The sequence below is a fragment of the Neopsephotus bourkii genome, unplaced genomic scaffold (assembly GCF_033783945.1).
Source record: "Neopsephotus bourkii isolate Nb327-2 ecotype Australia unplaced genomic scaffold, CSIRO-AGI_Nbou_v1 NB_1250, whole genome shotgun sequence".
Taxonomy (NCBI): domain Eukaryota; kingdom Metazoa; phylum Chordata; class Aves; order Psittaciformes; family Psittacidae; genus Neopsephotus; species Neopsephotus bourkii.
This window is the reverse complement of record NW_026901735.1, coordinates 1528160-1775403: the sequence shown is the minus strand read 5'-3', so window position 1 is coordinate 1775403 and position 247244 is coordinate 1528160. Positions and strand designations below refer to the sequence as shown.

The following is a 247244-nucleotide window of genomic DNA, read 5'->3' as shown; positions in this document are numbered from 1 at the left end:
CTTTAGGAGGAGAAATATGTGAGTTGTAAATCTTCTGGTTTAGATTTTTTTTTAAATGACATAGGTTTAAAACTACACAGGTTTCTACATTTTATGATAAAGCCAGTTCAAAGAAGCACATCTTAACCTCTGAGTACCAGACGGGTTGTAGCAGCTTTTAGCTCCTTAAGGATATCCTTCCACATTCTTGGTACAGACCCAATTCTGGAGGTTGGTGTTATTCAGGATGGTGCTACCGGACATACTTAGCTTTCTTTAAACATAAGCTGTCTTGTCCTGACTAGCCATGGACTTAATCACAGCATTAACTGCTCTTCTGAATCAGGCACTAGAGATACACTTAATTCTTCCCACAGTCACAGTATTTTTAGTGCATCACAACCAGTGCTTATCATCAGTAAAATGTGAATGTGTCAGGGAATCATATGACATCCACTGTTATGTGCACTAGAGAGGTATTGTCACCAACTAAGCTTAAGATGGGCAGCTTTTGTAACACTGATTAATGTCGTACAGAAAAGGCAGGAAGTCACCCAGGTTACTTGGCTGGAGGGTAATGCACTTAACACAGTTGGAAATTGTTTTGGAGGATACTATTAGGTTCTTGCCAACATTTGGTGATGCATGCAGCATCCATCACAGTGTGATAGAGTTTATTAAACCTTGTTAGCTCGCCATCCCAACCATGAAAACTGAAGCCAGTGACACTTTAACATGCCTTAGTATCCTTGCTCGTGTATATAAATCAGTATCTTAAACACTTCCTGTGCCACCACGATGGGCTCAGCAGTGTTTAGTGAACAGGAGATGAAGCTCAGTGAATCTGCAGCTGTTTGCAAGGAAGCAGGGTGTCACCTGGACTGCTGCCACTGTGTCTCGAGGTCAAGCCCTCAGAGTTTAAGAGGTGTTCAAGAATAACACATGGGGCTGATCCTAAACCATTGAACTCACCAGGGATATTTTGTTAGTATCAGTGAATTGAAGTGTGGATCACTCAGGCTAGGTGAGTCGGTGTCCTTTGTTTCAGCTGATCCTAACAAAGGCATTTCAGAGGGATGCAAGGTGTAGTTTGGTGTTAAATGAGCACTTAAATACTCTTGCAACTCATTCTGCCACCCTGAACCAAGGGCCTCTGGTAACAGGATTCCAGAGTTGCACAGATTAGATCTGGACCTCAGAAATTACTTTCATTATGCTAAGGTTAAGCTGCCTAAATAGCCCTTGCTAGAGCAGCTACATACTGCAGTGCTTGTATTCCATAACAGTTATGGGCATTATATTGCACTGTATTCCTTTCAAAGCCACAGAGCCAAATCCTAGACTCTGCTTCAAGCCACCAAACTACAAACAAGCGATGACTCAGAAAAATTTATGTATTATATTTTGAGTTATATGTGCCATTTATACAGACACAGTTGTCTTTCATTACTTCCATCAAGTTACAATACCATCTTTGTACTCTCGGTTAAAGTAATGGTAAGAAAGGGAACTCAGGTATTACCATGGACAGAATCTGGGCCTATGATTTTAACAGTGCTGTAAGATGTAGTGAGAGGGATTCCTGAATGAGATTTGTTTCTTCTCCTGCAGGGTCTTTCCCTGTGGTTGCCTCATGGCTGTGCTTTTCTGTGTGTACATTTATGTATATTCATATATAGAATCATAGCATGAGTTGTGTTGAAAGGAGCCTTTAAAGATCATCTAGTCCAATCCCCATATACACAAACACTCAAAGACATGCTTGCACACTTAGATATTTACAGCATTGTGCTGTTAAGTTGTACTTGGAATGAACAATGATTTCAGCTCTGCAGAGAGACTAACACAAAGGTTGTATGACAGTATATGGGCCTTGCCATCCTTGACAATGACCCCTCGGTTACTCAGTGTGCGAGTGAAATCTTTTTGGCTTTAAAATGTATCTATAGTATATGAAAAGATGAGTTCTCCTTGTCTTGGCCATTTTCTCTGCTTTTGACAGAGGACCAGGGGGAGAAAGTAGTGATGAGCATGACCGAACAGATTGCTTTAAGTGTATTTGATTCTCCTTTCATGTATGCAACACAATTCAGTTCCTTTTAAGCAGCAAGGTCATTTGAGTATGTCATGCCACAGGTTTGCCATTTTCCCCTCATTCAGTTTCTTAAATCTTATTGTCAGCCATGTTCCCTTTGACTAGGAGAGCAGCTGCTTGGGGTCTGCTTGTGTGGTTATAATCCCATTAAAAAGCCCTCCATTATGTTGCTAATATATTTATAAAGAAAGTAGTCACCTGGGATTAATGGTTGATTCTTCTCCCTGGACATACAGTACCAAAAGAGAAATATCCCCTATCCCCTGGCTTGTGAGATACAACCAGTTGCATTTGTCATGGTGCCAAACTGGCTGAAATAGATTAGCAATTAATGCAGAACATGCTTTCCTGTGTTTGTAAAGTACTTGTAATCATCACTGACAATCATATTCCCATCATTTCTTCCCTGATAGCGCTGAGATGGCAGATATGCTGGGGCTTTGGGAGATTATGGCCTTTCATGGGAAATATGAAAGGCATTAAAAGAACATCCTGACAGAGCAGGTGAGGAATCTGACAGAAAAGAGCCCTTAACAACCAGTTCAAAAGATAGCAGCTTGTAGGCTTTTTTTCTCAGCCATTTCCAAGCATACAAAGCTAAGGAAGACAAAGTAACTGTTGGGGTTGGGTTTGCAAAGTCACTGGATAGATCTGTGCTGTGATTTATAGATGTGACTGCAACCATAGGGACACATCTGAGGTCAGTTCAGACTGATCAGAGTGAGGTACTGATCAGAACAAAGCAGAGGCCACACAGATTCAGCCAAGGCTGCAAAATCCACCTGGGATGGCTGAGCAAGTGCCCAGGCATTTAACCTGCGGTGAGGTTTGTGCTGCTACTGCCTTTATATAGCTGTCAGCACTTCTTTGGGCTACTTTCAGAGTTGTTGTGATCCTGCTGGATTGCATTAACTCTCTTTGTGCAGCCAAAGTTTACAGGCAGGGTCTTTTTCACTTTGAGCGTCATCTGAGGGCTCACCAGTAGCCTGCTCCTATGTGAGAGGAATCTGACCTGCTTCAAGGAACTTTTTTCTTGGACTTTAGTGAAACCCTATTATAACCCTCAAACTTCTCTCTATCCAGTATGGCCAGCTTCAGAACAAGAGCCTTCTTACAGCTCCAGCCATCTCAGAAGACTATCTTTTCATTGGTTGTCCACCTCAGTTGAACTCATATCTCTTTTTCCTTGCTTCTGTTTTGTAAGTCCATTCTGCTCCTCCTCTTGGCTTCTCTTTAAATATAGAGCATTTGTGTTGTAAAGCATTTTCAAATCCAGAAGTGGGGGATTTAATTAGAAGTGATGTCGTAGAATGAGCTCCACTTGCATTAAACTGTGTTCTGAACAGGAGGCAGAATGACTTGCTGCAGAAGAATGTTTTACCAGTGCCTAGTACAATGACATGGGCTCCTGACCTAAGTAATTCAGGGTTGTGGCTGTCTACTCCTCTGAAGATAAGATGGTCCAGGGAACAGCTAGCCCTGCTCTGGGAAGCAGAGCAGCCCAAGCTAAGGAAAGATCAGCCTGAGACAGGAGATATTTGTTCTTACAAAAGCAACTTCATTGTAAGAGCATCTGAGCTATGTAGACCCCAGTACAAGTCTGTCATATGGAAGCCCATCTCTCACGAGTCTCCATTTCTGATTCCTGCTAACCATGCTTTTCTCCATGCACATTCCTTTACTGCCCTTGTAACTTGGCTGTGTCCTGAAATGCAATGACAAAGCCAGATAGCCTACAGGAGCAAAACATTGCTTCAGTACCTCTATTGTATTATAAACCCTGCTGTGATGTGGAAATTTGTGGTAGAAAAGTGCAGTTTGGTGGACTAAACTAAAACTGTTGTCTATAGCTGGAGCAATGAATTGTAGGGGTACGATGCACGTAGAAGAACAAAGCATTCTGCACCAAGTAGTCATTTCAAAGTGCAGTCTAGCTGCTTTTAACCAAAATGTCTAATGTATAGCTTGCCAGTGGCTTCAGTCTCTCTTTTCATTTCCTCTTAGGGGAAACTGCTCCTTGGAACTGTTCTGGTCTCCTTGCACTGCTATGTTGGCAGTGAAACCCGCAGAGCCAGCTTCAGGAGTCTCCTGCCAAAGGTGTTAGGAAAGAGCTGTTCATGTCAGTGAGCTGGGTAAGTCCCAGGTCCCTAAGTGCAGCACAGTGTGTATGGCTTCAGTTATCACTAACTCAGAAGGTCCCCAGGATGTCCCCAGTCACAGACACAACTCAGAGGAGATTTGAGGCACTCAATTGCACTGCAAGGTCAAACCACTTTTTCTGGCCACCAGGACTTGAGGCAACAGAGAAAGTGTCTTTTACCCAAGCCAGGCACTCTTCAGTCATGGGCTTGAGTGCAGCTTGGTGGAAGCAGGGGAGCCAGCCCAAAGGTCTGTTCAAATGTTTCCATTTCATGTGGCTTGGTATTGTAACATTCTCCTGTGGTTCTAACAAGTTGTGTAAAATTGTGAAGCCAAAGCAGCATTCTTCCTTTAAAGTTTCAAAATGAAGAAAAATGGTTGTGGGGTTGGAAACTTGGGAGAGATGTGCTGTGGTTATCTGCTGGTCCAAGAATAAAATTCCTATGGCTTTGTACAAAAGCATGGAGCAGTTGTCTGTTAAAAAATGAAATTAAGAAATGACTGCAAGTCAGGGCACCTTTTTAGTAGAAGCTGGACAATGTTTAGAGGATTTGAGAGGCCACACATTTCCTTCTCTTATGCCTCTGCAATTCCAGTAAGTGCAAGAAGTGCAAGTCAGAGTTTTTGATGGGACAGACCAGACGAGCAGTGTGTGTATAGCTCACATAGCCTGCAGTGGGGCTCTGAAAGCAGATACACCTTTGACATGGGAAGAGCTGGTCTGTATCTGTCCACACTAGTGTCAACCACATGGGGCCTTTTGGGCCAGGGCAAGTCAGTTGATTACCTTTGCAGCCAGAATATGTTGCAGCATCCTTGAGGGCACCCTAACAGCCACAAAGGCCCTGGGTTAAACTGGCTGAGACCTTAGTGATGAGCCAGGCAGGACATCTCCTAGAAGCAGTTATGTTTTGAGCAGGAAAGGCTCAGTGGCTTCCAATTTCTTTTCCCAGAAGGAAGGGGCCAGAGTCTTTGTGGAATAAAGAAGGTTACACATTAGCTACACATGAACAGGGTGATGCATTTATATAGGGGAACTCCAGGCTCACTATGGGGTTGATAAATGACTCTGAGAATGAGTAAAAATAGTTGGAAAAGCTTTTAAGTTTTGTTTAAATTTAACCATCAAAAGTCAAAACATTAGAGGGTGTTTAGAGAAGTGCCTGAAACTTGGAGACCCTGAGAAGAACCAGAAAGGGAATCAAAGAGCCTGGCAAAAAAACCAAAACAACCCCAAAAAGAGCCCATGAAAAAAAGAAAAAGGCAAGAGAAAGTGAGAGATGAAGATTAAACAAACCCATCTGAATAATCAGCTGAGATCCTGCCCATTGAGATCAACTGGATGAGTACTGGGGCCTCAAGATGTTACTGGGAGGGAGCCAAAAAAGAAGAAATCTGTATATTTTGGGTTGGCTGGAGAAGTCCAAGCCAGTCCAGATTGGGTGGTATCAGTGGAGCCTCCTGCATAGGAAGAGGTACAGTGATGGTGCTGCATGTGGAGGAAGGGAGAAATTATAAAGGCTTCATCCAGTATGATAAAAGTGAATAATGGAGTTGCCAAAGGGAAAGCAGTTCCTGGCAAAGTCTGGAGCATTTATGGGAATCCAAGTAGGAGTTTGGAGTATTAATATTTACTGCAGTGCTGTCAGTTGTCAGTTCTAAGAAATCTCCAGTTCTATCATGACAACCTGTTTTCGTTCCAATGGCCGTAACTCAACCTGCTGTGTGGCTCCCCTGGTTCTCCAGTCACATGTGGTGGCTGATTAACTTGTTCAGTACCAGCTGCTCGGCTTCAGTCTTGCAGATCAATGGTGATTTGGGTGAAGAACAGATTTTGGTGGCTACAGAGCCTCTTGCTGAGCCAGAGTTTCTCTTTCCTCTTAGCTCCCACTAAGAGATTCCTAGTGGTGCCAAGGAAAATAGTGTTAATGTTGAGAAACAAAGACTGTTTGGCTGTTAGGATATTTATTGCACTCATTTGCTTTTTATATAAAAAACATAAAACATGAAAGTGAATTTGTTTTGTTTAGCCTTTGTTTATAATTATTGGTGCGATTACTTCTGTTATCACTGCTGACATTGACCACTGGAACCTCTGGCCAGGGACTGCTTCTTGAATTTAGGGTGCTGAGCAAGATTTCCTTGACTCCAAGATCAAACCCTCAGGCTGAGCGCTAAGAAATTCCTGCAGAGATTTGCATGTGCTTCATTTTACATGCTGGGCCCAGCTGTTGAGCCTGGTGATGGCTAGGAGCCCTCTTTCTCCCCTGCATGGAATTTTCAGGCTGCCAGACCCAGCACAAGGGAAGAGCAGATGTGACCGGCCTGTTCTCCTTTTGCCTCGTGCGGAGCAGGGAGTGAATGGTGCTGCAGCTCCACCCTCCATAGCATGCCAGCACAGCCGAGCCAGTGAAGGCAGCAGGAAGTTGTCTACTCAGAAATCAGCACTAACCCAAAACACATCATCCCACAAAGGACTTGTCCCTTGCCACCTTTTTCTACTTGCCTTGCTTGTGGCTTGGTGCACTTAACACATTGCCCTATGCATGGCCTTGGTCGCAGAGTGCCTGTATGAGCCACTGTCTGGGCCCTGTCAAATCTGAAAGGGCTACTTTTATGTTAAATTTAATGTAATGTTAAAGATGTGTGTCAGTCTTTACAGGGTCAGGAGCTAGTCCTGTTCATGCGTGTTACTCATTGTAGGTCTCTGTTGTGTTATATCCCACATATACAATTTATCCTGGAAAACTGAAGAGCCAGTGGTGCCAAGAAAGCATCAGATAATCTGAAATGCATCTACCTTTATGAGAAGACCATTGTAGAGCTTGTAGAGGAAAGAACTCCAAAAGTGATTCCTCATTTCTCATCTAATGGCTTTAATTAACCTGAACAGTTATGCTCTTGAATTGTGCATACTTCAGGGACCAGGTCAATGGCACTCTTCCTGCTGCTCGGAGAGTAGGAGCATGACAGTTCAGTTATTGCTGTGCATTGTTAATATGGTTGATCTTGGTCCTGCTCCAAGAGAACCACTAAGCAATCATGGAAAATGAAGGGTAACACATTTTTAGAAGGATTCTGGATAATTTTGGCTATAAAACAGGCTGCATAATCTTGGCAAAAAGTGGATGAATTCATTATCTGCAAATAGTGGAAAATATTATAAATGGCAGTAAATGAAATAAATGGGTGTTTCCACTGTAATATGCTATTCTCTGAGCCACCCAGAAAGAATACAGCTTGGTTTACTGGGTGGGTAGTCGTAGATGAAGTGAAAGATCATGTTCTTATGCTCAAATACTTGTTTGGGAGTGAGATATTTTATGCCTTTGTTGCAGAGGGAAATCCATACATCTTACATTTACAAAGCTGTATTTTATGGCCACATATGGATGTTGGAGCAAAGCTGAAGGTCTATATGTGCCATATATCTGTTTGCATTCCTCAGCTAACCTCATTTTCATTTGCTCTACTGCACCTCAAGGGTTTGGAGAACTTGGTGACTCACTCTAATGGAAAGTCACCGACCCTCCTTATTAGAAGAAATTGATCTTCTGTATATTTTGGATTTGTTTATGGGCCTGCACTCTTGCTGTGAACACATGGAATTGAAGTCCTGGCGATTCTTAATAGAAAATAACATTGCCCACTAATGAACAGGATTTGGCTGGATGCTCTTCATTCCCACTTCTTTGGCCTTGAGATATATCATCCTTTTTGAGATTCCCTTCATAACACAATGCCTCTACCCATGTATATCTCTGAGCAGCATTGGTAGGCCTAAGGTTACTCACGTATGAAACTTTTGCTGGGTAAGCAGTTAATTTAGGCAAAATGGATTTCACCATTTGCAGTAATTGTGAAGACAGTGGGCTTTGAGGGAGGCTGCAGTGAAGGCAATGAAAGCCCTGTGCTATATCCACGGAAGGCAGTCATAGGTTCCACATTTTGTCATTCAATTCAGCAGGTGAAGGTTTAACTGCTCATGTCAGAGTGCCCTTGGGAACTCCAATGGTTTGGGTGGGAGCCAACTCCAAGGGAGAATTGGGTGGCTGTGCTCTATCTTTGTTACTAACAGCCAGAGCTTTTATCAAGCAGACCTGTTGTTTTTGTCCTTTTGGCTTGCAGTCAGGTACAAAGGCAGAGTGTCAGGTATTGTAGATTGGAGGGTTGTTTTTCTATATAATTTTAGGTTATTTTTACCTCTTAATCCATCAGGTGGTTACTGTCTGGCTGATACTTCTATATTGCTTAAATAAGGATTACCTCCATACTGCATATATTATATACTTATTAAGAAAGGCATTTCCTCATGTGCTTTGATAAGATCATGGACATTACAACAGCAGCTTAGCCAACCCTTTTCCAAGTAACAAATACTATTCCAATCTACTGTTTTGCAAAGAAAAAATGCATACAAACCCAAACAACTGTCTGCACTCGTGTTTACATCTGGCTCTTTATATATGTACATATACTTTTCTATATGCATATGTATACATAAATTTGTGCGCATGTATATGTGAGTACATATATCTAATTGATTTTAATTAGGTAAGCTTAAGAAGCTCTTGCTGGCTTCAGAGATATTACTGACTCTACTGGTATTTTTACTTCAGGGATAGTTTAAATGTATGGCCACTGCTTGTATAGTTTATGTACTATGTTATGCATGGACAGATCTCTGTTCTCATGCCATGTCTGCTTTTGCAGCCATGCTTCTGCATTTATAAACAGCTGCACTCATAAGCCTGCAAGTACAAATAATTGCATCTAAAGGGGTGAACATTTGTAGCTGGCCTTTTCAAAGAAGTCTAAGGGAGTTAATAGCCAAATCCCATTGAATTTGGTTACCTAATTCCTGTGCTTCTTTGAAAATTCCAGCCTTCATGAACTATTTATCTTAATTAATTAATTCAATCAGCTATCTGTGAACCAAGCAGTGTAGTAGAGACATAACATGATAAACCTAATCAGTTTGAGTTGCACACTAGTTACCTGAAAACTTTGCAATTGAGGCTTTAATGTCTTTATTATTGGTAGCCGTTATCAAGCAGAATCAAAGTGGAACATGTAACAGAATCATTGCTATCCATCCTGATGTTAGTGTGGCTCTCAGGGTCTGAGTTGACTAGTTTGTGTGTTTAGACTTGCTAACAAGGATGGACGATAAACTTCACAGGCTTCCTTCAGGCATCATCTCCACCTTTAGATGCTCCTGGGAGTTCCTTCTTAAGGCTACAGGAGAGAGAGCTCCTATGAAGGTTCCCACGCTGGACAAGCACTGAGCCCTATAGGTGCCACTTTGCAGTCTGTACTTCGGTGGCACCTTAATCCATGGAGAGACGTCTGCACTTGAGGAGTGTTCAAGGGAAAAACAAGCAGCACATGAAGGAAAAAACACAGAATGAAAAGCTTCTGAGTCTTCACATGACCCTGCCCAACACTTCTTTCTATTCCATAAGAGCTTTGCCTTCTTGCATCTTTTCATTTTTCAAATCCATGTTTCAGAAACCTTTGATGTGGGTTTTGTTTTTTAGTTTCTTCTTTGAAAGCCTATTCTGCTCAGTCTGGAAAGCCACAGTTTTAACAGTTCCCCTGTTTGTTCAGAAATAGTATCATTCATATTTGGCATCAGAAGGAAGACTATACTGAAGCCCAAATTTACTCCTATTAAATTAAACCTAATTGAAAAAAGGCAAAGGCATTCATTAACTAGTTAAACAAATGGTATTAAACCTATTTCTTTCTTTATTTAAAAGAAGAAACAAAACAGCTTTAAAGAAATGTAAGTGGAAGAGTAGCTATTAAAACATGTGATGGAAGAAATACACGTTGTTGAAAACTTAACAAGAAACCACAAACACGTATAACAATAAATGAAATGTACCTTCTTGGCCATTTCTCTTCTCTGTTATTGTGTCAGATGTTTCTGATTTGAACAAGAGCTTTCCTTCATGTCCCTGAGCTCCTCCTTCCATTTGACTTTACATTGAAGTCATAAACCTGTTGTCATGGAAACAACTGTGACATCACAGATGTAGCATTAACTTCACCACAGGGCAAAATAAATGAATGGTGATGGCCTGTGAGGAGAGAGAACCTTTGTTTGAACCAAAAGCCAAGCTTATCCTAATGTTGGCCTAGAGCCCAGTTACCCCTGGAGCTTTTAGTGGGATCTCAGCCCTTGTTGTAGGCACAGAACAAACACCGCCTTGTAGCCGAGACCCCCTCTTGGAGCTGATGGTCTCTGTAGACAGGACATGGCACAGAAGAAAGGAAGCATTATCAGCTGTATTTTAAGATTGGAAAACTGAGGAAGAGAGAGGGTAAGCAATTTTACCCCAGGTCACAGAGTGGATTTGAGGCAGAGCCCAGAACTGCGCTCAGATAACTCAGCAGGAGCTGCTGGAGATGCCGAAATGCAGGAGTCAGAGCCTGTTTTTACATATCAGTTCCTGGAAGTCTTGCCCAAGCTCTCTTCAAAACTGAGAAAACATGCAAAAGGCAATTGAGCCTAGGACAAGTTGAAACACTGCTGCAAGCCTTTTAAAACGTTCAGAATGCCTTTGCCCTCTAGGAAAGTTTGTTTTGGGAAGGTATATATCTCCAGAACCACCATGTAGGGTGAAGTCTTTCATGGCAATGCTCCCGTATTCTTCCATAGGGCCAGGATTCCATTCGTGGCTTTTAAAGAGCAACAGCCATCACCTTGAGTTGCTTTCAAATGTAAAGAAGGAGCAGATCTTTTATAAAGCATGAACATAACAGTTGTTATGGCCAACATGACAGAATAAATGGTCTCAGCAGTTCATGAGTTTTGCTTGCGTTATGTTAACGACCTTAAGAACTAAGAGGTTCATCTGAATCTTTGCTTCTGCCGTCATGTGGTGACGTTGGCTGCTTGGCTTATGGTCTTGTGCCTTTGTTACCAGATTGATTACAGTGATGGGCCCACCGTGACACTGCCCTCTGAGATCCCTTACAAATTGTAGGTGGCACAGTGTGTCACAGGTGGCCTGTTTCTGGGAATAGCTACAAGTGGGTTACTCCAAAGTGGCATAAACTCCACTTCCTCCATATTTCCAGGGGGAAATAGCCATTTGGATATTGGCCCACCAGCCTGTCTACCTGCTGTGTTGTAGCTAGCCGAGGTATCAGGTCAGATTCTCCACTGAATTCAGCATGATGACAATGACCCCCACTACATAAGGCAATTTGCCCAGCATCTTACCCCACAGACACACAGTGCCTCCAGCATTATATGGAGTTCCATGGAAGGGTGCCATACCACACCCGTGGATTTGAACTTCTGTTGGCTTTAATGAGAACTGGGTGGCTAAATCCCACGCAACTCTCAAACTGGAGGGGTTAAATCCATTTTGCTTTTGCCTGTTAGTCTGTGGCTGAAGAAAAAAACATGCCATGTGTTTTGAATTGTTTAAACTGATAAGTCTGGCCAGCAATTGAGCGTAAATCATAGTATGAGCACACACCCACAACCTAGCTTGATATACGTCTACATTTCAAAGTGACATAAATGAGTCATGAGAGCAGAGTTTTAATTAAAAGGATTGGAAGTGTCAGAATTTTCTTCAACCTTTTACAGGAAAGACTCACCCCTCCACTACACTTTCATGGGGCAATCGACAACTGTGATTCGTGTAATGGAATTTCAAGGAGAGTTTAGCAGGGTCATTTTGTCATTTGAAAGGTGAAGTTTTATTAAGGTACACAAAATGTATCTTAATCTGGTACTTTTATCTCAGTAATCGTTTTATCATCTGAAGTTATCAATCTTTGTGACTGCAGTAGCCATTATATTAGAAGAGGCTTGTGTAACACATGACAGAAAAATAAAGGCATGTCAAAAAACATGATCAGAATATCACAGTACTTCAGGCCAAACCACGTATTCATTAATCAAGCAAAAGTCTTCATGAAGGTATGTGAATGCAGCAATGAACTGGTGAAAGCTGGAGAGTCATATTTATTTTTGATGTAATAAAATGGTGGCTGGAATAAAATCCTGCTGTTTAAAGTCTAAATTCTCAGTGGAGCCACCTTGTCAAAATAGAATAGTCTGATTTGCCATGTGTCAAGCAGTGAAACGGATCGATCACGAAGCCAAATAAATACAATGAAAACATGATGTTATTAGACAATCTGTAAAAATAAGAAATAGATTCTTGAAAAATTAGTTTACACGTGCAAAACTGAGTAGGTTTTTTGAGTGGTATCCAGAATTCATTTATATTTGGTTTGTGACAATATTTAGTGCCCGCAGTTTACCAGGGAAAATATTTGTCAAGAGCAAATGTTTGAACAGAAATCCAACCAATATGCCATGTCATGTTAATATTCCACATGTAGGAGTTTCAGCTTAAGTGCAGATTACTTATTCATGGACAAAAAGCATCTCTAGAATTAGAATTGTTTATGACAACATTAGAGAGGGAATACTAAGCATCCAGCCTTAAGGCAATACCTGACTGTAAAGACAAGGATGAGTCCTCTGAGGCAATTAAATTACTATATGTTGCAGCAACTGAGACCTTATCAATTCCTTCAGAAGATCTGATGCTGACCACTCTAAGAGACAAGACAAGATGCCAAGCAGATTGGGTCAACTCCTATGGGGCATCTGAACTGTTCTGAAAGGAATCAGTCTGAATGCAAACACTTATCCCAGGGAATTTTGGTCATTACCAGCTTGTGAATATTAAAGGAGAAGTACTGTAAAGAAGTGCTTGTCAGAGATGTATTAAAAATTTGAAAGAAACAAAATGTAAATGTTTAAATGGAGAGACACTGTGATGAATTTATTCACTCACCTATAATTAAGGCTGATTTTTTCCTGCAGCAATGATTCTTTCTTTAACATGCATAATCACTGTACTGTGTAATGCATTTTGTAGGGTGTGGTGATGTTCCTTGTCAGCTGGAAGAGCAGTGCCAGCGTGAGGAGCCACCGAACAGTGTTGGAACTAGCATAGAGCTGCATTTTCCCAACTGCTTGTATGACCTGCAAAACTGAACCATTTCAATGTGAGAATCTGCTTTGTTTGTGTGGGCTTTTGGGAAATGTAGCTTTCTTCTGGAAAGCTGGGCTGGTTGTATACCTGCAGCTCCGTTACCAGCCCTTCAGACCAAACGTCATCTCTATGTCCCCACACTATGTTAGTTTTATTACTAAAGTTAAACAGATATGTCTCAATTTCAGGGATTTTGCCATCAGCTCCTATACAAGCATGTGTGGATTGGACATAAATGAAAACATTGCCAGTTGGATAGAGGAAAGGAGAGTGTGGAAATATTTCTACTTGAATGAGTCCTCTGAGGGAGTTCTACTTGGTTAAGAGCGGTTCTTCCCTGCTCACTTTCCTTTCCTAGTCTTTGCATAGGAACTAGAGGAGTCTCTGTATTTCATCTTTATTGTGTACCAGGGAAAAGGATTCTCTGAACATTTGTGCTATAAAGCTTTTATGGCTTGGAACATCTAATGGCAATATTTGTGAGAGCCAAATCACAGTGAAAGACAAATCAAAGACCTGTCAGAAGAAGGAAACTAATTTCTTGTATGCTCGTGGCTGTGCCAACGTGTATGATGTCCATGAAGTGCACCCCAGAGGTTATAATTTTGTAGGAAAAGCAATGTATTTATGTTGTATCCATCACTGTGCTACGTGTCTTACTATCTAGGACTGTGCCAGTTATAGCAACTGGTACAAGATAGTTATCAGGTATAACTTCAGATCTCAGGTTTGCATCGCCATAAAGAAGCCATTTGTATTTTTGCATGCCATTTTCTGAAGCAGAAGCCAGTATTCCATCCCCAGCTTCTTGCTAGTGCTACGAATTTATCTTAGTTCATCCTGGGGTTATAAGGCCCCACCTAGAAGTCTGGCTTGTAGCCAGCGCTAGAAGGGAGCTGTAGAGCAAACCTCAAGAGCATTCTTGAGGTGTTTGCTTTCCTTTGCAGGCAGAGGGTCAAAGAAAAAATACAGGGGAACCCAAAAGAACACATTGGGGCACCAAAAATTACCCAGGGACTCAATGGCAGCCATTTTCAAAATAAAGATTCTGAGAGGAAGCCATGGGGTTAAAGAAAGGTCTCTCTAAGCCAGACAGAAAGATGGAATCATGGAATGGTTTGGGTTGGAAATGACCTTAAGCTCATCTAGTTCCAAACCCCTGCCATGGGAGGCACACCTTCAAATAGACCAGGTTCCTCAAGGCCCTGTCCAGCCTGGCCTTGAACACTGCCAAGGATGATCTGGTAGAAGACACAGAACAGAGTGGGAAGACTTAAAAGAAGAACACTTTAAAAAGCCTTCTGCAGGTCTTGGATTTCAGGAAGAAACTTCAGGTCCTGTGAATAAGCCTACCTGCATGAGCTGTTTTGCAAAATGACAGAACGAGACAGGACTAAAATGTTTATGGGTTGTGGATTTGCATATAGTTTTAAAGAGTACTTTGGCCTTATCTTGTTTTATAAGCAAAATGGTATCACATTCAAATGCCTTTTGAAATAACTTCATTTCTCCCCGCTTCACCTGCTTTTTTAGCAAAACAAGTTTCACATGGCTTCTGTAATAAACAAATGAGCAAATCAGTGAAGGTAACTATGTTTTGCCTACTGCAAAATGTCTGTTAATTCACTGAATTGTGGATTGGTCAGTTTGGGTTTAAAGACTCTTGAAAGTTTTCAAGAGAAGAAAGGATGTAAGTTGGAAGCAGAATTATTGCTTCTGACTGACAGCCACTTTGGATGTTCTGAATACAAAATTGAAGTAGCTGCATATAGTTTTATTCACAAGTATGGCAATTCTGTATGAAATTCACTCTGCTTTTTCTCTGAAATAGCTTTTATGTGTAGAAGATCTCTAAATGGGTGTTTAGAGAGCCCTGAAAAAGATTTCTTTTCTAGTTTGATACTATATAGAAAAAAGGAATTGGCTAAATTCATAATGAAAAACTTAGAAATAAACCCCACAACACTCAAGCCTTATCCCCAAATAGAAACGTAGACAATGAATTCCACATAAGGACTTTGCAGTTATCATCTTCTTTCATTCTTTTGACAAATGAACAAAGTTCAATTATGGAACAACTTCTATTGCTCCTGAAAGAATTGTCTGTGCAGGCAATAAGTCAGCCTATAATTCAGGTCTTCCCATGAAGAAGAAGGCTTTGTTATGCATTCTCCAAGCTGAGATGAAGAGAATCAGGTGATGGTTCACTCTGTTGACACAGATCCTTGGTCATGTTTAAGGGCTGTCTGTAACCTGATTTACATGAATATAAATCAGGAATTACCTCCAATGAAACACAGGAAGCAAGTGTATAAACAATCAGCCTGCTTTTTTATTCCTACATCAATTTTCTGTCTGTAATGTGGGGGGTATTCATGATTCTTTTCCTCAATGGGTTCTTGATTGCTTGTGCAGAAGGGAAATGCTATGGTGATAATCTTCCAAACAAAGCCTACAGTCATTTCCACTTTTTCTGTTATCATGCTAATGGACTTATTTCATTACTTTATGTAATGAAAAGTTCCCCTGGTTGTTTTAACCATAATTAATGGCAGCATTTCTGGCTTAAAAAACCCACTTCCTTTATATACTTAGCTTTCCATTATTGCCCTTTAGTTAGTTCCATACAATGTTTTACATTCTGGGTAAGTCAATGATTTTTTGTTTAGCAAAAGGTATGCTTAGACCAACGCCCTGAACTCCACAGAGACACCATCCCAAATTAATTCTCCAGGTTGCAGCTGCATGATCTTGCTAAAGAAGTGAGTAATATTTTGACATTTAATATTAAATGAGTTATCTTTGAAAAATGCTTCCCTGCCCCTGGTGTACCTCAGGCAAATGGAAACATGCTTAACGTGCATAATGAAACCTTGGTAATGGAAAAAATGGGGAACTGAGGCAACCTATCAGCATCTAGAATCTGCAGGACATAAAAAACGGATGGTAAAATGATGGTAAGGTTAAGACATAAACTAATCAGATTGATTGCATTTAATTGGAGCCCTCTTAACAATACAGCTGTGATTACTCTTAATCCTCTGCAAGTCTATAAAAAGATTTTTGGCAAGTGTTTGATTGTTTTCACTGCTGAAACTCAGCTTGTGAGATTTCCAGTAGCACTGAGCACACAGCGACTGACTTCAGGGAGAACTCTGCACTCTTCAGTTCCTTTTCTTCCAAAGAGCACTTGCTGGTCATGGAATTCTCTCTTCTTATTTTGGTCACCAAACTGTACCAGTACTTCCAAAATGTGATTTTAAATAAATGAGGAATCTGCTGATGTCACTTCAGGAGTTTTCAGGAATCTTGATTATTCAGGAACAGCCCTGAGATGAGGTCAGGAAGAGTGTGAACTGCATTGCTTATCTGTCAAGAACACACTTTGGTTTAAAAGGCAGAGGTTAAGAGAAAAGTAGAGATCTGAAGTAAGTGTATAATAATTTTTCTGAAATATATAACATCATCACTCCTTGAGGACATTTTGCGTAATTCCCTAATTGTGAGCAATTCAGCTTTCTCAAACCATTGCCAGTGAAGCCTTTATACCATCACATGCCATCATTTGTCTGCATCTGTATCTAGCTTTATCTGCATACATCAATGCTATGTTTCCGGTAAAGAACATTATTGCATATGCATATGCATGACTCAGAAACCTGTGGTCTTTATGTCATTAACAACTCTTAACAGAACTGACTCATCTTTGTTAAAAAAAGTGCCTGTATCAGAATATCTGAACTTTTCATGGGGTCTTAAAAGACGTTAAAGACCCAGTTCTATAAGAGGTTGAGTGCTGAATAGGCTTCAATGGACTCGGCAGGTTGAATGCCCCGTTGTTTGTGGTTGATTGCTGACTGCTATACCACTTCAGGCCATTAGGGAGTTCAGCTTCTCCTCTTCGACTATGCTACCCATTTCTCCCTCAAGTTAATTGATTGCAAATCAATTTGAGGTAATTTAGAGAGCTGTAATGACTTCTCCCCAGATGCTTGTTCAAAGCTGCAAATATTTACTGTTCACCCTAATTGCCTAACAGACAGGCAGCTCATTTAAGGTAGAAAAAGCATCATATAGGCAAATCTTACCATTCTTGCCTGCATGTGCACACTCTTCCAAGTGAAGGACGTTTTCACCAGAGAGGAAGAATAGATGGTGGGAAGCACTATATAGATCATGAAAAGGATAATCACCACCAAATGGGAAGCTGGTTACTCTGTTCCATTTTTAAAAGAAATGAAAAAAGTTTCTCAGGTTCTTAATATTAAGAGAAAATTGCTTTGCTGGGACAGACTTTTATCCAGAATATTTGAAGTAAAGCAAAGGTCCTGTCCCTGTTTGTTATATGAAAATTATGATGTCTGCAATGTAAGTTTAAACAGGGCAAAAAGCCTGACCGAGTGCAAAATTAACAAATTGTGGCCCTTATGGATTATATTAGTCAAGAAATATGAGAATTAAATGGTACAGTGAGTAAACTGCTTGGCTTGCAGGCCTGGAACTGCTCATTTTTAATAACACCAAAGAAATCAGAAATGTTCTGGGGGAAGCAGACCCTTGGTCCTCATGGAGAATAACCTGGAGCGATTCACTGCCCATGTTCTGGCCCACTGGCATGCACATGATGTTGGCTGGGAGAGCTGGAGTCTCTCAATGAGCAGAGGAGAAAGCATTGCATAGGGAAAAGGGCTTGCACTGCTACTGCCTGCCCTGTCCTTCATAGGGATCAACTGCTGTTGGTGTCTCAGACTTTGAGAGCCATTTGGGAATTTCAGATGAATGTGGGAGAATGGAAATATTCCGTCAGACCCCCTGAGAACATTGAGAGCAAACTGGATCACTTAGGGTCTCAAATTAAAATGTGCTTGGCAGTGAACATGAACGTGTGCCCAAGTCTGGAGCCCACAGCTGCTGAATCCTGCTCAAGTACTGCTTCTTTGGTGATCCCTATGAGAAATGAATGAGTTAACAGAAACAAAGTGGGTGCCAGATAAGACTTAGCAGTAAGGAATGTGTATTCTTACGTTACACAGTGCCCAATACACTTCTGATACTATAGCAAGAGAATCAACGTGTCTCTAGTTTATTACAATCAAAATAAAACCAAAATAGTAGAGGATGTTATTTTGCTTCAGTACTGGTCAATATGTAAATGATTTCCATTTTCTTTTCTGATCATATTTATGGGGCCAAGGGTTAAGCAGGATTTAGGGATTCAATTTTATCATAACTAGAGTCTTTTTTCAGTTTGTCCTACCACAAGTTATAGAATCTCTCCCTACTGTGATGGAAGATGGAGTTATTAGGACAGCAACAGTGTGCATAAAAAGAAGTGTGCTTTTACCTTACTACCTAAAGGGAGAGGAGTTCTTCTCAGGGCTAAGGATACGATAATGCACAGTTTAGAAGCAAGGAGAGCATTTGATTCCCTAAGTAACATACCTGGGAAGCAACGCTGTGCCACTGGGAAATGCATCTTGAAACAAAAATCTGGGCTGACTCAAGAGATGAAAATGAAACATTTCATCAATCCTGAGCTGACAGATGCGGTACAAAGCGCTGTAACAGATTTCTTTCGGCTACTTTTTCATTTTGATTTACTTTTAGACTTGTAGAAATCCTAGGGATTCCCACAAGCAGGAATAAATACAGCGGGTCTTGGGTTTGGCCTGTAGGTTCAAGCTTAATAGCAACTGTAATAGTAATAATCTGATGCCAAACCTTGGATCCACTAGAAAAATGTATAGAATCATAAAATCATAGAATAGTTAGGGTTGGAAAGGACCTTAAGATCATTCAGTTCCAACCCCCCTGCCGTGGGCAGGGACACCTCACACTAAACCCTGCCACTCAAGGCTTCGTCCAACCTGGCCTTGAACACCACCAGGGATGGAGCATTCACAACTTCCCTGGGCAACCCATTCCAGTGCCTCACCACCCTCACAGTATAGAACTTCTTCTTTTTTTATATATAATATATAAAAATATATAAAAGTATACTCCTTTTTTTTTTGGTGTGAAAATAGCCTGACTGACCTCTGGGCCTGCTTTGTAATTATCATGGCCAGCTAAAATGTTGCACTGATTAAGGTTCACACTGCTGCAGCAGCACAATCCAGGGGTCATATTCAAGAAACCCCAGTGTTTTCATAGTTGAAACACATCAGTATTAGAGACAATGTGTTTCCTTCCCACCCTAAATGGAAAATTCTGCACACCCCCTTAACATTTCAAATGCCAGTGTTTTAACTGTAGCCTACTTTGTAGACTTTTTAATGGCTACACTTCCATGTTGTGTCTTGTATCAACAGGGTCTCCAGACTCTGTGGTGACTGAAGTCTCAATCCTTTATTCATGTGAGTAATCTGCATTCATGCAAGTAGTCACGTTGACGTAAGTCATAGGATCCAGTGACGCTAAGTAGGTGTTTGTGTTACACGGAGGGTTGTCTGTGGCATGGTCAAGACATGTTGTGGTATGTCTATCATTCAGTCAAGAAAATTCTGTGAGGACTGGCAGTGTTTCAGACTCACCTTTTCAATGATAAATTCCTTCCTCTTGTCTTCACTAAGCTTCTGATGCAATGTTATTATTGGGTGAGTGAGTAATAGCAGCAGTTGATTCAAAAGAATACCAAATCAGAAGTACAAGGTTTTCATTCACCCATTGCTTTGTACATTACTGGTACAGCTAAGCTCGGTTATTCCTTGTTTTTCATCATGCAAAGAGTGGCATATAACTGGAAGGAGAAGGACTAAGTGCTGATGTATGAGAGCTTGTGTAGGAACATCTTCGTTAAGATAAATTTCACCTAAAATTATTGTAGGGATGCTGAAATTGCAAACAAGGGGTTATCAAGAAATATTTCTTGGACATTTTATCTTTTTTTCCTAATGAAAACCCTAATTTATGTAAAATTAGGCTGGATTTGCTTCCCTTTACTACATCATACAGGGTGGAACCAAAGTCCTTCTTTAGCTCTTGAAATCATAAGGTTGCTGCTTTCATATCATCGATTTCTGAGGATATGACATCTTGTATTCATGATGTGTCACAAGCAATATTTCATGTAGAGGTTTATGAATTGATGCTTTTCTTCTTTGTATTTTGTTAACTGAACCAAGCTATCAGGAAATAATTTGATTGAGGAGAAACTGAAGCAGGCACTTTCTGTGCCTCAAAAGAAAATGTGAACCTCCCAAATTACATCCATATTCTGGCATGAAAATGAATATATATTTTGGATCGCAGTATGACAGTAAGCCACTCCAGCCAGTAAGTCAGCTTCACTGGGAGCCCAACTTAAATGCCTCTATGCAAACGCACATAGCATGGGGAATAAATAAGAGGAGCTAGAGACGTGTGCACGCCTGCAGGGCTATGATCTCACTGGCATCAGAGAAACATGGTGGGATGGCTCCTATGATTAGAGTGTTGGAATGGAAGGATACAGGCTCTTCAGGAAGGGCAGGCAGGGAGAGGAGGAGGGGGTATTGCCCCCTATGTCAGTGACTAGCTGGAGTGCACAGAGCTCCACTGAGGATGGATGAGGAGCCAACCAAGAGTTTAAGAGTCAGGATTAAAGGGAGGGCAGGGACAGGGGACATTACAGTGGGGATCTGCTACAGGTCATCCCATCAGGATTACCAACTGGATGAGGCCTTCTATAGACACATAGGAGCAGGCTCACATTCACAAGCTCTGGAGGAATTCAGCTACCCTGATATCAGCTGGATGGACAACACAGCAGGGGCAAGCAATCCAGGAACTTCTGGGAACGCATGAACAATAATTTCCAAGTGGCAGAGGAATCAATGAGGAGAAGTGCTGTGCTGGACCTTGTTCTCATCAACAAGGAGAGGTTAGTGGGGAATGTAAAGCTCAAGGCCAACCTTGGCTGCAGTGACCATGAAATGGTAGAGTTCAGGATCCTCAGGGCAGCGAGGAGAGTGCACAGCAAACTCACTACCCTGGACTTCAGGAGAGCAGACTTTGGCCTCTTCAGGGTTTTGTTTGGTAGGGTACCATGGGATAAATTCCTGGATGGAAAAGGGGCTCAAGAAAGCTGCATAATATTCAAGGGTTACCTGCTTGAAAAATAACCTCTATTTTTAAAACGGGATAAAAGGAAGACTCGGGGAACTAGAGTCTGGTTTGTTACCTCAGTGCCTGGTAAGATCATGGAGCAGATTCTTCTGGAAACTGTGCTAAGGCTCATGGAAAATGAGGCAACTGGTGACAACCGAAATGGATCTTGACTAAGGAAAAGTTGTTCCTGACAGATAAGATGGCCTTCCATGATGGGGATACAGTGTTGGTGGATAAGGTAGTAGCAACTGACATCACCTACCTGGACTTGTGAAAGGCATTTGACACTGTCCTGAACAACATCCTTGTCTCTAAACTGGAGAGGCATGAGCTTGATGGATGGACCTATGTGGTGGGTAAGGATTCGGTTGGATGATCACACTCAGAGATTTGCCATCAATGGCTTGATATCCAAGTGGAAACCAGTGATTAGTGATGTCCCTCAGGCATTGGTGCTGGGACTGTTCCTGTGCAACATCTTTGTCAGCGATGTGGACAGTGGCATTGAGTGCACCCTCAGCAAGCTATTAGCTCATAAAATGTCCAGGCAAGCTATGCCAATGAATGTTACCTCCTTGTGCAGCATGCCTATGGTCAAAGGAAAAGTTATCTGGGTACTGCTGAACAAAACCCAGAGAAACACAGTCACAAGGAGTATGAGTGAACACACTGACAAGCAGTGCACTAGAATGGATGTAGCACTGTAACATGTGAGGCTTAGGGCTTATTTTAACTTTCTCACTCTCATCTCTTGTATGACCTTCAGCCCACCTGCGTTTTCTTCTCCTACTTTGATCAAGAACTATTTGCAGCTGCCTGCTCTGTGATTGTCTCCTCTTTTGGACTGTGACATCTGTTTGAGTTTCCAGGAGCTACTGTCATTTCAATAGTAATCAAAACCTTCAATTATTCTTCTGTCAGATTTCAGCCCTTCAGATTTCAGAAGCCCTTCATAGGTTTCTCATGATAACTTAGGGCCCTAACCCAATGCCAGAAGGGAAGAGTCAAATCAACATAACTGAATCTTCCGGGTTCATTGTGAAGAAGTCTGGACAAGTAGTATTTTATGGTTCATAGGCTCTGAAATCTGCAGTTGCCCTTTGGCCTCCACTTTTATACTGACATATCAAATGAATGGAACTTGGCCTATCTTCTTTTGAAGGATTTGGCTCGCAGTCCTGGCCAAGGATTGTCATAAATTCAGGAAGTTGCTAGTTACTCTCTTTTTCATTTCAGCTGTGTTTCCGGTGCTTGTTGAGACCCGGGAACTGGTCATCACCATGTCTTTGATGCATTTGCTCTCCTACTTCTTCTGTGGAGGAGGTCTCTGTTGTTGATTTCCATTCTGCAAAAGCTGAGGAACAAAGAGGTGGCAGGAGATCATGGAGGAGCTGGATTTTGCATCCAGTCTTTGATAGCTCTGTAGTTCCCAGCCTCTTCTAGCTATGGGTCCAGCAGTCCTTCCTTGGACAAAGCACCCATTGAGGGAACTTGGGCTGAGACAGGACTCGAGGAACTGGCACCATAACGCTTAATCCTGCCTGAGCAAACTGAGAAATGTCATTGTGGGAAAAGTGTTACGAAAGCAATTACTCTGCCTGCTCATTAAGTGCATGTGTGTGGGAAGCTGGTGCAGGCAATGGGGCTGGGTGTGACAGGAGGCCACCAGAAGAGACATGCATGGCCAATGGCAGCAGAGAGGAGGAAAGCAGGTGCAGCCCTAAAGGCTGAGAGACAGGATTCTGAGAGGTAGGCAGCCTTGAAAGGAGTGAGAGGGAAGAGTTAAGATCAAGCAGCATTGGCAGGCAATTCACCCCCAGGGCCAAGCACGCAGCTAAGGAGGTGGGGTGGCACAGATGTGTTTCTTTCTCTTATCTCTCTGCCCCCTACCTTCCATCCCCACCCCATCCACTTACTGTGTGTTACGAGCTGTAAACAAATCTATTTAGGCTGGAAAATATATGTTGTTTTTTTTCTCTCCTAATATTTGGTTGGGTTTTGTTCTTTTTTAATGGTAACAAGGAAGAAAAAAATCATGTGCAGGAACATTTGGCACACTTTAAAATGTCTTTTTTAAAAACATTTTTAATTTGTGGAAAACTCTTCCAGACTAATGAAAGCCATGACTTCCTCGGGGGACTTTCATTAACACCCTTTTACCTTTACTGTACCACTTTATAATATCCTCTCCCCAGAACGTGCAGAATAATGTAGGGCCCTGACCCAAAACCAGTGGGAAGAGTCGTATCAGCTTCAGTGAATTAGGTCCTTGGAGTCCTTTGCACAGCTGCCAACTCACTAAAAAGGGTGTAATATGCAGGCTAATAAGGTACTTAAAAAACATAATGTGAGCATAATTCTCCACTTCATTACGTTGGTTTTACATGCCACTAAAGCCAATAGAGTTACACTGGTGGAAAACCAGGGTCACAGAATGGAGGCTCACTCCCCATGTTAGCCTTTAAAACTGGTTTCAGAGATCAGAGGCACTTAGTCTGTATCGTATACTAACGTTGGTCCTGATCCAAAGCTCAGTGTACTCAACTGGAGTTGTTCCATCAGGCCCTAGGGATATGTATGTCTATGTGCACAGATGTGTATGTCTCTGTGTCAATCTATCTGTGTAATTTATCTATTTTTACCATGCTCAACACTGGAGTGACTAAGAACCTGGGTGACTGAGGTTAAGCAATCTGTAAAGTCCCCCAAGCCTTGATCTAATATAGACTTGCTGATCCTGTAATATAAAAATAAATGTGGGTTAGCCTACGATCTGTGGGACATACACAGTCAAGCATGCAGAACACACAGAAAGAGCAGGGCTGTTTCCCATCCAGTTGGACAGGTTATGCCATTGGCAGGACATAGCAAGCTGCTGCCAAACAGGCATCACCCGTTTCTGAATTCTCAGACTCTGTTTTTATATGCTGCCGATGGATATCGGATGAATTGCTCATTGTAAATCAATAATACTTCGTTTTCAGATTAATGAGGAACTAAAACTGTTTCTAATAAATGTTTAAATGCTTGGCATTTTTTAGAAACCAAACTTTTTATGAGGAATCCTTTCTTTTTCTGTTAGGCAAGAATGGTATAAAAACATTTGGCATAACCTTGTGCATTGATGAAAAGTAGAAGAATAAATGGACTGGCTCTTTATAACTTCAGCTGCATAGAACCATGTTATGCAAGGCAATGGAATCATAACAGTCAGTGCATGAGATGCAGCATTTGTTTCGACAAAAATGAATGCCCTTCAGAAGAGCAATGTTACTGTATCGGTACTAGCACTGTACTGTAGCTGTGGTGTTCTTATTCGGCTACAGATTGTGTATGAAAAAGATCAGGGGAAGCTGCAAGGGGGAGGAAAGTTTTCATAGGGTGCCTGTTTCTGAGCCTGAATTTTACTGATGGAAAAAAAGAAGTGTCAGTTTATGGGGTTTTTTCCCCAGTTTTGTATCAGGAATTCCTTCTGTGAAGTAATGAAAGATGGGGGTGAGAGACGGACTTAAAATGAATGGGGCAGAAACAACTGATTTTTATAAAGAACAAATGTTTTATCCTCCAGAGGATCTGTGTGAAGTGAAACTGTATGTCAGAAGTAGCAAAGCAATCCAGTGGTGAGTAAACTGCAAACCTTTGCTGTTCATCAAACAAAGAAAAGCAATGAAATGTTCTTAGAATTTCCTCTTTACTGTGTGAGGAATGAAAATAGCCCAAAATAATGTGGTGGGCGAACTGTATACACCAGGCAATAAACTAAACTTCCTGTCTCTAACAAAAGGCTGCTCTTTATAAAGTGCCAGCACTTTTAACTGCAAAACACTGGTATCCAATTCTCCTTTAGCTTTTGAAGAATGTCTTCTGAGAAGTTTGTACTTTGGCGTATCAGTTTTGGGGTATTTTGCTTTAGAAACATAAGCTGCTGATAGATGAAGAGCATAAGCTGTACTGTTTGGAGCCCTGGACTGCAAACATTTAGGAGAGCAAACCACTGTCAACCTTTAATTCATCTTGCAGACCCACTGCACAACTGCATTGACATTAATTTATAGATCTTACTCTTTGGAGGCATTTTTGTGGGCTGATTACAGACCTACTCAAGCCCTGGTATTCCATAGTTTGACCTGTATCAGCTTGAAGGTTCTTTTTCCCCTTTCTGATCACACAAATAGTTCATATCTTTCTGTCAATCTGCAGATTGATCATGCAGGCAATCATGGATTATAGTTTCTCATACTGGGAAAAAGCATTATAGCTATTCTATCAGTTGTCCATCAGCTGGTAGGGTGCTTTACTTTAATGGTAGACTGTTTTTTTCCTTAGGAAAATGAGAGTTTATCGTCATTTAGACTTTTAGATTTTTATATATGGGGTTGTACATGTAGTATCCCTTCTGTCAAATGGTGATTCTATTTTCCTGGAATTGTACAGGAGACAGATATATCCCGCTGAAGGCTGAAGTTTGCCTGTTCAAATACTGTTCAAGTAACGATCAAAACGCTATGTCCATCATCTCGCAGTGATGGTTTTGGAGGTGCTGACACCTGTTTTCTGTAGACAGCATGAAAACCAACCATTTTTTGTCACCACAGCATCAGAGGTGACTGCTACATGTGTAGAATCCATGGGGCAATCTAGATTTGCACACAGGCCTAACTGGGATACCCATGAACTTGTCCACGTGTGGGGTTTCAGTTAATCATCCTCAAGAGATGCACTGAGCTCAATTAAACCTTCAGCTGGCAAACACAGAGTTGTCAGGAGCCTCTGGGGAGGGGCAGAGGGCTCAATCAGTGGAGAGTGGCAACACCTGAAGCCAGCAGCAGTTTAAATAGGCACACCCGGAGAAGAGCTTGATTTTCTCTCCTGAAAGAGTTGGTCTTGGAGTTGGTCTTCTATAAGGAGGTTTGCATTATGGTTTAGGAACAAGTTTGGCGCAGGAAAGAGGCCTCTTTGAGGTTAGTAGTCTTCAGCTTGATATTTTATTGAAGGGCTATGTTGCTTTAAGATGCATCTGTGTGAGGGTACAGTTTCCATGGCTGGTATATGTGGAAAATGACCTGTAGGGGAGGGAAACTGAAAGTATGTATGTGTTGTATCTGGAGTTGCTGAGGATTGATTGTCCTATTGGTTTGTGTTTGGGTGGTTTCCCCTGTGTGGTTTGCACTTAAGTAAATGCCTAAAAATCCTGGGGTTATTGGTCATGGGCTGGCTGGAGGGCTGAGCTGCAGAGGCAGACTGGAGTAGACCTGGAGCAGTAGCTGTCAGCAGGCTGAGATCAGCTTGGCCTCTAACTGCAAGGAGTTGGTCTTCTATACTTTCTGTTAAGCTTGGGTTGCTTGCAGTGCACTGCTGAGCTTAGGATGACCTTTGGAGCTGTGGGCTCCCCAGGTCCCTGCCTTCTTAATGGGATCTGTACTCCCCTAAGAGTTATCTTGCGATCACCGTGAGCAGATCTGCAGGACAGGCTGGTGAGACCACTGTGTTGCTACATGGTTGTGCTAGAGCAGTGTACAAGATGAATCCAGGTAAATGGCCTCGGTAAGAATGCTTTAATGTTAATAGGGATTTTGCTCACTTTAAAGGAGATACCTGGGTCTTGTTGCAAAAGGGTGCAGCAGGTGATTTATGAGTGCTTAATTTCCATGTGCTCTAGGACAAAAACCTGTGTTAAATACAGCAGGGCAGTGTGCTCTTCTTATCTGACTTTTTCATTTCCACTTCTTTTTAGTTATTATTCCTTTCTGTTATTGTCTGTAGCTTTCCCATTAAGGGAAGATACCTCTCTGTTCTCTCACCTGTGTCTTTGAGGGATTTAGAGGTGTTTAAACAAGGGGTTATCATCTCTGGTAGGGGGAAGGGGAAGATTCAGAGTTGTGTTTTCCTTCCCATTTTAGAGACTAAGTAGGAGGGTAGAAACTTAGTGGGAGCTGCTGAGTTTGGAGGTGGTGGCAGTGAGAGCATTCTCCTCAACTGATTCCTCTCTCATGTCCTTGGGTCTGCTGTCCAAAGAACTGATGTCTGCTTGGGCCCTTCTATCACAGGCTGCTGGTCCTAAGGGATGCAAGGCTTCAGGTGTCCTGCAGGCCTGCCCTAATCCATTCAGTAGGGGTGGTACCTTAGCAATGCAAAGTCATAAATGAGGGTGCTACTGGCTTGTGAGTTTAGGTGCTTCCTCTGTGCAGTGTTCATCCTCTGAGTAGGTGTGCTGCTGGGTGTGCTTGCAGTGGAGAAAACACCTCGTCTGTGGAGGCAGCACCTCCTGCCCTTGGCTTTGCAGGGAGCAGAGCAGATGTTTGTTTCCTCGCCTCTGTGAAATCCAACGCTTTGAAATTGTGTGGATGGCATATGCAGCTGTGTGCCAAAGAGGGAACGCTTCACTTCCCTATGCAACTGTTTTCCTTCAGACACTATTTAAGGGACTTGATTTTGACCATACACCCATGTTTGTTGGTGCTGGTGAGAGTTACTTGTTACTCAAGCATGCTGAGACAAGGTTCATTTGGGATCCCTTGGTTTAAACAGCAAAAGAGACTATCCAGCAGCATTCCTGCTTGACTGAAATCTTGAGATTCATGTGTTTGGCACAGCGTGCCTTGATGTTAATCTGCTGCTGGAGTATCTATGGGGAAGAACAGCCAAGTGACTGAAGAACATAAGAAATCTTAGTTTGTCTGGCACAGACTAGCCTGCCACCATAAAAGATGAAATTGCAAGAGAGGAGGTAGGAGGAGTCCACTCAGCTGTTTCAGTTTTCAACATGCAGTCTGAGCTGGCTTCCTTTTCATTATCAGGGAAAGCTAAGACAAGTAAAGCTGTGTTGCTATCCTTTAAAACAAGCTAGGTCAGCCATTCAACCTATGGGTCAGTTGTGAAGGGAGTTAATGTGAGTAACGATAAAGAGATAGGGTTAATATAGTTTCCAAGTGCTTCATATTTAAATGTGGCTTCAGGTTTGTTGTGCACAACAGGACAAATATAACGAAGGTGGGGCTGAGCCCAAGAGCTGGATTCCAGCCTGTTTTAGGAAGCCAAAACAAACACTTCAACAAATACAACATTTCACATGGACTTTTATGCTAATTATCTACAGTTTCTGATGCTGGCTTTTAAAAGAAGAGGGGGAAGACAGTGAAACATCCAGAAAGCAAACTGATGGGAATACTGTGGGCTTGATCTTGCTGTGTAAATCATGTCTGACTGTTTGGAAGTTCAAGATAAGGGTTGCCTGGCCTTTCTCACTGGGCTATAATAGCACAGACTTGAAGTTTTAAAAAGTGAAGTGTCAGAATTCACTGTGTGGATGCTAAAGTGAGGATCTGGTTGTCAGGCTTCTCACTAGCCTTCACAACAGGCTAGTTGCTGTGCTGCATGATTTAGAGCGACTCTTTGTGCCTCACTGCTTCCCACTTGTTCTTTGTCTCGAGACTGCCAGCTCTGTAGTATTTATTTGCCTTGTGGTACTGTGGGTATAGTCCCTTCAAATTCACCCTGCATCTGTTTCATCCCTCCCTCTCTGTTACTTAGCTTATCTTTTTCCAATTCTGTGTGTTCTGCTCTTGTATAATGAGCTCTGTCTGTGTGTCCAGGGATTGGCATTCCTGCTTGCTTAGACTGCAAACTCCTTGGAGCAGATTGGTTTGCCCACTACCATTGCTTTATCCCTTGTAATAAACATTATTGCTAATAATGAGAGATGATTGCTACCTCAAATGGCTTTAAAAAAACCCCAACAAACTGTTCTGTAATCCCATACTTTACTGTAGTTGATGACAGCACTTAAAGGTTTAGGAGTTGCATCTTTGAAGCTTTTATAATGCCTCATGCAGCAGGGCTCTGGTCTTTGGAGGCTCAAGGTGCTACTGTTGCACTGCTACTGAAGTGCTTATAAAACAAAAATGTTTGAAGCTACTTTCTATTCTTGATATGTTGTCTCCTAAAAAAAAATCCCCAAACCCTCCCCTCTCGGTTTCTGCTTGGGTTTTGTGGCAGTAAAAGCTCACTGATGTGTGTTGAGCTCTGTAGAGACACTTTAATTACTGTACATCTGAATGGCTGTCACATTAGGAGTTAAAGATCTCTATTTCAAGGAAAGAAGGATTTTTATGTTTCTAATATAAATGAGTATGCTTCAGCCTTTCTACCAAATTCAAACTGCATGGAAGGGTATTTTATAAAAGACTAAGAAGGCAATATAAAATTAAGTAAAGCTGGGTCTGGTGCCTAAAAATATTTGGCAGAATTCCCTGGAAAGCCACATTTGAACATTTTTAATATATATTACAAGGCAGACAAGAATAATTATCTTCTCTTGAAGTTCCCCAAGTGAGAGAAGTGTATTGTAATGCCCTTTGAAAGAAAATAATACGAGTTGCCAAATGATTATGTTGTGGAATTCTTCCTCTCCCCCCGTCTCTTTCACCCCTCTGATTGTATGCAAGAGAGGGAGAATATGGTACAAATGAAGCTGCTGTTCTCGCATTCCTTCTTAAAAGGCAAAACCTAACAGCTTTAGGGAGGTGTACCTGTCAACAGACATGGTAGTCCTGGTGGAAAATAGTTAAGGCAAATCATTCTAAATGCCTAAAGCACAGCACCATTAAAGGTGAGGCAACTCTTAGTTTTATGTTGTGAATTCTTTGGAAAATTCAAGTAATATTACTGTATGTTTTCTCCTCCCTTCTACATGCAGAGTGCAAAACCAGGGATGTACAAGTCTCTTTAGTTTTCCTCCTTGGCTACTATTAAAATGAACAGCGAAGGCTTAGCTGTGGGAGCTGAGACAAAACAGGATTAAGTGAAACTTTAACAACTACTGGTGTTTTAAGCGAACCTTGGTAAATGCAAGCTCCCCATGCAAGTTGTCCCCATGGAAATCCCTATGGAGATAGATGAAGAAAAGGACATCTCTTTAGATGAGAAAGAGAGCTGTCTTAAAACATGGAGATCCTTTTAGAGTCAGTAGAAAGACTCCTAGTGCCAAGTATGATGCTTTTGTTTTCTTTTCACCCTCATTGTGCCTGTTTAATAGACACTTACAAGGAAGGGCAGTTGTGCCAGCATCTTCCTATGGAGCTTATCTTGTCCATCATGGTCTTGGGATAAGGAGTGTAGAGGAAGCCAGAGTAAATGAAATAAGACAAAATTCTTGGATACTCAGTTAGATGCAAACTTCATATTTGATTGTTGTGTGTTCAGGGTCAAATCTATGGTGAATGAGGCAAACCTGACTCCAGATACTGAATTCCTAGAGGGAAAGAGGTGTGGGCTGTAGAAATGAACATGGGGATAAAGGCACTGAGTTAGAGGCCAACTCCTCTACTGCTGTAGGCTGAGTTGCTGTTGTCTTGGATAAGAAATGTTCCTTCTGATTTACACCAGCCAAGAAAGGTCCTGCAGGGTCTTGAGAGAGCCGTAGATATGTGGCCCTGCAAGTGAAGAAAGAAAACCAGGAATACATGGAGGAACAGTGAGAGAGATTTTGGCAGCAGGACTGAAAGTCAGAAACAGGGTGGGAAGCAACACTGTGATGGGAGTGCTGGGGCTGAGCAATCCTACCCTGGGAAATCTGTCTGACTGATGGGCTACAATCTGCCTTAATTACTTATGTTTTTCAGACCACAGGATGGGAAGCGAGACTCCTTATTTCAATGGGGAGGTGGGAAAGCTGAAGAGGAGCGTTTACTTGATTTAGCAGAATCTTTCATATGAAATACATGTGCACTTACATTGTGTACATCTGTTTCAAGGAGTTCAATTCATCAGGTGTTCAGGAGAGGTTGTTTAGGTCTTGGGAGCTGTTGTGTATCTCTTCCCAGTGAGTGTCCTCATGGCTGGCCTCTTGCACGGATAGGGTACTTTGGGAACATCTGCAAAATTGCCTTCTAAACATGTTCTAATTAAATCTGGATGGGACCAGTAAAACTGTGGTTTAATTTTATGGGTAAGCAAATTGATCTTTTTGGAATACTTCTCTGGTGCAGTCAAACATGGTGCTGCGAATGTGTAACTGTCTCCCTCTGGCAGTGCTGACAATGTCCTTAAAGCAGCATGGAGCTCGGCACAGCCTGATCACCATATATTTATCCTCCTTCTTGGGGAGGATTTTGCAGTTGACATCAAGATCAGTTTTGCAGCTGTAGCGCAGCATGTACCACGGTTGTATTCTGAGCACTTATAGCCATATCATCTATTTATGTTTCATCTGGGAAGTTGGCTAAGGCTTGTCATTCATGGTTATATGAGGACTAACTGTCCCTATGCAAAGTACTGTGATTTATGTTGTACCTGGCACTAGAGGCACTGCAACTATGTATTTTTAATTGCAATTATGGACTTGTCTCCATAAGCTTTTAGTGAATTGATTGCTGTAGGCTGTTGGTACTAGGGAAGGTGAGGGATGATGTATGGTGACATAGAGGGAAGGCTTGGTGATTATGACAACTTCATTATTTTCTCTTCCTTTCCTCTCCTGTTCTGTTGGTGGAGTGCAATGTCTCAGAATAGATCTAAAGCATCTACAGTTCATAAATGTTAGGCAAACCTCAGAGAAGCCAAAATGCAGTGCAGGAGAGGCCAGTCCTTCAGGCACTTGGATCCTGCAGAGAATTGGAGGAGGAGGTGGTGCTTTCACCCTATTTCTGCAAGGTAAAGCAGTTGGATGCTTTGCATCCATGCCGAGTCCATGTGTGTAACTCCCATGTACTTCTCTCTGCTCCCAATTCCTTTTGGCATAAAGAAGAGAGATTCTGCAGGCAGCAGAGTGCGGGAGCTCAGCTGCTTCAGCGGTGCCACTACGTCGGCTATTGTACATTTTTTCAAGTCCATTTTCTTAATGTGATGGATCTGAGCTTGAAAAGCAGGACGCCTTGGAACATAAAGTAGATGAAAACAAGCTACAATGAAAGTGAAAAACATATCATTTTACTGCCGATGGAAAATTAGGACCAGATGACATCTCTGAAGCCCTGGGCATTTAATTTACTGGAGTCGGTCACTCCTCTGTGAAACCAGCATCAGTCTGTTCCCTGCACACAGGAGATATCTTTGTTTGTTTCTATTTGATGTAACTGGTTGAAGAAGATAATGAGATGGGTTGTTTTGGTTTTCTTGTTTGCATAAACTTTACATATAAGGGATTTATTTTTCAAGCCATTATGATAGAGTGCCTGTAGTTTACATGGCCAAGAAATTCTGTAGAACAAAGCTATGTAATGAAGTGTTGCTCTGACTCTGGAGATGAGCTTTCTAAATAACCAGGTTAATGCAGCTCAGCAAAGGCCTTTTTTTGTTGTTGTTGTTCTCCTCCCATTTGCATGCATATGAGTTTTATCAGTCATAGCCAGAAAGAAAAGTTGCATTGCAATCTAGCCTACTTGTTCTGTTTGTGTGAAGTAAACACACCTTTTCCTAGGGACTCCTTGCCCAAGACTTTCATTGTGCAGTGCTCACTGACTCAGCACCTCTTTAGTTTGTGGTCATGTCTACATACATATCTCCCAGTTTGTTTGGCTGTCAGTCTAGAAGATGGCAGCATTATAGAATCATAGAATAGTCAGGGTTGGAAAGGACCTTAAGATCATCAAGTTCAAACCCCCCTGCCATGGGCAGGGACACATCACACTAAACCATGGCACCCAAGGCTCTGTCCAGCCTGGCCTTGAACACTGCCAGGGATGGAGCATTCACAGCTCCGTCTTTGTCCTTTGCAAATGAATTCTTTGGTTTTTCAGGCTGACAAATCAGTTGTCCAGATATCAAACTGAACTGCTTATTTTTATGCCGTTTGTTTTCAGACCTGCTCCTACCTGGAAAGCTTGGCTTACAGTCCAAATACCTGTGGCTGAAGAGAATTAATCATGGTCACAAATCGGGTAGTGAGAACCGCCTCCCATATTTACATTTGTGGTATTTTATATGGACCATGTTTTGAGGCATGTTTTTGGTTGTGGTCTTTTAGGGGAGTTAGGGACTCAAGCCATGTTTAAAACATACCTCCAACAGCCTTCAGGAAGGTTTTATGTACTTAAAGGCAAACAAACAAAGCCCCTCACACATGTAACCAGTAATAAGGAATGGAAGCATACTTAGCTATGTAGGAAATAAGAATTCCATGCCATGGGTAGTAAGAACTCTAAAAAAAAAATATCCTAAATTAATACTTTTTTAACTCTTGCCATACATGCTTCAGTAAAAATATTGATTCAGAAATGCTATAATTTTTTATTTGAGGAAGTAATTTTGCTTTGTTTAGTGCTCCTAAGAGGCAAAGCTGAAGTTGGCTTTGATTTCTTAGATATATTGAAAGAAGTCAGTATTGAAATAAGACATTTGGATATTTTGATATTAAGCATTGTCAAAACAGATGCTTCCTACCCTGAAAGAGTAAAGGGTTTTTTTCAGAGAGAAATTTCTTGCTGAGCTGGTTGATGAGTGTTAATAGCAAGTGTTGAGTCTTAGCCTGGTATATTGTCAGATTCTTACCAACGTGGTTGAAATAATCAACTCCGTCATTGTCCAGCCTTGGAAACTGAATTATGGCCAGGCTCTTAGGATGGAGCAGCCTCACATGTATTGGGAACAAGTGATGAAAGGCACACAGTGTGTCACTGGGTGACCTCTTCCTTCACTCTAGTCTGAGTAGTGTGTAGTATTGATGATAGGAACTCCCACTGATAGCACAAAATAAATGCTTTCTCAGTGTCAGTGCAGCTGACTGTTATGTGTGAGCCCTGCCAGTGTGGGCTTTCTGCACTTGCACACAATGGTTAGTGACTACACTGGGCTGAATAGAATCTGACCAGCAGTGTATGCAATAAGCTGGTTATGTGGTCATGGACTCTATATGGAGCTCTCCAAACAGGCAGGCATGTAGGTATTTGTATACTGAGCCCATGGGTACCAAGGAAAGTCAAAGTTCTTCTCTGGAGCAGTTGGAGAAAGAACAGGGTGATGCAGGTGTCCAGGCTGGAAAAGGTGCAGGGAGAGCTCTTCAGCCTTCCTGCTATAACTTGTTCCCAACTGTTCCTGCTGATACAAAGTGTGAGCAAAGTGCACTTGCAGGAAAAAGAATTAAGCCCACTCAGTGCTTGTGTGTTTATAACACCTTTAAATAGAAAAGCCTGAGAACTCTTTCCTTTTGACTTGGTTCTGGGTAAGTTTAATATGGTCCTTGGTAAAGAAAACAAAAGTCTGGAACCCCAAATCTCCAGGAGACTCTGCTCTATTAGGTAACTTGAAAATCTTTAATGATCACACATGCAGATCTGAAGAGATCTCGGGCACGCAGCTGTAGTTTCAGCGCAGTGGCTGTATTTGCCATCTGTCTCTGAGCAAGCAGGGTTTGGCTGGATGCTCTGCTTCATGCAGCTGAATGTTACTTGTTTTGCTCCTCATTGCCTCTGGAGTTTCCAAAGTGATTAATGGAACCTGAGAGAAATAACTCTTTCCCCTTACTGAGAAAGCAGTGTAATGTCATGGCAGTTATTAACTCAGATCAAGTAGGCGGTATTCTGATGCTTACTGTTTCTTTTCTGGGGTGAAGCTTCCATTCAGCCTAAAAATGCAGAGATGTGCTTCTGTGCAGTAGCGTTAGAATTGCTTGTGTGTCTGTTTTAACCCCAAACCCAGGCAGACTTCTCATTGGTGGAAAGGCAGAAAGCAAAGCTGTATCGGTATTCCACTGGCTAATATGTCACTCCTAGAAACCCATTAAACTGTCAGGGAAAAAATCGGCTAATCACTGTGAGTCTCTCTTCAGTCTCCTGTTTTCCAGTGGCTTAAAGGAATGTCTATTGATTTGGGCAATAGAAGAAACTTGGTTTTCATTATAGCCTGTAAACATCTTGGATGGAAAGCTTCAAGAGTGCTGTCATGTCCTACCACATATCTGTACTCTATCTGGCAGCTTTTGAAATAGAGAGATTCATTATGACTGTGTTTACAGTATTCTGTGAAACCAGGGATGACTGGGCAACAGAATGCCAAACCCTCCCTTCTCCTGGGCTCAAGTGTGTTCATAGAGTTTGATGCTTACCCTCTTTCTTACTATGACATGAGTAGAAAGTTGGTTTGTCTTATAATCTTGCTTTTTGTAGGACTATATTAACAAGGGATGAGCTGACAAACTGCTGGCTAGGAAAATTATGGGGTAAATGTTAAGGTCTACATCTGTTTGGTTCTTTTCAGACAGAGGCAGTTACATAGGGGGAAGGTGTATGTGGGGGGTTCTTGCGCTTATTGCCGGGTTTTGAACCAGCTGACACCTTTATAAGGTAGTAATACTTAATCACTGTTTCTCCTTTAAGACTGTAGGTGATAATCTTTCCTTCTCTATGAGATGTATTCTCTTAAAAACTAACCTGCTAACTTGCTTGTAATTTGGAACAAAACCTCAAAATGTTAAAGCAAAAAATCAAGCAGTCTCATTTGATCTAGAGCAAAGGAAAAGTTCACTTGGTGAGTTGTTGAACTGTTAACACATTTCTGATTTTCGGTGATTCGTCTATTTTTGAAGTAAAAAAAGAATTGGGATTCATATTTCTGGAGGAAACATGTCTCCTTACAACCTATTCTTTTCAGAGGGAGAACTGTTTCTGTGAACAGAGCTCTGCTGTTCTCAAAGGACCACCTTCTTGGTGGAAACATTTTCCACAGTAGTACAGACAAGACATGCGCTCTGTGACTTTGTTCCTCCCTTTTCAGTTTACACACATTGCCATGGTGCTCTCACCACAGGAATTTGTCTATAGTTTGCTTTTCACTTTTATCTCCACTCGGGGTGATTATTCCCTATTAGAATGCTCACATCAACAGAACAATTAATTCTCAGTAATTTCCAAGTTGCTTTGCCTTTGTTAGCGAGTGATCTGGTGCAGTAGGAGTGTGCCAGTGATCAAAGCAGGCAGTGCTGAGCCCGTTGAGTCTCTGCTGTGTGTATACCAGTGCTGGGTGGTGGGGATATAGTTTGGACTGAATACATCCCCATGGCTATGGTCCAAAACTGTAGAGAGAAGGTGCCTAGCCTGTGTGCCACTCTAAGCCACACTAAGACAAGCTTGGATGTGGTTTTGGGGGCAGTTAGTGGATTTGCTTCAAAATAGGCTTGTTGCCCTGAATACAAATGCTGAAATATATGCAGATAGATAAAATGAAACACAAAATGCTGAGCCCAGGACAGTTTGGTTCTTACTAATGCAGTCTATGTTGTGTAGACCGAAGGTTAGGGGTGAATATAATGTTTTGTGTATTCTGGAAACCAGACTATAGCTAACTTAAAGTAATCTTGATTTTACTGGTATGTGTGCATCAAATACTTCCTATAAAAACCTAAAAGGAAATCCATTTGTGCTTGTCAGGGATGGGGAATTCTGTTGGTCAGCTGGGCTATCAATGGAACTGTAGATGTTACCTAAGGCTTGGTGAGATACCTTCCATTCAGCATGCTGGGCCATGTTTCCAGTTGGCTGAGAGATAATCAAGCCAGCTCTTTTCCTGTGGGTTTCTAAATCCTCTAAGAGTAATTCCTAAAAAGCCACAATTGCTGGGGCTTCATTGTGCAGACCCACAAGGTGTGTGTTTTCCCTTACAGGGAGCCTACGCTACCAACACATGGGTCTGCTAGTGCCAGTAATGGGTGATTCCACAGCAGATCTCTAGCTGGGTTACTGCTTTCTGTGCCTGTGTGGGGCCATGCTGTGCTTGGGCTCTCTTTTTGTCAAGCAGGAGCAAACTTCTTTCTTATTTTGAGAAGATTTAGGAAACACAGATTGGCAGGTACCAATGGCTCTTCCCTTTCCCGACCTACCTGTTCTTGTGGTTGTGTTTTCTAACCTATTTAAAAACAATGTTTAGGCAATAAAGTGAACCTCTAGCTACATAAACTATTACAGGCTTAAGCTTTCAGAGTTGCATTACTACCTCTGAGTAGTAACAGGTTTTAAACTCAAGTGTGGTGACTGTCCACAGGTGAGCATGACATGAAGACAGAGGTGGTTAGTCCTTGCCTCAAGGCATTTATAGTCTGAAGCTAAAGAAGAAAGGTTGGGGTGATTTCCATGTAAGTAACACAGAGAGCCATCAGACTGGTTAGAATTGCATCCTGAATTTTTTGGCTCTTGGATCCATGGAGTTCATATTGGCCTGTGCTGTTCTGCTTCCTCCAAAATGGCAGAATTGGCGTTTTAAAATGCTTACTTAGGCTACCACATTTTTCTACCACTTTTTGGAGTTGGTGCTGATCAGGTAATGCTCATCTACTGTGCTTCCCTGTAATTCTTCATTGTGTTCTGTAACTGAGGATTCTATTGCCAGCCCTCTCTCCTTCCTTAAACCTAGGGAGCAGGATGTGAGTGCTTTCTTATGCACTGTTCCTTTCTCTGCTGGGCTGAATCAAGAGCTGCAAATTGAGTTCTACCCTTCTGCACCTGTGGAAATGTGGGCTCCTCTTGGTAACCACTGTACACAATAGCATTGACCCATTGAGATTCTCATGCAGCTCTGAGAGTGGAGACCTTGTATGCAGAGAGGAGGGAAAGGGGGTGGAGTGAGAAAAGTGGATTCATGTTCTCACTCAGCAGCAGTCTTGATGGGTGGCCTTGAGCATATCACTTACATCTATCCCTTCTTTCCTGCCCCTCCTTTCCTTCCTTGTGCCTCAGTCTCCCATCTGTAAAATAAGGATGGTCAAGCTTCCTCTCACCCTTTCTCTGGCCTAACCATTCAGGCGGTCAGCTATCCACAAACAGTGCTCTCTGTACAGTGCTACAGCACTGAAATTGATGAGGTCGGCCTTGGTTGCAATCTTAAGGGTTAAATTAATGTGTGTAATGTAACTGTTCAGAAGCAAGAATTTATTGTAGGTTTCTAGGATGGGATTTTCAAAGTTCCTGAATGCTGATGTATCAGGGAGACTGATCAGATTGATCACTTACACCCTAGGAAATGAGTTACTTTTTAATACCTATTCAGGTCCCTGAATCAGTGGTCTGACTTCAGAAGTGCTTAACACTCAGCAGTTTACCATGAATAAAGTAGGCATGAATTTGCGGTGCTCAATATTTGTGCAGTTGTCACAGATACAGAGATGGACTTGCTGTGGATGCATGAGGCTGTGGGGTGCTGGTGGCTCCCTGCATGCTTTCTTTTTTTGTTAAATCACTACTTCAGTTCAAACTGTAACTTGTTCACAGGGACAAAGTACATTTGCTAAGTGACTTGATCCATCAGTAGATTCCAGACTGCCAGATTCATTTGGTGGTCTTGGTTATTGTCCAACGGAAAAGTCACAGAGACCTGGCAGTGTGTCTGTATGCTTTCACACATTGATATTTTGGCATTTCAGCTAACTGTCTGTGTTCACTCCATAGAAATGTGGACCGAGCTGTTGCAAGAGCAAGGGGGTGGTCCCGGCAGGTCAGAGCTTGGGTTAGTGGTAGGGCAGGGTGGGGAAGTTTGGCTTGCAGCTGCCTACACAAAGTTTGACCTCAGATTAACCAGACAGCTTCAGTTTCCAGTGCTGCTGTCCCAAAGTCTCCATGAGCAAAAATAACCAAAGAACAAGAAAAAGAAAATAGAGTTTTTGGACTTCGTACAAAATTGGGAAGAAAAACTTAAAATGAATTATCTTTCTTTGACTCGTACCTGCCGACAGCTGAAAGCAAATGTTGGATATTCCGAGGCTAGTGCCACAAGAGTGCATGCATCTGTCAGTGCTAAACAGGTTAGACAAGATCATGTAGTGATGTTAATCAACAGGTCTCCGTTGAAGCTGTGCCAGTTTACACCAGTTAAGGATACAGTCCCCAAATGTAATAATTTACTATATTATTCTCTTTAAAGTTTGATCTTCTCTTATCTTCTTTCTCTGAAGGCAGAGCTGGTTTTTTATTAGATAATGGATTCATTGGAATTGGGTGTTTTTTATTAAATATTAAAAATGCAACATTTACCTTAGTTGAAAGTTAAAGGCTTCATTTAATCCTGATTGGAAGTGACAGTGAAGAATACATGCTGCTCTTGCCAAATCCCGATACAGTAGGGCAGCAAAGTGTGTTGTGAGTGGTGATGAGCCTCCCTTTTCAGAACTGATCTTACTGAGTTTCTATAATCAAGGACAGGCTTTCAGAAAGGCTCAAATATGGCTTGTTTTTTAGAAACTGCTGAGCATTGAGTGCTAATCTGCCTTTGAAACACTTAGGTTCAATTTCATGCCAAAAGCTTCTGGGTGCCAGGCTCTTAAAATACAGCCTTTGAGTGTCATTTGAAATATGTTTCCACATAAGCAAGTTCTATACATTTGTAGGCAATCTCACTTTTTTTAAACTAGTGTTGTTAAGTGGAGGATGGAAATGGTGTGAATAGCCTTAAAGAGAAGGGAATTACACTAAAACCTCACTCTTTTCTTGCAATGAACTTAGCTGAACTCTTATGACTGTTTTGAAGAAGATCTGAGAAGAAAGCGGCTCTGTTTCATGCTTCATATCTCTGTGAGCTCTCTTTTGTTTAAAATGGTGTAAAAAGTGCCTTGCTGAAGAACTTCCTGGACTTCTCTGAAGGAAGAGGCATGATGTTGATTACTAGGCAATTGAAATACCATTAGGTTTAAGAGCAGTAGGCTGAAGCGTTGTGGATAAGAATTTATGAAGCTTCCAAAATTCCTTTAGTAGAATTGGACACTGATCCCACAGACTGCCTGCTTTAGCCCTGCTGACTTTGTCCATAAGCTATTTAAATAATACTGTGGAAACATATGCAATTAGCCACTATGGATCACACCTGACCTCTCCTCTTAGCTTTGCTCTACCTCCAGATGGTAAAACTTCCGCACCTTCCAACAAATACAATGAATTACATTGGCTTTTTTGTGCATGAAATCTCATTATTTGACAAAATAATTCTGAGCTAGACTGTATCTAATGATACAGCTTAAACACCAAGTTCTGCTTTCTCTAAGTTTCAGGTAAAACTTGCATTGGCTTCAGGACACTGAATTATGTACAAAATGAAAAAGATCTCTCCTTTGCGAATGGATCTCCCCTGATTTAATATTTAGTATTTAAAGAGTGCAGAAGGAGAAATATTAAATTAGAAAAGCTCAACGGTAAAACTCTGAATCTGGTTTCTAGGGACACTTTTTTTTTTTTGCCTGGTGTGGCTGCAGGCATCTCCAAAAGTTCAAAGATATCTTCAGTACTCATTAAGGAGAGTAAGAGTGGAATAAGTGCACTGGTGAAAGACATCTGAGGGGAGTTTGCCATTCCCACAAAGGAAGGATTGAGTTAACTTTGAGGTACCATCTTCCTCTTCCCAGGTGTAGATCCTGGTAAGGTTTCAGTGATCTGGCTGTGACGAGAGGATGGGGTATGACTGCATCCTTTACTCTTCTCCTTCCATAACACCCAGGGATGATCAGTGCTGGACTGTCAGGGAGATGGATTTTGGAGCAGGCTTAGAATGGATGCCCCTGACTTAATACATTGCTGAAATACAGGTCTAGAAACAGGTTTTCAAAACCAGTTTGCACTCAGCTTTGACTCACTTGAAGCCCATACTAAAGCTTCCTTAAACTCATTTCAGCTGATGCTGACTACTTTTAGAGATCCAATCTTTTCTAATTGTGCCAATCTTTAATATTTGTCACTTATGCTTGCATTGAATGGTGTAAATACAACTTGGGGTTAATCCTCTTGTATCTTAATTATTAGTAAATGGAAGAATTGATTTCTGCTCCTCTCCATCTTCTTAATCCTGTCTCCATTTGTGATTATGTGCAACCGTAGTTTTAGGGGATGAAAGGGCAAAGGTGGTGTCAATTTACTTCTCCACAGATGGCAGATGATTTATAAGTTATACTGTCTGGTGTATTTCCACTTTGTAGCTGGCTACGTCAGTGTGCAAAGATGCCTTTCAGGCTTCAGCTGTTGAGCAATAAAGGGAAATAAACAGTCTGTGTTTTAGTTGACATAGAGAAAAGCATTAATTTTTAGAGTACAAGTTAAGATGTTTCTTAATATAGAAAATCACTGTATTAGACTGTGATGTTCAGCTGCTTGGTTTGTATCAACTGAGGCAAAGCTAGAAAAGTCCTGGGTGGAAAACCCAAGATCTGAATAAATTACTCATCCCTACATCTCAGTGTGATGACATAACCTTAGAGTATCTTAAAACAAAGCAAATGATTTTGCTTTCTCCCTCGTTGCTCTTTAACTCAGTAACATCTTCCTTCACATGACTTGTTCCATTATCTTCAGTGTGGCAAGTTTAGCATGAATTTACTCCCTTCAACTTGAGTGGAATGATTAAATCTGCTTCAATAAATCGTTTCAGTATGTTTAGAAGAAAGATCTTCCTCCTCCTATCGTCTTCCCACCCTCCCCTTCCTCACCCACATGTTTTTGATGCAGTTGCTATAATGAACCAGGCTCTGCAAAGCATCCTAAGCCACACCTGGTGCCGGGTGTTTGAACTTAAGTTGGATGTACATTCATATCTCAGCACTTTCCTACATACCTCACGGCATTTGGGTTTATGGGACTTTTGTTCTTCCCTCCATGGAATAGAAATAAGGTCTGAACATGCAGCTTTCTGGGTGAAGGCCCAGGGCCACAAACCATCCAAGTTAATTCAGAAGTATAGTGTTGTAGATGTTACTGCATGTAAAACATGCATTGGGTGAGGCACTAGTTGTCTGTGTAGACCTATGCCTGACCTTTTCCTCTGGAAAGCTCTTTGCAGCACTAAGTAAGTGTCTGACAGGACACACCAAGATTTAAATGACTTTTGAAATCTGAGTTTATTGGCTGTATGTGTACAGGAAGTAAAGGTTTTGAGACAGTCATGTAACACTATAAAATTCCTCCTGATTAGTTATTATGGCTTTAGATATATTGATCCATCTTTCTGCTTCTAATGCAAAGTGCACCTACATTTCTGAAGCTGAAATATTTAGTGGGACTTATTTCAGATAGATATAACTCCTGTAAAGGAAGAATTGGTAGTTAGTAACAGGCTTTTACTATTGTCTTTCTGCCTTTAATGTGCTTGAATGTTGAATCATGCTGAATTATGTACATGTTAAGTGATAAATTATGTAATGCTCCAGTGTGGTGGGAATTAATAGTGGAACAGCCTTAATTTGCTCTTTTGTTTTTTTGGCATAAACCCCATTAAATCTCTCTTATGTCAAGTAGTATTCATAAGAAAGGAGGATGGGTGGTGGTGGGGGGGAAAATGCTCAAGGCCCAGATCTAACAGAGCCTTGCTCCCTTTGGACAGATGGTGAGGGCTGAACCTTCATGAATTTGTTATTGACCTAATTGAAATCACATTTGTGTATTGTTCTGGAGCTATGCTATAGGGATGGGGCTGGCAGGCTGTGGGAGAGGAGTTCCACTGCAAAAATGCAGCACTGTGGAAATCCTCCAGAAAGTTAAGGATTCCAGCACCTTCTGGGCTATTGCTGCTACCCACATGGCCTGCTGCTGACCCAGGGTCAGACATGGGCAGACACCTCACAGCTGCGGTGCTTTGCCTCCCTTTTCCCAGTGGAAATCACTGCAGGGAATGGATTGCCTCAAATAGTGTAGCTGAAGCCTGGGAAAACTGCTTCTGAGCAGTTAGTTTACAAATGGTAAATGAGAGGCAGGTCTTGTAGTTACAATACCCTTTAAATTAAATAAGTAAGGACTAAGTTTGTGCAATATTTCAGTATAAGGGTTGTCCTTTTCTCTAATTGATGAATCATGAAGAGATGTTAATAGTGGGTGGGATAACAGATGGCTTTGAGTCCTAGGGTAGGCTGTGGAGGTGATGCTCTAGGATGTTCCCTTGATTGCACATCTGGGTATGATATGGAAATGTGGTTTAATCTTACATGCTGGCAAAATTCCCAGCAGTGTATAAGGAGCAAGTGCATACATCTATGCTTGTCTTGCTTGGATGCTGAAGGAGTTAGTTTGCACACAAAGTTACAGGGATGTTTTTCCCCATTCACAGTTAATGCTATTTACTTGTGATACCTGTGACTTCTGGCCTTAATCTGAAGAGTGCCCTTTCAAAAATGCCAGTGTTGAATATATTATTTCATCTTGGTTCTGGTGTACATTTGAAGCCAGAGATGAGATTGTGATCATAGTTTCAGGCCTGTGTAACTCAGAGAGGTCAGTGGCTTGGGTTTACTTCCTTCCTTCTCCAGAATGACAGAACAAGTTATTCTGTAAACCCATGAAGTTTAGACTTTGCTTTTAAAACAACTTTGTCTTTTTCTCTAGCTAACTGACTTTTGATCATTAATCTCAGGAATGGGGCTGTCTGAAATTCCTGGCAAAAAAAAAAGAAGTGAGTTTAGGTTTAAAAAACACTAGAGGTACTGGTGTCTCCAATTTCAGAATTCATTGCATTGTTCAGTCCTCTAGAGTGCAAGTGGTATGAATGAGTAAAGAGCAGAGGAAGTAAATTGCCCTTTTATCTCAAGCTGTATCTCAGGGATGAAGAATGCTGGGACTGACTTTTATTTTTCATACAAAACTCCCATATGAAACTTCTTTCATCACATTACATGAAGGTTCTCTTTCCAAAATTGGTAAATAAGAACATGCAAAATAGCTGGGTACGAATGATGAAATTCCAACAGATTGTGTCTTTTCATACTAAGAAGATGCTGTCTTTTTAGTGTATACCTGCACGTGTGCATTTATAGCTGTCAAACCCTTGGTGATGACTGACACTGTAACAAACAGAATAAAAATAGTAGTAATAGTGCAGATTCAGAGACAGAAAGATTTGTCGAAATCAAAGTACTTTTCCTTTTTAAGGAAGTTTAGAGAAGGAATTCTTTACCTAGAAAAAATACTGAGAACTTTGATTTCAAGTTTGTGAGTGTTGGTCCCTTCACACTTTATTTCCTTTTTCCCTTTCTTTCCTTAATTCTTGTCACTCTTTATCCTTTTCTGATCACAACATGGAGACAGAAACAAAGAATAAAATCCAAAGGGCTTTTCAGAGACTCTAATTTTTCACTCTGAAGACAGTTTTCTGAAGGTTGGATGCAAAGTTTTTCCATGTCCTTGCTGGCACGCACAGCTGTATGTACGTACATATTCATGAAGCTAAGACAGCAATGTAGAAGCTCTCTCTGCATCAGAACAATATAGTTATTTCAGCTTGCTTTGCTTAAAAAAAGCAGGAATACCAAAAAGGAAATGGGCATCTAATTTCCAAGTTTAATGACAAGATCATTCTGGGGGCAGATGGAATTATTATCCATTGTCTTTCCAATCAGTCATATTCTCTGCATGCGGATATGTAGGTTGGGAATAAAACCATATCATGTTTTGAATAGAACCACATCCAATATAAAGGTGGAAACTAAGATAAGGGATGGAGATCAAATATCTTATCAATTAATCAAAGTTTATCTTAGGAGTATTTTGAACATCAGATCACTTGCTGAGTAATGTTCATATATGAACTTCAGTTTGTCCATTGCAAGACAGACCTCTTAATGGCTTTTGGACACTTCTATTATAGTCTTAATATATATCTATCTATATATCTTTTGATCCCATTGTAATAGGATGATGCATTAGTCCTGAGGTAGAGCCATGCACCTTATTTCTTAAATGTGCCAGAAGATGCCTGAAAGGTCACAGTTTTAGGCTGTGCATTTGTTAAAAAATGGTAAGGAAAATCTCTGTGTATGACCCTGTGTTGTGGAAGCTCACATCCAAGTGACTGTATTCTTGCCCTATGTTTTATATCCTTCAGTCTTGCTTTGTGTTTAATAGTTATTAGTGACCTGAGGTTGCAGCTGATTCCATGCAGTGCCTATGAAACCTTTGAATATTCTGCATCTTTCCACAAATGCCTTTCCTTTGCCCAGGAGGACCCAATCTGTCCCACAACCCATGGAGGAGCAAGATGTAAGCACCTTTTGACTGCTTAGTTTCTTTTTCTTAACAACACATGCAATGCACAGCATTGATACAACAAACTGGAGAAAAATTAAGCATTTTTTCCATCTGCTACATGATCTGAAAACCTTTCAGGCGACAGATGAGGCTTTGCACTTGGATGGTGATTGGGAAAGAAAGCAGTGAATTGGACTGATGCATATGAAAGTGTGAATAGGTGCAAGGATGCGAGAATAAGGGGCTGGGGGAGTCGTGGGCCTCTAGTACTACTTTGTCCAGGAAGCATTGCAAGAGGGCTCCTGTGCTGGGAAAGCTGCTGAATTTGCTTGCTCTGGGAGCTGAGATGATAGCTATGGAAAGGTGGTGGATGATATAAAACACGGCACACTCAGCAAGAAGTTTAAAGTGGGAGGTGAAATGAGTGTCTGCAAAACTGGCCTTAGGCTCTAGCTAGAAATGAGGGATCTGACTGCTATCCTGAATTTCCTGACAGCTCATCGAAATCCAGAGATACAAGGTGGAGATACCTGGGTAGATTGCTGGTTAGAGCTGACACATGCACGTATTTTGATGTTATTGTGAAAAATATGCAGCTTAACTTACTGTGCTGGTTGTCAAAGTCACAGGCACAGGAGGAGCAGGAGGATTTACTGCGCAACGTGCCTATGTGTTCCTGGAGTGGCACATTCCAGAGTGGATGGTGGTGTTACCGAGCACCAGGGTGTTTCTGAATGTGGCCTGCTGCTCTTTTGACACTCATCTGAAGGCTTGGAAGCTGTCTGTTCTCTCTGTCATGTGGAAAAGTGTGCTTTAGGTTCTGTAAGTGGGACTTTAGATAGCCCTTGGAGACAGATGAATTCGGCTATGGATGGAAAATGTCAATTCAGAAGTTCTCATGGAGGACCCATTTATGTACAGGTGCTGTCACCTGGCTTATTAGTTCTTGGATTTCTAGTATTATTCTCTCTCTAGATATACATACATATATAAAGGAAGAATAATGAATTCCTCAGCTCTATATTACTATTAACTACAGTGATATTTTTTTGGGCAGCTACTGTTCTTAAGTATTATGGATTGTGATGAGTCAAATTTTGGCAGGAACTGCTTAATGCATAGGAGGCTGCCTTAGCATTTGCTATCAGAACCTTTTAGCTCAAATTCCAGCTTTTGTGTGCGTTTCCTTTTATGAGTACAGTAAGTCTATGTGTGTCTGTTCTATTTCCTCTCTCCTTTCTACGTGGCTCTGCCTGCCTTTTGAATGATAATTCATGTTGAGGGTCTTCTGAGGTGGCTTCTCTTGAAGAGAAATGAAACTGGTTACAGGGATGTAGATGAGGGGTCTTGGTGCCACTTGCTCTTGTTACATAAAATACATCAGTCTTTGCAGAGAGTCCCTGCTTGTGGCCAGGTCTGTTGCCTACCAAGTGAGAACTGTGTATATATTGTAAACATAAACGTTCCTTGCTTCTTGCAGCAACTTTCCCATTGGAAATGTCTTAAAAATGGCAATGCAGGTTTCTTAAAGACTAAACATGACTCACCCTCGCAGCATGTGAGGCTATAACAGCTCCATCCAGTGGCTTCTGCTATAATATGAATGCAGGGCTCATGGGGGTTCAAGACCTTGAGGGCTGATAAAGGCATCACCCAGCCGAAGCAAGCAGAATTGATGTAAAAATGAAAGATGTGGTGTTTACATCTTGCAATTAGTTGTGAAGGATCTCTTTTTATACTCTTTGTATCAAAGGGCTTCTACCTCTCTGCATGCAATGAGAGACCATCCCTCTTCAGTGGCTGAAACGTAAATTATGCTTGTTATGAAGATGAATAGAGTGCCTGTATGCAATGGGGTTTTTGAAGGGACAAAATAGCCCAGGTGAACTCACTCATGCAGTAAAGGCCTGCTCTGGAATTCAGGAGAGAATGCTGGAATTGTTCAAGTTATTGATGCTGCCTTTTGGTTGAAAGTTCCAGTTTGATATTGAAAATCCGAGCTTTAATTTCTAAAGCTTAGTTCTAGTCTCTGCACTTTTAAACAAATTATTTTAATCAGGTTGATTTTTTTTAATCTTTATTTATGGGAGTGATGATTTTTTTAAGTTGAAAAATTTAAGATTTCAATTTTTCTTTTCCTGTTCAGGATGGGGAGGAAAAAAAAAAAAACACAAACCCCTTTCAAAATCTCTAAAGTTCTCATGGGTCAGGAGAAAAGTTTCCCACACAGCTCTAGTCAATGGGAGTGTTACCATAAACTTCACTGTGCCTTGGATCAGGCCCTGAGAGCGTATCGGAGGGTTTGTCAGCCTCATTGATTGCACAAACCAGCCTTGTTATGAGGAAACATTTCTGGGCCAGACAGCGTTCTGACATTTGTCTGTAGTTTTCACATTTAGGGGAGATTATTGTCTCCAGAGGGTCATTCTTAATGATTTAAATCTGAGGTAGATCGTTTTTTCTGGCAGCGGGTGTGTAATCTAATCCATATATTGTTGACAATAATTGGCATGAGCATCGAGTTGCTCTATGGATGTGGTCAGTCAGTATTGACTGCAGTGAAACTTGCTGAGTAGGTGGTATAAATTATAAGAGGACCTGGAAAACCAAAGCAAGAAAATAAAAGGGTATTCAAAACAGGGAAATGTGGAAGTAGAAATGCTTTCCACTGGGATTACTCTGGAAGCAAACAGTCTGAGCTTTAGAAAGTTTGCTCTTGTTAATTACACGTTGGATAGCATCACATAGACCATAGAACCGAGCCTATGTAAAACTGTTCCTTTTGCAAAGGGCTGGATGGTGACTTGAGGCAGATCCTCTGAGCAAGGGATGGTGTGTAAACTGTACCACCCAAGGAGCAGCCCCGGGAGGCAGTGTGACTCACAGACATGCTGCTGAGACAAAATTCCCTCCCTGCTTTCCCTTGGCTCTTAAGGCTGCAAAATAGGAAGGTACTGCTGGGATTTTACCATGGTAAAGTGCCTGCAGTGACACAGCTGTACAGATTAGGAGCTGGGAGTGGGGGCGAGATGTTGGAGTCCTGGCTCCTCATCCTCAGGAAGGGGATGTATGAGCAAGTCCAGTTTGTATTGTAGCCTAGTATCAAAAATAACTTATGGAAGCGGGATATTTCTTGAAGCATTTCAACACACTTCTCTTCTTTTTTTTGTAAATGTTGATTGGATTTAAATATGTGCTTAAAAATAAGTGCTCTAATGATTCACCAGAGAAAAATGTTGCTATGAGATGATATTCCCTTGCTTGTGTGTGTGCTCCCAGTTACAGTTCAGCACACTGCATTGAGCTGCTCTGATTTACTACCCTGTCCTATGGCAAAAGGGCTTTTTGCTGACTTCAGATTTGCACACTTACTGCTAATTAGTAAATAGCTTAGATGCTGTTTATTACAACTTGGCACCATCTATCACCATTATTTCTGTATATTAATGTCATGCTTGGTATAAAAACAAGAAAGGTCCCTGTGTGTGAAATGTCCTAGGTAGTAACTTGGAGAAAAATAGAAATCAACAGTGGTGTTTTCCCCAGAGGGGCAAGGTCTAGTCTGATATACATCTGACATGAACTGATTAGCAAGGTATTTTAATAGGAAGAAAGCCAAATTTTAGCCAACAGGTTGAATTTTATTTCAGCCCCAAGAGTTAATTTTGCAAAAAGAAATTAGGCCTCTCATTTCCCATCCCTTGGCAGTTATGTTTCCCCCTTTTCTCTCTATGATTGCATTAATTGTTGACTGAAAGAGACATTCAGCCCATAGGATAATTTCTTCAACATGAGTAGCTTGAAGATTACTGCTCTTTAAACATTCATCTTACTGTAGGTTTAGCATAAGCCTGTGCAGAAGACAATTTCAGAAGGCTCCATTGAAACTAAACTTATAAATAATTAACTGAAATTATTATATTGACATTAAAGCCAACCTCTTAATTTGTTAAAAACATACTTATTTTTATTGGGTTTTAGTTTTAATCAACATGAGCATGTTGAAAGAAGCCTTATCTGCAGTATGTACTGTGGTTTTTAAGCCTTCCACCTGTGGAATCTGCTGTTTCTCATGTGATTTAAAGAACATTTGAATCTGAGAGAAGGTACTTTGGAGTATGGTCATAAATGTGGCATTTATGTATGTACAGAACTTACCTTCATACCAGTGGTAACTCTTTGCTACTTTACTGAGCATGGCTGCATGAGCTATGTAAAGGATTTCAAAAGCCTGCAAGACTTCACAACTACTTTCTTGCTTCTTTTACTGGAGGGCAAGCCTGTAGCTTTGTGCTTGACCCCACTGAAGAGCTGTGTGGTGCTGCTGCTGCTTCACCAGACCATGAAGGAAATCTTGGGTTTTTTTTCCACTGTGATCCCTTTCTTTTCTGGATAAAGAATGTTTCATTCTGTGGTCTCATCCTGGAAGCATGAGCTTATTTTTCTCTCTGTGCTAGCACAACAGCCCATTGGTGGTGGAGGTCTGCTGTCTTCTAAATGGAATAGGTATTCCCCCCACCAACTAGAAGTCTTTCCTCTACTGCTAACACCAGGTAGCCTGATACGCGGTACTAGACAGGAGTGAGGAGGTACATGTGACCCTAACAGTTCCTTAAAAACCAATCTATTTTATACTTTCTTCCTGAAATTTCAATGGTACAATGTCAAAATTTCTCATAGCACACCATAAGTGGTTGATCTGTGGTCAATGCATATTGAAAAGTCCTAAAAGGACTTAAGGATGTTTGGGAGGGACTCTTCATTAGGGACTGTAGTGCCAGGACAAGGGCTAATGTGTTAAAACTTAAACAGGGGAAGTTTAGATTGGATATAAGGAAGAAGTTCTTTCCTGTAAGGGTGGTGAGGCACTGGAATGGATTGCCCAGGGAAGTTGTGAATGCTCCATCCCTGGCAGTGTTGAAGGCCACGTTGGACAGAGCCTTGGGTGATACAGTTTAGTGTGAGGTGTCCCTGCCCATGGCAGGGGGGTTCAAACTTGATGATCCTAAGGCCTTTTCCAACCATAAATATTGTATGATTCAAAACCTGTAAAGAAGATACTCTGAAATTGAATGCTATATATACCCCCAGTATCCACCTATGTTATATTGCTGAGAGATTGCATCCAAATGATGAAGAAAATATTTCCTACTCATCATAGGGAGTAGCTTATAGTGCATAGCTGATAAAATGTCAGCTTGGTTTATCACAGTATATAGCTCTGCTTGCATTGGAAAGTGTAGGAAATTGTGGAAGCTGTTACTAGAGAAAGGAGTTATTGCAAGTAAACAAGTGTAGTTCTTCCCCTACCTAACATAGGTGAAGACTTGGCTAATGCATTCCAGTTGTGAGAATCATAAGGGGAACTCCAGAGACAAGCTTCAAGCTGCACTTAAGACTTGTAGTAATGCATCTATTGAATTGATAAACAGGAAAATTGTGTGCAAGACTGGCTTATTGATATTTCTTCATTATTATTTATTTTTAGGGTAACTTCTTCAAGAAAGAGAAACTGCTCATTTCTAATGGAACATTTCCAGTTTCCTAATATGGCACTGATGCTAAATGTCATCAACATTTGGATTTTATTCACATAACCTTTAGTTAAGTTACAAAATCTAGTGCTTTTGTTATCCACATTTTTAAGTATCAAATTTTGCCTTCTTCTCCACCTTCAAACCTTCCATGGCATCTCAATAGTTTGAATATGTACCTCTTTATACATAGGGTCTTTCAGAAGTATGTGGCATGGTGGACACTACACACTGGGCAGTGTGTCTGATACTTATGCATTTTGTAGATGAGATTTCATCCTCTCTCCCCCTTTGTAGAACATTGCTTCTGGGGGTGAAACTTCCATAGTCCCATCTGTGTTAGTTACAACCAGCTGATACTAGAGTTGGACACCCTGGGCTATGAGAGAAGTGACAAAGCTGCTGTAAGGAAGGAAAAGGAATGGAAAGAATTAAGTTTGTGTTGACTGCGTTGTGGGTATCTCTTAGCATGAGGTATCAGTGGAGAACAATGTTTATTCATTGAGATATAATTGCTTGGAGCTAGATACATTTCTGTCTTCCATGTTGGCTTTCTTTGAATGCCTTCTGTTTAGGTTTTTCTTTCTCATTGCTGTAATTGCAATGTGCTGATGGGGATGAATGGCATCAAAGGTCTGAAGCTTTTGATGTTTCTAATATAAGATGCAAATGTTTAACAGATGAAAATTATTTGCTAATAAGTAAATAAGTACCAAAAGCAGAAGTACAACTAAAAACCCCTGTGTGTAATAGTCACTAAAAATTCAAGTGACTTATTTAAACACTGGGCAGGCCCTTCTTTGGTGTATGTAAATATTTTCAGACAGAGGCATCCTTGTATTGTGGAGTGTAACTGCTAGTTTCATTTGCCTTTAAACCTCACTTGAAGCATTCTTGGGAAGTGTAGAGCCAGTGGATCTTCCTACATAGGTTGGAACTGAGGAACAGAGGCAGGATGGAGCCTTCCAACTGTTGATTCCCATCCACTTGTCTGCTTAGTTTGGGAGACTGTTCCTGACCTGCAGATATGACAGAAACTGCTTGTTCTGTTCAGGCCCCTGTAAATGGCTTGTGCTCATTGCTGAGCTTAATGGGTGCTTCTGCAGGCTGCTGTAATAAATACTGGGCAGCTTAAAACTGTCTACAGTCAGGATTTCAGACTGAAGGGTGAACTTGTCTTGACTTTATCACTAGAAGACCCATCTTGCTGCTAATCACTGCAGCCCAAACAGAGCAAGCCAAAAGAGCTGCTTTTCCATCTTTCATCATGACAGCCTGAATCTTTGCAGTGCTACAGCTGAAATCTGGGAAAGGATGTTGGGCTGGACATGTTATATCTTGACTGGTTTTTGGCTGATCAGTGTTTAGGGGTCGAGGTGCTTTGGCCTTTGGATTTATTCACTTGCACTTTGGAATGACTGAAGTATTAAAACCCTTAAGTGCATTTCTTGTCAAAGACCTCTTAAATCAAACATAGCTTAATGAGTTACTGAAAAGAAACAGTTTCCACTTCTTCCTTAATCTGTCTCCCATGCTCAGTAATTGATGTCTAGTTTCATGAGTCATATTTAAATAGCCTCAGGTTAAATCTCTTGCAGCCTAATCCTGTACATCCTTCCGTAGCCAATGTCCGTGCTGGGAGATGGTGGAAGCTTTGCGTGAGTAAAGACTGCCAGGTGGGTTTCTGCAGGAGCTTGGATTGGTTTTACCTAGAAGGGAAAGTAACTTCAGGAAAAATCAGCATCTGTAGTCTTTGCCTCTTGGGTGACTGAAGAGGTGCCCTGGGTTGATCTGGGGATTCCCGAGGAGTGAGGGGTTCTGTTGTATGGATGCATGGAAGTTTCCAGGCTCTGATGTTAGAACACACAGGAAGCCAGCCAAAAGCCAATTTGAGGCTACTATCCCAAGCACAGATTTCAACAGGGTTAAAACCAGGCATGACAGCCAGAGCTCACTGATCCCTGCAAGTGAATCATAGAATAGTTAGAGTTGGAAAGGACCTTAAGATCATCCAGTTCCAACCCCCCTGCCATGGGCAGGGACACCTCACACTATACCATGTCGCCCAAGGCTCTGTCCAACCTGGCCTTGAACACCGCCAGGGAATGTGGGCTTCCCTGTGTAGGAAGATGGAGATGGGAATGTGTGGGTTATGCTATATTGGTTTCTGTCACTACTGCAAAGAGTCTCTCCTGAGCTGTGAAAGTTATGCTCAGAATCCATTTTTCAATAGACTTAAACAGCCATTCTATTCCGTGATTTCTTTTTGCCCAGTGCTTTGTTATGGAAAAGGAAGAAAAAGCAGGGGAGAGAGGCATCTACTAACCAGAACTTGCAGTTGTTTGGTACAAAGGAAAATGTGACTATTGTGTCGATTTTCATTGCACACCAAGCTTTCAACAATAAAAAGTCATCGCATAAGGGCTGTTTTCATTCTTGTTGCTCCTGAAGAAACAAAATATACTGGAAGAGAAAGGAGCATCCAAATTATCATGAGTACTGTCAATCACTCTATTTAACAAAGAGGAAGAAAGTCATGCCCTTTTGTTTCCCCTTGATTTGTCGTCTCAGTGCTATACAATATTAGAGAGTGTCTTTCCCCTTTTGTTTGTTTGTTATTCTGTTGTCCCTGTGAGGTTTTCTTTCACTCTCAGACCAAATAACATGTGACAGAAGGGAATCACTTGTGCATTTTTACTTCCTTTTTTCTTCCATTTGTGTCTGGAGTAAAGCTTAGCAGATAAATTGGCTCGCCTCTAATGAAAGAGAGGAAGCTGCAAATGGGAATTGCACTAGCCACATGCCATTAGTTACTCCCACAAGTCTTACAGGTGTGACATTAATCAGGTTGTGGGCCATGTTCTTGGAGTCTCAGAGGGATCTGACACCATCTGTGTGGCTCCCTGTTCAGGGTCACTAACTGAGCATGCAGAAAAAGATCCCTTCCTGAAGTGTATCTGCCTTTGAACAGGCCTCTTCCACCCCATGATGGATACTGCAAACAGCCAACACCTGAGGGGCATCGCTTTTCCAGTATTGACACTGATGGATGTGCCCCAAACTAAATTAGCACTTCCTCTTTGCCTGAAACTCTGGCTGACCCATTTCTATATGGGCACCGTGTTTGGAGTGCGGAGTTAGTGTTGCTAGATCCAAGGAAACCAAGCAGGATGTGAATTATCATGGTTAGAAAGTTACCATTTTTCCTACTTTTAATGAGGTTTTTAGTCATCTTTATAAAGAAGCAGCAAATAAAGTTTGGGGCTTGGTCCTCAAGTATGCCCATGATGAGAGAGACTTGGAAAATAAACCCCTTTCAAAAGGTATTACAGTTCTTGGTTGTAAAGCTATTTCTCCATGTTAAATCAGTTATGGTATCAGAGCTGGGGGCAGGCTAAGATTTCCTGCCTGCCTTCTCCTCCCCTGCCCACCATGTGGAACATCAGTTGTAGGGTAGATAAGTACTAAATTATTTGCATTCTTTCTCTTCCTTGCATATTTATCTGTGTAGTCATCCCTTTCCCCTAAATCTGGCTGTCTAGTAGGTGGTGGTTTTAAATCAAGCACCTACATGTCAGGCTCACACTACTTTGTACACAAGGTAGCACAGAGGGTCCATCTTTTGGACAGCGATATTCCCGTCAGTTTCTACCACAGCCAGATTTCTTTTGCCAGTCTTGTGCATCCAGCCACAGGCTGTGCTGCAGAGAGGAAACCATCTTCAAGGTAGTTATGTATATTTTAATTCAAGAATAACTATCTACTTGTTGGATTTCTTCCCTTGGGAAAATTGTCCCTGATACAGATTTTGTTCCAGTCAGGCCTTGCAGTTTCAGTATCTGATAGAGACCTAGTTTCCTTTAGGCTTCTGACTTGGAAACTGTTTCTCTCCCTCCCTTCCACCCCCCCAAGAGATCATGCTTGCTAGACGGGCTTTCCCAAATTCTCACAGCTCTAATCTGGATACCATTTAGTGTGACAGCCTTCTTCCCGGGTTCCCACAGCTGGTTAGTGTTTTGAATTCCAGCCTCGTGAACTCATATCAGGCTACATGGGCTAATGCTCCGAGCACAACCTAGAGCAGATATCTCTGATGACAGAGTAATGGAGAAAACGGTGGTATTTTTTGTGTCTTTAGAAATGCACAGTCATTTGTGGTGTTTTGCAGTCTCTATGGAGAGCAACTGACTGTAATACCCCATAGAGGCATGTAAATGCTAATGGAGGTGAAAATAAAATCATTAAAGCATGTTGTTTGAAAGACCAGTAAAACAACCTGCTGCAATGGGAAAAGTCTGTTAAAAACCCAAGGGTCACAAACATGGCTAAAAATATCACTTAAATAATTACTGTTATCTCCAGCTGAACTCTTACAAAGAGTAATTCCAGGAAAAGTATGTCCTATTCTCTCCTAACATTCAAACTTTACCTTGAATAATGTTTGAAATAAGAGAGCAGCTGTCAAACAGTGCAATGGACATAACCCCCCCATCCAAGCCTGATACGGATGATGCTATTGAATTCAGTGCCTTGGACTTGTTTTGGGAGCAGCCTCTGGTTCAGTGGTGTGCTGTTCCTTCGTTCCCTCCTCTTGCTGATTTGCAGGGACCACCAGCATACTGCGGGAGCTGGGGAGATGTTTGGAACCCCAAACTCGACTCATGCATTTGAGAATCCCATACTCAGTGCTGCCATTAGTTAGACCTACAAGTCTCTGAAAATCCAGCATTTAAAGCACTCCTGAAGTAGTGCCGTCATTGGGAATGTTAGTTGTGAGATACAGCTGAGTAGAGATGTGAAAGAGGAAATAGTGCAAAGCTGGGTAGTTCTGGGTATGAACTGCAGCAACTCTACTCCTCTTAGGAGAGGTCTGACAGTCTGTAACCAGTGTAGAACCTAACCCACCTCCTCCTCACTTTGTGAGTCTTTAGTTGTTTTATCCTTAAATTGAACAACAAACCCCCTCATTTAGGATTAAAAGCAACTATACATCAACATGGAAATGATTGGTGGCACGTGTTGAGAGCAGTGGGTGGAAGACAAGCATTTCGTCTGCAATTGCACTGTTTAGGATACTATTAGGGAGCTGTTTCTCTTAAAATTTATGAGGGTGAAGCTGCGCTCAGGGCACATGAGAAACAGGATTTCACTCCAAAGAGATTTCAAAACACTTGATTGTTTGTTTTTCCTTTGATGTTGACACAACTGCATCCCATGACTTGCCTGTCCTATTCCAGTGAGTAGCAGTTGGGAATTTGAGTGCTGTGTGGATATAAAGTAGCTTTCTCCCATTGGGAGGCTGTAAAGAAGGTAAGTTTCCTAGGAGTCTGTAGATGGATCCCTGTATTTAACATACAAGCTCATTCTGATGGGAGGTCAGATATCCAGGCTGTTGTTCAGTTTGTGGCCATCACCTGGACTAGAGCTTTGCCTGGTGGAAAGTTAGCAGAGATGAAGCTGTGGCTTCATCAAATAAAAGAATTTCAAAGTCTGACCAGGTATACTGAAACTTGAACCACGGAGCAAGCAGATAGAACTTTGTGCCTTAAAATATGCTTATTTTGCTTTGGTTTTGGAGGAAAGTAGAGATTTCCCAATATCATGCCCTTTTGTGTAATCGGGTGGTTAATCTTGAATGTTTCTGCATGTGAGAAACTTGACTTCTACATGAAAGATGAATGTAGCTCTAAAAGGGGTCTGTTACCTACCAAAGGAAAGTAAAGCTTCCTGGTAAGCAGCCTGCTCTACAGTCCTGTTTGGAAACTCATTTGGCTGTTTGCTGTCTATTGAGGGGCATTTTTAGATCCTCATTTCTCTGATACTTCAGAAACCTCATTTCCTTTCAAATGTGGTAGCACTTGACCTTTTCCAGGTGATGCCCATCCTGTTAAAATAGGGCTGTTTGACCTGGATATCCTCTAAAATGTGATACATCTCCTCGGCATTTACATCAGAGAGGAAGAAGGTGACTGATTCTACTGCTGAATTCTAACCAGGAATTATTCAGACCTTTAGGAAACATGGGAGAGCAAATGTTTACTGACCGTGTAATTAGCATGATGATTTGCTCTGTCTATTGGCCCTTAGCACCATATTTCCTGTCTGAGCAGTGGAAAGCAAAAATATTAGTTGCTGTTTTACTAGAGGAACAAGTGTCTTCCAAATGAACAAATGATCTATTACCAGTCTTGCAGACTCTTCCCATGGGAATAGGCATTTTGCTTCTTTTTTTACAGCTAATTTCTTTCATACAGCAGGTTCCCAGACACATCAAATGCCTCGCATGTTAAGCTGTTAGTTAAGATTTATAGTCTCCGTTTGTGTTATCAGAGTGAATTGTACTGCGCCTGGCAGTCAGATTCTTCTCATGGACTTCTGTAAAAACCAAGGAATAAATTAATAAATTGGGGGGTTATATCTAATGTCTTCCTAAAACACAAGATATTCCCAAGTCTCTCCTTCTGTTCAGAAGTTTCTTACATTGCTGTGTGGGCAAGGCTCAAATGAATACTATTTCTTTGCTTGCTGGAAGAATAAACTAGGTGTGCATTGCTGGTGGGTCTTCCATAGGTTTGGAGTGAAGTTCAGTGGTTCTGCATTACTTTTGTGTTAATAGGGCTCAGCTGTAATAGTGAGAGCAAAACAGACTTAGTAGTTTGGAGAAAAAGCACTTCCTATGTTAGGTTTTAGTCTACATTTTCAGCGTACTGTGGCATAGTTGGGAAGATGTTACTGTTTTAATACTAAGCTATGCCACATGAGCCTTCATCTAGTACTTTTTCTTTCCAGTTGTAGATGTCATGGAAACGTCTTTGCAGTAGCATAAGACATAGAGAATAAAAGCAAAATTTGCTGTTTGAAAAGTAAAATGATTCTTTGGAAAGGTGAAAAAAAGCTTTTAATGATTCTTGGAAGCTTTCTTTAAACTGATTTGCTAATTTATATTGAATTTCATGAGGTAGCTTGGAGTTGAATGGAAAGTCATTTCTAACTGTGAGAACCAAGAGCTGCATATTGAGTTGTAAGCAAATAGTAGGTGAACAGGGAGAAAATGGGGAACGGAATCCGTGAGATTTTACAGTTGCTCAAGCTCTTTAGCTGTGTGATAAGACAACAGAAATTAACTTTCTTCCAAAATAAGGGAAGCGAAGCCTGCACTTGTTTTCCTTCACCTGTCCTTCATCTCTCTTCCTTATGCATGTTGAATTCCTTTAACTTCCAATAGATGTGCTTTAAGAGACAAATCCAAAACAACCCCCCAGACTATCTCAGTATTTACAATTTCTGTAAAGAGAAGGGGAGACACTTTCCAACCGGAAATATTTAATTGCACCAACTTTGACCAACAAAAATGGGAGGTAATGCATTTCTTAATTAACAACTTAGCTCTCTTTATATCTGTTTCAAATGAAGGAACTGATATTTCATGTTAATGCCTGCTGTTCAGTCAGCAGCCTTGGTACAGCATCACATCCGCTACTGCTGGGAGATACCTCTGTTCTCTGGAGTGAGACCACAAGATCTATTAGGCCTGATAGTTAACCTCCGGTTTGAGCTGATCCGTTACCAAAACCAAAGTACTGAGACTTTAGCTGCTCATTCACACAGACCCAGTGCTTCCTGACTCTCTTTTTCTTAGTGGAGGTATCATGTTTATTCAATTTCGAAGAATTATACTGTTTATGTAGGTCATGGCTATTACATAGTCAGTTCTACCTATTTATGTATCATTGTTACAGTAAGACTTCCACACTACTTATGCAAAATGCTTAAAATTGTGGCCCAATTACAAATTCACCCTGATGGCTACTAGTATTTATTGCACTTATAAATTCCCTCAGTTTTTACAAACATTTAATCAACATCTTATAAAAGGAAGTAGCGTATCTTTTTTAGTTAGATGTAATTTACAGTGTGCTCACTTTCCCTTTGGTGCTGAGCAGAAGAGTCTGGTTTTCATGGGTTTTATGTTACATTTTACTGTGGTTGAAAGAAAACTACAAAGTTCTGCTTCTGTGCAGTAGTTTTGTTCAGTTACTTTTCATCTCAGAGACCAGATACTGATTAAGTCATATGTCAAAATGTCTCATTCTAGTCATCAGTAGCCATCAATCTGTATCCCAGATCTCATTCCCTGCCTGCACTTCATCCAATTAAGGAATTTCAGCACAAGAGAGGGCTGAAGGGCTGGAGCTTGTATTGGTAGGGCAGTTTATCATCTGCTTTAGACCTGCTGTCTTTTCTTGAATTCCTGCAGCACAACTTGAGGCCCAGATGTGACAAAGCCTTAAAGCACCCACGCAACTCGGATATTGCAAGCACTTGTGTTGGAGTTCACTGTCACCAGTGATGTTACAGCTGATGTAATGCTGTTGCATTGGATATAACAGTGCAGAGTTACATTCACTTAAAATCTGGGATCAGCAGGCAAGGTTAAAATTATACTTTAGTCTTAGATATTGAAAGTCAGCTAACTGCAAAAAAACAAGTAAGAAACAAAAAAATTGGCCACTAATTTCTTTAAGTATAGTGGAATACTAAAAAATAGGACAGTTAAATAGCCTAGGCATGATTTAAGAACAGAAGTAACTCTGCAGCACAAAAGCTGAGAGAAAGAAGTATGCAGACTCATATAGCAGTTATGGTTAAGCAGTATTTATTAGAATATTTGTTTACCTGTGTTCTGAAGAAGGAAAACTTCACATCTCTACTTTCTTATTGCCTGTAACATTTTGCAGCTTGGCTTCATAATGTAAGTGTTGAAGCTCAACAGTTGGGTATGCTTTTTTAAACAGGAACATCAAAATCTGTTTTCTGTAGGCTTGCTGGGCTAAAACCAGGCAAAAGCAGTATTTCTTTGTTGAAATCCCTCCAAAGTAATAGTTTGAAAACACAATAGATAAAAACCATATTACAGTATTCTTCCAAGATATGAGTGCAGGATTTTAAGGGGGGACAGCAATGAAAGGGCAAAAATCTCCATATAACTACCCAAAGGGTGCATTAGCCCTCCCAGTCTGGATTTCTCTCTCATGCTGGGGGGAGTTGCTGTGGAAATTCATATGCAGTGGAGAAGCATTTTTCCTTGCATCTGAGGAGGTACAGCACAGATTAGAGGCCCATTCAAGAGCACCTTCAAGGATAAGCTTATGTTTTATGGAAGTCTGTAGCAAAACCAGAAACCAAGTTTTGAAACCACAGTCGGAGGCTAAATTTCAGTATATCATAATAGGACCTTCAATGAGTGAGCCCTGACTTCCTTGAGTGTTTATACTCGAGTGTTTCACAACGCTTGGCAAGTTTATAATCAACAGTAGAGGAGTGTCTTATGATGCGAGGAATTAGGCAACTCTAATGATACCTGCCATCTCTCCTGGAGGTAATACACTGAGAACAATGCTATGGCTCAAGGTATTGTGACATATAAAGCACTGCTTGTAGTGAGAAGGTGACAGTAAGAGTGAAAAAGGAGAAAGTAATTGAATGGAGAGGAGCAGAAGGGAGAATCTTACTGTATTTCAAGTAGAGGACAGCCAAGGAAAATGAGAACAAGGGCAATATAAAGAGAGGACCTTGAACCACACTCTGAATGTGATAGGTGAATCTCTGGTAGCAGCAGTGTTCTTCCTACATCCTTTATTTCATAATGGTTAGTTGCTGATACAGGAGAGTGGTAGTGTTAGTATGAAATTTCTTTAACTTAGAAATAGTTATAGTGATCACCTTAAATACGGAAATGTGCAAAACATGATTCCACTAGCAGTTTTCCAATGCACACCAGCCCATGTTGGGTTTAACTCTTTATCAGACAAGATAAACCGTGGGAGAGAAAGCAAGGAGCAAACCACTTTGTCTTGTCAGGCAGCTTCTCCAACACATTCACTGGAGTGGGATTCTTTTCCTGCAGCAAACCTACATGTCATGTGTCAAGCTCTTTCCAGAGGGTGGGAACCTTTCTGCCCCCCTCCTTTTCGCTTCTCAAAGAAGTCAAAGACACCCAGTGAGCACTTGTACACATGTAGTTAGTTGGTGGTCTGCCCGCTGGCTTGCACATTGGGCTCTTTCCAGGGGGGTGTGCTTAGCATGTGGTTTCCATCTCGGGAGCTCTCAAAGCCTTCTCACAGTGCCACATGAGCATGCTTTAACAACTTGGGTAGCGTGTGGCTTCTTTCAGGTACTTGGGCTTTGGTAGCCCTCCACTTGCTTAGCTACTGCCCCTGTAAATAAATGTCTATGAAAGGAGCATCAGGCATTTTGATTCCCTATTTGAATGCTTCTATCTCAGCTGTGATAGGTCTGTGTAGCATCTGGTCTGCAGGCTCCTGAGAGTGCTTCTGCACTATTAGGCCTGCAGTGGGGGCTGCTCAGACAGCCCCTTAGTTTCTGCATCTGCTCAGCCTCCTTGATTCTCTTTTTCTTCTTTGAGGTGGTGTGGGTCACTGGAGAAAGGTTTTTCCCTATATGACAACTTGAGAATATCACTTCCATTTTGTCTCTACCACTTTTCCTTCTGTGTGTGGATAGACTAAAACCATGCCTAACCCAATATGGATGAAATATTCACTGAATAGTCATTCATTAGGAGGCATCTTCTACCTTCTTATTATGTAGTGAGATGTGTGATAAATGTTCTTACTTCAGCTTTAATTCTGGAATGGGCACTCAATGGAGAATGGCAGAGGCTAAGAGAAAGGCACTGGTTTGCAGGGCTTCTGATTTCAGTTCTTGACTCTGCCACTGGATGCCTGCTCCTCTCAGGGAATCTCTGCTCTCATCACTCATCTTTAAGACATGAATAATAGTTTTTCTTTTCTCCCATCTGCGGCTGTTCATGTCTGCCTTGACTTGATGCTTGTTTACATGTGTAATGCCTATCACTGCCTGTCCATCATTGCTTGTGATCAAATTAATTACTCTGATACAGTGTTTGTATGGAGAGTGCTTCTTGATGTGAGGATTGACAGCCCTGTAAGTTTAGGCTTTCAGAATCAGAGAAACTTCATGTGCTGCCTGGATGACACAAATTGTTATGGTGTTAGCCAAGATGTCTCTGAGATTTGCTATAGTCTGAAATACTCTTTTTCTTCTTCCCTCCCCCTTCTCAGTTTTGTAGCTACATCATGTTGCCTCTCTCTGGTTTTGTGAATGGAATGTCATGATCTGCATCTGCATAAAGGTCCTTTCATTAGATGCTTCCTCTGTTCTTCAGACATCTAGGGAGGTTAATTTGGGGAAAAAATTCTTTGCAATGCGCGACATTTTCCTTCCATTATACTTCAGCTGTCCCAGATTTATGTGGAAAGATTACACATAGCATCTCACTTATAAGAATATGTACACTCATCATTCACACAGACAAAAATACTACAATATACTCTTTCTGCAGAGGAAGGGCTCTGGCTAGCCAGGGCAAATTACATCATGGGACTAAGCAGCTTGTAGCAAAATCCTGAATTGACATAACTGATTTGCAACACTTCTTATGTGCTTTGCAAACCAACATTACAAGAAGACCAGATGCACCGCTCAAACCACTGCTGCCTTTGCCACTGTCTTTTGCCTTTACCTCTTTTACAGCATTTCTGGTAACATCAACATTTGCAGCCCAAACCTAGAAAGCCTTGTGGGAAATTGTAGCAACTTTTGTCTTTAATTTCTTTCAGCAGCACTTTGCTCATCCTCTTTTTTTTTTTTCCCCCTCCTGTTCCCAACATGTTAACAGATGTAAATATGAATCATATTTCATTCTCAGACTCCTTATAAAAATACGCTCGGAACCAAAGTTTGAGTAATAAAAAATGTTGGATGCATCTCCAAACCACAGCGAAACACCCTATCCCCAAACGAGTCAAGGCTTGGCTTGCACACCTCTGTCTCAAAACGAGAGGAGAAACCTTTGGAATAGCATTGCTGTTTATTTGCATGTCTCTTGCAGACAGGCAGTGCTGATAAAAGGGTGGATGTGTGTAGATGCATGCTTCTGTGTGTGTGTGTTTAGGTGTATGGTTTCCTGTCTCCCTTATCTTCCCTGTCTGTTCTTTATGACTGATCTGTACTGTAGACATTTTTGTGGTTTTGATGGCTAAAATGAGCTGATATTCATTGTTTTTTAGTCAGCCTCCTCCTCCATGCACTTCAAATATGGATCAGAATGAGGCTTTCTGAGCTTGCTTCAACATGAGGGAAGTCAAGATATATTAGTGACCTGGGACTATATTTAGGATACAGCCTCTTCTGTGAGCTAGCATGGTGCTTGAGTTGGGTGTGAAGCTTGTTTGAGTTAATGGAAGGAATCTTGCTGGCTTCAGGCTTGCTGTGATGACCTCTAAGAAAAGATTCCTCGTTTAAGCTCCAAATTATTTGCATTGGTTAATGATCTCAGGATGGATGGGATACATACCACCCTAATAAACTGCAGGAGGCAGTGGGTAGCATGAGTGAGGACACCATTTTGGGAAGAGAGAAAAATACCCAGCTTATGTGGGTGGGAACTGTGCTGTGCATTCATTTGGCCTCAGGGCAGGAGAACAGGACCAACCCACTTTGTTTGGTAGTATAGGCACAGCTATTGATGTTTTCAATTGAAGCTTTGTATTCCGAATGTTCGAGTTCTGGCCTCTACATCCCCTTTTCCATGTTAGCAATACGAACAGCGTGGACACCCACGTTTAAGGGTTTAGAATTGATACTATGAGCTGGCAAGCTTCAGTCTCACCTGCTGAAAATATCAGCTGCTTTGAACAGAAAACTCTAAGAGTGGGCTTAATTAAGCATGGACTGTTTGACTTAACCGGGTTTTGATTGTAATGGGTTATTTTTTCTGGCAACAAGCCAGTATAGCAGAGGTTGTTCATTAAGTGTAAGAGTTCTCTTTCATCCTCCCTCACCAATTCACAAGCATCTTGCTATTGTGTGTGATCCTGTGGCACTAAAAGAGTCTTGCTTTCTCTGTGGACTTTGCATAGACTAAGAGCAAGTGCCTTGTGCCCCCAGAGCTACAGGAATCCAAATCAATAGGGGGAACAAACAGCAGTAATGGGAAGCCTGGAGTGTGTGGAAGCATTTGCGAGGTGAAGAATGGGCTATTCCTGTCATACTTTCTTCTATAACCTAGGCCTCCAGTCTTTTTGTTTAGAAATGAACCTTTAATTGCAATGGGTTTTAATGCAAACTCTTCCAGGAAGAAAATGGTATGACTATCACTTGGCTGTAAATGCTCTTGAGGGATTTCTTGTACGTATATCTTAACCAAGAAAATACTCACACCCCCAACACAACTTCCTCCCCCAAGCTGAAACAACCTCCATAACTCTCTCCCCTGAACTTAGGGGAATGACAAATGGTTTCTGCTTCCTTATGCTCTTTGCGTGGCCAAGACAAAGCCACGTATGCTGTCTCTATCCTTTATAAAAAGACGATCGGCAATGCCTTGCTTCTATGGGGAATTTGCTTCTCCCTTTGCTTGTTTAGGGGTTTAATGTTACTTTGGGGTATTGTGTCTGCACAAAGAAATAAGGAGATAAAGAGTGGTTTTATTCTTCTGAACTTGGTTTTCTAGACACAGGGCCCGGATGTGCAGGCTAGCACTGTGCCCTGTCTGCTTACATAGCAAACTGGAGTAGATTAAACACGTCCTGCTGGTTTTCTTCTCGTATCAAATCATAGTATTCTGGGAATTCCTAGGATATCCCAGGTTTTGTCACAAACTGAGTCATTCGAGGGTATTTTTTTCTGTAACTATAAACATTCCTATAGAAAGAACTGTTGCTAGTGTTTGCCTTGTGTTTACCATGAACAAACAAGCCAGAGGAGCATGTGGTCAGCATGATGAAGAGGATTTGAAGTAAAGAGAAAAGCCAAAATGAGTGCAGACATGATCAAAGCTTTAACATGCATGCTAAAAGCACTTTCCCAGTATTTATGGGAAATCTATTTAGGACCCTGTGTTACTGGCAAAAGTTTTCAGTTCAGAGCGATGCTGAGTATGTCCATATGTTAAATAAGGTGCTAGAAGTGAGGCCATTGTTACTACATTGCTTTTGCTTAGCTAATTTGTGAATGTATGTTGCTGCAAAACTGTTGTAGTTTACTATCTGTGGATTTGATTATTCTTTTTATGCATCACCTTATTAGCATGTGTGAGAGCAGGGGGATTGGGCAGGGAAGAAAGTAAGATAGTTGGGTGTTCTATTTTGACTGTACTTCGCTGGCTGAGCTGAATGGGCTAAAAAACTGGCACGAATGGTACTTACAGGGAAACAGCAATTACTTCTTTGACTGTGAACTGGAAGAAATAGCACCTCAGCAATGTGATTCTTAGTCATCATGTTTTGCAAGACCGTTTTTATAGGGCTTTTGTAACAACTCTGTTTATACCCCGGACTAGCATCTAGTGCTACTCTTACTTTTGCCTATGAATGGCTTGATGTGATGATGAATTGGCTTTCTTCCTCTAAGCAAAAGCTTCTCTTTTGATTCCTTCCCCCCTACATGCTAACTTCAAAATCAGTGGTCTGACTATATAGAGACTAAAGGGTGTCAAAGTCAGGGCTGAACATTCTCCTTTTAGTGCCACCCTACAAGCTGTGCATGAAGCCCTTTTATATGCTCATGGTTACTACATTTCCAGAGCACAGAGTCATCGACTTTTGCAATGAGACAAAGCTTCCTCTGGGACTGGTTTTCTGGATGGTGATGAACTTCTGAAGAACGTACTTCTTCATTAATGGTACAGTCAAGGAGAATTGATTACAGCTTTTTCCTCCATTTTCAAGCTTTTCAGCAGATCTATCTGTATCATAGAATCATGGACTACCAGATTGGAAGGAACCTCAAGGATCATCTGGTCCAACCTTTCTAGGCAAAGCATGACCTAGACTAGATGTCCCAGCACCCTGTCCAGCTGAATCTTACAAGTGTCCAGTGTTGGGAAGTCTTATTGCAATGGCTGATTGTTCCCATTGTGAAGATTTTCCTGTTGTGTCCAGTCAGAATATCCACAACAGCTTGTGCCCATTACCACTTGTCTTTTCCATATGAGGCAATGAGGATAAGGGAAAAGATTGGGAGAAATTCTGAGTGTGGCAGCCAGGCCAATAGTCTCTCTTCTTTCAACCACTCAAGGTGCTGAACAACTTTAAAGCAGATGTTGTAGCCCAATGGTAGGAAGAGTTGACTCTGTGCCCTGGCCTAGTTCTATGCAGGAGGGTGTAGAGCAGAAGATATGGTGATGTATGTTTCCTGTTTTGTCTTTCATCCCCTTTCTATTGCTTCACCAGCAAATTCTGTGGAGTAACAATTATCCAACAAATTCTGTCTTCCATGTATTGAATATTTTTTTCCCCACCATTTAACCTGCCAGAATATCCCACCTTGGGAATAGCAGGAATTGGCCTCTCTGCCCTCCGAAAACTTAATAAAACCTTTGTTCGTTGTACTGGAGATGTTATGCTATTACAGAAAACAACACTGGGTGATGTAACAGAGTTCAGCCCTCGCTGCACTCATGAGACACTGTCTGTGTATACCTTGGGGCAGAATGTAACGTGGTGGAGCCTATTCAAATTTCTGTCTGAAAGATCTTGCTTAGCATCTCTTTGAGGCTCTCATGTCTACACGCCATTGTATGTAAGAGGGATCTCATGGCAGCTGCCTTTCTTTCCAGAGCTGAAACCTTTGATTCTACTTTGTTCGTCAAAGACCGTGGGAGAGGAACTTGGTGTAGTTCATCTGCTTCACATGCCTGAATTCATTCCCTTGAGCATATTTGTTGGTGGCTGATACCTGAGGTCTTCGTGATGCATGAGCAGAAGGCAGTAACGCAGCCAGAATGGACCAGAGGAGCCCTGACATCAAGCCCAACCAGCCTTGATGCTGCTGGTTAGGAGGGGACAGAAGACGGTTCTGTTTCACCTGTGATGGCACCTTCCTTGTGTGCCATGCTGCAGAGACACATTGCAGTTTTCCAGGCAAGCATTCCCATATGCTGGCTGTGAGCATGTATGTATGCCTTACATAGGACCTCCCCAGCTCTACAGCTTTTCCTCTGGAGGCAATGGAAATATCCCGAATACACCAGCCCCCAAGTACCTCACTATGGGACTCAGGGAGACAGGGAACAACACGGTCGGGTCACAATTCAGCACCCTCAGTGGAAGGCCTTTGGGGTTCAATGACCTGTATTTGAGTCCAGTAAAATGGGTGATGGAATTGTAAGTTGTCATTGAAGAGTCTCAGTTAATGTCTTTGTGCCCCTCACTTGAAAGGAGAAATACGCAGAGTTTGGTCAAAATAGTGGTAACCTGTCTTGTAGTGTCAAGGGACACCAGGGAGGTTGGATACTGACCAATGCATTAGAAAAAAGTGACCACAAACCACAGATACTCTCAGCCCCACGGCACACAAGCAAGCTCTCCAAAGAAGGGTTTATTAACACCATACTCTCCTGGATATGAATAAAGTGCACAAGAATTTTGAAGGACTTTAAGTATATTTAGCGTTTTACAGAGTATCGGTCCTCACAAGCTTGCCTGAACACATCCTGATGATGGAGGGTCTTCTCTCTCTGCAGTATCACAGAGTAGTTTAGCAGAGGCACCAAGTGAACAGAGCAGAGACTCCACGGAAATCAGTAAGGTCTGGATAAGGCAGAGAGTTTATTAAGTAGGAAAGGATGCTCTCGTGCTCTGCTTCCTTGTCCTTACTTAAGCACCTGATTCCAAGACTATGTATTTTCTCTGGTGCTAAGGGGGGACTTGTGTGAAGCAAGTGCTTAGCAATGTAAGCCTCCCATGCTGCTGCCTTTACAGACAAGTATCACTTTCCTGTCTTGAGTGAATGGTGGTGAGAGCAGCCCTCTGCCATGGCTGCTGCTCCTCCTCTGGATGAGAACTAGGCTATTTTCATTTCCTTTCTCCTTGATGGATGTCCACTTGCCTTGAAGAGCTCTCCTAGCACCACAACAACCCCATGGAATGGTACAGGCTTGGGGAAGAGTGGCTGGAAAGCTGCTCAGTGGAAAAGGACCTGGTAGTGTTGGGCAACAGCTGGCTGAACATGAACCAGCTTGTGGCCAGGAAGGCCAACAGCATCTTGGCCTACATGAGCAATAGTGTGGCAGCAGGGCCAGGGCAGTGATTGTCTCCCTGTACTGGGCACTGGTGAGGCCACACCTCAAATCCTTTGCTCAGTTCTGGGCTCCTCACTACAAGAGAGACATTGAGGTGCTGGAGCAAGGCCAGAGAAGGGCAACAGAGCTGGTGCAAGTCCTTTAGCACAAGTGTGATGGGGAATGGCTGAGGGACATGGGGGGACTCAGTGTGAGGTGTCCCTGCCCATGGCAGGGGGGTTGGAACTGGATGATCTCAAGGTCCTTTCTGACCCTAATTATTCTATGATTCTATGACTTAGTTTGGAGAAGAGAAGGCTTAAGGGGGGACCTTATTGCTCTCTACAGCTGGCTGAAAGCAGGATGTAGTGAGGCGGGGGTTGGTCTATTCTTCCAGGTAAGAAGCGATAGGACAAGAGGAAATGGCCTCAAGATGAAGCAGGGGAGTTTAGGTTGGTTATTGGGAAAAATGCCTTCCATGAAAGGGTGGTCATGCTTTGGAACAGGTACAAGTTCCATTAAACCTGTGGAGGGAAACAATGAAGTCCTGCTCTGCCACCTGAAAGCTGCCAATCTACTGATTAGTGATAGGGCTTGTAGGTGTGTTGTAATCTGGGCAGCAAGATCACAGAATCATAGAATGGCTTTGGTTGAGAAGGGCTTTAAAGCTCATCCAGTTCTAATTCCCTGCCATGGTCAGGGACACCTTCCACTACACCAGGTTGATCGAAGCCCCATCCAGCCTGGGATGTTTAATCTTTTATTCTCTTTCAATGCATTTCATATGCAAATATAGAGAAACAGCATGAAAATGGAACATCATAAAATTCCATGTTAATCTGATCTTGGGGAAAGGGATGCTTCCTGTCTATATAGCAGAAATTAGTACATCTACAGAGCATTAAATATGGATTTCTTAAGACTGATACTAAAGGACATCCATCCACTTAAATGTTGAAGAACTCGGAGAGTCTGTTCCCATTCATAAACATGTTCAATGGTAGCGATGGACAAGGGGAAACAGCTCTGACCCAGGAGAGATGATTGCAGGTGTCAAGGAGCGGTTGCTATACCTGGAACACAGCTGATCTGTGATCTGGCCCAGGAGTCTTGCAGGCAGGGAATATTGGAATTCAGAGCCTGAGACCATCTCACCCCACAGATGTGATGTGGCAGCTGAGGAAAGCCTGCTACTAAATATATCCTGAGACACTGGTCCCATGTGAGGGATGGGCAAACCCTGCGGATCTTGAGGTTTTCTGCAGCATGACTTTAAGTGTTTATCAGAAGGGCAAAAACCAGCTTGAGCTCACAGACCTTATTTTTCCTATAATTCAAACCCACAGTTGATTTATTTTTCCTTGCCCCTAAAAGTGATTCAGCTTCAAAACAAAAGCAGTTTTCCTGAGTCTGTACTGAGTTAAGGTTAGGAAGGTATCCACAAAAGGTAAGCTGAGAATGTGCTCATAAATATAAGTCCACCTATCTATCCACAGTTTTTGGTTTTAACTGAACGTTTTTCTGTGTCTGTCTTCTATATTCATCCTTTCTTGCCTTTCTTTCCACTCTATTCTATTTCTAATTAATTTATTTATAGCTTAGAATGAAAATCCCATCTTATGTTCTTTTGAACCATGAGTTGTAGCACAAAATTAGCAGAATAAGGAAGCTTTTCCCTCACTATTTGAAAGTCGTCCTTAGATCCTTAGTTATCCTGCAGTTACATTTTCTCATTCTGAAGAGCTGCTCTCCATCATTACTGTTCTCCTGTTGGCTTTTTGTGTGTGTGAGTGTTGGTGTACGTGTATGAAAAGGGTGATTGTCCTCTCAGTGATATATTTTCCTTGAAGGTGCTTATTAGAAACTGTATCAAAGTCCCTTGCAAAATCTAAGTAAATAATAATTCCAGGTTCATCCATATTTATACTTACTTTTTAAAGATAATTTTGATATATTTTATATATGTTTATATATATATATATAAAAAAAATAAGCTCATAGAATTTCTATGAATGTTGTACAGCTCCATTCCCATGAACAACTCCGTTTAGCTCTAGCTCATAAGAGCTAAGTATTTACAATGGTCTTTTTTTTTTTTCCTCAAGCTCCTTTCTTAGGGGAGCTTTCCACTCTTGGAGAGCATCAGCTCTTTTCAGTTCAGTTTGCACATTATTTATTTGATGGTTTGCTGGTCCTCAGAGGAATTAGTCTGAGATGCTGAAGTTTCTAGTATTGCTTGGGATTTCTTCAAAGCCACTTCATTTTTCTTTAAGAGTGACTTGTTTAACTGATTATTCTATTGAAAACTTATCAGTGGGATATGACTTTTTCTGAAGATATCCTAGAAATGCAACAGTTGTACCTCATGTGCTTCTTACTTAATTTTGACACTCTTCAATCAGAACTTCAGAAGGACCAAAGGGTGATTCAAAGCATTTGTCTGGAAAGCTAGCAGTGACCTCTTTGCTTTAAGATTTTTAGGCCATCTGTCTTGGTGTCTTGGGACAGTTGCTCTTCAGGTTCTTTGAAGCATCTGGCTACCTTTTGTATTTCTCATTTCCCATGAAGTCGGCAATATTTGTGTCGCATGCTACTTAGACCTTTCAGGCATGATTGCCATTTTGTATTTAGACGTGAATACATTTGTGTTCTTTATCAGCCGACCAGATTTGGTTTGTTTTTTCAGCCTCTCCTTTGTGGCAGTGGCTGGGGGACGTCTGGAGGGAGGGCAAGGGAACAATCACGCCCACAGTGTAGAAAATAGGAACCCAACCACTAGGTGCCCAATTCCATTGTGACCACAGAGGGTTATTTACCCCTTTTTCTTTTTTCTATGGAATACTTTGACATTTATGGATAGGAGAAAACATAAGTGTTACATAAATGCTGATTAGCATGTTAGTTGCTATTTTTTTATCAGTGTTGTTGAAGGTGGTGTTTACATTGCTCTGACCTTCCATTGAAAGCTATGCCTAATTTGTTTTCCCAGTAGCTGAAAAAGAACTGCAGACTTGTTAAGTTAGACTGAAAGTACATTAATCTGATTTCAAAGACTTGAAGTCCTCGCAGCTGAAATGGAGAATGGTTGGCTGGCCCTCAGTTTCTTGCTATGTTTTGACTAACTTTGTGGGTTAAACACAGTTTTGGATCACAACAGCTGCCTGCCGTACACTGATTTCTAGTGCTGGTATCGCTAGTGCCAGGGACTTGCTTTCTCATGTTAGTTGATGTTGGCTGTCAATGACTTGGTTGTTACCTGCAAGACAGAATGTTCACTCTATCCCAACTAAGCTAAAAAGGTTGGTAACATTTTTACCTATCCAGAGGAAAGTTATTTCTGGATATTATTGATAACAGATTGGTGAAGATTGCTTTCTGTAATTCTCACCTGCTTTTATTTACCCAGGCGTTTCTATGTTCCGCAACCTCTATTTTGACTGATAGGAGAGACAATTTCTTGCTATATAATGTTACAACATTCAGTTAAAAAACGTCTTGGCTCTCACTGATATTTCTGCATCACCTTGGATATTGTATTGCACTTACATTCTATCCCACCCTCCAAAACAGTCTGAAGATCCAAAGGTTCCCTTTGGCATGAGCCTTGCTGGATAATCTATACAAAAAGCTTTCATGTGTCTTGATCCAGCCAAAAAGACCATGGACTTTCCAGTGTCCTCTGCTTCTGGCTACATTCTAGCAATATATTCTGGTAATTACTAGCACAACATGCTGTTGTGTTAGCCAGGGTTTGTAACACTGGTTAGGCTGGCAGAACCTCCTGACAGAGCAAAACAGACCTACCGATAATACCAGATGAGCAGGACCAGTGTAGAACCTTCTGTTTTGGGAGACTTCAGTAACCTAAAAGGTGCCAGGATTTGCTATAGTCAAAAGTGTGTCTTGAATTTCAGGAGACTTTAGTGTCCACCCTAAGAAAGAACATATCCCTAAAGGATTTTGTTTTCAGGGCCTTATGTGCTTATTATGAAATTTCATCTTGGTTTTTTGATCACAATAAAACATGCAGTCTGCAGTTAATTTAGCTGTAAAGAATGTATCCTGCATATTTCCTATGTGTATCGCTGGACTCCTCTTTTTAGAAGCCTGATGCATAATGCACAATGTGTGCTTAAACAGGTTATGTCCAAATAGTGATGATTTATAACTCTTTCAATCTTGTCTCCAGCTGTTGTCCATCATCTGACATTCTGAATTTAGCCAGAAGTGCAATGTTGTAAGAAAGAAACTTCTCTGGAATGACCCAGTTGCTTTTGTTCTTCTAGCTCTTCACCACCTGCAGCTTGTCTTCTGGAAGCATAATGTAAAAATGAGTGAAGCAGAATTGTTCTGATTCTGAATGTTTCCTAAAGCATCAATTCCAATGCAGTCAGGGCTCACTTGCGTGACCTTTAACTTAGTTGCAAAATAGATTTTGGGAATCAGTGTATTGAAAATGCAATAAATTTCACGCAAGTTTACAGATCTCTCCAGAAGATGATGGCACTTTTTTCTTCCGATCTTCTCATTCAGTTCCTGTTACGTATCTGTCTTTGCGGATGTCCTCTGTGGATGTGAACAGGTGAATGCATCCCTATGAATAATTTTCCACTTTGTTAAATTTAAACAGCTCTGTATAGAAAGCAACACTTAAATTTTTCACTTTACTGCTGATTCCATCCTGCTCTTGTCGTTCCTAATCAAGTTTTTTGTCTGGTTCACATACACAGTTGTTATAATGAAGGCATTTTTCATTTGCTTAAAATAATTGTATCCAGAAAAAAAATTCTTAAATTAATTTGCAAGAAAAATTTCCCAAAAGAAAATGAAGCAAAAAATCACAGTTAAATGTGTGTTTTTTGGAATACTTTAGAAATGCTGGAATGTAATACAGAATATTACTCATGCAGTCAAAAACTGCGTAGAGCTCTACACTTTCTATCAGTGGGCAGACAATGTAAGCATGGCCTAAGATGCATGTCCATGCATCTCAGGTGAGCCTTACATCCCTCGCAGTGCACTTGATTGCTTTTTCTTCTCTATCTTTGAAAACCACCTAACATAATACAAATGATACTCACATCGGTGCAGCAGAGATGTCCTGAGTTCCCAGTGGAAGTTGTGACTTAGTTCATGTCCTGCCTAGAAAAAGTGTGAAACCCAAACTCTTCTCAAAGCCATTATCTGCTGCGAGGTTTGGGTTTTGGTGTTTATGAAAGGAAGAGTACAGGAACATATTTAACACAGCTCTGCAGTGAATGCCTACTATAGCATCTGTTTCATGCATAATTTCTTAGGTGTCAGGCCGGTATTCAGGGAAGAATGGATACAGAAGTCCAGCAAAGAAGGGCTGTTTGGTTTGTGGGTAGTTGGAAATATAGAATCATAGAACAGTTTAGGTTGGAAGAGACCTTTAAAGGTCATCTAGTCAAACCCCTCTGCAATAAGCAGGGGTATCCAACTAGATCAGGTTGCCCAGAGCTCTGTCCAACCTGACCTGGCCTGAATGTTCCCAGGAGTGGGGCATTCACCACCTCTCTGGGCAACCTCTGCCAGTGTTTCACCACCCTCATTGTAAATCAATTTTCATATATATAGCCTAAATCTCCCCTCTTTTAGTTTAAAACCATTATCCCTTGTCCTACTGCAACAGGCTCTGCTAAAAAGTCTGTCCCCATCTTTCTTATAAGCCACTTAAGTATTGAAAGGCCACAATAAGGTTATCCTAGAGCCTTCTCTTCTCCAGGCTGAACAACCCCAGCTCTCTCAACCTTTCTTCATAGGAGACGTGCTCCATCCCTCGGAAGGTCATTAGTGAAAATAGAAGTACTTTAACTAGAAATAACCAAAGTAGGTATTTTTGCAACTGCTTTTTTTTTTTGTTCAGGAAGTATAAGACAAGTGTGAAAACACTTTAAAAGGTCTATTATTTTCATATGTCTGAAGTAAGTCTAGTAGGGTTTGGTCTCTCGTAACTGCTAAACGCATAGGCTCTCACCTCAGCTAGTCATTGTCTGGCTGATAGTAACCCTAGCTAAAACCATGTCTTAGTGCTTAAATAAACCATAGATTCTTGGGGCATGACATAACCACAGATTGACTTGAAAGCTGCCAGCATAGCAAACCCATGTTTTTCTATACCCCTTCCCCACTCATCTGCTCATATCCTCATTACTCAAGCTGATAGGGGCTTTAGCTATGGATCTCCTCACACCAGCCAGCAGTCATCTTTAATTGTAAGAGAACTCCCTGGGGACGAATGCACTCAGGCAGTTTTTCTATCAGCTTTATTACAGGCTTGTTGATCCTAGTCAACTTTCAGCTGGTTGGATACAGCAGGCCAGATCCTCAGCTGATATGGAGGAGCCATAAGGTTCACTTTCTCATATTTCTTCGTGCTTTTATTTGAGTGCAATGTTCTCCTAAAGCATCTTGAACTTTTGGGCAGTGGGTATTTCAACTGTGAAATAGATAACACATTTCAAAGCTGAATGCTTGCCACTTCAACAGGTTTCTGGCAGGGTTTTGGAAGGTCTTGTTAGCTCTTGCTGGTGAGTTGAATAGAAGGCTGTGATTAACAGGAAAGAAGCAGCCATGCTTCGTATGGACATTGGCCTCAAGATGCTTGTTACTTCATATGAAATTAAACTCCAGAAACTTACAGATGCTCAGATGTGTTTGTTGTAACAATCTCTCAAGAGCCATCTTTCCCAAAGAAGACAGCTGCACTTCTGAACTTGGTTCCTTTGGTTACAGCTGGAATCTGTGTATAATAGCATGCATTGTTCTCACCTACCTTTGCAAACATGGCAACTCCTGATAAGTGGTGTCTTTGTTATCTGTAAATACTCTGTATTGTGAGATTTGGGCAAAAGAGTCTGTATTTGGTACTCTTATGGGAACTGTGAACAAATCATCTAGTTCACTAAGTGTGTTTCAATTTTATGATTCAAATGTGTTGCTGTTGCCCCACATCTTTCCCATTTCTCTTCTACCTATCAGTCACATTGCAGGAGGTGGCAATAATACGTTAATCAGAACTGGTTCTGGTACATATAGTCATATTTTGTCCTTTACTAACCTAGCACAGAAGTTTGCAGTAGGTATTTAGGTAAGGTACTGTCAAACTGAACAAGTAGCATCTCTGCTGTGTGAATATTCAGAGATCTGATGAACCTAATCTTTCAGAGGCACTGAGATACTCCTGACCTTTCTCATGTTGAAATCATAAGAGACAGAAAGCTCAACCAAAATGAGAAGTTCAACTCTCCGGACCTTTGAACTGTTGCCAAACTTTGTCCCAGCATCTGTGACCCAAAGTTGCTAGAAGAGCTGTTTTATCTGCTCTCTACTAATGAGCCATCTTAAATATGACAGGGTTATTCTTTCATATTCTTGGTGATAAATTCAAGTACAATATGTCCTAAAATACTTTCCATAGTTCTGGAAACCATTCTTTTAAGGTCTGATCCAATACTCGCCAAAGTCAGAAAGTCTCCCCATTGATTTCAGTTGACTTTGGATTTGATCCTTATTTAGGGGCTATAAATACATCACTGGAGGGGAAAATCCCATCCCAGAGTTCTTGATAGTTGTTTTTTTTTGCCCCAAAATGTCTTCTTTCTTGCTCTTTTGTATTTTTGTCAGATGAAATCTGTCAAGCTCTGTTGTATTTTCTAATCTTTGCTCTTCTGACAGGCTGCAGGCCAGCAGAAAGACAAGCTTAAGACTGTGAAAATTCAGTGTGTTTTTTCATTATGCTGTTGAAGATGTTTTCAATAAAGCAGAGAGAAGGGTATCACTTTGCCAATTTGGTGTCATGATGTTCCAAAGGTTTTGGCTGCTTAGCAGACTTCCAGTAAAAATACAAGTTGCTCTTCAGACCTCTTGTGGGTGATCCACACCTCTCTTGGAGCCTCCCCTTATTGTCTTGTGGCTTCAAATGGAAGAAAGCCTAAATTATTTTGGACCTGTACTAACAGCTCTTGGTATTATTAATAGCACACTGAGCTTATTATGTAAAATATTCTGATTGCCTCTTCTACCTTCCATATACCAAGCACTATAGCAAACAAACAGTATTGGAGAAAACATGAGTTGGTTAACCAACTTCACATGGAGCCAAAATTAGGTGAGTATCTAAAAGAACAAGGCATTTCTATGATGAATAAAGGGCATGTTCTTGGGCTGTGGTGAAACTTACTAAAGCCCTTTCCAAGCTAGCATGCAGCATCCATTGGCATTGGATTAATCCTACATGCAGCTGTCCAGCTGACTCTTACTCTTCAATGTTGCTTTGGCTTCTACCGCCCTGAGCTGAGTTTTCCTGCTTCTGCCCATTCCGCTTTGATATTCTATGGTTTGAAAATCAGTTATTGAAGGCTTTGCCACCAGCAAATTACTTCTATCACTTTTTGGTGCCTGTTGTCAGAGGCAGCAGTAATAGGCCAAAATACCTGTCAGACAGGGTTTATTGTTAGTGTTCATAACACCCGTCCTATTGCGCATGTATTTAGTTATTCTAGCAAACATTATTATCAGTATGTATAAAAACTCTGGGGCTTTATAGATGTGACTAATAATCATGTGCTTTTTGATACATGGTTTAAAAAGGCAAAGGTGAAAGCAAAGGAATGTAATTGTTGGAATTAAAAAAACAGCACAAAACAAAAACCCGGACGTTCCAATGTCTAACTGCTGTATTGGATGGATTTAAAACAGAATTTTCCACTGCTATCCAGGGAAAAGAATCTGAAATGTAATAATACTTCTGGCACCACCTTCACAAATCAGGCAACTGCGTTCAGTTAGTAGGCATTTAAAGTTCTGCAATAGGATACTTGCAGCACACTTCAGAGACATCCTCACTGGAGTCTGGGAAGCAGCCAGTATCACTGGGAAACATTTACAAAGAAAGCAGTATTAGTATGACTTGCTAAAAAACCCTAAACAGCCAAAATAAAATACTCAGCCCGATCCTGCTTTCCCCATACGTGCCCAGAGGTTGAGCCAGGTCCTGTGTGGCCTGGAGAGCATTCAGCGTGGCTGACTGAAGTTGGCATTGAAGAACCTGAGCAAAAGCTTGGTTCCTTCATAGAACCACAGAATGGTTTGAGTTGGAAGAGACCTTAAAGCTCATTCAGTTCCAACCCCCTGCCATGGGCAGGGACACCTTCCACTAGACCTCAAAACCTTGTCCAACCTGGCCTTGAGCACTTCCAAGGGTGAGGGAAGCCATCATGTTGAAGGCTAGGTCTGATTTAATCAGCACTCTTCTTTCAAGCATTTGTAGCTCTTACTTGTGAATGATGCACAACACAATGAAGTAAAGTTGATTCTGAGTATTTCGATGCATCCCTGGTTTCCAGGAGTAGTCCCTGTGTGGGTATGGAACAGATACGGAGCATCTCTGTAACTGAGGCATTGAAACTTAAGAAGAACTGTCAAAAGTCCCTTTTTGTACAATTTTCAAGCTATGTCTTTGCATAGACTACCCAGGTAACAGTTTGGAAAACTAAACCATTGGAATGAGTGGATGTCCAACTGCTATCAGGGAAACTAAGGCAAACAACATAGATTGCTGTAGAAAATATTCACCAATACCAAAAATAATTCCATAAGCTGACCACATGGATTCACAAGGTTCCACAGATTGTATAGACTTCAGTGAAGCAAATATAGATTACAGAGGCCAAAGCCTGAGAAAAGCCAAAAAAGCAGAGCTGACTTGTATCTAAGTTCTCAATTTTGAAGCTAATGTTAAGTGCTTGTCAAAAGCCCAATGTTGGCTGCCTCAGTGTAGCTGTTGGGGGACCATACAGACCACTTCAGTCCCCAAGTACAGCCTCAGTCCTTCCTGCTATGCGGAGGCCTGCTAATAGAGTAGGGTAGTTACCAAGGTCAAGAGAGGTGGATGTGAAACATCAGGTTGACTTAATTCTGATTTCAGTGCATTTACTGCAGGGCAGTCGCTCCATTTAAGTGCTGGCTGAATTGCGGAGCAATGTTTTAATGGAAAAATTTTCAAAGGAAATATCTTTTTGACTAATGGATGAAAAATTAAAGTGAAACTGCCTTCAATTTATAAGAAACTTAATTTTCTTCCTCTTTTTCCCTTCCCTTTCCCCTGAGGTTTTCTAATGCATACAGAGGGGGATGTAGTGTTGTCATCCTTTTTTTTTTTTTTTTCTATTTTCTAATTTTTTCTGCTGGAAAATGAAGCTTTTTTTTTTAAAGCTGCTTTTTTCACAGGAAGTTGTTTTAAACCACACTTTTGTGGAAAAAGTAAAATTTGAATGATTTGGTTCGATTTTTGTCTTAATTTCTCTAGAGGTGGGGTTTTTTGGTACCTTCACTCACAGTTTTTCAATGTGTAAATAAAAGAAAGAACTTGATAAATTAAAGCTAAAAAGACTGTCCTGCTTGGTTTCTTCCTAGGAAGCTGCCCTGAAACTCTGAGATTTTAGGTCTTGCTGTTAGTGGTAGTTTGTGTATCAGAATATGTGATCTGAGAAAGAACTGTTGGAGCAGTAACTTACTCTTACAGACTTGGCTACTTTCTCCCCTCCACCAACTGTTGGCAGAATCCGAGTTTCTCAGCAATAGTGCACGTGACGATTACACGGAGCAGGAAATCTTCCTTTGATATCTGATTCTCTTATGTAGAACTAATGAAATACTACTCCATTGTGGCTAAGGCCCATGTCTTCCAATGGATTTTTCTATGATAATCAAAGATGGAGACAAACCCAATGAGGTACTGAAGCTTTTGTACAATATTGTAACTTATTCCTTTCATTAATTGCAGTGTTGAAAACTCATATAGACTTACTCAACCTTGTTTCCACTTTCTGATAACTACATATGGGAAAATGAAGGGTTAATTAACACTTCAGAGGTAGACTTTATGCATTTGTACATTTGATAGCAGATAGAATACAAAGCCACATTCACAGAGAAGGTCTCAGTGATGTCATATATTCTTGTGACATCAGCAAATCTTCAAGAGTGAATTACTGTCTTTGTCTAGACTGCAGGAGCAGGGATTGCTCTATATAATGCTTTGTATGAGAGAAAGTTTTGCCATTGGCTTAAAGTGGAGAATGAGGATTCAATGTGGGCTCAGCAAATCATCACTGATGTATTTGTTATTTTTCACAAGGTCTGTGGAATTATGCAAACCACAGCTAGCACTTTGAGTTCAAGTGGGATGTTGAGGCGCCTTTACAGGACTGTAAAGTTATGTGGATTAGATATATTGCTCAGCAATACTGGAATTTAAATACAGAGTTGCATGGAAGTTATTTACTCCTCCTAATGGTTATTTTTTTATGTGTACGTACAATAGCTGTTAAGAGAACATGTTAGTTGTTCATTAGAATCATAGAATTAGAATGGTTAGAGTTGGAAGGGACCTTAAAGCTCATGTAGTTCCATACCCGCTCCCATGGAGAAGGGAGGTTGCTCCAAGCCCTGTGCAACCTGGCCTTGAACACTGCCAGGGATGGGGCAGCCACAGCTTCTCTGGGCACCCTGTGCCAGTGCCTCAGCACCCTCTTAGTGAAGAATTCCTTGCTAGCATGTTATCTAAATCCTACCTCTTTCAGTTAAGACCCTTCTCTCTTGTCCTATCCCTACATTCCCTTATAAAATGTCTTTCTCTGTCAAATTTCAAATGCCCCCTTTAGGTATTGCAAGATTGTTATAATGTCTCCTTGGAGCCTTCTCCAGGCTGAATAAGCCTAGGTGCTTCAGCCTGTCTCCAGACCAAACGTGCTCCAGCACCTTTATATCCTTTAAGATAGACTATTCCAAGAGAAGCAAACCAACTCATGTTCATCATCAATCACCCTGTAAACTGCCCAGCATTCATTCAGAGACCAGCAAGTGCTTAGCACAAGAGAAATATTTTAGCACATTGGGAAATCTGGAACATGTTCAAAACATGGGGGCAAATGATGGCAATGCAAACAAAATAGTGAAAGGTTATTTTGAATAACTACTTGCTGCTGCTTTGTGGATACCTTCAAGGGTCTCCCTTTCATTAGAATGGGTTCCCCCCCCCCACCGTAATGCTCCTGTTACACATTTTTCAGACAAATTCAGCATATTGTTGTTACAGGAAATTCTGACTCATGAATGTGCTCTTAAATATTCAGCCTCTTTAGCCAGAAAATGTTAAGTACTCCTCTAAAGGAATTTATCATTAAGCAGGAGCCAGTATGAAAATACACAGTTACCAGAGACAAACATCAAGCATTTAAAGATTGATCTCTTCATTTATTTACAGATTAATCACCAGGTCCATCAAAATAATGGTGTTGTTATTACCACCACTGGTACTACTAATTGATTTATAGATCACCTTGCACATGGCTCAAGGTGCTTTAACATATAGCCATAAAAATGACACAAAGCCACAAAGGCATAATAAAACATAATTAGAACAAATAATAAATCCGAAAGTTGCTAGAATTAAGCACATGGGAAAGAGCTATAGTTTTAGGAATTGCCTTCATCAGTGAAGGAGTAATGGGAGCTGAATTTGCTCCTTTTTTGACTCCAGCTATCTTCTCTTCTTCTAATGCTGACCAGCAGTATTACAGTCTGAATCTCACCAACACAGACATAAAAAGGGATGGAGTGTCAAAGCTCCTCAAATTCCTGCCTGTTCATTTTCACATTTTACAGTTGGAGGCAAGGTTTTCAATAACACTTTCCCTGAAATTAGGTAACTCATTTCTATTGCTCAAGGTCACAGAAGGTGTATCTATACCTCGGCATTAGAGTGCAACATAGGCTCTTTACAGGTGTGAAACCTCTTAGTAGATGAGCAGGAATCTGTTTTCTAAGCACTGGAGCTACTTATTTCTTTTCTACTACTTTTCTATTGTGATGTGGTTTATAAAATACTGGAACAGGAATGGACTTCTCTCAGTTTTCTATGAAAGTGGTGGTATTTTGTTGAGGATAACTTTTTTCTTGTTTCATCAAAAATTTTGCTATTTTTTTAAGGAAAAATAAAAAAGCCATTTTTTTTTTTTGTTCTTGGGATTTTTTATGAGCGAAAGAACAGCACAAAAAGAGTGTTAAGGCTTACAGTAGTATCTTCATTAAAGTGTACATCCTAATACCCTTCTACAGTATCTCAGGTTACTCTTCTGCTACTACATATGATGCCTTTACTAGTAAAGCGCTGTTCTTCCATTTGATATCATAGGATCCTCAACTTCATTTTTGATCACTTAAAATGTTTTAATGCTTCATGTCAAAATTGATATATTATAGCTATAGAATTTCATACTTAAGTTATCAATAACTCCAGATACAGTCCTTCATGCAGCTCTGCTTGATCTTTCCATAGACTTGATGTGTGTTTGCCAGCCACTGGTAAGGCCAAGGAGGGTTGGAGCACTGTTGTTCTACTTGCCAGCTTAGAGAGGGAAAATTCCTGTGTTGGACCAGTTGGGAAGGAAAAGTGCTGGGAAACAACTGACCAGGTGGCTAGCAAGAGAGATGGAGCAAAGAACCAGGCTCCTGAGCTCTTAGATGTGTTTTTCTGGGTTTTGAATTGTTTTCACATATTGAGCACCTTTAAGTTTTGTTTTCCTCTGATAAGTCTAGCTTTGGGTGCTGAATCGGAATGTTTCCAACTGAATGTGAAGAGGATTTGAGTTCATTTGTGCTGTCACAGAAGCGAATCAACAAACCCCAACCTTAAACACTGTGAAATCTTTATCATGAAGTTTTCTGGACCTAGATCCAAAGCTGGCGTTTATGTACAGACTGTCAGAAAAGAGTAATGCTTGCCAGTGGTTGAAATGGAGACAATGCAGCAAAGCAAAAATAATACCTACTCTGCAATAGTTCTTGCTTAACCTGTCTCCATCATTTTTAAAATGGCAACATATGTGTAACTAGATAGCTCGATATGAGCATTATTGCCTTTAAACTGGCAGTCTACCTCAGGAATGGAATGAAGTCCTCAAGTAACTTAAACCACTGCAAATTTCTTCCTGGTACAGCTGCAAAGCTCTCATTATATATATATACACGCATATATATATTTAATGTTATATTCTTTAATATGGAATTTACATAGTATGCATTCAAAATTTACATAAAACTGGGACAGAGAGTAGTGTGATGGAATAGTTCATCAGGCACACAACTGTCCCCATAAATAATAAATGACAGGAGGACAAAAGGTGGAATTTGAGATATGCTTGTCAGGCAATGTCACTTCATGTGTTTTGGGAAGGGCCATAGCAACGGTAGTGTCAGAGTCCAAATAGACTCGAAAGAGTCATTCTAAAATGCTGAGGTAGCAAATAGTTAACTTCTTAAAATCCCTTCTTTCCAAGTACTGTGGAAAGGCAAAAAAGTTTCTTGGAGTTGCTCTGCTGCTGCTAATGACATGTAGATTTTCAACTGTGTTTGAGAGAACGCAGCCATTGCACAATCCAGGGGAGGTTGTTATCTTGTGCGCTGCATTCTTCCAATCTGGGGAAAATAAAGGAATGCTGGGGTAATAAAGCTTTATGAGTCAAGTCAAAGACATGACAGCTAATGTTGCGTGATTGCAAAATGCCCCGGTTCTCGTACTGTTTATGTTCTGCCCTCTCTGATTCTATATAAGCAGACTCAATATATCTGTCATAAGTATCTGCTGGAGCAACCCATCCCAGGGCAGACCTGAAACACTTTGAAATCTATGGAAACATTCCTGTCTGCTACCATGAGTCTTAGATGAAGCTTAAATCTTCTGGGCTATCTTTTGTTGCGTGTCTGATTTTGCTACTTCTATTCAAAGCTAGATGCTGAAATGAAGCAATTGAGTTGTTGCCGAAGATATTGAAAGAATCCTTCTGTTGAGGGTGTTGATGAGGTCCCTGAGGTCCTGGTGAGAGCTGGTGCTCTTTTGTTGGTGAATAACAGTTTAAAACTTGAAGTCAGGCAAGTGTAAGAGTGTATGCTCCACATGTGCCAGCAAGTAAGCTTGATACCGTGTTTTGGATAGTATTAGAAACTGTCTTTTCACTCTGTGATGAGTATTCTTCATTTGACTTGTTAATTAATTTTTCTGTAGAGACCAATAAGCCTTTTACAGTGGTTGGGAAAAAAAAAAATAGGAAGGCAAAATAGTGTTTAAAACCCCTCAAACCAAACAAAACCAACAACAAACCCCAAACAAACTTGCCCAGTGGGATGTTAGCTCCTGTGATGGGGCTGTCATCTGAAGGCTGGGGAAGAGATTCACACATATTCATAATCCCATAGCTATGAAAAAAAGTTGGTCTTCATGGTAAAAGCATTCCTTGGGATCAGGGAAGTACATAAAAATAGCTCAGCCTGATGGTTTACTGATTGGAGGGTACTGTCATGCTGTGCTCTGATATAGTGAGGGGTCGCTAAGCTGGGAGAGAATACAGTGGCTGCAATGTTGCTTTAGCTGAACTAACCCATGACAGAGTGCGTAAGTTCTCTGTTGGTCTGTGATCAAGATCACGTCCCTCTTCAATTTTGAACTAGTATTTAGAAATTAGGAACTTTTGTTGTCCTAAACTTCATGGGGGTTTATGTGTTGTGTGGTTTGGGTTTCTTCTTGTTTGTTGGGTTTGGTTTTTTTTTTTTCTTAAAGCTCTGTAGATTTGGGTCCTGTAGAATCTTAAATGAAAATTTAGTCCTTCCTTTAAAACTAACCTATGTTTGCTTTTAAGCCTTTGCTGTAGGGCTTGCCAGGGAAGGATGAGATTATTCATGTAGTCGAATGTAAACACATGATGAACTGCTTCTTGAATCAGGATCATAGCTGGGCACAGGGAAGCACAAATAGCGGATTAAATCAGTGGAACTGAGTCATTGGCTGGTCTTTTATAACCTAAATGTAGAGCTGACCATGAAGCTATGTACCAGAATTTTCTGGAAGGAAGTGAAACTAAGAAAATCACTGGAAATGTAGTAGCTCTGAAAGACATTTGGGTAAGAAACAATCAAGGCAAAACGTTTTTTATGTTCTTGTTTTATTTTGTAATATTGTCAAGTATTAAAAGACAAGGAAGTTACATTTCTTGTAGAATGTTAGATGCTGCATTGGAGTTAACTGCATGTCGTGGTTTAACCCCAGCTTGTCCAATCACTCCCCCCCCCCTTCTTGCCCTCCCCTGCCCTGGAGGGGCGGAGGGGCGAATCAGAAAAAATGCAACTCCCACGGGTTGAGATAAGAACAGTTTAGTAACTAAGGTATAACACAAAACACTACTGCTACCACCAGTAATAGTAATGATAAAGGAAATAACAAGGGAAGAGAATACAACACCTCATCACCAGCCGACCGATAACTCGCCCCCCCAGCCTGACCAAGCACTGACCGATACCTCCTCCAACCCTGCAGTCCACCCAGCCCTTCCAGGTAACTCCCTAGTTATACTCTGGGTATGACGTGCTGTGGTATGGAATACTTCTTTGGTTAGTTTGGGTCAGGTGTCCTGTCTCTGTTTCCTCCCGGCTTCCCTCCTCCCTGGCAGAGCATGAGGCTCACAAAGTCCTTGGCCAAACCAAAACATCATTTTTTTTTCAGCTCTGTTCCCAGCCTGAAAGTCAAAACACAGCACTGCACCAGCTACCAAGAAAGAGAAAAATGACTGCCACAGTTAAACCCAGGACACTGCATTATCCTGCCCTTTTCCTGATCCATTCTCTACTCTTGCTTCTTTAATACTATGGAATTTAATTGAAGTCTTCTGGTGTTAAACAGTAGAATACATTGGGATCACTGACTCTAGGCTGGTAGTGTCTAGGACAACGTAGAAGAATGTTTTGATCTTAATATTTTTGGAATAACTTCATTTTTTCCAGTCCCAAATCTTATGGCTTCATGCTCAAATCCTTGCATTTTCTATTAGCTGTAAAGAGAAAACATGCCCAAATTTCTCTTTGTACAGTCATATGTGACAAGAAGCAAAATCAGATGTTATGCTTTCGCTACAAACTTATACGTAGTGCCCTTGCAACATAATACTCTGCCCCTTTTATGTCAAGATGTCAAATCTCTCTCTATTTTTACTTTCACCTATATGAAAATGTCATCAGGGCTAAAACTGAGCTGTTTTTCACACCCCATGCCCTATAAAACATAGAAACATTACACTCATTAAATTTTATGAAAGGAATTCTTCTTTCTTAGTCCACTGCAAGTAACGTTTTGTGGTGTGTGTTTCACGGTTAAAAGGCAAGAGCAATTTGAGGACTAACACCCCATTCTTCCTTTACTAAATCAGGAATATTCCAGTTGTTTAAAATTACAACTTTGTTTTACACTCCAAGAGTCCCTTGGAGAATACTTGAGAAACATAGGGAATGTATATACACGTATATATGCATTTAACAATAACCAGAGCATGATGAAACATATGGAACATAATGAAATTAGAAGTAGAGGATGTGTATAGTTCATTTTTACTGCATAAATAGCGTGGAGGAAACTGAACTAGTTTGGATAATCAAGATTTAAGAACCTAGAAAACATGCTCTCTATGCTTTGGGAAGCCATCAAAGGGGCATCATTGTTGTGCTGTGAGGCTGTTTGTTGGAATGCAGCATTTTGTGATATGGAATAGGAGGAAAGTTTAAATAGCTATGGTTTGCATACTTCAGAGCACACTATATTTTTATTATTATAATAAAAAAATGCCCAATGATGTATTATATCCATTTTAGGATAAAACATATAGAAAAAATAGCTGCTGTTGTTCATGTTTCACTTATTCTGCTGCTAAGTTTGAAACATATACCTAATCTGTTAGGCATTTTGTAATAGTATGTAACAGAAATAAACTCTGTCCAGTGAATTCTTTTCTATCAGAAAATAAGGAAAAGTTATCCCAGACCCCAAATTGGGTAGTGTGGTACCTACAGCTTCTTCTCAAATGAAGCAGCAGCTGTGTCAGTGTGATAGTTGAGATTTCTCATGCTCTGACTCTTAGAAAACATCTCAAACTTTGGTTATTATATACTGGCACTATGGAGTCCAGATTTATTTAAAGCTCCAGATACTAGAATTTAGAGACTCTCAACTTGCAGTTATGACTTAAACCAAAAATGCTGTTTTTTTTTCAGGGTAAATTGCAAAATATGATGTAGGTGAACATAAGAGCCAAAAAGTGAAAGGGGAAGAATAATCAAGGATTATAGTCTTGATTCATGCTGTTCAACTGCTTTATTCCAACGGTTGCAGTTAGGCTTTGTCTTTTGTTTGAAAATATAAATAATGGCACAGCATTAAAGACCTGGAATACCATGCTCTGAGGAGTTAATTCTCACCTAACTATAGGCATTTAAGAATTAGGTAGTCTAATTTAGTCCTTGCTTTCTCTAGTCACTGGAGAGGGATGGCCACCTTTGCAGCCTTTTGGGGATACCTGCTTTTCTTATTATCCACCTTTGACTGGGCAGCTGACTCTTAAATGTGGGAAGTAAACTGAAATGTGTTGGCAAATTGAGTAAAATACCAAAACAACATCAGAGTGCTTTCTAATGTGCCATAATGTTTCTACCTGTGCAGGAGATGGCTTGCAGACAGGCAGAGCTGGCCTTGCATGCACATGGGGAGTTCCTCACTCTCTGGCTCATCATCCCAACAAGCCTGAACAGTGTTCAGTGCAGTAGTAGCAGCTGCTGTCCCTGTAGGTGGATGTTCTTTAAACAAGGGCTTTGAGTTCAAGGCTTCTTCAGTCATGATACGGTGGAGGAGGAGTTGTTGGACTTATATTCTGTGCAATAATACTATTAGAAAACAGAAATCTTAAGAAGCGAGTGCGTTGCCTGTTGTATTTGGCTGTGAATCTGCTAATTTAAGAAAAAACTATTTCTAGGACTTTAAAAAGTTACTATTAATTCTAGATTCTTTAACATGGCGATGAGGGCGTTTTTAAGAGCCATTAGAATCTATTGTGTGTAGAACCTGTTTGTTATTTTGGAACACTTTAAATTGCATATTACTGACCTGGGAGACTCTATTGGGCGCCAGTGTAATGTTTTATATTACCTCATCAAACCCTTTTTATATAGTTACAATGTTATTTGCTCACAGCTAAATACCAGAAGCTTGCCGACATGGCAACTGGAAAATATTACCCCTTTCTTAACCAGCACAACAGAAAGGAATCATTGGCTTTCCCATACACCACTGACAAGGTTCTTAGTGCTATTAAAAGGCTAAAGATCATTGAGATGTGATTTGGCAAGCGTAGGGTACATCCTCAGTGGCTGTATATTGATGTTCTGTCTGCTGAGGGTCTATCCTGAAGATGTCATTCTCTTGCAGGTAAACAACCACCTGTGTGCATGTAATTGTGTGTGAAACACAAAGGCAGAGCATGGTTATTGCTGCCAAAATGGACTATGACACTTGCCCACCTCTTCCCTTCATAGAGCTGACAATAAATGCTATGCGGTCATACATCCTATCTCCTTTTGTGGTACATGGAGATGCATCATAAGAAGCTGTACATGTTTAAAGTACATGTACTACTTTGGAGAGTGTTTTTTCATGGGTTGAAGTTGATTTAGAAGTCTCTTTTAAAGCAAATATTTGGTGCCATTTTTAAAGATCTCTGTGTGTGAAAGAAATAGGAGCTGGCCATATGTTAGCATGGACAAATAACACGCCTACCTTTTCAGTTCCCTAGTGTGGATTTGGCTTTCGAGGATGATAAGAAAGCCACAGTTACTGCAGAAGGTAAAGGCCCCTCAGTGTCGGTGGGAGAAGCATTGGTGACAGGATAGACACAGCTTAGAAATTAATTCCTTTCCTTGACCCATCAGAGCTTGTGTCACCTTCTGTGTTTTTCTACTCTATCAGACTCTAAGGAGAGATTTAGTGGAAGTTCCTCTAGTGACTTCAGTGGTCTTTGGACCGATGCTACTTTGCACAGTGCAAAGTTCTGCAGTGTGAGCAGGGCTTGTTTTGAAACTTATCTCCACTCTAACATCCCATCAGCAGATTTTATGTCATTCAGTAACTTCATTATGCAAAACCCCAGACTTTCTGGTAACAGCAATTTCTTCGGACCTGGAACTCCATGGATAAATAAGAATAAAGAAACAACAAGGTTTAGTTTCTTGCAGTAGAGGCGTTCTAAAGCAAATAAGGGCACTCTTGCTTTATAGCAAACTACATGATTCTGTCTTGAATCCAGCTTTCAAATATTTATTTTAAAAAGCTTCTGCTGCTTAAATGATTTTCAGTCTGTGTTGGTTCATTGTTGCTTTATCTCCATAGTTTATACAGCTGCCAGATACCTGTGGAGGGTCCCTTATAAATCAATTCCCCAGTAGTAATGTGCAATTGGCCTGAAGGGAGGCTCAGGTCACTTAATCTGAGAGGTGCAAAGAGGCGTCTTATATATTGTTTGGCTTTGTTTATTTTAGTAAGACTTGAAGCTTTTGTGAAGTAAGAAGGGAATTTCAGCCTGAAGGAAATGCTATGAACTGCCACTAAATCATTTTCCTTTTTCTCAAAATACACCTGCGTTTTGAAGTTCTCCCCTTTTATTCTGGTCATGTCTCTCCCAGCTGCTTTAGTTGAGCCTGGGAAAAGGATCTGAATCATGACTAGGTTCATCTCAGTAAAGTGCTATGTTTGAGGGCAGATGCACAAAATATGTCAGGAGCATCAGTTTTGTAAATGTCTGGGGAAAAGCAAATTTCACCTCTTCCTGAAGAATTTCTTTGGTGTGTTGGTATCTACATGGAGGTATGCAGAAGTGAAATGGAATTCACTGGATTCCATTGGAAGAATTGGAAGAAGAGGTGGGAAGAACAACTTGAAAATTAAAGGCCTGACTTTTTAGCATTTGTGTTTCTTTGCTTGAGAACTGTTGGTCAGATGCAGCACTTGGTTTTAGTGATGCTGTGAGTGTGTGTTACCAGTTTTCAGATAGGGAAATGGAAGGACAGGAAGACACAAACCAGTGAAGGGCCCTGCAGTGAGTCTGTGGCTCAGCTGAGATTAGGACCTGGTTTTCCTTCTGGCTCTTAGTCCTTAGGTTGACTTCATTCCATCCTCTCAAGCTCGCCTGGTTGGTGGGTTTTTAAAGCAGAGACATGGGATTAAAGAACACAACCAGATCTCATATAATTTCTTGTTAGATGTCAAATGCATTGTCATTCCATACTTGAGCAAACTCTGTGTGTGTGTGTTGAAAACAATATGGGTCTGCTTCAGAGCCTGCTCCAAAGCTCAGTGAAGTAGTGGGAATCTTCTCATGGAGTTCTCTGGGATTTGGACCAGACCTCTGGGTCATATATAAAGGTTATTTCAAAGGGAGCGTGTATGATGTGAACACAAATCATTTCACATTCATGTGTCACAGGAACGCTAATGTGCTATGGACTTGAATATCTATTGTTCAAACATCTCAATGTTTTCCTTTGTTTCTATGGGTATTGTTTATGCTTTGGAGACTGTATTTATGGATAAAGCATCCTCAGTGAAATTTATGCCTTTTAGGAACTGAATTCCATCAGAAGTCCACAACTTGCATTAATTTGGCCTCATAAACATCTCCCCATACAATAAGTCTGTAAAAAATATGACAACAAATGTAATAAAAACAGATTAACTTTACTCGACATGCAAATACTAGAATCCATTTTCACACTCTTTATAGAGGATTTTATTGTTATCACACTTTTTTAGGAGTACTAAGTCCAGGGGTGATGAAAACAGGTTGCAAATTCCTTGTTGTAAATAAATTCACCTTCAGTCCTATCACTGCTCTGTGGTAGGAGAAGGTTTAGCAGTTGATACTAGATTCCAATCGCCTTTTTATCACACTCTATCAAATGGGGCCAGTTCTTCTTTGTGATGTTGATACACGTGAGAAAACTGTGCTGACTGTTGTCAGGCAATAGTAAGAAGAGACAAATAAGGTTTTCCATCTTTAAGCATGTTGCAAACACGTAATACTCACCATCCACCTTCGTGACCTTAGTTGTTTGAGTAATGCTATAGATGTATATTGTGACATACATTTAAATACACAACCACCTTTAAATAGGCATTAAATACCATGTGGTATTAGTTCTGCAATTTTTATTATATGAACTGATCTAGCAAAATATCTGCACTGAGCTTTAAGTATGTGAAGGCAGTGAAGCTGCACACATACTTGTATTTGAGAGCACATAAGTATGCTCTTAATGTTGGTTAATTTGTTTTTGTAAATAAGAAACACAATTCGAGTCAAGTAGGCAGATCTTTAGTTAGAAGCAACTTTTCTGTGATGAAAGCTGCAAAGCATCCTTTCCTCTTTATCTTCTCTTTCTTGAGGTGCTTTTGCATTGACTGGTTTTTGGCTTTAGCAAGCTTTGGGCAAAATGAAGGGCTGGAGTGAGATGATATCTGCCTCGTAGCACCAAACAGATGAAGTCAGGAGGTTCCAGGCCACTGTCAAAGGTGCCTTTAATGTGGACTTCTTGCTCCTGTTGTGCAAATTCTATTCTTCCCCATAGATGCAAAGTAAAGACATTTTCAAACAACATTGCTACATAGAAAAAAAAAAAAGGAAGAAAGAAAAACAAACACCAAGAAAATTCAGAGCTGTTTATAAAACCCTATTTTGATCCTTGGTAGAGACAGTTTCCAAACTTTCCCAGTGAAGGCCTGTGTTTTTCAGCTGTTTTCTAGTTTCTAGGTATTTCAAATACTCCAAAAATATTACAGCAAACTAATTCTTTCTGACCTCTGGGGAAGGAGTACCCAGATTAAGGGATGATTAATTCCACAATGCCCTTTAGTAGTGATTCAGCAAGTTTCTTACTCATTTGGTTTTCATACGTGGGGTGTTTTTTTTAGCCAATGGGAATTTCCTCTTTTCTCCCTTCTCACACCTAGTGCAAAACTCCACAGTTGGGCAGGATTCCCTAAATTGCTTGACCAGTCCTAGGAAAACCCATTGTAAGTCACCTTTTTGTAGCTGAATTCTCTACTCCTAAGGAATATCAAGACATCTACAAAACCCAAGAAAGTGCTCAGATATTGAGAGTTTATAGCTCTATATTGTATTTTAATTTATTATCATTTGAATTGAAATGCCAACTGTTTCATATCCAAATGATAAATCCTGGTTTGCAGGATTTCAGTTATTTCCTGAAATGATAGCTTTGCTGTAAGTGAATAAGTCCATACACATTTTTCTATGCTTCAGTTCTTGATAACTCTCTGTTCCTTACTGAGGTTGTTGCTGCTTTGAAACAATCCATAGAGAGTACTTGCTTTCGCAGGTGTTAATGTAAAGACTGTTAAATTCTCTTGATCTTCTTGAAGACTTCTTCTACACAGCTAAATGTTTTGAAAGAAGCACTGGCTCCAAGGAGTTTGGAGGTAACTGCGGTTACCTTCACGTAGTCAGTTCTGTGACACTGATGTATCTAACAATGTTAAGAGTGAAAAACACTGTTTTCACAAGAAGTGCAATGCAGGCACTGTAGATGCTCACTGCAATTCCTCTGTAAGCATGGGTTGATGCTTTTCATTTCTCAGGGAGCGCACTGGCTGTAGACCAAAATGGCAAATGAGACTAATCTGGGATAGAGATTTGCTCCATTTTATAGTTCTTTCTGATGCGGTAATGCAAGTTCTTATTTTATCAAAGCAGTTGTTTGATAGGAAAGGTTAAGTCAAGAAACAGCTTTATGTGAATTGTTACTCACCCCTTTTCCCTATTTTAACAAGGGCACTCATAATCATTTCTTTTTTACCCAACTTAATTGATGTGAAGGTTTTATTAGCACTGACTTTTTTCCCTGTGCCCTTGGACCCATCTCAAAGTGCAAATTATTAGATGACAAAAACCTATGCGAAGCCTAATTCTAGGAGAAATTCTGTCCTCTTTGAAACCACTTCATGTTTAGTCCTTGCCATTGGCCAGCATTTGTCTATATATCCTAGATGATCTATAGATAGTTTTATGCTTGTATCTTGAGCTTTTAGTCTACAACTGGGATGCATTCTGGATTCACTGTTAATGATTTCGCTGCATGCTTTTGAAATGAGAAAGTGAAAAGCCCCTTCTGTTTTGAGCTTGGTTGTTTCATTCTAGATAAATTGGTACTACTTGAGATTATTAATGACTTCTTCCTATGCCAATCATGCTGGTGGATTTCTGCTTGAAAAGTGAAATGTATTCTCGTAGTTGTTCTGTTGCGGTTGCATCTCCAAGTCAGAGAATGGGATTTCTACAAGGATACAGAAGTGGTAAAGTTCATTAACACCTTTTTATTTGGAATGAGGAAGGGAATAAAGGGAGAAATGTTAAAATGTGGAATTTTCAGGGCAGGAGGTTTCTCTAGTGGTAGACGCAAGAAATATGTTTGTATAAGAGCAAAAAACGAAACCAAGAGGATACGCATGCCTGATGCCAAAGAACAACCAGTGTGCCTAGCACACTGGAGAAATTGTTTCAGAACAATTCATCCATGGGAAAATATGACCCTTACAATATTACCAAGGTCAGTTAAACCTATGGTGATTTGCTGAGTAAGGGGTTCACTGGGCAAATGAAAGATGCCTGTGGTGGGGTAATTTCCCGGGACCCACTTTAAGATTTCAGAACTCAAAACTATGGGGATGAAAATATAATTGATGGCTTTTTTTCTTTGTCCTTTTTTGGCACAATCCTGCTGGTTTTCCAAAGACAAAAAGTAAATCCACAGAGAAAGAATTCTTGTTATGAATGTGCTGAATAAAAGCAGTATTAGGGGGAAATACCTCTTCAGGCATTTTTACATTGATTTCATGTTAATTAAAACTGTTGTAAAGTTGCCTTGAAATTTGGCTGAAGTAAAATCTAGAATTAGGACAAGTCATGGAATCTTTGCAGGCAATAAAAAGAAAATCTAAAGTTTTATAAGAGAAAGAACTTTTCATGGGAAAAAACTCACACTCAGAAGATAGTTGGCTGGTTTAGAAGTTACATAAATGGCCTTTTGCATGTGATGTAGAGGATGCAACTGAATAGGAAAGATAGTAAAGCTTGCACAGCCAATGGTAGCATAGTGAAGGACAGTCTGTAAGGATTGTTTTGCCTCTATTTTCTAAGAGTTGGTGCAATTTTTCTGTGTGGCCCCTTACAGTGACTTGCAGCCAGTTCAGATCTATAAGAATATTAGGACAATTTGTCAGTTTTCTGGCCTCATCTTTCACATAAAAGAAAACCTAATTATGTGGAATCCCATGCTAAAACCAGAATCCAAATCAAAAGCAAACAAATAGAAACCCAAACATCTGCAAAGACCAGGATTTCACTCAAGGGAACTGTGTGAAAAGCATGCTATTATCTGTTGTGAAAGTTGCCACAGGGAAGACTACACTGAATAATTGGACCATTTCAACTTTAATAATTAAATATTTTTAGCTGTCTGTAATTCAGCATAAGCCTAGAAATGCAAGGGTTTGGGCCTCTTTAGTCTATATTGGAAATTCGGTCAAGAGAGAAAATGTCATACCTTGGGATGAAGCCTTGGTTGTCAGGGTACAGGTCAGATTTTCATAGAATCCTGAACTGGTTTGTGTTGGAAGGGACCTTAAAGCTCATCCAGTTCCAGCCCCTGCCACGGGCAGGGACACCTTCCACTAGAGCAGCTTAGCCCCTGTGTCCAACCTGGCCTTGAACACTGCCAGGGATGGGGCAGCCACAGCTTCTCTGGGCACCCTGTGCCAGCGCCTCAGCACCCTCACAGGGAAGAATTATTTCCTAATATTTGATCTGATTCTACCCTTTCCCTAGTTCTGGCAATGCATAAGTTTAGACTGAGGTGAGACTGGTTTTCAGATCCATGTGATGAACCTCCCAATTCGCTCCTTAGTGTAACCAAAGGTAAATCGGTATTAAAATGAGTGTATGGACTTTTTGAGCTGGTGTAAGCATATGAGGGTAGGAGAGTCTGTATTCACAGGAGAGGAGTTCAGGAGACTCTTACCTTCCCAAATGAACCATCATGGTGGCAGCTGTCTGTAGCTACATGGCAGTCTGTGTAGCTCAAGACTCTCCAAGGATTTCTGTTTAAATCAACAGATTACCCATGTGTTAGCAGGATCAGTGTGGGAAAGAGAGCTGGAATCTGGCTTGTAATAACTAGTGCTGCTGTGAATGATATCCAATGCAGTCAGGGGGAGAGTTCATGTTGGGAAGTAAAGCTTTTCCCAGTATTTGACTCATAAGTGGATGAATTAATATTTTAGTGTGTGCTTTGCAACAGATTGAGTATTAAACATGTGTCTGTATGTTCAAGTCCCAAGGATATTTGAATATTTGCTTATTTTCTGAGTAGCACTGGTAAACATAGATGAATTGCTCCATTCAAAAGACAGTTTGGGGGTTTATATTAAACCTGAACAAAAAACCTGACCCATACTCTTCCCCTTTTTAGTTTCTTTGTATAAGAAATCTCACTCTCAAAAAAGAAGTTATTTTTGCAGTGGTGACAATGCAAGCTGCAAGTGTTTTTCTTTAGGAGGCTGGGTCGGTTACTGCCCATCAAACCTCTGTTATCACCGAGGACCGCTGCTAAATTCTTTTTAGACACTTCCACTTTTACAGAAGTTTCCTTGCTCTGCTTTATCAGGAAAAGGTCTTGGCTGGAAACCAAGAGGGCCGTTTGGATTGAAAACCTGAGAGGCTTCAGAATCACAGTTCAGAATACATAAAACCATAAATACAAGATTACACCATATTTTGAATAGCAGATTTCCTCTAGGTTGAGGTGGCGAAGCAGAAGCACTGTGCTGCGGAGATTGTGCAGCTTCAGGGATGGAAATCATTAAATGTTGTCTCAGAGCTGTGCTGTGGTATTAAAATGAAAAGGGTTGGGAGGTGTTTGTGCCATGCTGGGCTAAGAGCTGATGTGAGATGTTGGTGCCATGAGAAAGTTGCAGAGTTATCTGGCCATTAAGAAACTCCTTTTGAGATGTCGGTATCAGCGCACTGATAAGGTATCGCAGCATAGCTGCCATCTCCACCCTCTCCATCAGCAAGGCTGGCTTAGTCAGGCTTGAGAGAATGTAGCAAGTGGAGGTTCATTGAGTGATCTTAGAGGGAAAGGTGAGGTACATCCAACTGATAGTTGATAAAAGGAGGTGAGAAAGAAAATCATGGGAAGGTGTTGTGCTGGCCTTTAGGTGCCAGGGTTCACAGAGCTGAAATGCATAAAGCCCAGCACTAGGAAATGAGTGTTTATGCCTGTCTAGGGTTGGGAAACTGCACGGATAAGATGGCTTCCTTTTGATGTGAAAAGGACTGCAAAAGGAGTTCCTATTTTAGACAATGAACAGCTGTTCATTACAGACCAAAAAAGGTGGGGAAGAAAACGGAAATTCATAGGAAATGTTCTGGTTTCCCTCCACATTTCTTCATGAAGTTTTCTGGTTTTTAAGCCAACAGAGAGGATGAAGCAGTATGACATTAACCGAAGCAGTTTAAATGACACATCAATTCGGAGTTTCTTTTCCTTCATTCTGAATGCAAATAGATTGATGCTGTTTTCATGCTAAGTGTTTTCTTTGCTAATCCAAGTGAGATTGATGCATGCAACACAGAGCTTTCTAGCCAAGTACTTCTAAGGGAAAGAACCGTGCTCCATGAATAATAACTTTTAGGCAAGACTAAAGAAATAAGATGCTGTTCTATCACGGGCTGGAAGATTTCTCCACTCCAAATAACAGCTGTAAACATAAACTGTGGCTTCATTCACAGATTTAGGAGGCTTAAATTACACAGTTTATGCCTGGGAATTTTGGACCTGTGGTATTTGAATCTACTTTCCCGTCCCCCTCAGCAAAATCCTACCTCTTATCCTTGGGATTCTGATATTATGACTTCCTAATATCAAATAGGATTTAAACAATAAAATCTTGACCTTGCAGCACAGTATCTAGAAAATAAATATGAAGACCAACTTAACTAAATAGTCTGTGGATGCCTTGCCCTGTGTTATTTTTTTCTTGGTGCCTTACATGTTACATTATTGAAAGTCTTCTCTTTCAGATCATGCCTGTGTCAGTCACCATTCTGCATCCCTGTGGGCTACATGTTCTGTGTCCAAGGCACTAGTAGCAATAATCGTAGGATGATAGAATAGCTAGGGTTGGAAAGGACCTTAAGATCATCAAGCTCCAACCCCCTGCCATGGGCAGGGATACCTCACATTAAACTATGTCACCCAAGGCTCTGTCCAACCTGGCCTTGGACACCACCAGGGATAGATCATTCACAACCTCCCTGGGCAACCCATTCCAGTGCCTCACCACCCTAACAGCAAAGAACTTCTTCCTTATATCCAATCTAAACTTCCCCTGTTTAAGTTTTAACCCATTACCCCTTGTCCTATCACTACAGTTCCTAATGAAGAGTCCCTCCCCAGCATCCCTATAGGCCCTCTTCAGATACTGGAAGGCTGCTATGAGGTCTCCACGCAGCTTCTCTTCTCCAGGCTGAACAGCCCCAACTTTCTCAGCCGATCTTCATACAGGAGATGCTCCAGTCCCCTGATCATCCTCGTGGCCTTCTCTGGACTTGTTCCAACAGTTCCATGTCCTTTTTATGTTGAGGCCACCAGCACTGCACACAATACTCCAGGTGAGGCCTCACAAGAGCAGAGTAGAGGGGCAGGATCACCTCCTTCAACCTGCTGGTCATGCTCCTTTTGATGCAGCCTGTTGGTATACATGGATACATGTTGGTAACCTTTGTGGTAATGTCCTAGATGAGCTACTTGGTGACACGCTCTTAGTCTGGTCCTTGGTTTGGATCTTGAGACACAGCCAACCTCTTCTGATGATCTGATTCTGGCTTGACCATAGGAACAAAACTGTACATGCTGTTGGATTGTGTCGACGAAGATGGTCCCTCATGTGCATGAATCATTGCTTTTTGGAAGGTGCTTGGGCTGCCTGTTTGGTACTAATCATCCTTCCATGGGTTCAGAGGGGTCTGTAATACAGCCCCATATGTGGGGGAGCAAGGGATGACTGAGCAGTGCACAGAATAGGGGCCAGATAATTCCTAAGACAGGGAGAAACCTGGAGAGCAGGAGTGTGGGAAGGGAACAGCTGCCACCCAGGGTGACTGCTGGGAGGGAAAGGGATGGAAAAGGGAGATAGCCTTTCCAGTTCCATCTTTTGTGGCTCTTTCTGTGGAGGAGTTTGGTAATGAGTGTGATGCTGAGTGTGTTCTCTAAGGAAAATTGCCTATTGTAATAGACACAGTGTTTGCCAGAATAAAAGTCTTGTATCACAAAAAACATTAGGGAATGCTTTAATTCTATATGTACAGACTGATTCTGATTTTCCCACTTCGGGGTACTTTGGTACTAACACCACTGAAGTCTGAATTTCCAGCCTGTGTAATTCCATCGTATTGGCATTTCCTTATCTACAGAGTTTATGTATATTCTGTGTCCCTTTCCTATTTCTTTTCATGTTGGGAACTTTTGAATAATCAAATTTAATATCCAATTAAATTGCATTTTGTGTCCCCTTTTAAAGTTTCTCTTAGGATGCCCACCTGAAAAGGTACCATTACCTTTTCTAAACTGTTGAAATAAGAAATTCTAAGCCCATTCTGTAAGGGTTTATTAGGGTCTCTGTGGCTTTAGTTAATTGTCACAGTCTCGTTTACCTTAGGTGGAGGAATTTTAATGTATAGAGCAAGCTGGTCTATTCATTCAAATATATTCTATGGGAAGTTGCTCTGAGCTGAAGAAAGTCATGTCAAATGCACTCTCTGGGGCCCAACCTGCTTATAGTCTCGTGTCAGAAACAAAGGAACAACATCTGTAAGAGCAGAAAACTCTGGGTCAAACCAGGATTTCCTTCATCTTTAGGGTTGATTGTGGTCCATAATGAAGTATTCAGCATTGCCTTCAACAGCTATTCTGAGCTGCAATGGATCATCCCCATGTGATGAACAACACACTTCAGGTTTTCAATTAAGCTGCGTGTGAGGGGAAGTAGTTTGTTTTATTTGTTTGGGGGCAGGGGAAGGAAGGAGGAAAGTGATTTACTTTCTGGTTTTCTGCTTAAATGAAGGGTGTCAGGTGGCTTTACCTGAAAGTGGGGCAATACCCATTGTAGGTGCACATGGTCCCACTTGACCCATTTTTCCTAATGCACTTAAACCGAAGCTGTGTTTGTTTTTCCATGCATCCCACCAGAATATAGGAGAATGGAGTTTTCTTGTGACAGCTCAATAACTTAAGTGCACTCCACTACAGCAACAGCTTTTCAAGTAGACTGCAGGTGCGCCTTACGTCTTCAGGCCAAGCTGCCTGTACTTTCTTTCCTTTCTAAAGGAGCAATTATTCCTGAGTACTCATTTGTTTTCACACAACTTTCTCACATTGTTTTTGCTTTGTAATTATCTAGATATTTATACAGCTTCCGTTGCTGCTCTCTGTGAACACCTCTGAGCCGGAATTCAGATTCATCCTAGAGACAATTCCTATGAAGTTGGGAAAAGCTACAGAAGAGATAGGAGTTGCTTAAGGTCATACGGAATATCTATGCCCAGCCTTGGAAGTGAGTGCTGTTCTGTGATCCCAGCCTAGTGCTCCATGCAGTGAAGTATCTTTCTGTTCCACAGTGTGTCATTTCTTCTTGATATTTTCCTTCTTGGTAGCTGATGTCATCTGCTTTTTTTCCCCCCTCAATTATGCTTTTAGCATAGAAAATAATTGCAGGGAGCAAGAGAAAAAAAGCTTCTGAGAATTCCCATGGATTCTCTTCTACTTGAGGCAAGTAAAGATCTCTCTGGCATTACTGGAATTTTCTTGCCTGCTGTTATTGAGAAGTCCTGAGGATTGCATACAAAGAAATAGAAAGGCTGCATTTTAGTAATGGGAATTTTAACAGTGCAGTCTCACTCAAAAGTCGGAGACACTATCTCATTTGGGTCCCGATCCTGCTGTCCTTACAATTCAGAGGAATAAGATCAAGCGTATAGCTAGTGATTCAGTGACAACAGCCCTTAGACAAAACCTTTAAAGGGACTCTTTGTGCTCAACAGGCCCTGGCAAATTGAGTCCCAATTGTGTAAGTGCAGGGGGAAGACAGAGTTGGTAAAGTTGCCAGGGCCTGTAATAAATCCAAGGAGAGAACATAGCAAGCTTCATGGAAACCTATGATATGTAATAAAGATGATACAAGTATGTTGAAGATAATGTTTCAAATGTGAATAAAGCGCATCAGGTCACTGATGAGGCACCTTGATGGCCTGATCCTAATGGCTTAAGTGATTTGAATTCAGTCTACTGCTAGCACATATGGTCTGCCCATGGGAGCACCTGAGAGGGCATTTTTCACTTTCCTATAGACAGAAACAAATATGCTGTAGGGTAAACAGAACCACAGAGCTTTCCAGTAGGATGAGCTGCCTGGGGAAACAGAACAAAACTAAGGTGAGTTATTATTACCCAGGTTTGAAGCTACAACCAATCATTGACTTGGAGGTGAAAATGAAAGCCTGTGGGTTTTTTCTTTCCTTTTGATTTGTAAATAGGCAGCTTTAAAAGTGTCTCCCCTATAGTACAAATCAGAGCTTGAGACTGTAATAATAAAACTGAAATCCTTTCGTACACCTTACAACAAAGAAGGTCTTATTTACAAATTGGCTGCTTTGTACTGGAAGGCCACATTTGAAATATTAAGCCCCTGTGTTTACTGTCATCTTGATTATGCATTTTGCTTCCCAATAGAAAGCTATAGCAGGCATAGGAAAGATGCTTGCTAAAAACACATCTATTTGAAAAACAGAAACAAACAAACAAACAACATTAAGGCAATTAAAAAGACGCAAATGCAAATGTAGCTACTTTGTGGACAATTAGAATTTAGGAGTAATGGCCACTGAATCAGTTTGGGAATTTTGGCCCTATTTAAAATACAGATGCTTCAGAGCAATGACTTGTGCTGAAATCAGTCACACTGCAGAGACACAGCAGGCAGGGCTCCCTCCTCCTCTGGAAATCATGATCTTGTGTGCTGAGGTTGAATTGTTAATCAAATAGGATACTTGCCAGCTGCTGCTCCTCATGGTATAATCAGCAGCTTTTAAAGGGAATTCCATAAAAGCAAAAGTCCAAAACTATAATTATCTCATAGAAGCAGAATTTTTCTCTCATGAGAACAGCTTTTTTTTCCATTGAAAATGAATGCATTTGCAAACATAATGATTGTAATTCACTTGAAGAAACGAATTTACAGTTACGTACTCAGTTGTACCTGTCACAACCCTTTTATTTCATTCCCAGGTCTCTGATGAATCTGGAGATCCATTTCATGTGAAAGGACTTTCTTAACGTAGATGAAAAATCATAACTTGGCTCCCAGAGTTGGGCATCAAGCAGGTAGTTATAGTCCCACTGGGCTGTCCTGTGCTTCTCTTGGAGAAAGAAGCAATTTACAATTCTAATTGAAAGTCCTAGGTAAAATTACACAACAGAGGAGTAGCAGGGATTTTTTAGAAGCAGCAAGTCTCTCTCTCTTATTTTGAGCTCTGTGAATGCATATTTCTATATATAATTTTATGTCTACATGGGAATGCCATGTTGGCTGTATTATTCATGCCATACACCCATGAATGGTAGTTTAATATGTCTGATTTCGTTATGTGTAGATGAATAGCTAGAGGCTGTGAACCTATATCAAGGTAAATTTTAGTCATTTCCTTCTGTGAGTATAGAGGAACATCTATATGTTACCTGATAAAGGTTTAATTCATATATTGTTACACAGCTATGCAACTGCTGTGTAAGGTGTAAATCAGGTGAGAGAGCACAACAAACCCCAGATGAGATGATTTCTTGGCTGCAGAGGTTTTCTTCAAGCTCAGTCTTACTATGCAAGATCTTAAGCTCAGCAGTACTGCTCAAACCAGTCTCTGGGTTAGTTTAACCCACGTGAAATGTGACAGAATAGCAGTGTTTTCTCTCAAGTACAGAACTTGAGTTAAGCTCCTCTGCTGCTGTGTAACACTGCTTATCTGATAGCCCTTGGAAAAAATGTAGGCATTTGTCACTTCTTCCATTTTCAAGTTCATCCTTCACTGGTGACAGTGTCTGTTTTTCCTTTTGAAGTCTGTTACATCCCAGCTTGGGTCTTGAGCTCTGTTCTGGGAGCTCCTTTTACCATTTGCTACTTTTGCTGTTCCTTGGTGCAGAGCCTTCCCCATTTCTGCACTGCTGGGGTACTCATCTACACCACGTCTACTCCTTCTGTATTTTGTGTTTTGCACTTGTGCTAAGGGCAGACTGTGCAGTGATGAATGCTTCAGCTTCTTGAAAAGAGGCATAAATAAGTGTGTGTGTTTTGCAGTCTTGTATTTCCTGATTGAAAGGAATGAATTTTCCTGGAAGATAATCAGATGTTATGAGCAATGATATATTGGTTCATGGTTAGGACTCTTGTATGTTCTGATAATGAGTGAGTACAATTTCTTTTTACTTAATGAAAAATGAATTTTCTGCTTTGGAAAAATGATAATCTGCAAAAGAAACAACCAAACACACTCCAAACCCACAAAACCCAAACCTAAATAATCTAGATGTTAACTTTTGCTTTGTTTGGACTCTTTGCTTTTCAAGTTTGCTTTGAAAACTGTTGCAGAACATGATCACACAGGCTAAAAACCAAAACCAGGTAAATATTTTCAGTTTGGGCTGATTCAAAACATTAATTTCTTTATAGTAATTTGGTTTTAATAATGATGAAAAGTGGTGTTTGTCAATATAATTAGTTTTTGACAAAGTAATATTTATCCCCTGTTGTCAATAGGTTTTGCTGAAACACAGAGATATCTCGATGTACTGTGATGGATATGAAGTACCATAGAGAATTGTGTGCTATTTGTCTCAGGTGAGAGGGTAAAAAATATCCAATGCCTAGCAGTGCAGCAGTAATGATAGTTATAAAAGCATCTTGAAGAAAAACAAGTCACATGTACTATACATGTATTTCATATCCTTTATTTTATGAAATGGATTAAGCTTTTTCATAGTTGCTGACACAGTATATAAGACACTACATTTCTTGCCTTTATCCTATGGAGAGTCAGATTTTCTAGGTATGCTAGAAAACAGCTTTTTACTGAAAGGATATGCTTAATTCTCTGCATGTGTGAGCATGAGAAATGGGCTCAGATAAATATGAAGGGAGCTTGCATGTAAAGAGTATTTTCAGACCATTTTATCAGCATTATTTTGCTGAAAAGCTAATCTTTCATAGAATTGTGTGCAGTAGTGATAGTTTAATCCAATGTGCTTGGGAGTTCTTTTGATATATGTTTCTTTTAGCCAGTCCTATCAATAAGCACTTCCCTACTAAATTGCCGGAGTATTTCTTTCCAAATAGTAAGAGCAATTAATACATGAGGAATTTTTCTCTTCTTTCTTAGAAGCCCTTATTGGTAATGTTGAAGTTTGTTTTTCCTGAATCTAATGATTAACAATAAACCCATAGAAACAGCAAGGCCTACCTAAGGGCTCGACAATTAGTGAACTGCACATAGGTTTGGACAGATGGAAGCAGTTAGAGCTGAAGCATGGGGCAAGAGAAACTGAACTAAATGACTCCACTTCCAAAAAGACTGCTAGATATAAAATGCTCCACCTATAAAATATGCAATAAAATATTTACAGAATTCCACAAGATCATTCAAAACTTTAATATTAAAAATAAGAGGGGGAAGGGAGAGTCTAACCTGCCCCCTGCCAAACTTGCTGCTGATACCAAGGAAGAGAACTCCATTTTCCTTTCCATTTCCAGAAGGGAATGTTCTCTGAGTCACAGGGTGTTATAAGGCAAACCTTCTCCTGGAAGAGAGACAAAGAATGTTCTTGACACAAGTGAGAGCAGTTGCCAAGGAAAAAGGCTACACAAAGACTGGAAGTCCCTTACCTGGGTCCATTGTGTAGTATAATGGTGAAGAAACCTTTGCACATTAACTTGCTATCTGAAAAATATGAAGTCCAAAAAAAGAAGAATGTCTTAAAAGTATGAGTAACCAGTGAGCTAACACTGAGTAATCCTGCTGCCTATGCCAAACTAAGCATTGCCTATCTGATAGATTAAATTCTAAGAGATAAATGCTGAACACGAATGTTTAAGTACAGTGCCCTAAAAATATCAGGCGCTGCTTTGAACCAAACACCCACCAGTTGTTTGTTCCTACCTGCAAAGGGATGTTTTCCAAAGGGAAATGTTCTAGGCACACCATTATCTTCACTTACAGTGAAATATATATTCATAAGTTACTTAGGTTCCCACTTGAACATTGTGCAAACTGATGTTTAATTGTATTTATAGGATACATAGTATACGTTGTGGAGGTCATTCATGAAAGCACATCTTGGAGTGTAGCAACTATGGACAGTATTTTGATGTGAGCTAGGGTGTGCAGGTGGGAAAGCGTGCACAGTAAGGACAGCTAGTGAAAGACAGCTGTCATAGCTATCGTGTCTACTGAGAAGTGCAGCACTGCTCTTGAGGAAATAAAGGACAGTAACAACGTTGAGTTTGAAAGGGTGGTCAACAGGAATGCTCCCTTGGAAGCTGTGGCATAATCCTATGTACTTTTAGCCCCCTCTGTGTCAAATAGTGTGTTCAAAGCAGGATTGAGCTGTGGGGTAATGACAGCTGGAATATATGACTCCAGAGCCATGCTGATGTTAGTGTTTCTCCTCCTTTCCCCCAAATCTCATAGAGTTTTAAACTAAGTTCCCTTAGATTTAACAAGAATTGAAAATGGGGTCTTAAGGGCAGAATGAAATCATAAGCAGAACTATCCCCTTAAATCTGGGAGTTTGCCTTGATATTCAAATGTTTTAGGGCCTAAAAATACCAGACTTTAAAACGCAGGCCCACAGGGTATTTGGATTCCTACCTCAGAGAGTATGAGTGAACTTAATAACTCTGAGAAGCTTGTTCTGAATGCGTCCTGTCAAGAGATGCATTGAGCTACTCGTTAACTTCAGCTGAATAATGCTTTTATATCAAAAAAGCAACAGGAAGGAAAAGTAATAAAATAATTCCATGAGCTCCTACAATGTCTATTTCTGTTTCTAGGGTATTGTTTTGTACAAGCTGTGCTTGGAAAATGCCCACTGTTTCTTTAGGCAGATAAAGTGCCAACAGTCAAATAGTCTTGACTCAGTTTCTGGTGAATACCACCCCATGTACCAAAGGAGCGACTGCACTGAATTGAGTAGCACAGTGGTGTAAGCCAGTCCACTTTAAGGCCCAGTCCCAGAGTCAATGGGAGTGTTGTCTGTTTAAGAACTGCAGAATCTGGCCTGTCTCCAAGTTTTTACAGGTCAAATAACATAAGGGAATATTTTAGTCTGAACCACTTCCTGAATTCCCAATGAAGAATGTAGAGTCAAAATATAATGAATGGTGACTGCATTCTCCTCTAAACAATAGCTGCTATTTACCAAACAGTGCGTAGTGTGTAAATTAAATGTGAGATTTCCCCCCGGTCTTCTGACTTCTTAGAAACTTTTCCTTCATAAAGCTTGGAATTTGGACAGACTACAGAGTTTCCTAGAAATGCCTATAGATACAGTACTGAAGGGTTTGAGAGATGTTAGACTTCCTTGTAAAACAGGTTTCTTGTTGTTTGAATAGCACATGTACAGAGCATACATTGTCATTAGCTGTTATCTTTTCCTCAAAATGAGTCTTTTTAGCTTAAAAACCCCACTATACCAGAGTTTGCTGTTGCTTTTTTGTAAACACCTTCACAGTTGTAACTTCACCAGTGGCTTTTTTCCTCACTGGAAAAAAACAAATGAAGAACAGCACTTTTATTTACATAGAAGCCGTTTACATTTCCATAGCATCAAACTGATGTTTACCAGTGTTACATACAACGCTATAAAACATGACACTGTTTTATCTAGTCTATGGAAATAACAAGGCCCTGAGTATGTTATTGAAAGACTGGTGTAACCTCCTTCACTTCATACTGCCTTCATCAAGATAGCATCAAGACTGTAGTCATCTTGTTCTGTTTAATGAGAAAGCTGCTCAATATATTGACTGAAAACAGTCTCCAAGAATTGGCCACTGAGATTCCATCACTACTGGCATTCACACAGCCCATTTGTACTTTCCTCTTGGATGAGTGGACACGTGTAAGCTCTCTTTAGGCTTTTGTAGCTGCTTTGCCTCAAAGCTGGAGATGCTGTTGTAGATTCTGGGATCCAGCCTGAAGTGTGCCTGGCTTATTTTCTGCAGGAATGTTTAACTGTTAGTCTTGCAGGTTGTATGTACCATGGAAAATGGACAATTCACATGTAGATTTAAGTCATGTGTATCACTACATACTGGTATAAATCTAAGAATTAGGGGAAATGACTATGCAAGCCTTTTACAGTGGACAAGCAGAGCTTCAGGCCAGCTTTGCCCAAGTCATGAAAAAAAGCTTATTAAGTAATTACTGAACATGTGTAAAATGCTACACAAAAGCATGTAAGTCCTAGGTTGGCAGTTGCTTAATTTCAAGCAACGAATAACTATTGCATTAATGGGGTACTCATGCGCTTGAAGGTGAGCATGTGTTTAAGTACCTTGCCAAATCAGAAACACAGTCATTAATTTTAACTGCCAAACTATTTTTGTGGGTTTGGACTGCAAAGAGGAATACCCAAAGAGATCAGATATCAATATCCCATAGGAATAACTGAATACGTAGGAATACCGATGTTGTCTTGGGCTTAACATGGGGATAAAAAATGAGCTGAAAGTCCAATGTCTTAGATCACTGTAAAAGGATTTGGAATAAAAAACATAGAGCAAATATGCTTTGTCTGTAATGGTATAAAGCTGACACTATCCATAACCACCCTACAACAAGTTCAATTCAACTGGTATGAACTAACATGTGACTCTAAGGTGAGCCAGTTAATTTTCTCAGTAGTGATGCATGCCTTTTACTGAGCCTTCAGGATTTATCATCAAGTCAGGAGGTGCAATAATTGCTGGAGAAGGCTGGAACCAGTCTCTGCTAATTCTGTTCAACTTTTGTATTTGCCCGCTGGCAGTCCAGTGGGCTGTGGGTTGTAATCCAGTATTCTTACCCTGCCACCATTATCACATGAGCAATCCCACTTGTTTCAATGAAGTTGCTCATAACAAGAAATGCTCTGCACCACATGGAGGTGTCTCGTGACTTTCTGCAACTGTATTATTCACTGCAACAAAAGGTAGAAGAAGCTGCAGTGAGGAGCTGGCTCCTTATAACCAATTTGTCTTTCCACGTTTTACATTTGGAGATGCTCAAGTCTCCAGCAGCGCTGCTGTATGGAGATAACTACCAAGGGCTGTGTTTCCAGGTTATGTCGTTTGTTCATGCTGGGAGGTCCAGGGACAAGAAGTGTAAAGAGCATAACCAAAGCCTGTATGAATCTGCTTTCATGTGTAGACTAAGGGAAGTGTCAGTGAAAGAGCTACTGCAGATTTAGATGAAACACAATCTTCGTTGCACAGCTCTAAGAGGCACTACTTGAGTGAGGCCGCTGAACCACATGTGGTTGGCACAGGTGTCAGTTCTGGCTGAGCAGATGGGAAGCCAATGCATGCTTGTGTCCATGAAAAGCTGTTCTTTGGAGTCCACCAATGTGTCCATACGTATGTGAGTGTGCAATTTGATGCATAAAGCTGTTTTAGAAATATACGCTGCTACTTACAGACCAGAGCACGAGTTTCTTCAGTATAGCTTGGCTTTGAACTGGAACTTGATTTTTCTAAGGCAGGTTTCCAGTTGCACCAGGCAGCTTCAAAAGACCACTGCATTATTGCTGAGCTGCTCAGAAAATATTTTGATTTCTGTATTAGAAGGTAAAAGAGCAAATTAAAAGAACATTTTCAGTTGGAAAGCCAAAACCCAAGCCTGTCTCTTCACTTTGGAGCAACTAAATGCATTTGCAGGTAAGAAGTGCCAAAACCCCTAAAAGTTTGGAGTTAAAAACACTTTAAGCAAGGAGAGAAACCTAACAATAGCAAACGCTTTCAAACAAAAGATTCATAATTACTTTGGAGGAAATCAGATTCCTCCTGCAACACTTAAGAAAAGAAAGAAGGGGAAAAATAAGTTTGAAACCCCAATTTTCTGACAAAAGAAAGTTGAGGGAGAGTTTCTAAGCAGCCTAGTAACAATTGCAAATACTGCTAATCCCCAGACGCTTGCAAAGGCAGTTTGGGCTGGATAGCATGCAGAGTAATTAAAGAGCAGTTATATGGTGTCTGGGCATCCCAACTTTATAGAGCTGCCAAAATGCATTGGCAGGGAGACAAGTCCGTCTCCCTGCCTTTTGATCTTTCATCCCTTTTTCCTCAATGATGAAGAGAGGTAGGGCCTGAATGTCTCTCTCAGTCACCTCTGTCTCATTTCAACTGGGTCAGGCTTTTATTAACACTTGCCATGATATGAGAGGTGGGGTTTACCCACAGAATGGTGTCCAGCAAAGTCTTATGCTTCTATGTGACAACTTTGGCTAGAATACATCCAGTATAACAATGGTGATAAATCCAACTGTTGGCTGAAAAGAACTAGCACTTTGGTGGCAAATTTAGTACCTCCTGGAAGCTTGCATCTCCTTTAGAGAACGTAAAGGAATTTATGGACTTTATAATGGGATTATCAAGATGGATTTGTTTCTCAGTACTTTTGGTGGAGTTGGTTTGTGGGTGGATCTCATTTTCTAATATTTTGGGGTTAGACTGGACCTTTCCTCTCAAGCCTTGTTGAGTGTTCAGCAAACGCAGTACCAACACAGTCATGCAGGATGCCCTTTTCAGGTGTACACGTGGACACGAAGCGCTCTTTCACTGATGATCTCCATCAGCCATGGTGATAAAGCACTTTAAATGTCTCCCTATAGGTCTGGGAATAGGCATCCACAGGCATGGTAGGAAACCTTAAGATCCTATATCAATGCATGTCCAATGGCAGGCACAGATACATGATGATTTGCCTGACATAATAGGCACGGTAGATGATTTGTCTAACCCAGCTAAGATATAAGGAACATGTGAATATAAATGGAATCATTATTCCTCTTTCATATGAATCTTTTTTTATGTATGTAGTCAGCTAAATATGTGATAAAATACCCACCTTTTAAAGTTGGATCTTTTTTTTCCCTTTCCTCATTGTGTTAGACTTCATCTGCTTATATAGCCAATTCTTTTGGAAAGAATCTCCCCCCACTACATTTTATAGGCCATTTGATGCAGATTTGCTACACCAGAGACATATAACAACATGAAAAACTTGGTATCTTTTAACTGTTTTCTTACTTTGAGATATGTTTCAGTTTATTCTTGTGCAACAGATTACAGAGTATTATTCTTTCATATTCTGAAGGGTGCAGATCTGTACTGGCATGGTCTCCATGCCAATTTTCTGTCTGCTGAGCTCAGCTAACTTTTCTGAAGTGTCTATCAAATGATTTAGCCAAAGAACAGAATGTTCAATATATGTAACATTACTTAAGCTCTTTGCCTAATCAGCACAAGTAGTTTTAAACTATTTTTTACGATCTTACCTTCTAAGCTCCTTGCTCCAAGCAATGGTTTCAATTAATCTGCATTTATCCATTAACATGTCATGTGTCTCTGATTAAATATAAGCTTGGTTTTCTTTTCGAAGGACTGTAGCTCATTGTCCCATCAATATATTTGATATAATGTGGGTTATGGTATGTAAGCAGGGGTTGAAATAGGCTGCATTGTCAGAATCTGCTCTTGAATTCAGTGTAGTCAGATCAGGATTTTGCTCGAGTGTTTTCCTCAACCTTCTTATGCCCACCCAATATCAGTCCTGGTGCTGTTGGCATAGTTGGGGGCAGGAGGGGCCGTAACCTGAGTTCTGCTGTCCCTATGGTCTCCAATCCATGGCACTGGTGTAAGCAAAAGCACCAGTAGTGCTCCATTGTCTTTCCATAGTCCTACCATTAGAGCTCTAAAGGAGGACTAGTCTTCCCTCAGTCACTGGGGATAAAACTCTCAACTCAGATCATCCCACTGCACCACGAGACTAATGGGATGTTACGTTTGATACCGTAGGGACATGAGTACAGAGCAGTACCTGTAAAAGGTAAAGACAGTACTTGGTTGGGTATGTTTGGACAGAGGGCTGCACAGCTCCAGGTGCTGTTGCTTTGGTATATTTGCAGCAAAGTAGGCCTTCAGTTATTTCAGATACCCTGTTTGAACCTTTTTCAGGTACTTGCAATTCACTCTTAAAATGGAGTGGAAAAAACTAGGTTTTTCATCTGTACTGATTCTAAACCTGAAATATCTGCAGGTCTCATTGGCTTATTGGTAGAACATTTCAAGTGTATTGCTCTGCCTTTAGTCAGGTTTCCTGGGGGTTTCAGGCAGGGTTTTTTTCAGTGCATTAGAGAGACTTATCCTTTTCCACAAAAGTACAGAGATATTTAATTATTAGAGTAATAATAGCACTGTGTTTCCTTCTTCTGCGGAACACCATTCAATAAAGGAAATGGCTCTCTCTGTCTGTTGGCATCAACACTTACTCTTTCCTCTCATGCTCCGAACCAACAGCAGTGGTTTTGCAAATGCCTATTAGTCTGCTCAAGTTTAACCTAAAGCCTGTTGCTGGGAATGATATCTGTCTGGGCAGAGGAGTTTCTAGATATATGGATATCACTATTTTAAAACTTACATTAATATTTATGCCATTTTATACTAAAAGATTGAAGAAGAAAAATCTTGATTCAGGTCATATATGGAGATTGTCCTCTTTTGGGCTTACTTGTAGTGTAGCGTTGCAGGTGTTATAATCTTTATGCTCTAGACTTCTGTAATCAGTACCTTGATTGCTCTGTCCTTAGGCCCTCATGTATCAATCACCATTGTCTAGCAGTTAGCTGGACCATCCCCAAAATATGACTGTCACCAAACTCATCTTCCTTCCTTCCTGTAATCCTTACAACTCCGTCACAGCTCTGTTGTCATTCAGTGATGTCAAGATCTTTGAGCTTTATACTTGGCACACTGCTACGTAGAATTGGAAATATGCTTATCTTATATTCCAGTCCTTACAAATTAGGAACAGATTATGATGTGGGAAGATTTTTCTAACAAATACACAAAGGTATTTTTGGTAGTGGGCTGTAGAGAGAGTAAAAGAGCAGCAATGTGACTATGTGGGTATCTGTGCTGGGAAAAGAAAGGGTACAGAGACTGCAATGCTGCTAGACAGTTACAAGAATGCTGTTTGTTCATTCGTTAAATCCCATCCTATTCTTCAGAGCAGGAATAATTCTTGTTTTACACAAGTGGAAATTGAAGGAGATTAAGTGAGCTTCCCAAGGCCATTTTGAGACCAGGTATTACACTGAATGCTCTGTGTTAAGGGTACAGGGTTTAGCCAGAGAACCAGACATTTGGAAGCTTGCCCTCAATTATTCCACTTCATTGTCACTTGCTTTCTTGCAAGCAAGATTTGTTGAGTCCCCCTCATAAATGGTGGCCGACACAGAGACAGCTCAGGTCCTGGGTGCTTTGAGAGGTATATTCTAAAATCAAATTTAATCATATAATGACTTGCATTCACTCTTAGAACAGTAGCAGGACTGAGAAACAAGAGTTACTCTCTGCTTTCCAGGATCTTCCTGCCGTAAAGAGGCAAGTGGACCTAAACATATGGGGTTTGGACTCTGGTTTCTGAACAAACTTTAGGATAGCCATATATGTTCTGTGTGTGTTCACATGAGAAATGTGGTTATAGACAAATGCCCACACATATAATGTCAATTTGGGTAGGCAGGGCTAGGAATGTCGACTTCATGTACTTAACTGCACAGCAGCTGATTCTTGTTTGAGAATGTACTTTCATAGTGACTGGAGGTCTTTAGTTAATGATCACTGCTCTGAGGATGGACGTGTAAAACTGGCTCTAGTTTAGGCATTTTGAGCAGACCAAACCATGTGGCTTTCTGTGCCTGAACTGGTGCATTTGTAGAATAAAGAATCATGCTTTATAATCACACCACAGTTTGAAATCTGGTTAACTGGAAGCTTTACAGTATTTTCAGGTCATTGGACGGCAGCCACTGCAGTTACATAAGTGCAAAGTATTATTGGCATAGGTAGTAGGTGTCCTTCCTTCCTTAGGAATTGCCCCACTTAAAACCTCGGTTCCTGTCCCTTCCCAAAAGTTCTTTTTAATCTTGGTGTTTTTTTTTTTTAAGCTATGACTCAGTTCCGCTGCCATCTCCTCTTCTAGGTTGAATCCAAGGTTGTCCATTTCTTTGCCCTACATGGTCTGAAGCAGTGGATATGATGTATTCTTGTTTACAGTATGCTAAAGCCAGGGTATTTCTGAGATGTTTACAGGTACTTCCTGCCCCAGAGGAAGAATATAGGATTTCCATCCTCCTCGGCAGCAGTGCTTTGGCCTTACTGGAGCCAAGGAGCTCAAGCTGTGTGATCTCTCTCTTCCTGTTTCTTTTGCTTGACGCAACATGGTAGAGTTGTTTGATGTCTAGAGCGAAGGATACAGAAACTCCAACTTGCTAAATTCACTGGTTATTTCCTTTATTATGCTCCCTGCTAGGAAGCTGTGAGAATTAACCTTTTTTATTCCCCCCGCCTGCAAATTAACTGAGGTACAAGTCTGAAACACTTAGCAGATTTTTCACATCCAGAAAGCTGGGTTACACTCTGAAGGCTGTCTTTTTACACTTTATGCTATTATGCCAGTTTGGGATAGCTAAATGTTTTCCAATGCTTTTGCATGTCTTCATCTGAGGGCCTTCCCTTGAACCCTTACACAGGTGAGCAGTAGGTGGAAATGGCATAATAGCGAAAAATATTTAAATGCCCTGTTTGGAATAACACCTCATACAGTTGTTTTCTGCTTAACTTCCTTGCAGAAGAAGAATTCTATCCCCACAGTTTCTATGAGTTGCTCTGGGCCCTTCTCAGACTCTAAATTATTCTGTCTACATCTACCATACTGTGTAGTGTTCTGGGCTCCTATCCATCACTCTAGTTCCCCATATGAGTGAACACTGCATTCGGCTGACCCCACCCATCAAATTCTGCATCTCAGCCAAGGAGCCCATGAATGCAGGATGTGGCTTTCTAAATACTGAGGGTCTGTGTCAAAATGTTCCATGCTAATAGCAAATATTTTCATGATCATGGTATCATCATTTGCTATCTGTGACCATAGTCATCTTTGTGACCACTCAACAGCATTCCTGGCTTAAATGGGAGATTAAAACTTCAGGTTAAGAGTAAGCAATGGGCTAGATGTATGAAATTGAAGAATCAGTGTACGAGTTGGCTTGTGTGTTTTTGACCCTGTGCTGCAACAATGAAGGGATCAGGCTATGAAGTCCAAACCTCTTTAAAACTATATGATACAAACTGGGTTACTGCATCCGCAAAACAGCAGCTCCTATCTTTGAATCAATATCTGCAGCTTTAGGAATGGGATGCTTACACTAGCACTGCCAATATAAATATTGCATATTCATAAATTGTGACTGTGTGTGGATTAGAAGCAGTGCATATAACAGCTTTGTGGAAGAAGATTTGGCTTGTTGCATCCCACCAACATGGCATTTACATAACACACCAACTGCTTCCATTGTAATAATAATATAATAGCTGACTTGTTTGTTTGACTGCCTCAGCAATATCTTACATTGTGGTAAGTTTGGGACAAACCTTTAGATAACATTTCCCTTATAATTAAGGAGTCTAAATAGGGTCCTGAAACATTTTGTGCTGCCTGTTTTCTGATTGTTTTTTCTTATCTCAAGTGTAAAATAGATGGATTTGACATTTCCAGAAAGTCTTTCTAAAGCCAGACAGAAAAATAATAGAGAATATTTGATCCTGTTTCTTGGACAGAGATCTACTGCATGAGCTTGAATACTTACATGGGTGTGATTTTGGTCCAGATCCCTTTGGCACTGATACTGAAATCATTTGGATTGTTCCACTTAGAATATTCTAAATAATGCATCCTTCAAATCTGTGTGCTTCATGCCTTTTTTTTGTTTTCATAGATCCGACCTTTTATCCAGACCAGTTCATGTTCCCTCATGATACCAAATGAGATGTTTTGAGCATATTTTGAATGCTACTAGGAAAAAATGAAATGGTTATAGCTGATGTAAAGAAATGCAGTCTTTAACTTGCTGCCTGTAATCGTGTATTTTGGTTGATGAGAAAATGAACATAAGCCGGCTTCAGTGTGCACTCACAGCTCAGTATCCTGGGCTGCATCAAAAGGAACATGACCAGCAGGTCGAAGGAGGTGATCCTGCCTCTCTACTCTGCTCTCCTGAGACCTCACCTGGAGTATTGTGTACAGTTCTGGTGTCCCCAACATAAAAAGGACATAGAAGTGTTGGAACAAGTCCAGAGGAGGCCACGAGGATGATCAGGGGCTGGAGCACCTCCCATATGAAGATAGGCTGAGAAAGTTGGGGCTGTTTAGCCTGGATAAGAGAAGGCTGCATGGAGACCTCATAGCAGCCTTCCAGTGTTTGAAGGGGGCCTATAGGGATGCTGGGGAGGGACTCTTCATTAGGGAATGTAGTGGTAGGACAAGGGGTAATGGGTTAAACAGGGAAAGTTTAGATTGGATATAAGGAGGAAATTCTTTCCTATGAGGGTGGTGAGGCACTGGAATGGGTTGCCCAGGGCGGTTGTGAATGCTCCATCCCTGGCAGTTTTCAAGACCAGCTTGGACAAGGCCTTGGGTGATACGGTTTGTGCAAGGTGTCCCTGCCCATGGCAGGGGGGTTGGAACTTGATGATCTTAAGGTCCTTTCCAACCCTAACTAGTCTATGATTCTATGTATTACTGGTTGCTATACCACATTGCTGTAGAGTCCATATTGTAAGTTTAACCCACTTATAGATTTTATTCCATCAACTTCCTTAATTGCTTGTGTTGGTGTCTGCATAGAGTCACTAGGGTGAGGGAGTCTGGATAACTTACAGTGAAGAGCTAATTTGGAAGCTGTTGAACTTTTTCTGTGCTGAGACTTGCTTCAGTCCTACGAGTTTAGTCCAACTTCTTGTGTGATGAGAGCAAAGCATCCTGGATAAGCACAGGTTTAGATCCTAAGATTTTGCTGCTGTGGAAGAAAGGCTTCATGGCAAAATCTTTTCAGTACTTTGCTTGATAGAGTTCAGCTGAATTTTGCAGCAGCACTGAAGTGAACTGTGCTGTTATGTTAGACTTTGGAACATCTTCCATTTTGGAAACTTAAAGGGGAAAACAACCTTGACAGAGTACAAGCTTTGGCATGGACTGTGCAGAGTAAAAGGTGGAGGATCCAAAGGAAATCCCTGTTAGCAAAGGCTTTCCAGAACAACAGGAAAAGTAAAATCCTTTTCAGGGTCTACAGCAAACTATGGGATCCTTTTTGGATCCTTTATAGTATAGAAGGGCTGGCTTTCAGTGCAGTGTGGTGCCCTGTAGAAATATAAATAGAATGGGAGAGATATGAACAGTCCCAAATCTGTCAGATTAGTGCTGAGGGCCTGTAAACAAGAAGACTGATAATTGCCAGGACACTCAGTGTCGTCATAACTTAGGTGAAGAGCCATAGCCATGATGATACAGTACTAACCATTTACTTTAATGACTCTTCCTCATTGCCAACTGGGACATGGTTTGGTTCAGTGATACATAACAGACCAAAAAGATGATCCATGCGTAGAAGATGATATCTAATAAAGCAGAGGCAGATGGAGAAACAGCATATGTGAAGGAGAGCCTTGGGAAATAATGAGACAGAACAGGTTTCTGTAATAGGTAACTGAAATGTGTTTTGAATAAGGACCAGATACCTGCAATAGTAGTTCGCTGATGCAGTATCAAAAAAGAATACAGTCTCCCTTATGTGATAATAACTTCTATATATTTTCACATTCTCTGTGACCAGAAAGCGTTTCAGGATGGCTTCTTTGTGAAGATTTCCTCACTCATCAAAGCCCACAGAAAATCAGTTTTCCATCACTAATAAGAAAATACCTCATAAACGTCTTCAATTCTTCAATTAAAACTGGAGACTTCTTATACTCATGTTCCCATTAGTTTCCTACAAACTGAGTAAAGTGTAATTCTCCATCTGTTTCTTACATGCAAATGCAGGGGTTTTAAAATCCATGACATGCTGGACCTGCTTTACGTTCTGCTCACAAATGCCTGAGTAATGCCATAAAAATGATGTGGGGGAAAAAGAAGGTTCTTTTCATGTAGATGCAGAATAATGCACTTTAAGTTAAAGCATTTGGATAGATTCTGAGGTCAGAAAGGACCATTATGGTCATGGTGCCAGACCTACAGGCCATAGCATTTCACCTAGTGATTTCCATATGGAGTCTAAGAACTAGGAAATACTTATTTAAAGGAAAATCCACTCTAGTATCAAATGTACCAACACAGTTCATCTAAAAGAGATCTCTCGAGCATGTTTTGTAGCAAAAAGTACAAACTGGGGCTTTCCAATTTTAGTAATGGCAAATGTTTAATAACTCATTGTTAGGTGCAATTTATGCTATGTAGTAACACGGTGACATACACAGAACAGAGAAGAAAGCTTAAAAATCAGAAAACTCTGAGCTTCAAAATGACTGTATAAATCTATCACAACTATATGAAGTAAGAATGACGAGTGATGGAGGAGTAATCGGCACCCCCTTTGTCAAGGTAAGAATTGCTCTGGAGGAAGAGAGGTAACAATGCAGTTGGCATATGGTTAAAATATCAAAGAGATGCAATGCTCCCTTATGTAATGTAGCAAGGATCCAGCTGTGGATATATTTTTGCCAAAAGTCCTCAGCAGATTGGCATCTGCAATATTATGTCAGGTTATTCTTCATGGGCTCATATTTTGGAGGCATAATTCCAAATAATATAGATGATTGAGGTTTTTGGATTGCTGGGGATTGTCAAGAACATAGATTTGCCATATTCTGATCAGATACAGAGATGACATGTACAGAGACCAGCTCTGGTTAAACAAATGTTCATGTTTGTCATCCTTAGCATTATGAATTATAACATCGCATAGTCTTCAGAGGAGCCATCTTCTGCCTATGAATGTATGAGGCTTGTGTTGAATGAAGTGGAAGCTACATCCCATGGAAAGAGTTTGGCTGTGGATGTTGTCTGTATTTTATCAGCCACCGTTTGACAGTCAGCCATTTCCGGCATAGGATGAGGCATTCAGTTCCTCCTCAATGCACAACAAAGCGTATTAGGAGGAAGTCGGAAGCAGACAGGCAATAATCCACTCATGAGTGTCTTCCAGCTGAAGACTCACTTCAGCTTAACTGTTTTTCTCAGGTTTCTTTTGTGTGAATCAGCAGAGGAAACAGGAGAGAGAAAATGTGCATCAGAGGACGTAACCCAGTGTGACTCTCTAGTATTGTCTTTGCTTACTGAAAATGACACTTGATTTTGAATGTCTAGGATTGGGAAACAGAAGATCAAAAGCTATCTCCTGTGCAGTGATAATATTATCAGTTGTGATCAGTGATTATCAAGCATGATTTCTCAAGACATTCATAATCTATGACCTGTAGATGTGTGGATGAATTCCAAGTCCCCTACAAGTCACTAGCAGCTTTGTCCTGAGCTGGGGGTTCTCATAGAATCATGGAATGGTTTGGATTGGAAGGGACCTTCAAAGGTCATCTAGTCCAACTCCCATGCAACGAGCAGGGACGTCTTCATCTAGACCAGGTTGTTCAGAACCATTGAACTGGAGATCTAAGCCTTAAATTTTATACTGTCTTCAGGGATTCTGGGATTTCATGGCTTGAATAATCTATACTGAACAGCATTAGACACAAGTTCAGTTGCAATATGTTATAGATTTCCACATTTTAGCTTAATACATGTGAGAGTCCTTCTTGGAATGTAAATCTACTGTTTACAGTTTATTTTAATTAAATGATATTTATTGGGAGAAACTTGGAACAAGTAGAATATTCTAATCCAAAAGGCTAAAGATGCTACAGCTTGATGTTTCCTATGAAATTCAACAGAGAAGATGACAAAATACAAATGGCTTCCAAAAAAACCTCCCAAACCTCCAAAACTTTGTTCCTGGAAAAATTTGCACATTTCTGAAGAAACTTGGGCAATGCTACCATTTGTACAATCTTTCCTAATCCATCTAAACTGCAATAAGCCTTTTGGATGGAGTGCTTAATTTCTATTCAAATTTTGCTGTCCACACAGATGTTTTTGCTGTCCACCATGCAGTCTGTGCTAGCTTGACTCTAGCATTGCTCTCAAAGTACTTTATCTAGAAGTTTTAAAGCAAAATGCACCCATTTTCCTCTGTGTGCACACTCAACGTAACTGAACATTTTGGCATTCCTGAAAATGGGCTGTGAGCCTGTGGGGGGTAATTTTCTGCTCCTCTCCGGCAAACTAATCTAACTACAGGTTGTGGCTCTGCACTCTAGTCATTTGCTTTCCCCATCATTGCCCATCATGGACAAAATAGGGTCTGACCTTTGCATAGGGTAATGCTGAGTAACAAAACTTCTAAGTGAGATATCACAAGACTCCAACATAGAATCATAGTATAGTTAGGGTTGGAAAGAACCTTAAGATCATCAAGTTCCAACCCCCCTGCCATGGGCAGGGACACCTTGCTCTAAACCATACCACCCAAGGCCTCATCCAACCTGGCCTTGAACACTGCCAGGGATGGAGCATTCACAACCTCCCTGGACAACCTATTCCAGTGCCTCACCACCCTAATAGGGAAGAATTTCTTCCTTATATCCAATCTAAACTTTCCCTGTTTAAGTTTGAACCCATTACCCCTTGTCTTATCCCTACAGTCCCTAATGAAGAGTCCATCCCCAACATCCTTATAGGCCCCCTTCAGATACTGGAAGGCTGCTATGAGGTCTCCACGCAGCCTTCTCTTCTCCAGGCTGAACAGCCCCAACTTTCTCAGCCTATCTTCATATGGGAGGTGCTCCAGTCCCCTGATCATCCTCGTGGCCTCCTCTGGACTTGTTCCAAAAGTTCCATGTCCTTTTTATGTTGAGGACACCAGAACTGAACACAGTACTCCAGGTGAGGTCTTAGGAGAGCAGAGTAGAGGGGCAGGATCACCTCTTTCAACCTGTTGGTCACATTCCTTTTGATGCAGCCCAGGATACAGTTGGCTTTCTGGGCTGTGAGTGCACTCTGAAGCCGGCTCATGTTCATTTTCTCATCGACCAGCACCCCCAAGTCCTTCTCCGCAGGGCTGCTCTGAATCTCTTTTCTGCCCAACCTGTAGCTGTGTCTGGGGTTGCTCTGACCCAGGTTTAGGACCTTGCACTTGTCATAGAATCATAGAATAGTTAGGGTTGGAAAGGACCTTAAGATCATCAAGTTCCAACCCCCCTGCCATGGGCAAGGACACCTCACACTAGACCATATTACCCAAGACCTTGTCCAACTTGGCCTTGAACACTGCCAGAGATGAAGCATTCACAACCTCCCTGGACAACCCATTCCAGTGCCTCACCACCCTTACAGGAAAGAATTTCCTCCTTATATCTAATCTAAATTTCTCCTGTTTAAGTTTGAACCCATTACCCCTTGTCCTATCCCTACAGTCCCTAATGAAGAGTCCCTCCCCAGCATCCCTATAGGCCCCCTTCAGATACTGGAAGGCTGCTATGAGGTCTCCACGCAGCATTCTCTTCTCCAGGCTGAACAGCCCCAACTTTCTCAGCCTATCTTCATACAGGAGGTGATCCAGTCCCCTGATCATTCTCATGGCCCTCCTCTGGACTTGTTCCAACAGTTCCATGTCCTTTTTATGTTGAGGACCCCAGAACTGCACACAATACTCCAGGTGAGGTCTCACAAGAGCAGAGCAGAGTAGAGGGGCAGGATCTGCTCCTTCAACCTGTTGGTCATGTTACTTTTGATGCAGCCCAGGGTACGGTTGGCTTTCTGGGCTGCAAGCGCACACTGAAGCCGGCTCATGTTCATTTTCTCATCAACCAGCACCCCCAAGTCCTTCTCCGCAGGGCTGCTCTGAATCTCTTCTCTGTCCAGCCTGTAGCTGTGTGTGGGATTGCTTCGACCCAGGTGTAGGACCTTGCACTTGGTAAGGTTAAACTTCATGAGGTTGGCATCAGCCCACCTCACAAGCATGTCAAGGTCCCTCTGGGTGGCATTTCTTCCCTCCAGCGTATCAACCGAACCACACAGCTTGGTGTCATCGGCAAACTTGCTGAGGGTGCACTCAATCCCACTGTCCATGTCAGGGACGAAGATGTTAAACCTAGCAGTGATTGTCTTAGTGTGCAATGATTGGGAGGGATATTTATTGGCTGTTGTAACTCAGCCACACACAATTGCTCAGTGAGGAGGGTGGCACTGAATGAAGGAGTCTAACAGAAACTTTCTATAGAATCATAAAATAGTTTGGGTTGGAAAGGACCTTAAGATCATCTCCATGGGCAGGGCCGCTTCCCCTTGACAGTGTTGCCCAAGGCTTTGTTCAACCTGGCCTTGATCTTTTGTGAAGCAAATTGTCACTCTTCTGCGATGGAGAACACGGCCCGATCTCTAGAGACAGCTATGAATCTTATTAAGCTATTTATCATTATAATAACTTCTGATGGACTCCCACAGGCGAAGTATAAGTTGCTTAAATATATGTTGTGTAATTGCACATTGTGTTAAGAAAGATGGAAAGGAATAAGACTTGTTTTCTACCCTACCCGCTTTACATGCTGTGATGTCTTTCTGGATTTCCTAGGAAGTGTTTTTCTCCCTTCCATGCTTAAAAGAGCTCCATCATATCCTAGTGCAGGTTTTGGTGTCTTAGATGTCTATTAATAAAGAGGCTTCCCCCTTTTAGGCTTCCTGGGAACTGCAAGGCATTTTCTCATGAATTTTTGTGTCCTGACATTTGTCAACATGAAAATATTTAATAAAAGGCAAAAAAAAAAAAGAAAAAAAAAAAAAGCCATGTGTTCCTTGGCTGCACCCGGGATGGCCGGTTGCCTTATTTGTTTGTTGGCCTGAACAGCTTCTCGAAGGACATGACAAGATCATAGAAATCCCCTTTATTTCAGGATTCTTCTGGGAAGAATCTCTTGCTAAGCTAAACTCCTTGGAATTATTTAAAATAGATGAATTATCTCAGAGATCCACCCTTTTAAAAGGAACTCACCCGTTGTCTTTTCCTGGAAAAGAAAAGGGGATAGCCCTCTAATGTCATTCATCTTCATTGTAAATACACTCTACTTAAGTCTTCTCTATACCAGGTGTGACCCTGTTACATATTTATACTCTTCTTCTTCCAATTGCCAGCAAGCCATTTACAGCTCTGTAAGAGACAAACTCAAGCAAATAATAGGTTTCTCCCAAGCAGCATTGTGCCAAGATATTTAGACCCTAATTCCCCTGACAGTACGCAGCTCTTAAATGGGAAAGATCAGGAGCAGACAGCTTGCTATGGGAGATTCAGTCCCCGCTTCTTGTAACAGCACATATAGTCTATGTGAGATGGTTCATGGACTCTCCGTTTTCAATATTTGGCAATTCCTAAGCATCTGCTGGGCTGGGAAGAAGCAGAGCTGATTATCAACCTCAAGGGTTTAAGCAAATATGCCTGCAACGTCTATTTGTGGAAAGAAAAACTCTTTGCATTCTTACAGCACCAAGGCCTGGGAATGAGTACAGAGATCTATAGCAGTACATCCCCGTGCATCACAGACACAGACAGGATGTTTCTGCAGTCTGTGTTAGGCAGAAATATTGAATCTAAGACTGTTGTGTACTGTTGTTACCAAAGTCCTGTAGCTGTGTGACTTCAAGAATCAAGATGATAATCTGAAGGAAAGAAAAGGCCTTAGTGTTAAGCTCAAGAGAGGAATTAGAAGGTTATGCTGGTACTACACATTTTGAGCAAAAGGAAACAGAACAAGTCTGATGAAAGTCTTTTCTGATGAAGTAGATTTGATGGATCAGTTTTTGATCTAGAGTAGATTAATGTAAAGATGAAACTTGGTTATTCTGCAACCAAGTGGATCTATTATGTCTGCCAAGATCAGATCCTGGCTCAAAGTTTCCGTCTATGGCTTAATGTAACCTTCATCTCCTCAGAGGTGGCATAGACCAATAGCATATTGGAAGAACAGAGAAATCCTCATGAAGCTTCTGGAAATAATGTGTGTGTGCAGAGTAAGTTTTAGGATAAATTTTCACCCAGTTTTCCCTCAGCTCTTCAGGTTTACTATTTTATCAACATCTATTCTCACATCCTCTCCTGTGACTGTTCTTTTGATGCTTTCAGAGTCTCTGGATGCTACCACAGTAGCTGGCCCATTGTGTTGTGAAACAGCAACTTCTGCACAGACTAAGGCCCGTATTCTTGTTGGAGGAATCAGCTTCAGTCCATTCCAACGAGCATGGAATTTGACTCCTTGGGGCTCCTTAATGTGAATGGAATTGTAATTTATGCTTATTTTACTTTTACCTTATTTCACCAGTGATGTAAACCATAAATTGGAATAAAGTCTGCGGTAACCAACTAAAAGCTAGAAACTAAGTCATCCTGCTTTCAAATTGTAGTAATATCTTTGTCTTACTGCAAAAGGAACTCTTTGAGAGCTGCTTACCTTCTATTTAATTGCATGCCTCTAAGTTTCAAATAACCAAGTGGAATCAAATAATTAATGAAAAATTAATACCAAAAAAAAAGGATTTTTCCATTAGCATGTCTTGCAAATGAAAAGAAAGAAAAGAAACAAGGAGTGGTGGCCTGAGGGAGCGGGCTTCAAAAATGGTTTCTGATATGTGACACAACCTTTCCTAAGCATATTTAGTTCTGCTGCTGCTAATAGCATCAAAATTGTTAAAATGGGTTTAAGGGCGTAACCCGTTGTTGCTACAGAAGGAACAGTAAGCAAGTAATTCAGTGCACAACTTTTAGGGGAATGGAAAACTTCAAGATACAGTTATTCCTATGTGAAATAGTCTATTTTTACAACAGAATTTGCACTTAAATTTCATAGGATTATAGAATAGTTTCGGTCAGAAGGGGCCTTAAAGATTATCTCCAAGTAAAATGAGAGTGAGCTTTGGTACTGATGGTCCAATCTATTCTAAAGAAAGGCTTTACTGATGGAAACCAAATGAAAACCAGGCAAAAATCCTGACTAGAAATAATCCACAGCTGGAAGATAACAAGAATAGTCTACATAGAAGGGAAAAGCAGAAGGCCAGGCAGGACATCAGCAGGTAGATCATGTATCCACAGCAGGTTTCAAAACCCTTTTGTCTCCTAGAGAGAAAACTGGGCAACGATATCACTACTTGCTGTTCTTTGGAATTGCGGCCATAAACTCTGGGGGCTGGTATGTGTATAGGGTTTAACATAAACCTGCTGCATGATGATACATAGGAGGAGAGGTTTGTCTGCATCATCATCAGCATACTTCCACCTCATTATTTCCTCAGGTTGGTTATTTCTATCCAGCAATTATTTGAGATCTTTTGACTTAAACGTGGGCACATGTAGGTCTTCTCTCCCAAGCTCATGGTACATTTCCAGAACACTCCTTTTAAGCACAGCCTGGACTCTGCAACTGCTTTCAATAAGCACAGGATAAAATGGCACAAAAATTGCTATTTTTTTACACTGACCTTGATCTTGTTTTCTTTCTGTTACTCTTGATTGCCGGTTGTTTGTCTTCCATTGTTCATCTTGAAATGACAAAAGGAGAGGGAACAACTGTTAATACATAGAGTGAGATCGCAGAGAGTGGAGGAGGTAGGAGAGAGGCAATGGTGTTGAAAAGCAGCAAGCTGAAAAAGTAAATTGCTTTGATAGAGTACATAATAAAGTTGAAGTTCTTGCTCCTCTTCTGAGGCCCAAAATTGAGTAGAATTGCATTCCTAAGGCTAACGAGTTCAGAATTAAAAGAGCTGGGCTTGTTCAGCCTGGAGAAAAGAAGGCTCAGGGGAGACTTTATAACAGTCTTCTAATACCTAAAGGTGGCCTCGAGAAGGATTTTGGACAAGGGCCTGTAGGGATAGGACAAGGTGAATGGCTTTAAGCTGGCAGAGGGGGATTTAAATCAGATTTAAGAAAAGATTCTTCAGTATGAAAGTGGTGTGACCATGGCACAGGGTGCCCAGAGAAGCTGTGGCTACCTCATCCTTGGCAGTGTTCAAGGCCAGGTTGGTTGGGGCTTGGAGCAGCCTGGTCTAGTGGAAGGTGTCCCTTCCCATGGGAGTGGGTTTGGAACTAAACGATCTTTAAAGTCCCTTCCAACCCAAACCATTCCTTGATTCTATGAAAAGAGCGGGGATGAAAGAAAATCATGTTTTAAAGTCAGGGTAAAAGCCAAATAGTTTCTGGAGAAGCATAAGGAGGAATGTGGCTCCCTCTCAACATTTTTTCAATGTTTGTCTCCTCTGGAATATCTTGCACCTTCCTCTGTAGTTCCTGCGTTGATCATGGTGTGATCATGCCAGATAGATCCACCCGCCCAGTCTGGGTTCCTGTAATTGTCTATTTATATGAACCATTATTTAGGGTATGGTTTCGGTTTAAATAATTTGGAACAAAGCTGTAATTTTGGTTTTAGAATTAAAGATTATGAATAAATTAATTTGCTCTGTCTGCTTAACCTAATCTGTTGGACTGCCTATAGCTAAGGCAGTTTGGAAAGCAGAGAATGGTAATACCCATGCTGTCACCAACCCTTCTGGACAGGACCCCCTTTTAGATTAGCAACTTAATATCAGACAGTCCAATTTATTGAGGGAAAGAAAAGATTCTGGTTCTCTCTCTAGCACACAGAGTTCCCTTTACTACATGCACAGTCTGCACCCATCCAGGAAACAATTGTGGAACCTGGAACTGTCCTAAGCAAACCAGGAGATCTGGTCATATTAAAGTCGAATACTGAAATTTTCCACTGTAATTTAATTCCACTTTGGCTTGCCAGAAGTTTCAATCATTGATTGGTTGTTTTCATGTATTTCTTCTGCAGTGCTCTTGACTGTAGTAAAGAGGAATTGAAAAATATATGGATATGAAAGAGGGAGAATTATAAACCAAGGGAATAGTTGTTCAAAATTGCATAATATGCCTAGGGATTTCAAGCCATTTTACAGCCATTAGTGAGCTCTGCTTGACAACAAATTGATAGGGTGGGAAATCATTATTATAAAGAGCTACTGCAGTGGTTAGCTGCAGTGTGAAAAGAGATGTCCCTTTAATTTTAAGGTCAAAATCAGGTTTCCCATCTGCTAGTGCTTGGTCAGAGAAGTACAGGGAGTTAAATTAGCTCAAAGGTGTCTGGGTAAATCTCTAGGAAGGAAGTTTGCAGACAGGAAGGAGGGGTGTGGATGGGAAAGGCTTGCCCCGTGCTGGGCTGCATTGAATGCAGTCTCAAATCACAGCCCGTGGATAAGAAAGAATTTAGAAATTAATGTACAATCTTGAGAATTAAATTCTCTATCAAGCGACCTTGAAGTCTGGCAGCTGTTTGGGAGCTGATAAGGAGGGGACCCGCTGAAACGTTCCCATGGAACGCTCTTGTCCCTGGCTGGCACTGGAGAGCTACAGAGCATGAATCAGAATCTAATTCTGTCAACCAGTGATAGGGCCTGAGAGGCACTGGCCTATGCGTTAACTGAACAATATGCTCTGTTGAGTTATGGGAATCGAAGAGTCCCTTTTTCTTACTAACCCCCCCTTCCCTTCAGCCCGTTTTTCCCACACTGCCTCCTGTCCTCTTCATTCCAGAGCATGCAGTGCATAAATACATATGTGCATTAGCTCATGTGTATAGTATATCAAAGCACATTTTAAAATGACTTAGCATAACAGTGTTATCATACAAAGTAGAAGCAGCCCAATACCACATAACATATTGACTGTGTTTTTGACAGTTGGGCTCCAAGTATAACAAAATCATATGTCTTGTTTTATGGGTGGGCAAATCTTGACAAGCTCAGCTTGCAAAGAGGGGGAGTTAAAAGTGAATCTCCTCCCTCCTCCCCCTTCCCCTTAATTTTTCAATCTCCTCAGGTTCAGTGCCATCATGCAAGCCAGCCTTTTATCATGTGTGACAAAGTAAACATAAGTGTGGTGACAGTGAGTAAAAATGCTGTGGGGAGACCTCATTTGGTTTACTTTAACTTCACAGAAACTAAACTCTACAAAATTGAAAATGTTCAATTCACTCTGCCCGAAGCCAAATGCCAGAGGCACATTAAAACATCTGTTTGCATTTATAACATGATTGACTTTGCCAATGATAAAATGGATTTTAATATGATAATTTGAGTGCCCGAAGAGGTGATATTAAATAGTTTGCTGGTTTTGCCCCAGGTCACTAATCATTTGAGTCCTAATCCGAAGCTCCCTGAAGTCAAAGTGTATCTTCTTGCTGTCAGGCTTTGGGTGAGGTACATTTCTTCCCGGGGGCTATATAAAGTGCTTGAACACATCGTTGTTAACGCAGCAGTTCTGCTGGGTAAGGAGTTTCAGGTTTTCTGGTGAGGTTTCAACACCATTGCCTTGCTGTGTTTTAAAAGAATCAGCATACACAAAGTAGAAGCCATGGCATGTTACCTTACTTTACATGTAATGGGGGAAAATATAACTGAAGCTTTATTTTAGCTTGCTTCAAAGTTGCATGAGGCTTATTAATTAATTTCAAAATATCAATAAATCTGTTTGGCATTAAATCTGTACTAACACTTCAGGACCTGCTATTCAAAAATCACTGTACTACTGCTGCAAACAGTTATTAACTTGAATTTTCCCAATGTGCAAGGGACTTCAGATTCACTATACAAATAGCTTCTGCTTTTAAAATTCCCCAGTTGCTCAATAATAACAATTAATAGAGCCTCAGATCACTGTGAAATGGAACCATCTTTCAGCTGAAAACTCTTTGGGACAGAGGTTGTATTATCCATGTCGTCACACGTCAGAAAGATCAGGGCAGTTTTGTGTTGTGTCACAAATCAGAGGTAGTCAGTCTGCTGCAGACACCTCTTTTTGTTTGGTTTTGGCAGTCCATGAGCGGCTAGCAGTTTCTGAAGGCTCTTGTCCTATACATATGTACTTTGAGATATGTATTACTTTCTGTAAGTGGGAATTACCAATTTGGATTGTCTACCTAAACTACGTGTTTTAACAAGAGCTGTGGAAACAGTGTGTGTCTTGGCCCTGTATTAAATGAAATGAAAATTAACAGTTTCAAAACTTGGGAGATAAAAATTTCATAGCCAATTATCTAAGCCCCTTTCCATAAGAAACCAGACTGCAAATCCCATCATAAAGGCCTTCTTCCAAATATGCTTGCTTCAGCCTGTTCTCCTCTGGATGAAAAGAAGATGAATTAATTGTATCACATCTCGTGCCTAGTTTTGAAGGTATTTTGGATTAACAGTGAATCATCATGCTATAATGGGAACATATGGCTTAACGTGAGGTTCTTGAGACAGGTTTTTGGATAGCAATGTCATGTACAGATGCTGTTCTGTATTGGTAACGTGGTGCACTGAGTGCACCAGGCTGTTTTTGTGGAAGGAAAGGTTTTTGTTCAGTAGGTAGTTTCTTATATAATCAGTTCTCTCTACCCAAGATTTTGTCTGCTCTGATGGTGTCCAGTTAGCAGAGCTCCAAAGAGGTTTCTGTTAGCAGAGGATATTTGGAGGTTGATTCCTTCTAGAGGTGATTTCATTGACAAACAACCAGATGTTAATTGTCTGCTGGGGAGGCAGTGCACTCCACTTGCCTCATTTCATCTTTTGGTTTTATGTGCTCTGAGATCTGTAAATCACTTCCTGGTTGTTACTTTCTTGTAATATACTCTTAGCTTTACCTCTCTTCTGTCTTTCTCTGTTTAGGACCAGGTAAAGTTAGATAGTTGATGCTGTTACAGTTTTGATAGTATTGTTTGCTAGAAGTAAATTAGTGTGTAGTATTAAACTTCTTCCACTCTTTGGGTCATTCACTAACAGAATTCATATGAATGAATTTCATGCAGGAGTATTTCCTGAATAGTTTGAAGAAATTAATTTTAGTGAGTGGATTGTTAGCAGTTTACGTGTTTTGATTTTTAATGTGCAATTTCAGTAGGCTAAAGCCCTCTTTTTTTTTTAGGTAGTGTTTAATTACTATAAGGTTAAATAGAAAAATGAATAATAGTTACTCTGAATAGAAAAAAGGAGTATTGATTTAAGGAGGAAGTTTAGGATGATTCCTTATTTGTGGAGCACATAAACACAAACAAAATGATGCTGCCTATAAAATAAGCTACTATAAACCCAAATGAAACCAAGAAGAGTCTCTTCACAGATCTTGGGTAACTGAATCAGATCTCTAATAAAGATATATAACAATGAATAGTAGGACTTTAAAACGTCTGATCAATTCAGTGTCTTTACCAATCAACATGTTTGCATATTGCTCAGTGATTACCTCTGTTAACCAGTGTCTGTGCACGCTGTCTGTCAACACAGAGCTGGCGCTCATGTGGCACCACTACTTCCATATGGCCATCTTCCAGGCCTTCATGTGGACAAGCTGTTTGCCTAGCTGGAGGCCCATAGTCCTACTTCAGCAGAATCAGTGCCAAGCAATTTTTGGTGCAAGTATGAACTGATCTTTTACAGGACCGGAGCTGGGGAAGCCCCATACAAGCTCCGTAACAAAACCCACGGAAATCAGATTTTGATCAGGCTAAAACTTTAAAAGGGAATGATCTGAACATAAATAGTTTTCATTTTTTCCCTCTTCCCCTTTTATTAACATGAAGCATCCCTTTTTTATTCCCCACATATTTTCAGAGGGAAATACCTCAGTAAGCAATTACAGGATTTTCTCCAGCATACAGGGATCTTGCAGTGTGATGTTTTTCATCTGGCATGTCTTTGTTACTTTCATTGTGGGCTGTTCTACTGAATAGAAGGCAGACATTACTCAGAATGAGAATGGAGACTGTCTGTTTCTGAGTACTGAAGCTTTATTTAAAATGCATGCTTTGCCAGTGAATCTTGCGTGTGCCTCTTTTTCATACTGCAACTCCAGCCTTTTCGATGCGTGTTACAAGGCTGTAATATTGCACAGATCCGTGGCCTTCCAACTAACATTATATTAAGGCACTCACATTACATTTTTTCACTAAGTACACCACGAACAAGTGAAAGAGGGAGACTCTCATAACTGAATCAATTGACCTGCTGCTCTTACAGTGCAGAGAATTCCAGTTTCTGCCAAGTTTGGCGGAACAAGAGGTGCATTTTTTAATTTAAGCAGTTCTTGTTCCACTAGAAAAGATATAAATTGAAAAGTTGCAGCTAAATAAACCTTGAAATGCTTCCATAGCACTTCCACATCTGTTGACCTTGGGTTTGGCTGTAGCTGCATAGTTGTGCTAGCATGGACCATGGTGAGGTTAAGGAGTCTGAGTAGTAACATGGGTCAAGACATAGTGATGGGCAACCCAAAATGGTTTGTTCAGTCTTGTCACCAGGGTGCATTCAGACCTGATGGTTTCCTTTCTGTCCTTGGCCACAAAGATGTAACATTCAGAAACATTACTGGCCTCATAAAAAGAACCAGGATGTGTTACAGGGAGAAATCAAAACTTGGGGATGACTGCAGTGTTTTCTGGAATCTTTGCTGGGACCCTGGCAATATAAAGTTGCCTAAAAGTGGAGAAAAAGTGCCATGATGGCCAAAGTTAAGATAGGTGGATATTGCTGTTATCAATCTCACCTCTTTTTCTCTGTCTTTTTCTATTAAAAGAATTATTTGGTGCAATTTTAAAACAGACCCCAGGTAGAAAGTACCACTGAAACTTATTTAAATTGAATGTGTGCATGCTGAGCTTTGCTCTTATTTCTTAAGAAGGAGTTCCTCTGCATCCAATATTTCTTTGTAGCTGGAATAAATGCAACTCATAGGAGGGTGTGCATAGCATAGTAAAAAAACCCAATATAATTGGAAGTTGTTCAGAGTTAGCATCAAGCCAAATGCATGAAGTTGAAGCTCGGTCATTGACCCAAGACTGGGTGCAGCACACCATAAGGCAATGTACATCTCTATCTGCTTTACACATGTGCTTCACAGCTGAACTAGAAGAACAATATTGCATTAGCAACAGTAATTATGATGAGAATAATAATGATAGTCACATTGGATTCTGTATTGGTGCTTTGACATTTCCTGGAAAGCACCAAGCAGTGCAGTGGATGATGGTCTTGAAGTATACATGCTTTTTGCTGATGTGCTTTATTGAGGCAACAGGCTTATTTTACTTAGGTTACTGAATGGTGTAATTTCTAGTGAATCAGTTAAGCTCTGCATGAAGGTCTAGCTGGCAATAGCCATCAATTCCATTTCAAGTCAAAGCTCTTTAAAGTTTATAAAGAACCTTCCTGCCTTTGGCCTATTTGTGCACTGGCAAATCCTGACATCTTTTATTAATGTGGTAGCTATCATATGTCTACCAGCATATCAGTAAGCGAATTTTAGGATACTTAATTTTAAACCTGAAGACTTGGCTCAATTATAGCAGTTTAGAAGGTGGCCATCATGTTCACAAATCTCTGAGCTGTTAGTACCCTTTCCAGAATACCTGGGTTCAATTGGTGTCTTGGCCTGTGTTTGATCTCAGGCAAGTCACTTAATCTGTGTGACTCATTTTGCTCACATGGAGTGTATGAACCTAATCTTTTTCATGAAACACTTTGAGACCTTTCACACAAAAATACTGTGTAGGTGAAAAGTGTCATCTTGGGCACCTTGAAACCGAAGGCTGAATTCACTGGGGAGAGGACATGTCTAATTCCTGTAGAGACCAGCGGAGCAGGCAATGTGTAATAAAAATCACAAGTTACAGAGCTTGGATTTAGCTCAGGCTGTAGTGATTCATGGTTTAAGGTTCCTGGCTCAGTCCGCAGTGTTAGCCATGGTGATAGACATCATGCTGCTTAATAGTACTACAACTGAGCTTGATTTTGCTTGGCAAAATACAACATGTTGCAGACAGTTTCATGTGCCCACCTTACTACTAAGTAAACAGATAAAGTGTAGGTTAAGAGCTTTTAAATCTATATTTGGGCGTGTCAGTGTTATAGATGAAATGCAACGCTAATAGTGAGACTTTGTTAACTCTGAGATGCAAGAAAGAGGTTTGTACACTAAACTGGAGAATTTGGACTAGAAGGAAGTGATGTTTACAGCATACAAACGGGTGTGGGAAGCTATCAAGTTTTACTGCTGTTCAGTATAAATGATCACATTACAACCAAGTGCCAGAGTTGCTTACATAGAAGAGGTTTTCCTCTTGCAAACAGCAATGAAAGTGTTATACCTTGTCATACGCATTACATGTCTCGTCCATGTCTTGCGTTTGTGGTACCTCGTCACCTCGTCATTGAGATCTTTTCTGAGCAGCTCCTCCTTTTCATTTATTATGGAAATATTATTACTGGCAAAGTTATAGTTAGTGCAGCACAAATTCAATTTATTTTAAGGTTTCTTTGGTAAAGACAGTTCTGCAATGGCTCTTCGCATCTTGTATATACCTTTTGCTAAAGGTAGGGCTGAATTCAAACTATGAAGTCAAATATGTCTGGACTTTAGATTTTTAAACTCCATGATGTCATTTTTAGAATCACAGAATAGTTAGGGTTGAAAAGGACCTTAAGATCATCTAGTTCCAACCCCCCTGCCATGAGCAGGGACACCTCACACTAAACCATGTCATCCAAGGCTTCATCCAACCTGACCTTGAACACTGCCAGGGATGGAGCATTCACAACCTCCCTGGGCAACCTATTCCACTGCCTCACCACCCTTACAGGAAAGAACTTCTTCCTTATATCCAGACTTCCCCTGTTTAAGTTTTAACCCATTACCCCTTGTCCTATCACTACAGTCACTAATGAAGAGCCCTTCCCCAGCATCCCTGTAGGCCCCCTTCAGATACTGGAAGGCTGCTATGAGATCTCCACGCAGCCTTCTCTTCTTCAGGCTGAACAGCCCCAACTTTCTCAGCCTATCTTCATACAGGAGGTGCTCCAGTCCCCTGATCATCCTTGTGGCCTCTTCTGGACTTGTTCCAACAGCTTTATAATGACTTGTGTGTAGGTCTTCATCTTAGGAACTTTAAAAGCCCATTGAATGACTCTTATTGTGAAGCCAACTGTACTTGGACTCCATGTATCACATTTACAGAAGCCTCCCTTCCCCTGTGAGGGCTGTGTAATGAGGGCTGTTCTATCCACCAATGCAATTTAGCATTAACCCAGCCTGAAAAACCCAGCAGACCAGTCCATCTCAGGCTTTTAGTACTTTTCCCTCCTGCTCAGTTACTCTTTTGCCAGAAAGCCAGCTGTCTTCAGCCTTCTCTGTGACCCAGGTCCCTTCCCCGTGGAGAAAGCTTTGGAAAACCTAGCTCCTAGTCTCCACCACCAGTTTTCTTCTTGACTAATGGAACACAGAATATAACAGTGTGCTGGATTTCATACACTTGCTTTTGGCTGTTGGAAAACTTTACTTGGTTTCATTTTGGTTTGGCTGAAACCTTCCTTCTCCTCCTCCAGTTAATGAACATGAGACTTGTCCTGGGATATCTCCCATCTCAGTAGGAGAGAGAGCTTGGGTCTGCTGTTGGGGTGGTTGTTGGGGGATTTGTTCCCTCCTTTTCTCTTGGAATCTGAAGTGCTCAGCTCTGCTTTTCATTGGGGAAAGTGTCTTATAGTAAATATTTCAGAGCTGTTTTAGTATAAGTGTTCAAACTTGGATAGATTAGAGCTTTTTGGGTTTCTTACCCATGCTTGACATCACTTTGGCAATAAAAACTGCTTCAGCCAGCCTGTGAGAGAGTCTGCAGAGAATTCCTGCTGGAATGTTATGCTGCTCTGCTCCTTGCTTTGTGATTCTTCCCGGCAAGATGCACATTAGGAAAAACTATATCTCAGTTTCTTTGTAGTTAACAGGGTTGTTTGGTTTATTTCTTACATTTTACAAATGTGAGGGTAAGCATTAAGCTTGTACATGAGGATCTTCTACAGCTCCTGGAAACTACATCACAAACAATAGAAACAAACAAGTAAAAGTGGCAAAATAACCTCTACTCTTATTGAGAATGTTGCCATTCTTAATGTCCCAATTTCCTTAACCTGGCATGGGCTACTGTCACCAAAGAATTTTAGTTTTAGGGAAAAGCTTTACACCTTAAAGAGTTAAAATAGAGAAAGGGAATAGAAATAAGTTAATGTGGGTCTAAACCACGGCAGTGTTTAACTGCGGGGTTTTGAGGCTTGTTTTTTTGGGACCTTTAAGGCCAGGATCACACTAGCATAGCTTAATAGAATTCATTTCAGTAAGGTGAATGATGCATAGACTTAAAATTCCTCACATCTCTAATAGTTTTCTAACCTTATATGCCCAATCAACAGCCATTTTCAGAGATTTATGGGTATATCAGTTTTGAAATCAAGCCAGGAAGTTATACACTGGCTGTTTTGGGCAAGAGAAATAAGAAATTGCAATGCTTGGTGGTCCATACATAGAGCATTCTGCCAATAATCCCCTTTTATTTATGTGAATGCAGATCTGAGCTGTGGTTCCACATGAGTCATGGTCTCTAATATTGACAGCTTCTAAGGTTTGAATTAACTGGAGAAGAGAAGGCTGCGTGGAGACCTCATATCAGCCTTCCAGTATCTGAAGGGGGCCTATAGGGATGCTGGGGATGGACTCTTCATTAGGGACTGTAGTGACAGGACAAGGGGTAACGGGTTAAAACTTAAACAGAGGAAGTTTAGATTGGATATAAGGAAGAAATTCTTTCCTGTAAGGGTGGTGAGGCAGTGGAATGGGTTGCCCAGGGAAGTTGTGAACGCTCCATCCCTGGTGGTGTTCAAGGCCAGGTTGGACAGAGCCTTGGGTGACATGGTTTAGAGTGAGATTTCCCTGCCTATGGCAGGAGGGTTGGAACTGGATGGTCTTAAGGTCCTTTCCAACCCTAACTTTATTAGAACATTGCAAAGATGAACATGCTTTGCAGATTGGTGGTTGTACATGTTAGTTTTACAGCCATAACATCTTGGGTAGTTTCTAAAAGGTCTGAAAGCTGAACAGCCTTGGATCAGAAGAATGTAGCTGTGGAGGTTACACAGCGCGCTGTCATCCTGCAAGAATCCTAATAAAGTATTCCCATGTCTTTTTTATCTTTTCCCATGATTTAATGTGACGTTGGTACAAATTTGGGATAAATTGTGTCTGTTTGGTAAATTGAAAGAATTTATTCTCTTGGGGGGAAGAACATATTTTGTGTTACCCTTTTCAAGATGATGACTGTCAATGGTGGAGTGTCAAGCCAGGTTCTAGCATAGTGATGATCACTGCCTGCTGCAAGTGCAATTTTTTCCCATGCTAAACATCCAAGGCAGTTTAGGGTTAGCTGCTTGGATTTTATTATGAGTTTGAATTCTGCACTAATGGAAATCAACAGGAGCTGTGCCTGACTTTGGATGCTTGTCAGAGCCTGAGCCCGAGACACCTCTGGAAACCTAGCCATTTACTCTCGCAAACTGATCAGGAGTTTGTGCATCTTGCCTGAGTTTTGGAGCAGCAAATAGACACCATGTTTTACCCAGGGGACTGCTCCATTTCCGTGGTGGGTGAAGTGATGCTTAAATAAATAGTCTGACAATTTGTTAAGCATGAGGGATCCATAAAAATGAAAGTTATTATTGCAGCAGGAATTTTCCCACAGCAAAACCAAAACAGAGCTGACTTTCATCCGTAAAAATATTGCAAGTGAACTACTTGTTTGCTCCCTACCTCTGGTAGCTTGCCTTATGTAAGCCAGCATTCTACTTCTCCTTTATGAGGAGTTAGGTGAGTAGCACAGACATGTCGATCCTTGCATCTACAGAAGAATTATATGAGCTAAACACATGTTCTGCCATTGGCACATTACTGTTATCCTGCCAAAACCCTTCTCTGTGCTTGGCTTCCGCAGCAATGAGCATGGGTGGAGGAAGGAAGGAACAGCTGGGAGGCGATTATGGTTTCCTGACGCCCTGCCGCACCCATGGCACAGGTTAGATCAGTTCTGAGTCGCAGGCAGCTGGTAGAAATCCCCGGGAGACTGTCCATTCATCTCCTGCATTATCTCCACCCAGTACCTGGCACACATCCTCGGCAGCAGGCGGCTGCTGGAGGAATCAGTTTCACCAAGTCAGTGCTCCCTCTCGGGGTGATTTCTGCCTTTGGGATGTTGCTCAAAAGAGGAAAAGACTTGAGTCTGTTCTTTGGAGTTAAGAAGAAGTTCGATTTTAATAGGACTTGTGTGCTGTGGAGTTTTATCTGGAAGCCTGGGGGGCCTCAACTGATTTATTCTAGTTATTTGAAGAGTATACTTCTGCAGCTATTGCCAGTTAAGAAATTGAGGTCCAAGGAGAGCAGAAAACTATTCACCGAGGAGGGGAGAAAATGTGCTGCAAGCAGCAGAATAAAATTGCTAAAGAACACTATCTACTTCTTTGTCCTATTGGAAAGTTCACTTTTCCCTATGCAGAGGTAATCTTGGGCATTAAGTGATGGATAAAGTTTGTGCTATTTCAAATAATATTTGTATTACCTTCCAGTAATACACACTGCCACAATAGTGTCAGCCAGCTATAAGGCCACGTTCATAATCAGTCTTTTTCAGCAGTCTGCAGTGTCCCTTTGGCTGATAAATTGCTCTGATGCTGAAACATTTTATAGCCTAGCAGAAAGCAAAATGAATCGTGGATCAAAGGGTGACCAATGCTAAATTCAGGACTATAAGCTGCAGTTATCTGATGTCCTGGTAAAGGACGAGCCACAAACAGAACTGCTGGCTAACACCCCTGGAAAGTAGTAGTAATAATAAACATCTGGAGGGTTTGACGTATCCATGCTTGCCAGTAAATAATCCCTGGCTCCAAAGCAATTGTTTTTGGAGAAGCAGTTTGAGATATGGAGAAGCTAAAAAGTAAATGTTTCATGGAATGGTGGACATACGCTGAGAAATGAGGACCACTTATGTGTCAGCATGAATAATGGACAGGGTTGTAGGAAAGAAAGGGGAAGAAAGATCTTAATCAGGTTGTAGCATTCAGTGATAGGGTCAGCCATAGAAGGGGGGGAAGAAGGGTCAGAACAAGCAAATGGGAGCTCATCCGTCACCTAAAGTACGCATGAACAAAGCCCTTTGTTCCTCGCAGGGACCAAGAGTGAAATCACTGGAGTGGTCTTGAGCAACCAGAAGAGGAAACACTTGGATTCACTTAGGATTTGATCCAGATTTGTTTGAGCTCAGTAGAAAGCTTCCAGTAATGGCAAAGAGACAGGGATCTGGCCTGCAGAGGTTGTCTGTTTACATCTCAACCTGAAAACATGAGTCCACATGCCCTAAGGAGCACTTTACACATTAATGTTTACTCCCATCCATTTTTCATACAGAGATTCCTTTTGGTGAATGTCCCAATTATCAGTTTGCTGCAGCTGTCATTTACTTTTCTGTGGCTGTCTTGGCTATTGATAAATCAGGAGCATACCAGTAGTGCTGCTGTCATGTATTTAAGGCATCTTGATCTAGTTTTCACCCTTTCTTTCCCCCTGCAATCACATTTCAGTCAGGGCGTTTGTGCAGATGAAATCAATCTCATACACCCGCACACACATTAGTCTTTTACATTATAGCTTAATAACCGAAGTATTCATAACGTAATTGTGTGGTGGGAAGCCCTGCTGTGCAAAACTGATGGTGCTACTTCCCTTCAGGTAAGCCCTGTTGACAGGCAAAAGGTTACTGCTTGTATAGGCAAGTTCATTGCTCCGGCACACATAGCGCTACGGATACATCATCAGATTAGTCAAATGTCTGTGAAAAGGAGTCTGTCTCTAAGGTTCCAGTTGCTCCTTGCCTGCCTTTGATATTTGTGTGGTTGCACAAGGCTTGACCATGTTGGCATTACACAGGCCACTCTCATAGAGAGCTCATTGTCTGTGTCCTTTCCCCAACAAAGGACTAAGGTGTGGGGCTTAAACACAGGCGTGGGATGTATTTCCCGTTAAAATAATAAAGGGAAAAGTATTTGCTGCAGTATAAAAGTATTAGCTTCAGTGTCAATAGACTGATAAGATAGCTTTTACTGAAAGGAAAATCAAACCTCTTAGATGTAGTCTTGGTGTTACAGACAAGGTAGCAGTTCCAAGCTTGAGGACCAATCCTTAAACAGTGCAGATCATTACAGCCATAGAGATTTCCCATAAGGAATCTTAGATGAATACCTGCCCTGGAATGTATTAAACATCACGTAAAAATAAAATAGCTTGATTACATTGATGGTGTTTTATGCAGCCCCAAAAGAAGTGCCACGGGGAGGTGCCCAAGCCTTCATCATCGCAAACAGCAGTTACGTTCTCTGCTTAAACTTTTTTGAGTGACACATTTTTACCTTTTCCACATAGAATTTTATTTAATTTTAATTTTTTAAATTCTGTTTGAGTCTTATATTGTATTGTTTAATATTAAACAGTATCAGTGAAATTTAATAGTCATATCCCATTCAGTATTCTATGTCTGTATCATGCTCTAATTCTAAGTAACATTATACTTAGTATTTAGTGTTTCCAAGATAACTTTTTTTTTTTGTGGAAAGCTTCATACTGAAGAAATTTTAACTTGTTCCAAGTTGGAGCATGTTTTGGAACACTGGAATTTCCCCTGGGGCAGAGATCCTGTTTTCCAGCCAGTTCTGGTATATGGGCTTTGAAGAACCTCTTCTCATTGCCCAAAGAGGACTTGGCTTACAATGACTTCTGAAGTTTATTCAGGGGCAAAAGATGGGGTGACTGTTGTGAAGAAGTCTCATTTTGGTTCATTCCCAGAAGACCAAAGTAAAAGACAGTAAAGAGCTTGATGCTCTCACCCCCCAGCTGTCATTTCTAACCCAGATGCTCCACAACTCTTGCCAGCTTCTTGCCGGGGTGGGTGGAAGGAGGAAGGAGGGCTTAAAAATAAAGTAATTTTAAGAAGAATAGAAGGAAAGTCAAATATTGTTTGTGCAAACTATGATTTGATGCTAAGTAGAACATAAATATGAGCCCTTGGTATCCACATGAGTCATGCTCCTAAACTTATGGCGAACGATGTCTGGTTTTGCATATTAATGGGAGAGTATAACAATAAATCTCTTACAGCTTTTAGCTATAGGGATCTTTCCATTTCCATGTTTTGAGGAATTTGTACATACACATGTGGCACCCATCACTTTAACTGAGCACAGATTGATGCAGTCGTCCTTGCAGTGCTTGGGTAGTAAAACGTTATCTCTGCTTTATGGAGGAAAACCAAGAGAAGCAGGGATTTTAAAGGCCCAATCCACAGCCGACAGGCAATAGTGGCAATCTCTTCATTGATTTCAGTGGTCATGGATCATGTCCTTAATGACTTACCCTGGGGAACTGTTGTGATGACTCAGTCAAAATGCTCATCCGGTCTCTGATAATTTTATTTATTATTTTTCTCCAGCACCAAAATATATCCCAGTACTTATTTTCTAGAGGGTATAAAAACCCATGTGTTAAACTCATGGCTTTATTCTCATTGCATTTCCTATCAACAGGAGTGAAGAGCAGAACGAAAGTTCAGGTTATTATGTTCTGATCTTGATTAATTATAACATAGTGCCTAAGAAAAAGGTTGAAATATTGCAAAAGCTGCTCATTTGATGGCATCTGTCCTTAAAGCCATGCCTGAGGATAGCTGCTTGTGGTTAAGTTAAAAATCATTTCTGTTCTCTCTTTTTCTTGCTCTGTACACGATGATGTTTACTATATCTAAACTCATAATGGTTTTAAGAAAGTAAATACTTAGTCATTTCTATGAACATTATGTACAAAGATAGATTATTTTTGCAGCAGTGGGGACTCAAATTACTTGCTTTAAAATATTATGCTACCGGTACAGCTTATGCTCAAGGCTATAACAGAAGTCTAAAATGTGGCTCCTTGATGAGGGCTGGAGCAGTCCTAATCTTTTCCTGTATTACAGAGCTTTACTATGTTTAGATCATTGTCAGCTACAATGGAAGTGTTAAGTGATGTATAGGAGAGCTGCCCACAAGTAATAACAGAATGCAAACTCTCCAGACTGAGAGAAAGTGTTTCACCTGATAGAGAGGAGCTTTAGCTAGAACTGATGGGGTCAAACTGAGCAAAAAGGCGTATTTAGGCTGTACATTAGGAAAAAATTCCTAGTGGTGAAAGCTATTGGCCTATGGTATGTTCTCCCAAGGGAAGCAGTAGTAGCAGTGTGTGTAAGTTACTTAAAACTAATCAGGAAAAATACTCAAGGGTATGTTGTAAGGAGCTAACTATTTTGGTGGTGGTGGTGAGGAGTGGTTTGTTTGCTTGCTAAGCTCATTACAAAGCTGCTTGGAGTCCTATGATTCATTTTATATCCTTTGACTGTTCCATAGAATTAAAGCTTGGATTGGACCAATCAAAAAGGCATTGATAAGCTTGATAAGAAGTTATTTATCTGTTTTAGTCTACCATGTCTATAATGTTGGGCTAGGTAACTTTGGAAACAAAGACAAAAAAAAATCCCGGTGAAACCTCTTGCATGATTGTTTCAGTTGTTCAATTTGTATTCATAAAAAAGAAGAAATTCCTTGTTACATTGAGACTTGGTACCTCATGTGTTTCACGATATAGACTTGACCAAAGAGAATAATGGTGTTACTTTGCCTTCACAGGAGATGTGACAGAACACCTTTAACATGCTGACCTCAGCATCTAAGCCATACATTTCAAAACAGTGATGTGAGTGGTCAAGGAGTGGGCCAGAATGAAGTAATAATGACTAAGCAGCACAGTGCTCACTGGTTTTCTTCTTTCATGTCATAGATGCCTGGGAAAATGTGATTCTGACTGTAACTAATGGTCACTGTCTCTACTGCGCTCAAAATAAAATGGTATCACTTTTGGAAATGCTTTGAGAGAAAAAAGCCCCCAAGAAAATAAATGCTAAAGATGCCATCAGTAAGTATGTGGATGTGTGACTTTCCTTTTGAATTTGGAGCATCCCTTTTATATTTTTCTTATCATGGAAGTTAAAAACCAGTCGTTCCAGCTGGAGTTATGAGACAGCTTCAGTGGATGCACAGGCTGTCAAGGCAATGTATGTCTGTCAGGTTGTTGGTTCAAGGGGCAGGAGGCTCCTGCTGTGCAAGCAAGATCAGGTGAGAACAGATTCAAGATTAGCTAGTGCTCCTTAAATGGTTGAATATGCTGAGCCTGTGCTTGCCTAACTGTGAATGGGGTTCTACAATGATAATGTGGGGTCAGAGAGTGGCTTGATGAAATAGAGTGGGGAAAAAGCCCTCTATTTTGTCTTTTTTTTTTCCCAAGCATACGATACCGTCTTGTCATGAGAGAGGTAGGAAGAGCTTGGATGCTGCTGAGGGTAATGTTAAAGCTTGGTTGTCCTTTGCTCTCCCAGCAGTAGGAGGGAACACCAGCTGCCAAGCAGTTCTGTAAATCTGGTGCTGATGGGTTTCTTCATAAAAATCAATATGAAGAATTGATTTTTTTAAATTAATAGTTATTACTGAATAATTTATCCACAATTACATTAGATATAAGATAACTTATTTGTGATTGCCCCTCATCACTACAGTGTGTTTGATTTTAAGTTCTCCTATTCCTATTTTTTGATGGTCAGGAAAGGAAAGGAGGTCCTCATGGATGAAGTGTTAGATGTGGTGATTGTCTTGCCACTGAGTTCTTTGGTAATCTTCATCAGGTTGTTCTGCTTTTTGTGTACCCATTTGCAACATTTCCATTCTGTTCTTGTGGCATTGGCAAGCTCACTCAAGAAGGCAGCCCCTTTCATCGTTTTGTACAGTATGTTCAGTGTGACTTTGAGTGAAGCATGTAAAGGATTGCGAAAAGCAAATGATGCATAGCAGTTGATTTATCTGTATGCCATTTCAGTGTCAGTGAGAAGTCTTAATTTAAAATCATGCATTGAAAAGTGTCTTTGTCATTCTAAATTCCTAATGGGAAACACTTTATAGAAAGTAAAACCTGTTTTTTGGGAATGCCATGTAATGAGCTAGTTCCATCTGCCATAACATTTATCCCATTAACCTTAGGCCTTCCGGTAAGAGTTTACAGGCTTATTTTTCCCTTAGGTAGCACACCATCTTTTTGTTCTCCTCAGCAAATAGGAGGAGTTCAGTCATTTCTATAACAGGCCTATAAAACAGGCACAGTATTCTAATTTGAGAAGTAATTAAACTGCTCAAGTCATGAGACGCTCTTGCATTGATTTCAAGCACTGAGATTTTAGAGCATTGCATTAGGATGTTATGTTCTTCTCTGCAGCTCACAGAGAGAAGCTGGGAGCTCTTTTTTTTTCATGAGACAGAAAAAAAGTCTCATAAAAAAAAGAAGGAAAAAAAAGAGGAAAAAAGGAGTAGACCTCTGAAAGCTGTGATCCTGTTTGCATTTGCCCACATTTGCAGAGGCATATGGGAACTTACATTGACTGTGCAGGAACTGAATGTCCTTGTGACTGTGTCCCTGGGGGACTGTGGTGAGACTCCCGTTCACATTGCAAAGCGGGTTCTACAGAACAAATTGCTGGATTTTGCCTTAGCACTTTAAAAAGGAATACCATTTTAATAATATGTGCTATTTGGCGTAATCCTTCCAAAATGGACAATGATTTATATGTTTCATGTGAGGACAGGATTCCTTAGGGGATGACTCATTGTTTGAGTCTGGAATGATTCCAGTGGGAACCTTTTTCAGAACTGGTTGATACATACCTTACATGGACTTAGTTTGGGATTTTTTTTGTGGCTTTCATTTTGTCTGATAATATGTGTGCTTGGCCTATTAAAATGTCTCTTTCCCTTCCGAGTCAAATCCAGTTCGTATTTACCAAGACCTTATATGGAGAGGGAGTGTGTGTATATATATATATATAAATATATGTATACATAAATGACTTTATATATGCGTATATACATATACAGGGGAGAAAAAAAGAACTGGATCTATTGCAAAGTTTATTTTTTTTAGTAAAGGGGTGAATTTTGCTTTAAACACATCTTTTCACATCTTAGTTTGAACCCAAAGACAACAATTGCAAGCATAACTGCTTCCATTTATAGGTATAATTCAGTACTGTAGATTTTGGGACTATACAGATGCTATGGCTTATGAATGCTGAATTAACAGCTAATGGAAGCAGTGCAGACTTGTATGGTATGAATATCATATCTGATATGACAATAGATTGTCTTCACTCACACTCCTGGTGTTGGTTGTACATTTTGTCCTCCTTTTAAATTGACGTGGACAATAAGGATGTACTGGGAAGCAGAGTTGCTCTAGGGAGCACATAAAGCGTTTCAGTAAAGGGAAGGGCCTGCTGCAACAAGGATTTAAGGTAATCCCCCATTAGTTACCTTTTCTGAAGATGGGTAAGCATTTGCCTTTCTTCAGTCATTGAGGACCTCCCTTGGTCTCTATGACTTTTCATCAATGTGAAAAAAGCAAGCCTGCTGTACCAGCAGTGGTCTCTGCACTCTTGTCTCCATCCCTTCCAGTAGCGTGGGCTTCTTAAAAGATCCTTGACTTCTCTGACTACTCATAACTTCTCTCATCCTTAAACCTTGTCTGTGGGTACAAAGATAGGATAGTTCGAAGGGAGGTTTAGAGTGAATATTAGGAACAATTCCCTCCCCAAAGGGTGCTCAGGCATTGGAACAGGCTGCCCAGGGCAGCACTGGAATCACTGTCCCTGGAAGTGTTCAAGAACTTGTAGATGAGGCCCTTAGTGCCATGGGTTAGGGGTGGCCTTGGCAGTGCTGGATTAAAGTTTGGACTTGATGATCTTAAAGGTCTTTTCCAACCGAGCTGATTCTACAATTCTGCAACATTGTTGGTGAAGCCTGAGGCATAGAAAGCATTGAGCACCTCAGCCATATCTCTGTCTGCTGTTGCTAAGAGTCATCTACCTCCACCCCACTGAGCAGTGGTCCCACTTCTTTTTTTCCTGTTGCTGCTTCTGTGATTCTAGAAGCTCTCATAGTTCTTAACACACCTTGCCAGTTTAGATTAGAGCTGAGCTTTGGCTAAAACCATCCTTATGTGCCTGAGCAATGTTTCTGTGTTCATAGTTTGTAGCTTGTCCTTGCTTCTGCCTCCTGTGTATGACTTTTGGCATTGGAACTCTGTCAGGATTTCCCAGTTTATCCATACTGGTCTACCGATACACCTACTTGCTTCCCAAGGCACAGGGGTGGAGCTTTCTTGTGCTGAGAAGAGCTTGACTTTGGAGACACCCTTAATCTGTTAGAGCTGTTGCCCATATGATGGCACCTACCAGTTTCTTATGACAGACAACATCTACTTTCCTGAAGTACAGGGTTTATACTCTGCTACTTGCCTTCCCTGTGTGCCTTGGGACCTTGAATTCTGCTATATACTAGCACATGCCAAAAGTATTTCTTTTGCACATGGGTCCAAATGGTTAAAGTTCAGTTGCCAGTTGCAAATGTCAGGTTTTCAGTATGCATCATGGGAAACAGTGACTGAGAAAAAGAGATGTCAAGAATCTATCCCAAAAGAAACATAGAAGCCCTTGGTGTCAGTTAGCCAGCCCTAACTGTAAAAAGATTTCCAGTTTGGGGGACCAAAATCTCAAGACAACAGGTTACAAGATTTCAGGTTACATGATATAAGTATAGAGATTTCATCATCATCGGGTCTGTACGAGAACCCTAGCCCTGATTTGGTCATGAAACCAAACCCCAAACCGCTGACTAAACCTAATTTAGATCTGAATCTAAACACCTACTTCCTTTTCCTTATTTCCAATCAAAACAGGTTTCAGTTTGGGTTGGTTTGAGTTCTTGGTGAAACCTCTTGTTGGTTATTGTTAACTTTTGCTCCCATCGCTATCTGTGATCTCAAAAGGAAGAAAAAAAATTGAGCCCAAACCAAAAATCAAACCCCAGAACAATCCCCCCTCCTCTTCCCAGGCCACATGTTTCTATTAACCAAAACCACTGTCAACAATTGAAAGTATGGTAAAACAGTGGTGGTTTCCTCCCCCTTGTTTTTATAGTTATTAATTATATTTGGTTTTGGTCCTAAAATGCAATGTAAATTTTCATAAATCAGGTGAATTTGTTGGTTTTATAATTAAATTTTATTAGAAAAATGACAGAGTATATTTAAGTGGGCATAGATTCCACCCAAATATTTGATGTGGTTGCGTTAGCAGTCTGTTATAGATGTGTTTATTAAATCTGGCACACAGATAAGGATTAAAAAGTCATTCCTCCCTCCAAGTATTGTGACTTAAAAGGCAAATCTTGGAACAACTAATGAACATCAAACTTAAGGCTCAGTTTTGGGCATAAATCCTAATGACTTAGTTTAAATAAGTAGAACTTGACAGTCAGTATGGAATGAAATTTATTGATTTTGTTCAGATTTATTTTTTATTTCTCCTTTGATGTACACCCATATGGAAATCTCTGATGCTTTTTATGGTGTATTGATAAAATGAATCAAAAGCTTTTCTTTCCTTTTTGAGCCTCAGATGAAATTAGGCTACTGAGAGGAGGTACAAAACAATGTAAGCCAAGTCCAACTGGGAATCAGTTTCTGATCTTCTTGCTGCCAAATACCTTTGTTTTCAGGTGTTTCTATAGGCTATGTCAATTTGTAAAACTCATGCATACTTAGACCTCTGTATGCAAACAGTGTTTCCTGTGTCAAAAACCTGACCGATCGTGTTCTTACCTGATGCCTAGTCTCAAATGAGCACCTGTAATGAACTTTAACAGTAAGGATCTAATTTCGGAGAACAACCGATGTCATAGTGTTCATCTAGAGCATTTCTTCAGGTTGACCAGCTGGTCAACTGAACAGTACAGGCTGAAAAACAAAAGGAGAAATACCCTACCTTTAGAACCAAGATAATCGTTGAATACATGCGCTTTTTCTTCCTTTTTTTTTACGTGTTCACACAAATGAATAACTGGTAGCTGAATAATTCTTTTATCTTAGTTTGATTTTGTAAAGGGTGTTTCTAGGTTAAGTACATGATTCCAAAGGCTTTTTATTCCTTTAATGTGGCGATCCCCTCAGAAGCAATAAAATGGAGGCTCTAGAAGTATCGGTATTATTAAGTAAACCTATAGAAGTAGGTATCAGCCCCCAAGACTGATACCTATGAGTATCCAAAAGATCAGAAGATATAATTCTATTTATTTGAGTGTTACTGTTACATTGATGAGGAACAAAAGTCTATCCTGAACTGCAGATTGGTGGATAGGATATATTAATGTAATATACCAGAGAAAACATGAAAACTCAGACTGTCAGTGCAAGTTTTAAAGGGATTAAGTATATTCAGACCTTGTCTCTTCCCTTCCCAAAACAGGTGCAGGAAGCTGGGAAGATGTGGACAAAGTCTTCTCTTATTCACTGCGGTGAAAGAGGGACTTTGATTTGGTCTAGGATAATGGCCTGTGGTGTGAAGAGGAGAAATAATGATTGTAGGTTGAGGGAGGGATCTGATGGTGGTTCTTAGTGTCGTGCAGCTTAAACAGTCTTTTAGTCCCTCACAGCACAATCTAACCTTCACACAACAGGGTCAGTGTGACATCTAAAGTTTTCTTTACTCAGGACAGAGGAAGCAGCTGTTCTTTCAGGCTCCGTTCTGGTTTTGTTTCGAGTGAGCCATCCTTTAGCTTGGTGGAATTCGGTGAGCAAAACCAGAGCCCATACAAGATCGCAAGTATCTGCCGCTCGGATGGCGGCACTGAACACAGGAAGCCCACGATTTGTTTTACATGACAAATCCATCAGGACTATAAAGCATTTTTTAAAAAAGTATGATTTTTAGCGAGTCAGACAGTGTTTACACACACAATACTACTCTGTATGCAGCCAGAGGCTGGCACGATGCCAAATGCCTACAAACTGAGAGCCCCATCCTCAGCTGGTACGTATCACTGTAGCTCCATTGACTTCAATGAACTGGCGCCAGTTTACATTAACTGAGGAGCTGCTGCATTATGTGGAACGATCTCTTTTTTTCTCCTTCCTTTTCTTTCTTTCTGTTTTTTTTTTTTTTTTATAAAAAACATGGAAATGTCATTTTAGTTAGCTTGGAGAAGCCCTTACGTGGGAGATGTACCTTTTCTCTTATGATTTTCAGCCTGGAGAAGAGAAAGCTGCTTGGAGACCTCAGAGCAGCCTTCCAGTATCTGAAGGGGGCCTATAAGGATGCTGGAGAGACTCTTCATTAGGGACTGTAGCAATAGGACAAGAGGTAACTGGTTCAAACTTAAACAGGGGAAGTTTAGATTGGATATAAGGAAGAAGTTCTTTCCTGTAAGGGTGGTGAGTCACTGGAATGGGTTGTCCAGGGAAGTTGTGAATGCTCCATCCCTGGCAGTGTTGAAGGCCACGTTGGACAGACCCTTGGGCGAGATGGTTTAGTGTGAGGTGTCCCTGCCCATGGCAGGGGGGTTGGAACTTGATGATCCTAAGGTCCTTTCCAACCCTAACTATTCTGTGATTCTATGATTCTGTGATATTCTTTCTTTTATCTTTAGATTATTCCCATTTCTAATTTGTTATATATATATATGGCTTTCTAAAAGTAGCACGTTAGGATGGCTTATGCTTCTTGACCTAGTCCTGGTGGACTCCTAATGAGTTTTGTAAGTTAAACTCTCAGAGCTGTACAGTAATAATTCCTTACCCTGTGATTAAAATATGTGTTATATCATAGAAGTGGTATCCCTTCCACATTTCTGTGATACAGAAGCATATCCCACAAGAGGGCAATCAAATGAGTATTTTTGGTCATTTCCCAAGGGCTTCTGGAAGCAGGGGCTGAAGGGAGGCTCCTGATTGAAAGCAGTCTGAAAACAATTCCTCTCCTAAATTTAAGTTCTCTCAGGCTATATATAATAAAAGGAAAGCTGCCTCAGGGTATGATGCTGCTAGCTGAAATGGGTAACGAGGTCTGAAATCAGCTTTGTCGCACAGTACTTTGGTCCAGACAAGTCCATTTATACTTACACCTTCCAGACCTGTCATTTCATTTAGGAATGCATCCAACTTGGGAAAATATTTCCTTTACATAAACATTTGTTCATAGGTCCATTCAGTGTCCAGTGGGTCTCACAAAAGCGAGAACCTTTTCTTTCCTGAGTTGATGAAAGCGTTCTCATGTAGAAAACTGCGTGTAATTGCTTAAGGGATGTTCCACATTGTTTATGAATCTATTTTACAAACTTCTAAGGATCCCTTTTTAAGTTTTTACTCCTTAACTGTTATGTTGTGTCTCTTGGCCTTGACAAAAGGGATACTTCGGATACCTTCTTTGCTATATGGAAAAATAATGCTTTATCTTCATCTTCATCACATATGTTTTGGACCCTTTCCAATTCTAAATGAACTTGTAGTAAGCAATGAGTGTTTGAAGATGGACTTCATGTCTAATGTTGAATGAGTGTCTGAATTTTCTTCCTAATCTCTTACCTACCCTGTGTTTTCTCATGCAGTCATCTTGAGTCACATAGCCACAGTCTGGCCAGATGTTCGGGGGACTTCTGCTTCCATTTTGGCATTTTAATAAGTAGCCAGGTTTTGTCAAGTGCCCACAGTGTTTGTAATGGGAGTTTCTGGGCAATGTAAGCTCTTGAAAACTAACGTTACATGCTTAAATTGGAGGGGAATTCCATAGAAAAGTGGGCCTATGTTAGGAGCTGAAAACTACTGAAAACCTATGTCAGATAACGTTCTCTACTATAACTTGTTTGATGCAGGGTATCAGCGGCTTTCTCGGAAGTGTCATGTTTTCCTTAAAATTAGACATGGAAAGAAATTCCTAGATATAAGGAGGCATGGAAAAAAAAAAGTCACTGTTGACAACACAACAATTCATTCGTTTCCTAACATCACAGGTCATGTACTGTATTTTAGCTGAAACAATAAGGCCATTGTTCGTACGGGAAAACAAGCACGGTTTATGTAAAGGTTAAAAGACTGAAAAGGTTAAAGGCTGGTTTGGTTTTGGCAAGTGGTGATTTGCTTCTCTCAGGTGAAATGTGGAGGTTTCATGCTCTGGCAGTTTGCTGGAGTGCCTACAGAAGAGATGAGAGGCAGCTGATTTACTGTGCCTCGGATCTCCACGATGGCCAATCTCACCTTATTGTTTCCTTGTGCTCTGTTGAGCTCTGCTGTTTCCATTTATGTTGTAAACTTTGCAGGGAAGAGGCTGCCTCCTTCCTGTATGTTTATACAGCATCTTGTTCCATGCAAGGCAGCTATCATCCAAAAGCCTTCTTTGCCTTCATAACATTTTAATAGATACAAAGAGGTTTTTCAGTATTATAAAGGGGATGCAAGGATCAAAATACTTGGAATTTCAGTGGAATTGAAAGCTGCTTAACTGCCCTTCAGAGTAACCTCTGTTCTTTCAGCTGCCTGACAGCTTGGGGTGGGAGTTTTTATTAAGTCACTCTCTAAAGCCTGTTTCTTTAACGAATGTTGGATCAGGACTTTTAGTTCTCCAGCCACTTGGATTTATCAGCATCTGTGAGGAACTGTGAGCATCACTTCACAACAAAAATGACTTGTGTCACCACTGACAAAGTGGTATTAAAGGTGCAGCAGTTCTCTCTGATCAACTCAAACTGTTTTTCTCTCTAGAATATGCCGCAAATGATATTTCATAGCTGGCCTAAAAAAGCCTTGCTCACTAAACGCAGGGGTTTTTCCTCTATTGACATTTCAGAATAGATTTGATTCTCCTAATTGGAAGGGAGGTATAAAAGTTTCATTTAGTGAAAGCTGCGGTGGAAGAACTTAAATGCAGTAATAGCGATGTTAATGCTACAAAGCACCATTTAATGTTTGAAACTGTGTGTGTATTGAAGAAATGTCGAGAAGACAAAACTACTCATTTATAATTTAGTGCTGACGTTGTTTATACAATTGTGTAAATGCTACAATTCCATCACCGAGTTTGCAAAAACAAGTGCTTAAATTTTGGCTCCATGAAGCAGATTTTGATAAGACATTTAGGTGTCTTAATTGTGAAGATACGTGGTTTTCAGTAGTTGCTTGCTCACCTGGGTTTTGGTGGTTCTGCCTTCTCCACTGGGAACTGGAGTTCTCAGTGTTTCCAGAGTGCTATTCCAGGTACTCAAGTGGGTATGCAAAAACTTGGGTGGCTTTCCAGACTTGGCTTAGCACCTGTGTGTATCCAGCGTGCTATATACTTGTATACAACATGTTATAAAAATAAGAAAATGCACTGTTTAGTATGACCTGGTTTAAACTTGCATTCTTTCTCTTATCATGCAGAATAGCAGTGCTGTGATTTCTTTCTCTCGTAGCTGGATTTCCCAGATAACACAGGTAACAGTGGATAGCCAGAGCTATGGAGGCTGGATCCTGTGAGAGTATGATGTGAAATTTCAGTATAATCCTACTACATTCTTCTGTTTATACAGCCATACTGTCCTGGGACACAGAGTCGCACGGATTGCAAGCATTCTTGCTATGAGGAATCTGGGTCTGACAGGAATAGCTGACTCCCAAAGCTCAGATCTGTTTAGAAAACTGGCTCTATTATCCGAGATTATGGCAGAGAGCAAACACTCCTCCAGTTTACCATAGCTTTACTATCAAAAGAAGCTTTCTTTTAGGAGTTTGAGTTACCAAACAGAGTGTATTTTCCCAGGAATGGGCATTTGCTTCAAAGATGATAGGCAGGATTGCACTAACAGTGCAATGCTGTGTAAGTTGGTTTTGCTCACAGTAACCACAGAGCAGGAGGCAGTGTGGCATGTGACACAGAGACATCTCACCAGACCACAGGAGCTCACTTGCACAGGGATGTAGGCTGGCTGTGTACGTTTACAGCCATATCCTGTCTAATAAATCCTGCTGAGGGGTTTTCTGCATGTGGGCTTCAGTATTGATTTGTCACTAGGCTGCACCTCCACTGCATGGTGTAAGTCAAACCGACATATGAAGGTGCTCTCTGTTATTTGCTAGCACAGTGCTTTAGGGACACGATACACACTAAGAAAATTGGGTCTGTTCAGCCTGGAGAAGAGAAGGCTACATGGAGATCTCAGAGCAGCTTCCAGTGTCTAAAGGGAGCCTATAAAGATGATGGAGAGGGACTCTTCATTAGGGACTCTAGTGATAGGACAAGGGGTAACTGGTTCAAACTTAAGCAGGGGAAGTTCAGGTTAGATATAAGGAAGAAGTTCTTTACTGTGAGGATGGTGAGGCACTGGAATGGGCTGCCCAGGGAAGTTTTGAATGCTCCATCCCTGGCAGTGTTCAAGGCCAGGTTGGACAGAGACTTAAGCAACCTGGTCTAGTGGAAGGTGTCCCTGCCCATGGCAGGGGGGTTGGAGCTTGATGATCTTAAGGTCCTTTCCAACCCAAACCATTCTGGGATTTTATGATCCTACAGAAGTAACAGGAAGACTGTTGACTTTAAAAAAATATCTTTTATTGTGAAACATCCTCTTTCAAAACCAAATCCCTCTGTTATTTATATAGTCAGGCACACTGTGTTTTGTGTATGAGGGGTGGCTGCTGTATATCAACACACTCCACATTTGAAGTATTGCCCTTCAGCCATATTACTGCTGGGGAGTGAGTGCTTTGTTAGAATCATAGTTCAATGAAAATATGGTTCCTCTTAGCAGATGCTCAACCCCTACGTAGCAATTACCATCTAATGTTTATTTTGCAGGGGTTACTGAGAGCTGTTGAGTCACTGACATCTTTGTTGAGAGTCCTGGGGGTTTTTATAGTGCTATATGATGAAGCCAAACTCTGATTCTCAATGTCTATTGTTTTTCATGGGCTTTTAGAAAACTCTCCTAAAAAAAGGCAGTTTTAAATGATTAGGAGCCAGTTAGAATGTCCAGACAGAAACACCAGGAGTGTGCATGAATCCTGAGTGTCATCTTCATACACACACAGGTCAAGAGACTGACACAGCATATCTAGACAGCAAGCCTTAAACATGTGCAAAAAACATAAGTGTGTTTGTAGCATGATCCTTGTTCATCTTCTGCTCATTCTCAAAAATGAAAAATGAATTAAGAACCTACATTACATTGTTTTAATGTGATATTATGCCAAAATCCTTTAAAAAGATGGCTTAGGATCTTAATTCATTTAGCTATTGGTGGTCATGTTAGCCGTTGCGCTTACGGAAGAAGAAGACTTCTAAGGGTGAGTCAGACAATCTGGGTATGATTTTCCACTGTCACAGGAGCTGTGTACTGCCTTGAATAGTTCATGCAGAGCTTGCTTGGGGAAAGAATGCGAGTTCCTGACTGGTGCCCACATTTCCAGTGTTAGATTTTGACAATCCCCACTTGTTATGTAAGCCTGAAGGTGCCTCTCTTTCTGCCAGTGATGATTAATGAGGTATCTGGCCATGGCCAGCAATTTTTGGCTCTCAGTGTTACCACCAACTGAGGAACTCATGACTCAGCTCTCCTCATGGATGCTGGGGCCCAGCTTCCCTGCTTGTTCCCTGCATGGCCATGGGCTCCCCTCAAAGGCAGGAGAGAGATGGCTGTTCACATTCACTTTGCTGGTGCCTCTGAGCATTCCTAATGGAAATAAATAGCAAGCAAACAACGCAGTGGGTAAGAGATGGTTACTCATACGGTTCTTTCCGTTTCCTACCCTAGAGTCCCTAATGCACATTCTTGTGTCAAGAACTGCTGTTGATGCAGCACCACAATACCACAGATTTAGAAAAAAAAAAAAAAGAAAGAAAACAAGGAAAGAGAATCAATTAGATGCAATTATAATTAAAGTCTACTGGCTGCAGGTTTGTTCTGGCTGATTAGATGAGCTGAATGAGAAACTTCTTGATCGTGAAATTTGGTATCATAACACCACATGTACAGTCCTGTGTTTACACAGAAACCTCCATATTATGCTTTGTTTACTTAAAGAATCGAGTTCTATTTTGAAATATAATGGCATGCCATTAAAACCAAAAGGAGTATTGGCATATTCATTCACTCACAGCCTCCTTTTGTTACTATCCTTCCCCCCGCCCCGGCAGATAAAATAGGAACTCATGCCTCCTAATAGGTTCATTTGTAAACTCAGCGGATGTGGGCAAATGAGGGGCAAGTGAGGCAGTGCATGATCAGGATTCCTCACTTGTGAAAACAGTTTTTTGGCAGTGACGACCAAGTCTTTGGGTTGTTTTGCTTTGGCTGGTCTCTAATAAGGCCCCCGATTTCCTCCTTGTTCTGGCTGCTGCTGAATTGCTGATGAATCTGTAAGGGCATCTTGGGGTCATCCAGCTGAGGGTTTGTGGGAGCTTGGGCTGTTCATACAGCCCAAAAGGACTGATTTCATTGTATTCCACCTGGTTGCCTTTGAACAGTTCCAGGCAGGATCATCTGTCAGATGCGCTCTTCCAATAACTCATAGGCATTTTTTGGAGACTTGCAGATGAATCCACCGCTAGATTTCTCCACTGTGGTTTCACCCATTCTTTTCTATTCCGGTCAAGATGTGGTGTCTTTCTCAAACAGACACTTGGCTGAGCTGGGAGCTGCGGGATTGATGTTTGAGTCACTGGGTGAAACCGTATCACAGTGCTCTTCCACAGTGATATGATTTAGGTTTCTTCAGTGCCAAGTATGAGAGGGCTTGGTGATGCTATTTTTAGGAATAGCTGGAGACTTGAGACTTGAGGCTAAGAAATCTAAGCTCAGCACTCCAGAAAACCTCCAGCAGGACCCTCTCAAGGACTAGCAGTGCAAGATCAGCCTGTGCTTTTAGCGTGCCTTTACCAAGGATTACGCTGTAAAATCCAGTGCTCAACAAGTCCGTATTTGTGCGTTGTTGGTTGTGTCTTTTTAAAAAAGAAAAAGAAATCAAACAAAAAACCCCAAAGAAAGACAAAAGTCAAAGTTTCTCTGTTAGACTGAAGTGATTGTGTGCTTGCCCAGCTCCAGGTGTGGGCATTTGCCTCGTGAAACAACCACACATTTCACAGGCTGGCACAATATGATCGCTGTATTCAGCAGCCCAGGCTTCTTGGAGTTGCAAAGGACCATCCATTGAAAAAGCAACAAGAGATCATGAGAAAGTTTGTGGGTGTTTGCAGGAATTTGCAGATTTCCCATTCATTTTCTATGAGAGACTCACAAGGGCTGGCATTTCCTGACCAAAAATAAAACAGAGGGGGGTGCTGGGAGGGGGAAAAAAGCACTTGTCTACATCATACTGCTAATCATGTATTTGAAGTCACTGGAGGTATAGAAAGAAACTGAATAGGTCCTTATGGATAGTGGGACAGATAATCATAAGTCTGCACATAAGCCATACTGAGAACAGTGAGATGTCGTGGCATGAGGATGGATTGTATTGCTGTGGGCGACAACTCCGATTCGGACTTTTCAAGAGATTAGGTGGTCTGTGGTGTTGGCTCCTTCTGCACATGACTAGTCTTGGATGTCGAGATTACATTCACAGTTCCCAAGCTCAAACCTCAGCATACTACACACCCACAGATTCCCACAGTTTTGTCCTACAAACAGAAATCTCCCAGTCCTTGTGTGCTTTCTTTTTTCACTGATACAACAAACAGCTTTGTTCCCAACAGAAGATTGAGTCTACCAAGCTTTCCCACCTATGACTGTGCATCTCATGCTAAGCCTGAAGTTAACAAGTATCACTCGATCTCACCTTTTACTCTTACTTGCAGTAAGACTTTTACTGCAACTGCACCTCTGAGTATCATGGCAAATATTCCACCCCTTTTTGCCTGCCTCAGTCATTCTTGTGGAAATGGGTGTAGAAGTTACTCATGTTGCTGCTGGTGAAGTGTCTTCACATGAGCAATGCAACTGGTACAAGCAAAAGATTCGCTAACACCTATGCTCTTTTCTTTACTGCTTGTTTTGATTTGCTCTTTTATTTAGCAATCAGTCACAAGCTACAAATAATGAATAATCCATAACTTGGGGACCATTAATTAATGATTATAGCTCATCAAGTCTCCTTTGTCATAGGTGAAATACGGATGCAGGAGGAAGACTGCATTGCTCAAAGGAGCTGGAAAACTTAATAAGTGAAGTAGGAAAAGGATGGCGTGGGAAGGGAAACAAAGTCATGGAGGAATGACCAGCCCTACAGCAGAACTGACATTAGACATCTAAGATTTGTTTGTGAACTCTGCCACCTCTGTGTCTTTTTCATGTGACTTCTTTGCTCACGTGCTTAGATCCGTGTGGATCTTGTTCTTTGTGGAACATAACCTTCTGCTCAGTTTAAGTACATATATAGTCCCACTGGGGCTAAAGAGACTTCTCATGTGGCTGCAGTTAAGAACCATATGTATGTGCTTTGTTGGCCTGGGGTTTGTGATACATATTACAGCGGTAATTAGACTTGCTTAAAATCAAAATCAGGAAAGAATACTTAGATAGTTTATCTACAGCAAATAATTCGGCAAGTCTGTTACCAGTGCACTTCTGGTCTGTGTAGATATTGCACACAGTAATTCATCTCTATAGAAAGAACCCATCAATAAAGGCCACCCATTCTTTCACAGCAAAGACCACCAATCCTTCAGTTGTCATGACTTCTCTGAGCCCATTGTTCCTTACTTCCTTTCTCATATAATAATTCTGACTTCCATGACCTTTCTGTCTGCTCCTCCAACATGGATTTTAGAGCACCTACCGCAGAAACAAAGCTGAATCCCAATGATTATTGGTCTTCATTCCTTTCGCCCTAGATGGAGATGTATTTTCCTTTCACTCCATTTCCGTTTAGACTTGCTTTTCCAATTCGTTTAAACTGTCTGTCTCAGCTGCCCAGTTTGCAAAGGCTTCTTGTGCTGTTACTGTGTTTTTCTCACACCCCTCTGAAAGCCACAAGGTCAAAACAATGCTTCTAATCTCATTTGAAATCCCTTGTGTACTTTGTTTAGTTATGTTTTTGTGCCAGTTTACTTGACAGATCTTTTGCTTTTAAATGGGAGTTGCAGTTTCTTCTCAGGGGTTGAAGTTCTGGTTTCGTAGAAATCAATAAAAAGCTTCTGTTGCCTTCAGTTAGACCAGGATTTTGTTCAGAGTCTTGAAAGAAGTAAGATTGTTGTTACTTCTTGTTCCCATGTATGTATAGAAGCTAGGTACAGGTATGTGTGTATATATATATCTATACATATAGATATATGTATAGATACTAGGTACAGGTAAGAGCAAAATAGATTCTACCCTGCTCCAGAAGGATGGGTTTGATCTTATTTTCTTTTTTTCAGATGTATTGAACCACAATGGATTTTTTCTTGGCTTTAAATAGTTCTCTTGTGTTTTTTTCTGCCATTCTGCCATCCTTATTTACACTGAGGGAGTTCCAAACCCCTCTGAAGTTAGCGGGACCATTACTATTGAACTTGGGGAACTTGTGTCAAAAGCAAGTCAGTGTTTCACTACACCTGAAGTCAAATGGAAATCTGAAAGACTACCTGTGGCATAAGACTGCTCATTGCAGGGGGCAGAGAAGTGGTCCTTTGTGCTGCTGAGTATCTCATATGAGGAAACACCTGGTTTATAAGGATGTAACAGCACGCTGCCTGCTTGTGCCTCAGTGCCTGCATGAGCACTCAATCTTAATTTTTGCACTGTCAGACAATTAAAACCATATTTTTCTGATGCTTGTAAAATAGCAGAAAGTGATAAAAGCAAAAATACATTCAATAATTTATTTTTGGGGCTTCCATTTCCATTTGCTGCATTTTTAGTATTTTCTTGGCTAATAATTCCATATAAAATACGTATAGTTAAATTTAAATCTCTATCTGAACCATGTGAAGAAATTTGAGAGGTGATGCTCTGAGTGCAGGCAGAGGTAGGAACCAGCAGTGGGAAGCAGCTCTATTTTTCCAATATATGGTGGAGTACTTTTGGACACTTGGCAAAAGATATGTTGCGGAAAACCAGGCTTTGTCATTGTGAGCTCTCCTCTAAACATGGACAAGAATAGGTGAGGAATCAAATAAGTAAATAAATTGCACAGCTATTTGGCAGGACTGTTCCTTTGTAACAGGAAACTTATTCCTAACAAGAGCTGTGCATGAGACACCAGGCACTCAAAGCTGAATTTGTTGCACTAACTGTGCCCTAGGGGGTTGCTGACCAGTGAGGAGGATCAACAGAAGAAACAATAAAGCATTTTTATTAGCCTTGAAAGCAGACCAGTGGGAATTTTTCAGGGAAAGGCCTACCCTAGATCTTCATCATAAATGAACTTCCTCCTAACTATGTGATAACAAGAGGAATAAAAACAGTCAACAGAAGAGGGGGCAAAGGGAGGCAGAAAAACCTACCATTTGTTTAATTATGCAGTCGGATGTTTTGGAAATGTCAAAATGTGGCCGTTCTGTTCCATTTCTGTAAACCATTGGGTATAAGCCGTTGCAGACATCTTGTCTCTATATTGGGAAACTTTAAGAGCGGGTTGAAGTTTGTACACGTATGAAAACTACACTGCGATTTGGAGCTGAGCTGTGTTTTGCCAGTGATTTGCTGCCTCATCATCATTATTGCTGTATTCAAAGGTCTCAGAGCAAAGAAAGGGACCATACAGATGTACACTGGGAGGCAGAGATTCAAATGGAGAAATGCCTTGAGTTCTTAACTGCGTATTATGTACTCGGTGGTAGCACTGTATCTGCCAGGTCAAAGAGCTGTTTCTGTTACTGGGAGGAACACTGCAGCACCAGAGGTAAAAGATGAATGCCCTGAGCTTAATTTGCTGCACTCTGGGTCATGTACTGAATATTTTAATCTGACAGAAATAAAGATCAGGGATCCCAAACAGTGGTACAGTTGTCTGCTAGAGAGCAGTACTTCTAGAAACTAGGCCTTTTGAGTTAGGCTTTTTATTCCTCTTGTGTTTCTCTGACCTAACCATTACTTGCTGTAAAGGACAAAAGCCCAAGCCTTTGATTTCAATAGGAAATAGATACATAAATGCCTTTAAAGTTTTGATTTAATACTGTGTCTAATATGCGCTGAGATTAATAACACACTCTGAATTGATTCTGCTGAGCATAGGCTCAGATTCTTTTATACTAATGTGGCCACTGAAGCTTTAGGCACTGCAGAAATGCTCTTAAACAGGGTCACCAGATTCTCAGTGTTGTTTTGAATACATGAAGCTGAAGCTGCTTTCTTCTAACTCTGCAAGAGTTTCTCAGATACTGACAAACAGCATCAATGGTTCAATGAAACTATTCTTAGAGCCATTGACTGAGTTGAATTTTAAGTGATTTGTAAAATTTAATTGTATTTTTCTATATTAGAGCTGAGAACTTAGCTTAAGGGTACCTCTATATCATTTCTTCACGTTTGTTTTCAGAGATGACCATCAGGATTCAAAATCAAATGAGTTACTCTGTGTGTCAGTGCTCTCTCCAGTGTCCTCGCACACTTAAAATAGGCCAAATTCTTTTCTCCCTAAATATGCTAGTCAAAAAAGCACAGTTGATGAACTGGTGACAGGTTGGGCCAACTTTCCCCCTCTCCCTCTTTATAATTGCCAGTCATTGATTTCCTTATTGTCAAGGTCACCAGAAAGCTATGGAAAACTTTATCCACAAATGCTGAGATTACTGGCATTTTGTGCTGTTTCTTGAAGAAACAACATCAAAAACGTGAAGAACTTGTAGAGTCTCTGCCCTGAAGTCTCTTTACAAGAAACTATTTTTGTTATTAGATACTGGACCAAGCTGCTCTGCAATCTTTCCACTGCTATTAACTGTAAATAACTTCCAGCTTGCATTAACCCTTTTTTGCTCATGACAAGTAAAACTGTTCAGTATCTACTGGGCGTAATGAGAGAAACAGATGAGCTGAGAGCTTGAGGCTGAAGCAGAGCTCTTTTGCGTTGGGACTGTGTTTATGAACTCCTCTGCTAACATTCTCATTCCCGATTCTCCTTAGAGAGCAGAAGTATTTTTATCGGGTTAGAACATTTTGGGAAACGCATCCATGGTAATGCTGGATTTGATCTTGTGCCCACTGTTAGCCTTTGGGAAAAGTGGCTATGACCTGCAAAGATTGTCCTGAAAAGACATTAGTATCTATCTGATATGTCCAAGCTGGAAAGCTAATTCGATGCCTAAATATCTCTCTCTGCTTGCCTAAAGGCAGCAAGACCTCAGCTATGACTGGGGCCTGTAGATGCTGTCTAACCAAAAAATGTTAAGAGGAATAAAACTATGAATACATGCTGAGTTAAGGAGGAAAGCTGCTCTTTTTGAGCAACTGTTGAGAGGGAAACTTTCTAGCCCTGAGTATTCCCTTCTGGAATGCCCATGTCATGCCGAGATCGTGCTCCAGTCCTTGACTTCTAAATCCTCTGCCATGGCTTAATTACAGAGTGGGACTCTGGGTGAGAATTTTCAGATGCCTTATGGACACTGACGACAATGGAAACACAGGGGGAAAAAGTACATGCTTCATGATTTGTGTGATGATTTGAAATCTGAAGATGCCAAGATTAAAGATGCTTGGATACCTAGTGCAAAAAACCCTCTGTATCTGCCAGGTTGCAGCTGATCTGTATTTTAAATGCTTCACTCATGCATGCAATTCTGTAAGTGACCCTATAATAGACATAGAAGATGCAGACTTCCCTTTACAGGCAGGTCTTTATCTGTTTTTCTTTATCCACAACAGCATAAGCTTCCCTTCTATGAAAGTTAGATATCTCTTTGATGAAGAGCTCTTACCTGAAGAGTACAGTATAAAATGGATTAATTTAAAATCAATCTTGTCCAAATTGATGTCACATCTTACAGAGGAGGAAAGTTTATGCCTGCTGTCACTTTACCACAAAAGAGGGAAAAAGCAGTTATTATGACCATTTAAAAACTCTCACTAAAAGGATTCCTAGGTACTATTTCATTGTGTTATGGGAATTATGGCACAGAGGCACTGGCCTATAAACTTCATTAGGTGTTTAAAAATCTTTGCGAGCTTCTTGGCCAGGCGAAATTAACAGTTGGCAGGAGGTCACACAGGAAGCTTTTGGCAGAGCTGAAAAGTGGTCCCAGACTCTATGTGGCTGGAATAGTGGCTCCAATCTATGGAGAAGGATTCTTTCTACTTCTGGGTATTAAGCAATGTCCAATTCAGTATCCGCTGAAGCCACCAGAATCTTACACCTTGCTTGAATGAACATTAGGTCATGTATCAAAAGGATGAGCAGCTGTGGTATCACAAGTTATCTGAACTTACCGTGTCCAGAAAGGTGGTCCTTAAAGTTTCACATCTGACTTTTTCTTCTCATTCAAGTTGTGAGTGTCGTCGGTGGAATTTCTTCTGGTTTCTGTTGCAACCGAATAACTGCCTTAGTTGCATGTTTTTTCCTTTCACAACTTAAATCTATCAGCTCTCTCCACCATGAGGACAGAATCAAGGCCTCTCCAGGCTGTGTCTTCAATGCTGCTGCCCGTAACTCTCCTTCCATGGTGTCCCAACCTCAAAAAGGATTATGACATCCAAAATAACTGGTCTCTGCTAGACGTTGTGACCAAAAAGAGATGTTACTAAGTCAATATTTTTACTACTTGATTTTTAACAGGACTCCACTCCATGGGTTTCAGATCACAGGCTTGGAGACAACAAGGGTCGCAGCTGCAGTAGCCTGATGGATAAAGCCCCTGTCCCATCCAGTCTGCTTAATCTGAGATTCTGAAACATGCATTTTCACACATCTCAAAAGGTAAATGTAAGGTTCTTTGTATTTTCCTCCACTAATGTGGCTGTGTAAGAATGAGTCTGCAAGGTGCTGGAACCAGTTAAACTTACGGGTTTCTGAAATAAAAGTTGTGTGATCCTGCTGAGCCTCATGCACCAGAACAGATCTCATTACAGGTCTGGGACCAATGTCATAAGAGAAAGCAACAGATGGATGAAATGCATATGAAGAGGAGGGAAGATGAAGGGAGCAGAACTGAGAAAGGTTTAGGCTGGTCAGAGGAGGGAAGGCTTAGCCTGTCTAGTCCAATCCCAATGTGATGTTTTGCATTTCTGTCCTCCATGGAGGCAAAGGAATAAATAGGAAAAGCATGATGGGGGGGAAGGATGCTAGATGGAAAACTATTAAGTTGTATTATCAGTGTGGAAACTTTGAACAGGTACTTAGCCCAGAATTATATTTAAGTTGTGCTAATTTTTCCTCTGATAAGCAAGGTAACTGTGCAACCAAATTGTAAGATAAGTATCTAGAAGACAGTATTTTCTTTTCAAAATCAGTCTAGAAGGCTAACATTTAGTGCTGGAAGGCTACACTCTGTGCTACAGTTTCCTGCTGATGAGTTTGTGGATCTTTCCCAAATTATTTATTCATCCCATTCATCTGCAATTTTAAAGGTGCAGGTTTTATTGTACTGCTTACCACCTGATAGCTGGGTGGAAAAGGGAGAAGGAGGCGAGGGATGGAGATGGGCTCTTATGTGTTGTCTTCTGCTTTCAAGTCATATGTTAAAAATAATCCCTCTTCATTGAACTGTAGAAACAGTGTCAGAATCTGCAGGGGGCTGTTCTGTTTAAACAAGACTGCTCAATTTGTTTTTGATTAAGCATAATTATTTATTGTAAGACATGCAAGTATGGGCAGTATCATCTGATTCTTGGAAGGGGGGTTGTGTGTGTTGTTTTGGTGGTGTTTCTCTCTGTGTTTTGGTTTAAATTTATCTCAGACACCCAGGTTTTTTTGACACACAAGAAGGAATGTGTTTGGGTTATATATTAAAAAGCATTATTTATCCTGCCCAGAAGAATAGCAAAAAGAGCAATCTTGAAAGATTTCTATAATGGAAATGAAACAATCAACACAGAAATATGAGGAAGAAATTACACCCATTAAATACATCTAGACTGATGAATGATATGATGGCTGCCTATTCAAGTTGGAAATTTTACACATGATTGAAGCTTTATTTAGTCTAATGAAATGTGCTTCCTGAATGCTACATCTGAGTGACGGCGTGACCCAGAGCACAAAAGAAAGTATTATGTGATTAGACTGAGATCATTCTCATTTAAAGTCATTGTGATATAATTTTACGTTTTTAATTAGCAGCATATACTTTTGTGTCCGTTGCCTCTTGTATTGCAAATGCCTTTTCAGGTCTTGTCCTTGTTTGAAGCTCAGCACGGATTAACAGCAAAGGGGGTTGGAGTTCATTGATCCTTTTTATTTGTTGTACTTTATAGTTTTTAATTCCCTCCCCCAAAGTGGTGAATGGGAGAGAGGGAGAAGCTGATCTTCTAGAATAGGCTCGTCTTGTGCTGAATGTTTCATATGGTCCATAGCAAATACTTTACATTTCTTTAGCTTGGAATCCAGCTTAAATCACTCATTTTACCTATGAAAATATTGATAGTACAGCCTTTACATTAGAAAAATCAGACTTACTAGTAAAGCCATTGATTCTACATGCACTCCTTTCACCTTCATAGCTATGGCAGCTGGGATTTCCTGAGAGCTGTGGCATTCTACTGCTTTACACCAGCTGGGAGTTTGTACCTAGACCTTCTACACCCCACATTTCTTACCTCACTTCACCTTTATGAGCTGGGTGTTTACTTTGAAGCTGGTTTGTGTACCGAGCTGGAAGGCAACTAGCCACACAGAAAACTCCAGTGTTTTGATTAAAAGCTATTAAATTGCATTTGACTTGAGCAAAATTTAACATGCTTCATAATGCAATTTTATGAGCTATTGAGATTTCTGGCACTGTAAAATGATTTTGTTAATGGGTTTCAGCAGTTGTTACTTAAAGTGATGTTAAAAAGTAATGAAGGGGGAAGTAAATGCAAGGGGTGAGCTTGCTTCTCGAGTCTGTGGTTCTTTCCTTTCCTAGCTGGAGAGCATTAGTAGGGGTAAGCAAGCATTAAACGAATTCAATGTGCTCTCTTTGTGTGAAAGAGCTCACTGCAGACCCCATATTTTTAGATGAATATGAACTTGCTGACCACAATCCTGAGTTTTAGCTTGTTAGTTAGGATGACTGATGAACACCCAGGACCAGACAGATAAGCCAGACACTTAATCTATCTACTGTATGTGTTCAGTCAGACTAAAGCTTTATCAATCATTTCAAACTGCATTTCAAGAGCATATTGTATAGTTTCCCGTTACCATAAATCACTGAATTTGGAGCCCATAGCAATTTCACCAGCTCCTTCATGAGGCAACTGAAGGTATCCATGTACCTGTAAGTACTTTATTTTTGCCTGTATGAAAGACTCATATCTCATAATCCCTTAGCATACCTTCTCTTTATTGCAGCCTTCAGTTAAAATTTGGGAGGGACAAAAGAAGAAAGTCAGGAACAGGATCTCAAAAAGGGGTTTAAATGTATCTTGATTTGAAATTTAGGATAACTTTCTCACATCCTTTTTTAACTCACTGCCCTGGATTCAGCAGTAGCAGTCGTTTTTATCCTTCTTAGTAGCTGGTGCAGTGCTGTGTTTTTGACTTTCGGCCTGGGAACAACACTGATAACACTGATGTTTTTAGTTGTTGTTCGGTAATGTCTACTCTGACCAAGGATTTTGTGAGCCTCATGCTCTGCCAGGGAGGAGGGGAAGCCGGGAGGAAGCAGAGACAGGACACCTGACCCAAACTAGCCAAAGAGGTATTCCATACCACAGCATGTCATGCCCACTATATAAACTGGGGGCAGTTACCCAGAAGGGTTAAATCACTGCCTGGCTGGGCTGGGTATCGGTCGGTGGGTGGTGAGCAGTTGTATTCTCTTCCCTTGTTATTTCCCTTATCATTATTATTATTATTGGTGGTAACAGTAGTGGTCTGTGTTATACCTTAGTTACTGGACTGTTCTTACCGCAACCTGTGGGAGTTGCATCATTTCAATTCTCCTCCCCATCCCTCTGGGAGCAGGGAGCAGGGGAGGAAGGGGGGGAGTGAGAGAGACACTGCGTGGCTGACTGAGTTTAAACCATGACACTCACTGCATGGATGTCCTCTTGTTCAGCCTTTTTATTTCTTACTACAGAGAAAAGTATAAAGCTAAAAAAGGGACTAAAATGCACGTGTGAATTGCAGAATAAAATCCAATGCTGGGAGGGGAAAAATGATCTTTTCTTAAGGGAGGCTTACCCATTTTTTGCCTGGTTTAGCACCACTTTTCACCTGTTTTTCCATATCTAGTTGTGCGAGCTAATCGCACATATGTTTCATGAAGTCAAGCAGTGTATTTACAGGAGAGAAGGGCTGTTGTTGTGTTACTTTATTCCTGTCTTTAGTGGCTAAGTGTACATTGGTGTGCATAGATTGCCTTTGGTCTCAGAAGTAACTCTTCTATATGGCTGCACAGAACAGATTTCTGATCAGCAGAAGAAAGAGGTGGTATGTGAGAAGCTAGTGGAGCACGTTTGAAGACATGCAGCAATTACAGCTTATCAGTAGCAAGTTATTTCATTAGTTCCCTTCACGTTATACATTGTGGTTTATTAAGCACCATTTTCATAGAATTGGCAAAGCCTGAGTACAGTATTTATTATAAATCCCTGTTCTAGGCTTGGACCAGTGTTTGTGCATTATAAACCTGTCAACAAATACTATTTTTAGGCATGGTGTAGTGGCTAGCACTGAAGAACAGTTGATAAAGTCTATGGGACAAATTACACATCACATACAAATTAATTATATGTAATGCTTGGCATAGCAAACATGAATTTTGGGCATGACCATAATACATGTTTTTACTGCCAGCAATTATCATCTGCTGAAGTCACATCTTGGATGAAGAGTGGATCTTGTGATGTTATGGTAAATGCACAGAATATGACTAACAGGACACCTATGGTTTTAAGCTATATACCTGGAGATTAAGTACTTGACTGCGGATATACTTCAGGTGCATTTGGAGAGACTTGGTTTCCCATGCTAACTGCAGTGAATGAGTGGGATTATTTCCATGGGTTTCAGTGGACTTTTGGATTGAGTCCCAGAGCCTGATCTCATACTTTGCCTACAGGAGATCTCTGAGAACATGCAGGCCTGGGCATCCAAGGGGCTAGGAAAGCCAGAGTGATTGCAAATGCCATGGCAAGGCCCTTTATTTACAAGTTAAATAACTTCCCCAATGTATTCTGATGAACTTTAGGCAGTTGGTAGTTTGTTCAACCTACTTAAAATCACACTGAGGGGAAGAGGTTGCCTATCCATAGATATTCAACAGGCTGGTTACAAATGCTGATCAGCTGCATAAAAGCAGAAGGTGAGAATACAGTAAGGTTTAAGCTTTGGATTCATGGACTGTGGGAAAACGAGTTACACAGCCTTCTGGGTTTCCTCCGCTGAAACACAGCTCTTGATCACTGTAATTTTGAACGATGCTTAAATGGTTTCTCGGACTATGCGAACCACAGTCTGACCCAAGCTTTGCCAAAGAAGGAAGAAGAGTCTCTGTGCTTCTTCACAGCATGTTTCACAGTGTCAGTTCTGCTCACACTCCTCAGGCCAGGGGAAATGGATGAGAAGTGGTTTCCAGGGATATTCTGCTGGTAATTATGAAGAAACAGGCACACCACATAAAATGCTACTTGTACTGACAAATGAATGATAGTGATGAGGATGTAGTTTAAAAATACATCACAGGATTCTTTTCTTGTAAAACTTGTTTCAGGAAATCCTACATTTTAGTGGCAATCTTTCACCTTTGAAAAATGCTGCACTTTAAAAATTTATAATGCTCTGTTATCTTTTCCCCAGGCATGAATTTTGGGTCTAATTTGTGATATACTTATGTAAAGTGAAACTCAGTCTGTCAAGATACTACTTTCCTGAGCAGTTTTATTACATAGCTGTGTAAAGGTTCTTATGCAAATAGAGACAATAATTACGGCTTAAGGCTATATATGTTACAAGTGGGGAATTCCTCATACATTTAAATACATATTTTAGAAGGAAATCTGGATCTGATTTAAAAATCTACAATGGAGTGTCACCAGTTTACATCATCAGTATCTAGCCCTTTGAAACTCAGAGAACTCATTAGAAATAAAATTTGCTGTGGGAGGATGAATAGTATTACGTTATATAGCGAGTGAGCACAGGAATGGCTGGCAAGAGAATGGTACACTGCAGATGAACTGGATGGAGGACAGATTTGCAGTGTTGTAAAACACATGGGAAAAGTCCTTTCTGTTTGTTTTTCCTTTTTCACCCCCTTATTAATTTACCACAACCACAAGCCATGTGTTCCAGTTCCTGTCTGGGAAAAGAGGCTGGTTAGGCCATGGTGAGACTTAGTCGAAGCAGTGATCTAAAAGCAGCTGGAAAACCCCAAGAAATTCTGAATTGCTCCTAAAATTGCTGTTTGTAAACCACTCAGCACAGGCATGAGGCCATTCTGGTCCTATTGTTGTGCTCCTTGTTATGTATTAACAGCTGTAATGAAGGACATCAGCAACTGAAGATTCAGTGGACAAAATATTTTCAGCAGGAGCTGATGACATGAAGTTATTGGAGTCTTAGTCCACCCAAAAGTTTAGATTCAATGTTAGCACAGCAGTGACTCGTGTGTAATATCCCAACAACCACTCTTGTCAAAGTACATAAGAGATGTGCTTCATATAGATAACGTTGAAGCCTTCACTTTCTACCATAGTATCTGTGGCCCAGTTGAGTTGAGTCAACTGGCAGTCATTGCTCATTGTCTTTATATGTTCCCATTTTCTTGGAATAACACAGTCCTTTTGGGATGACTCTTGAAAGAGATGCTCATCTGAGTACATGGTATAAATTCTTCAGAAAACTATATTGATCCAATCTACCTTGTGCCCAGACTGCAAGCCAGTAAGTTAATGTATAATCATCCAGGAGGAACTCCTGCTTCAGATCCTCCTTCCTGTTCTTGATTCCAAGAGGAGTGAAGAGGAGCATGCTGCTGTCCCTTATGTGACACAGATGATTTCCTCATCTACATTAAGGATGTAGGACAGACTTGAAGTTCCCTATCGTCCTCCCTCTTTTCCAGCCACTCTCAGAGATCAAACCACTTGCCTGCCCTCAGCTAAGACATTTGATGCAGCATCCTGGAGATGGAGGCATTTCTATTGTCTGCATCCACATCTTAATAATAGAGAAGTGACTAAAAATGAGCATTGTCAAGTATTGTTTTGGAAGGCCTAAAATACAGCAGATTGATCTTTTACGTGGCTCACGCTTGTGATTAAAACACAAGTAAAGTTTAAGTTGTCATCTGAGCACCAGTATTGTACCATGTGTATGTATTAGAGTTTTACCCTATTTGTGTTTGTTGTTGTATGTGTAGCCCAGATACAGCACAGGTCAGTCTATATAGGATTTCCTGTCAGCCAGAGGTTCCCTACCCATTCTTTTAGTCCCTCAGTGACTTGTTTTATGAGCAGTTTCAGCTTCTTACCCTTTCGTATCATAGTCCACAAAAAATTCTCTCCTCCACAGACTTTCTGGTCTGCCATTGCAGTGGTCCAGCACCAAGCAGAGTACTGAAGAGACCTTGAAAGCACTCTTCAAACAGCAGATCCACTCAAACAGGACTAGACTACAAGAAGCTTCATATTTGAGCTTCTTATACGTGACTCATTTGTGAGTGGTGGTGAGCTATGCTAAACTAGAAACTTTTGAGAACAAGAGGTTCAAAGGTATGGTGAGTAAAAGGGAAACAACCTGTGATCAGAAGAGAAACACTCAGAAAAAAACATCAAGACAGTAAATTAAGAACTACTGATAATAAAACAAAAGCAAAGTTCAAGTTACATTTGTATGGGTTCCAGTTCTACAGTCACAAGTAGTCCAAGTCTCTGGATAAAGATCTGGGTCTTCATTTGTATACGGCTGTAAAATGGTTCATGATGGGAAGGATCTTGGAGATCAGTTAGACAAGTCTCCTTTTTGAAGTACGTACATAATGTCCTCGCCTGAGGACTGTTTAACCTACAGAACCAAGTAACTCTCGCATTCAAACACGTATGCTCTAATATAGTCTCTACTATATTAGGAGGTAGGGAAAAAAATAACGTGGTTGTTTTTGAGACCTGGATTTGAAGCACTGGAGTGGTTGGGTTTTTTGGTAGCTAGCTAATTCTGACAGAAATCGAGGTGAATTTTGGGTGGTGAAGAAACTGTGAGCTCACCGCTCTCCCTGTGACTTTCGATGGCTAAGCACTTTGAAAGATTGAGCATGGCATGTGCAAGAACACACTCAGGTAAAGGGAAATATATCTGGGAATTAGTGTAATCTTACCTAATGCTACTGGTAATGTATTGAGATAGCAGTGCATTGGTATAAGATTGATAAGGGTGGTTCTTGCATGGTATTAAACTTCGGCTGCAGCTTAAAACATTACCTTTTTACCCTAAGTAAAAACTACTCTGTGTAGAGTACCCTTGGCTTAGGTGACTGGCTAGGCCTGTATGAATACATATCTAGATGCATATATTCCTTTTGGGCTTTTTTGTGAAGAAATGGCTTGATTTTCAGAGATGTTATGCTGCTTTTTCTCATACCAACTTTTATATCCATACTGTAAACATGCCACTGAGTCAGGCAGTTTATTTAGGTGCTGTTTGTTAGTCAAGATTTACCCATATTTACTTATGCCTGTGCACCAGAAGGAAACATTTCCATCCATAAGGAATTATCTTGGTTTGAAAACTCTGTATGAGGAGATTTTGCAGTTCAGAATGATGTGGGTGTCTTTGAACCCATGTACATGTCATAGCTGATTGCCACGCATGCCAGAACTGTGGACCATATACATCATGCACTGTGCAGCACACAATTAAAGGCTCAGGCTACAGCTACTGGGCCTTATGGGAAAGTCCTCCACTGGTGCAAAAATAGGAGGAACAGCCTTCTGACAAGAGCTGGCACCTTCATGACAGGCATATCCTTTCACACTGTGGTATAATGCTTTGAAGGCCCAAATTGGTGGTGGTCCTGGCTTATCTTTCAGTAGATACTGATCTTTATCAGAGAGTCATAACAAACTGCTCCGTGGAGTTGGAGGGGATGAGAGAAGCCTTTGGCTCCGTTTAGAGCAAGTCTGATGTGAACGTTGAGGTATTCTGAACTTTGAGTGGCTGGCCTTTTTTCATGTCAGATTTTAAGATGTACATAAAAATCTGTGTTGTGTTAGACCTACTCCATTGCACTGGATAAGGCAAAGAGCACATTCCAATGAAGTGTTCAAATGTCAGGCTTAAAATTCTTGTACTTAAGGACATTCTGTTTAATTCTGTCTGTAACTGCATCTGAATGATGTGAAGTGAAACGGTGTCTGTTCTAGTATAATTTCTCATGACTTAGTATCTTGTTAATCCCTTTGATTCAGAGTTTGAAGAGAGAAAATCCAAAATTACTCAGTGACTGGAGGAAAGTGGGGCAAAATGTTATCTCAGAGCTGTGATATTTGGCTTCCAGTGGCCACAGAAACTTGACACAAATCACATGTCAAACTAGCCGATAGTAGACAGGAAGGATTAGTGTTGACACAGCAGACCTGACCCCTGCCAACAGTGTAGCTGTGTTTAAATGCAGCCACATCTATCTGAAATCACCCCAGGCACATGAGCAGTAGAAACTGTAGGTGAAGATACCGAAAACACGGTGCGTTAGGACATTCTCATGCCTAATTGGGCTGACAGCTCAGTCAGGATGGAGGACAGTGTTTATTTACTCATTGTTGTGTGATGAGCAACTAGAAAGATATGCCTGCTTTAGCCCATGCTGATACTAGCTCCTAACACTGTCTGGCTCCAGCTGCCATAAGCCAGGACAATACAACACAAAAACTTCCTATTCACCATCACTTCTAAGTCTGTCCTGGCACAGATATGCAATGACCTCAGACCACAGTTTGGGCTAATAAGGAATTTATCTTCATGGAAGTGTGACCTCTTGCTACCAGAAGGCTACACAAATACAAGTAACAATGGGTAAATGAAGATAAAGGTTTATCCTGACCAACTGTTGCATTTTCAAAACAGTTCAACCCTGCCATGAAAAAACTACTGTTTGACATAGGGTGCTCTTAAAAAAGTTATCGAGGTCATGGTTGAAAGAACATGCTGCTATTATTGTTTTCGTAAGGGGAAAATACCAGATTGATACTCTTTTCTTTTGAGTGACGCAGACATTCAATATCTCTTTTCAAATCCCAGAATCCACTCTGGCTGCAGGAACAGAGATTTCAGGAATTGCATTTTTTTCACTGAGGAATTAGGGTTTTTTCCTCTCTTAACCTCCACCCTCGGAGTTCATACTCTGTGTGTGCTTTTAATCTTGACTTCAATATATTTTACTGAGGCTAGCTTTTAGTTACAGTTTAATAACTTCAGCTTTATTTTGCCCCAGGCCATATTATAATGAATAAAAAGCTTTTTCTGTGATTTAGTTGAATTTATACAGCTGCCCTTGAAACAGCTGCATAACTTTTCCTACCGACTAGGAAGGATGGCAGCTTACTCAGCATACACTGATCAGCTGAATGGTACTTCCAAACTCAATTTTGCCAAAAAAACATGCGGAAACAAATCCAGATCCATGAGCATGCTTCCAGATATTTTGTGTGATGCTGTTATTCCTGAAATTAAAGTTACTTTCACTTCCAAAAGTAATTTAGGCTGAATAAGGACCATATTTTTATATAGTTCTGTATGGCACCTTGGGCAATGAAATCTTTATTCTGATCAGGGTCTTTGGCACAGCAACAACAGCTACTTTCCAGTTTCCCTTCTTATAACGGAAATGGTAAGTAGATTTGGGAAGAAGCTTACATGAGCCATTGGGTGTCTTACAAATGCATGCTGCTATGTTCTTCCTGTGAAGATAGCTTAGAATAGGTCAGATACAGCAATTGTACTATAAAGTTCTATAGGGAGATGTAGCAGAAGTAAATGTGCAGAGTTAGTGCAAGGGATCTGATCAGAATGATGTGACAAGCTCAGGACAGGCATGGCATCAAGCCTTTGACTTTGCTCATTCCATGTCTTAAAAACTGGCATCTAGAAATGAGCTATAGCCAGGAGCTTATGTGGATTCCAGCCTAGAAGGCAACTGGGATAACAGATAATACATGTTCTGTGGGAACCTGCCTACTAATTGGAGGATAGCAGAGAGGATGGGAGAGGCAAGAGGTCAGTAGTATGAAGCTCAGGGAGCACGTGGTTTGAATGCAACTGTGAAACCTAAGACACCTCATCAATTTGTGAGACTTCTTTAATAAGTGCCCAGCTTCATCTTAGAGCAGGGGATCCTCTCCAGCATCCAAAACACATGAAAGACATTAACTCACAATTCCTAGTAGTCTCCTGAGTACCTGTTAATAATTACTGCTGGCCTTTTTTGGCCTTAGAAGCTTTGAATTAGCTGGTGTTAAAGCTTTCAGAGTAAACTGGAAACAAGCATGGGATGCTGAGTGCAAAAGGTGTATTTATAAGTACTTCCATGTATTGACAAGGATGCATGGAGTAGATGGTTGTTACTTGCTGAAGATTAACAAATATAAAAGTGAAATGAAGAGCAGCTGTTTGCATGCGCTTAAACCAGTAGGTTTAAAAGAAATCTTCTGAAGAAAAGGGAAAAAAAGAAGCAATAAACTGTAGGCTGAGATCATACTATTAAACAGAAATATCATTAAAAGAACTATTTTTAGGCAAATTAGAATGACCACTTTGTCCAACTGGTTTAGTAGCAAGGAAAAATGCACACAGAGTATTCATCTCTGTATTAGGAAGGTAAGTAAAGAGTGAGCATGACAGATTAGATCCTGGTGTGGAGTGTATGCTCTAACATTGAAAAGATTATAACATATGTAATAAAGGTGAAGCACGCCACCAAACACAGAGAGAATGTAGTGCATTGAGTCATGTAGCGAACCTTTTATTCATTATAGCTCTGAAAAATTTCGGGTCAGTTCTCCATTCTAATATAAGGGAGTCTTAAATGTAGTGGTTTTGTAATATATGTTCAGTTAAAAGCCCTCCTCCCAACTTCCCACTGCCAGAATGAGGTAAAGAATCTGGAGATTTTAGAGCTAATAAGCCAAGCAGTAAAACAGTGCACATTTGTATCTAGCCTGATGAAGTATGGGAATGCACCCAGACAAGGCTTGGCTTCTTCAACACAAATGTGGATGGGTAAGCGCACTAGGACTTTATTCAATGGATCGCTGCATCTCAAATCTTGGCAAATACCATCCATGAAAATTCAGAGGGGGAAAAAAAAGCAAGAAAAACCTAACTTCAGTTATTGTACAAAAGCACTGCACAAAATGGGCAACCCATCCACCTGCAAACCGGCAACAGCTAAACATGCAGAAACTGGGGACAGAGAACTGAAGAAATGTTTGAGACCCATGTAGAAATACCTAAACATCTTTGACCTCCACTGATGTGGGCAGAGGAAGCTGTATAGTTGCAAAATAATATCATACTGCACTTAACAGAAAAGCTCAGAAAATCAGTTGCCACCAAATACTGAAGCTCTGAGTTCTCATCAGATATTCCAGCTCTTAGTTGTTTGGGATCCTCTATAAGGCAGAGATGATTCACTCCACATCCTGTACAGTAACTCAGGCCTTTCCACAGCAGTGTGATGGGATCAGAAACTTACTCTTTCAGATAAAAAAATCTCAGACCTATTCAGAACTCCTAGATGCTTCATTACTGAAAAAACTGATAACAATTAACATAGTTTAAATATGCTAAATGCTGTCCTTATATATACTGGGTTAGAAAAATTGAAAGTAATAAGGCAGGAAAAAATAAGAAGATTCTTACATTTTTAATGTGATGGAAAAATATAGTCTTTCCTGTCAGATATAATTCTTACTATGAATGACCATGCTGTGTTTGTGATCTATTTAAAAGCCTGGATAGAATCACGCTGGAGTGAGTGTTTGTGAAGTTAATAGAAGGCCCAGTTAAATTCTGAGCCTTCAATTCTGATAAATGTAACTCTTGAGTGCTATGAAAAATTTCATTTTCAAGGAAACCTTGACTTTTTATGAGAAATTTTTCCAGCTGAAAGATTTTACTGCCTTTCCTCCCCATTCCCCATTATGGACCTGATTTGGAAATACCTGTGAAAACCAATATATTTGGTTTCAAGGAAATCACTGGAATGTGTGGATGAAAGCATTGTAATTGGGGACATTCAGATCTGTTCTGACGAAGATACTTTATATTTATGTGCTCTGTTACCTACATGTGCTGAAGAGCATTGAAAACACAGAAAATAAAACTCCAAGAGGTTGAGGGTTAGCCAAGAAAGCCAGCTGTGTATGACTTTGAGTTGTATCCTGAACACTTGGAATGCATCTGTATGCCCCGTCAAGATGTGCTGTACTTGCAATGTGACAGGTTTGGTCCTAGAACTACTGAGATATAACAGTGGAGGCATGTAAAGCCAGGGTAGTCACGGAAAAAGGAAATTTCAGTATCTCTATCTTTGCACACAAAACTGTGTTCAGAATTAGCAAGATGGGTTGCAGATGTAGTTCAGAAAAACAAGGCAATTCACTTGCTGTGTAGCAGAGCATTCTCTTATAAATCCTTTACAGTGCTCTAAAAAGATGGGGAGGGAAAAGGGAGAAGGAAATATCTATATTCCTGAAAACCACTGTAATCCTCAAGGGCATGTGAGGAGTTTGTTCATTTGGAGTAACTTCTGTCTAATCATTAAGGTATCTTAGGGCCAACGAGAAGTTATGCTGGGTTGGAAGAATACAGGGCAGGAAGCTGACAGATCTGAGTTCAATTCCAGCTTCAGGACGGGCTTCCCACAGGACCAGGGGCCTCTACTTTGGACCCGTGTTTACCTGCACAATGGGAATGGCATGTTTTACCCACACCCTGGCCTGCATCTCAACCCCAGGCAGTTTCTCTGTGCTTTTCTTAATTAGGGAAAAGGATACTTCATTTCGTTGTGGCCCTGTGAGGTGTAAGTTGTTAGTGACTTTTACAACTATTGACTCAACACAAGAGACATCAAAGTGCCTAATAATGATTAACAATGCTTATCAATTACAGGAATCTTTGATTGGAATCTTGTATTTCTGAACTAGATCATTCTGAAAGAAAGATGGTGCTGAGCCACTCTTGAATGAGCGCTGTCTCTTCTCATTGGAAGAGCTATAGGCATTTTGCTTATTTCCATAGAAGGAATAACACATGCTCATTCTAAAAGGGAAATAACACCTCCCTGTTCCTGCAGTTTTGCTAGGTGGATTGTAATCCCAACTTTGAGTCTGGCTTACTAAAGGAAGTAGCAGCTCTCATTGTGTGTTATATTAAAATATGACTTCAGTTGAGTAATGAAAGCCCTCACGAAGGGCATGACCATATCCTCATGCTGTTAGAGCAGGAAGTTCCCAGTGAGGTGGTGTTACCTTCACAGTTCAGTGCAAATACCCTGCATACGGCTTTCAGCGGAAGAAAATTCCCATTAACATCATGCTTTGGATCTGTGACTTATCATGGCTGTGTTACAAATGTGTTACAAATATCACATTGATATAAGGATGCACTACTCCTGGCTCTGTAGACACTATTTCAAGCTAGTTTTGACATTTCCATGTGATGCTGTTGCACAGTGCAGGCTTAGATACCTGGTTCTTTGCATGCACCTGGAATAAATTGGATATTTAATTCTGCATCAAGTCCCTTTTAGTAGCATGTAAAGCGATTGTAGGACTGTAGTTCTACGTTACTATAATGCACTCTGGATGTTGTAGGTCCACATTCATCCTATCCAATATTAGGCATTTAAGTGTTGTGCCAAAGAAGGCTACGTAGGTAGCCTGGGGAAGTGGTCTTATGTGAGTAGATGTATCCTGTGGAACTGTTGTGTTCTCTTGACCAGAGACAGTCACCCTTCTAATTTGAAGGCTTTAATTAATGACTGACCCAGGCATCTTCATTCAGAATGATTGACTTCGTTGAATCTGTTTCCCCAGTGGCAAAAAATAATCCAAAAGAAAGAGGGGTAGAATAACTGTTTACATATGTGCAACTATACCCGTGTATCTGCAGTGTAAGTAGTTTCATATCCTACCTTCATGTAACTTTACTTGCACAAGTCTCATTGTAATTCATTCAGTCTTTAATGGCATTTGTTTAATTAAATCTGGCACAGAAGTTGCCAGTTCTGAGTTTGCTAAATCTTGAAACGTGGATCCATTTGGGGCCTCTTCTTTAAATGTCAGTTCTTCAGCTTTAGTGGAGTTCCTAGCTGAAGTCACCATCAGATTTCAGTTCTGTGGAAAAAGCACTTGTTGTAAATCTCAACTAGTCAGTAATTGATCACAGCCTGGAATTGTAAAACTCTAAGTGCCTAAAATAGCATACGTTTGTGGTATGGTATGTGGTTCCAGTCCAGGTCAAGAGAAAGGGAGGCCTTGGAGAATATGAAAGTCTTGAGAGGCTTTTCACTAATAGAATGGGTCGGTGGATAGCATAGTCAGACTACCCCATCGTTAATTCTCTGTGGTGAAATAAACTGCTTTTGACCCCCAGTGTCTCAGCTGTTAGTCGCAGAAGGCAGACACTCCTTTTGTTTAGACCCCCGAGAAAATGGCTTCATTCTCTTTCCTTCTGTATTTTCATTCCCCCCTGCCTTGGATATCCTGATGGTGTATTTACTGAGGTCACCTGGGACTGAGAAATGTAATCAGCTATGATCTAGCAATGCCAGTCTGACCAAATTTCCTCAAAGGATAATTTCTAAGTGGCAAAACTTAAACCAGCTTCCTTTCTCCCCACTGCAACCTCCATCCTCATGAGGGAGTCAAAGGGTTGCACATCTCAACACCCTATGGTATAGCTGTTGTGGTATAAGTGGTGTGGTAAAAATTGAGATTGCTTGGGCATTTAAGAAACTAAATCTTTACCTGGGAACTTAAATACAGGTTTCTAACAACGAATAGTTTGGGCTCTGCTTCTGGCTTTTAACAGACTTGCAATGGGATCATCCTGTGGCTTTTCATTTATTCTAAACAGAATTTATTTTGATGTTAAGATCTCCATCTTTCTGCTCTATAAGACAAGCTGGGACCACTGATACGTGGTGCTTTCACAATTCTGTAAGGATAAAACCTTTTTCATTTGAAGAATTTACCACTATGGAAACAATTATTTTTTTGGAAGAGGGGAAAGATAAGCAAGATCTCTCTGTTGTGATGGTGTATTTGGGAATCTTTAACTACCTTTCCTTCAGGGATGTCTGAACCACCTAATGGTCTTTTGACTTTACACACCACAGTAACTGTGACAGGTAACTTAGGCATCCATAGTTGGTGTGTTAAAATGATGTAATGCAGGATATCTCTGATGTGATTTCCTAATGCTTGGGCGAATGCCCTAAAACTGGATCATTCTTCCTGTTAATCCAGGCTGTGACCTTCGTCACAACACTAAGTCCATTTGTAGCACCAACACAGCAATTGTGTACAGAGCTGCTGTGTGTCTGAGGCTCATCTGTGTATAGAGGCTGCCTTTTCACAATGGTAGATTAGTAACTATTGCCTCTGGTGTGCCTTGTATGTTACTAACTACTCCCAGACCTGTTGCTTAAACACTTAGCGGTAGAGGAGAGAAGAAAGCAATCTTTTTCCATCCAAAGTTCCCCAGCTGAAAACAACAAATCAATGAGCAAATTTCCTTGCTATTTTTTGCCTTATATTCAAGAGCTGGGCAACTCGGATAAGGCATGTAAGAAGGGACTATGACTTCACCTGATGGAGAGAAAAGAACCCAACAAAATAAACCAGTGACCATTCATGCCTTTATACATCGCTACTGTAATGTGCATAGTTCTCAGACAGGAATCAAAGTCAACATCTTCATGCCCCAAAGTTCCCAGTCTACCTATGGTTCAAGAAGCAGTGGGTAAAATAAGGTAAGTGATAGTGGAAATAAGCAGTGTACTGATTCAGACATAAGGGTATGTTCAGAAATGGCACAGGTGGCCACAAGTTCAACCAATGAGGAACCTTCAGAATTTGCACAGTAGAGGGACTTAACAAACTTCCATGTGCTGAGAGTGAGTGCAAAGTGATTCTTCCTAATAACTGCTCTTGAACGACCACAGACTTCCCAGTATTTTGCTTTCTATAGGTCTGTTATCACAGATCTTTGTACTTAGTGTATATTTTGTAATAACACAACGATTTGAGCAGATTAATCAAGGTCCTACTGCTAAAACTTTACTGACTTTGTAATGAATTAGCCTTTGTATCCAGCTAGATTCTAAAAGGTGTTACAGAAGTAAAGCAGTAGCAGGATGCCACAAATCCTTTTAAATCAAATACCCTGCCCTTTGCTTGAGGCAAGTCTCTGTTCTTTGGGGAGAGACCTCCAAATGCAGTGTTCCAGATATTCAAGGCAGGTTTTATGTAGCTTGTTTAAGCTTTTTAAAGAAGAAATAGAGTTTTAAATATCTATGGTTCTTAATACCTTTGAGAACTAGAATTTAACTGGGGTGTTAAAAAAACATTCTGAAAATGGATTAGCAATCAGCTAAAATGATGTTTCAGTTAAACTACTCGATTCCTTTCTCTTCATTCTGTCTTTGGAGGTACTGTGGTATATATTTAAGGGAACATGCATGTAAGCATGTAGGCTGGAGTGGCCTGCAGACTATGTGAAAAACTTCTGCCTTGCTTAAAAGATACGCATATATCTTCACTGGGAGAGTACTGGACCCATTTAGCACAGCTCCAACAGGGTACATGGCTAGATGAATTAATGGAGCCTATCTCCTAAGAGATGTGCTTATTTAGGGTTTATTTAGTGGCTATATTTAGAGCTATCCTATCTGAAAGGGCTTCCCCCCCCCCACTGCAGAAACATGACCCTTCATTAGCACAGCAGACATTGATCAGGCTTTGAAAGCTACCAGTAAAACTGGATAAATTCCGGTTTCAAGGAGTCACTGTTGCTCTCCTCTGGTTCTTTTCCCAGCTGCTGAGGAATAAAGAAATATGCTCAACTGAAGAACTGACAAGCAATAAAGGGCTTGCAGCTGGTGGTGGCCCCGATATCCACCTCAGTGTAGCAGTCTGCCAAGCAGATGAAGAGGAGGGTGGTCTAATCATAAGACAGTTAGAATAAAGGGAAACAGAGCAACATATATGACTGATTCCAGCCTTTAGCTTGTTAGGGAGGAGGAGATATTGTTGTTATTGTTAATGCCAATTAGGACAAACCTCTTTCTTGGCAGTAAACAGTGGAGGGTGCCTATGGAGAAATCCAGCTGCTGGAATGCCACCAAGTATCTGGTGGAGCACCTGCATTCCAGATGTGTATCTCTGTACCAGTCCATCTGCTGAACATGCCATATGCTTGTTCTGGCTTAGGAAAGGGTACAGAAAGCTATGGTTTTCTTGCTGACGATTACAACATTAGGCCATCTCAGCCTTCTTTGACCTACAGGCAAAGCCTACGACAGTCTTTAATTCCTCTGGATTCAGTTTACTAACAATATTACTCTGGCAAGGAAAGGAGTGTCAGGTTTTATTTTAGGCTATGGTAAATCAGGAGTCATTGGAGTTGCATTGTCCAGGGGCAAGATCAGTCAAGGCTTGGTTGAGGACCAGCATGATTCTGCTGAAGCAATGTTCTGCTTGCAAGAGCTGAGGCCCTTTGAAGAGAAGCTGCCTATTTTTTCTGTAAGCCCTTCCTAGTTCAGTTAAAGGGAAGGCAGGTGAAAGGCAGAACAACATTGCCTTTGAGGACAAAAAAAAGCAGATTACAGAGACTAAGCCCACAAGTTGTTTAATGTGGAGGCCTTGGGTCTCCTTTGCTGTGTTTGCATCTCTAAATAAAAGAGAGCAGTCCCTGCACTCAAAGTGAAGTGGCATAGACTGGTTCATACTAACCCCCCTTGTTAGAGCAGGGTTGTGTTCCTGCTTCATGGCATTTTGAATTGGAATTCATCTGACCCCTGTGGGGTGCCTTAAGAGTCCTACAAAATCAGTATTTGAGTGGCATTTTGTTCCACTTTCAAGTGCCTGCAACATAGTAATGTTATGTCCAGCTCTCAAGCATGTTCCTTTTATAGCATGAAGCTGGTGATACGTGCACAAGGGTATGGCACAAGGGCATGTGGGAGTGTCTGAGGTTGTAAAGCCTGCTGGGATAGTATTGGGATAGTCAAACCATGTCTTGTATCTGCTGTGTTGGGAGCAGTCCCCAAAAAGCAATACTGTTATCCTGTGACTGGACATGGTACTGGAGGGAGCTACTTGTAAGAGTCTGGGTATAATCAGGGCATGAACTGGCAGTTATGTATTATGGATGCTCATGGTTTTAGTGTTTGAGATCACTTCTGTCTTGCTCATGTCGTTGAGTAAACACAAGCCTAAAGATAGTACAGAAAGGGGTTTCCAGTCTACAGCTGCATCCTTAACCTGGAATCTGTGCAGCACTGCAGCATGCTCTTCCTTGGGATTGCTTTCCATTTACATATGGACATGGGTCCTCAGATGAGAGCCTTTTCCTTCCTTCCCAGTGGCTAAATGGAGTCCAGGTATAGCAGACTGCATTAACTCTGGCTTAGTTATCAAGGGGGGATATACAAGCCTTCACGTGGGAGCTAGTTTTAGTCTCATCCCTGTGCTTTCTTTTTATCTCTTCTATTTCCATGTAGTTGTTCTGGCTGTGGTATGGCTGTTTTTGTGAGACACTGGGTGATCTCATCAAAGGAAATCCCATAATAGTTATTATTAATCTTGGATACTAAACACTCACTTTGTCCTTTTAATTTTCTGTTGACATATTGAGAGACCAGTCAGTATATGACTGCTTATGAAAAGGATGGTGCTTTTGATGAAACGGGGATTGATTTAGTACAAACCGAGTAGGAAACTATGGATATCATAAAGCTTTCATGAAATCTGAAGGAAATCTGCCATGATTCATCCACACTTCTTAATATGACAAGGCCCAGATCCATACAAAAGAACACCTGGCTTGTTATTGAGCATATCTCTTGAGAGCAGCATTTGCCCACATGTTTGTTGCTCTAGCAACAAGCCTGAACATGGATCGCTATTTTTTAAAACAACACAAGACAGAACAGATTCTGCTATGGGAACTATTCTGTCATAGGGAAAATTATATTTGCTCTACAAACATTGAGTTCTCCCCCTTTTTAAGGACTGGCTGCCACTCTCTGAATCATTAAAAAACAAAGAGGCCCGTTCCTTGAATCTTGAGAATCTAAAGATGTGCCAAAGCATACACAGATTTCATATTTTCCAGTAGCTACAAATCAGGCCCTTTCTCTCAAGAAGATCCCATTTTAGAACAGCCTCCTAGGTCACTTTACAGGCTCAAAGTGAACCAACTTTAGAAAGTAAAATAATTTGCCTTATAGGGTGAATTCCACCCGTCTACTTAAAGCTTTTGCATCACCTATCCTTTATGGACAGGTTTCAGATGATGACTTGCACTCTTGCTTCTGCACAGCAGTGCCCTCTTTCAAAATGCGTATGTATATGAATGTTAATGTAGTGCCACTTCACTAGCTTTGATTATAATCATCCTGTCCCCATTCCCCCAACTCTGAAATCTTCATGTAGACATATATATGTATATTCATACATATATATATGTAAAAAAAGGCTGAGAGAAGGTTGGATGCCCTATGAAACACCTGCATTACAAGACGTTCCATAATCTATTCATATACTCTAATATTTCTGCCGCCTGGGTTCCTACTTTGCAGACAGACCAGCTTTGTTAATTTTGTCTGTTTCTCTTCTGATTCCTGGTTTTACATTTCTCCCCTGGTAATGCTCAGTCAGTACAATAAGGATTGTTTTTAAAGGCTGGACAACAAGGAGGATAAAAATGGAGCGGGAGATACTTTGAATCCCAGAGGTTACTAATTTCTGCCTGAACTGAATAAGTGGCTGCATATAAATGTGTTTCTTCTTCTTTCAAATAGGGGTTTGCTTTTTTCCTGCTGACCCTGGGTGAGTCTGGAGTTACCTGAAACTGGCTGTAGCTGTTCAGAACTCGCAAGCTTTCCCACCTGAATTCCTCCCCTGTCAGCTGGAGGGGGCTTTCAGGTGGGTGTTTGTTTCATTGCGTCTCACAGAGATCCGTTCCTGTGCTGAAAGACAAGCCCAAGACAATGTTTTACAGAGCAGAAGATATTGTGAGGGACCAATTATCACATAAGTGGTTCTCACGGCTTGGGCTGGTACTGTGTGCCAGGTTGCACATTAACTTCTTTCACTGCTTTTTACCCAGTTTACTCAACATTCTCAAGTGGTGGCTTTGTCAATTGTTTCTCTTGCTGATATTTTGACAGATGATAGCCCCTTGATGCCAGCTTAACCCAGCTAAGAAGAAATAGGCCAGCGTGAAACTTTAGACCAAGTGACTGCTCTCATGGTATGGAAGAGCAGTAGGGTTTGGTCTGGTTTAGAATAGTGGTTAATTTTCATCTGACAAATAGATCCCCCAGCCCCACTCTTGCAATACTTTCTGTATGTACTCCATTTAAAGAAAAAGATTAACACAGACTTTATTATTGTTACCTCTGCAACACCACACTGAAGTATCCTCTAGTGAATGTCAGGGTGCACTTAAAGAGTACGTCTGAATCATATGAGCACAAGTGTATTTAAAGATTTATAGTGTTTCATTGATTCCAAAGGAATGTATAATGACCAGGCAATTTTCAGTGGAGTTTTTCCTGTATAAATCTTACCAAAACTGCTGACATAGTGTTATTAACACCAGGGGCTGGTATTGCTGTAGAGTGAAGAGATTTATGTGGAGGATAAAGCAGGGATTCTGTGAAAGGGGAGTTTGCAAATTCTTCTACCTGTTTGTTAGTTTAAGAGCTTTATGTAGTTGGTGTATTACATTGGCTTATTGTTTTTCATCTTCTGGTTAGAGATGCTATAGTTAGGACTAAAAAAAACCCTTACTTTCAGATTTTCGCTGTAGTTGAAGCTGAATTTTAACTCTCTTCTTTTAAGGATTTTCCTTTAGCTTAATCCTGTTAGATGCTGAATGCTTTCCATGGTTTCAGTGTAGGAACTGAACTCAGACAGGGCTTTTTGTAATCAGACCTTTCTTTTTCATCCTTTCATTTTTGGGGTTTTTTTTTGACAAGAGTGACATTAAAAAGCTGAGAGAATGATGTTTAGCTCTGAAAGCACTCTTAATAAGAGCATATCGCATATATACATGTGTAAATATGTACTATGTATTTGTTTCCCTATACCTTTGTAGCCTTTATAATATACAAACAGCAAACTTTTTAGAAAAGAGTTTACCTTTTATCACTTATACTATTGCCTTTATGTCTTTTTTAAACCTAGCTGGGAAGATTGATGTAGGTGAAACCTTTTCCCTCTCTCTCTGCTTAGTTTCTCCTTCGAAGCTGAAGGAAATACTTAGTGACATATAAAAAGCTGTTTTCAGTAAAGCTTAAAGACTACCAATGATAATGAGGAAGTTCTTGTTTAGCTTCCATTTTTTGTTTGCAGAAGCCAAATTCTTTCTTAAGTGGACCTGAAAATGTCAGGGAGGGAGAACAGATCTGTGATGTGACAGCAGGAGCTTTGTTTGCTTTTGCACATGTATTTAAGCATGTGTGTGCTTAAATCTTTGTTACAAGTGACAGTTTGCAGAAATGGTTGGATTATTGGGACGATGCAGTTATTTCTCTTTTATAAAAACATGACAGAAATTGCTTGTTTCGAATATCCCAGTGTGTGTTCCCTGCAGATACACACGCTTACCTGAAACAAGGAAGATTTAAAGTGAGAATGCCCCTATGCGATCCCAAGGCCTGAGTCTGACACTGTACCTCTATGATCTGTGCAGTGTAGTGATTCCTGTCTGGTTGAGAGTGTTGCTATTAAATGCCATTTCAGCTCCTGAAAATGTTATCTCTGCTTGATTTTCAGTACATGTGCCCTGTCATTGGCTATGAGTTGCTGGGAGTTAAGGACTGAAGAATAAGATCTCGGATGTAAAGGGCTCCTCATCTATTAAATTATTCAATTCAGTTGAGCATATATGTGCTTGAAATCAAGCACATCCTAGAGCCAGAGCCTGTATTCTGAAGCAATAAACTCCATGGGCTCAAATGAGGGGAGTCTCAGAGGTTACACAAATCTGGTGTCCAGAGGCTCACAGAGTGCAGTGGGAGCTGACACAGGTTTACATTGCTCAGAATCAAGCTTTGAATGTCTAAAGAGCAGCAAGATACATCTGCAGCAGAATCTGTTTAAGGAACTGTGATTTAATTGTTATTTCTGATGGTACTGGGGTCTGGAGGAGTATCTTGTGCAGTCTGGTCAGCTGATGGACCTAAGAGGTCTTACTCCAGGGGACTCGTAATCACAACCAAAGAGAAAACACACTGAAAAACCTCCAGCAAGATGGACATCAGAAAAAAAAACACCCTCTTTTCTCACATATTTAGCCTGAACTAGCAATAACAATTTCGACGCAGGGCATTTCCTGAGGATTAATGACTGTCTGGGGTCATCATCTCCTCCCAGTTAGTTATTAATCCCCAGGAAATACTCTGGGCCTTGATCATTATTGCTTAATTAGCATTGAGAATGTGGGGGGTTTAGGTTTCTTTCCATGCATCCTGTGAATTGCTAGGGTGGGGGTTTCTTTCATTAACTTGCCCTTTTCAGCCTAGATGGGAGCATGGGCTTTGCTTACAGTTTGCAGGTTTGAGAATTTAGTCACAGGGCTAAACCTTTTCAAGCAATTTGAGTTCCATGTGAAAGCCCTGCTAACAGCCCACATCTGCAGTGCATCAAGAAGTGTCTCCCCCTCCAGCTCTGCTGGAAGACATTGAGTGGCATGGGGGCAATAGCTGGAGTGTGGGAGCAAAGGATGCTTGAAAAGGGCAGGGATAGTTGGGGGGATGGAAGAGGGAAAGGAGAGGGGGAAAAGGGGAAGCTCAGAGGAGCAGAGAAGTTAAGCACTTCCAATCTCAATCAGCCACTGAAGAAGTTCTCATGTCATATGAAATTTTGAAACTTCGGGAATATTTGGACTCCAAGCAGTCTTCAAGGAAATGTTGCCTAATTCTAAGCCCCACAATGGCAGCTAACAAAATGTATTTAATTAAAAGAGGTGGGGAGATCAATCCAGACTCTAGCCTTCCTTTCCCATCTGTAGAGGAGAGGAAAATGACATACAGAGTTTCCTTTCAAGTATTGTGTGTTGGGACTGAGCTCAGGAGGGCTGTCCCCACCAACCATCTCATTCCTGCATTGCTACTCCTTACACAGACTACCTACAACACCAGGAGATACACACTGCATGTTGTACTCAGGTTGCTTATGGGAATTCCTACCATGCCAAACCATGACTTGAACTACACACAGTGATAGCCAAAGCTGGACCAAAGGGATGCGGGCCCTGCAAATCTGAGTGTCTTTGAACGAACTGTGGTTACATGTGTTGATTTATTTGTTATGTATGTAGAATGAAGTATATCTTTAAAAGAAAATTATTTTTTAAAAGGAAATATTAAGTAAAAAGCACTTGGGTGAAAATATACAAGCATGCAGGATGTGTACGTTGGTCCTCAAAGTGCTACTCTTTTCACTTTGCTACCTAAATATCCCTTTTAATACTTCATCCTTTCAGAGATACAGTGGTTTAAAATGAATGACATATCTGGTTCAGAACGTCAGATTTCCAGCAGAATCAAGGCCTGTGTTTGGTTTGCAAACTCTTCTCTTGATAGTGGAGAACCTAAAATATACATATATACATACACACATATACATACATGTAAAATAATCAAACCTGGGTGTTTGGGATTCACACTTGGAAAAACCATTTGAGGAAAGGTGATATTGTAAAAGAAATACTTGCTTATTTGTTAGTTTGAAGAGTAGGTGATTTGGAACCATTATAATTATTTCCAGTTACTTTGAAAATATCTTTTCAAAGGCATAGAATCCACTGCAACAGAAACAGCTCCCCCTAACCAGCTAGTACTTATAATTAATTCAATAGATATAAAAAGATATGACTGGGTTTGACCTTAACCCTGATTGACATTAAATCTAATCCTCATTTCAACTCTTTCCTTAAATATGGAAAAAGGCTTTTGACAGAGTCAATGGCAACTATATATTTTAGATTCTCCAAAGAGTGTGCTATAATGTTCTCATCAAAATCTTGGTCTTGTAACTGACCTCCAACATCCAACGTATGGCCAATGTCAAATGATAAAAGGAATAAAAAGGGGAGAGGGAATAGAAAGAGACATTATACTGATGATATATAAATGTCTATTAACGAGAGGCATTCCTTTGTGCATTTAAGTTCATAGCAAAGTTCCACACTGTGAATAGGTCTCAGGGGGTTTAAGGCCTCATCATACATATTTTTGCATAGTTGTGTTCTTACTAAAGAACAAAAATAGAAGACCTGCGTAAAACAAAGGGGCTATAGCCCTTAATAGATAAGATCAAATCAAAACGTATGGGAAAAAACTTCTCTGCTTGCTTGGGACACAAACCAACATCATAAATATTGGGAGGGGTTGCATTTTGTTGTAATGGGGCCTGTCTGAGTGACAGTCTGCATGGAACAATTTCTGAAGCAAAGAAAAGTTAAAACATTAAAGCATAAGATGGGTGGTCATGAAACCTGTGGCAATGTCTGATACTGACTGCACAAATGGTCTAGGAAAGATGTAGACGAGTAGCACCCTGGCTTGCCTGAGCCCTCTGGTGCAGGAAGATGAATAAGAGTCAATAAAAATAACTGGGAGGGAGGGCAAATAGAGGAGGATTTAATGTGTAGTGCCATGGGTAGGAGCTGTCCCTCAGCATTTGACTAACCCATAGTCTTGAAGCTTCCATCACACCTGCTGGCAGCTGGGTCTAAATTCGTTTTGAGGAGCTAGTATAGAATTAGTCAGAGCAGTTATGTAGGAAATCGGAGAAGACTTGCTTAAATTCCCAATTTTGCAAAACAGGGTCTGAATCCTGGTTAAAGCCTAATATAAAAGCAGTCTGGGAAAGAAGTTTATTGTTTTAGCTATAGTGGATAACTACCATGTCTCCCAGTTGCAGAGAGACGAGATCTGATTGGGGTTTTGTAAGCCTATAAGCCAAAATGTAGTACCGAAGAGGGTACAGGCTGTAATTCATTTTGACTAACATGATTCCCATTTTAAAAACTCCATAATGGTCAGGAAAGCTGTGCCAAAATTTAGTTAGCTGCAATCTGGTTTGAAGAAGGATCTGAACTCCCAGCATTATACCCTCGGATATTATTGTGGATTGTAGTGAAATTGTGTACCCACTGAGGTCCTTGGAATACTTGCACTCAATTGAAGTGAGGCCAGAGTTTTATTCTCCACCTAATACAACAGATGATATTGTTTGAAATCCACTCATCACTGGAGAAAGGTTCTAGTCTGCTTCTTCAGATCACTGATGTTGTGTTTCTACTCTCTAGCTGCCTCTCTGCTCACCTTGAGGGGATATGCTCAAAGCAGGATCAAGGCTCTGTGGCTGTTTGATCTAGTTAGTGTAAGGACAGGAAGGTGGAGAGAATGACGTGAACCAAGCCTCTACTTTTTATTCTCTCTTCTGCTGGTGTGGCAAAGCAGATCTACAACTAAACTGTGAGGTGGATTTCTCATAACGTGTCTTAGCGCACATATGGTCTGTTTGAATCTAGACATTCGAGAGCAGCACTCAATTCCTAGATCAGTGTTAGGCATACTGGTTGAAACAGTAGGTAAGAATGGAGAAGCCCTTACTTGCCTTTGAAAATCTGCCACTGCTTATTCAGTAGTGGTCAAAAAACCAGATTTGGGATTATTGCTGTTTTGGGAGAGGGGGGAAAAGTTATCTTTCTGATCCATACATGGTCTGAACACCAGATGTTATCATCACTTGGTTTCAGCTCTGCTGCTACAGCATGTTTTGTTTATTAAAGAAAAGACACGATTGAAATTAAATCTAGGTGATACTTGTCATCAAACTTCATGTATTTGCAAATAACAAACAGTTTGCAAAGCGTGACTTGAGCTTGTGGGTCACAGCTTAGAGCCATTTTACTGCAGGTTTCAAAACACAAGTGGCACTGTAGTATCTGTGTCTTTAAGTTGTAAACCACCCTTGAAAAGGCATTATTATTGTTATTAAGAAAAGTCATATTTCATACGCTGCTTTCCTTTGTTAGGAAAGATGGACTCTGTCTCGTGGCAGCCGTAGTTTAAGTAAACATAAACTCTGGCCCAAATTTCATAACCATCATTTCCTCAAAGCTAGCAGCACTAAACCAAAGTACAGTTTTATTTGGCTAACCCTGTAGTAGGATGTGGTTGCCAGCCTCTGAAGCCACATGATCAAGTTTCATATAGACGCCACCGGAGCTATGCCGTTGTCTTGATCAGGAAAGTCCTGTATGTGTTACTCCTAAGGCCATCATTACGTTTAACAAACAAACGTAGCCATAACAACAGGTACGCTAAAGCCTTACATGCTCCTTATCCTGCAACAGGAAAGTCCAGGAATGCCACGGCTCTGCTGGGCTCAGGAGGTAAAAGATGTTAGAAAGTGATGATTGCCAAGGGAAAAGGCCAACTCATTTTCCACATACTTCCCATTCTGCTGTAAGCAGAATGCTCCGCACAGTACTGCCAATCATGGAGTACAAGCCCAAGACAGCTGCTGTCTGGAGGCCTTTCACCTCAGCCCAAGCACGAAGTGTCTTTCCCAAAGAGAAAGGTTGAATCATAAAAACTGGCAGAGTGTGGCTGCAACGTGCTGAGTTGCTCCCCTTCTTTTGTGCACACAAGCTGTGTGTGTTCAAGTACCTTTCATATGGTCATAGAATAGTTTGAGTCGGATGGGACCTTCAAAGCTCTTCTAGTTCAACTCGGACATCTTTAACTAGATCAGGTTGCCCAGAACCACATCCAGCCAGACCTCCTGCCAACTGGTTCACACAGGTGATGGGCAAGAGCTTTAGGACAGTGCCAACACAAGTGCCAGATCCTTCTGGTACAAATGGCTGTTGTTTCATTGCTTGCAGTTGGAAATAAGCTGATTTTGTTCAGCTGAGCGCATGCTTCCTTCGGCTTTTCTGTTCTCCCTTTCTCCCCACCCACTTTGCTTTTCCTTTTATATTGCCAGCACCTCAGTGAGAAGAAGGGATGAACAGATGATGCCCCTAGTTAATGACCAGCACTATATTCACAACCTGTTTGGTTTTGTTCCTATTCGCTGCTTCAGTGGTGCTGATGAGAAGGAATTAATTTTATTGAGGACAACTCAGTGAATTAAATGAAAAACTGCTCACTTGGCTGGAAGGGCTTTGACAGACGGCACAGCAGCCGGTCACATTTGAAAACCTTTACATCTCCTGGACTTGGGGAGAGAAGGAGGCAAGAGAAAAGAGGGGAGGGAAGGTCATTGCAGATAAGCTGCAAGGCGACTATTTCAAGGCCTCTGAAAAACAACAGAGCAAGCTGCAGTCTCTTATTTTGATTCATGGGTCTCCCCTCCCTTTTGTTCCTTGATGCACTAAATCTGTTCCTTAGCCCACCTCATTTCAATAAACACCCAATAAGAAACTAATCGTCGTATGGTGAATTAGAGAAGAAGAAAAGGTGCTCAGAAGAAATGTTATGGTCGTGGAAGACTCTTATGCATTGTAACCATCTGGTGCACCACAATTACTATGAATGGGATAATTGAGTCCCAAATAACTTCTTTTGGGCTCAAATAATAGCCGTCACCCTGATTTGTATTCTTCACAACAGCATCGCCCCATCATTTCACATCACATCTGCACATTTCATTGATTGGGCACTATGCTACCAATAAGTTACTACACTTAATTAAGCCCACATAATTCTCTTCAAATGAGCAGAAAAGTTTGTGTATAGGCCAAAAAGAAAAGGGGCTGCAAATGAGACTTTAGTGACTCCACTTTGTATGAGGTATTGAGATTGATGGTGATCCCATGCCACCAAGGTTTTCCTTCAACACAGGAAAACTGTGAAAGCATTAGGCAGCTCAACAGCTGTGTATAATCTGAGGAAGGCCTGATTTCAGACAAACATTCTCCTGGAGGTGATTGAAACCCCATTGTAGCATAATCTGGCTTTTCAGAAAGTGTTACAATTCATTTGATTTGATTTCTTGGGTGTCTGGCTTTCACAGCATCATTAAAAACTCTGTAAGGAACTGAGAAACGGAGTCCTCTGCAAAGAAGCATTGTCTGCTCTTTGAGCGTGTTTCACTCGGGCACTGGGAGAAAGAACTGATGGACACAGGCAAATGTAAGCCTCAGAGCAAATATTACTGAATGTAAACCCTAAAAGGTTGTCTTTCTTACTAGGAAAATAGGAGGGTGTAAAATCTTAAAGGCTTTTTTATTTTCCTTTTATTGTTTATGCTTTGGTTGTCTATTTATTTGCTGAAGAAGGGAAGAGCACATTCCTTCAGTTACATCGCTGTGATATGTTATCATTTCACATGAGTTATTAGTTGTTTTTGAGCTCCTCACTTTGCACAGTGACAGCCACGGAGCCTGTCCTGGCAAATAAGCCCAAATAAGCGACCAGGAATGTGCTGGCGAGTCCAGTTGCTCAGGATCAAGCCCAAGAAACCTTACTGGAATGTTGGGGTGTATGGGAAGCACAATAGTAAACAAAGAATGGGGTTACAGAGAGAGAAACAACTTAAAAGCAAATGAGAGTAAACCTACATCTTGCTCCAAGAGATTTCTTTTAAATCACTGTTTTCTCATTCCACCCAAGCATATCTCTAGCAACGTGAATACGGTTTTGAGAACAAGTGGCAAAATATCTCGTGAATGCTGCAGGGGTCACTTCACACACTCGCTCTGCCCCTCATTTGTTTATCTAAATGCTGACAAATTGCAGCATTTTAACAACATATCTCTGGTACTGAACTTCATGTGCATGGCTTGCCCTCTATCATTGAGCTGATAATGAGGCTAAGCATAAAGCCTTCATTCAGTGCTCTAAAGGCTTCTGACAGTGATGAATACCAAGTAGAAGAATTAGGTGGTTTATAGGAGAATATGCTATTGTGTAAAACCTCTGTGCCTTTTATCAACCCTTCTGCTCATTTTCAGTTCCTCCACATAAGCCATCTCTGCAAGCACTCCAACAAGCTTTCCTCGTCTTACTTTTAGTTTTAATGAGGCTATCTTCCAGCAAGTGCCAGCTAAGATGTTGTGTCAGCAATTATTCCTGGCTCCCCTCTCTGAAACACTGGGGACCCCTTTCATTTCACCAGCCGATGATAAACATTCAAAATCCTGGTGCCTGAGATGTTTCAAGCGAGGTAATTCCTATCTGCAGCCTTGTGCGTGGCGTGGCACAGCAGCTGCCTGTCACCGGGACATCTTTCTTATAACAAAAGCAGCCTTGTCTTAGCGTCTCTTTGCAAAAGCATCAACTCATATCCCTTTTAGATGGGTATGTTTGTAGAAGAGGTGACTTCTGGGATGGGTTTTTTTTCTGGGCTGGCTGCAGTGGATCAGATTAGCATTTCATTGTTTGCATCCAAGCTCTGGGCTGATTCCAGAAGCTGAGGGAAATGCGGGGAAAGGATGCTGACAGATCCTAGTAGAATATCTAATTTGACCGAACTAAGGCCCACCACCAGTGTTTTATCCTTTGGGCCATGCAGCTCCCATCCCTGTCCGCCCCAGTATGTCCCATCCATGAACATAACTGCAAAGCGTTTTACTCCAGGTAGGGTTCTGGATGTTGTTTAGTTTGTGCTGGTGATACTTACGGTCCTGTACAGATTTGCACAAAGCTTCATCTGTGCTAGAAGGAAACAAGTGCAGAGGGGTGGACTACTGAGCTGCATTTCATGTGAGGTGTCAGGTGCCTTGGTGCTTTGTGCTAATCTGGCTCATCACTGCTGTTTTCTGAGGGTAAAAGGTAACAGCCAGGTAAAGGCAAAACCACTTTCTCCCCTTTTTGCAATGCCAACTTTAATCTGAATATAGCCCAACAGTAGGAGTCTGTTGTGCTAGAGGGGACTCGCACCATCCTCTCTCCTCCCTCCATAGCTTTTACAGGGTGGTTCACTAGCTTTAGCCTAGAAACCAGTGAACCAAAGCTTGCCAACACTTCTCTTTCCATTTTCACCTCTTTGTCAGGTTCTTCCCTTGTCATCCCTACATCGTTTCTCACTGCCTTTTGTACACACACACACATCAATCTTTCCCCCGCACCTAGGTTTTCTCTTGGGCTACATTTACTTCTTTTTGTTGCCTTCTGAACATGTCCAGGTGTATGGTCCTTACTACTTCTTGCACCTCTGGAAATGCCACTTTGCTATCCCTATCCCTTTATCTTCTCTGCAGTAACACTGCTTTTCCTCTGGCTCTTCTCTGTTAGCTCAATGCTGGCTCCCTGCTCCCCTCCTACTCTTGGCCAGCAGGTTACTGGTGGCTCTGGGCGCTATGAAAGGCCCCTGGAGTGGAGGCACCACCAGTGATACCTCCTCCCAGTTTCCAGAGGCAGCTGGAAGCATCACAACTGTTTCCAAAGGTCCTCTTTGCCTCCAAACCTGCTGGAAGCTGCTGAAGTGCTCAGTGTCCTGTGTGCTTGCTGCCTGCTGCTTCTGCTGGCTCTTTTGGGAACTTCTGGTTAATAACTACTTTGGAATTTCTTTTCCTTTCTCCATGAGAATATTCCTATCACTTCAACACGCATCTTCCCTTTTAAAAAAAGAAGTGGGGACAGAGAGGGGAATAGCATTTTATTAAATGTACATGACACTGAGGATACAAAATCACTAGCATGGGATGAATTTACTAATCAAATGCAGACTTGGTGTACATTGTAGTATGACACTGGAAAGGAAATATCTCTTCAAAAGGTTTATTTTAACTCCAAAGGAAAATTAAGAGAGGGAATGTTGAAATACAGAGGAGTCCAGGGGGTGGCAGGGAGAATAATTGATGCAAGTAGGGAAGCAGAGAGCCTCAGCCCAGGGCAGAGGGAGTAGTGGAGGGACCATACTGTGTACAGAGCACTTCAATCAAACTACCATGCCTGGAGAGGCAAAGCAATGGTTAGATCTGGGTGAAGCTTGGCCATTCTCTTATTGCTCTCACTGGAGGAATTTTAGAGGTTTTGCACTGCAGATCCTTCATTCCTTATCCCAAATGTCACCATGAAACCCAGCCTACCAGGCTGCAACTGTGGCAGCAGTAGTGGTTTAAAGAGCTTCTCTTTCAGGTGCTCATTCTCACACTGAGCGAATCAGTGCTGTCCTGACAGCAATGCGCAGGGCCTTATTTAAATCAGATCAGGGAATTGATCCAGGTTTATTATTTCCCAGGTTTATTTTTAAACCTGGAGCTGCTCATTGCTGTGGTTTACAGCACAGCCCCACAGGCTGCTGGCATCTCACAGCCAAGAGGCTTCAGGCTGAGTTCAGGGCTGGGAACCAGCACATGGGGTGGGCACAAGCTCCATAAGCTGATGTGGCTGCTGGCCCCCCCTGTTCCGCGCTCTGATTTCTCAGATAGAAGCGTAATTGTTTTTTCACAGCCTTTGGTGGGAAGTTCCAATTCTTATTGTTCATCCTTGCTCTGCCTTTCATTATGAGGGGTGTTGGGTCCCCTCATTGCTGTAATGAGAACCAAAAAAAACATAAAGATTCAAAGGGAAATATGAAAATGCTCTTCAAAATCAGACGTGTGAAACACTAGAGCTAAAAGATGCATGTGAAGTGCTGGTTAGAGGATGCTGGGGCAAAGGCAGCTTAGAAGTGTTTTTTCTCTTTCCACTATTCTCCAGAAGGATGAGCTCTCTCTTTTATTTCATGCAGAGTCTCTGAGCACTTAGAACAGTATTTTTGTACGCTGTGAAGTTGAAGAGAACTATTTTCACTTTAAAACTTTCTTTGGAGTTGTCGTTTCTTGGACTCGTGAGACATGGGACTTGGGTAAGGAAATGGCTTTCACCCTGTGTCCCTCTGTGTTTTCAGGCAAAGAAGTCACGTATTTGCAAGTGGGAAAATTGACACAAACTATATGGGGCAAATACATTAATTCCTTCTCTTCTTCAGAAGGGTTTTCCAAGCATTGTTTGGGTGGTTTTTGTTCCTTAGAAACCATTGCTCTATGCCACATAGCACATTACATTTGCCATACAGGCCTCAATTCCCCCAGAATGCTTATAGGCAGCAATCCTGTTCCTTTGCTTTTGACCCCACCAGACCAGTTTTCTCACCAGCATCTTTGCACATGTTGTGAATAGAACCCCCTGAAAATGGATGTGAGGAGGGCCTGTTTGATTGTGTTACGTGAGAGGAAACTGTGCGCGCCACATTTTCAAAGGGGAGGGATGCCTTCTGAAGAGGGCAGGGGGGGTTCTGTGGATCACAGCAGGGCAACTGAATATGGAAAACCAGCCATTCTTGCTGGCTTCTTATAAGCTGCCCACAGAGTACAAACAATGCCAGACACATGATGTATGGATTTGATTCATTTAAAGAGGGGGAAAAAAAGTAATAAAACCCCTTCAAATTGTAAACTAGGTTACATTTTTTTTTTCAGACATGGTTCCTGCAACAAATTCTCTTCAGTCTTATTTATGAGAAACCAGTGACTTCTGTGAATGTGCATGGCTGAGGCCCAAGTCCTCGAGGTTTGCTGGGAGAAAGAGCTTTCAACACAGTTGCAGTGGCAGTGGGTTGTCCCTTATACCAATTAATCATGGAGGAAATCTGCCACACATCTGTCAAAGCAGGTTCCTTTCTCAGTGGCTTGAAGTCGGCTGATGGCAGTGTGATGGCTGGAATAACACAGACGTGGGGTTCCACTGCTCCAGCTGCTTTTCAAGCCCTTACTGGTGTGATCATCCAGTTGGCATCACCCTCTAGATGGGCAAGGTCTGGCCCTTGGGTGCCAGGGGCAAGGTGGAGTTGTGCCATGGTTTGGCTCAGTATCAGACCTGAATCTGACTCTGCTGTTGCCATTTGTGCCAGCAGAGTCAGACCCTATCCACAACTGCCCTTCACTTACTCTCTGCTCCTTCTGCTCCTTTGCAGGGCAGCCCAAAAGTTTATAAGGCAGCAAAGTCTCCCTCCACTCCTCCCCCTTTGCTCTCAGCAACATAGATGTGTTGTAATAGAGATGATTTCAAAGGGATTTAATCTATCCTGGTGCCAAAGTACTTCATGCAAGAAAGTTCTGTGTAATGGGAAAGCCTTTTAATGAGGAGGATGTGTGCAGCAGTGAACAGCTTCAGATTTCACTGCTCGATGTGCAGGAAAGCAAACCTTGGCGCTGAGCAGCGGGTGACTTCACATCCCGGTGCAGCTCTTAAGGATGTTTAAACTTCAGCAGGTAGTTGGACCCGCAAAATGTTTTAAAACAAGGAGAAAACTAGATCATGTGTAACGGGCTGTCAGTCAGCAGAAGGACTCAGCCATGTCTTTTTAGTCTGTTTTGGTAAGGGAAGGTCAGGAAGGAGATCTCAACCACAAGCTGGTTCAAAAATGTCTTATTTTCTGTAAACAACTCCATCTGGAACTAGTAAACTTTCAAAGTCTGAGCCAGCCCCTCACCACCTCCACACACCCCAGCCTGCCTGAAATGAATCCAGCAGCAACCATTGATTTCCATTGCCTTACAGAGCTGGGATATGATCACACCACCTCTGGGCCAGAAGAGAATACAATCACTCGCTCTGAGTCATTACATAAGCTAAAGTATGTGATTTATTAAACCACAAAAAATAGGTTGTACTAACATTGAGAGTCTGACTCGAAACCACAGAAGGAGCGACATGCAGAGTTAAGGCTGGGACTCCCTCCTTAGCCTACCTTGTGGTGCCTGGGCATTGTGTGTGACCTGTGAAATCAACCCTACTTTGGAGACTCCCTGAAAGGCAGCAGACAGAGGCAAGGATGGTATTTGAGCCCTAATTCTGCTTTTTCTTGCTTTTGTGGGCTTGAGTCGTGTTTAGCAAAGTGATGATTTAATTCTCTTTTCTGGTTTGGTTGGACCCTGTTCTAGCCTTCCTAGACTTGGCCCATTACCTTGGAATTCAGAAGAGCAAATATATAAAATGATAAATAATAGGAAACATTTGGAGCTCTGAAATGTTTCAGTGAAATATACAGGCAACTCTCCCAACTAGTCTGTGTTTTACTTCTCATTTTCAGTCTCAGTGGAGCTATATGAGACACCACCTATTAATGAGTTCTTAGGGATTCCTTACTCTGTAGGTCACTGCACCAAGAGCACATAAAGTTTCCAAAGTGCAAATAGCAAACAGCGTCTTCAGTCTTCTCTGTCTACTTAAAGCCTGCATGTCAGGCATATTTCTAGAGTGTACTCAGGTTATCACCCTATTTTTCATACTCTGTCCTAGGTCTGTGCTACTGGTTGTTGATGGAGACAGCATCAGTTATGGGGCTGGGTGGGATCTGCCCTGATGTGGCTGTCCCCATGTACTTCAGACTCTTTTCTGGAGATGATATGTGCTTAGCAGAGTGTGTATTTAAAGTAGAAGAGGCTGCAGGAATTAGTTTGCATTAATAAATGGTGAGTGCAACGCAAGGATTTGCTGAGCACATCAGTTGTTGGCTTCTGGTCCATGTTAGGGAGCATGAAACATTTGTTACGGACACTCAATGTTTTACAGTCTTTCATTCCACTTAAGCAGATTTGTGCAAAGAAAACCCAAAACCTCAAGGATTTCTGTGTGTTAGAGCACAAAACCTGCCAGAGTATTAGGTGATGACCTAAGGTAAAGTGATCACTGGCTTCTGATGTTGGCTGTGGAAGTGACTCCGACAGCACAGGACATTGTTTCAAACCTGAGCAGATCAGGGATGTAATTCCCACTTCACCGTGAGCCTGATAGCACTGTGCAAACCCATTTTGTTATAACTCTTTTGGCTTTGTTGTTTTCTGTTGAATGTGGGGCTCCGAATAAACAACAGATATGATATTTAAGACTTAAGTAGAACTGGGGGGGAGCTAACAGCTGGTTTACCCATTTTTGTTTCTCATGTTTGGTTGTGCTATATGGGACTATCCTGGATGAAAAGGCAGTATCCCTATCCAGGCAGTACGGAATATGCCACAAGGAAAGGAATTATTCTAGGCTCTGCTTGCATTAGAAATCATTTTGAGGTTAATCATCATGTAGTTTCTTCTGGCACATCCGTACTGCATGTCCTGGAGACATTCTGAAGTGGTCCCCATTGATGTGCAGGGTTTGAAACCACCATTTCCATTAGACCAGTTTTCAGTAAGTCTGAGCTCATCACGCCCCGGGAGCATGTTAGATCTATCGGATGCAGCCTTGGTGCCAAGAGGAGAGTCATATTGGAAAGCTTTTCCTTTTATGAGTGAAATGCCCGCGAGCTCGGATTTGTGAGTGACAGCGACACAGCAAATAAGTTAGTATTCATCTAATCCCTCCCCCATCTGACTCCTTATTCCCAAACAGCCTATCACCTTCATGTCACTAAGTATGACAAAAACATCATATATTTTGCTGGGGTTGTTTTGTTTGGGGCTTTTTTTCTAACTCAGGACTCTACAAAGCAAAATACCCAAACACACATCCTCAAACTAGAGTGACCTCTATGTCACCATAAGACCAAAGACCCAGTTGCTGCAGCATCTCTTGATTTTCACGGGCTCTGCAGAATACAAAACCAGAACAGTGCCAAAATGTAAAGTACAGGTGCCAAGCTTACTCCCAGCCTGGCCATAAATAAATCCTTTGTAATCCCTGCTTCTTCATTTCCCTTCCATACAGCTACACTGCAGTCCAGACTCCACCCCACCTGCCATCTTCTAGGAACAGAGCATTGCTCAGGATTTCCCCTTCAATTTGAATCAGTGGAAACATCAGATGATCCATATGAAAGTGCCAAAAGGAATACAGTACAGCCAAGGGTTGGGCCTGACCACTGCCAGCAGTGTGCACAGGATGGTAAAGAAGAAGTGGTAAATGCCCCATCCCTGGCCATGCTCAAGGCCAGGTTGGACAGAGCCTTGGGTGACGTGGTCTAGTGTGAGGTGTCCCTGCCCATGGCAGGGGGCTGGAACTGGATGATCTTAAGGTGCTTTCCAACCCTGACTATTCTATGATTCTATGATCAGACAATGGCCAAGTCATTATGAAATCTGGAATCCCAGAGCGTGGGTGTGCAATTTTAGCCAAATAGGTCTCTTTTCCAGTGGTCTGCTTTTTAGGAAGAAACTCTTGGGATGTGTTCGCAGAGCTCCATCATAATGAAGATAGACACTAACCCAGGGCTCTGGTCCCAAGAGGGGCAGATAAAAGAAAGCACAAAGCAGAAAACAATTAAATAATCAACCAGCAAACCTCCTGACAGCTCAGGTTCCTCCACCCTTCCTGGATACTGCAGGAGCAGGACTCTGACTCTCGAAGCGTGGCATTTCAAACAAGGCTGAGGGTGGGTCAGACTGCAGAGAGGCTCCTTCTGTGGCCTCCTTCCACAGAATGGAAGAAACCAAACACCAGGGCATGGCAGGATCAGCTTCATGTTGCCAAAGATCCAAACAAATACATTCTCTGCACTGACACTGGGTGCATCAGGAATAACTCTCTCCATTGCAATGCTGTCTCTGCATGGCTGCTCTGAGATGTGTCAAGAGCTTTCTTTCAAGACTAGGTTGGGTTCCAAAAAGTGTGTGCTGCAGACAGAGGGCTGGCCAAAGCCTGTGGGGACATGCCAAAGGGCTTTGAGGACATGTCATCCTGATTCTCACCAGGTAGGGGTGATTCCTGGTCCCCGGAGGGTGATCTTGTTGCACTCATCTGGACCTTTCCCTCCTTCATCCCTATCACCTTTTATCAGGAGGTCTGAGGTGTCACCTGAGCCCTTTGGATAAACTAGGTTGCATTGTACATTGATTATTCCCATGAAAGAGCAAAACACCTCCTTTGAAACCATTAGAACCTCCTGTTTGAGGGCTCCTGGGGCAGAGCACACAGGGCCTCACACCTCCTCTCCCTGACAGAGGTCTTACATGTAGGCTGGTCTCCTGCTTCTTGGAAAGCATTTGCATCAATACAAGAGCAATGCTGGAACAAACCTCTCTGTTTGTTTACTATGCTGAGCCCTTGTCTGCAGTCTGTTGTATTAATTGTGCAGAGTCTTCAGTTAATAAAATGCATTGTAAAATTACTCTTGGAAAAGAAGTCGCTGCACATGGGAAGCAGTTACTTTCCCAGACAAAAATGCATAATGGTTTTTAATATTCTCCCCCCCATACACTCCAGAGCCAAAGTCTGTGTTTAGGATTTATAGGAAAAAGCTTTTGCAGGGTTTATTACTCTTTAAAAAACATCATTTGCTACTTAGCATTTGTATATTTATTTGTGTACTTGAGGCAAAGAAGGGAGAAATACGTCCACCTCGCCCTTTCTCTACCATGGACTGAGGCCCTGTATGCCAAGTCTCATCCGGTACAGAGTTGTTCAATAAATGAGTAATAATAAAGCCCTGAAAATAGGTTTGATATTTTAAATGGAAACGTTGACTTGACCTTAGCTGGAGAGGGCCACGAAAGGTGCTGCAGTAATAAAGGAATGACTTCATCAGGAAATCAGGAAATCCTCATTCAAACCTCCAAATATATAAATACATCCATTTATTCCATTGTGAATCAAATGATGCCATGTCCTGTAATTAAGGATGCTGGCAGCCAAGTTGTATCATACACTTATTTCCATCACACTACGTTAGTGCCTCAGCAACTTTGGTTTTTTGGTCACCTGCTTCTGCAAATATCCTTGGAGCTTTGTTTCACAGCTTGTTTGGTGGTGACAGTTCCTTTATTTATTCCCTACCTGAGGGGCAGGGATTCCATTAATTGCCTAAGGCCAACTGCTTGGAGATGATTATATGCACCACAGGGCAGTTACAGGACAATAAAAGAAAGCAGTGTAGCAGCTGAATGAGTTCCTGATGTGTTGATGGCAGGTGAACCGTCACCTAGCCTACAGTATGTCTAGATGGGAAAAACAGTCAGAAATGGGCTTTCCTGGCACCTGGTTTAAAGATAATGAGAGCTTTTTGCCTTCCTGAAAAAAAGCAGTTTTAAGTATTAGTCAGTGGAACATGGCAAAAAGCTTTGGCAAGATCCTGATAAAGTCAATGACAAAATCCAAGGATGTCCCAGCAAACTGAACTCCAAGAGGTGACCTTGGGCCTGATGAAGGCTTATCTGAACTGGCTGAGAAACCTTTGCATTGATTTACTGGACATGTAAGCTGTCACTGCCTGGTTCTGTTAATTCAACAAACCACACAAAAATACCTGGATCCCTGTGTCATGTTCTCCAGTTAAATGAAGTTGTAGGGCCAAATTTTAATCTCACTGAGACTGCCACTACTCAGAGCTACATCAGAAGTCTTATTCCTTTCTTCTTCTATTTCTGGATCCCAATCGTCTATTTCCTTCCCCCAGGCCTAAATGCAAGGCACTGCCTTGATTACTCATCAGCAGTCAGCAGCAAATGTACTAAAGGAACTGTCTTGAGGCAGGAGAGAGCAAACTTCTTTTGGAAGCTGGCTAAGAGAAGAGGTTTTCCAGACTCTGAAGTGTCCATACAAAGTCCTGTTTCAGTTTGCTCACTTTTGATGTTTTTTTCCCCAGGTCAGTACCTGTTTTTGCTGACTACTGAAGCAATACTTGAGCTTCTAGCCTTGGATCCTGAAACCCATTAGCCTAAATATCAGTAGAGGAGGGAAGGCTTTCATACATAAAACAGGGCACAGTATCAAGGCAGAGCCTAATGTCTCTTCATCATCTGCCTTTGTATTGGACCCTGATACCATGACAAGAGTGGTAGACAAACAAACCTTAGAGGCAGTTGAGGGAGAAAGCTGGTCTGTCTGCATGGACATCTAATTTCTCTCTTCTGTTGAGGCTGTGAATAGCAATAGGAATAGCATAGAAAAGTAGAACTGTTATAAGCAACTGTCTAATTACTGTTGGAATCAATACCTTAGTTACTAGGCTCTAGTACAACTTGCAATTAGTATCTCAGTATAGGTTTTATGCGCAAGATCTGGATGTGGGCATCTCTTTGGTCTTCGGTTCCATCAGCTGAAACCTCTCTGTCCTCGCCCTGGGATTGAATCCTTTCTCCTTCCCCACCTTAATTGCACCTCTAGTCCCGATTGCTCCAGAGTGCCTACTGCAGTCCTTTGTAGATGTCTCTTCCTGGCCTGCCTTCTTATGGTGGGCCTTCAAAGGGAACACTTTTGGTAAGGGCTTTGCAGTGCCCTAGAGGGAAAGAATAGGTTTGGATTTGTCCTTTCATGTACCTGTCCAGCACTTCACAGATGGATGTGGGGGAATATATTATACATGGACAATTTGTAGTTGCTGGAAGTCTCATCAGGATCTCCAGCAAGACCATTTTCTGGTGGAACTGCATACGCCTTGGTTACAAGGCACTGGGGAGGAGGTGCTGTCAGCTTCCAAAGCCTGATTATTGTTTAGCCATCTGGCCAGCCACGAGTTAGCTCCCTCAAAACTGTGGATGTGTTGTGCTGAAGGGCTGGATGTCACCTGTGGGTAGGTACCTGCCACCAGACAGGACTGAGGTTGTCAGGAAGAGCACCCAGGGCAACCTCCTCACCATTTCATGTTTTTTGAATCCTTCTCAAATTATTTTCAAAGCCTGCTTTAGAAATCACCAAATTTATGATTATACAGAGCAATTTTCATGTGAAAAAGGATTTTGAAGAATTTTTGTGTTTCTAGGACAACTATAGCATTTTTGCAAGTGGTTTATTAGGTTTATTTCTTTCCAGTGCTGTTATATTCATTGATATTTATGTAGCTAGAAAATTAACATGATGGAGTTGCCCCTGTCATTTTGGATCTGAAGCTATACATGAGATATTAGATAAAGCCTCTGAAACATATTTAGTAATATTCAGGCAGGATTTAATTTACTGGAGGATTTATTCTGCTCCACTGTTCTCATTTGATTTTACATCCTGCTGAAATTGGAATTATTATATTGCTGAACTAAGGTGATGGGCTGCCACAGGAAACTTAATTGCTTTCTGAGCTAAACCATGGCAGAGTGAAGCTGGTGTGGAAGGAAGAAGGTAGAAGATGTCAGATGGTGATTTTGTCTACTATAGGATAAAATGGATTATTCAAGTGACTGCTAAGAAGAACAAAGGTTATTTATTTGAGGAAGTAAAACGAGATGAGCATTGCCAAAAGTTGCTAGTGATTGTGCTAGAAAGAAACCTGCAGAGGACGTGAAACTGTGTGTCTGTGGAAGTCTAGGTAACCCTGGATGGGTGCTATGGGCTTCTTAGAAGTTTATAGACATATTTTTCTTTTGAAAGTAAACCCTATTGAATATTGAGAGAGAGAGAAGAAAGAGGGGCTCTTTCGCTTGCTTTATGGCATAATTAATATGATGATGACCTTAGTTCATCCTTACCAGCAATCTGGTACTCTATAGCCAGGCAAGTAACGCATAAGTATCGGTAGTATGTTGGAATTTCTACATCAGTGCCTCTTGCCATGCCTGCTTCTCGTTCATGTTCTCTCTGAGTACTCAGTATTTCAAATCAATTGTGTATAAATGTTTCTTGCAAGCGAATGTTGGATGCATAAATGTTTTTGTGGAGCACATTGTAAGTTTACACGCATTTGCAGGAAGCTGGAAATGCTCAGACACTGCTCCCATCACAGGACAGAGATGCCAATTTGTTCCTTAGTGCAAACAAAATGCAAGTTCAGATTTCATCACTGCTATTTTTCCCTGTGAAGACAAGGCACTGATTTTTTCCTGCAGTCTTTCTACTCATTTTGCATCTTGATTCTAGTTATTTACCAAAGCTGATATGACACCATAAGTACTTCTTAGAACAAAGGATGTGGACATATGCAATGGTTCTTTACTCCTCTTACATTGAGTGGATACTGAGGATCAAGCTACTTTAATCTACCTTTGCCATTCACTGTCTTTCCCACACTTGAGCCTATCTTTTCAAATGTATCATCTCTTATGCAAAAAATAAAGTCAGTGGTTTATAGAGCTTCCTATCTAAAATTGTTAAAGAGAAACTTAACAAGCCCTAGTAAATCTGGATGAATGGGAAATCATCTATGAACATAGAACCAAATAAAACCTGCTCGCCAAATTCCTAACTGATGTAAATCAGAAGTCTCTGGAGCAGTGTTGTTTTACAACAGTTAATATCTATCCCTGTGCGTTCACTTCAATTCCTTGTGTGACTTGTGTAATTTAATATCTGTGAATGTTTAAGTAAATGAATTTTGTCCAAAAGGAAGTTTGCCAAAAAGTAAAAATCACACAGCTATTTTCAAGTATCTTTTAATGAGAAATTGGTGCAGCTGTATTGAAATTGCTTTGATTTTCACTTTCTTGTTCGTACTGCTTCAGCCTCCAATCAAAGGGGGTATAAATTATGTGACTTAGTCAAAAAATCTCACAAGATACAGAAAAGTTCCTATTTGAAAGACAGTTATGGCCAAAACATTGTCAACTGCTTTCCAACATATGTGTGGACAATAGATATGAATGTATCTATTGCTGGGTAATTCATTAAGGGTAAAGGGCTTTGATAATACACTACAAGGTCTTAAGCTGGCTTTCTCTTTAGGCTCAGTTTGAGTCTTTTGGAAAGTTGTGTGTTTTAGCAGGGTGAATCTCAATAACTGGCTGCTTGAGCATGGGGGGAATGGGCTTCCTTATGAGTGCGTCCCAGCTTGAGAGACTGATATGGGTATCTTCATGCACCCCATAATTCAGTGATTATTGTTATAAACTCGAGCTGTAAGGTAGGTTTTCTTCCTTTTGCTCATAGAAAGGTGTCCTTTAAACTCAGCCTTATTGGCCCATCAGGGGTGTGAGCAGGAGCTCCCCTTCTGCAGCAGTTTGAATGCCAGCTCCTCTGCTCAAGATTCAGCTGGAATACACTGACGTGTCTTGTTAATGCAGTTTTCAAAGTTAAAAGGAAACAAAGAGGTAAACTGTTCCTCAAATCAGCTGTGAAACATTTGCTGTAAAAGTGAAGAAACCTGCTTCTGCCCCAAAATTAAGTGAAAACTGGAATGGATGCAAGTCCAGATGACAAAAGTGAAAGCCAAACAGCAGTGTTCAAGAATGATGTTACTTCTTCCCATATCCTGAGGCCATCGGTGCCCAGATTGCCCGGAGTCCCAGGCACACACTTGTGTGTACAGTGACATCTAGTGACAAAGAAGATAGAAGTGAAAAGCTGTCCGAAGCACATTTTGGCCGGTCAGTCATCCCACCAGCTGTAGTTACAGCTACAGGACAAATATTCTCGACTTTGCTAGTTTTCTGAGACAAGTTATTTTATTTTTATTCTCACGTTTTATTTTTATTTTTGGTTATTTTTTGTTATTGTGGGGCTTTTTTCAAAGCACAGAAATTCAGGTTAACATTTAACCTTCTAGCAGCTGGCTGCGAATAGAGACTAACTTTACCGTCTTACCTTGATGTGGTGCAAAAGGTGCTTTTTATTCCAGGTGCCTTTTGTAGCAGCATTGTTGGGCTTTTCTCCTCTTCAGATTATTTCTGCTGTTACTTTACCCCTGGCAACCGGATACTGAGATAGAATATAGAATATAGAATATACAATATGGAATAGTTAGGGTTGCAACTCAAGATCATCTGGTTCCAAACCCCTTGCCATGAACAAGGACACCACACACTAAAACATGTAGAGAATGAGCTTATTGTTTGAGCTATCATGAAGCTAAAAAGAAGGCTAAGTGTAGGTTGGTGAGGAAACTCTTAATAGTCCTTTAAAAAACAATGCTTTTTTGAGTATGAAGGTTTTAAGACAAAAATTAAACCCAGTGGTTTTCATATATATATTCTTTGCTTCCCTAATTGTGGCTGGGATGTGAATGTGTGCTGGGAAGGGTACCTCTCTCCATTAGACCTGTTAGATAAATGACGCTTCATTTTGACCTCAGTAGATGTTTTTCACATGGTTACTTACTGTCACATGCAAAAATCTCATATTCCATAAATGACTCCTAGCTGAACCAGCTCTGGAGGACACTGGTGAATGTCACTGACCCTGGGAAAGTGTGGAGAAAAGGAAATGTAAAGAAACAACCCAGAGCATAGAAAACTGGGATCAGTCAAAAGGGTTGTTCTGTTTTCAGTGGAGCCAGCCTGGGTTTTTCGTGTCAGCCAGACTGAGATCAGAGCTTTTCCCTTTCATTTCAAGATACATATGGGTGGTTTTCAGGCCTTGTTTCTACAGTGTCAAGCCTGAGATAGAAAGCTGCCAAGCCTCCACCCCTTGCAAACCAGAGATCTCCTATTGTCTTGAACTTGAAAATCCTGGCTAATTTTAACTTAGAGAGAAAATTTATTGACTTACATAAACAATGGCAAGTAGAGGCCCCCAGAAGAAAACTGCTTGAGAACATGCTTTATTTTAGGTCTAAATGTTACTTCTGTTGCATTTAATGCGATCACTTAACTGCTTAAAGAGAAGTACAGTCAAGTGTTCTTTGGTATCAGAGCCATAAGTGCCTCAATTAGCATGGTTAGGGCACTTGTTGACCACTGTCGTGAATTTTGCCAGCATAGAAGGAGTTCATGAACACAGAGGAGATTTTTAAAGCTCAGTTTAGGTATCCACGCACATTTGATTACTTTCTCCTGAAGGCCCGACTGCAGAGGGATGTGTTTTTCTTTGTGTGCACACAAAGCGCTGCTGAAATTCTTGGCTCTACATGAGTGATTTTATTAAAATCAAGTATACTATAGCTTAGCAAAATTGTTTCTTAATTATTAAAGCAATTAGAGGGATCTAAGAGAGAACTTATTCCCACTAGGCTAAGCCTGCATATAAAGCCTCCCTTTCAGCTTCCTATTTCAGTCATTCCATATTCTTACAAGATGCCTACTAATGACCCTCTAAGCTGAGACAAACACAAAAAGAGAGAAGTGCTATCAGAATAAAGTGTTGATTGAAATACCAGTGACATATAGTTAGGTTGGTGATATGTTCCTACAATGGCTTTAAGCTGATACAACTATAGTAAAAGTCCTTCCACCCACAGAAGAGACCTGGAGAGGGAATTGATCCAGCTGAAAGCCAGCCAGTAATACCAACATCAGGTTGGTGCAGAGGATGGACAGAAGAGCCAAAGTCCAGCTGGAAGATCTAATCCCTCCTTTTAGTGGCTTCTTGCTCTTTTCTCAGCTAAAAGCATCAGTAGAGCCCCGCTGCAAGGATTTACCCAAGTTCAGCTCTTCTTTTGCGTGTCCAAACTCTATTGCAGGTGTTAGCCTTGTAGGCTTTAAAGAGAAATCACACTGGTCACCTCCATCTCTGCCAACAAATATTTCCTCATTTGCTTCAAGAGACCTCACTTGGAGTACTGTGTGCAGTTCTGGTGTCCTCAACATAAAAAGGACATGGAGCTGTTGGAACAAGTCCAGAGGAGGGCCACGAGAATGATCAGGGGACTGGAGCACCTCCTGTATGAAGACAGGCTGAGAAAGTTGGGGCTGTTCAGCCTGGAGAAGAGAAGAGTGCATGGAGACCTCATAGCAGCCTTCCAGTATCTGAAGGGGGCCTATAGGGATGCTGGGGAGGGACTCTTCATTAGGGACTGTAGTGACAGGACAAGGGGTAATGGGTTAAAACTTAAACAGGGGAAGTTTAGATTTGATATAAGGAAAAAGTTCTTTACTGTAAGTGTGGTGAGGCACTGGAATGGGTTGCCCAGGGAGGTTTTGAATGCTCCATCCCTGGTGGTGCTCAAGGCCAAGTTGGACAGAGCCTTGGGTGACATGGTTTATTGTGAGGTGTCCCTGCCCATGGCAAGGAGGTTGGAACTGGATGGTCTTAAGGTCCTTCCAAACCTAACTATTCTATGATTCTACTTCCTAACAGCCAATATCCAACTGCAGACTTTGGCCATCAGTTGATTTAGCAGCTCTCTTTAATAAGTGCATCCAACACACCTGCTCTGCCACAGAAGCACTTTACTTGCCCAGACACAGTGGGGCTGTGGAATAGTTGCAGTTGTGATAAAGCCCCCAAAGGGTCCTGTAAAACTAATGGGGTCAAGAGAGTGTTGCCCTTCGCAGGTACCACCATTCCCAGTGTTGTCATTTGTTTCTGTTTAAGCATTATGTTTAGACTAGTAGCAATTGCTGTAGTTCAATCACTAAAATGTACCTGTGATTAATAATTGCTACAATATAAGATGTGTAAAGTTTTACCACTGTGTCCTAGAGGGCTTGTAACAAGAATGACCAGTTTAAAGCTGAAGCCAGGAATGTGGTAATGAGTCCATATAATAGTAATGTTAATTAAAACACTCTTAAGAAGAGAGAGAGGGGAGGGGAAAGCTTTGTGCCCCATGTTATCATGTGATACCCTGTGCCCATTCACAGAAAAAGAGGAAGTAGGAAAGAAAAGGTGTTTGTACTTAAGCTAAAGCCAGCGGCTCTGAGCAGGTTTAAAAGCCGTCTTTAATGATCACAGCCTGATGAGCTCCCAGTATGTCTCTACACATCATGCTACAAACACCCCGGGGAAAGCCAGCCCCAAGTGACTGCGAGGGGGCAATTAGACGAACTCACAAGCTGAGATGCAAAAACAGCTAAAGAGGATAATTACTGTTAAGGATCTAAATAATGCATCTGCTTCTTGTCTCACTTGGTCCTGTTATTGCAGATCTGTGCTTTCTAAGTACATCTTTTTGTGCCTAAGACTTGCAGCAGCAGTGACTTTGAGTGATCTGACACAGGGCATTGTGTCCGCTTCAGCCCTGGCTGACCATATTGTATGCGTGCAGCCCAATACCCTCATGCATCTCTCCAAGATGTATTAGATGCGCCTCCCTGAGCTGCACTGGTGAGCCTAGGAGTCTGTGTGTAAGGATCCCTATGAAAAAGGGGCTTGTGGATGTCTGGCATTCATCAGAAAAGCCCTTTGGATTATAGGGGAAGTGCCCTAAGCCCAGGGAGCCTGAAGAAGCTTGTAAACACTGCCTTCATGTTCTCGATCCAGTTTTACCCTTGCAGGAGACACTGGGGAAATGGAAAAAATATTCCAAACACTGGAGAAGAGCAGAATCAATCACAGAAACTCTTAGTAACCTATAGGTGCGAGGTGTCTTCTGAGATAGAAGGGCACACGAGAGTCTTGTGTTTGACTGGAGAGATCACCTCTGAACTTCAGTTGCCAGAATTCAAAGCATTCAAGGCCTTTCCAAACATACTTGCTTCTCAGATTGGAGAGTTGCCCTCACCAGACATGAAGGTGCTTGGAAAAATACTGAAGTTGACATTTAATTTTGAATATGTCCTGGTATTTTTCCATTTTCTTCTTTTTTTCTTCTACTTTTTTTGTTTTCTATTTTTCAGGGGGATGAAGGGGGAATTACTTCCTTTAACTATATTTAATAGATTTAATAAATGCTTAATTTTTGAGGGGGTTCTAGGATACTTCAGCATTGGTGCACTTTATTCAAACCTAACTTAAATCCCAGCTCAAACCTACTTGAGACCAAATGGACTCAGACTTACAGTCCAGCAGCTATCTACACATTGCAGATGAGTTTTCTTCTTCACATGGTCGGCATTGATTTCACAAAATCCTGAGAGAGAGCTTAACAGATGTGCTAATGACCAGTTGCAGTTGATTTCAATATGCACTTAAAGCTAACCCTGCAGTTAAATGCTTGGCTACATCATGACCTGTATAAATGATTCATTTAATTGTTTTCCAGTTAAAAGAGCTCCTAAGTTTTCCGTGATAGCTTGCAGTTGTGTCTGCAAGTAACCGCTGTGAATCCAACCCTTACATTATCTAAGGCAGGCAGTAGCTACTTATCTCCTGCCTCTCCCTGTAACATCTGGACCGGTTTCTGGTAATATCATGCTAAAGGAGGGTGAGAAACCTGAAGAATTAAATTAATGGGAAGTTATAGAAGTTTCCTGGACCGTAGTTTGTTGCCAGATGGTGACTCATGTTGGTGAGAAGCAACAACAACAATAGTAATTATGGATGCATCCCAAGCCAGGAATTAAAATCAGTGCAACCAGGTTTACATTCTCAGATGAGCTTTTGCTAAATGATTTGGAACCGAATACGGGCTGCTCGAAAGGAAAAGCAGAAAGTGTTTCAAAACTCCTTCCTGAGAAGGGGAACATTTCAGGCTACATGAAATACAATTCTCCTCCACCCCAAAATAACATAATAGGATGTGAGGGAGTTATGGGGTTCAGTCCTTTGTTCTCTTTCCGTGAATAGGATTCTGTAAGCCAGTAATTCAGAGGAACCTGAAAGCATTTCCTGGGACAAATAGTGTTCATGTTGTTCATCTTGGAGAATAAAACTTTTACTGGTTTATGCTTATGTTTGCTGATTATCTGTTAGAGTACATGCACTTGAGTGGAGGAAAATAGCCCAAATCCCACAGATACAAACTCATTTAAAAGAGGCTTATGTCAAATTAGTTTTAGTTAATTTTTATTCCCTGCCTTAAAACCACTGCATTTCCCATTGAAGCATGTAACAGCTCAGCTGAAGCACAGGTGAGATGGTTATAGTGTTTGGTACTTAATGTTATGGTATTACTATTAAACAGTATCTTATGTTTTGTATTAAAAAGAATATTTTACATTTCTACTTTTACTATAAAACAGTGAACTTTTGCCATCTTTGCATCGCATTTATAGGAGCAACACTGGATTTCCTTTTCAGTCAGGTTGCTAATACTGTTCAGGAGTCAGAGGCTATACAAATAAAAGGTGCAGTGGGGCTGGATTATCATTCTGCATTCACATGTTCATTCTTGAAAAGGAGGAAATTGCATTACATTAAAATTTCATCTTGATTTTTGGCAGAGACCCACGCTCTAGATAATCAGCAGGAATACAGGCAACAGGCAAGTTGGGGCCTGTAACACAGGGGGGTTTCCTCCTAATTTCCCAGTCTGCTGGTCTTGCAGTAATTACACGCTGATTTATCTTCAGGGAGGAGACTGTATATGTGCCTTCTTTATATAAGTACTAAACCTTGGCCAAACATCTTAATTAGGCCTTCATTTTGCCTTGAAGAATTGGGAATTAGCTTTATGATGTCCTTCCCTTAAAGCTTGCTCTGTGATGCTGTGATTTCTTTCAGTTTACCACAGGTTTTGCAGCATTTTAGTTTTATTTGCTCTGTTTGTGTATGTGTATGGTGATGCACTGTGGGTCAGGTCACGATCCAGCTTAAGTCGGTGATAGATTTGGCTCAGTGAGTAACAGTTTAGCTCAGTTTTAGAAGGAAAAGAACTGTTTGGAAAAAAAATCAGTTCACATCATTCCACTGAATATACTGTTACATTATTGTTTTCTCTACTCTTTCACTGGCTCAAGTTTTGGATTATTACATTTATTACATCTGAGAAAGGATGTAACATGGAGCAATCTGGGCTCTGGAGGAGGATGTGAGTGAGGAAGTATGTAAGTAAACATTGCTTCCCAAAGTTTGGACAGAGCACTTTTCAATTCTACTTTATAAATACGGATTTTTCAATCCATACTGTGTCAGTCCGTTAGCTGGAATGAGTGAAAAAGGGAACAAACAGGCCAAAATTTGCAGTGGAGAAACCGTATTACCAAATGTATGGAAAGAACTTGTAGAAGCTGTTCTCTGGCTTCTCCTCTTTATCATACATTTCAATGTGATATCATGGGATTTGCAAAGGTGCCGTGTCACAAAATAGAAAGCTTTTGTTGATTAAAAGGAGGCAATCTCTAACATGACTGGGTTAAGGCTGAGGATTTTTGTGGTCTGGAATTCAGGTGAGAAAACTTTGCACTTTACATAATTTTAGTGATACAGAACAACACATATTTGGTGTTACAAACTGTCACCTCTTGTCAGCCTCTACATGCCAACAAGTTTGTAAGCATCATATTTCAAGGTTTAACAGTATGCTAATCTTTAAACTTGCTGCTTTGACTAAAGTCTTCTAAATCTTTGCATTGTAATACACTGATTGCAAGTGGACTAATGTGAGTATAGAAGTACACAAGCCTGAATTTCTTCCTCCCATAGGATTTGCTGTCATTGCCATATGTTGTTTGCGTTCTATTTAATTTGCCTATATAAAAGGGCTTGGACTAGTCTGATGGCCTTACTGTTAATACAGATATGGAAATAGGTGGCTCAGTGTCAAGTTGCTCAGCAGCTCCTGAATTCTGATCCCAGCTATAGCAGCAACTGCCTAAGAGCTTTGGACAATTAATTTAAAACTAATTTATGCTCTCCTTAAATGAACAATGTCATTTAATAATACAGGTCTGACTGCAAGAATAAGTGTTAGGAGAATTTCTTTCTGAAGCAGAAAAACTGTTTTCTCATCCTGTGTTAAAAATCTCCTCGCAAAGTAATGCAAGTATTAGAAGTAATGCAAGTATTAGAAGTAATGCAAATATTAGAAGTGCCCTAACAGCTTTTAGCTTGGGTTTTAGAGTTGTATTTATAAATTCCCCCACATTAAGGTATGGTAAACTGAAATGTTTTGTGCTAAAGAATCAAACTGTATAGCACAGTGGTTTTGGATTTGAGGGTAGCACCCATTGCAGTAATGGTGCAAAAGCATATTATTGAACTATAACATCATAAGCCAGCGTAGCCTCAAAGTGTATCCAGAGCAATTCACAGCACGTTATTGCTGTAGGAGATGGGTCAGGCTTGATATATTCCCTGGACTGTGTAAAAACATTGGCTGTGATGGGGAGTTAAAAGCTCTATTAGAGCTCCTGTAGAACTTGACATTATTGCTCATCACCTCCAGGGAGGTGTCAGTTGAGAGGAGAATAAGGCTGGGTATGGAATAAGACTGGATCAGAGACTGCTGGCATGGGCATGGCGACTGAAACGGCATTTGCTGCTGACTTTGTGATAGCAAAAGGGCAGGAGAATGAAGCTTTTAGGACCTTCACAAAATTTGAAAGGCAGGGAGGAAAATTACTTGGGCATCACTTGAATGATAATAGAGAGAAGCAGAAGGGAATTAAACTACAGGGAAGTGAAGAGGAAACTGATTTCAAGAAGGAAAGGAATTTTTGGCTGTGGCACAAGTAGCCAACAGGACACAGAGGATGGGGAGCTCAGCTAATGATTCCTGATTCCTCCTTTCCAGGGCATTTCTGCTGGCATTTTTGGGGGTTACATATAAGCCAAATTCCATTGTGACAAATTTATATCCCTCGACCTGCTATAGCCTTAATGAATAATGTACCTGTCTTTAGGGGTATGCTATTGGGGCTGTCAGCAGTGTTGTTTTTTCACTCACCTGGCTGAACTTCAGCTCATGTGGAGGAAAGATTTTAAGTCTTTCCTGTTCCCTACGTGTTTTATTTGCCATATGGCAAATCAAGCACAGATGGTGGCTGACTAATGGAGATATATACATCCATTATTAGTATTTCTTTAAGGTTGTTTCACGGTTTAATCATTTGCTCTTCAGCATTGTCTCTCTCTAGCTGTCCTTAAGGTGTGTAAGTTACTGACATTCCTCTGCCTGTCATGGGCTTATGGACCAAAGTTTCCTGTCTTCAGTGCCATGCAGTCTCTAATTATCCTTCAGGCCACTGTTGAGAGCACCTGAAATGGGAACAATCTCTGTACGTATTAAAACATACACCCTTGCATATGCACAAAGCATCAGATTCTGGCCGGTTCTGCAGTGGTTCATGCCAGCATACAGGGCTGCCTGGCAGAAGCAGCTGCTGCAACGAGCTATGACTTCTCAGACTAGTAACGTCAGAGGCAGGGTCATGGCCAGGACACCAGGTAATGGTGCTGGTTCACCATGTTAACCTCAAGAACTCCAACAGACTGAGAGTAGTCTGCAAACAGGAGTGGAAGGTAAAACCAGCACTGCCTGCCCTTAACTGGGGGATGACTGCACCTCATAGGCAAATAGCCAAACCCAGACACTGTGTCTCACTTAAGTAATTTGGTGTAGTCATAAAGTGTATCATTAAATTGTAAACATCTGCTTATTAGCATGGTAGAAGGAATAAGTAACAGTTACTTGAGAACTTCATAAAATCCATTTCACAGAAAGAGGGAAAAGGCCCAGTAAAGTTTCTTCGTTCTTGACAGAGCTTCCAGGTCTCTTACACATGAAGGCATCTTATGTTCCATTCCTAATAAGAGTCTGGCAGATCAACCTCCTTACTAGATGCAACCCGAACCTCTAAGTCTATCAGCCGTACACCATCAAGGGAAAATAGTGTTATAGATCTCATGACCTTTTTGATAGCTATCTAATAAGGCAGGTTACCAAATACCACAGGAAGGAAGGCTAACATGAGCGAGATCCACCAAGCTGCCTCAGTGGATGTCACTTTTATGCAGGGAGAGCTTGTTTTTTAGCAAAAGACACTGTAGGGAATGGTGTTCTCATAAAATGAGCAGCTAAGTGTTGAGTAATGCACCTATAAACAAAAAGCAATTAGTAAATATCTGATCGGGGTAATTAACAGTAAAGCAGGACTGCATTGTTTGACTAAATTCGACAGAGAAACACTCAGCTCAGGCTTTTCAAAACCATCTGAATGTATTTTAATTTGTCAAAATGATTCCATTTGAAGTTAGAACTCCTGGCATCTTTTGAAGAGGCTAAAAACATGTGGGTATGAGTGGTCCAAGTAATATACCCTGCATGGATTCCCAAACTGCTTTCAGCAATGTTCTTCAAAAAAGGGTTCTTAATAGAAATGAAGGATGAAAGGGATGCTGCCAGCATGGATATATAATTGGGTAACAAAGAAGAAACAGCAGATTGGTATAAATGGGCCTTCTCATGGAGAAGGTGTGTAGTGAGGCTCTGCAGGGGTCTGTGCTGGAGAGATGAGATGACAAAGTTTGGTGATGTTATAAAGTTATATTGATAAGGAAGAGGAAGGACTGTGTAGAACTGGAGAATGTTCTTAGAGCAGCAAGTGACTGGTCAGTAAACTGGCAGATGAAACTCAGTGCAGATAAATGTGAAATGGTACCCACAGGGAGATGCAGTCCTAGTTTCACATGTGAGATGGTGGGCTTTGAGCTGGCCGTTGCCACTCCAGAGCAAGCCCTGGGGGTTATGACAGCTAGTTCCATCACCACATCAGCTCAGTACTTGGCTGTGCTCAGAAAAGCAAATCAAATGAAAGGAATGGACTACAAACCAGAAAACATCAGTTTGCCATCGATTTAGCTTCAGCGACTCTTAACAAGAGTATAGCAGAACAAATGAGATTAGAGAAAGGCAGCACATATGATAAATGTTTTGGAAGAGTTTCCATGTAAGGAAGGACTGAGTAAACTAGTGCTCTTCAGCTTGGAAATTGGGCATATTGGAGGGGGAGCTCCTTGCCAAAGGATGCTGTAGATGCATAAAGTTTCCTTGAACTCGAGCAGATTGAACAAATATTTGCAAGACAGATCCCCTGGGGATTACCACTTTGAAAAATAACAACAGGGTCAAAAAAATCACCTGAAACGAAAATAGTGGAAAACAGGAGCACAGTTTCGGGTTTTTACAAAGCTCATAAAGGCTTTCTCATTACAGAGAAACTGGAAAAAATTGCTGTAAGGCAAACACAACGTTTTCTCCTGCTTTGTTTTTGCTTTGCTTTGTTTTGCTTTGCTTTGTTTTACAGCATTTTAAAACTTATAAATAAAACTAATTTTGTTTTGAGATTCAGTTTTCATTTTGAAAATGGGCAGCACTGATTTATTTTCTCCTTCAAAAGCTAGACGTTGCCCAGGAGTTGAAAGGCGTGAGGAAATTATTAAAAGCAAAGCAAAGAGCCCCTTAACCCTGCAGGACCTTCTGAAAGTGCAGTTTGGTAGCAGGGTGTCTTTGTGTTTGAGTGATGGAAATGGATGTTAGGAATTCCCCAAGGTGCCCATGGGTATTCTAGTTGCTGACCAGGATCTGCTTGAATTGAAGGCATGTTCCCATTCTGTGTCACCCGTTCTTGGGCAGACTTTGGCACACCTTCTTCTGAACATTTCTTTCACTAAGGCTACACCTGCATCAGGGGTTACCTGTGTGTCTGTGGGGTGCGTGGATGATGGAGAATGGCACTGCCATATCCCAGCGGTGGATGCGGCACAGGAGCCCCATCTCTGCCGCTAAGGGGCAACCTTAGGGACATCATTTTGCTCTTGTATTGTTCTCTCACTGCACTCCCATCAGGGTCCAGGACTTGACTGCAATTTGTACATCTTAGGGTATAAGCAATCAGTTATAGTTATAGTCAAAATATTCAACATGTGGATAATGACAGGCGACTTGAACTCACTTAGCCAGGCTTTCTCACGAGGAGTTGGAAAACCTCTTCCTTATCCATTAGTTTTTTCAGTTGCAGCAACTAATCTTGTGACATTGTGCGTAGGATTCATCCCAACAGGAAGCAGGTCTTTAGAAGCACTAATAAAAGAAGGAGCAAAGGTAATGCCTTTTGCAGACAAGTATTTTATAGCAATCATGTCATTTTTCCTTTTAAAAATCGATTTGGAATCATGGAAGCCCAGAAATGTGTCTGTGAATAATTGACTAGACCTACCCTATTTTTGTGGATTGTGTGTGGCCCCCACAGCCTGAATTTAAGAGGCAAGAAAAGGAATTATGATGCCTGGCCAACTGTCCACTGCACCAGTCCTCCATTGCATGACTTGGGTACCTTGATTTCCCCATCTGTATCACTGTGCTGATTAAACTCCCTTTCTTCCACCTCTTGCCTCATCAGTTTAGCTTGTGATCTGTTTAGGATAATGACTGTCTCAGTATGTCATTGTGCACAAGGCTTCACTCCTGACTGGGAACCTGGGGCATAACAGGGAATATAGCATTATGTAAATAGTGAAGTCAGGAAAAAGACTTTATTGCAGTCATGATTCTACCCTAGAGGCTTTTTCTTTGGCTGAGTTTTGATGAAAGCATTATCATCTGTGTTACACGGACCTCCAGAGCTTTACAGTAGCTGAATCTAGAGGGGAAATAAATTATAGAATAATAACAAATCCTGACACTGCAGCACTAGTAGAGGCAAACCCATTGACAGTGTCAGTAGGAGTTTTTCAGTGTGCCTGTGCTTCAGAGCAAAGTTTAAATTGCCTGATGGTAGTGGTCTCCTTTCAGAGCTCTGTAAATTAGCAGCAAGTTACCTGTGAATCACACCTGGCATTCACATCACCGCATCCTGGCCCAAAAGATCCCAGCGCTCGCTGTCAAGGGAAATAGCTGGCTTCTGAAGTTACAGCAATGCAGTAATTTAGAAGGGAAGCTGAGCTCACAAAAGCTCGAGCTAATTTTCAGGCCTGGCTGTCATTCATCAAGGGTGCGTTCCCACACAAAGCCCAGCCAACAAAGGGATCCTTGCACTGCCGCACGCCACATTCCACTGCCTCCCCCTTCTCACCGTGGAAAAGATGCCTCTTTGTGCTGGAGATAAGTGAAGAAGGAGGATTTACAGCAGTAAGCTATACCAGGGACATCTCAACTGTAATTAAATCCTTTTATTCACCTTTTCTCCGATGTGGGCCCTATTAGTAGCCCAACGCCACATACTGTTCAATAGTATAAAAATATATTTGAATAGTGGTCCGGTTTAAATGGAACCCTACCAAATATAAGGAGCTTGGCTTCATTTCTTTCCCATGCAGAAAAAGAACATTGTGGCTGAGGTTAACCAGTCAGGATTGCATCTGGAAAGGCTTTTCAGCTCTGCCTGGCTTAAAACCCCACAGCTTCAGTGTGCGAATGTTCTCGCCTGCACGCTGAGCGCCTTGGTGTCAAAGGGTTTCCCTACCAAGGGGTCGACTTCCCAACCCCAAGGGCCTGGGGGGTTCTGCCATGCAGCGTGTCCGAGCGAGGAGGCTGATGGTTCTGTGCGTGCCCAGCCGCTGTCCCAGCTTGCTGCCAAGTTGCTGTCACTAAATCCCTCAATAGGGATTTCACCATCTCTTTAAAACACCTACCTTAGCTTGCCTGCAGTGTATTAGAGTCCATTAGGGATTGAGGTGAACTCCTTGGCTTCGGTTGTGAAAATGGACTTAAAAATCTTTGGAGTGCTCTCTGAATCTGTGACTCCAGCAATAATTAAAGATCAGTTTTGCCGTGGAGCTGGTGGTTTACTCTGGGAGAGGCTGTGGCTTCTGGGGAACAGCAGGTTCTCTTTCTACCTTTTCTAAATTGCCTTTAATTACAAAACTCACTAAGTAGCCAGCAACAGTGAAATCCCCAGGAGTTCCAAATAGTTGCCATGTGTCTTTTTCTCACACTCGCAGAGATGTAGAATGTCTGCCAAAGACATGCAGCAATAAAGAAGCTTAAATATATTAAATGAAATAAAATGCCATCAAAGCTTACAGTGCCCTCTCCTCTCCAGTCCTACTTTTTTATCTGTTTTTCTCCCTCTCCTGACTCACTCTACCTTCACACTCTTCTGTTGGCAATTGTCTGTTCTTTATTTTCTCTCTTGTTTCCCTTTCCTTCTTTTGGGAGGAGAAATAGGCAATCTGAGGGAGCCCAGCCTGCTGCCTGCACAGTGTTCCTTGATGTTGCTGTGTCCTTTCATACATACACACACATGTATCCCTTACCGCTTCTTTCTCATACCTCCCTTCATTCTTCTCCATCACACCTCCATCTTCCATGCTTCGCTTCTGCATATCTTATATTGCCTTCATTGCTTTCCCCTCCAGCTGTTTCAAACTGCTAAACTCAATGTTGGCTACATACAGGGTACATAAGAGTATGGTTACTACATTGGCACATGCATTTATTGGAGTCATCTAGTTGAAAACCGTGTGTGTTTATGTGTGTGCTCAGCTGTAACTGATTGGCTTTGATTTCTAGGCCTTGCTATGTTGTGCGTACTCCCATCCATGCTTAGTTATATGCAATTACTGTGATGACATGGGAAGTTGTGGTAATTGTGCAGTATACAGATGACTCATTAGTTCTGCAATTATGCATTTTCCTGAAGAGTTACTGGGGATGGTGGCCTGATAATAGTTTGGCAGTCTGAAATCTGACCTTTGCTTGTTTATCATTTTACTATGAATAGCCTGAAAAGGGAGGCCAATCAGTTCTTTTCAGCACTGAAAATGAAGCATTTTTGCTCAGCTTGAGTGACCGTCAGTGATGGTTACAGCTGCCCTGCAGAGCAGCTTCACATGAGCACACAGATAAGGGTGCCCAATGCTTCCCCAGTTCAGAAAGGTATGTGTGCCTCCCTCAGAGCACTTGAGCTTGTCCCATTGAAGTCAATGGAGCTATTTCTGTTATTTAAGATCAGGAGTGACTTAAGTACCTTACTGAATGGTGGCACGTAATGGGGCTGACAGATTTTCTTCCTGAAACAGTAGGCTTTCCTACGCTACAGCTGTTGCTGGATATGGAATCACACTTTTTCCAACATATCCTTAGAGGAAGAGATTAGGAGGTGCATGTGTTTACCTCCCCAGCTGTTATTTTACACCAGTTGTTTGAGCCAAACAGGGGAATAAAGGCTCAATGCAAAAGGTTTCTGAGCCTGTCATCCAGTTTTCCCATATCATCTGCCTGAGTGTGCCTCCTAGCTTCTGTGTGAGAGCAGGAAGGAAGAGATCAGTCAGGTTACGCTGGCTGTGAAGTGAAGAACAGACCTGTGCAAAGATGCTTCTTGATCAAAAGGATGCAGTGATAAAATAGGAGACGACGTTGAAGTCTGGAGAGGTGATGCAGGCACCAGTAGCCAGATGGGAACACAGCTAAATACCCCACTTAATGCAAGTGTTTGTTGCTCAACTGATAAGAAGGGAAAAGGGCAAACAACTGCATGCTGCAATCTTCAGGCACAATTAAGTTATATTATTAAGGAGCTCCAGCCAGCCTGGTCCAACGTGTGATTTCAGACTGCAGAGTTAGGACAGACAGAGCAGCTTTAGTGAGAAAGTGGAAAATCAAGTTTGCAAATTGTACTGGATTGAAGGAAAACCAAACAAACCTGAGTCTTTCTTCAAAACTTTTCTTTGCCCTCATCTGAAATGGAAAGGTGAGGACATGATAAAGGCTCATTTCAGGCAAGTTTCCATTTGATATGGAAGTTCAGGATTAAGGGAAGATTACTGCTTTCTCTGAGCTGGGCTTGTTTGCATAGTACAGTGCTCAACATTTATAGGTCTGACAGTTTCTGGGCAGGGGTTTTGTCTTCTTGCTTTGAGCGTATGCAGTGATTTGAGGCTGGCTTGGGTTGGAGATTTCATGCTCTCTCTTGTGATAAAGGGTTGATATATTACTGGCATAAGCCTATGTTTTAAAAAGAATGAAGAAAATCATGCTTTTATTCCTGTTTTTAAAGAGGCACACCTAGGGAACACCAACAGCTGTCTACACCCTGATCTTTAATGCTGCTGTCTTTTTGTGCATACGTAGTATTCCTGTGTACATTAAATAAGTTTAGGGCTTTTTTCCAAATCAACCTAAACTATTCCATACCACAGCATGAAAAGTAAGATACATTGACGTTATCAGAATCCCCTACAATTCATACTGTGGAAGAAAATGTCATTAGCATGAACTATTTCATAATAGACCAAATTTAATGCCCTACTGGAATAGCTTCTAAGGATTTCTTACCAGCTTTTATTAACTTATATCCATTAAGAAACGATCATGCTACACTTTTCCATGTTACAAAGCTTGCAGCAGCTGGCAGCAATGAGGAGTTATTCCAGAATATAACTAATATGAAGGGAATGAAAGGAAAGCAGAAACTTGAACATAATTTGCATACAGAAAAGATTTGGCAAACCAAACCCAGATTTATTAGATTTATTTTTTGAGTATGGGGCTGGTTGCTATTATTCTTATTTATTTGTATATTAGCCGCATATAGAAACCTGGATGAGGGCCTTCACCAAAGCCCCCTTGTGGCAGCTCCACACGAGCCATGGAATGTTTCCAGCACTAGATTGGCGAGCAAGTTGGTGGAGAAAAATTCTGCGATCCAGAGGAATGAGGGCATCAGCAATTGCTGGCAGTTATGTTAAGTGAGATACTGCACAGTATTTATCCCATTAACCTCTCTTCCAATTGCCAGAGGAACATCAGAAATAGCTTTACAAGATGTCTAGAGGTGAAAAGAAGCTGTGAATGTTGGTAAGAGAATAGAATCATAGAATAGTTAGGGTTGGAAAGGACCTTAAGATCATCCAGTTCCAACCCTGTTTCTCCAGTTCTAATAGTCATTGCTATAAATGACTACTAGTATTTCTTAAGGTGCAGAAAGGCTTCTCCATCTTCAGTATGTTGTGCTCACGTGGCAAAAGCATACTGAAACTGTGCTAATAAGTGTGAATGGTGATCCATTGACCTCAGTTTTCCATTTCTGGTCATCTGGGTTTTGTGTCCAATGTGGATTCTCTATTTAGACAAGGAAAAATGATTTTTAGGAAATTCTCCCTACCCTTTGGGAAAGTGATTCCTCCATAATTTCTCCATGTCTGTCCAACTGGAATGTTTTGTTTAATGCTTCTTGTTTTTCTTTAATAGAATTTCTGAACAGGTTAATCTATTTTTATAAACATTTTACAGTTTCCTACATACACACGTGAGCAATCAGGGGTTGATCCCAGAGGTCCCCTGTTACTTCTCATTACTTCCTGGCTTTACAAGCTTTCCTGTCTTCTTAGCCTTTTCTCCATGAGCTTGATTCCATGCATCAGTGAGTTTTGACCAAAGATATTGGCCTTTTCCTTACTCACTTCTCCAGTGCGAGGTTGTACAAGAAAGCACTAGCTCCATTCAATACCCTAACTCCTTCCAGGCACCTGGCTACCTTACTGCACCTCTTTAAGACCAGGTCTGCCCAGATCTGTGACAGCACCTAAAGCTAGTGAGCAGGCTGCTTATTTCATAGAATAGTTAGGGCTGGAAAAGACCCTAAGATTATCCAGTTCCAACAAAATCCTTTGCTGTTTCCAGCCTTTTTGCCCCTGCCTTCATTTCCTCTTTTTAATAATTAATTATTCTGCTGAAAACAGCATAAGATACTCTGTAAAATGAAAACCTATTGCCTTGCGTCTGGCATTAGCCTGTCTGCAAATGACAAGGCACCGAGACAGTTTCATGGTAGATATATCTTCCCTCTCATCTTTATCCCCATGGATATGTACTAATCGTCTGGTTGTTGAAGCCCTGACTTTCTGGCTCCCCCAGTATCAACTGACAAAAGACACACATTAGCATTATCCCAGATTGTGTCTGTCACCCAAGGTCACACAAGATAAGCCGCCAGCTGTCCGCTCCACCAAGGCACGGTACATTGGACATTAATTAAACTGTATTCAATATGGTTCAGATCGATTCAGAATGCCAAGATGCCTCGGCTGAGTCGTGCAAAATGTATTAGCACAAATCGCCCTGCCGGTACAAAATGCATTACAGCAGCATCCAAGTATTTTCAGAATCTGAGCCATGAGGTTTAATAAATTAGAGGATAACCAGATAATTGATTTGTGACATATTAGAGAAGGGACCCAAGTGCCTAAAGGGATAGGTATTTAACCAAGGGAATGCTCTTTTTTTTTTTCAGGGATGAAAACATCTGGTTCATAACACCCAAAACCTGAGCATCTCTGGATCATGAGAAGTTGCTTAGTGATCTAGAAACTTGCAATATAATTGTTATTTTCATGTGAGCTAACTAAAACCAAAAGCAAACTGCTGTCTTCTTTATTTATTGTTTTATATTCTTGTAAAGAATCACATTATTTTTCTGCTTTTAAATCAATAGCAGGCATGGTAAGGGAAAAAAAAGTATTATTTTTTGCCAGGAAATGTCATCTTTGCTGTGGAAATGCTTCAGTTTCTCCATGAAAATGGAATTTCCCTTCAGCAGTAATTTAGTAAAGAAATATGATGGATTTGTCCAGTAGCTGGAATTACAACACCTTCCATGCAAAAAGGTTTTTGGCATTAAGTTTTCACCACAGAAAGCTGAACAGAGTAAAACTCACAGTTGTTCCTGACATAAACCCAACTTCCCAGTTCAAGGAGGGTTTTAGTGCTGGTTCCCATCAATCTATGTCATAGATTCTTCAGGGATTTAATTCTTTGGAAAAGACACATTTTTAACAGGTATCTGTTCTCTCTGTCCTCATTGTTAACAAACAACATATTGATGGGAATGCTCTGGCCATCAGTACAAGTAGGACGTACCCTTCAGTACCCTTCCTGTACTAATAATTACTACCATGACAACTCCCCCTACAAACTCCCAAGTAGTAATAAGTGACATACAAATGGTCCTTGTCCCCAGAAGACACAGCAGGCTAAGAAGGCAGATAAATAACAGGAAAAGGGAAGTATTGCTGTTATCAGTGTGTAGGAGGGAGGGGAAAGGGAATGCTGAAAGCTTCATTGGTTTATCCTGAAGGCAAAACTCTGCAGGACCTGTATTACTGGTGCCACTTGACTCTAAAGTTAGACCTCTTGTACTTGACTCTGGATTTTCTAATACCATCAGTTTATCCTCCTTAAGGATTGTCCTGAATAGCTATAATATGCTTTGTATTTTTCTCCTTTGTATTATTTGTATGCTTTGTATTATTCTACACTACCTCCCCCTGCTATGCTGTCAATCCTCTTGACCTTTCTATGTCCTCCAGAGGAAAAACCCTCAGCTGAAGGAATGAGCATTTTGGATATTTCCACACTAAAAAGCTTTCCTGAAACCAAGCACTTATATGATAACGATTTAATCTGCACATCCTGATGGCTTTACTCCCTGCCTCTTTCCCTGGCCTGTCCAGATGTCCCTCCTTGCTGCTATAAATGAAGGTTATTACTCCCACACTGACATCAGCCATTGATTGAAGTGTGGTTTTTCAAGCTGGAGGGAGGAGGAAATAGTGGAGTGCAATAAAGCCATAGTTCATTGTGTTAAAGCAGTGCGACATCTCACTAAGATCCAGGTGTGAGCTGAATGGACTGAATAATAGGCTCTAGTTAGCACTTTGTGAGCACTCTGCATAATAAAGTTAAGACTGGAGGCTGGCAATCAGTGCTGCACGTTCATCACACACAGCCACCTCAGGAAATCTAGGATGGAAGCATCAATAACGTGTCCAAAGTTAAGTCCACCCTTCATTCCAATTTCATCTTTCACCATTCCATTTGTTTTCAAAGCAGTAAGATTTTCCTCTGAAGCAAGTTGCACTGAAGGAGAAAAAAAGAAATCTGGATTTTTTGTCTCCAAAATAATTTCATCTGCAGTTTTTAAATTACAGGAGTTTTCTTACATGAAAAAAAAGCGATGTTTCCTGTGTCTTTGGCACCTTTTTCATTCAGGAAGTTCAATGGGAACTTTAGCAATCACACAGACATAAATGGGTATAAACATACAGTGTAACTGATTTTTTTCCATCCTAAACCACAAAGATATTAGCACTTTTCACCACTTCAGACCAAATTTCAAGTGCTGCCGTGGAAAGAGTGAGACCCTGTTTACAGGAAGGAAATGAGCTTTGCTATAATTCTATCAAAACAGCAACCTGGGAATGCAGGCATCAATATTTGAGTGCAGATTTCCTTATAGGGAGCCATTACCCTTGATTTTCAGAAGGAATTGCTCCTCTTGTTATATCAGTGAGATGGGGGGGGAGCCCTGTGGAGCCCGGCAGCTGTGGTGGGCAGCAAGAGCTGTGTGGTCCAGCCAATGAGCCCAGAAACCCTGCAGAGCTTAGCAGCTCTGCAGGGCAGTGGAAGTTAGTGGACCCTGGCTCCGCCGAGCCCTTTAGATGTTAAGCTTGTAAAGCAGCCACGGTGTATCCCCATTTAGCATTTCAGTCCTTAAAGTTTTATGAATGTAAAGCTTGAAGGACGGAAGTTTTAAACTGGCTGAGGTCTCAGCTATTTTGCTATTATAATCATAAAAGTACCCGTAGCTTATTTCAGGCAGTGTAGCCCCCAGTGAGTAGGTGAGGTCCTGAAATCCAGGCTGCTCACAAGAACTACTTGATGGCTTCAGTTGTTCTGTGTCTTTGCACCTTCTTTTTCAGCATCTGTGCTGCATAATCTCACGTGAGAACCTGCTTCTGTGTGGGAGCAAGCTTAACTCTGACCCGCACTCACAAACTGCACAGTTTTACTGCTGGGATCTGCTTTCTGTGTTTGCTCAAGATAAGTATGAATTTGCTGATATTTGGAGGATATTGCAGAAGTAGGAATTTTAATAGGGGGTTTGGCAAGAGCTGGACTTAAGCTTCATGGGTGCAATAAAGATGGCGAAGAATTTCTGTATGGTTCAGTTCTGGCTCAGACAGTTATTTTAGTACTGCTGCTCTTTCTTGTTTTAAAAATGGTTTAGTCACCTTTTTTTCATCTAATATTCAAATGCAAGTAAGGAAAAAGAGAAAGTAGCATCTCCCCTGTTCTACTTCTCTACCATTAGAGATGAATCGAGTTCCTTGTGAGCTCTGCAAGTCCCTGGTGGCATATGTCAACCCTGTCTCTGCATTAGGTTTACTCATCTGTAAAAGCATGTTTACTTACTCTGATAATAAACCCACAGAGAGTCTTAAATCTTTGCCTAGTGCTTTGTGTCTCCAGTTCTTCATGTGTTATCCAGAGGGAGTCACCTTTCAGAGCAAGAAATGCCCTGCGTGATGGTGATGAGTTTTAAAGTGTCAACTTAATCATTTCCAGATTGCCACAGGAGGAGCATCCTGGGGCAAGGATTGAGTTTTGTACTTTCTATTTTTACTTAACACTCTATGTAGCACAGAGCTGCCCAGAAAGCAGAACCTCAGGTTAGTAAGAAATAAACTATTATCAGCTGAAGCTGGGTGGCTGTTCATGAGTTAGAAGTATGGGAAAGAAAAGGTCAGAATTAGTTCTTATTTCTTTTGTCCTAGAACTAAGCAGGCACATTCATTCTCCTGTGTTTGGCACTCCTGGCTGTGGACTGTGGGATTTGTGACTGGAGTCACAATGTCACCCAGGCACTGATTCAGTTATCATTTGGGCAAATGCAGCCTTACCAAGTGATGCGAAGCTGATGGCCAGCCCTGCCACAGTGCTGATACATGTGTCTGAGCAGCCAGCTGGTGGTACTTGCAAGTACTTGTGTCAGATAGTAGCCAACACACATTTCTCCTTTTGAAATGCAGGCTCTGTTTTGTCTCTCTGTTTTCTTGCCCCCCAGCCCTATAATGTATTTCACACTAAACAAATCAAGTAAGAATAAAGAATAAAAACAGAAGTGGAGTGTACATCTGCTCTACAACTGCGGTAGGCATGCATCTTAACTCTTCTGAGCTTCATACCATTGCCACAAGAGATAATACATCTACTATACCGAAACTGCATCAAATGGGAAACATAACGTGCTTGCTTATACAATCACCCCTTTATAGACAGCAATTTCCAAGCAGTACAGCTGCTGGTAGTGAAATCTGATCATCCAACATTAACCTCATCACCTCAGTACACGTATTTTACAGCCTCGCTGGTCCTTGTCCCTTCAATAGCACCTACTCCTGTAGTCCATACTTGCTCCTGTACACCACACCTATTACCCAAGATATTCAAGTCAGACTTGTAAAAGCTCACACCTATTTGTATCTTACAGCATATTGTAGCAATTCTCCCTTTCTTTATCCAGCAATTCATGTACATATTCCCCTGTATATACCTGCCAAACCAGCCAGGGCCATGCTTACGCCTCTTCACAACCCCTTTGCTCAGAGTTTGTAACTTCTGCCTACGCTTACCCACCCACCCAGTGCACAGATTATCTTTAGTAGCAACTCCTCTCAAATCTATCTTGAAGCAGTTATCCACTCTAGTTAATTAACAAAGGTGGAAGATTGTTACTTAAGTTTTGCTTCTGAGGACAACTCTTTTACTAGGCTAGATTTTGCTCTGTGGAGCTCACAAGCAGTTTCCAAAGCAACCAGAAGATAGGCATGCAAGCACATCCATGAGCATCTGGTTTCTAAATGACATCTGATCTTGTGCTACCACTCAAATGCTTGGCTTTACCCTCTTCAGATCTGTGGGAAAACTCCTTGAGGTTTCAGTAAGAGCCAGATTAAAGCCTTGAATAAACATTGGGAATAGCCTGCCACTTCTGGTGTAGACACATCTCTTGATTTCAGTGACTGGCCTTGGATTAAGATACTTCTTGAGATAAAGGTGTCAGAATTGAGAACTTTGTACTGGGCTGACTTGGCTGCCTTAAGCTGTAGCTATTCAGTTCTAAGCAACAGGGTGAGTGTAGGAAGACCTTAAGGGAATGCAGCCATCACTTCTGAATGACTTAAGTACAGATCAACTAATATTTTGAAGACACAACTAACAGTCCTGTGGCAACCATTACAGTTGCCAGAGCTGCACCTCCTGGATCAGACCACCACCAGTATCAGTGCTGACTGTGCAGAGCACGGTCCTTCTGATGCCACAGTTTTGCATCAAATGAGAATCAGGTTCCTTTTACTTGCTGAGCCCAATGTGTCTACATGATAGATGGCTTTTTAGCAGGAAGTGAAGCCTCACTTATGCTATGTTGGAAAGACTATTTGGGAAAATATTTTTGGCTGGGGTGTTTAGGGATGTTACAGGATTTACAACACTTCTTCCCAATTTGTTGCAAATTAAATGCCTGACTCTATACACTGTTTTGAAAGTGAAACCTAACTACTTGTATCAGACCCTAGTGCAGGATAAAGATATAGGTACCCTCTAGCTTGGAACAGTGGTGCACAGAATTGGCTTTAAGCCTGGCCTAAGGAAACACCATTTAACTAAAAAAAATCCCAGAAGCAGGGATTACCAAAACATTAAATTTCTAACTATACCTTCAGAAGAATTGACAATGGCATTTTCATAGCATAGGGACTAGCTTCAAGAGTCTTTGGGTTAAAGTTTTTCCAAAGGAACAGTTAAAAAGCTCGATGGTATAAATGAGAGCAAACTTTGAAACTACTCTAATTTATACAAGTACAAAATGGACTTGTAGTAGGTCCTGTTTGTAGAAAACTAAAAGATATGAGGTAATGCTACGACTTCCCTCATAACCTATGAAGGCCTTAGCTGGAAGCTTGATCCTTTTGGTCACTCTTACAAGCACAGCCGAAGATGATGGAGCTCATAGGGGCAAATGCGGCATTTCAATGCACGGACTCAAGTTGATGCAGAGACTCAAATCCTCGTTTATTACCACCAAGCCCTTTTTATCCCCTTGTTCGGTACTTTCCCAGCCTGCACATACATACAACGTTCAATCTCATTGGCCCCTGTAAAACTCTCCAGGTAAATAGTCCAATCACAATGCTGCAGACCCTGTCACAACCCCCACATCCTCTGGCCTCCAACTGAGATTCCCACCACAACTACATCCTGGCCCATCCTCCCAAGGCTTGCTTGTTTACCTTCCCTATCCTTCAGGGTTCCAAGTCATCGCCTCAGGGCTTGTTAAAGCACCAAGGCCTGAGAGCTCATTCCCAAACTCTTTTTCATGCAAATCTTATCACCTTCACTAAGGGGTCTTAGCAAAGGGACTATTTTAACAGTATGACTTGGATCTATATGAACAGCTGCTCACACAGAGACAGTGCTTAAAGATCTGATTTCTTTTTCCTCATATACCTACCCACTGTAGCATTTTATACAAACCCATGTAGTGTAGACCATGTGAGCAATGAGTCCTCTTCACTGACTTCAGTAGAGCTTTTTCAGGTGTACATGATCTCCATCACTGTAAGCTGGAGTGACTTCAGAAACAGTAATAGGTTTGTTACTCTCTTGCAAGGTTTGGAAGAGCTGCTGTACTGGATCCGTCTCATCCTTCAGTGATGTCAAAAAAAGATAGAGTGAATCTTCTGTGATAGATCCTTGAGCATCTTCCACTTGGCAGGTCAGGGGATTACTGAGAGAAGTTGCATCTTAATAGTCATCAAAAGTCTTATTTTCTGTGAATTTTCCACTTGAATCCTTTTGGGAATAATGAAGCATTTATAGAGTTTTCCAAGGTCACATAGGAGGGTGGTTTCACAGACTTTAATAGAAGTTGCACTTTATTTCTCCCTAACTGCTCTGAGAGATTCATGTGAACACGGTCAGTAGCCCTTGTGTGATGCCTTTGCTTTTGATTTCAAAGTGCATATCTTCTGGCTACGTTGCTGGAAATCGTTTATTTTACTGTCACTAGATAGTATTTGGATTAATGTGTGTACCCAAGAAGGTGTCATTGCCTGCTGTGCTGCTAAAAACACCAGGCATGTGGTCTAAGTTTTCACTGGTTCCAGTATTATAATACGTGGGTAGAGCAGCAGGTGCAGAGCAAGAGCAGTGATTAAATAGTTAAAACAGTCTTTCAAAAGCAGAAAAATTCTACAAGACCTTACTGCTTAGTTTTAAACTTAAGTAAGTGTTTAAAAGTGAGCACTGTGACTGGTAGGATTAAAAATAGCAAAAAGAAAGAGAAACAATAAGATCAGTTATTGAAAAAACAGCCAAATCATTAAAATACAAGGCTAACTGTATAAAAGAAATGATGTGTTAGGCCTTGGAGTTAAATGGTTCATTTCCTGATTCATTAAAACCTTCCTTCCCCAAGAATAACTGGCAATTGCAAAGTTCTGCCCTAAAGGGATGTTCAGCTAATAAAGGAGAAAGGATCCAGAGGCAAGTGAAGAAAAGAGTTACAAGAAAGTCCTCCAAAGCTACTTTGCTTGTTCACACATTTAAAACAAGAGGTTGGTTGCTTTGCATCCACAGGTATGCACACACACATAGGAAATACTATATTAGATAATAGTTAGGACTGTGTAGAGTTTAGAAAGTGGTTAGGCTAAATTTAATAGCAAAAATATATATATTTTATAGGGCCCTGGAAAAGATTTAAAGAGGATTATGATGGTGCATTCTGTCTTAAGGGCCTGATGGGATGTGAACACAGTGGTCTTTGAGGGTTCTGTATGACTGAGGTTTAATATTTACTTTAAAAAACATTTATTGCTGTTATAGAGCCCTTCTGATGTGGAAGCTGGTCTCAGAATATTTAGCCAAATAAATTATTAGTTATTCTACTTGTGCCTACTGAGCAAGCTGAAGTGTAGTATATGTACGGCCATGTAGAATACAAGAGGCTACAATACACATGAGGATAATAATAAAGGAAGTTATACTTTACATCACTTAACGACCATTAAGACATCTCATTATAAACAAAAATTAGGTCTTTCATCACCAAAAGCAGCACTGCTCACCGTTGATTATTCCATGTTAATGGGTTGTGGTAATCCATACTCTTTCCTTGTAGTGTGTTTAGGTTGTTAAAGGGATTTAGGCAGCTAAAGTCCAAGTAAAACTAATGAGATACTATTGTTTAAAAGCAGATAAAATCTTGGCCTGAGTTCTTTCATTAGGCAATAGCAGCCACCTTCTGGAATCAAGTAGCACTCTTGGATGACATGGATCAATAACATCAGCTTTTAGGCTGTGGTTGCCTATTTTCTGTTCGGTTTAAACTCTCCAATTCTGTCAGTGATCCTAAGAGCCATTATTGAAAATGCTGGAAACAGTGGATGAGAACAGAAACATTCATACCCTTTTATAGGGGCCTGACCTCACTGCCTTCAGTGGGCTTTAGCTCAGGCTTATGAACATTCACAGAAAACATACTGCACTAGTTACCCAGCTCCAAGCAGAGACTGTTAAACACATCACACTGATTTTCTCAAGGCTCCTGGATTCTCCAGTGTGTCAGAAAATAAACCTTGAGGCCTCTTCTGTGAGCAATCATTGTGAGTATGGAATGCGAAACATTTCTAATTTGTGAAGTCCAGCTCAGTTGCATATACTGTACAAACACACACACACAAACACCATGTGGAAATAATAAGTGTGTTTATGATGGAGATCTTTGCTTCCTTTATTATTTTAGGATTTTGTTTGGATTTGAAACAATTGTTAAGAGCATTAACTTCAGTCTTTCCTTACTGGCGTACTCGTAATACTGACTTCACCTAACAAGGCAGTTGTACCCCTCCTTCTTAACATATATTCAGTTATTTTTAAACATACTAGTTGTTCATACACAAATATACAAGATCTCAAAAGCTAACCAGCCAAACTGAGATTAAGTAGTGCTTTTGAGTATCATAGAATCATAGAATGGTTCGGGTTGGAAGGGACCTTAAAGATCATGTAGTTCCAATCCCTCTGCCATGGGCAGTGATACCCTCCACTAGACCATGTTGCTCAAAGCCCCATCCAACCTGGCCTGTCTTTCAGTTCTTTTAAACATGGCCTATGATTTTCAGGTTTTGATTCAGGTGAATTCATATACTTCCCCATTCATATACATTATGAGTGGGAAAGTTGTCTGGTTTGTAAACGGTCTTAGTCATACAGGTAGGGAACAGTTTGTGAGACAATACTTCCAGTTTTGAAACTTAGGTTCAATTTAGTGTAGCTCAAAAGATCCATTTGTAACGTTCTGACAGTGGCTCAGCTCCTCTGTGGCTGGTGAGTGTGGGGTTGCACAAGGTCCTGCATCTGAACAGGAGGTGTGTTGCCCATGCTCTCAACTGCATGAGATATGTCTGTTTCTAATGCTGGGAAGAGTAGTTTGCTGCATGTTTCCCCTATTTGAACACAAGGAGTGACTAAAGTTTATTTTAACTAAAGTTTATTTTACAGAAGAATTGCCCAACAGTTCTTTCAACTAGATTTTAACATTTCTTTGTGAAATGCCTACCTCTAACATGTAGTATTGCCCTTTGGGTTGACTGTAACGTTTAATTGGTTCTGAACTGAACTTTTTTTTCCTTCCATTTTCTTTTTTACCTCAAATGAGAGGAAATCTGTATTTCCATTTCAGGTTAACTCAAAATACTTCGTAAGTTGTCAGTGAGTAAAATGAATCAGTTACTTGCCCTGCAACAATAATTGCCTATTCTGTGAAGTGCTTTGGTAACAATATGAGTGTGGAGGCCTTTACAAAGTGTCTTCTGTGATGAAAGACCTATTGATTTTTTCCAGCTAATGGTTCTTTTTCACTAGTGCAGATGAGAAAAATGTGGGCTTTTAGACATAAAATCATCCTTGGTCTATGCACAGTGTAGCACCTTCATTCTGTTTTCTGCCCAAACTCACCTGGGTGGTGGGATATGCGAAAACCAGAGACCTGAACCTGGCTTTCCTACAGGAATGTATGCAAAATAGATGGGAAAGTGGAACCAAGGCTGTTTAAAAAGTACCATAAGTGATGCATGGGAGGCATAAATCAGATGTATACCTTCTGTAAACCTGGCATACAATACTCATATGTTGTCTCTAGGTTTTGTACTTGGAAAGCTTTGGAGAGCCTTGAAGACAGAAGGTGCTAACTGCTTTTAACTAAACACTGCTTCCCATCCACACTGAGCATCCTTTAAAGAAACTCCATACAAGGACTGGGCAGAAGGATGAAGCCCATTTTTAGGATGGGTTTATTTTTATCTTTTTTTGGAAGAGTTTGTCATCCCATTTTTTTTATATCTCCCACCAATGAAAGCTCAGAATGACTGAAATAGCACAGTGTGTTGGAGTGAATTCTTCCCCAGGAGACTGATCTTGTTTTATTATTGCCGAAGAGAGCAAGAATTTATTAAGCCTAGAAAAGTGGAGGAATTGGTACTTCCCTTCCAAGGTAGACGAATTCCCCAGCTGCTCCAGTCACTCCTGAGAAGCTCTTTTACTGACTTTCCCGTGTAGGGAGAGGCGCAATTTTGCCCATATTATCAGCTGACAAGTAAAACAAGCAAATTCAAAAAGGGGGAGGAGAGGGAAAGTTTGCTCAGAAATATATTTAAAGGCACAAGCTTTCCTGTAGAGGAGTTTGTTTGGTGAGAAATGGATCTCTTGCTACAGGCTCCAATTTAAACTGGATGACCTAGGAGGAAGAAAGTGCCTGGGAAAGAAGCAAAAGCAAATAAATAAAAAGAAAAAAGGCAAATAAAAAATAGGATTTGCCTTTCCCACTTTTCAAATCTAAGTGGGTACGATGGGACTTTTCTGTGCTACCTCTTAGGGAGCCAGCAGCTTTCTATTTGTGCAAACCACATAGCAAAGGGCACAACAGGAACCTATTACGCTACCCAGTGGAGTGTCTGTTCCTCCTCCCTTGCTGATGCATATGATAGAAATAATGACAGAAAACTTAATTAAATCAGGCGTTGTTTATCACTGGTTCAGATAACAGAAATTCCTAAGGTTTGGTGGCTCTTGGTCAGATGGCAGATATCTAGATGGGCTTCTAGTCTCGCTCAGCTACAGCTCACTCTTCCACTTCCGCTTCTTGCTCTTCATATTTCCATTATCTGTGTGTTTATCCTCCTCCTCTTTCTTTTCCTTCCTTGCCCAGGACCCCCTCCATGTATCTCTGATCTCCCAGGTTATTACACTTGTTTCCCCCAGTTCCTGTTGAAAAAACGTGCAGCAGTAGTGCTGCTGCTGATGGTTATGAGGACTCAAAGGCTGAGTGAAATATCCTCTCGTTATACCATACAGGATTGGGGAATTTATTTGGCTGCTAAAATGGAATAGTCTTGACCTAAAAACAGTTTCTTCTAGATTTAAAATACCTCAGAATTAAGTAATTTCCTCTTTCCTTGCTATCTTCTGTTTCATCAAACACATTAAGGAGATTACTCAGTTATATTAAGTTCTCATAAATTTTAGGTCTCTGTCTGTCAGAGCACTGGTAACACTTTGCACTGCAGTCAGGAGGCTGGTTGGTAGCCACACCTGCACTGGCTTTAAATTGCCTTGCTTGGGTGTGTTGACAGGGGAAGTTAGATCTGGGAGAGATCCAATGAGAGCTGCAGAGATTTTTGGCTAAATAACACTAACCCATGCATAGAGAGCCACAGTGACATGGTCACCTCTGAACAAGCCGGATCAGGGATGTCTGTCTGATATGCAGTCATGCCTTTTGAGTGCAGTGATCTGCAGAGTTCACAGAGTCAACATCTGAATAGAAAGGCTGATTAGCATCCTACCCGTTGGGCCACCTCATTTCCATCTGTGCAATGAAGAAGGAACTATTGAGGCGGTAACAGATATGTAGTTGTTGGAATAACAGCTATAGAGGGGGGGGAATAGGAGTTCTGTGCTGCTTCAGAGACATTTTCAGCCAGGAGAGGAAGTTAATAAACTGAAAGCTTGTAGAAATTAGAAACTGAGTTATTTAAAGTCTTTTAAGTCACACAGTTTTGCTTGTCTGGATGAGCAGGAGTGAGATATCATGAGTGGGATGGATGCAACGATGACTGGCTTTGCTGTGATTTCAAGCCAACAATCTCTAAGGCAGAGGGAAACGGGGAGAGAAGAGGAGCATGGAGACTTGCCTTCCTTCTCTGTGTTCTTGGTACACCAGCCCTGCAGGGTATCACCTCTTTGGAGTACTGACCTGTACTCTAGCACACAGAATGTTTTATCTCTAGTCCTTACTGTGCATGCAGAGTTTGGAGCGGGAAAGCATTGCTGTATGTTTTCACTGTCCTGCTCTTTATTAGGAAGCTTTGGTTGTCTGCCCAGTGGATATAATTGTTCCATATAAAAAACTGTTACAGAAACAAAAGGGAGTTGATATCAATTATTACTTGAGTTTCAGTGGCTCTTCACCTCTCTACAGTGGAGCAGTGGCTAATACATAGAAGTTGTTTGGAAGCCAGGCAACCCTCTACCAGAATAATACATGAGACAATGTTCAGGAAGGTGGCTCAGGAGCATATATGTATCTTGCCTTGTACTTGAGATGGGAAATAAAATTACAACATCTGCTTAGCTCCAGATGTTTTTCCTTATACTCTGCAGCCTCAAGCTAGAACAGCCCTTTTTTCCTTCCAAAAGTGATGTAAGATGAAAGAAGGGAGATAATAAACCACATTCTCACTCTTCCATTGATAGAAATACTTGAAAATGACCAGAAGAGTGACTAAAAGTCAAATTAACCTGAAGACAAAAAAGACTTGACAAGTATTATCAATGAGATTCAAACACCTGGGGAACGCTGCTTTTCCAGGGAGACACTGATGTCACCCAACAGAAACCAAAACCTCATCCCAGGAGTTCCTCCTTGATGAAGGGTGGTGCAGAGGGGAAGAAGGGTTTCCAGCCAGCAGTAAGGATGTGCATGCAAGGTTCTGTGCTCCAGCAGATAGATCACCAATCTTAGATGGGATGTCAAAATAGTGATGAGGGCTTGTCATGGAAACTGTTAGTAGTTAAGAAAGGCTTTTAACTGTTCAGCTATTGCAAAATAATCCAAGATGTATTTTTGTTTATTGCAGGGAGGAGCCTTGGTAAGAGGCTGCTGTAATTCTTAGTTCATTTTTAGGAGCATGCTGTAAGATAGGTATCACTAAAGTAGAGATGGGACTAAACAGGAGTTTCATCTCTTTCTTATTCCCAGAATGAAGGGTGGTTTTGTTTTAGCATGTCTGCCTGGATTTGAACTTGTTTAGAACCTACAGTGAGTTTATTCAAATAATAGTAATAAAATAATAATAATAAAAAAAACATCCAGGGGCCTCTTTTTGCTTGCTTTTTGGGTGCTGTCCAAAATAGCAGAGCTCTTGCAAGACTAGACTGCTCCAAACGAATTTATAAGCTTCCCACTGTCGGGGCTGAATATCAGCTCAGTTGTTCATGGGATGATTGTGCTGACAAACCCAAACCATAGTCTGGCTCCAGCCTCAGACTTGAACCTCTGAATTTTAACCTAATCCTATTCCAGACAGAAAATGATATATTAGAGGTTTGGCCCATTTTTAACATTTTAAATTCCTGCTTCATTTTCAATGTATGTGATGCCACAGGCCTTCGGTTAGCAAAGACATTTACAAACATCTCTTAGCTGCATTAATTCAGAAAGGTTTCCAAGCAGACCCTTATATTCAGGTTTTGTATTTTCTGACTTATGTGCTTTGTGAAACACCTGTGACAAACAGTGTACAAAGGTGACAGCAAGGCAGAAAATGATACCTTGATTTGTCCTTGGCTAGAGGTAATAAGGGAACCCACAGTACGCTTGCTGTGATTTCATAGCAAATTACTTTTGGTTTGTGTGTGGGTGTGCATCTTTCTCTACCCTTCCCCCATTATCCTTCTTCCTTCCAGTTCTGCAAAAGGAAGTATCAAGATGAGCATTTCTTCACTGGTTGTTCAGGCTTGCCCGAAGCATGTGTGATGGTGCAGTCCTACTCACAGAGCGTCAGTCCTCACGTGCCTTAGAGCCCAGGTCTGTGCCCTCACCCCATCCTTCTCTTGCTCTTTGTCAGGTTGCCCACCCTGCTGTGTGGATTTCAGATCTGCAGGCAGGATGGAGAGATTGCCAAAGAGGACAGCAAGCCCCAACCCAGAAACTGCTCCCAGCTCCTGGCTGTGGAGATGACGCTGCCTGCTGCAGCATAAGCACCAACGTAACAGACTCACTGTTAGCAGAAGCATCCTTTACCCACAAGGTGAATATATCTATCTTAGCTATATATTATTACTGCCTTCTCACGCCTAGCATCCTTTTCCTTTCAGCATATAGGACCTAGTAAAAAGGAGACAAAATTCACGTTATTAAAGTATGAATGTAATTATTCTATATGGAGAAAACTGGGTTCTGATGGTGGTTAAGTAGGTAGGTTATAGGCCATGACTGAAAGCATCTTTCCTTATAGACAAGTTACCTCTTGGATAAATACTGCATTTTTTAAGGTTGCTTTTATTCATACTACATGTTCCTAAAACATCTGCTAGAAGACCCTATAATTTCAGGAATTAGTCCAGACACATAATAAGACCTAGACCTTCTGTGGCTGATTTATGGGCAAACCCACCATCACTGGCAGTCTTTGGGTGAGGAGTTTTGGATATGTACACTTAGTGTTGCTATGGTCCTTCATTAATAGTTTGTGTGTGGCATTTTGTTATACGTAACATTTCTTTTTCTAGATCTGAGAGTCCATGACATTAGAATGGTTTTGCTGGTAAAATCAGACATAGCTGTGGTATTAGGAATTATTCTAGACACAGTTAAGTCTTGCTGTAGCTGTATTTGCTGCAATACACAGCAGGGACTGCTACATGCCACAGAGGGCGAACAAGCACGGCTTTTTCTTAACATGAGTATTGAGAGACTCCCATAGGAAATGTTTTTGTTTTGCTTATTGAAATCTGTGTGTGGCATAGGAAAGGAATGGGTGGAAGAATGATAACAAGAGAGAGCATGTCTGTGGGAGAGATAAGATTGAAAAGGGCTGGTAAGCAAAAGTGCTCGAAGTTGAGCCCGTGTTTGCAGAATCGTGCAGCCTTTAGAAAAGCTGAAGCTCATTTAGTTGTGTAACTGGTACTGAGGTCTTGGAAAATACAGCCCTCAAAATTAGCAAGATGAGATACCTGATTTTAAAAGTTCTTTAATATTGCTTCTCCTTTCTCTGTGTTAATAGCTATGAAATGTTGCTGGGCATGGATTTGGGGGTTTGTTTCCTTTTGATAAAGAAACAAATACTGACTCTGCTTTTCCAGTGGTTTGTATCTGAGCCCCATCTTGTCTGTTCCCTCCCAAACATCTGGCTCTGACAATAAAGGGGTTCAAGTTATCTGTCTGCAAAATCTTCCTTTCCATTAGCAACCCAGAGAAAACCAGAACGGGTAACAGTGACTGCCTGAATGCCCAGCTGGCCTTTGGCATACGTATATACATACATATGTGTGTTTATGTATGTGTGTGTGTATTAAATATACATGTATGTCTAATGACTGAATAGAGATCCACCCTTTGGCTCTGCTTTCTATGATTAACCTCTATTAGCATTGCAATTATAAATACCTGGTAAATGTCTGCCTTTGATCTAACGTGCCTGTCACTCAATAGTCTTTTAAGCTCCAGATTTCCTCTCTCTTTCTTGACATTTGTCATTGTCTTCCTTCTGAATGCCTTCCTTGCTGTTCTCAAAAGCTGGCCAAAAAGCGTTAGGAGGGTAGTATCAAGTACCACGCTCGAGGCTTAGAGGCAGCTGCCATGTTCTAAAAGGTCTCTTTATTCTTTGCAGCCACAGCTTTGCAATTGCCCGAATAACAAATATTCACTTCCCTCCCCTTTATCTTTCAGGGAAAAGAAATCCCCCAGAATAACAATAAGTTCTTCCCTCTTTCCAGCCTAGCCCAGTGTACATTAATACACCTTGTAATTGCTTGTCTCTGTTGGTTTTAGTCCTTTGCCCTCTTTTGCTCCTTCTTTTTGTACTTCAGCTTCACCATTGATCCTATTCTCTTTATTCCCAGTGCTGAAATCTAAGTCCCAAATGCCAGCAAGAAATACCCAGCCATTCATGACAAATTGAATGGCTCAATTTAAAGGGGAAGATAGCACCTCATCTACTGTTACTATTCACTACAATAATCTCCATCACTCGTTCACTGGAGAAAGCAGCATGTCCTGGGTTCAAGTACAGACTATACTGATGATCTGCGGCTTGAAAGGACTAGAAGGAGCATTGCATATGACAGGGAGTCACCTTTCTGCCTTTGAAGGTTTTTATGCATTCACATCAATACAATGGTCAACACTACTAAGAGCTCAGGAATGCTGTTCTGTTCACCCCTGTCCTGGCAGGATCCCAACCCTCTTGCAGCAGCATGCCAAAAAGTAAGTCAAGAGGGCTAAAATAGGCCCGGATCCTCAGCTGGTAGAAACGTGCTGTCAGTATAAGCACTTGTACTGTAGGATCAGTGAAGATTCAGCAGGAAAAGCAAACTTCAGCATTTCATCAAATGCTCCACCAAAAGGATGGAGGGGTTAGATGTAAGTATGCATCCTACCAGCTTTCCACTACCTCCTCATGGTCTCTCCCTGTGGAGACTGGCCTACACAAAGAAGCCATGCACGGAATAAGACCTGTTGGTGATGAATCATTTACACACAGGGTGCCAACACTTCCTAGGCTGATCAAAACTTCTTTGTCAGCAGTTACTATTGTCAGAAAATGGAATTTTCAGCTGAACATGGATGTTCGTAGGAAAGAGCCTGGCTCCTTGAATACTTCTTTAGTTTCAATTTTCCATGAGGTAACTGAAAATCTCAAAAAGCTTTCTCTGAAAAGTGGAAAAAAGTCCATTTATTGGTAATTTTTGTCCACAGGGATCTGATTTGGACTTTTTTTCCATTGAAAATGTTCTTCTGGCAGAATTTAACTGAACATTTTTCAGCCAATGAAAACATTATTCCTTTTTTTTTCTTGTTAACAACAGTTCAAACATTCAGAATTTTCTCCATTTATCATTTGCAAAGCTGCCTATCCCAAACAGTTATAATACAGGAGTGGGTTTCAGGTTTGTTTTTCCCCTCTAACTTCATTACCTGTAGCATAGTGGACCATAAATCCCCATTTCCATGCATTTTGTCAGCAATGTGACTATGCTGCATTACCAGAAAGTGGGCACAGAGTGAAGATAAAATTATATTGGTTACAAATAGCAACGCAGCACACTGATTTCCTGACCTGCAAACAGTTGCTAGAGCCATTCAGGTTTGATGTGTTTTTGTGGTGGTATTATTCCCTTTAGAGAAGGTTATGTCTTGGTGGGGTAAATTCCAGCCTTTCTCCAGAACCAGCTGTTCACAGCTATCCAGCTCACAGATGTTTTGTTCTACTGAGGAATATTAGGAAGAATGGAAATCAGTTCCAGATCATTTCCTTGTTTTACAGTGTCTCTCCAGGTCTTCTCATAGATCTTGAGTAGCCAGAAGACTTTTTTTGTGGCTACCTGGTATTTTTCTTGCTTTTCCCAACATTATTAGAAGCCACATCTGCCTGACAGTTACATGATCATAGCTCCCACTCAAATGTAGTTCTAGTTATTGCATGGTGCAATGAAGCAATCGTGTTGCAGGGCAGAGATAAATGCTGATGCAGACCCAGAGCTACAGAACTCAAGCTGGCTGAGTCTAGACTGACCATGGAGCCTTGGAGAGCCTCTGTCTGTGGTGCATAGTGAGTGCCCTGAGATGCTGCACCAGAAACTCATTGAATTAAAGTTTTTGGGGTTTTAATGCTATGTACACCACTCTCCAGACTTCACAAAGGACCGGCTGTCAGTTCTTGCATTTCTGAATGAGAAAATTTGTTTCAGAACAGACCTTGAATTATAGTGAATAATTTTGTGTTGCTTTCTAACTTCATGCTGAATCATCAGGGAATCCTGGAGAAGATTGACTCAAACAACCAGTAACAGGAGGAAAGGCTGTTTTCCCTAGTGATTTCTTGTAGGTCTTGGCTTCAGCTAAGTTAAACATGAAATGGAAATAGTCTTTTTCAAGGTACTTTACTATCTCCAGCCAAAATCAGGAAATGATACTTTGTAGGGGAAAAAAAATAAACATTTATTAACTAAAGATTTTAAAGACTCGGGAATTTGGCGCTTGGATTTTGACTCATTTGTGTTTTCTCTAGATCAATCTACATCTCAGCATATTTAGTCTCTATTTTGTGTAACTGAGTGTCATTTGAAACATCAACAAGAGATGTAAGGGTCTGTATAGATCTCACCTCTATAAGCCTTAATTTTTGTTAAAAATTAGTTATCATAGAATCATAGAATAGTTAGGGTTGAAAAGGACCTTAAGATCATCTAGTTCCAACCCCGCTGCCATGGGCAGGGACACCTCGCTCTAAACCATATTACCCAAGGCCTCATCCAACCTGGCCTTGAACACTGCCAGGGGTGGAGCATTCACAACCTCCCTGAGTAACCTATTCCAGTGCCTCACCATCCTAAGAGGAAAGAATTTCCTCCTTATATCCAATCTAAAGTTCCCCTGTCTAAGTTTTAACCCATTACCCCTTGTCCTGTCACTACAGTCCCTAATGAAGAGTCCCTCCCCAGCATCCCTGTAGGCCCCCTTCAGATACTGGAAGGCTGCTATGAGGTAGCATCTCATTCTCTGAACGAGAAATCACATAATTATGGCATACTATTCAAGAACACTGCTTTCTTGATGTATTTTCTTGTTCTCAAGCTTTAGGGGTAGGTAGACACTGGTCATATTTGACAGCATTCTTCTACCATCCCCTGAAGATAGCTGTCTTGCTGTTCCCACCTAAGAAGCCGAGACTGCGAGCCAGAACGTTTACACTGAATTACAGAAGACATTCCTCTACACTAAGCCTTGTTTCGTGTTGCAGCTCTGTGAAAAAGGGGAGGAGAACGGCTGCCTTTTGAAGGAGATGACCAAGTTTCTTTTGATCTGTTTTTAAGAGTGCAGAACTTGGTCTAAAGGCCAACCTCAGGCATCGCAGACATGACCAACGAAATACTGCTTCAAAGGGTGGAGGAGATAGAATTACAGCATTGCTTCATCCCTCTGCACACCGAGTTATGCAGGAATGGTTTGCTAAAACTCACTTATGCCACCTTTAAATTAAAAATAAATGCAAAGAAAGGATTATTTAGCAAGCTAATTGAGGGATTTTCTTGTGGGCAATTCCCGTGTGTGTTGCGCTTTCTCCTTCACTCTATTTTTGAACTTCAGACATAGTATTATGGATTCTTGAATACAGAGCCTGGAATGACTCTTCTAATCTGCAGGGTTGGTTTCAAGGCATTCCCACAACACCTAGTGTAGCTCTTGCACTGAACCTATTAACATGTGGTGAAGAGGATGCCTATCTTTTAGTATACCCAGCTTGACTGATAAAGTGACTGATTCCAAAACATCCTTGATAACCAGTTCTAATTTGGTCATATATAGGGCTTTTAATATCCAGCTACACTGGCTGTATTAAGTATTAATACATCCAGTATTAAGATGCATTATCTTTGTACCTAAATAAAGCTGTTCATGCTACAGCAATGCAAAGCTACCAAGACTTCCCCCTTCACAGGCAGAAAGTCACTGTACCTGAAAGATTCCACAATCTGACTACTGAGAGCCAATCCAAACATGAAAACATTAGGAAGAATTTCCATGATTTATAATGAAACCCTTCTTGCAACCTAGCTGCAAGTTTTAGCATTATCCACATGCCATTATCCATCAGCTTTATCTCGCATCACCAGATTTTTTTCCCTACATAAACATTAATGTACTGTCTTCTGGACAGAACATGGATTGAAATGGCTGCTTTGACCATTTCAGGTATTTCTCACCTGCACAGAAAACTGCTGCCATCCTATTCATCACAGCGGTTTGGCTTAATAACTCCTAATATGTAGCATTCATTAAGCTTCAAGGAGCTGCAGCAAGCTGCTTTAACACACTGTGCCTTTTGTAGGGCAAAAGCTAGGGTCTCAGCTGGTGTCTGCTGAATTAGAAGCAATTAGAAATGCTGTAATTGAAGTCAACAGAGCTACCTAAACTTACCACATTTGAAAAGCCAGCACAGACTGAGCAGCACTCGCAGTTAACAGCACTTAGCTGCTGATTATGAGTCATGTACAGACTGGGAAAAATAGGGAATTTTTCAACAATATCCCTTTTTGTGTTGCAAGCAGGTCAACTGCTGTCCCATTTTTATGACCCATCAGGGAGATGGAGTTTAGGAACACACAAAGGCCCTAGAAAAAGAGTTACAGTTGAGGTCACATTTTCATGCCCGCATTATTGAACTATACCTTTAGAAGACAAAAGAGCAGGCGATGTCCTAACATGTAGCTGTTGCTTAACGACTGTGTTGTCGGTCTGGAGAGGGCGGAGTGGTAGGTTGCTTAACAGTTTTACATTTTCCCATGGTATAATACTGGTGATATGGTTAGCTATAATTAAAGGGTTATATAAATAAGCCATTGGGAAACAAATTAATTTATTTCCTTGGTGGGGCTAGTTATGTAATCTGGGGCTTATATGTTGATGTGCTCCCTCTTTGAAGCACTCAGCTGGGGGCCCCCCCCCCCCCCCCCCCAACCTGGTACTCCTCTCCCCAGTTGTTTTCAAATCATTTCAAAACACGTCAAAGGAATGCAGATGTTAAATGTGCTGCAGCTTAAACTTCCTTGAAGCAGCAATACCCTTAATGAGAAAAAGCTGGAGAGCAGAGTGAGACCTGGCTTGTAAAACAGTTTTATGGTACATTTATTACTTTATCAGAAAGGGCCCTCAAACAGACACAGTGGAGTAGCACATAACCTAGGAGAGCCATTGGTGCCAATGGACCACTTGGGCTCAAGAGCAGCACCTACCCGATGCCCACAGCCTTGTAGGCAGTGGGAGGAGTGGACACACAGATCTCTTTTGGGACAGCCTCGTTGATTTTGGTGGTGCTCCACCTTTTGGTATTTACTCAGGATCTGACCCAGTCTTAAGGATGGCAAAAGGAAGGGCAGGCTGACTCCTACCCCGATTAGGGAAATCATCTTTTCCAAGGAAATAATAAGATGTCATTAAAAGTCCAGCTTAAAAAAACCAAAGCGTAACACTAAGTTTTCCTCTTTTGCCTGTGTTTCTTTTATGAGCTTATAAGTAACATCATTAAGCTGCTTGCCATTCTCTGAGCAAATCTTCATTTAATCATGTATATTTTTTTTGCATTCTCATCCCCACAAATGTAAAGCCTTGAGCATCAGAACTTTGAAAACAAATTCCTGAAGTTTAATTTTGCCTACAAAGCTGTAGTACAGAAAACAATTTCCATGAATGCTATTTATGTTAACAGCTATACTAGTTTCCTGTAATAGACATCGTCTTGGCTTCACAAAAGTAAAGGGAGAAAAAAAGAGAGGAAAAAGTAGCATTTAAATGTCTTGACATAAAGACCATGGCTGCACTTCAGACAACTCCTCCAGACCCCAGCTGTGAGATTCAAACAAGCTACACCAACTGAAGGGAAGTGTACTTATGTGATATTTCTAGTGTTGAATGAAAAGACGTAAAGGATGAAATAAGTTCTGGAACGTGCTCTTCATAACTTTCCTCCTCTGACATACTCGCCTTGTTATAAAAGGTCTCAGCCCTCACCTCTTGGACTTGCCAATGTGATAGGACACTACTGGCAGAGGAGGAAAGGCAGGGCTGGTTTCTCCTTGGGTTACACTTGAAGATTTCTAGTCTCAGGATAACTCCAAATCCCATTTGGCTACAATAATTTCCTTTTAAGCTTTTGCTTAGTGTAGTGCAGTAACTTCACAGCATGTGCCTTAGGAATGAACACCAACCAAAACTGCTGATGGTGTTTATCTTACACTACAGGGAAGTCACTGATCAAAGCAATGTGTATTTTAATCAAAACTCTTCCTAAAGTGGCAGCTTCCACTGCCAGCATACTGCCAGTGAGCCTCTGCTAACACTGCAGAAAGAATAAAGAAGAGTCCTCCCAATTAGTAACAGTCTGGAGGCAAATTTGAAGCCATCCAGCAGAGCTTCCCATCCCTGAAGTGGATATCAAGTTGAAGACTAGGATGAAGTTGGGCTGGGGCCCAGAGTGTGTTTGGCTCTCTCTAGTGGATTTTGAAGGGAGTGAGACTGTTTGGTCATAGAGTGTCTGCCATTTTAGCATTTTGAAGAGTAATAGCTTTGATTCCCAAATCCTAATCACAGACTGCAAGGAAGAGGAAGAAATTATTGGTAATTAATCGATAGGACCACGCTGGGTTTGACTGTTCGGGGGGGGGGGGGGTTGGTTAGTTTTTGTGGGAAGTTCCTACTGTTTGCAGTCAGCATTGGACTAGGAACTGTGTATGCAGAAGAAGAGGTACAAAGGTTCAGTCCCTGTTTCTTCTATGACTCTGTAGTACAGCCAGGCACGCTTTGGTGTCTAAACTTGCCAGTGTCCAGAATTCACCTTGACCAAGTGTTCTCAATAAAGAAGTTTATGGCAAATCCAGCTCAGCCCCCTCCTCAACTTAGCCTAAGCAGCCCTGTTGTTCCCCTGATTGGCTTTCCGAAAGGCATCATAGTAACAAGCAGAAAATAGAATGTCGATACTGGAGTGAAGGGAATTACAAGCTTTCAGGAATTTGGGTGGCTGAGATCAGGACTTGTGAAATCAGAAATGGTGGTTTCCTGTAAAACTCACATGTAAATTTGGACAAATTGCTTAAACCTGCTGTCCTTGATGCTCAAAATTACCTGAATATCTACATTAATCCATTTATCTTAAAGAAACTTAACTTTAATCATGCTTAACTTCAATCATACACTTGTGTCCCAATTATGCTAATAGCACTCAAGTATGTACTTGAGTGTTTCACTGACTGATGTTCTTCTGAATTGCAAGTGCAATTCGGTGTCTCCCATTTCCAGGGATGTTGTACTTCCCCTGAAGGAGGAGAGTGAGCTAACGTGGCTGAGTAGGAGCCACAGGATTGTTTGCTTTTGTTAAATCTTGCTTGGCACTTTCAGGAAACGTGCCTTCTCCTGAGGTCCAAGGGCCCTCTTTTCCTCTTCTTTTTTTATTAAGGTTATGTGCAGAAAATGAGTTTTACATAAACCACTGATTTTTTCCTACAAGAAAACAACACCCTTTTATGACTGGGTAATGGGTTATGAATCTTTAGTTGAGAAAACGAAGTGTGAAGTTACTGCTGCAAGAAGCAAACCCTGTCTCGAAACACTAAACTTATGCTCTTTATTTGCATTCTCAAAACTTAAAATGACGTTAATGTTTTTGTGGAAAAATCAGGAAAATAAAACTGCTCTTTGTCTTAGACCTTATGGGTCAGGTTTCAGCACAGACTGAGTCTTACTGCTGGCTTTTGAACCTCTGAAGATGCTGCTGTGCTTGGACTCTGCATGACTCTCCTCTTATAAGAGTGGCATTGTAAGCCATACATAGGTTGTGTTTTTCTGTTTGTTGCTAAGAATGTGCTCACAAAGGAAGGACCAAAAATACTTTGAGCAAGGTTCTATTAGTTTACATAGCTGATTAAAACTTGAGGCAGTGTTTCTTTGCTGAAATAGTATCCACTATCCATCACATCAGCTCCTCTAAGCCGTAGGGTAAATCACCCTTTTGGCAACCATATTGTTAAAGCTAAGCCTCACACTGAGGTGAGAAAATAAACTGAAGACTCTTTGAGGAAATTTCTGAAGACTGTATGTAGCTCAGTGTCTTTATTATTCCTTGCTACAGCTGACTGGGTCTCCAATTTTATGTTTGTTGAAACAACGGCACCAGCAAGTGAGCTGCTGCCTATCCCTTGCTCTCGCATACGAGGAGCCTGCTGGGGCAGTGAGAAGCAGTCTGGGCTCTTTTAGCAATTCCCAATGAAATCTGAACTTTTGATCTCCTGACCTTTGGAAGGGGAGGGTTTTTAAATTCACATCAAATACTGCACACCTATTAGCCACGGGCAGATGTGACAGTGAGACGGATGAGCCGTTGCTTTCCTAGGAGGTTATTATCATGTGCATCTCGTTTGTGCAGGCAGCAGGCAACACAAGATGCATCCTCAGGAAATATTAGCCTTGCAAGATGTGGGGTTGTCCATCAGCAGTAAGCAAGGCTTCCTCTGTGGAGTGCAGATAGGGCAAAACTGAGAAAAGGCAAGAAAAGCAGCAGAAGAAAAGGTGTCTTCAAAGAGCTTCTTTTAATGTACGGCACACTGAGGAGCAAACGGGTAGTGATTATGATGAAGTCTTTTGCTTCCTGTAGTGCTTGGCATTCGTTAATATGTATTGATGGCTTTGAATTGCTGTTCTCCATTTCAACATTAAAGAGTAAATATGCTGCCAGATTTGGTCATTTGAACATCATCCTTCTCAATCTGCCTGTCTCCCTTTCTTACTCAGATCATGTTTTGCTTTCAGAAGCTGCATCAACACAAGTCCACAGATAAATGGTGCTTGTTAAAGAGTCACATCAGCCTCAGCAGGGCCTGCACGGAGTCAGCTCTGATGATCACCATGGCTCCATGACCTTGTGCAAGTGAGAGGTGGACTGTGTCCAGTGAACAAGCAAATCCTCTTCTGATATGGCACAGGAAAGAACTCAGCACCTACAGAACTTTATTGCAGTGGAGAACCTGGCAGAAGTTATTATACCTTGTAGATTACACCTTCCTAAAAGACTAGGACTCAGGTCTTCAGACATGTCCAGTGCTTTTGAATGCTGTAACGTTTTGAAATCAGTTTGCCAGATGTGATGAGCCACATGAATCTGAAATAACATTTACTCTTTATTTCCCTGGAAATATTACAGGTGTCTCTGCAATATTTGAATCGTCCAAGAGTTCCAGCCTGACCATGCTGGCTTTGTACTAAGGGGTGCCTAGAAAATACAGATGCACTAAGCAAGTGTGAAACATTTCTTATTCCTTACAACAAACCATATTTTCAAGTGACAGCTTTTGGTATCTGTTCTGTTTGGTCCTGTTCTGTATTTCTGGGAGAATCCCACACCACCTGAAACATTGATTGATTTAAAATACAACTAATGGGCTTTCTTTGTCCTTTGCCTCACGCTGGGAAATCCCACCTGATCCCTAATTAACAAATTGATTTATTAAAAGTCTATCTAATAACCTCCTTTTGTCCTACTCTTTCAGCTGCAGAATCCCACCTGATCCCAGAATATCACATTGATTTATTTAAAATTAATATATATGCATTGCATAGTTTCTTTATCATGCTTCTCCACAACGTTCCAGGCATATGTTCCAAATAAAGTGCTGACACTGATTTTACAGCTCACTGATTGTATACCTTAAGAGTAAAATGGTTGTTTAAAATGCCACATTGTACCCCTAGGTGTTGAAGTGTTTGAGTCTTCATACTATTGAGATTGATGTAAAATCACTGGTAGTAACTCTGAGGATCAACCTTTGCAGGTCATGTTCCAACAGATCACTTGAGCACATGTTTGTCTTCAAATAGTTGGGTCATCCCACTGATGATGCAGTGGTCCCTAAGTCCCATGCATTCAGTGTTTTGCTAGATAGTGTGTTTTGCTGCAAAGCACTGCCCATGTCCAGTGGTCTTCCTGCCTCACATAGATTAAACAGCCAAGAAACATCAGCCAGAACATAGGGAGCAGAGCAGGACTTGCATGCCAGGGCTGATTCACCATTGGCTCCATCTCTTGATAACAGCTTGTGGCAAGTCTAGCACAGTTTGGAAGTGTGTGTGTGTGTATAACAAGAGCTCAGAAATACCATTCATCAACAAGATCTGACCTTGGACTTGCACTGATATGAACATATCTGCAGGCAACATGAGGCCATTACATCCCGGTATGTAAACACTGAGATATCCTTGGCCCTCTTCCCTGAGGTGTTCTGCAAAAACAAGCAGTGGGTCACTAACTATACACAATGCCTTCAGAGAGAGGAACTGAGAAATAATGGGCTGTTTTAGATGAAGCAAGATAGAAAGACATGGTCTCTGGCAATGAAGGCAAGTGGTCACAGGTAACACACATTTCTTGCATGAAAAGGAATGGCAGAGAAGTATTCCAGTTTAGCGTGCCAGCCAAGCAACCTCCTTGTAGCACCAGCACCTCTGCAAAGGAAACATTTGAAGTAGTGTCTGAGATAAAAGACCTGAGGTGTCAGCCTGCCTTACAGGAAGGCTCTCAATCTTTGGCATGAAGGCCCATGTTAAAGTTCTCTAAAGTACTCTAGTGTTCCTTGGGGAAGGCTGGTTGTCTCTCTAGGGTAGCAGTAGTCTGCATTTGTCTCCCAGTCCCTTACTTGGGTTCCCAGAACAAAGTTACATCTCTGGCAGTGTTCAAGGCCAGGTTGGACAGAGCCTTGGGTGACATGGTCTAGTGTGATGCGTCCCTGCCCATGGCAGGGGGGTTGGAACTGGATGGTCTTAAGGTCTTTTCCAACCCAAACCATTCTGTGATTCTGATTCCATGATTCTTTGTCTGGCTCCATGACTTAATTGAGTGGTAAGCCCTTTATTTCACTTGGCCAATATCTCCTCTGGGTACCATCTTAATAGCGAGAATTCTTAGTTAATACTATCGACATCTACATAGCTCCCTTACAGCCTCTTGGACCCTCACAGGTTTATTTCTGTATTTGTAGCTGTACCCCTGTATGCAGTTGTACCTAACAGAGCAAAAATACCACAGTTTAAATATAAACTAATAAAAGGAAAAAAAAGAAGCTAAAATAGTTTATTGCCACCTTACCTGCCACATTGCTTAGCACAGTTTGGAGCAGATAAGGCACCTCACTTTAGTTCAAAGCATGCAGAGAAGTGGCATCTAGCTGCTTAACCTTTAAAAGGTATTTTTCCCACTCCCTCCCTGAAAACAGTGTGTATGTAGATCAGATAGGAGAGTAAAGGGAAGTTCCTCTTTTCATGTGGGGAATTTGGACACCCAAATTCCCATCACATTTGTCTTACGACATCAGGCTTCGCCTCCATCTGCCTTTGTTCATCCCACAATGCTCCCAGCCCACCATTCTGGCAGGCAGCTTTTTCAATGGAAAAAATGGTGACATTAAGTGTTGCCTTTTGCATGCAATAGCCTGTGTGAGCCAACATAGAGACCTGGGAGCCCCGGATCTGTGGCTTCCTCGCCTCAGGGCTTCAATCCCATGTCTCGTACCAGGCTGTGGGCTAGGCGAGGATGAGTGTTTTTCCCAGCTCCCTCATGAACTGTGCCATTGTGCTGAAAGAGATGAATAGAGTCCAAAGGGAAAAGTAATCATGGGTGATGAGGGATGCTGTCTGGGAAAGGAGGTGCAGGAGACACCTTGTTTTGGTTTCTTCTCCCAGACTGTTTCCATATTTTGTCTGAGGATGATTGTGTTTGAAAATCATTATCACTTTCTGGAGAAGGGACCTTTCCTCTCCAGGCAGCTAGAGTCATTCACACATTCCTTTCTCCTCTCCATGAGACTCCCCTTCCTTCCTGTTCAGCCCAGAAACCCCAGGAAGATCTCAGGTGCCACCAACAGAGACTACGTGTATGTAGCCAACAAGAACTCTCTTCGATGTTTGAATTTACATCCCATTTAGTAGGCGTGGGATACTTGTCTGTTGTAATGACTAACAAAGAATAAGTTACTGTTAACTAAAAAAAAGTGTCCAAAAGCATGAAGGACACCATTTCTATGAGAATTTCTGTTTCATCACTTGGGTCTCCCCCTTAACTTCACTGTATTTATCTCACAGAAATGAATTACACAGAAAATGCTAAAGGAAATGCATGACTGCCAAGCCAGTCACAGCAGGTATTATCTTATTAATCTTAATTGACGTTTCCTTGTTTGTCTCTTTTATTTTTCCTCGCTGCAGCTTTGCATAGCCCTTTTTCTAAATTCCAGGTGAGCAGTCCAGAGAAAGGCACTGTTTATTTCCTAATGAGCCACATCTAAGTGGAAGATTGCTATGCGGGTATTTGATACTATAATATCAAACAGAACGTGTCCAAAGGAAGCCATAAGTAATAACCAGTAGTTTTAGAGTAATGAAACACAGAATTTCTTCTTACTTTTGTTTCTAGTACCTCAGCTCCAAGAACGTGTTGTCTTTATCAGATGTTAGTTCTTTAAGACCAAACTCTGTTATCAGCAATGGTCAGTATCTGATGTGTAGCAGGTAAGTTTACCCCTGCCCTATTGGCAGTATGTATCTAGGTAATATTGTAAATCTCAGCAGTGGCAAAAGACAGCTTTCATCTCACTGTAGTGCTTTACAACTGAAAGCCGTTTCTTTCTCTCTTTTTGCCTAGCCCTAGAGCTAGATGATATTTTGAAACAAGCTTTTCCCCATGAATAATTGCTTCTCAGAACTGATTGCAACACACTTGCTGGGTTTATGTAAAAAAAGCAAAAATCAAATCTTCAATTAGAATGCGTTTTAGTTAGGAATTGTACCTTGATAACTAAACAGTAATGCTATCAAATGGGCCAAACCTCTACCCAGATTTTCACAAGAAATACAAAGTTTCACAGTTTAAATAAGGCAGATACTTCTTTTTTTTCTTGTTGGTTCAACCTCCCTAGGAATCAAACAAAGAAAAGCATTTTTCAGCCAACCCAACAATACTGCCACAATGGTGCAGAAAATACA

General features: G+C 41.1%; 1 long non-coding RNA gene across 2 annotated transcripts; it reads left to right on the top strand.

Moving 5' to 3' along the window:
* Positions 1–26219: 26219 nt before the first annotated feature.
* On the top strand, positions 26220–213796 carry LOC133218485 (uncharacterized). 2 transcript variants are annotated; one of them, XR_009727178.1, is made up of 3 exons: positions 26220–26256; positions 33155–33212; positions 213392–213796. It is a non-coding gene; the product is annotated as an uncharacterized LOC133218485 (long non-coding RNA). The 2 variants fall into 2 exon arrangements; XR_009727177.1 differs by lacking the exon at positions 213392–213796 and adding an exon at positions 201195–201528 and having other exon boundaries at positions 33155–33215.
* Positions 213797–247244: the final 33448 nt, after the last annotated feature.